The sequence below is a fragment of the Parambassis ranga genome, chromosome 7 (assembly GCF_900634625.1).
Source record: "Parambassis ranga chromosome 7, fParRan2.1, whole genome shotgun sequence".
NCBI classification, from domain to species: Eukaryota; Metazoa; Chordata; class Actinopteri; family Ambassidae; genus Parambassis; species Parambassis ranga.
The window spans coordinates 11,352,771-11,641,128 of record NC_041028.1 but is presented as its reverse complement, the minus strand read 5'-3'; the positions used below and the strand labels follow the sequence as shown (position 1 = coordinate 11,641,128).

The 288,358-nt window shown below is 41.2% G+C and overlaps 12 protein-coding genes and 1 long non-coding RNA gene across 23 annotated transcripts; 7 read left to right on the top strand and 6 right to left on the bottom strand.

The window, feature by feature from the left end:
- Positions 1 to 53,493: 53,493 nt before the first annotated feature.
- LOC114438047 (uncharacterized) lies at positions 53,494 to 56,433 on the bottom strand. Its single transcript, XR_003670959.1, has 2 exons — positions 55,306 to 56,433; positions 53,494 to 55,183 (listed from the first exon to the last, which is right to left on the bottom strand). It is a non-coding gene; the product is annotated as an uncharacterized LOC114438047 (long non-coding RNA).
- Positions 55,164 to 199,308, top strand: prdm16 (PR domain containing 16). 8 transcript variants are annotated; one of them, XM_028409076.1, is made up of 16 exons: positions 55,164 to 55,422; positions 103,613 to 104,082; positions 134,098 to 134,145; positions 177,751 to 177,891; positions 182,593 to 182,695; positions 186,277 to 186,478; positions 186,577 to 186,742; positions 186,868 to 187,021; positions 187,358 to 189,023; positions 189,166 to 189,250; positions 190,855 to 191,027; positions 191,113 to 191,190; positions 191,492 to 191,661; positions 192,314 to 192,485; positions 194,726 to 194,977; positions 196,005 to 199,308. In XM_028409076.1, the coding sequence occupies exons 1-16, from the start codon at positions 55,386 to 55,388 to the stop codon at positions 196,015 to 196,017; spliced, it is 3,930 nt and encodes a 1,309-aa protein (XP_028264877.1). In that variant the 5' UTR covers positions 55,164 to 55,385; the 3' UTR covers positions 196,018 to 199,308. The 8 variants fall into 8 exon arrangements, with proteins under 8 accessions (XP_028264877.1, XP_028264878.1, XP_028264882.1 ...); XM_028409077.1 differs by having other exon boundaries at positions 55,165 to 55,422; positions 186,577 to 186,724; positions 189,163 to 189,250; XM_028409081.1 differs by having other exon boundaries at positions 55,165 to 55,422; positions 186,868 to 186,949; positions 189,163 to 189,250.
- Positions 199,309 to 200,648: 1,340 nt separating this feature from the next.
- Positions 200,649 to 202,703, bottom strand: LOC114438897 (uncharacterized). Its single transcript, XM_028410547.1, has 5 exons — positions 202,416 to 202,703; positions 202,247 to 202,330; positions 202,023 to 202,106; positions 201,814 to 201,945; positions 200,649 to 201,126 (listed from the first exon to the last, which is right to left on the bottom strand). The coding sequence occupies exons 1-5, from the start codon at positions 202,666 to 202,668 to the stop codon at positions 200,843 to 200,845; spliced, it is 837 nt and encodes a 278-aa protein (XP_028266348.1). The 5' UTR covers positions 202,669 to 202,703; the 3' UTR covers positions 200,649 to 200,842.
- A 4,465-nt stretch (positions 202,704 to 207,168) lies between these two features.
- Positions 207,169 to 210,267, top strand: tprg1l (tumor protein p63 regulated 1-like). Its single transcript, XM_028410099.1, has 6 exons — positions 207,169 to 207,553; positions 207,730 to 207,821; positions 207,940 to 207,990; positions 208,069 to 208,194; positions 208,285 to 208,438; positions 208,904 to 210,267. The coding sequence occupies exons 1-6, from the start codon at positions 207,326 to 207,328 to the stop codon at positions 209,096 to 209,098; spliced, it is 846 nt and encodes a 281-aa protein (XP_028265900.1). The 5' UTR covers positions 207,169 to 207,325; the 3' UTR covers positions 209,099 to 210,267.
- Positions 210,268 to 210,767: 500 nt separating this feature from the next.
- wrap73 (WD repeat containing, antisense to TP73) lies at positions 210,768 to 221,617 on the bottom strand. The gene is made up of 13 exons (XM_028409263.1): positions 221,485 to 221,617; positions 220,848 to 220,935; positions 220,585 to 220,737; positions 219,808 to 219,924; positions 214,967 to 215,039; positions 214,301 to 214,404; positions 213,324 to 213,410; positions 212,840 to 212,974; positions 212,674 to 212,751; positions 212,387 to 212,489; positions 212,173 to 212,298; positions 211,902 to 212,093; positions 210,768 to 211,126 (listed from the first exon to the last, which is right to left on the bottom strand). The coding sequence occupies exons 2-13, from the start codon at positions 220,914 to 220,916 to the stop codon at positions 211,026 to 211,028; spliced, it is 1,338 nt and encodes a 445-aa protein (XP_028265064.1). The 5' UTR covers positions 220,917 to 220,935; positions 221,485 to 221,617; the 3' UTR covers positions 210,768 to 211,025.
- tp73 (tumor protein p73) lies at positions 219,920 to 240,271 on the top strand. 3 transcript variants are annotated; one of them, XM_028409260.1, is made up of 14 exons: positions 219,920 to 220,080; positions 224,929 to 225,024; positions 225,521 to 225,659; positions 229,734 to 229,982; positions 235,011 to 235,197; positions 235,315 to 235,430; positions 235,882 to 235,991; positions 236,255 to 236,397; positions 236,529 to 236,617; positions 236,780 to 236,907; positions 237,025 to 237,173; positions 237,293 to 237,416; positions 238,449 to 238,542; positions 238,668 to 240,271. In XM_028409260.1, the coding sequence occupies exons 1-14, from the start codon at positions 220,049 to 220,051 to the stop codon at positions 239,067 to 239,069; spliced, it is 2,058 nt and encodes a 685-aa protein (XP_028265061.1). In that variant the 5' UTR covers positions 219,920 to 220,048; the 3' UTR covers positions 239,070 to 240,271. The 3 variants fall into 3 exon arrangements, with proteins under 3 accessions (XP_028265061.1, XP_028265062.1, XP_028265063.1); XM_028409261.1 differs by lacking the exon at positions 219,920 to 220,080 and adding an exon at positions 224,215 to 224,265; XM_028409262.1 differs by lacking the exons at positions 219,920 to 220,080; positions 224,929 to 225,024; positions 225,521 to 225,659 and adding an exon at positions 228,673 to 228,908.
- Positions 240,272 to 240,752: 481 nt separating this feature from the next.
- Positions 240,753 to 246,842, top strand: rer1 (retention in endoplasmic reticulum sorting receptor 1). 2 transcript variants are annotated; one of them, XM_028410728.1, is made up of 8 exons: positions 240,753 to 240,857; positions 242,077 to 242,158; positions 242,456 to 242,560; positions 242,829 to 242,925; positions 244,190 to 244,268; positions 244,828 to 244,963; positions 245,111 to 245,165; positions 246,455 to 246,842. In XM_028410728.1, the coding sequence occupies exons 2-8, from the start codon at positions 242,078 to 242,080 to the stop codon at positions 246,463 to 246,465; spliced, it is 564 nt and encodes a 187-aa protein (XP_028266529.1). In that variant the 5' UTR covers positions 240,753 to 240,857; position 242,077; the 3' UTR covers positions 246,466 to 246,842. The 2 variants fall into 2 exon arrangements, with proteins under 2 accessions (XP_028266529.1, XP_028266526.1); XM_028410725.1 differs by having other exon boundaries at positions 245,111 to 246,842.
- Positions 246,843 to 247,330: 488 nt separating this feature from the next.
- On the top strand, positions 247,331 to 250,352 carry LOC114438758 (taste receptor type 1 member 2-like). The gene is made up of 6 exons (XM_028410290.1): positions 247,331 to 247,512; positions 247,684 to 247,981; positions 248,055 to 248,780; positions 248,851 to 249,057; positions 249,192 to 249,312; positions 249,424 to 250,352. The coding sequence occupies exons 1-6, from the start codon at positions 247,331 to 247,333 to the stop codon at positions 250,350 to 250,352; spliced, it is 2,463 nt and encodes an 820-aa protein (XP_028266091.1).
- Positions 250,353 to 253,214: 2,862 nt separating this feature from the next.
- Positions 253,215 to 272,576, top strand: LOC114439043 (piezo-type mechanosensitive ion channel component 2). Its single transcript, XM_028410761.1, has 56 exons — positions 253,215 to 253,343; positions 253,952 to 254,047; positions 255,050 to 255,151; positions 255,242 to 255,287; positions 255,409 to 255,568; positions 255,648 to 255,861; positions 255,963 to 256,176; positions 256,282 to 256,459; positions 256,714 to 256,812; positions 256,908 to 256,949; positions 257,084 to 257,204; positions 257,292 to 257,443; positions 257,668 to 257,934; positions 258,069 to 258,177; positions 258,391 to 258,512; positions 258,622 to 258,681; positions 259,520 to 259,668; positions 259,827 to 259,991; positions 260,066 to 260,107; positions 260,361 to 260,393; positions 260,468 to 260,589; positions 260,726 to 260,901; positions 261,053 to 261,229; positions 261,450 to 261,614; positions 261,734 to 261,934; positions 262,022 to 262,226; positions 262,338 to 262,439; positions 262,514 to 262,676; positions 263,146 to 263,389; positions 263,644 to 263,740; positions 263,884 to 264,043; positions 264,142 to 264,231; positions 264,342 to 264,418; positions 264,498 to 264,563; positions 264,700 to 264,815; positions 264,956 to 265,076; positions 265,246 to 265,320; positions 265,410 to 265,576; positions 265,669 to 265,865; positions 265,959 to 266,123; positions 266,237 to 266,548; positions 266,649 to 266,907; positions 267,050 to 267,238; positions 267,563 to 267,764; positions 267,864 to 267,996; positions 268,085 to 268,232; positions 268,321 to 268,535; positions 268,673 to 268,831; positions 268,986 to 269,133; positions 269,331 to 269,519; positions 269,756 to 269,848; positions 270,613 to 270,782; positions 270,938 to 271,054; positions 271,218 to 271,297; positions 271,419 to 271,638; positions 271,756 to 272,576. Exons 1-56 carry the CDS (start codon positions 253,280 to 253,282, stop codon positions 272,009 to 272,011), a joined length of 8,211 nt encoding a protein of 2,736 aa, XP_028266562.1. The 5' UTR covers positions 253,215 to 253,279; the 3' UTR covers positions 272,012 to 272,576.
- A 67-nt stretch (positions 272,577 to 272,643) lies between these two features.
- atp5f1e (ATP synthase F1 subunit epsilon) lies at positions 272,644 to 274,196 on the bottom strand. Its single transcript, XM_028410762.1, has 3 exons — positions 274,062 to 274,196; positions 273,634 to 273,755; positions 272,644 to 272,835 (listed from the first exon to the last, which is right to left on the bottom strand). Coding segments are annotated over exons 1-3 (156 nt in total). The 5' UTR covers positions 274,094 to 274,196; the 3' UTR covers positions 272,644 to 272,833.
- Positions 274,197 to 274,638: 442 nt separating this feature from the next.
- Positions 274,639 to 278,357, top strand: LOC114439130 (PRELI domain containing protein 3B-like). Its single transcript, XM_028410918.1, has 6 exons — positions 274,639 to 274,783; positions 275,982 to 276,150; positions 276,252 to 276,341; positions 276,741 to 276,811; positions 276,955 to 277,057; positions 277,141 to 278,357. The coding sequence occupies exons 1-6, from the start codon at positions 274,752 to 274,754 to the stop codon at positions 277,255 to 277,257; spliced, it is 582 nt and encodes a 193-aa protein (XP_028266719.1). The 5' UTR covers positions 274,639 to 274,751; the 3' UTR covers positions 277,258 to 278,357.
- A 702-nt stretch (positions 278,358 to 279,059) lies between these two features.
- Positions 279,060 to 282,909, bottom strand: bpifcl (BPI fold containing family C, like). The gene is made up of 16 exons (XM_028410164.1): positions 282,679 to 282,909; positions 282,468 to 282,580; positions 282,266 to 282,377; positions 282,030 to 282,161; positions 281,447 to 281,602; positions 281,294 to 281,357; positions 281,139 to 281,199; positions 280,957 to 281,048; positions 280,500 to 280,676; positions 280,327 to 280,386; positions 280,084 to 280,251; positions 279,937 to 280,004; positions 279,811 to 279,853; positions 279,677 to 279,740; positions 279,388 to 279,464; positions 279,060 to 279,310 (listed from the first exon to the last, which is right to left on the bottom strand). Exons 2-15 carry the CDS (start codon positions 282,565 to 282,567, stop codon positions 279,439 to 279,441), a joined length of 1,323 nt encoding a protein of 440 aa, XP_028265965.1. The 5' UTR covers positions 282,568 to 282,580; positions 282,679 to 282,909; the 3' UTR covers positions 279,060 to 279,310; positions 279,388 to 279,438.
- Positions 282,910 to 284,066: 1,157 nt separating this feature from the next.
- LOC114438913 (vesicular inhibitory amino acid transporter-like) lies at positions 284,067 to 286,252 on the bottom strand. Its single transcript, XM_028410561.1, has 2 exons — positions 285,872 to 286,252; positions 284,067 to 285,254 (listed from the first exon to the last, which is right to left on the bottom strand). The coding sequence occupies exons 1-2, from the start codon at positions 286,250 to 286,252 to the stop codon at positions 284,067 to 284,069; spliced, it is 1,569 nt and encodes a 522-aa protein (XP_028266362.1).
- Between the last annotated feature and the right edge of the window lie 2,106 nt (positions 286,253 to 288,358).

Here is a 288,358-nt window from a genome sequence, read left to right as displayed (position 1 = left end):
TACTTTATTAATTGATCCATTGTATGTTTATATTTACCTGCCTCTTACAGATAACTCATTAATTTATTATAATTACTATCACTATTATTACTTGATTGTTGTTTTAATTTCTTTACATGCTGATAATGTAATTGCTGATTCATTCGGTTTACCATCATTGCTTACACACTTCTCACACACACGGTCATTAATATTATTTATTAAACCACAGTATTTTTTTTCCTTCATAGGCAAATTAGTACATCACATTGAAATCACAAGAAAGTCTTAATAAAGAAGGGGAAGTGTTACTCAGTTAAGTTCTATATATACACTCAACAAAAATATAAACGCAACACTTTTGTTTTTGCTCCCATGTTTCATGAGATGGACTTGAAGATCTAAACTTCATTCCAGATACACAATATTACCATTCCTCTCAAACATTGTTCACAAATCTGTCTAAATGTGTGATAGTGAGCACTTCTGCTTTGCTGAGATAATCCATCCCACCTCACAGGTGTGCCACATCAAGATGCTGATCTGACATCATGATTAGTGCACAGGTGTACCTCAAACTGCCCACAATAAAAGGCCACCCTGAAATGTGCAGTTTGTTTCTGCTTTATTGGCGGTCTGGGGACTCAGAACCAGTCAGTATCTGGTGTGACCACCATTTGCCTCATGCAGTGCAACACATCTTCTTCGCATAGAGTTTATCAGATTGTCTATTGTGGCCTGTGGAATGTTGGTCCACTCCTCTTAGAAGAATACGATTTAGGTCCCTCTTCAGAACATCAGTACCACTAACAGTGTTTCACACCAGATTTGGCGGAATCTGGGAGACAGAGTCAAGTTTAATTGTCCAAGCTTGAAAGCAATTACTGGCAACAGTAAATAATAATATTCTATTATTATTACTATTCTGATATTATTGTGCCAAGATTCTCACAACTTTGTCCACAGACACAGGCTCAGCTTCTTGGACAAGTTGGGAGCAGTCAGGTGACAGGGTCTCCTGTGAGGTCTGAGATGTCCTGGAAGACACAGGCTAAAGCCACGGATATAAGACAGAAATTAGAATGATTCCTTCCTATTCAAAAGAAAAAAACACTTTGAGACCTTTTGCCACATGCAAGATGGCGGCGGCGGAGGTGTCGCGAGATTAATCGCACCGTGAGGCGTCTACGTATGTACGTCGATGCTCGTGCCGGGCAGCTTCTCCTAGCTAGCTAGTTTCGCCAGGTGTAACGCCGGTAGGTTTGTTTATTTTCCGTTCCCTCTCCTTAAATGTGTGCTTTACAAGACCCACGTTTGAGGCCCATGTAGCATTCGTTCATTTGATAATGATAGTATGAGTCCAAAATACAAAATACTGCAGCAGCAGGCCAGTTTATGTTGCTGCTATGTGTTTGCAGAGATGCAGATGAAAGAGACATGAGGTGTCTGCGGGGCCTGCAGGTGGTTCATTTACCTCAGGCCGTGCTTCAGGCCTGGAAATGAACAGTTGTAGCCTAATACGGTGAATCCGTAGCAGATGGGTAAAGTGGTAGGTTAAAATATTAGGTAACTTCGTAAACTGTAGTTTATAGTCTGTGAGAAAAGCGGCTCCTGACCAGGTTATGTTCACAGATTTACAGACCGAGTCAGTGCTTGAGTTACTCTGGTTTCTCAGGGTTGAGTTTTCTAACTTTCTAAAACAGAAATCCCAGAGTTCCCACTGAATTTGCTCTGTGAGTGAAATATTACATCTGCTGTGCCTGAGCACAGAATAAAAACACGGACTTTACGAAATTCGTTGCAGCTAATTAATTTGCAAAAGAAGTTTGGTATGATTTAGTTATTCAGCCTAGAGGGCGCTGTGCGCAGTTATGCACACGGAACGGGAGATCAGTGGGATCTAATAAAGGTGCGTCGTTTCTCCTCACACTCTGAAACTACACTTTGAAAATATTTTACTCCTTCATCTGGATAAAAGTGTCGGAAATGCGCTGTGGGTTCTGGCGCCACTTGGTGATTTAGTCCGATCCACCTGAACACAGCTGTTCATCTTTGAGACGTGAAGCACCGGGCGGGGTAAACGACCTGACCCACCTGCAGGTTCCGCAGACACCTTGGGCAACAGTCCAGTCGTCTGCATGTGCATGTCTGCAAATCCACGGCGTGTTTATCACACAGCGGTGCATTGATGGTGATGATCATTACCGGGTAAACAATGGCATGCGTTGTGCAGGTTAGGGGGCACAGTGACTGACTGGGTGCACATTTATTGATCACACCAGTTTTAAAGAACTCCTTAAATAACTTCTTGTTACATAAATTGAAAAAATCTAATTATTTACCATTGGGCCGTTTATAATTGTATTTTTATATTTTTGATTTGGTCATAAAATCATGTCTGAAAAACAACGTGTTTTTTAATCATGTCAACAAACGTAGTTTCTTCATTTTTTTTCTCTTATACTCACAATTGAATATCAAATGAACGAGTCATATGTGGACATACTGGACAAGGATGTGCAAAGCAACATTTTTAATTACAGTCATTTGCCATAGGCTACATATTTGGACTGTCATACCAATATTCTCTCTAATACTAATTTTCTGTGTTTCACATTCTTAACTCAAAACCCCAATTACTGTCTTGTCTTGTACAACAGGAGATTTCATTTATAACCAGATATCCCAGAGTTATTTTTAACAGAGGACCACTGGGGCCCGTTTTTTGCTCCATGGGCTCATTTGCATGTTAATTATCATTAGCAACTCAGGAAACCAATTCACCACAGTTAAATAAGCAGCCTTATCCGTCATACCGTGTACACCATCATTCCTCTGATGTTGTTTGATGACTTATATTATCACTTCTATTATAACCTCAGACCGCATGCTCTCACTTCTTTCAGTTGTGCCCATCTGGGGTTGCCACAGCGAAACATCGGTTTCGATCTGACTCTATCCTCTGCATTCTTCTCTTATGCTTTCACATTGGTTGTTCATTTTATGCATTTCCAGGGAAAAATGATGATAATGATTATGTTTTTTTAAAAAAAAGAACTGGTGTTCAAATGACTGAAGGGATTGTTGTGGTTGGAAGACAATTTTTCCCAAAAAGAAGCTCATTGTTTGTAACTAATCCCTAATAGATAGGCTGAGCTACAGATTAAAGATCTTTGTCTCTTTATTCCAGGTGGAGATGCATGAAGGAACAGATTCCGCTGAGCAGATGCCTGTGTGGCATTTCACACGACAGGTAAGACTGTGTTTCACTTGTTTTTCATAGAGACTAGAATATTCCTCCATCTTTCCTTTCACAATATGGGGAAATCAGTAAAAAGGTGCTTGAGCTCAGTGTGCTAAAACCTAGCAGAGCACTCTTTGGCCACAAGATGGCAACAGATTACTGTTTGAGATTTCTTTGACATGGAACAGCCTGCCTCGCAGCAGTGTCTCTGTAATCCTCACAGTGCGGCACGTGTGAGGTTTTCAGAACATGCACTGAACCCTGCCAACAGTAATGTTGAACAAATGTAACCTTTCAGCTTCTTTTGTGCTACAATGAGATGTTTTTGGCACTGATGGCTCTCTCAAACACTGCTTTGACCCTCGACCATCTGTTACCATCTCTGAGGTTAGAAGGCTACTGAATACTACACACGTTGTTGGCCTCAGGGTGTGGGCAAAATATTTTGTGTGTGAGATGGATGATGTGATGGACTTTGAGTTGCGACATTTGGCCTGTGCATTGACTTTTGAAGTTCAAGCATGGTTGAGCCAGTTGTATATGCAACGGATCTGGTAATTCACCTTGCATAATCTGCACAGATAATAATCATGTGTATATTTGAATTAATCTTTGTGTTCAGCAGTTTCTAAAAATGGTTCAGGCTGACATCTCAGCTCAACAGACACAGTAATGTAAAAAATAAATTAAAAATAAATTGTTTCACTTATTAAGTGTTACTCTATGCCACACTGGTATTAGTCAGGGTTTTCTGGCCCTGGCAGGTTTGCTGCTGGGAAATTTAAACATAGCTCAGAGTTGAAGCTGTTAAGTGGCCCCTCAGCACCAGCCCTGACAATGCACATGACCAGTGTTTAGCACCACTTTGGTTCTAAAGAACATGATTTTAGTGTGCCAAGTGAGAACCGCGGTGACTTCATGCCAGACATCCTCCAACTCGCCCGTAGCCTTACACTTTGCACTCCTGGGTGTGCTAATCACCTCCTTCAAATGGGGCCATGAGATCACAATCACATTTTCTTGTATAAGACCACTATGAATGAAAAGATGCAGGTGTGATGCTGCTTTAGTGATATTAAATGTGTTACATTTTTACCCATTTGAATTTCAACACTTTTTAAAATGGGATTATAAATTGATGAGGTCTCATTGTTACAATTCAGTAATTTATAGTTTGGTATCAAAGTTTTATTTACGCTCATACCCACATGTGTAGTTGCACTTGTTATGTCAGTTGTTTATTAAATGTCCAACTCAGAATGTCTGATCTTTATTGGTTTCAGCACTGCAGACATGACATGGTGGTGTGTCTGTTTTTACTTTTCACCAGCGATCCATCATAGGCCTGGGAGTTTGTAGTGGCATTTTAGCAAGAAATGGTGGTGCAGTGGGTAGTGGACATGTAAGCAGGCAGAAACTTGGTAAACATAATAGTGAACATGGACAGAGAGTGTTCGTTTTAACTTTTTGTTGTGTTGTTCGAGAATTAGTACACTGTGCAAGTGAACATCTCCTGTCCAAATGACTTGGGGCAAAATGGCACCTATATCAAAATTGGCTCTTGGTTTGCTGATGTCATCACCACCAGTCTGTGTGCACTGAAACAGACTCTGCCCGTGTGGGCATCAAGGGACAAAGTAGTCTTTATACAGTGTGCCGAGCTCCAAGGCAGAAACATTGTTGAGCAGTAAAACATTCTGTAACTAAAACCACATGTTCCAGAGTGTACGACAGACAAACACAGGCTGCCTCTGCAGCTCCACATCAGGAGTTGGTGCCCTATCATCAGGGGCTCAGGGGCTCCATTGTGACTCCAATGCAATGCTCTCATTCAACATTGTGCATTTTATATGTATCAGGAAACTAAAATCAAGAACAGACTCTCAGACAAAAACTGCTGAAACAGATGAGTGTGGGAGGAGAACAAAGGGACAAGCTTGGTTTGACACATTTAAAGTTCAACTGAACATGTCATTTGCTGCTGAATGTATGTAGAGATTTTAATTTAAAAAGTATTCTTTTATTCAGCAGCTGTTCAAGTAGGTATGCACCTTACACAGTTTGATTATCCAATAGTGTAGCATTGCATATGTAGATGGTAAAATAACAGCCCAGATAATAGCCTTGTGTGAACATTCTCACCTAAACTCTTATAGCATTGTTTCTTATTCTCACTATCTTATTTATAGGATTAAGTTTTTACTCAATCTATGGCTTAAAAAGGGTGACTAATATATTGGAATATTTGCTTATTGTAGTGTTTTCCTTCATAATGCATATGTGGAAGCTGGAGTGGCAGATTTTTTTTTGTTTTTCTATTTATTTACTACTTTACTTTGGTAAATAGTAAGTTCGTAGGAGTTTTTTCTCCAGCTATTCTTGGTCGATGGGGTGCTTTGTCTTAATACTTTCAAATACTTCTGCCTTTCAAGGAGGTCAGCCCTGGTTAAAGGGACAGTATATCCTATTAGCCATGCATAGAGCAAGTAGGTAACAGCGTTTAGATCAGTTTGCCCCCAAGGTTAAGATTGAACCCTTGACCTAGACCTATTGCCCTAATTTCCCTCTGTTTTTAATGCTTGCTTAAACATTGCGTAGCTTAGCTGAATGTCTGCCAGAGTTTACCTGAACACATTTTCTTTCTCTGTCTGTTTCTCTTGAGGTGTCTCACAAATCTATAATACTTGGTTTTGAGCCTGTGTGGTTGAAATCAAAAGAGCTTTTGTGATATTCCTCCGTGCAAGTTTGTAAAGACTAACTAAAAGACAAAGATAATTATCTAATTATCAATTGACTCTGTTAGACACTGTTCAATAGACTGCATCCAATTCTGTAAGTCCTCAAAATGGACATGAACTCTCAGTCAGAGGTCCATTGAAATTTGTGATTGTTAATGTGTGTTTTATCTGCTTTGGCTAAAAACTATAATTGTCTGTTGAAGTGCCGAAGCGATGTGTCAGAGGCCATGTTTGTGTTATTGTAGATCCTCTGAAAGCCCATTGTTTGAAGACCTCACAGGTTCCCCCTAATCTAATTGGCCACGGATGTCCTGGCTCAGGACCTTTCTTCATGCTCTGTGGATTGACAGGGCTGTTTTGGACTTGAAAAGTCACTTGTCCAAATACAGCCTTGTTTAATTACAGAAGGAGGATGCATGCATATCATCGCACACAATCCCTCAAGCCCAATAAATGCCTAGTCTAACTCTTTTCAGACTAGATATCCAACTCCACCTCTAAAAGAATCTCTATCCAAATAGGAACTGGATTTGTGTCTCCTCTCCTCCTTATCCCAAAGCCCTTAAGCACCCTCCACTTCTTCTCTATTCACCTTCACTTTGCCCAGTGACATACCTCCCAGTGGTTCTCCATCCAGTGTAAACACTTGGAGATTCTCCTGTGCTATTACTTACACTGTACTTTTATGACCTCCCCTGCGCCTCCACCCCCACACCCTCCCATCTCCAGCCAATCCCTGACCACCTCAACCTCCACCTCTATATTCCGAATTGCCAATCTCAATCTAATTTATGGAATATTTTGGAGGTAACTGTATATGGCGGCAGGGGAGATAACATCTCCAGGCCCCTGTGAAGGACAGGAACTCAGCAGTGTGTGCTTAATAACATAAACTGCTGAAAAAGGGCCCGGGCCGGTGCATTGGCAGACGAGCAGGCCAGTGAGACGGATAGAGAGAGAGCAGAGAGAGGGGACCCAGTGTTCTGGGGTGGGGTGGGGGTAATTGAGACCATGTGAGCCTCCCCCAGTAGAGGGATTAGAGAAGAAACGGAACTCTCTTAGCCCCAAGATCGCTTTCAATTAGATGCGCCCAGAGCAAGGGTACTAGGGGAGACAGGGAGGGTGAGAGACTAGCATGGCCCAATATGTCTGGGTAGAGGAGGGAGGAAAGGTGAAAGAAAAGTTAGGGTTGTGTTCTCACTTCCTCCTCTTTCTGCAAGTCAGTGCCAAAGTCTGGCCTGTCCAGGTCATGTCTGAACAGATGATCTATTTCATAAGGGATAGCATCTCTTCCAGCCTGCTTTGTCATTCATTTTCATCAAATGATGGTCAAGATTGCTTTCTTTTCCCTTTAAATGTACCTTCTGACTTCTAAGATTAACATGCCAACCATGGCTTTTCTCTGCTTTCACTACCAAGCACTGCCAAAATGCTTAAATGGCCACTTGAGGCTGATTCCAAAAGTGAGTGAATAGACCATAATAGCTCTGACACTGATTTGATTCAGAAACATTGATCAGCCTTCAGTCACTCACACCCCAACGATATTTGGATTAATTTGGCAAACACTTTCACTTTTCAAAATAATGATGTACTCTAATAATAATAATTAATAGCTTTATTGTTTTTTTCCACTAAATTAAGGTATTTAATTAAATGAGGCCTTTGTGAATCTCTACACATTGGCAATGCGACTTTTAGTGTTAGTTTTATATTCAGAGCATTAGTGTTTTGCTATACAGTGTAAAGACTATCGTCACGTTACATCAGCAATAATTAGAGATGACACTTTTATGTTGTGCTGGGGTTTCAATGCCATTTGTGTCACATCACTTTGAGTTTTAACACCTAGAGTGTAACAGATGTAACTCATACAGGGAACTAGAACTTTTCTGACATGACATTTTTGTATGTGACAACCACTGGGCATGCTGCCCACTGCAAGAAGAAAAAAAGCCATAATGTGTCTGCCTTATGACCTAAAGCTGGCCCTTTTGACATCATAGCTGTCATACATCAGTATTGATGGGTTGTGAATGTTACAAATGTACATGCCATGTCTGTCTTTGGTTTGCCCAGTTTTCCTACTGACAAAGAGAATATGCCATTTTTACATTTACATAGTTTCAAAATGTATTATCAAGTTGAGAGGGTCAAATTTGGAATGTCGCACATGAAAACTGTGTAAAAATGTGAAAGATCAGTTGGGTTAACTGTTGGGACAATCCAAGTAGAAGACAGCAACGAGAAAATTGTCCTTGTGCAGTGGTTTATAGTCACCTAAAAGAAGAAAAAAAGTCCCAGTACATATTAGGTAATGTCTTAGAGAAATTTATTATGGTATATAATGTGTTCAGACACAAAACTTAACAAGCCATGTAGTGTTATTTACAAGTTCAACAGCTACATTGAAACCTTTTTACTGTGTTTTATTGTCCAGTGACTAAAGGGCCAGACTTTCTCATGTGCAGCATCTTGCCACTTTCTTGAAATAGCTTATTTCCGTTCATTCTCTTATGCCCCTATGTGAATTTAGCATCTTTTTATTGCTAGCAGAAGACCATTTGTTGATCGTGTATGACTATACAGACGTTTTAAGTGGAAATAAAGTAGATGTTGTTTTCTGTATCACAAGGCCATGAACCTGATTTAATAAAATGTAGATTATTTTAAGGTAAACTAGTTATATTCTAATTCTGTATATGCATTTGCATGCATTATATGGGTAATATGTGTCTAAATGTCCTCAATATTTAATGGATGAGTCCCCTCATCCATGAAACCCCCACAGATCTTATACATGGATCATTTAATGGGTGGGGAGGGGGTGGGCAAAACCTTGCAAAAGCCCTGATTGTTTAGAATATGATGTTTGTTTTCACAGTGCCTAAATGTTTTAGAGAAAAGCTATCATGGAACAGACTGACAGAACAAAATCTTTATGTTATGCTTTCAGCATCATTTAACTCAGACTGAAGGGTTTATATGCATGCAGTTTAATTCCTGCAGTCTGCTCCTGTTGAATTTAAAAGCAGATCCCTTTGGGCATTTGTATATAATTTTCCAAAGGTCATAAACTTTCACTGCTTGAGTTGTGTTGCTGGCCTGAGAAGTTGAGATAGATAGCCTAAATGCCTTGAGTCACAGCTGCACTCTTTTGCTAGCGCTGGTAAAGATGAGCCTCTGTCGTACAGTACCATCACACATACAGTACTAATACTGTACATAACTTTGTTATGTTGCTTTTACAGTGAAAAAGACCTCGGCTATCACTTTTACCCAATGTTCATTTCACCCTCTGGGTTTGGCTGTTTTATCCCAATTTATTTTTTAAAATGTATCCCGTGCTCTTCTCTCATGTGTGGCCTGAAGCTTTGGTGTAATCTTGCAAATGATTGTGTAAGTTTATCCACAAAAATGGCCTAGTCCAGCCAAGTGACATCCCAAGCTGCAAGCTTGTATTTCTGCATCCCAGCTTTGCTATCCTTGCAGGCTGGCCAAGCTTGATGTTAGGCTGTAGGTCATCTTCATCCTTCATCACACTATGAAATATGCGCTCCATAGATGATGCATTTTAGATTTACTAATATTTGTTTTTTAAAGTAAAAACCCCGTCTCCTCTCGCCTTCTCTCCCCAGAAACACTGTGTGTTTTCCTCTGTAATATTAACCTTCAAATACCATAAATAGAAAAATACTGACTGCAACAAAGCAGATTCTCACACCATACAAATTATACATGGCCTGTTTGTTTGTATCGAGTATCATCACGTGTGCACCATAAATTACACCAGGTTTACATTTTACTTCCTGAGCTAAAAGGATAGACTGTGGAGCTCTAAATGTACTGGGTTAAAGGCCAGAGTCATTGCCAGCACCTATGAGGTAATTATGTGTTTATGTTTATAGCGTGTTGACTCCCCACTCTGTCTCTTCTGCACTCCATCTTTCTGCCTAACTCCCCCACCTCCTCCTCTCTCTTTCTTCCTCTCTGTTCTTTGCACAAGTCGTCTCCCTCTGGGAAGAGGTGCCTGAGATGTTGGTTCAGCCATACATCTCTGTCAAAATCTCTATGAATAAATTAACCTTTTAAAGATTAGTCCACCCTAATACCTCAGGGTTTTTTAAACAGAAGAGTGCAGCCCCTCCAGCCCCCACCCATTCTACACCCGCCTCCACAACTTGAGGGTTATAGTGGAACAAGAACTTTTAAAGACAAATATATCTTTTCACCTAGTCACAGAGATAGAGATGGGCTAGATATCCATCCATATTCTGAACCCCCTTTGTAGTTCAGGGTCATGGGGGTGTGCTACACATCATTCATTTTATATTGTTTATATTTTATTTGTTCCTGTATTTTTTTAACAATTTAGAGCCTATGGTTTTAGTCCAGTGGCCTAGGGAAATTTGCAGGTTTTAGGTGTAATCAAAGGTGGCAAATATCACCACACACCATTTTCAATTGCAGTTAGGTTTAGGCATTAAAACTAATTGTTAATTTTTCCATCAAGGCAATTTCACCTTCTTGCTTCTCTGTGATTTGCTTATATTTATTTGACCATAGGAGGGCACCAGATAAGGAAAAATACAACAGATTTGGTTTTCTCATGATGAAACAGGTATTTCAGTGACATGTTTATTGTGCTGGTCCAAACTATATTTAAAGTTTGCTTATCAAACACTGTAATAAACCTGAAAAAAATGTCTGCCAGGTTAGTGTCTGACAGTTAAGTTAAAAACACAGATGTCATCAAATGTTTTAAATCTATATCTCAATAATTACTTAGCTGAATTTTGAAATCAAACTGCAACCTTGATATCAAATGGCTATCCTTAAACATTCCATTCACATCCAATGTGAGCAATTTATCAGCAGCCTGTTGGTTGATTTTTCTCTCTGTTATTTTGAAAATGAAAAGAATCTGATTTTATAGACAATTTAAACCATTCACTTGCCCAAATTTAAATATGTTTCCTACAATCTTTTTCAACACAGCTCTGGGAGAGTGTCCAGTAATTCGTGTTGTTGCTTTACATAAAAATGTCTCCTCAAGAACTGGTGGGGGATTACGCCAAAAAAGCAGGGAGCAGTTGGATCAGACTCCCTGGCCCTTTTCATTGACTATTATTTAGATGGAGAACAGCACCTGGAGAAGTTCCAAGCACCCCTAGGCTCTCAGACTGAATGTATGTGATTTACTGCCTTTAAATATGCAGGTGATGTCCTAATATTCTGTCCTTTTAAACAAATTTGAATTTGTTGTGCCACAAAAGATCTTTACTTCTTCCACTGTAGGGACAGTACAGTACATTTCTTCATTGTTTTGGAAATGTGAAAAATGATGTCTTGCTGGAAAGCATTTTTTTAACAACCAAACATAACAGTGGTCTCTTGTTGGCATTTGAGCCAGAGCTATCCACCTTGGTTTTTCAAACAAATCAGGATAATTATAAAGAACAGGTTTTAGGATGAAATTCCTTGGAAAATAAACCATTTTTGACTGAGAGAATATGACATGTATTGGCTATGTCATTGGTTTTAGATTTCACTCTCAGGGCAAGCAGAGGCGTCTCTTGGATTTCCTGAGCTCTAACGTGTGCCAACTCATGTACTGGAGAACTGGAGGTCCCCTCCCTCTCTATTTTGGGCAGAGAGGTAGAGTGAGAGCGGGTCAACGAGAAAGGGGTGAGGGACAAGAGTTTCTCCATTCCACCAGTCCTCCTAGTTCTCAGTCTCCCCTGTTCGACCTCATCACTCAATCTTCGTTTAGCCCCTGACATGTTTTAGCCGAGTACTCCTGGGCTAATTTATGTCTGTAAAGACAAGCTTGGCAAAGGGGAGCTTCCAGTAAAAGGCCACTGCCTAAGCCATTGACCCACACTGCTGCAAAGTGGCTAATTTAATTTCTTTTAGATGGGAGGAGGAAGAAGTAACGTCTCTATTACCACAAGAGAAAAAAAGTCTGCCATCTTGGAAAATTTTGAGCTACACAGATGTTCTCCTGGATGTGTTTATTTTCCCTTAACCCATACAGACAACTTTTGATGAGAGTCAAAAAGGCCATGCTGACCTTTGCTGCAAATCTGCAACGGTTGACAACATGTAGCTCCCTAATACACAAAATACATCCTCTCATAGTAGAAAGGCCAGCACTACAGAATTCTGCCTAATTATCTGAGCTGGCCTCCAGACAAGTCTTTGCCCTTGAGATTTATGGCCTGAATTCCCACATGTAATGGTAAAGTAGAAGTTATTAACTTTTCAAAGTGTGTCTGTCTCCCATACCCATGCACCCATGTCCCCCTCTCTTTTTGTGTCTGCACAAGCTTAGTTTAACTGCCTGATTAACAATGGTTACAGCTGCTCTGCAGGACAGAAGTTGTGGGGGGGAAAGTAATTCTTAAATTAACATTTTTATGTAGTTGATGATGTGACATGTTACAGCAATGTTTTTAAATATTTGTCTATAATCTTGAGCATGTAGAATACAGGACCAGAGGTGGGCTATTGCCTTCTGTCTGACACTCACTGGTATTGGGAAAGCGTGTAAGATGAGAGAAGACAATTTCTATCTTTTCTCAGTAGGAGGCTCCAGAGATCACACAATGCTTCTGTCTGTAGCTAAGCTGAAAGAGCACGGCCCATCTTTTGGGCTGTGTTCTGCCCCTTATGCTGCCGGACCCATAACAGCAGCAGAAGTCCACATATGGAAATGCTTGATTTGATATAGTGTCATTTTACTTTGCAGAAATGAGAAAATGCATGTTCTCCCCCTTTCTGCAACCAGCCACCACCACTGCTATAACCCATTGAGGGTAATTGTGACCTATGGTTACTACCAGTACTGTTAAAAAAAGAACACACTTGTTATTAAATGGTTATATACTGACACAAATGCATTATCAATTGGAACTTGAAGATATTAGTTTACTCTGAGGATCAGTCTGAAATGTGTTGTGCAAATACTAGAAAAAAAACATCTTCATCAGTCAGAATAGAAGTGTTTAAGGATTAATGGCAAATTTGTATTTAATGGGTATGGATAGATAAACAATTTGTCTCACACGAAGCTGTAAGCACCCACCCTTATTTTTAACTCCAAACTACATTCACTATATTATGTTTTCTGATGTGCTGGTCTTTTACCCTGTAAGCAGAACACTGCATGTACAATGTGTATTTGGGAGGAATTCAAAATACATGCCATCTCCAGCTAAATTTTCTGAAGACCAAAGAGGAAAGCAAAGTGTACAATGTTATGATGTAAGCCATCAAACCTTCAAAATAACAGTGCCAATTAAGATTTCCTGAGATTTCCCAGATTTTTTTTTAACACCGGTAGTAGACGTCATTGCATCGTCAGGAGAACTTTGTTTTCCTCTTTTTGGGCTGCTAGCTGTTGTGGAAAAAAGGTTCTTGTTCCAAGTGGTCAAATAACTGCAGCGTTTTCAGCTTCTGTGTATAGCCCGCCTGCTGAGGTGTACGCAAGGAGCCTGACAAAACCAAACACAACAACTTTATTACCTATGCAGAAAACATGATGTCAAATTTGAACACTGGATTAGAAAGAAGTACAGATTATGGAGGTCAGTGTGTGGTAATATCTTAATATCATCTGCACTGTACTATAATCCACTTTTTGTTGATAAGTATTTCTCCTGAACAATGTGCCAGGATCAATCTTGTGTAACCACCAAAGAAAGGATTTTCACATGTGAGATGTCATGGGGAAAAAGGACAGAACACCTATCTGTTACCTTTTACAAAGAGAATCAGAGTTCCTCGTAACTGAACAAATGGATCTGTCTTGTGTGAGAGGGGGACAAAGGCATTCTCACTTTCAACACCCACGTCACTGCAGCAGCAGCCTGGACTGCTGGCTAAAGACCAGTAAAACTGTTCAAATGTTTCCTCCACCCCAGAGTCTGGGCTAGTTCCCCTTAATCTCACACTAGTTGAGACCTCAAGAGTCTGTCACCTTTCCTGTCACGCTCGGCTGCCTGCAGCCCATTGGCCGGCAGCAGATTTATTTCTCCCTGTCAGGGCCAATAGCGTGGCGATGTGGCTCAGCCCACTGTTTAGTTACAGTGACAAACATGCTGATTAGAGAGGCCCCGATGATGGATGGCTCCTTGCTGGAGAGCGGCCCAAGTTTTTAACGGGTCATAATGGGTGTGACACTGCACAGCCCCTCTCTCTCTTTTTCCCTTTCTTTCTCTTTATTCTGAGCGGATAGATCCCTCCCCCACAGGTCACACTCAAAAGGTCAGGAGTTAACGGGCCAGCCTTTGCGTATTGCCGCCATATCAAAATGACCCTGTTTGGAGTCATATTTGTAGACACTCCATCATCATCATGGCCACTGCGACACTTCTATTCCCTTCTTCCCTGTGGCCTTTTTCTCCTGTGACCACAAGCTCCCATACGGGTAAATAGGAGTGTAAGCAACCCTGTTGGCTTATTTAAACTGCTCAGCCCTCTTACTCACTTTTATATAGCAGAGACACTCATGTGCCCAATACACACAAGCACACACTCGTTTCTTTAATGCAGCTTTTCTTTGGGTTGTATTGAATTTATTTCTACCAATTGGATTGAGCATGTAGCTTACAGAGTGTGTCGGGGGCTGTTTGGTATTGAGTTATGCTTGAGCGACTGTTCTATCTGGAAATATAGGTCTACCACTTAATCCACTCTGAGGTCTGCAGCACTCAGACCTCTGCTGGAAGCCTGTACCACTAAAGCCTCTGGGATGATTTCACCAAAGAATATTTCAGCTGACCTTGACAGTGAGGCCAAGTTTGTTTCACTCTTTGCTACCTGGCTCACACTTGGAACATAAGGGTGAATAAAGTCCATGCCTGTATTTTAACAAATACTGTTAAACAGTCAATGCATCACAGATCTTTCATTCTTGAGCTGCAACTTAAGGAGGGGTACTGTGAGCCAGTATGTTGATTTGTTAGAGATTTGCTGCATAGCTTTGAATTTGAAAGGCCAGATGTTTAACTGGACTAGCTATTTTAAATATGCAGGCAGTCAAATCCAAAGCGATGGTTCTGGCTTAGCACTGTGGAGTCCACGTCCTAGGGGCCACTTTTTCCCTGAACATCAGGATGTTGTGCCCTGAGGCTCATTGCATTTGTGTGTGTGTGAGAGAGAAGCCGGGAAAGTGGAGAGTAAGACAGCACCTCATTTGTATTCTTTTTGAAACAGATGCTTCGCTGCATTAATGACTTCTAACTAAAACATTCATAAAGTGTTATTGGATTTTTAGCAGTGGGGTTAAAAAGTGTGACCTTGGAGGTCTAGGGGTTGCCAGCTTTTCTGTCTTGTTTCCTCCCTCTAAGCCTCCTCCTTTTTCCTCTTTCTCTGTTTGGGTGATCTGGTGACATCACAGCAGCTCCGCTTCAAATTGGATGCAGAGAGTGAGAAGTTCAGCAGTAGCCCAGGGCAGTGAATATTTTTCCATTTATTTATGGGGAGTGCAGGAGAAGAATGGGGAGGGGGCCAGGACATGCAGACAAAAAAAGGGACTGAATACATTAAAGGTTAAGTAATAAGTAATCAAAATAGTTCCTTGTGTGTGTATGCATACTCCACTCAATCTCATGGTTAAGTGAGCCATAACTGTGCTTGCGTAGAGTCCCCTTCAGACACCTGGCCATTTTGATGAATAAATAAACAACGAGATTGAGTGAACGCACAAGGGGCAGACAAAGTAAAGAGGTTCTCAGCAGTGTATTCTGTATCACTGAGACAAGAGTACAAAATTTACAAAACTAACAAACAAAATTCCTGCTTGAAACCTTGACACAATGTAGTCAACATATACCTACAACACAAGTTTTAAACAATTCTGAGTACTGTAGGTCAGCGGTCCCCAACCTTTTTTGCACCACGGACCGGTATCATGTAAAACAATACTTTCACGGACCGGCACAGAAAAAAAAAAAACAAAAAAAAAAAACAAAGTGCATAAACAGACTCTTACTCTTATGCTTAATTAGTGGGAGCCTTTGAGCTTTCCCAGCAATGAGGCGGTCCCATCTGGGGATAATGGGAGACATGACACCCGAAGTGTGTTTCCAGTCCACTCCGTAATTTTGTTTTGGCCGTCATTAATTGCTTCAGTCGTTCTTGTTCATGTTTTCTTCCATGGCTCGTCTTTTAATGCAGGGTGCTCGGTCTCGCAGTTTTGAAGGCTTCGTTGCCTCATTTGCGAGTCTGTTGCCACATATCACTCAGAGCGGACTTGGTGTGTGAGAATCACCTGTTGCAATAAATCCGTATTTTAAATAGGACTCCTGATATAGTCTTTTAAATGCGGGTTTCTTTTTCTTTGAAGGGGTAGGCTCCTCTTCTTCTGTCTCCTCGTTAGGCCTTTTCCCCTTTCCGAAGAAGCTCTCCAAAGACGTTTGTTTTTTATTTATTTTTGCTGCTTGTGGGCTTAATTTTGGGGTTCCGTATCCCGTGACCGAGACAAGCGTCTGGGCAGGTGCTTAAAGGCACAGGCGGATGAATCTGATCGATTTATAAATGAAACAGCTGTCAGACTCAGATAATGAATAATATATGTTTTGCTCAGTCTTTCTGTGCGGCCCGGTACCAAATGACCCACGGACCGGTACCGGTCCCCGGCCCGGTGGTTGGGGACCACTGCTGTAGGTGATGTACACTATGTGCTGGAAAATGTTTTACCAAGCTGAGTTAAAGGTCAGTGTGTTTTCAATACCAAAGAAAGCCATGATTTTTATTGTTTTGCATTATACTGTCCACATAAAGCAAAGATAAACAAACCTTCTGTGATGCCACTTATAAGATTTAAAGCTCAGTGTGGTGGCACTAGCTTTTGTTGCAGTTCATCTAATTCCTGGATAATGTAAATACAGGCTAAGTTGTGGAGCGTTTTTCATTTAAAAAAAATCAATGTAACCTTTTCACTGCACTTAAACAACATGGCCGAGAAGAGCTCGTCCCTAAAAAAGGCATGATGGAGGTGGTTAGTTTTTGCTGCATCAGAGACAGAAGCATGCATGCCATTCAAAAACGTTTCCAGTAGTAGCGTGAATAATCGAAGGAGTGACAGCTCTGTCCTTTAATTCAAGATCTTTAAACAACACGCAAGTTTTTGGTCCATGTCAACAAACCGGACAGACTACTGAATGATGCGGGCTGAGAGACAGAGCACTGTAGTGTAATGCCGGAGTGAGAGTTTAGACTGGGTGCTGTGTGTGTTTCTATAATGTCCTTCAATCATGATGCCGGTGCGCTGGCTCATTAGTTAGCTAACCTGTTAGGTAGTGTCTGCTAACATAAGTCCATCCATCAATGACGGAGTGATTAACATTAAACCAAAGTAGGAAAACGTTGCATACTGTCAGCTAGTATCAGTTAAAATACACAGTAGAAATAGGGATTTCCTATTTTGATTCCATTTTATTATCATCCATTTTGCAGCCTCAGACTTGATGTTGCCCATTACTGGTTATGCTGAAAATTCAACTACACATTGTCAATTTTAACTTTAAGATGTTTTCTTTGATTATTTCAGCACCTCAAACAGAGCCATGCAGCCGAGTGGGAGACGCCTACATTTAGAGAATCATTTTTAACATGATCATTTTAAGAAAGTGGAATTAAAATTGTAAATTGGGTTTTATGTGAAAAAATCTCACCCAGTCCTCCATTCAGCCACACTGTTAAAAATGATAGTGATGCTCATCAGTCTCACTTTTTTGAATCCTGTATGTTTGTGGTCATTATGATACTGGCTAAACTATCCACCATTATCCCACTACATAGGCCTGTATGAGTCACGTCATTCCTCAGCCTGTCCCAATGCTGTCTGAAAAGTGTGTGTGGTTTGTGTGTGCAGCCATGCAAGTGTATATCCAGAGAAATCCAGGAAATCCTAGGCTCTGGTCCCATTTCTTTAAATAATGTGTTTTTTTTCTGTGTGCTGTGGACTTGTGTTAGTGGCTTTCAGCCTGGGCCTGCAGGGAAGGCCACACGGAGACAAGATCATACACAAATAGTCACAAATTGTGTATCGCGTTTTGTAGCTGGTATAGAAGTTATGGTTGTAGTCAACAGATCACCCTTGATGCTATACATTTAAAAGGAATTACATAATACATTTTTTATCTTTTATCACCTTTCTAGAATATCTGGCAAAATGGATGGGTAAATAAGTTATGGGTTGGCCCCCATAACGCAGCAATTATAATCTAGTCGGAGAGAAACTGTTAGGCCACAATAGTGATTTGGGTTTGATGCCTGGCCCACTTTGTCTCGTCACCCTGCCAAACCATCTTTGCAGAACAAGGAAAGTCAGAACAGTATTTGCTCTAAAGCCATCCACCTTTAACTAAGCTGACCAACCAGAAGGAGAACAACCACTGAGATCCACATGCTGAAATGAATGTTGAAATCCTCAATAATAATAATAATAGTAATAATAAAAACCTTTCTATCAATACTCGCTGCATATAAGAATGGTGTGGGGTTTCCATGGAGACAAAATATTTTTGGCATTATGCAGTTGTTGTTGTGCTGTGATTTGCCTGGTGGATTCTTGCTGGAATGGTTCTCTATTATGTTCCTGAAGAGATGTAGCCCAGAGACTGCTCATTAAAACTGGCCACCCATGCAATAATCATATTAAATAAACCACAGATTAGAAAAGGCTGTTTTTGTTTTTTTGTTTTACCGGCCTCTCTGCAATGGAATTGTGCTGCCCAGTTTCGAGATGGATTTGATACCTCTTAATAGTGTCTGCCTCTCTTTCATAATGACCACTCTACAATGCTAGACCATGCTTTATTGGACTGTTTGAGTCCGAGCACAGAGCTATTATCTGGGGCCAAAATAGCCCATAAATGTTGGGCCAGCCTAATTATGTGCAAGTCTTATAATGTAGAGTATTTTGGAATGTGTCAACATCATTTTTTTGTTGATATCTAGACTACATTCTTCATGGTAATTAACATAAAACAGTCAGTAACTGGTCAGGCACTCTTGAATTTACTTCCTCAAAGACCTATACTGATGACTGGCGTAACCCTAATTTTTATTTTCTAATGGTCCAAATTTCAACATAGGGGGGGCATTATTCACAACGATTTCCTCCTAAAGGTGGTGAACTTTATTTCACTTGCATACTTGGATGTGGAATGATTAGCATAATTGTCCCATGTCCACATATGGCTCGTATCGACAGTGAAGCAGAACTGCATATCAAAGAGGACTCCATAATCACTATAATTACAATTGAGGATGCAATTACGGATATTATTGCCTTATTAGTGTTGATTTTGCTTTGCACACTGACCAAAACTGAACAAAGAAAAAAAATGACAGAGGTTGTGTTGTATGTGAACAATATTCTTTTTTAACTGCCTGCCCTGGTGGTGTTAATTCTTAACCTCTGCTGACACAGCTTTCTTGGCCTCTTCCTCAAGGTTAATATCTTTAATAAAAGTTAATATGTGGAAAAGCTAACACTCTCCTGGTCTGTCCCAACAGACACCATTAGACTTCTCACTGAATGACCTCTCTATATCTTTTTTTTGTTACATGTGTTTGCCAGTAAATTGCTTTCTTATGCTGAATGTTAGTGCTACAGACTGCAGGCTTCTCCCTGTTTGTCTGTTCTGCTTTGATATAAAATCTTAGAGATGTGACTTGCAGCTTAATAGAAACTGCAGTGAGATTCTTCTCCCTCTGATCACCTTACCTTGCATAATACCTCTCTTACCTTTTCCTCTAAGCCAGATTTTACTCTATTTGTTGAGACTGCTTTAAGGACAGTTTGCAAATGCATTTTCATTCACGCTGATTTCGAGGGATCTCAAGTCTGTGTGAGTGTTTCCTATTTTTTTTGCAATAACTGTAGTTATTCTCCTTTTTTCCAGTGAGATGGCACAGTGCCATTTTTTGCACCCAATTCGATTTAATTTAGTTAGATGCCCTTAGGAGGGTGGAGTGGAGATCATGCATGCCAACGTGCAAAATACGTACATAATATGTAACATGTACATTGTGAATAATATGATGACACATATTTGTATGCATGGCAATACTGAGATTATTAAATTTTCTGTGTATCCATGTGTGTGTGTGCAGACACATGTGCTTGGAAGCGTAAAGGCAGCATACCTTACACGCAGTCACAGTCAAGGCCTCGGGCCCTGTTTGCACTGGGTGACAATAACCCCTTTTATTCTGCTTCTGCCTTTACCAATGTTTTGATTTCTACTTAAAGTTTTATGTCAGTGCCCTCCCTCAAGGGTGCCATTACCTTGTATGCTAATAGAGCTATGCATATTCTATTACTGCTGTCAGGGCAAGATAAGGGACACATTCAGCAAAGGAGCACTTAGGGGCCAATGAACCCAGCGAGGGGTCCTGCTGCTCCTGCATTATCAGTCATCTTCACATCTGAATGGAGCTGGCTTATGGGCCTTCTCTTCTCTCTCCCACTCCCTCTCTCTTTCTGCAGTAATGACTAAGGACTCTCTTCCGTAATAATCAGTCACTGGGAAACTGCCCGATTCCTATCTTACACACACCCAGACACAGACGGCCACGTGCACGCACACATACACACATGCTGAAACCATGCACAGCTGCAGGCTCAATCTAAACCGACCACAAAGAATTCAAGAGCAGGGCAATAACACTAACACTGTCACACGGAGACAAACATGTCTCATTTGGGGTCAGTTTGGATGGGGCTAAGTAGGTCTTTATTTTCAGACTGACTGAAGTCTTCTCTCCCGCATAATGGTAATGAAGCCATATGGTATGTGGAATTGGATTACTAACAAATGTTCCATACCACCGTCTTTCCCCTGGCTTTTTTTTCTTCTCTTGAATGCCCCCCACCCCAATCTCCCACTCTCTCGCTTATGCTTTCTCCTTCTTTTTCCCCTGTGTCGCTGTCCCCCAATAAAGCAGCCATTTCAAATTGGAACAGCATGTTGTCCTGGAGTGCGCACCTCATTTATAAGATTAAATTAAAAGCCAGCCATGCTCGGATGGCATTTTGTGATGATGAGGAAAAGGAGGGAGGCTATATAAGGAGAGAACATTTTCAGCTGCACACAATCATCTTCCTGTCATGTGATTTGCTGGTTCCTGGTGCTGACGCCGTCTTCCTGTCACCTGTTATGATGTGTCAGATGCCACACCTAAGACCCTAAGATAATGTGTCTAGGGTTATGAGCTCTTGACTTTTTTTTAAAGTTTAACCATACTTTTGAAATGTTTTAGAAGCCTTTTTAACACTCGTTATAAAGTAGCTAAACATGGTTACAGGTTTGTGCCTTGTCGCAGACACAATGAGATGATATATCACACTATGAGCTAAAAGGCCCTTGCAAATTATGCTCTATAAATGGGAGAAAATCTCATTTTGTTCTCTACCTAAAAACAGATGAACTTTTATTGAAAACGTGGAAGCGATTAGTTTAAGGGGCGTCTTTTAGTGTAATTCCCAAATGAAACGAGCAGGGCTTGTATTTATGAAGCCCGTAGCACAAAGCAGGGAGCTCTTAATGAGGCAATTAAGCTGAGGGGTCGAGAGACTTTGATCTAGAGCGCAGTGATTTTTACAAAAACATCGCACAGTGATAGATACTCATAACTCAGGGCCCTTAATTGTGCTTAATTTGTTTGGAATAGGAATGTGCTTTCAATTAGAGTGTGGATTTGGGCCCGTGTGTTTAAAGGAGGCTGTCAGGGAAAATTAAGAAGCAGCTTGGTTCCCCTCCCATGTTACTGTTTTTTATCACGACCAGAGAGAGTGAGAGTCAGCAGATAGGCAGACGAGGAGACCAAACAGAAGGTAGAGAAAGGTAATTAGGCAACAAAAACAGATCCCTCAGACAAAGTCATGGATGATTGAACTTAGGCTGACGAGGAACTACTGCATTTCTGCAATTTATATCTGGGTGTCTGGTTCAGCAGTAAACATGTGGGCTTTACATTTTGGCCTGCCCCCAATATTTTATATTTACCAGTTTACAGCTTTATCAGCGCAAGTAATACAATGCCTAGTTTGACATGAGACAATGGGCCATTAGTTATGGGCCAACCTATACACGGGTTTGTATGTTTGTATGAGTTAACATCCACCTAAAGTCAGTTTGAACATTACAGAAAAGTATTAAGGAGCTTAAAGTTAGAATTTTGACAACATCCTTAGTTAAATGTCATTTAGCATATAATTTAAAAAGAACTACCCTCTGTTCATTTCCCTTTATACATCACATTTATTGTTACTTACATTTAAATCTATCTATGCTATCTGAAGTATTTTACACTAATACACGTTGAATCAAAAATAAAGAATCAAGGCCACAACCTGATTTTATAGCTCTTGTGACATGTGTTGCAGAGTTAAATAAAAACACCATTGTGTGATGGCTAGTTGTGTTGTTTATGTTTTAGATTTTTTTAGATTTGCTTGATTTGGTCCACGCTTCATTATTATTCAGTTGAATTGTTTCAGTCCTTGTTGTCTTGCATGGCAGCATTTACACTACAAAGCAACAGAGTAGCGAAAGTTTGTTCTAAATGAAGCGTAAGTTTAATGCCTTCTTACAGACGGTGAGCTTTTTTATAGTCTTTAATTTAAAGACAGATTCCAGACACCTCCAAACATTTGGCCGGTAGATGTAAAATTTGTGGCTGTGAAAGAAGAACCTATATGCTACATGGATGGTGCAATGCAGCAGTATGTTTTTTTCAGGGCAGTTATTAATCAATATAAAGTTGGTCATAGAAACTAAAAGTCTTATGCCATCAGCAAATGAAGCATGCCTGCTGAACAACTAATAACATAATGTAATGCTAGGGGCATTTACAGATATCCTGGGTATATTGATCATTTCATTTATAGAGACGGTGGGGTAACAATTTCTGAGTAAATACTCAGTTTCAAATGCCAGCACATTTTAATTTTATTCCTATCTCACTACTTAAAGCAGATAATTCATCATGCATGCAACGTTAACTACTGCTCAGGTGTTGCATCTAGTGACCTTCAGCCAATTTCCAGCAAGCGGCATGTAGTTTAAAAAAAATGTGTGTTTGTGTGTGTAAAAATGTCAGAGACAGAGAGAGAAAGACTGGCTGTTCTGTGCTGACAGGCAGATGGTCTCTCTCACTGTCTCCCGAGGTCTTCTACTTCACACCCCATTACACCCGCCTCTTCCTATCAGCCTGGTGTCTGTCACTCACTGCGCTCTAACATCTACTCTCTCTCTCTCTTCGCTTCTCTTCTTCTTTGGCTAGCACTCGAGCCCTCTCACTCTCATCTCTCCACGCTTGTCTGCTTTGTTGGCTGCATGTCAAGTGTCAGGTGCAATCCCAACTGACTGATCCGCTGTGGCATGTGCGTGGGTGTAAAACCAGTAAAGTGATGTCCCTCTCTCCCTCCCATTCTCCCACATCCCTCCCTCTGTCCCCCAGGCTGTCTGCATTGGTAAAGCCACTGCTTATTTGTTGAGAGGCCAGTAGGCCCTCAGCAGTCTCCAAGGAGCTGTTAGGGTGAAATCCCCCCAGCAAAGATACTTTGCAGCTATTTACAGCCACTAGGGATCGAACCTCCACTGATCCCACTGTTGTACTACCACTGCTGGCGAGTAGCAGGCCATCTCTGAGGCATTCTGGAGTTTGTCTCCTTTGACCAATTGACCAATCTGATTTTATACAAGTGTTTAAGTGAAGGACCCTTCAAATATTCTTCTCTTATGTCCTATAACTTCTTACTACTGGCTAGTACCTAAACTATTTGAAGCTTATACAAACAACTTGCACACAACAGAAGGTAGCAGGCTTTTAAATGTAAGTGGTGACGGGCTTCTCTTTGCTTGAGTTTCTTTGAACTCGGTGCCGACTGAACATTGTACCAGTACCACTTGAACAGGATGGATGGAATTGGTGGCTCTGACTAGAAAATGTCACAGATAGGAATAGATGAAAAAGTATGGTGTGTGCCTAGATGTTCAAAAAGATCTGTACTGCTTGCCATTTATTAGATTTCAGCCACTGTACGGACAAGGTCTCTCAAAATTGTCATTGTCCTATTCGGACCAACGCATGTTAAAGATTTGCCAGCTAAGCAAAATTGCCTGGGCCGTTTACAGCTTTTTTCTTTGCTTGCATTGTTGTGGAGGTAAACCTGGCCTCCCAGGAAAAAAGACCCTTTAATTAGCTTGAATAATAGCCATGCATGTGTGAACTTAATCCCTTTGGCTAGCGCTACTCCGTTAATGGTTTCCTTGTCACTCACAGGGCATTGCATGAAAGCACGATCTGCTTTTCACTCCCAACACCTTTCTTTCTTTCTCTGTGTCCCTCTTACCCTCACCCACCACGCCATACATAAGCATCCTTCCTCCTGCTGACCACAACAGGTTTTTGCTTTTATTCCTTTTCTCCAGCTCGTCATCTGCTTTAGGACTCTCTTTCCTCCTGAACGAGTGAATGCTGCTACTAAAAAGACTGTAGACTTGCCAAGGAACTGTTGTTTTTTCATAAAAGTGTTTTCACTACTGGCAATTTTTTGTCATTAACTGCAGTGTAAAAAGAAATTTTCTTCTGAATTTTTAGTGGGATGCATTGTGGGATGTATGAGTGGAGGCTTATGTTTTGAGATTAGGTATTTAGTGTAAACCACTGTATCCACCTGAAATCATCATACTTCTGTCCTTAACATTGGGTGAAATTTGTCAAATGTCATAAGAATGGTCAATGGCTATGCATTGTGCTCTGGGCCCACTGATGGCAGAGGAGAGCTGAAGCTGTTTCAAAAAAAGCTTCGCATCCAAAGACTCTTAGATGTAAATCAATAAGAGATTGAGCAAGGCAATACATTTTCATTGTCGAGGCTCTGTGTGAACTGCCAGTGCGTGACCTGCTCCAGAGGGAGACGGAGCATATAGCTCACCAATACCTTACCAGGAGCAATATTGAGCCAGATTGTCCTTCCTATTCATTTTCTCTGTTTCTGTCTTTCTCTGCGTGGGTCTTACATTTTGAGTGTTTTTTTTTCTTTTGTCTGAATGCCAAGAGGCAAACAGGCACAGGTTTAACATTAAAAGACAATAAATAGCCATGGTTGTCTATAGGTGAAAGTCATTCTCCCTTGCAGTTCTAGGGGCCTAGTATAAATCTCTTAAATTATAAATCAATAAATAGTTAATACAATAATAGGGATCTTTATAAATATTTAAGTATAGAGGATAGAGACAGGATGGAGGCTGGGATAGGAATTCAGAAAATCCTTTCACATACACACTTAGAACGCAGTGTGCGTTTTCACCTGTACAAGGGTTCTGTGTAAAACTCATCTATAACATGTTATTATTGTCATTTGCTTAGGCTGTGCATCTCCAATAACTTTCTAGGCAGGGAACTTTGTTGTTACTGTTTTTTTTGGGTACTGCTTTTTTTACTACCTCAGTCCTGTTTTTAGCTGCAGACAGGGCGCTAACACCAACTGCAGCATCCACTGAATTTATGTCTTCTAACAACATAACTAAGTAAAGGAAAACACAACAAATAATTTTCTAAACACACATGTACATTTTCTCTCCTACTGCCCGTTTATCCTCCCATCCTTCTATCTCTCTGACAGCTCTAACATTGTTCTCCCTCTCCATCAGGAGTTAATTTGCTGGAACATTCCCGCTGCACGCTGTGATCACCTAGTGAATACCCTCATAATTCTCTATGCCTCTGCCTTTGCCTCTCATCCAGCCATGGAAATGACACCGAGGGGTTGACAGTTCAATTTACCCATAACGGATGGTGGCTATCACGGCTGCACCCGTGCGCCAGCCCTTTCCTGTTGACTTTTATTTTTACCTACCGAGAGAGATGCTGCTTGAGCACGTCCTGCCATTCACCCTCCCAGACTCAAGCAGTGCCTCCTCTCCTCATCATCACTGCTGGTCCTCTGGGGAGAGATGCTGCCACTTGTTTATGTGACCCTGTCAGTACTCCCCCATTTCTCTCCCCTGTGTACTTATCAAGCAAATTATTCCTCCATTTCCACCCCTCCTCTTCTCATCTCCCTGTTCTTCATAACACATAATGGAGGAGTTATTGATCTATATCTTTGGTCATGATGCCTCTCAGCTTGTTGCTGTTACCCCCTCATCATGCCATTGATACACTCCCCCTCCTCTTCACTTCTGCCAAATGATTTTCTCCTTCCTCTCGCCTTTTTTCCATTATCCAGCTCCGCTTTACATAAATCCACCTGGTCATTAGATCCATCAAAACCTAATGAACATCATCCATTTCCTCCACTCCTGTCTCCTTATTCACACTGTCAGTCTGCAGATTTTGTTTTGCCTTAGCGCACACATTCTTATGCACATGTGTATCATGCACACATACAGCATAATCTGCATACTCTACATACAATGGCCAAGTAGCTGTTGTGCTGCAGGTGAACTTAGAGGTTTTGGTTTTTGATTTTATTTAATACATTTGAATAAGCCCTATTTTAAAATCAGTTATAAAATACAACATTTTATTATGGGCTGTGTGTAAAATGACAGCTTAAATGTCAGATTTATTCATTTAAAATTACATCTACAACACAATTATTTGGGGTCTGCCTTCGAGTCTATGTACTCGACACATGCAGCATATTCACACACGTTCATATGCACTCCTTTTCTCTGCTAGGTCTCAAGGAGACACTCTTCATCTTGACATAGCTGTCAGCTGTGGTTCAAATTTGTGTCATTCATTTCTTTCCTGTCTCTTTTGCTAATGAGCTGCACTTATTATAAAACAATTATAGATAGGGGGCAAATTCACTTAGACGTCTCTGGCCTTCCCCCCACTCATCTTTTCTTTTTTTCTTTAATAGACATTAGCATTTCTGGTCTATACAATTAGTTGGGTCTTCTTGAATTGTGTCAAAAGACATCCCAAGAGTGTGTCTGACAGATAAATGATGGGACAGAGATCCATGTCACTCATTTGTAATGTTAACCAGGCAGTCAGGTGGGCTGCCCATCCCCTCAGTGCCTTGAAAATGAGCTTGTCTGTCCCTTTGATGATGCATGTATGTCATAATGGAGGATATATGACCATTGCTTTGTCATTGAGCAAAGGTTGAGGCCTAGATAAAGACTAAAAAGTCATTTTGCAATGCTTAGACTTTATAAAACTTTGTTTTTTGATGCCAGTCTAGATTAAATTGGTGTTGAGTATGAAGTTTCAGGTCCCCTTAGAGACATACTAAAACCAATAGATTAAAAAGCACCCTAGTACCTGTCGATGTATAATCAAGGACAGGGCCTTCCCCCCCTCAAATGTCCAGTTTAAGTGCTGGCACTGAGGCGATATAAAGGTGGGCACACAGGGGTACACAGGTTTCTCTCTGCAATTTGATCTAATCAGGGTCTGATTCAGATTAGGACAGGACACCTTGTGAGAAAGCAGCTTTGAGCAGCTTGCCAATCAGCCGACTAGCAGCAAGAGGGGACATCCAGCGCTTCTGGTGGGGACCCATGGCTTTTATAATCACCGATACAGAATAGGAACTTTCGGGATAACAAGGCTCTTTTCATCCACCTGCAGGGTGGTCTTGACACTTTTAAGGCCTACCTCAGTCAGTGATTCAGGAAATAACATTGTTTTTGTAGTGCAGAGAATATTTTAGTAAATCATACTCTGACTTTAGTAATGCCTTAAAGTGCTTAAAGCTAAATATATCTTGAAACTACCTTGTCCATTCAGGATTAATACATTTTGTATACAATTCTAATGTTAACTTATGGGCATATTTTTGTAATTGCTACAGAGTCCTCACAGTATACTATGATTTCATATTGAAGGAAAATATTAAAACATAATGTTCCTTACAGATTCTATATGTGCAGTGAATAAATATAAACCTCAGTGAATAAATAAAAAACACATTTACATTAGCACATTACTATAACATTCTATATACATTATTTTATTAGCATTGGGGATGCTTATTTTAAAGACCAGAAAGAAAGACCAGTACAATATCAGTAAACATACAAAGCATACTGCATTTGTGTATGTAAGGTTATTATCAGCCTGAGTGGGGAAGAAGTCCCCACTCAGCACCTTGTGAGCCTTAAACTGCAGTCATAGCAGTGTAATGGGAGAGAGAGAGAGAGAGAGACCTGGGAAAAATGATTTTTCAGCAGATTTTAGGCAAAACATTCCTTCTGCTTCCTCTGTCAGCTCTGTTTAAACATCACAGCCTGCCTATCCTGAACAGGAGGCCATTTGAATCTTTAAATAGAAGAAGAAGATGAAATGCATCCCCAACAAAGCCATGGTTAATGTTTAAAGAGAAAATAATGGAAATACAATGTCAGGATCACACCAGAATCAAAATGTGTTTTAATACAGGCGAATATGACTAAATAATATATTAGATGTGCATGTTTTACATCATTGTGAATATTGAAACACCACTGGATGGGTGGGATGTATACTAGGTGGTGACAAGGTAAACAAACAAGCAAACAGTATTTTAATGGATGGTGCAGAATGTTTGATAATGGATGCAAGACTACATGGGCATGATTTTCTAGACAAAAGGACTGTGACAGTTTTGCTTGCTCGTACTTTTTGTGATGTTCTTCTAATCCTAATGTATTTGAGAGGGCCACTTTTCCGTGCTTACACAGGTAGGCTTGCATGAGCAATTCATGTGTATACATTTCAAGGCAGGTGTGCACACAAAACATGCTAAAATATATTTTTACTACACTTTTAATCAATTATTTACAATCATTTTATGCCAATTACTCATAGTGAGCTTAAGGCGTTTTTCCTCCTTTGTGTTCTTGGGTGTTCCTACACAAGAAAATCCAAACATTAACAAACATGCCCACAAAGTATCCAGCTGCACTGTCTGTGAAATGTGTTCAGGAAGGTCAGAAAACTGTGGCTGCCCTGAGGACAGCACTAAAGTCATTCAAGCCTGTTTTAGTGTGGACACTCTGGTACTCATACATATCTTAAGTATGACCTGTGGCAATGAAACTGAGTACAAGCCTGTGGTCTCTGATCATTTGCATGGTGTCCTTGGCTTTATGTTTGGCCACATTTTTTAAATACATTTGGAACTGGAAAGCTATAGTTAATTGTTTTAAAGTTCAAACAGGTGTATGGTGGCCAAGTGAAATGTCCAGTTTGAAATGTCAAAAATCTGTATATTAAAGACATTTTACAAATGCACACATTTTGAAATCTGGCAAAAATACAAGAAGTGTGACTACCAGCACCGGACATTTAGAACAGTTCTGCCTGAAGTTAGAGCCACTGACACTAGGGGGAGCAAGTCTATTAGAAGTACTCGCTAGCTGATTGAATTTGTGCTACTCACTTTTGTACATTAATAAATCTAAATAAGTCATTTATTTGCCAGAACTTACTAATAATTATTTTTTTCTCAAACGTAAGAGACACAAAAACACAGGCATTATTTTATTACAGATTCCCTCCATACAGGTTCCAGTCAGAACAGCTGCAGTTGCAGTGTCTTAAAACTCAAAAAACTGCAGGATGTTAAATGCTGACCGAGGGAGAATACAGACGTTAGCTTTGGCTGCGTTTAACTCTCACCACTCATGGCTAAAAATAATCTGCACTGTCCAAGAACATGGAAAGAAAGGGAGGTGCAAGAAAACCAAGGCAACTACAAAATGGTGTCATTAGTTTTTATAGTTTGCTAAGGAAACACTAATAAGCCGTAGCTGGTAAACCATACCTGTAATTACATGAGAGTTGAGGCAGGGCATGCTATTTATTTGTGAGCTATGTAATGCCAGGTTGTGGCTTAGGTTCCCACACCTTCACTGGGACAGTTATGGTTGCTTTTGGTGAGGCTAAAAGCCAGGAAGAGATACTTTCCTGCCTTAAAGTGGTTTAACCTGCCCAGGACACCACAAAGCCAATATAAAATACTTCCCATACAATCATTAGCAATACCGTTTTAACTTAACAATGTCAGTTATGGATTTTATGGCAATATCCAAGTGTTTACATGTATTGACAAGCCTGCATTGTGCCCTACTATTCTAAAAATGGAACAGTGGCTTGTATGCTCCTTCCTGCTAACAAACTAACAATGAAATTCAATACTATATATGTGATGTCACAGCTGCAGGAGATGGAAAAAATTTCAGATTTTTTTGTCTAATTGATAAGTATCCAAAACAGGAATGTGGTGCAGGGGCAATCATATTTGTATCAAATTCCCTGGCACCGGGTCTTTTTTCCTCTCTGTTTTTGTCGTCCTTCCGCTGTTCAAAAGATTAGCACCACAACCCAAACATGAACTGTGTAAACTTTGTAGAAACGTCAGAAGGTTATGACCTTATGTGACCTGTTTCACGGTATCTTATTATATTGCTTCCCTGTAGGTCTCTGTATCTGCTCCTCTTTGTCCCTCACCTTGGTTGAACATTTATTTGCTCAGTGACTGATCAAGTTCAATGGAGCGTCCAAAGGACGTCCTGGGTTTGAACTGGAGCCAGTATCAGCAGCACTCAAAAGCCACAAGCTACCACTACCCCCTGAGGTGACAGTAGCTTCAGGGTGTGTGTGTTATTGGCTCCAGTAGTTATACCATCATCCAGTCAGTGGTTTTTCACTTTAACTTCTGCCACTAATCAAGATAAGGCTGCAGCAAGATGTAGTTAAAAGCAAGTGTCTTGCATGCATGGTTGATTTCTCCTGTTTAAATGCTAAGTTATGGAAATTCTGTTGCACATCTTTGTCTTTGATCGTGTTCCAGATGACCAGATGAAGAGTCACAGTTCTGAAGAAATGTTTAAGGCCTGTATTACACAAAAACATTAGTCACTCATTTTTGTGATTAAAGATATGCAGCAGCTCATTTAGGGAGAAAAACAAAATCCCTTTTTCAGACCAAACTCTAGGCCCAAACGAACCCCGACAGATGACATATCTCCCTCCGAGTTAGGTTTATGTTAATGGCAGACCCTCGCAGGTGGAGGTCTCCTCTTACACAAACACCAGCCAGTGATTGCCTCCACTTAGGACCAGTAAAAGTAATAAATGATGACCGATCAGGTCACACTGTAAATTCTGTCCAGTCAGTCTGATGAATGGCCAGGTCTAGGTGTGGTCTAAGCCAGGTCTGGTAGGTTTAACAGTGCTTGGTTTCCTCCCATGAGCTTTTGTCTGTCTGAAAACCCTTCCAATGGGAAGTCACTGTGGAACATTTTTTTTCCTTACAGAAGAATCACATTTTTTATGATACATTGTACATTTTCCCTGACTCAATCTTTCTCATCCGGTGCTCCCTACTGTAATGTAAATACATTTTGCTGAGCTTCAGTCTATCTGATGTTTCCCAGATAGGACGGCTAAGCCAACAGGAGTATAAGTCAAGCTTCAGACTGTGCTTAGTTACATTGTAAAATTTAACACATCAACCTCTGTCAAATGTTTAATTTTGGTTTTAAAACAGGTTCAGCCAGCACAAACTTAAACTTATTAGATCACTTTAGTTTTTATTTACCCTGTCAGGTGATCATCCAAAACCCAAACCTTCAAATGCTATTCGGATTTAAAGGGTACAGTACAAGGAGAACAAGTGATGTTTACTTCCATGTCTGAAATATCATGAAACGTATAGCATCATGCCAGACATTTTTTAATTTATACATCACAGTATGCCCTAAATATTGTTGAATGTGTATTGCTCATTTTTTTATCCTGTATGGCTGTATAAAGGTTAAACAAAGAAGGAAGAAACTATATTATTCAACATCCATCTGCTATTTGTTGTGTGGATCTCTGTATCTGTGTGGTCACACTATCCAGAACATATTGGTAAATATCTGCAGTCTTGTTTGACTTGGCCCTTACACATCCTGTGGGGATTGTGCCGAATCCCTTTCCCTGTGGCTCTGTGGTAATCTTGGTTTTACATTTAAAATCTCTAACACATTGCAGAGTTCTCTGTGTTTTCATAGAAGTCCATACAGGATGGACTTAACACTTGCGAGAGCAAGAGCTTAGTTTAAAATGATACAGCTCAGGCGTGAATATTGCTTTGTGACGTGTGAAATGTGTCAGTGCCAAAAAATAGTCTTGTACAAGTGGGATGGCTTTAATTAATACAGTAAGATTAAATCATTTTTATATTTTTTTATTTTTATTTTTTTTTTAGCTCTGAAAGGAAGTATATTGTCTTACTTTCCACTACTTTTTATTCAAGAGTGGGAATTAAAATGGGCATTCAGGGCTGTTATTGAACTGTGGTTTTACTCAACACAAAATAAATCTTTTTTGTGGCCACAATTAAAAAAATCCCCCCTCTGCTATAAAACTTACAATATTATGTTCGGTTCTCCAGGGTTGTGATATAAATCCATGCTGTCTGCCACGATTCACTACGCCACATTAAATTCTTTTAGATCAATTAAACTTCCCATCTCACTTTACAAGCCACCAGTCTTAATGTTGGCTCCCCCTCACCCTTTGAGCTGGGGAATACTCTTACAGGGAATGTGACGCAGGGTGCTGTTCAGAATTTATTTTGCCATTACCAAAAGAATGGTAGGGGTTAAAAGAAAGCTTGAATTAGTTGAATTCAGCATTTTATGTGTAGGAAGTGAGAAAATTTCATTGGATTGACCCTCCAAGTTTTTTCTAGGTGCCTGTGCAGGGTCACACTTAAGGTAGTGGTCAGCATTTTGCTGACATTGTTTTGTTTGACCAAACAAATACAAGTTTCATTGTCTGATATTTCATACATAACCAAGGCATTATTCTGGCACTTGAACAGTCATGGCTGCTTAACAGCAATATGGATGCAGATTATGTATGGTTCTCACTTGGTTGCTGTTAACGACTGAGACTTGTATGGATTCCTCTCTTTGTATTTTTAGCAGAGGGATGATCTGATAGTGAACAGGTGGAGTCGGGCTCTGTCACCAGTAGGCAGACAGATTTGCAGTTCTGTTGTCTGTGAATGTTTAAAATGCTCACATCACCTCTGTAACGGAATGCTATATTTTTCCATGTGGTCTACATGTGGTGAATTGCATGTTTGTTTATAAGTGTACATGTTGCACTGTGCTATTTGTGTACACTGTAAAGGTCATTCTCACTCACTAAGTTTTCACCCATAGTTATTATTCACATTCACAGACCATTAAACCTTTAACAAGCTGTAAGCTAAGCCTGAATATCAATTATTCTATAATATGCAATACCAAAGAAAATAACAGACTGGCAGCCTATTGTTAATAAAGTGAATGGGACCAGGTGTGCACCCTGAACACATCAACATGTATATATTTTTGGAGCCGTTTAAAAAATTAATTGCTGTAATTTTGTCTACCTTTCCCGCCTCCTAGCCACCCCCTGCAGAGACTTAAAGAGTTAAGGTGCGTGCTGAAGTCAAGCTAAGTAAATTCACTTTATGACACTGCTGTGACATGTGCATCTGTGATTTCACACGCTTAATGTAAAATTTACAGTTGCTGTATTGAATGTCACATGGGTTGTAGGGAGAGCTGGGGGTAACCGGAGCCCCCAGAGAACAAAGCAGGCGTTTTGGCCCTGTCCCCCCTTGCGCATGCCTCCCCGGCTGCCACCCCTCCCTACTGCTCTTTACAGCTGTGGAGGTGTGATCTGAGCACGACGGTTGGCCTTATAGCCGTTAAGCAAGCGCCCTGGCGCTTCTAATGGCCAGAGGCCTTAATGACCAAAACACCTGGAAGTATGGGAGCTTAGGCAAATGTGCATTTCTCAGGGAGCTTGTAGATGTATTGCCGAATAGCTCGTCCAGTTGTCATCTCCCACATGGGCCCTTACATATGATCATCTGAGTTACCATGCTTTGAGACAGCTTTGGAGGGTTCGGTTAGAATGGAGTGGTCATGTTAAGAGCAGAGAGGCCCACACTCAGTTAAAGTTCAAACATGGATTAGGCACGCTCGTCCCATGGTGTCATGTTCAATGGCAGACCTCCCCCTCAGGGAAGTGATCCCCACAGTATTGATTTAGTCCTATATAGATTATCAACCTAAATCGTGCGATTAGGCTGCAAATCCTGCATTGTATAGATATAAAAAGGATTTTACCAGGTATTGTTTTCCAAGTTGCTCAGGTTATTTGAGATCTGCCGCCATGACCGTCCTAACATAAATGTGTTATGCCTTATGTTGTGCTTCTGCTGCCACTATATTATATGTGGATTTGTGGTTTTGGATGTGGAAGGTTCCAATATTTATTAAAGAAATAAATGAGATATAGCATATCTCATTTTGTGCCTTCCCTATTGAAGCTGAATCTGACTTTTAGTCTGTTATTAACTACCTGGTATTCTGTAAATTCTTCCTTGATGTGCTCCTAATAGGCATACAGATGCATCCTCTCCCTTTTCCCATCTTCCACCTATAAGGAAACAAGCTGCTGTTATTCCACCAGTAAGTTGTAAACCTGCAATAAAACTGGCATGGCCCCTATGTGCAGTATGGGTAATGCTCCATATATTTTAATGGTACACTGGACCAGGTCATATATTTCTCTTCTTATGTGAGATTCAAAAAGCAAGGGTAGGGATGTGGTTTGTGGCCCTGTGAGAGGGTTTGATGTACTGCGTGCATCTTAATGAGTACCATCAGTGGAAAGAAGACATCGTCTGTCTCTAATATTTATATAGATTTGCGAGTGAATAATGTTTGTTTAAAAAAATAAAAATAACCAATTTGGCTCAAAAAATGACATGAAAAACATACTTCTATTAAAGAAAAAAAAATATACGTTTACAATAAAATTGCGCTGTCACAGAACCTTTAAAAAATTCACTGTTTGGTATCTGCTGGTATGTTCTTGTCAGTTCAACTTATTCCCATTTATCTTTTAGAAAACACATGACTAATTCACTAACACTGCACTGCATGCATGCTCTGATCCTAACCATCTCTTACAAATTTCATAACAACAAGAGAGGATAGGTCTTTCACCACCGCAACCGCTAAACACTCCTCTGAATTAGATCCAAATGTGGTAATAGACAACATGTATTTGAGAGTGCAGATGTAACTCCGGGCTGCAGCTACATGATACTGACGATCAGCACTAAGTTGTGGTTGAAACAGATGTCTAAACACACAACAGCGCTGACAGACTGAGGCCCAGTGTTTACAGTTGCCTGAGGGACTGATGATGCTTTTTGGTTGTGAGGGAAAGATGATCAGATGCACAAATACAGCAACACCCACTACGGATTTACAGACATTCATAGGAAATCCATAATAGGCACTGAATGGGGTCTTGCTTTTTGTCAATTAGTAATTTATTTGAAGATCCACTGGTATCTGCAGACCATTTTAACCATATGTAAAGTCTGATCAGAGGAACCAGTTAAGGTGGTTTGGGCATTTGGTTTGGATACCCCCAGAACACCCCCCCTTCAAATGTGTAACAGACATGGCCATCACAAGACTGACTCAGGACCTGTTAGAGGGATGACTCTAAAGTACATGTGGTGTTACTATGGCCTTGATGGATTAAGCAGTTATGAACCGCTGGATGGATGGACAGTTTACCAGTTAAGGCTACCGCGTGGAAGAAGTTGCATGTGTAACACTGGTCTAATGGAATTCATCCTAGAAAACTCTGTAGTCTGTGCTAATGAATGCTGTGTTGTGTACAGTGAAGGCCATTTCCCCAATTCTGCTTTCTCCCTCCTGTCCTGATTTACAATTTAAGCCCTGTGTATCTGTTCCCATGGTTTGCACTGCTTTACATACACACCCAAGACACATGCAAACACAAATCCATATTCATGTGCAAATCCTTTATTCAGTCTGTGATGGAGTGGTGACTTTCAAGGTGTATACTATATTGCTTTTAAGTAAACATGGCTTGGATTTTTTTTATATGAAACAACAATTGTGTTTACTGAATTTACCATTGGTAATCTTGTGGAATATAGATTATGTTTGCACAAATTTTGTAGTCAACAGTGGAATACATATTAGAAAGTAACACAATCCAGGTTACCTCCAGCAAGGGGTTTCTCAAAACAGCAGTCATTCAGCCCCAAATCTGGTGTTGAGTCTGTGGCTAGACAGGAAATTGATGTGGAGGAAAATGGCTCAGTGGCAAAAAACTTCAACCATTAACTTTGCCACTTATGGTAGAGATAGGTGTAGTCAGCAAAAATTGGGCTCCACACAGGCAGTTGCAGGTTTTGCCAGACTGTGCTTCCCTCAGCTGCGGCCTGTTCACACCTCGTTGTCTCCATCCACCTCTACGCGCTGATAATCACAGAGCAGGTCTCTCCTTTTTTGCACTCCTTTCCTTTTCTCCTACTACAGCTTTGGCCAGGAAGGAGCTTTCACAACTCAACTTGTGTGGCCACCCAAACAGTGTGGCTGAGTCCAAAGTTTTGCAGGAACTCTGTAGAGTTAGTCCTTGGGTTTCCACAGGATTGAGGAAATGAGAAGGAAAAAGGAGGAAGAGAGAGTGTGTGTAATACATAGAGAAGCAAGAGTGCGAGCTGTGTGGAAGCACACCAGTGGAGAAAGAAACCTGATTTATTATCACCAAAAATCAACTACAGATGTCAGCTCACAGATTCTCCTCCTGCCGCCAATTATAGACACTCACGCAAAGATCTACTCAACCCCAGAGTCTGCCTCCTCACACACACACACACACACACACTTAGACAAAAGTGCATATTTACGCTAACCAAAACATCTTTGCATGCATTTACACATATAAGCCTGCACATATTCTTACATTTGATGAAATCATAACCCATTGTAATGGGAGGCCCTTTACCCACCTGGATTATTACATGCTGCTCTGTCTTAAGTGAATGCCAGTGATGGATAATGAAGATGTCCATAAAAAGCATTTAGTGGTGTGATGTCAGCAATAATACTCCTTGGAAAGATTTCTACCCTCAAGCCTTTTTCCCCCTGCATGTTGTTCCACTGTGTCTATCATTATGTGCCATTTCAGGTCGTTACTGTAATCACCAAACCATCCTCTGGATTTAGCATAATCTGGCTGCAGAATTTCAGATTTCATTGTTTAGAGAAAGAAAGATGTGAACTTGATAATGGCTCAAATCATGTACAGGAAACTTGATTGAGATGCCATTTTATCCACTGTTGCGCAGTATGTGCATATAATCATTGAGGCTGAGAAAACTGAATTTATTTTATTTTATTTATTTAGAACATGGAACCTCTTAACAGACATATCTGATGGAAGCCCTTGCGAACTTAGGTTAAAGATGGCATTGAGAATTGGTCTGCAGCAGGACACTCATGCTTTTTATTCAATTCATTAGGAGTGACATTGATGTATAAAACTGTTCTATATAGAGCTATATTTCTTTGTTGACAGGTAATGAGTCAGTTTGTGATAACTGAGTTGTAGATGAGCAGATAGGAATTTTTGTGGTTTATTCTGAATCTACTCGGGTGTGTTTAAAAGGCTGTCTTCAGTCTGCCCAAGTGACACTCTGAATAGCAAGGTTATTGATTTTAATTTAATTTAGCGGGTATGTGTCAGTTTCTAAAGTGAAATCCATTGTATGATAGATTTAAAATTATCTCTTGGGGCCAGTTCACTCAATCCTCTTTTTTTGGTGTTTTGTTATCAACAGTTTTTTTTTCTCTTTTTTTAGAAAACACAGAAGTTAGAGATGTTGTAGCCCTTGAAACTTATGCTTTCCTGATGAACCAAATGTAATCAAAAAGCTGTTTAGTCATTGTTTTTTCTAGAAAATAAGTAAGCATGATAAAGATATATAATATTAATCACACACAGGATGTCATTTACATTTTTTTAAGTAAAAAAACAACACACTCATCAAAATGATATTATGTATACCGGACATCGGTAGCAATTGCTAATTATTAATATTATGATTAATTTCTTTAAGTATTTCATTGCTTCCACAGGTAGATTGACCCTGTGATAAATGATGACACAGTATTAATATACCAAACTAATCAAAGGTTAATGTTCTGGATTACACTAACGATTAACTAATGATCTGTGGCCTAAATAACAATAAAGCACAGCCCAATTAGTATGTTTATGAGACTGCTTTCATTTGATAGATGACTGAGCTTTGTTCAGTGCCTCTAGCTAGCATGGCTAAGCTAATGTAAACACCTCAGTGGTCCAGCACTCTGAGTGACACACCAAGTTGTAAAAACATTTATTGGATTAAAAGGATGGTGAGGGGGGTCAACAATGAATGTGTGTAGGTGTGTGACTGTCAGCTGATATACTGTCCATGTAGTTTTTTTCTGCTGAGTAGAGTGTTTTATAAATTAAGTTGAACCCCCCCCCTCCGTGGAGGTAACGAGTCTATGAATAAATTCTAGCTCTGTCACTTCTCCAGAGTGCCAAGGCAGTTGTTGTACACACATTCCAGTGCATGCAATCACACTCACACACACAGTCACACTTAATTCCCAGTCAAATGTCCCTTGTAAAGTATTTATTTTACTTTAGGATGTGACTGCAGAGATCCCTGTGGCATGTTTGACTGGAGTGTTGTATGAAGTCAATTATGTTTGATTAATGCCACCGTTCTCCTAATATTTAATAGCACAGCTGATGCCCTGTTAACATTCATTTCTGTCATTCATGCTCAGCCTGAACAGCTTTTTAAGAGAACACGTATTCAAGCTGATATAGCAGCATTGTCTTTTTTTATAGAATCTTTCCATTATGTGAGAATGAGAGACCTAAGCAGAAGAGTTGTTGTTGTTTAATGTTAGAACGCTACATGTTTCATGACCAATATCATCAGTAAAAAAACTCATAAGCATATAAAGGGGCATGAGTATATCTGTGGTCTGTTAGCCACCCCTTTGCTGCATGTTTGTGTAGGATATTTTAGTTTGGTGTATTTATTTCGGTAAAAATGCAGTAAGCCCTGCAAAATCTGGAAATTAAAAAAAAAACTATTCTTAAAGAAACTTATGAAGGCTTTATGAATGTAACAACAGGTATAATTTGTTTCTGTAGGGAAATGACTGTCCTTTTGGATGTGTTTCTTTTGATAAGACCCTGTTTAATGATCTTTGGCAAACAAATTCTATACACAACAAACACAAAAAACACAAAAAAACTCTATTTTCTCTCTAATGGCTAATCAATTATGTTAAGCCAGTCGTGATAAATATACAATGTGGTAAGGCGTCTTTTGAGGCCATTATTAAGCATGGATGCTCCCACTTTGTTCAGTCAGCCCATGTTTAGTCTCAAATGAGTTAACACAAATGTTCTGCATAGTATTTCAGCTCAGACCTCCCTAATTGGTTTAACATTAGCAACCACAATCAAACATGTGCTTTTCTTGAGCAGGGGAAGTCGTAAACCTCAGTATTTACTTTGTGTGCCCCTGTTTGCACCATTAAAACAGCTAATAGGTAATAATGCCTTTACCCCAATTGATAACAAGTGCATTTAGGGCTTTGAGGCTGTGTGTGGGTTGTGATTTGTTTGACTGCAAACTTGGAGAGAGTGAACTAATGATACTGTTAGGGTCAATTTTAAGGCCAGCTATGTTCTTTTTGGACAGCCATTGCCAGCATATTTATGTTAAATGGGTTGTTCCACAAATATTGTGAATTAAAAGCTTACATTGGCATTATAATGATCGACTTAATAACTGCAATCCACCTTCTCATGATCTGACATTTTCGCCATGCTCAGCATATCTATCATTTCTGAGACACAAGCCTACCTCCTATCCTCGTCCAATCTTACACCCTGACACCTACTGAAATCTCATCCAGTATCACCAGCTAATAGCTCAAGAGTGACTTACCCCCTCAGCTGTTTTATGACTGGTATTTTTTATGAGACCACAGTGGGCCTTCCAGCCCTGAGAGGTCAGGCGACTCGACAGCAGCGGTCAGAATGAATGGCTCATTTCCTAGCCGTGGCGTGATGGAGAGGATACAGTTCCTCTAGCCTTTCCTCCAGGCTGTCAGTGACGAGACACACAGAGCAAATCTTAAAGTGTGCGTCAAACCACGGTCTGCAAGCCCTGCTTCGTGTACTGAACACCACATGGGTCATTATGAGCTGGTTCAGTGCGACAAATCTCCACAGAAGACACAGTCACAGATCACTCAAAAGGATCTGTTTCAGTACTGGAAAAAGGTAGCTTGTATTTAGCCACCCCCAGAAGATGTGGTTGATTTCATTTTATATGGAGTGAAACAATGAGTCAGGATGGGCTACTGCTGAGTTCTCATTGTAAAAGGCAGCTATCCCATCTGGAGATGACCAAATGGGATTTAATTCAGCCGGCACTGGATATCCTCGCTGTCGTCTTTTATATGTTCATGAGAGGAAAGCAGCAAAGGACTAGGAGTGCAGAGGGGGGGCTGTGTGGCTCTGAAAATGAAAAGGAATTTTGGCTTTTGCCTGGTGCATTTTATGAGAACTCAAAGTAAACGTCACTGGACAGCCCACTTGCAGCTCAGGCTCCTGTGACTATATGATATCTCTGGTTTCCATCATGACGAGAGGCGCGTGCATGAACACCAAAAATCATGTATAAAGGGACAATTATTCACACGTGCAAACACATCTTTACAAAAACGCACACATTTATTCACATGTATCATTGCCAAGCTCATGTCCCAGTGACTACTCTCAAACACATACATTGCTTGCACAATATGTGTATTAACCTCATGTCAAACACACAATTCGTTCTCTGTGTCTCTGTCCCTCTCACACACACACACACACACTGCAGTAAGAGTCTGGGAGCAATCAAATAGCTGCACTACACAGCCAGTCTGAATCCTGTTTTCCTGTGCGTCTGCACCCATGTACCAGTGGTTCCTCCCCAGTGCTCCAATAAAACCTCACTAATGATCCCCCTCAACCCCCTCGCCCACACCCTGGCTCTGGAACCCGGCCTGTAGATGCACATACCGAGGGGCACTTTACGAGTCAAGCGGCCGTCCTTACCCGTGATGTCATCCGCAGCTCTCACTTAATCCCGCCAATCCCCCCAAGAGCTGCCAGGCAGACACACTAGAATAATACAGCTTTCTTCCTCATTTTTCACCCCTCTTAATGTCTTCGTTTCTTGTTTGTTTGCTAGGTTGTTTAGAATGCTGCCTAAGCACCGAACACACACACACACAGACTTACTCTCTGACTCTGTGGGTGGATATTTTTATAAAGGGCTTTTCCCAAAATATACTGCTTGTCCAATTACTGACACATTAACTGCTTCTCATCTGACGTACCAAGCAGTGAGCGGACACTGACTCACTGTTTTCAGAATGACTCTATTGATGGAGCATAGAGGGATTATAGGTTTCTTTCTGCCCTCTACACAGCTACCACCATCCAAATAGGAAGTACTCTGACATGCACTCACACTTTGTAAATCTCCCACCTCACGCTTTTTCTTGGAAAAACAGACGTATGATCTGCTGTATCTGTTCTTTTTTTTCCTTTTAATTCAGCAACATTTGCATGTAAAGAAACACACATATATGTTAAAAACATTATTTAGAATGAGTAAAGTTAGCCACCTATTTTATAAACATAGACTGAAACTCTCTACTGCGCTCGCTCTTTCTCTCTCTTTGTCTCTCTCTCACACACACACACACACACATTGTGCAGAATCCAGCATTGGTTGCTAATTATGGAGGAAATGACCCCTTCACTCATTTGAAAAGTATCCAGGCAAGCTCTTACAACACCTACTCAATTAGCTGTCATTTGTCCCCATGAAATGAATGGCACTCTCTCTCTCCTCAGTCACCCCAAACACATGAACAATTTAGTCTTTGATCTGCTGTAGAGTTAGATCAAATCTTCCACCAGTGAAGTGAATAAACATTTAACACTCAGATGCTGGAGAAGTGGGAAAAGAGTGAATGACTAAAATCTACAAACCTCTTCAAAATTGGACTTGGAATTTGTTAAATGTAAATTTCAACGTTTTTCCTTGGATACATTGGTGAAGTATGTGTTCAATGTGCTAATTGTTGCTGCCATTTATTTGATTGGAAATATGCAACTTAGGATGTAAAAACAAGGTCCTCTTTAGGAACTTGTGATTCTTTTCTTTGTTAGTTCTGTTAACTTCTAGTCTGAAAGGATGTTCAGGCCAGAGAGGACAGGTGACCTGCCTTCATCCTCCTTTCTCCTATTTTTGAAAAGAAAACAAGTCATAAACCAAAAAAAAAATCTCAGCTGAAAACACTAGCTGAATGGAGAGAGGGAGGGGTAGATGGAGCAAGAGAGTCCATTAAAAAGAATGAAGGCCACAAAAAAAGAGGAAAAAATCCCCACGGCAGCACACAATGCTATAGCTGGGGTTAAGTGCTAGGATTTCAGTCGATGGGGGATTTGGGGGTCCCTGCGTTTTTAAGCCCCTGTCCCCAAACCTTGCCTTCATCCTACCTCCCTTCCCAATACTCTCTTTCTTTCTGTGTGTCTCACTCTCTCACTCACTCTCCCTCTCACACACACACGTACGATTCTCCTAGATCTACCATCTCCACCCCTTCCACCCCCAAGTCCCAGTCATCTGCCATAATCAGAACGATGATATACGGGCCCCATTAAAAGAGAGGGGCTGCTGACATGCAGGACAATAGCCCCTCACAGCGTGTCCAGGAAGCCTGCCCATCCAGGTGCACTCTCCCTTACAGCCAGAGGCCTGCCACTCTCCCTACTTCTCTTTCTCACTCACTCTCCTTCTACCTCTCTACCCCTGTTTTTCTCTCCTTTTCCCCCAGCTCTTCAAACGCAGTGTGAGCCTATTGAGAGGGGAAGGTAGAAACAGGAGAGGAGCAACTGGGGGGGAGGGGTTGTGGGGAGGTAAGAAGGGATTTACAGGGCTGAGATTCAAGAGAGAAAGAAGAAGGGGTGAGGAGAGTAGGGGGAGAGCTCAGGTGTGTTGAAAAGACAGGACATTTGAGCAGTCATCGATGGGGGGGAGTGGGGTTCAGTGAGCTTGAAACAATGGTGATAATAAAAGTCTCCCCTTTCACCCCATGTGCCTCACTGCTTCTCTTGCTTTCTCTCTTTTTTGCTCACCCTCTCTGCCTACCTGACCTACCGCAGCGCATCATGGGGCACAGAGGAAGGCTAAAGTGAGGGAGGTGGAGGAGGGACGACTGATGGGATGGGATTGGTGGCGAGGGGGTTGGAGTCCATCACCCATCAGCACATCCTCACTGACAGCCACCAGCCTGTCCATCACCAGGTAATTTAAACCTTAAGGGGGGCCTACACCCACACACGTCTGAGAGAGTGGACACACCCACTGTGTAGTTTGTTTTTATTTTTATCCATGGTCCACATTATAACACTGCAATTATTTTAATCTTTGCATCAGAAATAGTAAATGATGGGTTGGTTATGTGCAGGTTATAACATTATTTCAATTAGTTTCATTAGAGGTAGATGAATAAGATAAGATAATCCTTTATTGGTCCCCCACTGGGGAAATTCAGTGTTACAGCAGCAACAGCACATGTAAGAAGAAAAAATATAAAAAATAGATAAATAGAAATGAACACAAGGTGAATGAAAATGAAAATGAAAATGAAAACGAAATACTCAATACTCATCATAACCATAGGAAATACTTTGTTCTAGCCTGCAACTGTGCTAAGTAATAGTTATGTATGGCCATGTTTATAAGTTACATTTCAGTATGTACTGTAAGTCCTAGTCCTTTATTGAACCATGAAGGCATACAGTTGCTGCCTTTCTATTCAGCAACATTGAAGGCTACTAACAGACCCCCAAGTGCCTCCAAGGTCCACTGCACAAATCCCCCTTTGCGCCAACCAGTCCTTTTATACACGCCGACTATGTGCCCTCGGCACTCTGTGTGGTCCTCATCTATTCTTTAACAAAAAGAAAGAGGAAATGATAAAGACACTGGACATCTCCATCTCAGATGCTCCTTTTTTACCTTGTCAATGACCAAGACTCAGTTGCAATTTAGATAATAGACTCTATTATCTACTCCTTCTACTTGCAAAGGCACGGTCATCAGATTCTTCTGAGATTTCTTTTGTTTTGTAATTAACTATCAATGCACTGAGCCAGAGTTTATCCTGCATCTTTGGGCTTCTCCCTCCTCGTGGCTCCTGAACTCCCACAGATAGCATTGTCTGTCAGGTCAGCATTGTTCTACAATTAGATTCATCTCAGTATTTAGAGCTGTTTTACAGGCATCTCCTCCATGTTCAGTTTAAGGGGCATCTCTGTTTTTAGCCAAGCTCTCCTTCCTTACCATCTCTTGCCTTCAACTCTTAAGAGGGAAATGAAAGCTGGTTGGGGAGATGCAGACAACAAGGTGGTAGGAATTTTAATGACTGGCTTTCTGCTGCCTTTTCCTCTCCCACCGTTTTGGCACTCAAATAATGATCCAGCAAGCTTTGCCATTTGGCACCCACTGACTTTCCTCACAGAAAAAGGTGGTGGTGGACAGAATAAAGGGCAAGTCCACCACATCCCCCTTCCCACTCCCTTGATAAAAGAATAAGTACATTTTAATTAAAGCAAAGTCAAAACAGCATGATGGATCTTATTTTCTGAAAGCTTTTTTTGATTTCTTATACTTGCACCTGCATTGTTCATTTGTTCTCTTGTTTTTTGTTCAGACTAGATGCCCCAACATTATTTAGGGCATATATATATATATATATATATATATATATATATATGCTATATGCTATATGTACCTATATATATATAGGTACATTTTATATGCTCATACTCAGTCACACGCTTGCATAATGATGAAGGTGACAGGTTGTCAAATCTCTTGCAGCAGACATTACTTGAGACCAATGAGCAGAGAGCATTCGTCATGACCAATCAGAAGCACCAGTAAAGTTTGTTTTTCAAGCTCTGATTTTGGACTGGGCTGCTCAAACACTCAGCGGTAGGTAAGGCAGACAAACTCCTGGGTTGTGTATGTGTGTGTCATTGAAGTGTGTGGCACACTCTATTCCTATCAGGCCTAGCTCTCCTCCTGAAGCAGAACAGATCCTCTGGATAAGCTCAGCCAGTGGCAGAGAGCCCCCATATCCCCCCAGCCTTATATACACTCACTGCTATTCCTACATTGAACACCTTCCCTCCTTCCATCCCACCATCTTTGCTGTCTTGATCGAATGCTTAGTGCATAATGGAACAAAGCAAGTGTGATTTTTGTCTGTTTCTTTTATTACGCTCTTTTTATTTTGTATACTATAGATTCCTAACTATACCAGTGCAAGCAGGCAGCCTGCCAAACTCGAGCAGGACTGAGCCACTGGGTGCAGGCAGCTGCTGATTATGAATGTGAGGAAACAGAGCAGTCTGCCTGGCTGTAATCGTCGGAATGAATGATGACTGATGGTGCTGTATTGATACCCGTCTTACAGGATGTGTGTATGGACAAAATTATTTCCAAACAATATACCAAGACATGTACGTTTATATATCTTATAGCAAATCAAAAATTGCTTTTATTTCTCTGGATTGGATTCAGTATTTTTTTTAAGAGCCTCTAGATTTGAGGCAGTAATTAGTCATTCAATGAATGTAAACCAAGCTGAAAAATTGTTTTTAGAATCCCAAGACATCAGCAGATGTTAACTGTGGTTACATCAGACTTATGGCCAGTTAAATCAAAGTATAGTACGTCACTGAGGTCACAACACAGTGGTAATGCGAATGCAGTAGAGCACTTGATGGACTGAAAACACACCAACATTTACATTGCATTTTACGGCAACTTCGTTTTATGTTGCAATGGATGTCAACGTTTATCTACATGTGTTTACCTCTTTTGTGCTGAAATTCAATTCTGTGCATTAGGGGACGTGGTGGGAGGTGTGTTTCTGTCAACCTGGTGTTTTCATTATTATATGAACTCTTCAGCTCATGTTTTGGCTTTGTATAACATATGCTGATATAATTTCCATTTGAGTAGTCGTAGTCGTAGCTTTAGTATCTCAGAAACAACGCTTTCAACAGAATGGCACATATTTCTAACAGTGTGGTTTAAATGTGAGATGTGCTCACCCGCATGTAGATATTTCCCTGTAGTTTACTATAGTATAACAACATAATTGCACACATATACAGCAGGGCTGACCATCCCGCAGGACTTGGAAAGTTGAGAGGTGCCACCACGACCCCAGGCTTACAGGTGACTGTAAGCCCAGTCTTCGACCCACTGAATTCTTGACAGCCGACAGGCTATAAGTGTCCCACAGTAGCCTTTTTCCAACTGACAACTTCAAAAGGTTACTCTGCATGGGTCACAACAAAACATTATTTTCAGCATATGTGTGACATGACGGTGGGGGGAGGGGGAGAATCCCTAAAATAGAGTGGCATGTTGTCCAGTTTTACCACATGGCAAATGTCACCATGTGACATATATATAGGCTTATGAAAATGGCAAGTGAGGACAGGGTGGATCACAAATCCAATCGTTTGTCACACTTTATTAGCACAAGCAGAAAGACTGACTCTTTCCCATCTTACTGGTAGAATGTGACACATTTGGTCCACAGATGAGCTGCATTGTAAAACAAGCCCTTGGATGTTAATAGAAACCACACTGCCAAATAAAATCCTTTCAATGATGAGCAATCAACATTAGTGTGTGGGCTAACATTGGCACATCAGCGACCCACTGTGCAACTGTCACTCCTCAACCTCATCTGAATAAACATCACTTTGAAAATGTACCTCAGCTGTAGGATTTTTGTAGAATGAGAAGGTCCAAATGGTATCAATTTAGACTTAATAAACTCTTCTCTAAGATTCTCTGGCTTCAAAAGAGTAGTGTGGGTGTCCTGCACAGCGGTAATGGAATTGTTAAGCATGCTTTGGGATTTGGCAGCCAGTTCCCATTGGAAAAGAGCAGGAGCAGAGGATGACAACCTGTAAAAATCCAACTTTGTTTTTCTCCCCTCTAGTGATTAGGTACAACAAGGAACACACGCAAGCACTAGAAGATTCATACAATATAGGCTGACTTCTTTCATGGTATAAATACATATGGTGTTCACAATTGAAGACAGAATGCCATTTTATTTATATAATATGCAACTTGTGTACATTTATATCCATGTGTTCAGAGATGTTCTGAGATCTGTTCTGATGGGCCTTCTTCTTCCAGCACAGAAGCTACAGAATGTCAAAAAATAGAGAGTACATTGTGCAACATGTGTTTGTGTGTCTGACACAGGAGGGCAGTCTTTCAATGCTTCACCCCGTCTGTGGTATAGACCAGTTTACTGTGCGTGTGTGTTGTAGTACTCTCAGGTAATACTCTCTGCAAAATTAATTATATTCATCTTTGATGTGAAAAGGTTTAATTACTCTGTATTACTTGATAATGACACATTTGCTTAGCATGAGGTTTGGGTACTTTGGACTTTCCCTGTTTTTTTTTTTTTTTTTGCTTATTTCTGTCATGTTTTTATCTTCATCTGTTCCTATGTTGAACCTTTTGGGCCAAGAATGCCACAACACCTTCTTGAGTCGTCATAAGTAAAACATGTCCAGAGTCAATATTTATCCAGGTTGTGCATGAAGTTATTTGCCATTTCAGCACTTGCTGTGCCCCTTCAACAAACAACATGCAGCTCTGAAGAACACTGAAATTCCTCTGCATGTGGTTCTCTATGTCCCTACCTCTTCCCTCCTCCTCTGTTCTTGCAGTTAGCTTACTAATTATACAGTTCATCCACCCCCTTTCTCTGGGTGATTGTGTCTTAAAAACATTTTTCATTAACTTGTCCCTCGTCGTCTGTAAACCCCTGTTGAGACACCCCGGGATTATGAGGAGATTTTGGGAAGTGGGGTGGTCCTACAGAGGAAGTGGCGGCAAACCCCGGGAAGTGCTGTTGTTTTTGATGTGTTGCTCGAGTCCCACCCAGCCCCCACCTCCAGCCACCATCGCCACCCTTGACTGGAGCTCCTATTAATCATCCTGTCAGTCCAGCAAAACATGCATTTGCTTTCTTGCCGCAGACACACATACACACTTTGCAACAAAACAAACAAATAAATAATGTAGCTGGTCACTGCATGGCTAAAGGAATCTAAAGAGAGAATGGGGGGGGGGGGTTCTAGATCGAAACGGTGTAGGAGAGTGGCTACATTTATTTGCTACGTGCAGTGTTTGCGATTCGGCTGTTGAAACCTTTATTGGCCTTTGTTGGGTTGTAGAGTGTTTGTTGTTTTATGGTTTGTTTCCTATGTGATGTCAGGCTCATAGTGTAAGTGTGCAGCTTGGTCTGACTTTTTTTTTTCTCATGCTGGGAAACCACCCGCTCCTGTGGGGAAGAGAGGCTAACTTGAAAATGTTTTCCTCAGAGTACAATATAGAGTGCTTATAGCACAGCACCAGATCGTGTAAGCGTGTGCATACACATGAAGGAGTGTGTGTGTTCATTTGTATTTCTAACAGAGATGTTTGAGTCATCTTTGTGATTTGCTGAATTCCTATGGTGCTGACTAACTTGGACTGAGGGCCCTGGCAGTGGAAACATATAACTGACACACAGGTCCAGTGGTGGATGAGAGATGATACCTTTGCTACAGTGAGTAGCTTCTTTACAGGAGTATGATTGAGAGATGCATTCACTTATGTCCAAACTGAACAGGATTCAGCAGTGTTTTTGCTTTGAGTCTGGGTGGAGTAAACATTTCAATGTGCAGCTTTTGCCATCCCTCTTGTTAAGCATTTTCACCACTGTGCTGTGTTCTGGGGCCCTGCTAGAGCTGGTTGCCGTGACGTCACTCCCCACATACATTATAATACATCAGGGCTGTGTGGAAACTGTGGGATTTTAAGCTGTTTATAAATTGAACTAGGCATCCTCCATATTCCTGAAAAGGGATTTTCACTGACCAGAATTTTGCTTAGGGATCATAATCACTTTATATGCCAGATGTTCAATGTACACAGTGTGATTTGGTGATGCAGTGCACTGAGCCAGCAGGGCACACACTTGTGCTTGTTGAATTTTATTTCTCATGAGACTTATTTAAACAGTTGGTTATAGTTTGAAATTGACATTATTCTGTATTTGTGATTATCAGTATAAATACACATTGAAAGAAACTCCACGTGTCCATTACACTTTAAATACACATTTCCCTAAAGCTGACTGTGCTATCAAAGCTGCTATGATGAGAACAAAATCCCAAACCAGACCTTTACAGGAGGTGAGAACAAAAATATCAGGTTAGACCTTCAAGGAGGTGTGTTTCAAAGATGAGAACCAGAAATCCCAGAAGCTGGTGGCTTCAAAGGGCTGCTGCCGGGTGGTAGACAGCTCTCTGGAGTCCTAACCCACTGCCATGCCATGCTGGTGTGAAATGGACACTTGTGGGCTCGGCCTGTTCTGTCTGTCCACAGTTGTTAATGATAACATGCACTGGCCGCAGCACTTGATGCTGCTCACATGAGCCTCTTATAGCCTGCCAAGTTGTGTGTATGTTCTTAGCGCTAATACGTCCACACCCGTGTTTGGTACCTACTGGACTTATTCTGCATAACAGCTCTTGATGGTTTAGTGAGCCAGTTGCTGCCTTCAGCAGCTTTTAGGTCTGTGACAATCACAGTTATTCAATACTTACAATGCTTTTCCTTCATTTTTCAATCCACCTATTTCACCCTTAATTTAACACAAACATTCTTCTGGCCTGTTTTACATCGAATTAAACCAAATTTCCAAGTGACAAAAAATAAAATAAAAAGTACAGCTTTACTAATTCTTTCATTTTTCTTTAACACTTTTTTCCACTTGTTTTTTTTTATTATTCTTTTTCTTCTTTCATCAGTATATCATCAAATTTTGTGGTATTGCTTTAGCCACATGATCTAAATACACTGATCTATTTTTTTCATCAGTTACAAACACGTTTGAGAAGCCGATGTTATAGATAGATAAATAAATATTAAAAAAGGCTTTTTACAGGCCTAGAGGCCTTTTCGGCCTACCGAAAGTGTGAACGCAATAATGATTCCTCCAAATAATTACTGCAATAATGTGTTCGGTAGGCCTACTGTATAGCCCAGCGTTGTTGCAGCAGGCTTCCTTCGTGTCACTAAACTTGCATAAACTGTGCGCTCTTTGGCTGAGGTGTAAAATATGACAGGCTATTTCCCCCCACCGCTCCAAACGAAAAGATTAACACTGTGATTCCCAGTGTCCCCTCAGACACTTTGATTGATTACATCATATTAAGGTCATTTCTACATCGGGGTAATTTTCACTCAAGCCTCCCGGCGATATTTTAATGTGCAGTTGTTTGGCGGGGTGTCGGCTCCTCGCTCCTCTGATCTGCGGGGAAATGGATGGCGACATTAACGAGCGATTAATTAAAAACAACAACATTAATGATGATTGGACGGCAGGATCACCCTTTTTTTGAGGGGGCAGCCTTAGTTTACACATAATTCCCAAACAGGTGGAATCAGATTTAGTTTATTCTTTGTTTACATTTTGTTCATTTTTCTCGTCGGTCGTGGTTTCATTTTGCTTAAATAATTTTTGCTGAATACCAGCCTATTTTTTTCCAAGCTTAGATGATGTGATGTTAAATAGAGGCAACATTAAATCTTAGTTAGTTTTTATTTTCATAATAAAATCTCGTCTGTTGTCTTATATATAATAGATTATATAGTACGTTTTAAAGACATTTGTTATTTGTGATTTTTATCTTGTCGAAGCAGGCAATCATTCAGTAGTGTTTCTGTAGAAGTCAGCTTAAATTAGCCTGTTTTTTAAACGTCTGACCAACACACTGAGAGTTTAGTAGTGTTATTAACGGCATTAATGACACATATTCAGTTCAACAATAATTTCGTATATCCAATGTACACACACGTTTCACATTCCTTGTAGCGTATTTTATTTCTTCTTCTTATATGAACTGAAGCTTCCCTCTGGTGCGGGCCTCCAGCTGAGCGTCTGTATCTACAGCCGCTGCCCTCTAACCTCTTCATATTCCTGCTATCGGTAGCTGCGGCGCTGCGCCCGTCTGTCTCTGACAGCATGTTAACAACACTGCAAAAGGCCCCAAAGAAACGTCTTGGATTAGCGGTCAGATTTCCCATTTCCCATAGACGCACAAGGTCCTGAACCCAATTAATGACTAATAATTACCAAGGCACTTCACTATGACCGCTTCTGGGGACTTCATTAGAGGGAAGGTGGGAGCGGCCCGCTGTGGAGTGTCACTTCAAACCGAGAACTAACATGGCAAAAAATGGGATCTTGTAATTGATTACCTGCTGGAATCTTTGCGAATTTGTGCTTATCGATCTGTAAAAAACAGGCTGTATCAAATTTGTGGCTATCATTCCTCTTATCAGAGGTGACAGCGGTGTATGTGGGTTACCGTCCCCTTTTCATGCAGGGACATCTTGCCAAGTGTGCGCGCGTACGAGCGCAGGTCCCCATGCCCTGCCGCAGCTAGTTACCGTGTTTACTCTCCCATTACATCAACTGTGGCAGAATTACAGTTAGCAAATTTACAATGCTCGAGGCGCTCACAAAAGGGCCTGCTGCGGTTTTTTGATGTCCCCCGCCTCGCCTCATCCGCAGGCCGGACCGCGAGGTGCTCCATTTCACATATCTAATGTGCGCTGATGTTATCTGCGCGTAACGTCTAATCCAAAGACTCGGAGCCTTTTCCACCGCGGATAAAGCTTGGGTTTCAGCGGCCTGTGTGGGTGTATGCGGGGGTGGGAAGAGAGAAGGTGGGGGGTACAGTCACCGCAGTCTGACCACACAGTCCACAGTGTTATAAACTTTTGTACACCCCCCCCCCAACCACCCCACCACCAATCCTTGCACTCGCGCGCCTCCCCCAACACATCCACGCGCACACCCATCATCAGTGCGCGCGCCGAGAGATTAAAGATTGTGATAGTCTTATTGCCAGATTATGTTTATTTATGTAAGATTTCCAAATTAATCTTTTCGAACCACTATCACTGCTTACTGAATAACGCATGTAAACACGCCACCCTCATGGCTGTTGCGGCAACTTTAGCCTGCTCTATTACTTTTGGTTGTAAGTGTTAAGCCTGCTTGTATGGCAGAAAGCACAATGTCGATGTAACGCGCAACAGAGCGACCGACACATTACTATAGAGCTGTCAGTCCAGACTGTGTGAAGACGTCAGACTTCATCAAGATGAGATTAAGGAAAGTGACGCAAATGTGTCCTTAACAATGTATAGCCCCGCCAAACAATTAGCCTCTGCATAAAACAGAGGCCTCTGACATGCATAAAGGTTCTGTTATGTTGGGGCCACGATATGGACATGCAAACAATGTGCACAGCTGCTTCATATAGACAAATGTAATCGCTTAAGGATTAGACTAAATAATAAACATAACCAACAATAACAAACGTTTTTAACTGGATATTACCAAGGGTTTGTTTGTGTTTGTTTGTTGTCACATTCCGCTGATTACGAATATCATCCGCTTCTCTTCAGTCTAATTAGGGGGGATAATAAAACTGAGTGGGACCCTTTGCGGATGATTGAACAGGAGTGCAGCAGCGCACCTCTCTTCCGGGCTCTGAGGCAGCGGCGCTGCCTTCCTGCGCTCCTTCCAGATGCAAGACAAAAAGGGAAAAATGCAGCCACATTTCTGGAAAGCAAATCCTCCAAAAACGCAAGCCTTCCCATGCACTTCCACAAACCCCTTTAAAGGTCGGCGTTTAAATGGTGCAGAAAAGTATTCCCCAACGGGCCAGTGTCGGAGAGCAACACTTTTCTTTGCAGGCTTAATCACAGTTAATTGCTCTTTTAAAAAGGTGTGCAGCATGTGAAATCATTTTCCGAGCCGATGTGCAGAAAATATTGTGTGGCCTGAACAGTTTCAGGTGGTTGCTGGAAATAAATATCTTAAAATGGAAACAAAAGTTCTGCTCAGTTTCATTCCTCCTCTGACTAAAACTGAAGGACAAAATATTGATGAGTACAATCGATTTAGACAATCGATTATTGATGGCTTGTCGTCACGCTCCCACGGAGCCTTTAGACACTAAAAGGGGTAAACAAAACCTTTTGTCCACTATTGTTATTCACATAATTTATTTGTTTATCGATCTATTTCCTGTTTTTCCTCCACTGACTACAATGTATTGGGGCTTGTGCCTTTGAAAAGTGATGTTTAAGGCATAATGATATAATGACACAAGATTAAGAAAAAAAATATTTACAACAAGCTGACCACCAAAGTATGAAAACGTATTCATATACATTTGCATCCAAGGCAATAAAATAAACCTGCTGGCCTCGCGATGGAAGACAGACTCCCTAATATACAGCTAATGTATGCTAATTACTGCTGATTATTATTGATTAATGATCTCGTCATTTATGCCACTTCAACACATGGGAAAACATCCCACGGCAATTTCTCTCCAATATAGACTGAAGACGTATTTGATGAACTCAAAGCCTTTATTCAAATCAATTGTTTCATGTGCATTATAATGAGCAACAAGCTGCGGGTCAACCACAAAGAGAGCAAACCAAAGAAATGTCAGGAACACCGCGGAACTACTTGTAATAGATGTAGCCTATAATGTAAAACAAAGAGCGTTAATAATAATAATAATAATAATAATAATAATAGTCGATGTGCATGTGCTTCAACGTGTCCCATAAAAATGCAGTGTGATTAGCGTCCGTGGAATTGATCCCTGCTGCTCTCCCAGCAGACTGCAGTTGCTCCATCACCACCGATCTTTAATAGGCTCCAGCATAGAGCCGCCTTTATTCAGCTAAACTAGACGGAAACCATTCCCATATGACATGTAGGCTAAAGGCCCAGGCACCACATGAATATAACGACCAGTCTGGTGGAGGCAGGCTGGACATTTAAGAATTATTTAAGAGCAATTATACGAATAATAATAAAAAGGGCCGCTGCTATTATTTTAAACTTATTTTAAAAATGTTTTTTTCATCTTTAAAAAAGATTTTGAGTCTAAATAGAAATAATAATAATAATAATAATAATAATATAATAAACTGGAAATGTAAAATGTAAAATATAAAAGTAGCTGCACAGAACTTAACTATAATGAATTATGACGGTATCAACGTACAAAATTATGAGCGACTTCTTTGCGTTTGAATGAATGCATTATTCGTTGATAGAAATCTCAAAGTTACCTTGTAGTTCTTCAGGCTACATCGAACTGCTGGATGTACAGATTAACGTAAAGGCGATCTCCTGCCTGCAGCAAACAAACAAACAGGTGCAAAGCGCAAAAGTCACAGTGGCAGAGAGAAAGCCTGCAGCGTGTCCACCTTCCTCCAGGTGATGAGGGCAGGGTTGCTAACAGAGAGCACAAGCTCTTCCCGAGAAATAACTGTTCCTGTAAATATTACAAAATGAGAACATAGAATGAATGAAAGAAAAGAAAAGAAAAGCCTGGACGTCTCTCCGGTAGAGGACTGTGCTGGTGGAGGCTCCATGCATGCGTCAAACAGCTGCTGGCCGCTGCTTGTCCTGAGGGCAACAAGGTTTACACACTCACACACACTCACACACACACACACAGAAACACACACACAACCAAATCATGGCTTGTAAAGTTGCAAAAACAATCGAGCCTTGGACCTATTTACACCTGCATGTGAATTAATGAAGTTAAAAATAACCTCGCAGCGCTTTTGGCACAACACACGAGCATCAGCTGCATCACCAGGCTGCACACTAACTTTCTATAAATTCAGAAATGAAGTTAGCCTATTATTCATCTAAATTATGACTTATTATTATTAAAAGAAAAATATACAAATAATGTACGTTTGCGAATGTGTGTAATGATATTAATAAAATATTAATACTGTTATTAATAATAATTCCTTTTATAATACGACCTTGACCTTAGCGCCATACCTCACTGTGTCCACCGCTGTGCTGGAGAAAACCAAGTAGTCGCTGTTAAAGGGGTAAAAATCCAAGAGGGTTCTGGCAGGAGCTGAATGGGCGGGTGGGGGTGTAGGGGTGAGAAGGGGGGACGAGGGTAAGGGGGATGGCAAGGGGGGAGGGAGGGAAGGTGAGATGGTGAAGAGAGAGCAGGAGGAGGAGGAAGAGGAGGAGGGGAAGAGATAAGTGATCTAAAGGGGAGACGATAGGACAAAAAAAGTGATGATGATGAATACATTGGAAAGTTTTTTGGCCCCGGCGAGGGTGTCAGATTGAATGGCCTGTGCGCATGTGCGAAGGTGTCCAAACTGACAATGCTGGTGAGATGAAGATAGTGTTGTTGCTGCTTCTGGGCTCACGGAGGACGACGAGAGGAATCTACAAGCCGACAAGATGAGATCCAAGGCGAGGGCGAGAAAACTGGCCAAAAGTAGGTCTTTATTTTCCCCTTCTTATCGCTTTCTGCCGCCGGCTCCAAACTCCCGGCTCTGTTGATGTCCAGTGTGTCCTTGTCATTTACCATATCCTTAAGAGAAGATGGTGCGACTCTTTCGTCCAGAGAGAACTTTTCTGCTAGAATGATGTCCCGCTACGGCGGCTCCCCCTTGTTCCCCTGCACGCGGTGGTGTTGGCTTCGCTGGGTCCAGCGTCAGAAAGTTTCATGTGTGATGAGAAACGCCGCTGGTGCTTTAGTTGATAACAGTCCTTAAAGGCACAAGTAAACACTGGCGTCCTACTCTCAGCTCGATATTGTACTTTTACGCTTTTGTTTGGTTGTCGGTGGGGTGTTCAGTGAAGGCAGAGATTCCTATCCAGAGGGTACCGAGAAAGTTGTCGAAATGGACAGTAACTTTTTTTTATAGCGCCGTTCCAAGTCTTGTGAAATAATATTCCCGGCTTTTGAAATAGTGGGCGCTGTGGCACTGCTCTGCTGCGAGCTGCTGCGCAGCACACGCTGCACTCCGCTTCTCGCGCCTGCAACGCGGACACGTCGAGATTTGAATTTAGAACGAAAGAGCAATATTTTAATTCGAGCTGTTTTCAGTCGACCCTGCTCAAATCGCACAAGATATCGCTCTCTGGCAAAAAAAAAAAATACTTTTGTCCCATGGCCACCGGACTGCTGCAGCCTGGTTCCTCCTCGAGGGAATGCCAATCAATAATGTGCCTTGAAAGCGCCCATACTACTACTACTACTTACTGGACTGCTCGCGTCACCCGGAAAATTCATGTATTCAGTTTTGTGAACATGAGCCCTTTGGACAATGTTTATTGTTTGACATTTGTTTAGTGTTGGCTGGTTGATTTATGAATTTCGTTTATTTATACCGCAATTTTTTTTTTATTGAATGTGCTTTGTTTTCTCCGGCCTGTTGTGTGGGCCAGTCTGCTTATTTATCCACAATTCAGCTGGAAGACAGAAAGCTGTACAACATAAGAATCTCTGAAGGCCTGCTGCTGTGTTCTGTTGTTGTTCCAGAATGCTTGTTTTATTCCGTCCACCGCGACTGTCGGTGTAGTTTTGTAAAAATGCGCAGTAGTCAGGAATTTATATTATTATATTTTTAAGATGAAAGTAATTATTTGTAAATACAGTATACCTGCTGCTTACTTACTTATTTGCATGTTAACAGGCCTTAAAAAACTCTAACTTTGCCAGACACACACTTGAAGCTATTTAGAGAAAACTACATTACAGACATCAATAACAAGTGTGTGTGTGTGTGTGTGTGTGTTTGTGTGCACTCAGTTTTAAAGAAACCTGAAACGTGTTTAATTTAATAATAAGTCTTAACAAAAATCAATTACACATTATAGGGTTATTATTACATTTCCAATAAGAGCATCAACGCTGACACAATCAAATAAAAAATAAAAAAATAAAAAGGGAGGAAAAAGCAGCACTGTTGTTTTTGTTGTTACCTTATTACTCTTGCACGTTCTTCAGGACTGGACTGGCACAGGGATCAAGTTCCCGCACAAGTTTAAGACAAAGAAGGAAAAGAAAATGAACGAGAAGCAGGACGCTAATTGGGCTTCTTTGTGAAAATACTTAAACATGTCGAGGATCCTGCTTCTTGCCAGTAATTGCACTTGGTCCTGATCTCTAAACAGCCTTGATAGTCTGTTGATCCGGGTGCTAATGAACACAAATACCTGGCTTTGTAGCACTCAGATCGGAGCACTGGGAGCCATGCAAAGGCCTCTGATTTGTTGTGTTGCTGCAGCAGAGCAGACGGACAGACAGACAGCAGCCATGGAAAAAAAGTCTTGTTCTTAACATTCAAAACATGTAGACCCACAACTTTTGAATACAACGCGAGGGAGTGTTTCACTCTCTCTTTTTTTCCTGACACTTGGGTAAAACAGCTCCCCTCTCTCGTAGCTGCAGGCCCACAGCAATTTTGCACCAGCTGCTTTATCATTTTATTTTTAACCCTCGTGTGTAATTTCTTCTCTCGGCAGATTGCAGGCACAGACTGCACATGAAAGGCCACGACACGGGAAACCTTTGCCTCCTGCACTTATGCAGAATATGAATATGCGTGCTTTAATGAAGACGCACGTTGATCACCCATAGCTCGTTGAGTAAAATATTGTCATCACAGGTTTATTTATTATAGAAATAGTTTCCTAATTTATCCTAAGTTTTCCAAATTTACATATACATTTGTGATTAGTGTCATTAATATATTAAAATGGATTTAAAGGTCATTTTTCTTTTGTTTTTAATTTTAATAAACGCCACGTTTTATTTCATGGAAGATTGGATATAAGATTTGGCCTCTTGTTATCTTAAAAACAAAACAAAAAAAATCGATACAGGCAATCTAGCAGAGAATAGAGAACCAAACCGACAATATAATTGCTTTTGGCACCTGAACGTTCATTCAAGTTATGTTTGCCATAGTCCCTGTCTGTGTGTCTGCGCGCTGCACAGGGCTGATTGTGTTTGAAAAGTTTAACACCTCGCGGCTGTTTTGTTGTGGTATTCTTCTGGGTCTGTGTGTAGCTTTAAATTGGTTTTGGATTAATTAAGACTTCCGGATGAGTGAGTGGATATATTTTCTCCGTATTTTTTTCAGTGCTTAGGTGAGAGACACACACGCTGCTCTCCCGGTCTCCTGTACGCCTACACCTGCACAATAATAGATACCTAAAGAAATATAATTAGAATATAAGAAAAAAATGAACGTTTTTTCCCCTCATACACATGCTTTGAATCCGCGCCCAACCTGACCGCAGTCGTATGTATTGATTTCCTGCACCTATTTTAGTCTGCTGCATTATGAAGTCAGTACATAGAGAGGTAGCACAGCTTTTTTTACGATCTGATTTTATTAGTTGTTTTTTTTTCTGTTTTGCTGATTTTGCACAAAATGCTCCCACCCCTCCGCTACTCAAACGCACATAATTTCTGACAGCCCCCCATCTTGCCCTTTACATATATTTATATATAAGCTACTAATTGCAAGATATCCTATTGATCTTTGTGTTAAATGCTCTTATTAGATGGACTCCCAGTCATGAACTTGGCCTGGCTCAACAGCTTCTGATGTTTTGACAGAAGTAATAAAACCCAACCCATAACACTTTAAAACCAACAATGGTAGCTATGTTAAACTTCTGGCTAAACGTTCAGGGTCCCGTGCAGGCTCCAATATATTACTGCCATACAGCTGTAATGTGTGTCAGATAGCACTCCTTCATGTTCACAGATTAGAGCCTGCACATAAAAATGATAGGATCATCAAATGAAACAGAAATATTATGTGCAGTAATATAATGTTTTTTGAAACTTTATGGAACCGGACAGTTCTTGTTGCTTTTATTTTGAAGATAGAGCCTTGGTGAAGACAACATACATTTTACTTTTTTATATAATTAAATTTTAAATACTATTCCTTTGCTAGTTATTGATTACTCATTTATTCATTTTTATTAATGGGATGTCTGTAGTTCTGGGCCTGTTTGGAATGAACGTGCCCGAACTTCTTATTTTATTGCTGCAGTTTTCATTGATACAACAGGATGTGAAACCTGACACTGTAGTGGTTCCTTAGAGTCCATTTGGATTCATGTGCGATGATGTGAATTATCCTTTCAGAACTCTGGTGTAACACTCAGTTTTGCAGTTGCAGTTTCTGTGACCAAATACTCTCAGACTAAGACTGCTGTGTAGTCTTTTTTTTCAAGACAGAACCCATATGAAACCAAATTTTTTTAGTTAAATTCAAAAACAGTTCATTTTAATTTTTCATGCTGCTGTGAATTTGGGTCTGGGTATTTGGAGTCAATTTTTGAAGGATTGAAAAATTGTGTAGCCTAACTAATTGCATCAGTCCACTCTTGGTTTGGCCACATTTGCTACATAAGTGCCTCATTATGGAAGTTTCTTGGATGTCAGTTCGTCTCCACATGTAGGATGTAGTTCAGCGTGTGGTTCTTTTGAGCACTTGGGCTCACGTTCTCTTTTCCATACTTATTTCCTTATATTTTTTTTCAATGTATACATCTAAAAAGTGCTTATTTCACAGAAGCTAAAGGAATTGTTCTACATAACACATCTAGGATTTTGCCCAATTCTACCTTTTTTCTTTCTTTCTTTCTTTCTTTACAGGAGGCATGACTTTGGTTAAGGTTAAGGCAACAGTTTTAGTCATGGTTATGGTTAGCTCACCATCAAGCCCCTGTCTGTTGCAGTAACATATGGTTAACATTTGATTCACATAATATGATACAAATAAAGATGCATTGCTTTTAGGAACCACATCTTCCAATTTGCTGTGAGAGCAGATTCTTGAACGGTGTTCTTTCCAGTGAAGTATTCGTATTACCCTGAAATGTGGAAGGCAGTGTAGTCTGAAGTCTCAGTCCTTCTTGCTGCTCTTAAATCTTTGAAACAGTTAGCCCATAAAGAAAACTTGTGTGATCTCTTCCACCTGTGCAGGGAATTAAGGAACTGGTTAAGCTATGATTTACAGGAGTGTAAAGCTTTAAATAGGAAAGATTAATTTATTAAAGGACAGTTCAGTTGGAATATTACAGTTATTCGTCTAAATAGTTTGTTTTATGACAGCTCTGCTGACAACTTTTAAATGTTTTCTTTCACTATCTTTGACTCCTCCTCCTCCCTGCAGAACATTGGGTGAGACAGTCCTTTATCTCCAGGGAAATGCTTTTATTGTTAGTCAGTCAGTTACTGCGGTAATTGCGCTGCTGCTGCTGCTGGTGCTGCTGTTTTGGCCAAGTGTCCATTGGAAAAGCCACAGCTAAGATGCAATTCTGGTTACGTACAAGTGTTGTTAAATGTAAAAACAATCTAAAAGGTGAATGTTTGAATGAGTGAATCCAGGTGTGAGAGTTCTTTGTCTGGCTGATACTCTATGTTCAAGACAGTTACAGTATTATATTCTGCCTACAGGAGGGAGACATAAAGGCAAAGCTTTGGTTTTGAGAGTAAGCAGAAACAACTCTACTTCATGAAGTCACAATGACTCGTCAAGCTTGATTGAGTCTCGCTGAAGGCTTGAAAACATTTGACTGGGCTTTCATAGTTCTCCTCTTTGCGGTGACACATGCACACATCGAAACCGTACACACACAGTAATGCAGATGGATCCTGCTTGGACACACACACACACACACACACCTCAGTGGTGACAGATTTTTTGTGCATTGGTATGATTTAACCCCAATCAATCACAAACTAGAAAGGTTGAGTGTAAATGTCATCCAAACAGCAGGAGTTGGCACTGTTGGCTTGCTAAATGTGTTTGAGTGTGCGAGGATGTGTGTGTGCGCACACCATTTTGCGCAGTTGTTGGAGGTCCTGTCTGTGTTTGCAGCTTTGACCTTGGCCAAGTCTGGCACAGCAATGGGTGGGCACCTGGACACACGCAGGCACTCTCACACTGACACACACGTTTCAGCCCCATGCTCGTTGCTCAGTCTCATGCTGGCTAAGTCAAATTTTGAGTTGACATTCAAATGCCATTGCATTAAGCTCTTGCACATGGCTCTAAATCCCATTCATTCCATTGATACGTTGACCTCACATTATCCAGTTGGCAAAAATGCCTCTTTCCCGTCTTGCACCATGACCTCATCCGCCATGTTTGTAAAAACACAGCAGTCTCCCAATCGTTTGGAAGTGGAGACTTTGACATGCCTGAGAGAGTTGGAGATATATCGCTGATGTTTTCTTTTTTAGCTGCCTCCTGTTTTTCGTCTCTTCTCATGCCGTTTGATTCCAGCCTGCAGATGGGGGCAGGGTCTTGTTAAAAATAGAAAAATGTAGAAGTGTGTGTTAGTGGAAAGCCATTACACTAAAAAGGTTTTTCTCTTGTCCTGCCTCCGCTAATCAAATTATGTCTCTAACACTCCTGGGTCATGTTTGGAAGATTCCACCAAGCTTTTCAGGAACTAAGAATACAGCACAACTGCTGGAGTCCGATAGGAAATACCTCATCTTTACTTCAGAGTATGCTGATTAACACTAAATGATTATCTCTCTGTGTGTCTGGTGTGATTGTGCACCACCCGCTGTTTAACAGTGTGTGTTGTTTGCAAAACAAGGGGGCAAATGTGTCGAGTCCCTAATTAGCATGTTCCAGCAGCCCTCATGATTCCCCCTTGCATTGTAATATCCCTGGGATTGCTTAACATTGTGACTAGTCTTATCTGGGACTAATCCTGATTTGTTTGGTATTAACCCACACAGTTTCTCCCTCTTTCTCTCTCACCTCTTTTTTCCCTTTCTTCACTTGTACTAACACCTCTTTTCTTGTCCTTATGTTGCTCTCTGTTTCATTGATTCATTCTCTGGTAACTGTGCAGGTGTATTTTAGTGCATGAATATGTGAAGGGAAAGATATAAATGACTGATAGCATCTAAAATTTGTTTGTCCGGTTTCACATATTGTAGCAGCAGCAGCCCATCTCAACATACTCACACACACTGTCTATTCCCAGTCCGGCACTGCTGATTATGGCTCATCCTGTCCAGATATGATAAGCAGACAAACTGCTCTGTCCCCTGGGCTGTTTTTGCCTGTCTTCCAAAACAGACAGTGGTGTGTGTAGGGGCAGCGTCGCTCTAAACTCCCACTGCTGCTTCCCCTTTCATCAGACCGACAAGTTCAAAGCCTTGGCTCCATCTCCGCTTCTATCTCTCCCACTCCTCCCTCCCTCCCTCCTCATCACTGTCTTTCTCGCTGTGTTTCGTCATTACCACAAAGATGGGCAAGCAGTGTCTCATTAAAGCGGATTAGAGACATCTCCGCGTCTCACAGGGGCTGAGCGGGACATTTCTCTTCTTTGGTTGGCCCCCCACCCTTTTCTCTCAGAGATCAGGTTCTTTGATTTGGCCAGATAAAGACCTCTTTCATGTTGGTTTGGGACGGTTAGCGATTACACTGTCAGACCCATCGTTTTGGTGAGTTTGACAAATTTGCCGTGCTGGGTGGGGTGAGTGTGGGGATTGTACTGCAGAGGGTGGTGTACAAGGAGATTCACAGTAATTGAGCTGTCATTATCCAGTGACCCTGCCAGGCGCTAGTGCATAGTGCTCACCAGTTCTCTATTTGTTTAATACTTGGCTAACTTTCTTTGTGAGTATGATGGATAGAACAAGGAGAACCGGGTGGAAGGAGGGTAGCGGCCCCCAGATGAATGCCTCTGCTTATTTGACCACCTCTCTGGAGCGCTGCTGTCCATAAAAATTGGCTCCACTACATCACCGTTGCAAGTTTCTTTTCTCACCCAGCTCCTCCCTGGTGCAACACAATTAGGCCCATATCACCAGCTGCCATTTATTTTCATACAAAATGAAAACTGGTGGCATGTTGATTACAGAATTCCCCAGAGACAAAAGGCCACTATTGGTGTGGTTTAATTTCATTAAGTAGAGTGTTGTGCACAGGATAAATATACTAGGAATTCCCTCTTACCTCAGCCAGTTTGTATGCTAAACAACTCCTTTGGTGTTAGAGATGTGGAATTGGAACAAATCTCCTGGTTCCCTGTTTCCTCTTTGGCCCTCCCATCTGTGCCAAATGTAAAACAAAGCTTATTTTTAAAATATATATTTTAATGATGTATTTTATTTTATACAACTCCTCTGATTGCTGATGCTTAGTATGGGTAGTGTTTGAGATGTGAGCTAAACAGATGATGTCGGGTGTGAGTGAGGGGGAAAAAGTCTTTTCCTGGCAGTATAGTGTGACTGTATTAGCACAGAGATTTTGATGAATGAAATAAGAGCCCTCCTTGTTAACCTGGAGTCAGATTGGTTGTAAAGTGATGAGTAGAGTGGAATGTGTGTATAGCCATTCATGAGAGAGTGTGTACTTGTTTGTGTGTGTGTAGGTGTTGGAAGGGTCCTGGCTAAAACATTTCAAGATGGCCCATTAGCCGGCACAGGCCCGTCCCCTCCTGACACTAGGATTCCTCTGTGTTGACCCCCTCTCCTCCACCTCTCAGCTTTTCTGTCCCATAGGGCCCCAGCCTCATCCTGCCAAGTGTACGGTTCCAAAGTAACGATGAAGCTGCCTTCGTGTGAAAATATTGAATTGCAAAAACATCCCTGGGTGAGAGGGTGTGTGAATGGAGCTTTCAGCACCGAGCCCGACCCAGGCCCTGCGCTACTGACTGATGGACAACAAATGGCATTTTGTCCGTAGAGAGAGAGAGAGAGAGAGAGAGAGAGAGAGGGGACAGAGAGAGAGAGGAAAGGGAAAAGAAAGGAAGAGAGGAGACACGGAGAAAGGGGGTGGGGGGTGGGGGGTCTTGAGATTTTTCAGGCTTCTTCGTTTGGGGCCCTTCATGCAGGCTTGCAATGCCTTATCACATGACCTGTCTGACCTCTGGCCCCCACTCGGCTAAGGCTGTCAGCCAGCTTTCCAACAGTAAGCACAAAGCTTCATAGCCTCAAAGGCCACCATTCACCCCCCTGAGCAGCCATACTCCAGAGGTAATAGGTAAAAGTAATGTCAATGACCTTCACTTTCCATTGCTCTGCAGGAGGGCAAAACTCTTAAGATTCCCTGATAATGTTAAAGGTAGAGGGTGGCTGTTTTGGCTCCTGATCCACTGCTTCTGTTCAGCTCCCATGCGATGAAGAGAAGCAAGCTGAACTGCTTCTTTTGAACAAAAGTCTTGTTTTGCTTTAGGAGACAGGTTTTCATGTTTTATGTCCCAAACCTGACATGAAAAAGAACAGCAATTTTAAAAAACATTATCAGCTGCTATGTACAGAGAATATTGTTGTGTAACTCATCACTATGTCGTGTGTGTGTGTGTGTGTGTGTTGGACAAGAGTGAATTTCTGATGTCTCTGAGGACTGACTGGGTCATAGTATGACCGTAACCTCCTGTCTCGCTTTGCAACCCACACACTGCATCTCTCTCTGTCTCTCTCCTGACCAAGTCCTAAGATTCTTTCTTCTCTTCTCCTTTTCCCCTCCTTCTTTGGAACACTGGAGTTTCTCTCTCTCTCCGGTCTCCTTTGAAAAGATGCGGCGTCTTTGTCCAGCCTGATAAAGGATGCCATAGTTCCCCTTTTCCCCTTCTTTGTGGCCCGGGGCTGGCGGCTCCTGTAGAAGTGCAAATGGTATCCTCTCGGAGGGGCTATCCCCGTGGGCCTCGAGGTCCCTCTCTCTCCTCCAGGCTTGGCTAATTACCACCCTGGCCCCCCGCCCCCTCCTCAGCTCCCTGGTCCCTGGAACCATGGACGGCACATTCCCACAACCAGCACCTGGCCCTCTTTTCTCCTGGTCTGCTTTGATGGCTGACACCCCAGCCTACCCCTCCCTCCTTCCTCATCCTCTTCTTCTCTGCCCCACTACCTCATCTTTCTTTCTCTCCCTCCCTTTAACTTCTCCCTCTCTCACTGACTCTCATTAATAGAGGTTTTAAATTGCTTTCTGACCCTGACAAACTGCTCTTGTTGAAAACGGAGATGTCAAAGAGGAAGGGCAGCGGATGTGAACAAAAAAATTGGAGAGATGAGAAGCAGCAGTGGAAAGTTGTTGTTTTCAATCAGTCCATAACATGTTTTGTCAAACTGTGTTTTTGTTGCCTTAGGACACTTCAACACATCACACACCTAAGTTATATCGATAATAAATTCAGCTTTGCAGTATCAACATCATCAAAATCAAACATAACTTTGTGGTACTATGCTCAACAGAAGGGTTTAAAAGGATAATGCATTCAGAGGTCTATGGCAGCTGATTAAGTTTTCACTGCAACAGTAATGCACACACACACACACATTTGCTCTCTCACACACACAAACACCAATATCTAATTTAGTTGCATATTTGCGTTCCCCTAGCCGTAGGCCTAATCAATATCCTGCCCCAGTGGAGTTGACCAATTCATAGCTGGCCTTTGTGCAGTCTGGTGATCCCAGTGAGAGCATTTGGACAGCTTTCTGAGGAAAACAAATAGCTCTATTACAAGCTTGCGTCTCTGTGATGCCCAGTGTCCCAAAGGCAAAGTGCTCGGCCAGTATTAATTGTATGTTCCCCACACTGGAGAAGGCTGGGTTTTCAACACAGCCCAGGCTCACCTGGCTACACCCAGAAAGGGACGTTTTTTTTTTAAAGTAGTAAGTAGCTCACAAGCTGCTGTTGTGGTTTTTTTAATGAGAAAAAAAATGGGGCTGATTATTCATTTGGCTAATATCAGCAACTAAAAAAACTACCCATATTTTAAAAAATCTAAGATTAAATTTAAGTAGAACATGTAGATCTATAGAACTTCCTGTTGGTTTGGATATTTGTGCTGATGTGTCTTTGATTTGGCATTTGATATTTAATGTGTAGAATATTTAATCATTGTATAACAATGATTAGTTAGATGTTCATATTTTAAGAATTTTGTTGGACTGATATACTCGATATATCACATATTTGAGAGATGGAATCCTTTAAAAAATAGACTGTGCCAGAAGGACAGAAGAAGACATTTGTGGTCCTGTTTTTATTTTTACTCTTTCCAGTAAAAGAAAGTGCACACACTCACACACACACACACACACAAACCTCTGTTCACTAAACTAGTGGTTGCATGTTTTGTACCGGCTCACTCAACTCACAGGCAGAAGCAATGGGTGGCACTTGGACTTGCACACACCCAGACCAGTTACACTAGTGTGTTTGGCCACGGTTATTAATACAGGGTTTATCTTTATTCTAATAATAACAATAAACAATATTTATCCTCTTATGATTTTGTGTTAGATAGACAATACCCTGGTTTGAGCTTAAGAAATGTTTCAACTGACTTTTGATTTTTATAAACTGGGACTTTGTGTGAATGTTCGATTATCACGTACCAAACCAGCAAGTCTTTACATTTGTTACATCTCATTTCAAACACCACCCGCCTTCCTGTCTGATTGCCAAGTATCTCTGTGTCCCTACCATTTCCCAGACACAGCTGCCCTTCCCTTTACAAATCACACATCATCACCAATGGGACTTGGGTGATGTCATGAACTGGGCTGCTTCTTCTCTGCTGTGCTCATTTGGATGTTACATCAATGTTGGATCACACATGCACAAGAAGGAAGTTACACACTTGGATACATTTACACAGTCAGATATCAGTTTGTGCTCTTTGGTGCATTCCAGATTTTTTTCAAAGTGAATGTGCTTGAACATTAAACATGTCTCAAGTCAGTGCAGTAGCACTGTCATATGTTTATGGATATCTAGTTAAAGAAAATCTCTTTAAAGTCTGAGATGATACAAATAGAAATTCTACAGCTTTGTTTTAGGAGAAGCTTCTCATGTCTCATGTCTCCCTCACTCTCCACCTCTCTCCTCATCAAGTCTAGCCACATCCTCCTTCATGAGTACAGAAAAGGAAAGAGGAAGATCCGGTTTCTGAATTGTGTTTTATGAGTGGTTGAAATGGGCACTTCTGTGGTTTTTGTCTGTCCACGCTGACCATTCAATTCAAAGTTCCTAAAGTTCCAGACATTTCAGTTAAACTGTTTTAATTGGAAAGATGTTATTCCAAAGAAATGTTTGTACTCTAGGACCTGCACATTGGTTGTATTTGAGGGTGGAGGCAATGAGTTTGTTATATTTATCTGATTTAAGGACGGTATTGGCTTTGCAAATTTGTTTGTCTTCATTTTCCTGAATGCAGTAAATGCTCAGCTGCATCGCTGCAAGTACACACAAGCACTGACAGAGGCATATTGTTTTTCAACGGCGCTGAAGAGCAGTAAGTGTTTAAGAATGGTGAAGCAATGAAAAAGCAAACAAGAGGCAGGTGGGCGAGGCTGCTGCTGGTCTGTCACCGGCTTGGCGCTTTTTAAATCTCTTTTTATAAATGTAATATTTTCATGTTTAAAGGATAATATTTATTAAAAAAATCTAGATCATAATGATGAAATTTTATGAATATGTCAGCAAATCAACATCTGGAGAAACAAAAGTGTCTGGTCTGGGATGTGGCTCTTGTCTCTTTTAATTAGAACTAGATGTAAGGTTTACTGTCCGTTCTTTTGACACCTCCCAATTTATCTGCCGGACACGGGCTCAGGGCAGGACCTACAGAAAAGAAGGGCAGTTTTTTGTTTTTAGAGAACTGCAGGGAACTTTGATGCCAAGTTCCTCCGCGGCAAAAGGCAAGGCCCCGACCCAGCACATCTGAGAGTACTTTGGTGAAATAACAGCAAATGTTTGTCTTGTATTGTATGGCACGCTGCTGGAGGAGCACTAAAGCCCCTTCTTCCAGCGCCTAAAGCACCTCTTAATAAAATAGTCAAGAATAACTCCTCCACCTTAATCTTCCCCTCAGATTACTGCACTCAGGGCGGGAAATTAGCAGCAGGCCCAGGCGATTCCCTCTCTGTTTAACACTGTTACATCTTTATTTGCAAGTGCCTGCTCTCTCTTCTCTCCCCTCTCTCTGTCTGTCACCTTATACCTCCTTTAGCTGCCTAATGTTTTGTTTTCCTGTCTTAGTCTTTACATCCCTCCTCTCTGTGTGGTAAACTGAACTCTCTGTGGCAGGGAGAATGGCATTTTATTGGGTCAGCATTAGAAGCAACATTTGGCTAATGGGTAGTTGCATTTTCCATAGCCTGGTCTTCATCAGTGGAGAAAAGGAGCTTAAACAACTAAATATGGCTGCTGACAATTGATACGAGCCCTTTTAAGTAGACCTGGGGGGAGATACGTGTGACTGGATACATGCACACATATGTGTACATTTACTATTGCATGTTAATTAGTCTACTAACAGACACACACCAGCTCACGATCCTTTGGGGAGCATGTGTGTCTGTTCTTTGTGTCCAGGAGTGTAACCCACACCTTGAGTACAGTAGCGGCAGGAGCTTTGAGCGCAGTTCATCCTGCTGTCTGATCCCCGTAACCAGAACTCCCCTTTACTGCTTCCTGTCCACTTTGCCCACCTTTGCTCGCCTGCCATCTGCGTCTGCCAAGAGACACCCACACACACCCACACACACACACACACTGTTAGGACAGTGGTCGTCATGCTCTAACCTGTGTCTTTTACTTACAACTGCTGCTTTGAAACCAGTATCACAGGGAGGAAATGTGATAAATGGACTCCATCTATGTACTTGATATTTCTCTCTGTTCTTTTGTTTTGACATAAGGTAACAAATGTAGTTTTGATTTTATAGTATATACAGGCTGTATTTTATTGTGTGATATTCTTCATTCTTTTTGATTGGTGGTTTTCATATACCGGTACATGTGAGCGCAGATTTTCAAAAGCTTGCCAGTTTGGCAATATTAACCAAGACAAATGGACACATTTACTTTGTCATTTAGTGTATTTACAAAGAATACAACAACATTGAATTCCTGTATTTTGACCCAGTGTATAGGCCTATATATATTAATGATTTTACCCATTATTCTATGGCAATACTTTAAAGTCAAACATCTAATCATCCATTGTTGTGAAATATTTGGGTCATTTTCATTTTTTTTTATGGTAAAATGCATCAGAAGGTGCTGTTTGTGCAAATAGCAATAGTCAAAAGCCTGGGAAAGTCCCTTAGAGATATAAGATCACTGTGCAGAGAGTTCTAATCAAGACAGCAGTCAACATGTAACACAAAACAATTTCACACACTTTAAGTGAAGAACAGCAACATGTTTTCTAATAAAAGACCTTCTAATACTCTTTGAGTATTCAAAGAAGGGAGTGTTTCTTAGGGTAATTGTGTTTTGCATCAAAGCCTTGTAGTATTCCAGGTGGGTGTCTAAATTACGTGCCTGTGAAGATAGCATTTCCGAGCAGGGGGCAATGTGGTTTTCAGTATCAGCTCTGGTTGACACTTTGATCACTTCCTCTGCTCTTCATACCTTCAATGTGTTCAAGATCACATCACACACAGACACACACCATAGGTCTAAGTGTCAGGTATAGCGGGGAGACGGTTAAGAATGCGTTGCAGCAAGCCAGCATGGTGTCTGTGACAGTGGCTGTGCGTTTATCACATAGAGTCGCAGGGTGTTTGGGGAAAATTTAAAAAATGTTATTTCATACATTTCGAACATATTCAGTAAATTATCATCTCTTGATAAAATAACCATAAATAAAATTATTAATATTATATTGAGTGCTGCTCTGCAACTCTATTTTTTATCTATTTTTATCAAAATAAATTTTAGATGGTTTATTTCATCATTCAGAATTTGTCACATTGCTGCCACAAAATGCAGAAGCTTCATGGGAACACCTGATGGAGGTGGATAAATAGAATTGTTTTCACAGGTTGCTTACAAGGTGATGAGGGTGTAGGCAGGGTGGGAGCACAAAAAAAGGCAACTTATTTATTTTCAGTGCCGCAGGTGCCCACTCACAGCTTATTGGTTTTTTGGATGACTCTTTTACTTTAAAGAGGGCAATTTATGTCTCTCTCTCTCTCTCTCGTCTCTCTCCAGAGGCGAGGGGCTGAAGTGGCTCGCTTATTTTAGCAGGGTCTCGTGGTCATGACTTGTGGCGACATATTAATTGAGCAGTTCCTCTAAAGAAAAGAAAGGCCAGTGTCACGATTGGTCCAAGAGTGTTTGTAGAGCTTTGAAAATTGGTTTTGTTTGGCCAGAAAGCACTTTGGTGTTTATTTACACATCCAAATGTTTCAAATGGCAGCTGGCTCTGTCTTCTTTCTGTATGTGTGTCTGTGTGTACATGTCTGGTTGCACATAGACTGTTTGCTCCCTTATGTACGTGCCATCTGTATAGTGCTTGTTTGCAAGGCTGAGATAACGAATAAGAGATAGAGAGAGACAGCTTCCCTAGCCTATACAGGCCTCTTGAGTTTCCACATAGGTCGTCATCCTTGCTGTCCTCCTCATTCATTATTGAACACATTCATTCACACCAGCCACCAGAACTCATTACAACTCAAGAAGACAAAGTCTGATCATGGTCCTGTGCCACAGGCTACTAAAAACTTTATTTGTCAAAGAACTTTGGTGATTCATTGGGTGCGAGCTTCTCATTAAGACAAAGGTGAGCAGTGCAGAGTGATAAGCTACAGGTTTGTAAGATGTTGTGCTAGAACTGTTGTGAAATTGCTTTGTCCGTCGGATACAGCACAGACAGTAAATGTGTATAGCCTGCTTCCTGAAACTTAGAGAAAAGAGCTCAGCTGTTTAGCAAAGCCAGTGAATGACGGAAAGTAACCAAGACAACAACTGTTTTAGCCGTGAAGACAAATATTGGAACAACATCATGAGACCATAACAGATTATCCAGGTGGAAGTTTGTAAAAGTGACACATTTGGTCTGTGATTGTTCTAGATGACATACCTTGTTTAATAAAATACTACTTACTATGCCTCCACCTTTGTTTTCCATTAGCTACGTTTGTAGTTTTTAGTAGAATTTCAGGTGATGATAGGAATGATGGCAACACTAAACTAGAATTCAAGAATAATATACAGGGTTAAAAACTGAGAAACACACGCACACACACACACACACATTGCTTCATGTGCACACTTGCTAAATTTCAGTAGACAGCTAAATGATTCAGATGTATTAGCTGTCTTTTAATGAAGTGAGACTGATCTCTCTATCTCAGTCTTTCTGCTCAACTGAAGTATCAATAATAAGATTTATCTGTCTTCCCCTGCAGCCTTGATTCAATTATCTCCATCTCTCTCCCGCTTTCTCTTCCTCTGCACCCACCCCCTCCACCATTTGCCCCATTCGCCATGGATCCGTTTCCAATTGAAGGCAGGTCATGCTTTGTGTTTCTTTTTGTCATGACAGGGTTCCTTAACAAAGTGAAGGCTCCCTTCCACTGTGGCTTAATAAGATCTAGAAAGGAGAGAGGTAGGGAGGAAGGGATGAAGAGCGGAGAGGTGGGGGTAACCAGGTAAACGTGGGGTCACAAATAGTTTACCTCCAGATCCTCATTGTCTGCATTTCCCCTCTTTAGGAAAATTAGATTTGTGTGGTCCCCCCACCACCCCCCTCCTCCTGCATGTAATGTGTGTGTCGTGTCCAATCTGAAACCTTTGAAGTTTGAAGGCTCCATTGCCCCTCCACTGCCCACCTCTGCCAAAACCCCCCTGGTCCAATACCCCAACCTTATCTTGCCCCTCTCCTTGTACTTCCAGACATACCTCATTACCTGAGGCTGTATTGAGTGGCCGCTAATCAAATTGACTCTACTGGTTTTCTGCCATCAGAGGAAGTGCTGGCCATTGAGGGGTCATTGGTTCAATGCATAGCTTCAGAAAAAAAATGTCATGAAGTGGGGAAAAAACTCTGGTAGCCTTCAACATGTACCACTAGATATATATCCAGCTAACGGTTTTTGCATTGAAATTACAGAAAACTGCAGTCCCCTCCCCCTTAACTGTCTTTAAGCTGATAAAAATGCCACAGGGTATCACAAGACAAGTTAATTCCTACACAAACCAAACCAAAGTGTTATATCAGTTGAAAGCAACCATTAATGCTGTAAAGCTTAACTGTCACACAGTTCATTATGTAATTTGTCATGTTCTCTGAATAAATTGGCTTGGGCTAGGTTAAATAAAACAGCTCATGTGTCACTTTGCAGAAATAACAAAACTAGTAAACTTTCTGAAAAAATTTTCTTTTTTAGCCAATTCCAAGACCTCAAAATTTTAAAAAGAAGAAAAAACTACAAAGAAAACAAATGGAAAGTGAGTGAAGGCAAATTCAGAGAGACAGAGGTGAGTCTGTTTATAGTTGGCCAGTCTGGAGTGTGAACATCTTGAGCTGAGCCTCTGGCTAACTTCACAGAGGCTGTGAATGAAGTCTTTCTTATGGCCTGCGCTATGCAAATGGCTTCATGCATACACACGTACAGTAAGTGTGCACATGCACCATGTGCCTCCCCCTGCAGAAAACCACACACACACACACACAGGAGGCATGGGGCAGTGCAGCTGTTGAAGCAGCCAAAGGCACTAGTTGGTATAGTTTAGCAACTCTGCGTTAGCTAAGTGTGCAGGTTAGATGGGGTTGTATCCTTGTTTAAATTTGCTCTCAGCTTTCTACAGAAATATTCAACAGATAGTGAGCATCTGTCCTGCTTTTTGAGTTGGAGTAAGGCCTGAGCTTTTTATTAGACATTGATCTTATAGGACTCCACAGGTCCACTGTAATATCATGTGTTGCCACAGTGATGTCACTGCTTGATACTTCCATACCAACATAATCCTAACCATATCAGAGATGCATCATTGTACTAAAAGGAGTCTAAGTCTGTCAGCTGTCATCAGCCTGATCTACAGTGGTTGTGTTACATATGCAACTATTGGCATATTTACGATCTGTGTTGTGATGGTTGTGAATTCATGAATTGTTCTTTTCCACAGCTGAGTCATAAAAGCTGGCCAGTGGTGGAGAGTTAAAAACAGTGACATTCACAGGCCCGGCTGTAATAATTTTTACAGTTTATTGTAAAAATCACCAGCTTTGTCTGTTTTTATTCTTTCATTTTCAGAGACGAAAGAAAAAAATCATTTAAATAAGAATTTTGTCATGTTTTAATAAATGTATTGCTCACTGTGGTGGCATTAATGCTGGCCTGCAATCACAAAGGAGTAAGACACTAAATTGTGGTTAAAGTCCTCATGGGTGTGTGTGTGTGTGTGTTTGTTTATATAGGAGAGTGCAGTAAGAAGCATCAGCATATTTTTGTGTGCCTGCACTGGCAAAGGGCAGCAAAAAGATGAGCTATCTTTGGTACACGTCCTCTGGATTTGGCTTTGTGTTGACCTTTTACCCAAATTAAACTTCCACAGTTCTCTGCCTCTCTTCTCCTCCCTCCACCTCTCTCCATTGCCCACTGCCAGGCACTTTTGTTTTCACATGGCCAACTTCTCAGGGAACACGCTCATATTTGTGGCTTTTGGGGTTGGCAGCAGAGTGTGCTGCGCCTGTAAAGTTTTTTCACTCCAACTTAGCCCAGCACCCAAATTGAACTGTTTAGTCATTTCCTGTCATCCCCACTCAACCACCTCCCTGTCTCAGAGCTGCCAATAATGTCAAATTTCATTGTTGAGTCCACTCGGGCAAAACAATATGGCCTATGGTGCGTCTTTTATGTAAAAAACAGAATTACTGAAAACCTTCTGAATACAGATTAGAAATTAACAGACGGCTGATTAAACTTGCAGCAACTTTTGGCTATTGAGTGATACATTTGTTTCTACAAAGCAGAAACAAACATTTAGGTCTTATTGAGTACCTAAACCGTTAGCATGAGCACATGGTTAGAGGAATCCTCCAAGAATAGGCCACGCTCATCCAAAGTGTATCACTGAATGCATGAGAGAAAGAGAGAGAGAGAAATTGCAGAAAGAAAGGGAGAGAGCAAGATGGTTATCTGAAGTGAGGTCAGAAATGAAACATGTCATAGCAAATTAGAGCCATGTTGTTTGAATTACTCCGGCTTGCTTCTTAAAGAACAGACTGCACGTAGAAAAAAAAAAGTGGACACTGTGTATTAAGACAAGCAGGAGCAACAGGCAGAGGGAGAAATAGGAAAAAGAAAGACACGAGACAATTTACAGTGGGAGCAAAAGAGATAAAGACAGGATGATATGAAAAGAAAGAATAACAAGTTAGCTAGAGAGAAAGCTGGGGGAAGGGGGGGGAGCTTGACAGAAAAAAAATTATGTTTTCTCTGGAACAAATAATATGACTTGGGCTGAGTCATGGGCCTACCAAGGAATGATGATGGTGATGATGATGATGATGAGGAGAAGAAACCTTGGAATCATTCCTGCTACGAGCTAAGTTTGGGGCATCATTTACTAAACTACTGGAGAGGGGCCCCTGTGTATATGTGTGTGTATGTGCAATAATAACCACATTCTCTAAGCAACTTCGGCCACCAGGGCCTGTTTTTATAGCTGGGAATAGGGATGGGCCAAAGCTCGTTAGCAAGACTATTTCAGAAGATGGGAGGGGAAAAAAAACTTGAGGGCAGAAAGATGACCAGAAGGGGGTGTGCAGAGGGACAGAGAGCCCACAGGCTCAATGACGGGCCCATCCAATCACTGTGTGTTGTACCAGAGATGAGACTCCTGAGACTAAGACCTGAACAGGCTTCCCGGACGGGATTTCACAACTTACAAATGAGTGAAAAACACTGAGAAAGCACTTTGAGCACTGACTTGATGGATGAAATTTACTCATGCTCCTTTTCCTTATTCAGTGTCTGAGCATATTTAACGTCTCATCTTTTTCTGTTTTTAGTGTTGAAACTTGCGTGTCACAATTTTCAGCTTTCTGTTGTCTGACTTTCAAGTTCCTACTACTTTCCTGCCAAATATGAAGACATCACATAAGCGCAAATTATGTGTTTGTGTGCACGAGGGGGAGTTGGCGAGAGATATGTTGAATTCTGCAAATTGTGTAGCCACCAACATCAGGTACAGTGTTAACTGATGCAAAACACACACACAAACACACACAGGAAGGGAAAGAGTACAAAACAACCAGGGATAAGCTGAGCTGGTAATCTTCCCTTCAACAAAGGAATGCCTTTACAAGACACGTGTTTGTCTGTTTATGTGTGCCTGTATCTGTGTGTGTGTGTGTGTGTATTTGCACTCCCACAGTGTAAGTATCTCATTTTGCGTTTGTATTGTGTAGCAGGCTGCCACAGTGCAAGTCATGCCACCATAAACACGATGGAGGACGGGCGTCTTTGAATAGCAGCAGTGTATGTTGGAAGACATCGGGTAGTGAATCCATCATGTTACCACTGACAGGCCCAGCAAAGGGAAATAAATATTTATTCTAAGCTTCCCCAAATCACAACCAGAGATTTCTCTCAGTGCTTTCTGTCTCTTTTTCTCCTGTCCTTGCTTTGCGTTCCTTTGTGCTCTTTCTCCTCTTTCTCCTTGATTCCTTTCTCTTTACCTGTGCAGTGACTGTCTCATCCTTCTCCCACCCATGTGTCTTACTGACATACTAATATTACAGAGGGGCTCACATAGATGTGGAGCATATGTTATGTTTCCACTGAAACACTCAACAACAAAAAGAGGTCAAAATGTATACACAAACATGCCCATGACACACACACACACACACAAAATCAAACTGAGATATCCATCTGGGATTTGTCATGTCAGACATGGCCCATGTCTCTCCCTTCTGTAATTATGGCAGTATTTATTTTTTCAGATCATCCCGCTGGGTTAGGAGCATCCAATGCTGTGGTTTGGACATGGAAACACACTCTGCTCAAGACATGCAGCTTAGCAGAAAAATGAGCACACAGATCATTGACTAGAAATTGGTAACCTGTTATTCAGAGATTTAATGTAATGTGAGTCTGGGCTGTTTATTTATTTATTTATTTTAAGAGACGACTTCTTGTGTCTATTGTACTGCATTTCTGAACTGCTGTGCTTATCTGATTTTGAAAATTTTCACTATTTTGCACTTTTACTTGCACTTATAAACTAAATAAATACTCACATATTTCAAATGCAATTACACAACTTACATCTTTTTCAGACTCTACAGTATGATGCATTTATCCACAAATTATCACACAGATTTGAAACATGTTTTATAGTTAAAACAAAGTCCTGTTTTCAAACCATTGCAAATTGTTGGGTTGGAGTGAAATTGTAAACATTTATTTTTTTTTTATGCTGCAATTATGTCTTAAAGCTGTGTCTGCTCATAAGGGCCCTTTTGGTGTCCACATCCCACTCCACTGACAATCCTGGAAAGTCTATTCTGTCTCTTTTCTTACCCTTTTACTGCACGACCCATAGTAATGACTGTGCGTGTGTGTGTTTGTGTGAGTGTCTCCCCAGCTGAGAGGAATCACCCTCTGTCCTGGGCACATTCAGTGAACTTGGCACTCACGCCACCTCATTCACCACTCTGTGCCTCCTTTCACTTTCTCTTCCTTGTCTGTCTGTCTCTCTCTATTGCCTCACAAACCCTTTACCTTCTCACTGTCCTTTTTTATCTCTTTCCTTCAAGCTCCTTTTATTCCTTACTTGACAAAAACACAGATGAGTTGCCTTACAAAAAAAAAACTACAAGATAGAGATAATGGCTTGTTCAATCAGCCCGTGGTGTTAATCAGCAACCATCGTGGGAACAGCATAGAGGGACGGGGGTGTCGGTGGTGGAGGAGTTGGAAAACCAGGGCCATTGTCCCGGGGAGATTAAAGTCCCCGAAAAGGCGGCATTGTCCAATGACGGGGATAAATCTTCCTCCTCCCGTCACTCAGGGGCCGAATTCAATTCTCCTCAACCCTTCCTAAAAGAGAGGCTTATCTCCTGTTCAATAGCTTGTTGCGCTACAAGCCAGGCAGGAATGCACCGAGTTGTATCCCTGACACCCGCTCACTGAGTTAAAAAGGAATTAGGGGTGAAAAAGAGAGAGTGAGAGAAAGTGAGTGCCTGAATTGCGACCCCTATTTTGCCAGAGGATGTGCGCTGGGAGGCAGATTGTGGTGCAGATAGAAGGTGACAGAAGGAGAGGGGACGGGAGAGCAGAATTGATTGACTGCTGCCGGGGGATTGAGGCCAGTGGAGAAGAATAGAGGCCCACTCAGGCTGCTCTCTCTGGGGCCGCGAGCAGCATGGTAAACTACTGCTCCATTGGAGGACAGAAAGCGGAAGAAACCACTTGGGAGCAGTCATGGTGCCACCTATCAAACTTACTCCCTCTTTCCCTTCCTGTATCTCCTATTATTACAGAAGTATCCCTCTCACTCCAGTCCAGAGCGCATTACTAGTTGCTAAGACCCACTTCTTCACAACACTTGGATGCCCTGCAGTCCCTCCAGATTCAATTCAGACCCCCCTGGTCCCACAATAAGTGATAGACAGAGACAGAGAAAGGATGGTTGGCAAATAAAAAGAACTTGTGCGGACTCAGGCCCATAGTCCTGCTCTGTTTGGCCTGGAGAGAAAAACAAGCCCAGTGTCCCCATTTTTCACTTCCCTTTCTCCTTTTCTGTTTTACTCCACCTCCATTGGAGATATCTCTGGGAAGAGACACAAAAAGAAAGAGTAAGGAAAGCAAGAGGAATGGATGGTAAAAAAGGGTAAGATAAGATATCCCCTGAAAGCCCCTTCACTTCACAACTCGTCTTCTTGGAAAAAAGGAAAAACACAATTGTCTCTTCTTCTGTTCCTTAGCCGCTACATATCCAACTCCCTTGTTTTTCCATTTTTGCCACCTATTTCCACATTTCTTGTTTATGCTCATTCTGTCCTAGCTGTCACAATGCACCCCCTCCCCAATTCACCGTGACTTGGCTCCACTTAATGATGGGGCTTACACCTGCTTACAGGATTAAATTAATTAGCACGAAACGGGATCTATGGAGGGAGGGGTGAAGAAGAGGAAGAGGCGGGTGTGCAGTAGGAGGACAACAACAGGGGGTCAGGAGAAAAGTACAGCAGGAAGAGGGCACAAAGAACAGGCTGCTTGGTGGCTGGTGCTGCACGGGCCTCATGTTCTACCGGATGCTGGGGGTGGTGGTGAATGAAGGAGGGGGCGATGGCTTGTTTTCAGTAGAGGAAATGAAGTTGGCCAAAGAGATGGGGAGACATAAGTGATTGGTCAGCACATTACAGGGACAATGTCTGGATGCATATCGTCAGAGGTAACAGCAACCATTGTGAGGGAAAGTCGAGACTTTCCGCTTGGTTCATAGCCTCCATAACACAAAACAATAACCAATCTGGGTTGGACTGAAATAAAAAGAACTGAAAATATTTGAATCTTCAAGCATCAAATTGCCTTTAAAAATCATTATGGTTTATTTTGTAAACTTTCATTCAACTCACACTACATTGTGTCATGGTCCATTCTCTACATTCTGCCTGTTTGTGGTCGGTTACTGTATATATATCTATTTTCATCTGCAGGCCCAAGCTTTGCCCAGTGTCTCCTCCTTGGGCATGGCTATCTTCTGTCATCAGTCTTATTTCTCATGGCCTTTTGTCTTCTCTCCATGCTTCTATCTCTGTCCCTCTCTGGCTGTTAGATGTGCGGTTAAAAAGCTTGATCCATCATGATAAGCATTCACAGATGGGCCTTTGCTAGCCTTAGTCATGTCAGCACATTTGCTCAGTTTTATTGTTCTACACTATGGCAATTTTCATTGTACACAGACCAAATAAAGTATATAGTTTGCTTTCTGTTTACGCACCTATGTTTCTATATGACAGCACCACATTCATGTTTGGCATCAATGACATTACGATGTTAGATGGCCCCGAGACATTTGGCTACTCTGCACAAGCAATCAGGTTATAGCTTTGGTCACATCAGTTAGTGATTAGATACAGTACATTATTCTATGACTATCAGACTATCAGACTTCAGGAAGACACTCAACCTCAACATGTAATGCTTCATACACACCCGCACACACACTGGTTCACACACGGAGCCTAGTGACAGATGCAGTGTGGTCCAGGCCTTTGCGTGGCAGTGGTCATTTCAATCCCTTCCATATGATAGTGATTAGGCAGGACGCACATAATGCTCATAGATCTGTGCTCTGCCATCTAACACACACAAACACATGCAGGCGCACTCATACACACCCCACACTGACCCCCATTCTGCCTGGCTTAGCACATTCCATACCTGTATTAGCAAACAGCTAAGCTATTTGCTTTCCTTAATTAGTATGTAGTACAGTGCACTTTCCTTATGTTTTAATGGTGCACTAGCAGATTATGTGTATAGCAGCACAGTTGTACTGACTGTGGGGATTGTGAAGAATAGATGAAAGCACTACAACAACGATATGCACAATCCTTATTTATTGATTAAAAAGAAAACTTATGTTAAGACATTTCATAGTGAGAGTTGTACCTGTTGATCTGGGTGTTTTTGATTGTGATGTGTTGTGGTCAGAGGCACTGCTTGTGAGTCCGGTAGTTTGTGTGTGAGAGAGTTTACAGCTGTGACAGCGTGTGGCCTTGACAAATTGGGTTTCATACTGATAACACACTGACAAGATAGTGGGAGACGCTGTTGGTGGACTGTCTAAACAGCGACTTCCATCAACAGGCGAGGAGCAGTATACAGCTGCATGATGTATTGAGTGTTCTCTATCTGAACTAACCAAGTCAATAGATTTATTTAGGCATTTTTCAAGAATCAATGACCATTCAATAGTTATCAAAGATTTCATGGTAACTTTAGCTCTGTCGTATAGTTTTAAGTATTCATCAGTGAAATAATATATTTGCTTGGAATAGTTGCAGTTTGCTGAGAAAATTATATTTTTTGGTACTAAGCAATAGAAAGAAATTTGGGACTGACTGCCATTATCCTTGCCCCATGAACTTTCCTAAAAGCAGCTTCCCCCATGCATTCCCTCAATCCTCCTCTCTCCTGTAACAGTTTTTCTACCCTCTTGCATCAGAAGGATCTCTCTGCACAGAGTTTAGATAGTTCATTGGCTACCCATTCCCTATCCCCTGCTGAATGCAATCAGTAGACACTGTTGGTAATAACTTACACTCACACTTTTTCCTCCTCTATCTTCTCTACTTGCTTCTTTCCGTTTCACATCCCCTACCTCTCTTTCCTCTGATTATGTCCTTCCTTTCCTACCAGCTATGCTGTCAGAGAAAGGTGCCTGAATGAGTGCATGTTAACTAGCATGATGAATCACATCCTCAAAATTAACTTTCATTTAGCAAATGATGGTAAAAGAGAGAGAAAAAGAAAGTGTCTGGTGGAGAAACGTGGCATGGCATATGTACTGTATGTGTGTGTAGCATTTAATGAGGTATAAGTTCCCATGAGATCATTATTATTTTCACTTCCCTATATCCGTATATGTATTATATTTTTGGAACAAAGGAGACTGTATTTTCTATTATACGTAGGGCTGAAATGTTTCTCAGTTTTCATTTATATGGTGTCTCAACTGTTTCTTTGAGCCCAGGTGACTAGGCTAACCTGCCAGGTATCAGGAAATGACTTCTTTGAAAGCATTGTGCTGTGTTCAGGCTTCTTTCACCTGCATGATCTAAATGATATCATTAAAACAACAAAAGTAAAAGTGCTTTCCTCCCAACCTGCCATTTGCCCCAGCCACATGATAAATTGTGCACTTAAATTTAACGTCAACACAGGGGGCAAAAAAGACAAAAGTGACCAAGAGCCCAGTGGCATCAAAGCAATTAGTGGCTTCCCAGGTAACGCCCCCAATTCTGCCCCACCCTCCTCTTCTCTCCTCTTATGAAGCTAATTGAAGACAAGCTTTTTGAGACGGACACACAATAGAGCCAATGGTAGAGTGGTATTTGAGACTCAACGGGTGGACTGCAGAAAGAGAGATGCTGGGGTATTCTATGAACACCCCCCCACCCACCTCCACATCTAAATCCCTTTCTCTGTCCTCCTTTTTATCCCATGGAGTCTCATTCAGGGCCCTACTTGACATAGCTCGACCTTTGAACCCAGAGTTTATGAACTGAAGCAGCAGCTATTTATTTGGTGTGGAACTAATGTGTGCCCTTGCCATTGTGAAGAGATTTGAGGCAATGTTAGCATTGTGTTTGAGTTGCTGTGTGTGCTTGGATAAGCTCATGGTCAGCAGTGCTAATGCTATTTCAATAGCACTAACTGGGGTTGACTGAATTGTCATTTGTCAATGAGTCACTAAAGTTAGGAGAAATAGCTTTTTTATTTATTTTCAATATCAAGCCTTCTCTTCTATCAAAATTGCATGCCTGCAGAGGTATCTCTGTGTGGAGTTTTCATGCTCTCTCTGCAGCTTCCTTTTGTATAGGTGCTGCAGTTTCCTCTCATGCATGTCTGTTTCTTTTTTTCCCCATGTGATACCCTGGTTAACCTGTCTATGGTGCAGTCCACCTCTTGCTCTTGCGACTGCTGGATGCTGGATACTTCAGTTTTGAATTTTAATTCCAAAAAATTTTTTTAAATTAAAAACTGAAGTATCCAGCATCCAGCAGGCGTGATTATTATAATATAACTATATAATTGCAATTTTAATTGAAATGAATGGATCAAAGACAGTTGACAAACAAATTCCTGATACAGATTACTTATGTTGTACTGTAATGGCACTGTGAAGCCAGACCGCCTAGTGGTACAGGATCCATGTCCTACTTTTCTATTATGAGGTAGATGTAAGCACAGGTACAGCCATTTAAAAAAAAAAATAGGGTAATAATTACACCATTCAGTAATCCAAGCCTCCACCCACTGTGTAAACAGTGGTAATCTTTATAAAAAAAGATCAGTCTTCATCATTCATAGTTCAAAGGTCAGACTGTCATACTCATCTCTATGACTATTTATCAAATCTGCCTGTGTTTTGAGCCTACAACGTCAACTTTTTACTTGGTTGGTTGACTTACAGTCAGTCAGATATTGTATGCCTTTGGGATTCAAGTTTTATGTTTAGACACTAAGTCCTTCTGAAACTGTTTGCAAGTTGTTTACAATAGTGTAAGTTTATCAGAAACTGCTGCAAACATGCTGAAATCTTAAATTAGATCCAATTTGATCATATGCTCAGACCAAAAACACTAGGTGTTCATCAATAGTATGGGTTCCTTGAAAAGTCAGTCACAGATGAACAAGCCACGACCTGTCCATTTTGCTACCTGCTACCTTGTGCTTATGTGTAGGTGTGTAAGTGTGTGTTTAAATGAAACGGGTTACGTTTACTAAGCAGTTGTATTGTAGTAGACTCTTTGGAGGACATGCAGCTCCAAGCAAACAGAGAGCTGTGCTTAAACAAACAGAGGAGGACAGGAGAGCAAGACAAATGATGGGATCCACACAGCTTGCATACACATACGCAGATGCACGTATACACTCACAAAGTCACTAGAGCAAAGATGAGAGGAATTTGTCCCCGGAAGAGGAGTGGTGGAGATAGAGGTGATCTTAACAACAGGATGAAAAGAAGGAAAAGTCCCTGTCTCTATTTTTTTTGTCAGATTCCATCTTTCCTTATACACCACTAGATTCCAAACATGACAATTCTTCATCCAAACATTAGTATTATAATAAACAGCTATCATCACAGATGTAAAATCTTGTATTTTATTGATATGTGTTCGCTGTGTTCTACATGTGCATGTGTCCACACCAGCCCTAAAGCGCTGACGGCATTGTGCAGTCCTTGACAGAAGTGAATTAATCAGACCCCTCTGGCCCATTTGTCTCTATTTGGGGGGCTAATTGGAAAAGAAGCAGGTGTTAATAGAGAGAGGAGAGCGCCAGAGTCAGAGTGTGTGTATGAATCAGTGTGTCTTGTGTGTGTGTGTGCATGCACACATGCATGTAATGGAAGTCTCAGTGCTAAGTTAACCAGACTTAATTAGGCATGTTCAGGCTCCAGCCAACCTTACACATTTCTCTGCTTATCTGAGGTGAAGGCGATGCACGAGCTGGAGGGATCAGGGAAGAAAAAATGAGAATTGCCGTCTGACATTGTATGTGTTGGTCAAATGCATGCTTAAGAAGAAAAACAAACAAACATTCAAACTAAAACCTGTGAGTGTCTACATGGATGCAAGCAGTAAATCTACACCAAGCACACAAAGTTGAACATGTGTAGCCACATGCTGTTTAGAGTGGGTGCAGTGTAACAGACAGACTTGCATGTATAGAGGATAAGAAACGCCGCCCTCACCTCGCCTGCTGGTGTCTGGGATTGTTTGTATAAGATGCTCAATTGCGAGTGTGTGGCAGGCCTGTGTCCTGTCCTGTAGGTAGCTGGCGATAAAGTTTGAACCTGTTTGAAAGCTCAATCAAAGGCCCCACTGGCTCGTTAGCTCCCTGCATATTTAGCTGTCTAAGTGATGTCAGCAAGTTTTAATGGACGGCAGCTTTTCTCAATTACGCAGGAGGGAGGCAAGCAAACTGTACCCAGTGCTATATGTGTATGTGTGTGTGTGAGAGAGCGTGTGTGTGTTTGATGTGGTGTTTACTCAGTTGAAAGCTGTCTCCTGTGTGGTCTCTCCACAGAATTACCCCCCCCCCCCCCAAGATCACACACACACACTCACCTGAGGCAGTGTACGCATGTTTGTTGTGCACATGGAGACTAGTAGTTGTAGGTACAACAAGTGACGCATCTTTATAAATGTGTTTTGTGGGGTATCGATATCTGGTACACACATATACACAAAGACATATAGAGCCACTGACACACACACACACACACACACACACACAGAAACAAGACATAAACATACAACAAAATCTTCCATAATATTTAGATATTCCCCTACACACACAACTGCTGACATGTGCACACCCATATAATACACACAACGGCACATTATTCTGACTTCTTTCTGTCTGGCTTCATATCTGTTTTTGTTTCAGTCTGACACACACACTCAAGAGCGCAGCGGAACCAGTGCTTCAGCAGTCAGACAACACAACCTCTATTCATGTGTCCATACAGCTGAATGGATGGCTGAGATGTCTGTATGTTTTGGTATAAAAAAATGAACAAAGCTGACACAGAGTGTATCTTGGAAGTTCTCTGAAAAGTCTGTATAAAGAATCCAAAGGAATAAACCTTGTATTTATTGTTTATTCTCTCTCTTAAAAAAACATTCTAAATTAATTATTTACCCCTCTCTTAATCACTGCAGCCCTTTGGATTGTTTTTCTCCTTGCTTCTTCTTTGCTTTTCCATGTCCGTATCTTTATTCTTCCCTCCTCTGTCTGCCAAAGTTGCCTGCAGCCACTTTTCATCAACACAATTATTTAAACACGAAGACTGTTTCATTGACTTAAGTCTGAAGTGGAGAAAGCTGTGAAGGAGCCATGTGATGTTAATTTATGTTCAGTGTAACATGTTTATTTATTTGAGGAAAGTTTTGTCTAAAATGTTCAAAGCTAATGGCCGTGCGTGCGTGTGTGTGTGTTTGTGTGTATGCAAAGGGTGTGTTAATGTGGCAAAATATGCATCTATGTGAACATTCTGCCCTTCTGAACCTGGGATGCCCCCTGACACACACACACACACACACACACTAGTTAGAGGTGGGATGGCTGCAGGCGAGGAGGCAGGTCGGCAGCGATTAGAGGAGCTGTGTACATAATGGTTGCCATGTGCGGAGCCATCTCATCCACCATTACACACACATGCAGCGCCCACCTCCTGAATCCCTCCAAGATACCGTACACTTTTAAAAACATTAGCCACTAATGCTTTAATGCCCTCGTGTCGACGTGGGGTTTGACTGGAGCTAAAATGGCAGACACAGAAGAATGCTGGCTTGTGTTTGCTTAGTGTATGAGGACAGGATCTGGCTGATTCAAACATGATGGAGCTACAGACCAGCTGCAAGCTCGGCAGAACATTTCATGGATGCATTATACCCAACAATACAGTTGCTTTTTATAAGCACATGAGCATTTGTTGCGTCATATTTGACATAATACATTGCACATACTGACGCATTGTTTTCGTTAGCTTAGATCATTAATCACAGGCTTCCATGCAAAATGCCGACTGGTGTGGTTATTTACATGAGAATGGTGCGGCCATGCTGCCGAGCTACTAATGACTAACGAATGCTGGGCATGGCTAGTGGCCTTTCTCAGAAGTGTGCCAGGTGTGCGTTCCAGGCCAGGCTACATGAAAAACAGCGTCTGACCTTGAGACAGGCAGCTGAAACCTGAGTTGTCGCTACAACTTACAATGTCGGGCACCTGAAAAAGTCTGAAACTCCTCCCCTCTGCTTCTGTTTTTTTCTCTTCTTCTCTCTCCTTGTTCCACTCGTCATAATGTAAAAAAAGGTCCCCTCCTCCTCTATGTTCTCCTCCCACTTTCACCATATGCTCATACAGAACCTTTGGTCATTGGACACTGAACAGCTTCCTTGTGTGTGAGCTTGTGAATGTAAACATGACCAGAGAGGGTGCAAAAACAAAAGTGTTATTGCGAGGGATTCATTGTGTCAACATCTTAGTTGGTGAGCGCCATAAGGGAATAAAGGACACAGTCTAGACTATTTACTGACAAAGGCGAGGGTGCACAAGAGACTTATTTAATGTACAGTTCACCCTTACATGCACTTGGTTAACTAATCAGTAAAAGCAACATTTTTGTCACGAAAGGTATACTGAGATTCTCCTCTTGGTTTTCTTACAGTGATATTACTGTGCAGATTCATCACATTCATGGGTATCAAAAGACAAATTATTCCCTTAAGAGTTTAGGAGGGCAGGAAAAAAGAAGTTAAAAACAAGGTCTTAATGTTAGACCCAGTGAATATTGGCATTGAGAAGACCAAGCCTTCTAGGTCTTATAGCGAAAACATTATTGGTCTCTGTTTGGCAAAAAGAAGCATTACTTGATATATGAATGCTTTTTTTTTAGCTTGTTCCTAGAAGGCAGGCCAGTGAGAGACATATTTAGAGGGAGCGAGACCTCACCTGACCACACTGGAATAGTAAGGTGTGGTCAAGAACCGCATGGGAAAAAAAAAAAATCCATTATCACCAGCAGATTTCTCAGCACTGGAATTGTGAAAAGCAATTGTTTCTTGGGTCCTGGTTACTAATTTGGGTGAAAGAGTGATAATGAGACTGCTAGTGCTTGGCACTGCAGTGCAATTAACAAAATCAGATCGAGGTTAATATAGACACTACAAAGTGCTCTATCATTTTGTCAATAGAATAGACTGACTTCTCCCAGCACCTCCTGTAGCTGAATTCAGAGCTGTGATTACATTTGAAACCAATGGCAAGACCCTCAGATGTTTGTTAGTGTAATGGAGTGAATAACCACATCTTTATAAAAGTTCTGGTGGCTTCTCACTTCCAACCAGAGCTGTTATTTTTTAGTTATTTTAAAAGACTGAAAATTTACGCTTACATATTTTAGCATGGCTGACTGGCCGCTATTCTTTTCCGTTTATTGAATGAACTTCTTACTTTTCTGCAGTTTGCTCTAATCTATCTCACTTTGCCTTTAAAGATTGACCAAGTAGGGATCAACTTGGGATCAATATGGAAAGAGTGCTCTTGATTTCTCCTTCTTTGTTTGACTGTGTTTCTCTCCCAGTCACTCTCCTTCACAGCTGACTTGTCCCCCGGGTATAGCAGATTAATAATGCTAGTTCTTCACCATTCACTGAATTGTAGAAGGAGAATTGTATAGAGGTCCTTAATGAACTGGGTGGCCGTTGTTGGCCTCAACACCAATTAACACAGCTTTTAATTATGGCTTTAATCAGAGCAGCTGATGGCCAGACTCCCTGCATCTCCTGCAATACAGGCGCCCTACTGAGCCATGCAGATGCACACAAGCACTACTACACACACACACACACACACACAGAGGCACTGCTAGCTTTAGGGGAGGAGATATGTGCTCATTTCCAGAAACACACATTCCTTACTCTACTCATTTATCTCCAACTTTTCTTTTATTGTTGACCCTAGACCCGTCTGACCCAGCTAAGAGAGCTGGAAAAGGATCTGGCCTCAAAATAGCCAAAACACTTTTATTTAGAATCTCAAAGGCAGCGAGTCAAGGGTACATGTTGCCTCCTTCCAAAAACATGAAGCAACAGGAAGAGAATGTCTACTGGAGTTGTCTGCCAACTTCCCAAGCTGAGGGAAAAATTGGTATTTTTATTATGAGGAGAGGAGTCTAACTGTTTGACATAGAGCTCATAGAAAAGTTAAATTCTGTCACAGGGGAAAGACAGAGGAGTCACGCAACAGGCCAAAGTTATGAAAAGGTCAATTATCAGTGTGTTTCCCTGAACATAAAGCACTATTTTTGTCTTAGAGCCGAGTTTGCCTGATTTCAGTTTCAGTGTTTCAGCAGCTGTCTAAGAAATCGAATGGCTGCCAACCACAGTGCATGCTTCTAGTAATAGGGATGGAAGTTAAGCTCTTGAATGTGTAAGTGCTATTCTGGAATCACTTTGACTTCTTTTGGATTAGACCATCGACAGGGCCTGGAATAGGGCTCTAGCAACACTCTCACTTCTCAGGAATATTACAGGAGAATATGTAATTTTTGGCAACAAAAAAATAAGTAGTTAGCTGAGCCAGCTCCCATATGAATTTGATTTGTTACAATTATGCATGTATTGTAATACATGAGTACACTGCATGTGTAAGAGGTGAGGTATGAAATGTTCTAGTAGGACAACTCAGATCTTCCTTAAAAGACAATAGTCTGCTTACTAAGAACTAAGTAACATAGTGTGCTACTGAGTTTGCATGGAAAAACAACACAAGCTGCCATCTTTCAGCATCCTGTATGTCCTCAGTTGTGATTGGTGTGGATCAATAGCCAATATCAAGTGGCTCATTTATGTCATGACTCCTAAATGTCAAGACTAAAATATGGATAAGACGGTAGCAACCAGGTCATACAATGTACATGTGTTGCATGAGATCATCTGTGTCAGTCATATTGGTTATATTATCATATTTTATCGAGGAGGAAATGCAACAATCCACTGAGGATCTCTAAAGCTAGCCTGACACTGCTCGCCATCTTTTTGAGGAAAATATGCTCATGAAAAGCACTGACTGCAAATCCAGTGTGTTTACGAATGCAAAAAATGGTTGCCATCATACCTAAAAGGCACCATTAACTGCCAGTACTTCCTCACCAGAAGCTGATTGAACTGGGCCACCCCTGGTTTGACTACAAGCACCTAGCTTGAAACCTGACAGGATGGATTATTGTGAATTTCTGATCTCACAGCTACCTCTTTTCTCACTCTTCAAAAAACAAAATGTAATCCAAACTCTCTTAGAGCACTCTGGACTGACAGGTGTTGAGGTCCCTCTATTCCTCACAGTTTTTTCAGTGATTCCTTTTTAGTCTTTGTCCTCATTATTTCATCTCCATCTCTTTCTTTTGCTTGTCTCTTTTTTGCATATTCACTGGGAATTGTTAGCAAAGCTCACCTACTGTTTCTAATCAGCTGCCTTTGTAGTGCCTCCATACCAGAATATGGCTCACACAGGCAACACTCACATTCACACACACCGGGAAAAAAACACTGTTTGAACATTTGTAGAAATGTCTTTTCAGTATCCTTGCCTTTTCTATTTCACTTTGTCTCTGCACTGGCACAGATACACACAGATATACTCATTACAATCTAGTGTACATACAGACAGTGAGATAGTGGAGCAGACAGGCTTGACTGACACTAAGAATGTTAAATAGAAGAGGATAGTTCTGAAGGACAGAGAGAGAGAAGCAGAGCCCAGAAAATGACTCTCTGTATAACCTGTTTGAGACCACAGCCATCCACACTCTTGGAACTGGCAAAGTAAACTGTCGGGAAACTGCCCGTCCATCTCTTGGGTCTCAAAAGCGGCCCGTCTTTTCTGTCTCTTTCCTTTTTTTGCACTTTTTTTCTGTGTCTTTTTGTAACTCTCCAACTTGGTTGTACTTCCTGTAACCCTGGGAGCCTTTATTCCTTTCAGTGAGAGAATTGGTTTGTAGTTGCACTGCAGCTCCCAGTATATTGTCTTGCTTTAGTGTCTGGTGTCGATGTTCCTTTTCATCTTTAAGCAAGGAAAAGGACTGAACTGGGATCAAGGCAACTGTCCTCCGCCTCTGCTTTATTTGAATGTGTAATTAAAAAGTATGCTGTTTATGATTTTTGTGTATGCACAAAATTATAGTTTTATATATCTTGTTTTTGACAATTTTCTTTTTGACGATTGAATCAGATAAGAACACAATCACAACAGAGCTATTTCACAAAGATACATCATTATAGTATAGTATTATGTCAGTAATATTATCAGTTTTTGTCCAGTCTTTTGAGTATCTATAAACACTGAGGTTGATTTCAAGAGTCCTAATTTTTTCATCACCTGCTGTGTTTCATTAAATCAGCTTGTACATCTGGGCCCCAATGGTGAAACAATGCATGCACACACACACACACACCTAACCTAACCTAATTAAAATGGCCTGTTTAAGCACTGTGCGTCGGGGCATAGCAGGGGTAGGTGTTAGGGCATGTGGAAGAGGTTGGGTGTTTGTAGGGTGGTGGTGCGCAAATCTCAACTTAAATGCAAAGAGATTAGACAACTTTTGCAAGATATTAGCTGTTCAAAAATGAGAAAAATGTCCCTAAGCCTCTTGTACAAGCACAGGATGGGGACAAGGCTTGCTTTTGTTTCACAGGCAGAGAGATGGAGCACTGGTGGTGGTGGTGGTGGTGTGTGTGTGTGTGTGTGTGTGTGTGTGTGTGTTAGGGAGTCATCAGACCAGGTATTATCAGTTAGATTATGTTCTTTCACTTATCGGTGCCTCATACCTCTAGGTGACAGACAGAAATGAGAGACGGAAAACTAGTTTATGAAGAGGAAATTATACAATGTATTGGAGCAAGAGAGAAGGAGAAATAGAGGGATGCAAAAACTCTCAGGATGTATGAGTGCACAGAGAGGCTAAGTCACTGTAATGTTAATCTTAGTCGAATGCAAAATGTTTACAGATCACATGACACAACTTCAGAGAAAATGTATTTAGTTGTTAATGAATTAAAAGACATCTTTTACTTCAGTCAGTGCTATGTTATTGGTAGCTATGGTTAAGACTGACTTGATATACTTATGGAGGTGCCCAGCAAAAGGGGCCAAAATGATCTTGTGTTCCTTAATGTCATGTTTCTATTACCACTTGAGCAGATAAACACATGTTAATGGTTTATAATGACTAAAAGCCTTATTCTTATTTTTCTAAATACTTTGAAATCCATATCTAATAAAATTACAGCTGATTATTAGAGTAAAATAGACAAGGTGGCCACCCACACAGGCAAGTCTCACTATCTTCATTAGATGTGAAATGCATGTAGCCAAGGTTCAGCACAGAAACATAAAAATGTCGCCCCTTAAATCTGAATTACTGAACCTAAGTTTTCTGCATGTTATTTTTTTATTGTTTATCAGCTTCCTCTATTCATACATGTGCCTGTGCATGTTCATGTGTACTATATTTGTCCAGCAGCACTGTGTTGCTTTTTTCCAACATCAGAGAAAAAGAGATAGGGAGGGAAAGAAGAGGGGTATTTAATGAAGCACTCTCTGCATGATAAGAAGAGCCACCAGAGTCCCTGGTGTGTGACAAGGCCTGGCCCCTGTCATCACAGAGCTCCTGTTGTGGCTGAGAACTATCCACCTCCTGCTCCCCCACCCACTTTTCCTCATCATCAGTTTGGAGAGAGTACGAGAGGTGGGGAGACGGTCCAACAGACAGAGTCCAGACAGAGGCCATGTGAGTGTGTGTCATATGGAACAGATTTAGTGCTAATGACCCCCTCCACCTCTCATCCCCCTCACACTGTGCCCACCCTCTGCCACCCCTATGTCCAACCCCCACCCTACATCGCTTTGTCCTGGTCAGTATCATCCCTTCACAAGGAATGTTGGCCTGTTCCAGCTCCAGTGTCCCATGGCTGTACCCATCCAAGCACCTATTCACCCCCCTCACTCCCTCCCTCTGTCCCCTCTGATCATCTCCTTTCCAGATACTTGGACTCGAGTCAAAATTAGGTCATAAAACAAAGACCTTGGTATTGAACAACAAAGGACACAGTGCAGTTAATCATCTAGAGGGGAAGTAGTTATTTTTAAGACTTAAAATGACTAGTGATGTATTATTTAATACTCCAGTCTTGATTTAAACATCTTTCTAAAGTCATTGTGGGTGGGTGCTGAGATGGTGTTGTAGAAAGCAGACACATTGTCAGGATGAGTGAGTGGTGGATCAATGATAGAAAAGGAAAGGATTAGAGGAAAAGTAGGAATATTCACAGGAGGTAGTGTTGAAAAGGTTTCAAAAAATGTGAGAATGTGTTGAAAGAAAAGGTGGATTTGATGTGAAAGTGCTTCTCTCACTTTGTCTCACTGCAGTTGTCACACAGCCTGAGCAAACATTCAAACTCAAAAGACACATATTGGCCAATATAGCATTATGTAATACTAACACATATTTCCTAAAAAAAAATGTGAGAATGGGAAGACAGAGTGCTAGACTTCTAACCACTCTAGGACTTGACCTCGACATCGACCTTCACCCAGCCCATCGTCTCCCTGCACTTTCCGTATCTCTGTCTCGTTGACACTGGCATTCTTTCACGTTAGCGCATCGCAGCGCTGCAGATAGGCCTGCCAGACACCCCTTTTACTCTCCTAGTATCTCTGCGGCACACAGACACACACACACAGTTAATTGGTAACCAGAGTTTATTGGTAGCTGGGAACTCATAGTTCGACTACGTTGTTCGGAGACGCATGAGATAATATGTCAGCTTTTGGTGAGTTATGACTACACGTGTGGGTATTCAAGACGTATGTTTGGATTATAGACACTATGTGATATAATGGTCAGTGCATGCATGCTAAATTGTGAGGTTTTGTGATGGTCATTTCCGTGTCATGGCATTGTTTGTTGCGAGTGACGGCTATTTCGCATTTAAATGTGGACAACTTACGGCTTCGGTTTGCACACATAGGATTATTTATTTTTCGTTGCTGGCTGTAATTTATTCTTCACAATTTCTTTTTAAACAAACCCCCCGACTTACTCAATATCAATAAAGTGGTCTAGTTATCTATTTTCCCCTTCTTCAACAACTAGGGGATCAATACTCATCTGTCTTGGTTTCACCACTGAATGTTATCACTTGTGCCAGAGATTAACCTGCCACAGCATCTTATCCTGACATTATCCTGAGTTATGTAGGTTAAAAAGGGAGGTCTGTCGGAGGTTACACTTGTCAATTGGCTTCACATTGAAAAATATTTAGATATTTGCAGAAAGGGACTGTTGCAAAATGAACACATCTAAGATCTAAGCTTTTTCTGACATTTCACCACTCCGCATTCTTAATTAAAATAATAATAATGATAAAATTGTTATCATACAAATTTATTATTTATTAGTGACAACAACAAAAACTGTCCTATCAGCTGAGTTCTATCTAAAATGTAATTGCACATGTTTATATTCAGTAACCTGTATTTTAGCAGATTTGTCTGCTGTGTTCTTTACATTTTCTGTGCTGATAACTCCATTCTTCTTTCACTTACTGGCCAGTTAACCCTCCTTGTTAATGTGGGACCCTTTCTGCTGTCACACCGGTGCAGTAGGTGATCCATTTCCCAGACTGTCACAGCACCCAACCAGGTCCATCCTTCATTCCTTTCTCATCTTTCAAGTACTGACCACTCTCCTCCATCTGTCTGTCAGACCAGGACTTGACCTCTCACCTCTGGAGGCCCGCCTATCTTGTTACCCCTAACCTCTCAGTTGTTTGAGCCACTGGCCAGGAATGGTTAATGTGAATTCATTTTCACAATGCACATATGTGTCACACAGTTTATGGAAGCCTTTAAAATAACATTTAGAAAATTGCTCAGGCTCAGTAAATGTATGATTTAAGGCTCTAGCCTGAGTGGATGTTTGAAATAATCACACTTAGTAGGATATAGAAGAACAATGAGTTCAGATGACTTCAAAACAACAACACGGTATATACACACATCTTCCTTCCAGTTAGTTGACAAAATCTGTAGCAGGTGTTCTCTTTTAGTGGAATGGCACCATGATGAAGAAGTATTAAACAATGTAAATTCACTTATTATCCTTCTTTTTTACTTTCTCCCCAATGATTGTGCCTTGATTCCTGCTTAAAGCCCAGACTGATGAGCCCAATTTGGACTGGTGCTGCATCCAGCACAGCTTGATTAATGGCTCTAGGAAGGGTAGCATCCTTGTCCTTGTTTCATCACGCACACATAGCTGCTCATTGCCACCAGACCAGCCATGTAATTGATGACAGAGGCCTAACATTTGCAAACCAAATGTGAAAGAGGGAGATGGAGCTAACTTCTAACACCTCTCTGCCTCTGCTTTTTTTTCCCCCTCTCCCTTTTTATCTGTCCCTCCACCTCACTGTCTGCACACCCACTCTCTCATTAGGCATTTGTCACATTGATATGAAGGGCCAGGGCAGCATTGTGACATGCTCAGAAGGCAGTATAAATATTTGATTAGCCCTAATGGAAATCGTCACAGTGCGCTAATTGCACCACACATTATCTGAGGTGCAGTATCAGCGGCGGACATCCCCTTTGATCCTCCCTCCATTTGCCCCTCTCCTCTTCCTTTAACCCTCAGCCCCTCTCTCTCAGCCTCTCTTTCTTTTGTTTACACAGTTTATTTTGGGTCATATGTCATTATCTGACCCCACCACCCCACCCCTGCGCCTTCCTGTCTTTTCTTGTCACTAGACTCTCTCGTTGTTATCTTTCTCTCAATGCACATTGACGTCTCTGTCTGCCTCCCTCTCCTCCTCACTGACTGTATTTGTGTCTCTCCTATTGTATGGTGTCCTCTGTTGCCCTGTTTCCCTCTATGAAGTAGCTGTGGCTAAATAGCTGCAAGGGCCGCATATGCACAGAAATGGATGCACACACAGGGGACTAGAGGACAATACATCAGGAAAACCAGATGGACACTTCTTTTGCTCTCATTTCCTGATATAAAACTAATAATACACTATATGATACAAATATTACATGATACTATGGAGGGGGGCTATAACATATCTGTGCTCCTACATTCTGCCCACAAAACTTCTTTATGGGCTTACTTTTTCACTGTTGTTGTTTTACTTGTTCACTGTTTTCTTGCTGTACTTTATGATAAATATGTGTCCTCAAAGCAATTGTTTTCAATGTAGACACCGGATGATGTCCTTCCTCAACCTCCATCCTGTTTATATTTACTTGTTGTTATTTACGGTGCGTCTCCTGCAAAGATCAGTGACATTGTTTGGTGTCGCTCCCCTTTTTTCTTTCTCTCTTTCTCTCACCCTCCCTCAGACGTTTCCATTTAGCCAAAGACAAAACAAGTTAATTAGATCGGAAGTGCAGGCCTATCAATGGGGAATCAGTATTCAGATCAAGACCTTGTCTGGACACAAACAGCAGGAAGCCAAACAAGCACTACTGAATGGGAGGACAGCAAAGAGAGGGTGAGAGAGTGAGGGTGAAGCAGGGCAGTGTACACTCAAACTGTTTTGGTGCTAGATCAATTGTATATCTGGATTTGGGTGTTCCAGTGGATCTCTTGGTTTCTTTTCTTGTCTTTTGAGATTTGCATGTGTGCCTACACACGCTTAAATGCATTGCATTACTTCCCTGTGAAGTCTTGCTACCTTTATTTATTCTTTATTCACTGCTACAACAAAGGTCCATGGTGAAGAAGATGAGCTCTTCAACATATTGTCTAAGGGTCAGGTAAATCTCAGGGGTCCATTAAGTGGGCTATTTTCTTCTAACAGAAGTATAGTCCAACTCTGTGATGCTATGTTTTAGACAATCGAAACAGGCTCTTGTTACCTTCCCCACCACTAGATTACTGCATATATACAGTAGTACGGTTTATTCCTCAGGATGAGTTTCTTGTGGACAGCCTGATAATGAATAGAAAAGTTAGTCACAATATTACTTTTATGTATTCAGACACAGACACACATAAGTGGGGAGAAGCAGTGAGAGGAGGAGGAAAGGAAAGTGTGGGGGTAAAGCTCCCATTATCTCATGTGGAGGACCACCTGAGCTAAAGACAGCCATTTGTTCCCAAATCGACCTGTCGACCCCCTCCTAATTACCAGCCAATTATTTCCAAATGGACCACGTTCACCCCACACCCTGCACACTTCCAGAGGAAAGGGACAAAATTGCCTGTCTTTCTCACTCTTTCACTCTCTCTCTCTCTCTCTCTCTCTGTTTCTCTCATGTCTTATCTCTACTTTTTGATTTCCTTCTTTTATTTTTCTCTTCTTACAGCATTGTTATTATTTAAATCTGAAATACTTTTGCCAGTAATGTTGTGGGCTTTGCAGCAGTTCCCCACACACACAATGCACAGTGGTGCACACTCCTTATTTATTCCCAGTTCCCTCTGTGGTTCTTTAAGTGTTAATTAAGTGGTGTAATTATGAGAAGAATTGACACCTGCGTGTCAGTCACGTTATGTATGTATTTAAGCTAATGCATATAACTATATGTATAATTACACCTGTGCAATATTTTTGTGACTTTGAAGATGATGTTTTTTTTCACACGTGCATGATTATAGAGAAGGGTAGAATGTGGAGTTATGAAGCATCATATCTCCATATTCTCACTCTCTCTCTCTCTCTCGCTCCCTCCCCGTCTCTCTGGCACCGGTCAGTCTCAGCAGACCGATGTGTATCGATGGGTCCGGCATGCAGGAGCCACCCGGAGGAGAAGAAGGCTGTGCCCCTGTTCCCAGAATTCTTTGTGGTTAGCCTCCATTGTTCACAACCACTTGTATACAGTATTGTCAGATTGATTGTGAGCCTCCGCTCTCGCTCGCTCCGAGGACAGCGAGAGAACGACCAGAGCAGTGTAGGGAGACGGAGGTAGAGAGGATGAGGAGGAGGAGGAAGGGAGCAGTAAGCATTGTGTCCCTCGCTTGCCATTCTCCTGGCTTTCCATCTGTTTCCCTCTCTTCCTTCCTGTTTCTGTGGGATAGTGAACAGATTAGTAATAGCACCGCCGCAGCTCCTAATAGGGGAAGTCATGGTCGGGAAATACGATGGATCGGTTTGAGATATCATCTGACTGAGTGGCGCAATAGTTTTGAACTCTGACACCTAGCTGCTAGCTGGCTGACTTTGATCACTTTGGTGCAGAGTGATTTGAGTGGTGTATGTGAATGCACAAGTGAGAATACAGTGCATTGTTGTATTTCTGTAACACTTTAACCGTTTTGCTCATCAGTTTATTGTTTGCAGGATCTATCCCTCATTCAAAACTTATTTTTTTCATTGTTCTTTTTATTAAAACGTTATAAACATTTTTTTCAGATTTTTCAGAACATTTTGTCTATAGTATATTCAAAAAAAGATTCAAAAAGGCTGAAAAATGCTCTTAAATGCATGATTCTCATGTTTAAATTGCATGATAAATAAAATTGAACGAAACACACTGTTACTAGAGTGATTATCAAAATATGTCTGTCATTTTACTAATCATAACAGCATCATTTGATCATATTAAAATCAAACAGGATTATAATAAAACCTGAATTCTAAAAGCTCAAAGCACAAAGATGGTATTTTCTGAAGGGCTATTGAATTGATTTGCTTTATATTTGCAGGTCTTTGTGTTAACATGTTGCTCCTTTTTCATCTCCTATCTTATACATCCTATTGAGCACCAGCTTAATATCCCCACAGGGATCGTTTAGCTTCATCAGATCTAATCTAATATACATATTCTGGAAAGTTCAGAGTTACATGGCTTAATGTGTCTGTGTGTGTTCTGCTCGTTGCGGGCTGCATACCGGCCTTCTGACTGAGTTTGAAGCTAAGTGGATTAGCATATCTACCATGTCAGCTCCATTCAGTGTGACAGCCTGATGACATGGGACTGTGTGATGGCTGTGACCCACCTGACGTCCACAGCTCAGGCCTCCCAGCAGGTGGTCTTACTCTGGGAAGATGTGAGCGAGTAAGGGGAAGACTTTGAGGAGAGAGTTGAGGTAGTTGGCAAATATGGCTTTATGTGTCTCGTTTCTATGTGTAGGTCTAACTGTGGCCAATAAAAGCCCATGTTCCAGTAACAAAGCACACAGTGGGGTAACATTTCTGCATCATAGTTCTCATAAGTTTTGTTCTTTTTTCTGCATATTATTTAGCATGTTACACCTGTAAAATAACTTAATTCATCACATAGCGTGTGTTTAGAGACTCCTTTATACGTTTTACAGAAACTTCCCCTTATTCCTATCCTATTTTTGTTCTTGCTTGTGTCTCGTCTTGTCGAGTAATTTTCATTACATATGACTTTGTGTAAGTATCCTCATATATGTGGTTATTTTCTGACATATATTTCTTTGCTTCCTCACAGCAGCCCTCTTGCACTGCCTCCATCTCATGTCCTGCTTCTCTTTGCCCTCACTACCTTTCAATGCTCTCCCAGGCCCTTCTAGTCATCTCTTTCTTGCTCACCCTCTCCCCCTACAGACACCCCCATTCTCCTCCTCCTACACAGTCTTGTGCCAGCCTAGCCAGGCAATGCTAACACTTTTGTCAGGGTGATTAATAGCACGCTCGATTGTCGTTAATTCACTGGCTAATGACTGGAGGGAGCAAGCAAGAAGAAGAGAGGAGCAGGAGCAAGGCTGGAGAGTAATAGACTGATGCATGGGTATATGCTGTTTTCAGTCCACCTTCACTTCACACAAGTATAGCCTTAGATTACACAGTGAATATACATCCCAAACAATGTTAGTTATTTAGAAAGAATATTCAAAAGCACAGCTGCACATTTCAATCAGAGAAAAGTAATTACTAATAAAGTAATATGTAATAACCAATTTAAACTCATGAATCTGTTGGCTAATTATGTAATTATGTTGGTTTCGAAGATGACAGGGTGAGAATATTGATGCCAAAACAAATGGCTGAGATCTCACAAGATTCTGACTGAAAAAATTCTACACATTTAATATTAACCCTACAATAAAATTTCCTCTTTGCACACACGAGCATATGTATGCATACAAATGGACACACTGTTTGGACCTCGCTCCTCCCTGGTTAATAAGAATGGATGGGTTTGTTCTGCAAGCTGTCTGCCTTGGTGCTCCCTTAGCTGGCTGTCTAGCCTCCTGAATGGCCTGCTAAATGAAGCTGCACCAGAAGTGGGTGTGTCAGGACACACACGCACACACACACACACACACACACACACACACACACACACACACTCTCAGATGACGAGACAATGAAGAGTATTGCAATAGTAGAAGGTCTTTTTAAAGTTTAAAAGACTGCTCTTCTTAATATGTTATGCTCTGCCTGTGACCTTTAAAGCAGTCTTAAAAGTAAGTTATTGCCAATAGATTTTATTGATTTCCATCTTTTCTGTGGATATTGACAGTCTTCCTTCCACTGACTGTTTGGATGTCTTCATAAATCACATTTTGCTCTTTAAAGATCTAACCTATTGGAACTATAAAATTGATTCAAAAAGTGCTCTATATGAAAATTGTCCCTGTAGTCTTGCAGAATGTGAAATATACAAAACGTGTTGTTGCTTAAGGAACATTGTCAGCCGCTGCAGTGGGGATTTCTACATAGGAATACCATGGCCTGTATCACATACATTTTCCATGGCCGGATAAGTTTATTAAAACGAAGCTGACTCAGATCTTTACTTTAGTAACTGGTAAGATAAGACTGGGTATTTCACCTTCTTATCTCATTTTTCTTTGTTTTCTGCCTTCTCTCCTCTTTTCCCCACGTTCCTCTTCTTCCTGCTCCTCCACCCTCCCTCCTCTCTCCATCCCTCCCCCTTGGGTGATGTTTGCAACTCAATTTGGCAAATGTAACTCAATATTGATTATTATTAATATTTATCATGTTTGTGAACATGTTTTCTCCTAGTGCTATTAATCTGCCCTGTTAATAAATGTCTGCAGCAGCCTAGTCCCCAGAGCCTCTTGAGATCACAGGGCCACCACACGCACACACACACACACCTGCTCTCAGCTGCAGGATGGTGCCTGCTGTCCTATACTGCCAGCCTGCAGGCTTGATCTCAGTGTATACACAGACACACACACACACTTTATTGGAGGATGGAATTGCTTTAGGCTGGTCAGCACAAATGACACATCAATACATCAGCCGTGTTGTATTGGTGTTACTCACAAACACAAAAATGCACACTCACCCGTTTCTTACTGAGCTGCTGTGAACAAATTCAGTTCTTTTTAAAAAGAAAATACTCATCTATTTTTTTTCCTGCACACTACTAAATGAGAGAATGTCTCCCCTCCCATTCTACGGTCAATATGAAGACACCCATATAAGCACAGAGAATACATTAAAGGCAATACTCTGAGTGTTAGCAAACACTGCGTTAATGACAGCTTATGCAATACATATATTGAAACATAGCATAGCTATTGCTATACTGGGAGCACGCATTTCTTTCTTTCTTTCTTTCTTTCTTTCTTTCTTTCTTTCTTTCTATAGACTCTGCCTCCACTGTGTTGCAGTTTTAAGCGTTGCTTGGAAATGCTCCCTGGTGCGTTTACAAGGGGAAACAGTGTGGTGTTCTCTCAGAGAGGCCTGCTGGTATTGTAGCTGATCATGCCTCCATTGCCCACTCACTACACACAAATGCACACAGTCAACTCCTTTGACTGGCTCGTCTCATCCTTCCATTTATACAATATATATATATATATGCACATAAAATGGCACTATGGAAAAAAATGGTGTACAGTGTGTGGACAGAATCATCAAAGCCCTGCACACTACAGAGGAACAGGTACTAATTTCACGATGTGGCCCAATAGGCCAGCTAAGTGGGACCATATTGACACAATATAATGGCATAAACAGCAGATTTGGCCTGGCTTTCCATGCTGCCCCACACACATGTATGCACCAAGATACCACATCAAAATATTTGGTCATTTATTGCTCAACCAGCTACCCATTTTTCATATCTGTCAAGGTCCACACATTCTCCTTCTGCCTTCGATTTTTTTTTTCTTTCACCAGACGATCTTTTCTCACCATATTTGGAGTCTGTGCAGAATTTAGCATAGTTTTGCCTTTTCCCTGGATACTGTCTTTTCATGAGTGGCTGGCTTTCTTTTTGAATTGAACCAGATCAATTTACGGCCAGACAAAGATACAGTCTGTGTATGTGTGTTGGATAAAGCAGCGAGAGAAAATAGCGTGCGTATGCGTTTTATGATGGCAGTCACTGGGACACGCTCTCTTTTTTATGTAATCATAACTACATTACATTACATTACACTATGTATAAAGTAAAACATGCACCTGGGTCTGTATAAATTCTTTCCAAGGATCTGCAGTTTTTTAGGTTCAGTATCTGGATCCTTTTGCAGAAATAAAATTGTATCTTTGACTACAAATTTCATGACTTTTTCATTGAAGTCATGACTACTTATTCTGCAATTTTTTTAGCCTGCATGCAGTCAGTTTTGTTTCTTGTTACTCAGACCACATCGACAATGCTGCTCAGTCCATATGCCACAAAGCACATGTGTTTGTGTGCGTCCAGGCAGACGGCAGAAAATGACTCCAGATCTCTATCTTTCTGCATTTAAGTCGAGAGTGCTCTGATTAAAACACAACCACAGAACAATTTGCCTGTTGTAAAGCCCTCCGATTAAACTGCTGATTTTCAGCACCATGTCAAGTTATTTTGCCATGGCAACGCTGATTACAATGTTATCAGCATTTGATATCTTATTGTTTTTTTGGTCCTGACTCTTGAAAGGAAGCAATGATTGAAAGTTTTTTTTTTCTTTAATCGCTCCTGCTATTGTTATTTACCTGTCCTTTGAAATATTGGACATTATTAGAGGTGTATTTTAGATGTTGGTGTCTATAAATGTCATATCTGTGTCATATCTTGTAATTTGCCTGTGACATGTAGTAATTATGAGATATCATCTTTACCTACAACACCATCTGATCTCTTGCACATGTGTTTAGAGCATTGTAACAACTCCTTCAGTTGCAAACAGATGTGTGTTTGTGTGAGAGCCTGCATCTGTGCTCATACGTGCCCTAAAATCTTTGTTATTGCAAGCCGTGCTACAAAGCAAAGAGCTCCGTTTATGGCACGCATTTACAATTTATCAAATAAATGGGATGCCTTCATGTGGCCTAGGCCTGGCTTTCAGGCAGAGCAGAGTAGTTTTCCACTGAAATAACAGCCGCTGAACAAGCAGCCCATTGTAGCCATGGCCAGCAGTGGGACCCCCAAGGTGCGAATTAATGATTGACCCCTGATGTAATCAGGATAAATAGCTCACCGTAAAAGAGAAAGAGATGGCGAGAGGAACAGAGAGAGAAAGAACAACATAAGGAGCCAGGGAGAGGAAGGCACTATCTGGCCCGGGTGTTTTTAAGAAGCCCTGAGGGAGGCGAACCTAACATCTCTTTCTGGGTCTTTTGAGACCCAGAGTTAACACACAGCTGTTTAAAAGCAGCTCAGTCGTCAATTGTTAGACTCTTCACCTCCTCCTCCTCCCTTTTCTTGGCCCCCTATATTTTTCTGGTTACTTTTCTCATCAGTTGTTTTTTTTTTTGTCGTCGTCATTAGTTAAACATGGTCTACTACAGGGGAGGAGAAAGAGCTTCCCCATTTTTCTCTCACACATCTCCTTTTTTATGAATCAACTTAAAATTACTGAAAGCTGAACTTGTGCAATATCACACTGTTTGCCACTTCTGCTCTCTCTTTTTTACAGATTCATGTGTTTTACAAAAGATGTTTTGTTCATTAAAATTAAAAGGGATTTTTTTTCCTTCTTCTTGTTACTCAATTATTTGACGTAGTGATGTGTGCATTTTTCGTGCACAGAGGCTCTTAAAGCCAAATGGTATTTAATAGATTTTCCGAGGCTGTCTCTCTAGTTGTCAAAATTGCTCTCAATGGGTCAAGTGCCAGTGGGGGAGTGAAGAGGGAGAGTGGGTTAAAAAAATGTTTAACAGCCTGAAAACACTTTTGATTGTGTAGAGAGAGCAGCAGATAGGGCTAAGTTATAAAACTTTAATTGATCTGTGAAAAGTGGAAGCTACTGCTGGCTCGCATGTTCCAGTGCTTAATTGCACGCCTGGTCTGAACCCCTATGAAACAGTGATCATTAAAAAAAACGGTTTCTTTTCCAGTGGAAATCACTGGATGACGCAAAATCAGTTATAAAAGGCTGGCTTTTATGGCTTCAGCTTTTATATGATAAGTTTCCCGAATCTACATGAACAGGGTGCAGGTTTGCCAGAGGCTGAAAAGCCCTTGTCGCATGCTTTCATAGTTTCACATTACACATTTAAATCTTACATGTCAGTTAACTTAACAACTTTCACACTCCACATCTGGCCAGAAACCCAAATATTTATCAAAGAACAAAAAAGTGATTCACTACAAAATGAATGTGCTCGTACACATTTTCTGTGATGACTCTTTTTCAGCTGGGATTCTTGATTAGCTTATTCAGCCTTCCTGCAAGCAGATAGACATTTACAGTATAAATACACAGATGTGAACTTTATGTAACTTTATTTAACTTGTAACCTTTTTATCAAAATTCAACCAAAAACTTTCATTTTAAAATAATAAATGTCCCTGCAATAACAAGCAATTTTTAAAATTCCATGTTGCAGGTCCAGTTAAAACCTCGGGCAGCAGGTTGGCAGCAAGGAAAAATGCCCGCTGTAATTTTGGGTCTAGTTTGCCTGCTGTTGCAGTTGCCTGTGTTTAGATAGTGATAAGTGTGGTAGTGCTTTGACTAAAGACACCAAGACTACCCAGGAAATAAAGAAGATGCACAGAGATGTGCTCAACTTAGTGAGTAAAAATGCTAATGTATGCACTTGTTGGGACTGATTAAAATCTATGTAGAAAAAATGCACATTTTTACAAACACTCACTGTCCACAATAAATTCTTTAATAATACACTGAGATAAATTCGGTTATGCTCAAACCTTTTTTTTTTTTTAAATCTTTATTCTCAGTCCCATTGGTGGGAATCCTGGAGTGCTGGCACAATCATGCTGTCAATATCAAGTTGTGACAATAATAACAAGTGACAAGGCTAAGCAGGTCACTGATAAATCAGACTATTATTTGTAAGATGAATCTTGGCAGGACTGGGATGAACCTAAGAACTGCTCCCATCAAGGACTTTGCCAACCAACGGTTCCTTCTCTTCATGTGCATGACTGTTCTCAGATTCTTCTGGAAAATCACTGAACTAAGCATTTTGTAGCTGAAGCCCATCTGATGATTATTTTTTCATTGTATAGTGTGGTTTTCTAACAGTTTAGAGGTTTGGCGACTGAAGTGTATTTTTAATTTAGAGCCAAGAAATCTTTAAATATGTAGTGTCCTAGGTTGAGGTTGAAGATATGAATTGCTGTATCTCTGGCATGAATTAAGCCAGTATTAATTTTCCCTCCATGGTGGTTGTGCTTCCTATTAACAATCGTGTATGTGTTTCTGTTTGCCTTCAAGATGACAGTGAGCCGTTGGACAGCATGTACGACACAGAAGCTGATCTCCCGAGCTTAGCAGCTGGCAGCAGAGGTGGTGCTGACAGCCCAGAAGAAGACGCAGAAGACAGCGTCGTCAACATGTCCCCCTTACCTTCACCAGCTCCTTCCCATCCAAACAACAACCATCACCACCACCACCACCTACTACACCCCCATATCTATGCCTCACACCACCACCTCCACAACAATAGCAGCAGCAGCAATGACCAGGACTTCACTACACCTAAGGAGGGCTCGCCCTATGAGGCGCCTGTCTACATTCCTGATGACATTCCCATTCCCAGCGACCTGGAGCTGCGGGAATCCTCTGTGCCTGGTGCCGGCCTGGGTGTGTGGGCCAAGACCCATATTGGTGCTGGTGAGAGGTTTGGTCTGCACAGCACAAAGCATCACGGGGCCGCAGGCAAAGACAGCTCCTTTGGATGGGAGGTAGGAACTACTCTAGCTTTTTGTGCATTCTTTACACTTATTTAGTGTTTGTGTCTCACTTAATTTCACTACTACTATCACACACTTTGTACCACAAACATCGTGAGGCATGAAATGGAGCAGCACTGAGGAGGGTAACTAGATGAAAAAGCCCCTCTTTACTCACACATTCACATTTCGAGCAATCACTCTTGATGCCTGCAAGCATCCGTCTTATCATTGCCATAGAAGCTCCTTCCATTTGCACCTCTCATTCTTGAACACACAGACACATGCACACAATGCACTCATCCAGAATTCCAGCAGCACAGTAATGTCAGATGGAAAAATCTGGCTGATTAGTGGAGGTATCAGCTTTTCTGGGCGTCGGTCTGAAGCGAGCACACTCATTTGGTCACGCCATCCGATATGGAAATGGAAGAAGCATGGCCCAATGTGGTGGCGGCATATTGAACTATTAATTTTCATTTCAACATGACATTAGAGGATATTGAAGTTGCTTCAGTAAGCTCATTAGGAAAAAAAGGAACTCCTGGTCTCTGTCTCTCTCTATGTCTCTGTCTTTCTTTCTCATATGTCTAATCAGAGATGAAATATACTGGCTGACTTTTCATTTCACTCACTCCTAGATTGTACATTTTTAGGAGGCTGGTCATTCACATAGTCTTGTGTTACATTTGCATGTAATGGGGAATTGGGACAAGTTAATCACTGAAGCACTGTTCTGTACAGGGCATGATGTGCTTGAATCCGACAACACCCGCTCATGTACGCAAAAAACATTTGGACCAACAGGCCAGGAGACTGCACATTTAGCACCTATGTATTTTTAAACAAAATTTCTGTCTGAAATGACAATAAATGTAAGTAGTAATTCATTATAGTTGTCAATCTTGCAATTAGTTTAAATGGCTGGATTTATGTATTTTTTTTCTTGAGGAAAAATAGTAACTATAACCCAAAAAAACGTCTGAATCTTTCATTGACAAGGTTTTAAGGCATTCTCTAACATTCCCATCATAGTTTCAGTCTGTATTTCCACTCTGTTTTCTTCCCACTAGTTGCTGTAGAAGCATGCAGGCGATTAAAGCACACAAGCACACGCTTTGTGGCAGTGTGCCAGACTGAACATTTTCCTTTTTAAAGTTCGTATTATGGCTAGCCATTTGGGGTGCTGAGGGCTTCTCTCCAAAAGCTACACTCTCCCCATAGCTCTCATGTTTTCTCTCAGTTTTCCTCCTCCTTCCGTTCTTCTCCCCCGACACCAGACTAATGCATATTCATCAACTACGCTTTAGCTGTTTAGCTTGTAGGAAAAGGCCACCTTCAACTCCAAAGACATGCATTCACACCTTTCTCCTATAAAAGTGTTTTTACAGCATTTTTAAAAAAATATTTTTTGAAGTCTTTATCCTTTGTAGAAACAGAATGTGTTTTTAAATGTTGTGTCTTTTTATGGTAAAATCTTGTCATTGCCTCCCAAACTGTTAAAAGAGAAATTGATCCCTCCTCTGTCTCCTCCTGAATGACCATTGCAGGACTAACTATGGTATTTTTAAGATGTCTAGTTTGGGGCTGGAAACCTTCAGAGGCTCTCCTCTCCCAGACTCCTTATCACAGATAGTCATAACAGCCAGACGGTTGATAGTCATCAACAGACTCCCTTAGGAGTCCCCTGCACCCCATTTTACCCCACTTTCACTGTCTACCGATCTACTACCTCTGGTCTTAGACAAATAGACAAGAGAGGGAGTAAGAGAAGAAAAGTACAGCTAAATAAAAAAAAGATGTTCAAAGAAATAGGAGAGTAAAAAATATGAGTACAACTGGACAGAGGATGAGAAGATGATGCAAAAAACATATTTCTCACAGGTTTTGAAAGACAGGATGAGGAGGATAATACTGTTCACAAACATTTCCTGAAAATGTCTGTGTGTATTTCTGCAGTCCTTTGCCAAAACAGAGGGATCTGTTATGAGAGATAATAAGTGAAGTCATCCGAGATCTCTGTGGTGTAAATATGATCATATCTAACCAAGATCTCATACATTACAGCTTTGTCTTTATTGGTAGGAAGAGAAAAGTGAATAAAGTGCTAAAGTTAATAATCAGCACAACTGCACTTCAGTTTTATTGAAAAGTGAATATCACATTTTAAAGTGGGCTGGAAATGTTTATTCTCATGTCAAAAAATTATAGTTGCAGTTATATTCCATCTCCTGTAGTACAGCTTCCATCACAGTCAACACTTTTTGTGTATATAGACTGTAGTCTTAAGAATAAAGCGAAACCGCACTGCAATCACATGTGGAATCAGTGTGGAAGTGATGCTTGGTGGAGAGACCGAGAGAGTGAAAGTGTATGACTGAGAGGAAAGAAGAAAGGCAGAGAGGAAGCCTACTATTGTCTGTCCTGGGGCATTGGGATCTGGAAGAGGTGTTAACTCAGACTCATTTTAGCGAGACGGACAGCTCAATCTAAGAGCTGCTTCGCTGCAGGCCATGGCCATTCTCTTCTGTCTCATACGCCCTCTCTGGGCCAGCACTGAGTCATCCATTTAAAAACCATTATGCTCTCCCTTTAGCACAACATGATAGAACGCCAGGGCCCCAGGTCTGCCATATGTGTGTGTGTGTCTCCCTGGTTGCGCGTGTAGGACTGCAAAGCCCTCAGGATAGGAAGGTCTGAGCAAGCAGACTGAAGTAAGGCCCACAGAGAGTCCAGTGTGGGGATCTAACTGTCAGAGTGACTGCTACTATTATCTGGCAAGTAGATTGGCCTGACTTGTCTATTGATAGAGACATGCTGCCATACACTGGCTGGAGGTATTGTGCTCTTTACTGATTGGCACTGAGAGAACTCACTGATCTAATTCTCTTTATGTGGGGTTTTAGGGATGGTAGGAGGTGGTAGGCAAACACTAATGCTATGATTCCTCTATAATGGTGTGAATGCAGTCTTTAGAAGAACAAAAAGGAAAGTAAGATCTCTGTTTGTATTCTGAACATTACTTAAGGAAACAAACCACACTGCCAAGCCTTTTCACCAAGATATTAATGGTGTTTACACCTTCTCTCTCCTCTGTGACCGCTGGGCGTATCTTTAAATCTCTGAATCACATCATTTAAAACTCCTCCAGCACCTATTAACTTTGTCATTCCCCTCTATTGTTACTTTCTCCATTTTGAGTGCTTGCTATCTTGAAGGCCACACATCAGGTGTTGCCTTATGTTCTCACCAACTGTGAGAAGATGGAGCCACTTTCTTTTCAGCAGTATGTCTTCAACCTTTCAGTGACTGGTACAGTGGTACCTTGGTATTCTGTGTTTATGGATCTATGTGGTGGAGAGAAGGGAGTACTTTCAGGGTATATTCTATTGAAGAATAAAACGAGAATAGTTAATAGTAGATTAGATTAGATTAGATATAGATTAGATATTTGGACAAGTTTAAAACAAATACTTTTTACACACAGAAACAGAATACATTACAGAGTCGGCCGCACAGCCATGTCTGTCTTTCTTTTTGCACCTTGGGGAGACTTTGTTGCCAGGCAATCTTCTTCCTTGCTGTCCCTCATTCTTTTTCTGTTTACCTTTTGTGGGGTGATTTTCCATATCAGTATCATTCATCCAGCAATGTGTGGAAAGAGGCGAAAAGAATGCTAACTCTTCTGTTTAGCCAGTTATTGACTTAGCGATAGGCTAAGACGTCTGGCGAGCACTCTCATGTCGCCAAGGTCCTACGTGACGTGTACCCATCCAGCCATGGCAAGATGTATTTCCGTCACCTTCCGCCTGGCACTAAATCTCCCCCTTGACAGTTTGCTTTTCATGTTGTGCTCCTTTTGTTCACAGCCTAATCGCTGAGCTAAGCTGACGTGCTTGTTTTTTTCAAACGAATGGGAGAAGAAGTCCTGGCGCACCCTGACACTTATCTGTCCTGACCCACCTCTTGAGTCCTAAAGTGTTTGCTTGCCTTTTGTGTTTAGCCTTTGGAGGGCGGATGGCCAAGTTCTTATGCTGCAAGATATCCCTATAGGGTATTCAAGGTGCAGCTTGCAACTTGTCTGATCTGTTTGCCTTTCACAGAATGGTGTTCTTTATCTTTATGTTTGACCCTTAAGGTGCCTGGTACTGAACTGATAGGAAACAAAACTCCCTGGGATTGCCAGAAGACAGTAGTCACATCAAGTAAAGGAGTAAGACAGAGGGAGAAAGAGTGGAGTGAGATAACAAGAGTTCCTGCTTGATTTGACTAATGTGCTTTCCAGTGTTCTCACAGTGGCAGTCACATTCTGATGTTTCAATTATGGGTGTTGCTCAGACTGAACATTATACAGGAAACATTAATCCCATATGAATCCATGTCCTCATCAGTTCCAGGATTATTTTAGTTAACTTAAACCCCTACTGTGTGACTATTGTATAGCATGAAGCTCTTCATGTAAATGGGGTCATTATCATGTCTTTTAGTAATCAAATCAAGACCATGCTCTGATGAGCACGGCCTTGAGCTGAGAGTGCTTCTCCTTAAAGGCACTTAGCAAAAAAAGAAACAGCAGGCCTTGTTAGCTTAACCTCCTCAGATGCCAATTTATTGTCAAAGTAGAGAAGGTTAGTTCACCTAAACCTCCTTATAACCTTATCCACGACTGTGACTCCTGCTGTCTCTCTTATAAAAAAAATGACGAAATTGTTTTTTAATAGCATTGAGTAGTTTGGAAAGAAAAAAAGATATAACAGCACATATATTTGAAAGCATCTTCATGCCAACCACGTTTTGGTGTGCATGGGTCAATGTTTCCATTAAGACTGTAAACAAAATATCTAGTCCTTCTCTCATTCACAATATATGTAACGCTGCACAGATAATAATCACAACACAGAGCACACAGGCTCTTCTTAGTTTGCATTCATGTTGTGATCTTTTGAGAAGATATTTTAAAACTGAAAATTTCTGAAAATTTTTATTTTACACATTGTTGTGCTTACGCTTCTCAAGATGGCCATATGTAATCATTGGTTAACATAAGGAGTCATTTTGGCACATAAACCTACAGTCCCACATCGTAATGAAAGGGATATCAAACCTGTGGTTTCTAATAACAGTATTGACCAACAGTATGTGGTTTTCTGTCATCATTATTTGACTTTGACAGAAACCCCAAGTTTACACACGGAGCAAAAACACCAGAGAGAGAGCGTAACACCACAAGTCCCGGGCCTGGGTGCTGTAATATCTTCCATTCACGTTCATTTTATGTAGGTTTTAAACATGCCATTAGCCAATTTAATCCAATTTTCCCAGCTTTCGGAGCACTCCAGTGGAACAGATTCCATCTAATATTAAACATATGGTCGGCGTTGCCCCTAGAAACACCACAGCAGAGCTGGGCTTTTTTAGGAACCTGTTAAAGACAAGCCTCCCGTGTCCCTGTTCAAACCATTGTCAATTATCTCCAATGAACACTGTAATTGATAACGAGGAAGCAGGGCAGCAAATTAAATGTCAGGTTTGATTAGAAGCCTGATGCCTTATCATTTGTTCATAACTCGTTACCAACATCTGTTAATTAGTTAATAAATGAATCTGCAGGGTCCAGATGAAAGGTGCACAGGCTCCCAAGGAAGTACGTGGGGCAAAGTCATCTGTCTTTGAAGGGAGTAGAACTTGACAAATATTGTCCCTGGGATTTGGACTGTTATTACTTGGTCACTGGTTTCAGACCTCAGCCTCTCCAGCCAAGCATTCTCAATGGAACCTCTTGTTTGCCAGAACAACCCCCCACCCCACAATCTCCTCACGCATCTACACCACAATGCTATCCTTTATTGCATGAGGTTTCTCTTTGCAGACATGTTTTAAACATTAATTTAAAAACCCTCACATTGGCCCATCAGTCCTGTGTGGCGAAGCACAGGTAACTCCTGTCCTCTGCCCCACTCCTCCACTATGTACGTATCTAGTGAAACCCCATCATTTATCATTGCCCTAGTAAATAGTCCCATCAGTTAGGGCCTCAAGGCAGAAGTAGACAATGACACTGCTCTTTGCCACAGAGGAAGATGATGATTTATGATGGTTTATGGTAGTGCTGAGATTTACTTTCTAATTTGATTTGGAAATTATGAGGTGGATCCCTCCAGTGCAACATCATTGTCCATTACAGATCAGTTTCTTTCTTCCATTTATACTCACTTTCCCTCTGTTTCACTTTAAATCTCAATCCCTTGTGCTGCTTAACATTTCTGTGACTCAAGCAGGAGGTGGTGACCTATTAATCAGGTTCCCGTGGCTGTTGTGATTGCCATTTTCCATAATCAGATACACAACACGGCCCAAAAGCCTTGGCTGTAGAAAGACTTATTTTCATTAACTCCTTGCAGTTCCTGTGCTATACTGTAGATCTCAACTCATGAGCAGTAAGCCTAGGAGGAAAGTGAAGCACACGGCTTTTAATTACTTTTTATTAGGTGCAAAGACTAATATGTTTCAGCACAGTGTGTGTCTTTGTTAGAGTCAAATGGGAGAGAATATAAAGCGCCCTCATAAGCATATGATTGGTCTGACACGATAAGGGAGGACTCCCTGATGAGTCATTTTATAAGAACCTAAAAGGTTGTTTCATTTTTAAGCATTCCTGATGATGTCAGCATCAATGTACTGTATGCCAGGGTGAGTTCATATACTTTAAAATTACTGTACACTGAATGTGTAGAAGCATATGAAGCATGAGCATACATCCACACAAACATAGAGAGACACAGGCAGGCGGGAAAGACATTCTCCTATGTTTTTCTTTCCTCTACTCTGTCGTTTAGAAAAACAGGGCAGAGTGAGAAGCTAAGCACGATGACGACATCAGATCTAAAAACACTGTTGAACTGTTGAAGTGTCAAACATGCAGGGATGTCTTTACTTTGGAAAGTGTCCGGAATCGCTCGAGTGATTTTCACTCATTTTCTCCACGACTGTCATGAGGAGCAAAACCTGGCGTCTTGTCTGCATGAGACAGAACAAACGTTTTGATAGGTCAAGATTTGTAGAGGCGTGTTGATGTGTGTGCATATGCGCCGACTGTGCACATGTCCACATTTCCGTTAATCATATTGAGCAGAATCAGAATCAGACTCTCCCAGCAAAAACAAGATCACACTTGTAATAGCTTAATTTATTATGAGTGCTTGTGTCAGGGTTTAAACTGAGGTTTCCCAGTCACTTCATTCATGAGATATCATTGCCAAATTAGATTTATTTGTATTATTCTGCACACTAGTTACCATGGAAGTGTGTTTTCAGGCTTTTTAAAACACAAGTGCACTGGTTAATTAATTGTAATTGTGAATTGTAAACTCTTGTTTTTTTTTCAAAGAAGCTGTACCAGTGCGCACTTACAACAGCAAGAAGGGGAGCTTTATTGGGCTAGTTGTTGTATATTAGATAAATCATTTCTTAACATGCCCAACAAAGTCTTGGTTGTTCAGGCAGAACAGAAAGGTGAAAGAGGCTAACTTGATTTGTGCAAATCTTCTTAATGGTCAAAGCAGCACACTGCAAGCTTCTCAGTCAGTCTGTCCTTGATATATGTCATATGATTCTGCTCTGTGCCACTCTTTCTGGAGAGGAGGTGAGCTGATGTCACTGCAGCTGGTACACAGTGGTACCAAGCATGCCACCTCTCTGAGACTCTTAGCCCTGAGCCTTGTGATACAGAAGTGATGCCAAACTAATCTGAATGCAGAAAGAAACAATCCCAACTTTATCGGCAGACATAAAGTGGTGGTTATTTGGCTACAATGAATGTGTTTACTGTCTTGGCCTGTGGCCTATCCTGTGCTGTCCTTTCAGTTAATCATTAATTTAAGGATTATTGTTTATAGTATTTAAAAACTAGAAATCCTATGTCATAGTGACATTTTGTTTGCTGTTATTTGTTAGGCCTGAGTGTTTCTGGTGTCAAAGCCTGCTCCCCTCTGCTGGCCAAGAGCTCACAATGCCTCTCTCTGGTGCCAAGTGCTTTTTACCTTGTGTAACTGATGTTGTTTCCCTGAAGTGAAAGAGGCAGACATTCTGATTTCACAAAACATACGAGTGTACAGTGTAAGAACATACTGGCAAATACACAAAGCACTCACAAAGCACAAACAGTTTTAGAGGCATGCACTTAAAGTAAGGTACCTACAAATTACATCACATTAAGTACAAAAAGATCAGCACTCTCCATCCCTTATTCCCTCTTCCTCCTCAGTTCAGAGTGGTGACAGATCCCTCTCCACCACTGTTCCTTTTTCTCTTTTTATCTCTGTCACCTTTACCTTTTAGCAGACTGTAAGCTCTTGCCACATGCTCATTGAGCTTTTATGACGAGGTGCACAACATGTGCTCTGATTATACTAAGATCAGACACAAATCTTTGCTTTTGTGAGCCATTGATTTTTCAACCCGTCTCTCAACCTTATGCGGCCTCTCTATTTCTCCTCTCCTTCCTTTCTTTTTTGCTCCATCGTCCTCTTTTCCTGGCCTCCGGGGTCCTAGTGATTCTAATTCAGCCTTATCAGTGAAGTAATTTAGCTGCCACAGCTTGGGTTTCTGTCGCGCGGCGAGTGGCCCCATTGTCCGGCCCTGCTGTTGCTGAGATAAACCCTAAGATTGAACAAAGTCCGTGCTGACCTTTACAAACTCCCAAATCTCACTGTGTACACCCCTCCAGCAGAGATTCTCTCTGCCTCAAGCTCTTTTCATTGGATGGCGGGGCTGGGGGCACATCAAATGGGAGGAAGAAGGCGAAGGGAGAGTGTGTGCATGTGTATGTGTGTGAAAGAGTAGAGTGTGTGGGGTCAGGGTGGATTGAGTGAGCGTGAGATGGACAGGGGAGAAGGATTAAGATGGCTGACTGAGCTTGTCTATATTTCCAATGGCACTTTGCTCCAAGAGGGAGGCAGAGAAGGAAGAAGTGCACTGCAAACAAAGCATTCAAGTGTGCATTTTTCTGTCTCCTTCAGGCTACTAGAATAGGATTTGGTGAGCCACATTCTCTTGTCCTTCATTCTTCACAGAGTTCAATCAAAAATGTAATGTTTTTTGATGCAAAAGTCAGTTTTTCCCTCAGTTCCTTTAAATAGCTGTTGATGTACCTGAAACAGCTCATTGAGAGAGTCTGAACAATTGCAACACTGAATTGCACGTCTTACCTCCTTTGTTATTTATCATGTCCTTCTTTCCTTGGCAGAAGGCCCAAGAGGAGTCTGTTGGGATTTTTGCTTTGACCCACAGTAAAATGACTGGAGTAGAACAGTTGAAGCCAAGTGGCTTTGGGGGTTGGGGTTTGGGTCATTGCTCTGGCTGGGAGGTTTGCAACACAATGCAGCAGAAGTACCCTCTCCATTGTGAACCACTGTCATCCTTCAGAGGCCACTCGACTTGCTCTCCATACTGCAAATCCTCTCTGTTCTCTATCCCACCCGTCTGTCAGGCAGACAAGGAACCTCATCAAAAGGTCTCGAAGTTAAGGATTGAGAGAGAATGTAGAAGGGGGCACGGTGGTGTCGTTGGCTGAGTGCTGCCTCACACTTAGCACTGCAATGTTCAGGTGGGCAGGTTTAGTGTTATGGAGGATTGGAGACAATCTCTACCTCTCTGTAGGTCAGGGTGGCCCAGTGTGCATCCAACTTTCTATCCCTTCATCCATCCCTCTTCCTTTCCATCTCCCCCCCACCCAACGCCACCTGCCTGCAAGCCACCACCAGTGTTCCCAGGGAGATGAGCGCCACAGAGAAGAAGGCCCACAAGGGATTAACTTTTCACATGGCTGGGAGTCCTCGTCTCAAAAGACCTGACAACCCCAGACGGCTTGATTAAAAAAGAAAAGAAGAGGAAAGGGGGAGGGAGGGCACAGGAGGAGGAGAAGAGGGGGAATTCTTCACATGATGGCCCTGAGAGAGGGATTTTGGATATTGGGTGTCTTTTTTTCCTTCTCCCAAAGCCCCCATGTCTTGGTTGAGAATGAGCAAATTGTTCCTCCTGTTCTCTCGCAAGTCCCTGTGTTGCCCAGCCTAAAGATGTGGGTGGGCACAATTATTGACTCCTTGCAGGAAGCTCAGAGATGTCCTCCAGTTTAAAACCATGGTGGAAGTGGTGGCTTATTCTCCTTTCCATCCTTCATTTTTCTAATATTGTCAAATATATCATAGAACTAGGAAATTGAGTTACCCATTCCAGTTAGCTTCAATGATCATCATGATGTATTATTTATTAATGCACCATTAATGTATTATCAAAAGCCCTCTGTTATTCTGTGTATGTCAGCATTGCATTACAGTCAAGGAAGACATTGGCAGAGAGAGTCGGCGAACCGTTGCCGGCTTAAAGTTCTAGTGTTCAAGTGGCAAGGCGCCCTATTTCCCCTCACTCTATCCCAGATAAATTGGGCATCTCAGGTTTGTCTGTGAGAAAGAGAGGACAAAAATCAAAACAAATGCTCCCACTGAAGTGAAGATGGGAGTTGGGGTTGGCTTTCCTCTCTGGCTAACGGATCAGCAACTCAACCTAGCGGGACAGCGGGCCACTTAATACCTCCCATCTTGTCCAGGTAACAGAGTGGCCCGACAGGGAGGTCAGGGAAGGTAGCAGAGTATCATTTTACAGATCACCACTCACCCTCTGGCTTCCTCCACATGGCTCACTTACCCTCTTCTCATCTCCACTGCAGGGATACACTCACCTTCTCTTCCCACACCCCCTGGATCTAAACATTCACTGAAAGTGTACATGGATGTTCACACACAGTTAAAGTTTTGCTGAGATGAACCAATGACATCTTTTGGTTTGACAAAGACTTTATTAGCTAGTTATTTTAAGTTGGACTTTATTGAGAGGTTGACTTGCATGTAACAAAACATGTTTAGAGAGAATAATAGAGCTAAAATATATTGACACTGAAAGAAAAAAAAGTACTGATTGAGTTATGTCCGGTCGAGTCCAGACACTACAGATACAAGAAGTAACCAATTTGAAGGGTTGCTAAATACTGGACAAATAGAAAAAAAACATATGAAAGAAAAGAATCAGTCGATAATGTGAATTCTACTCTGCTCAGTAACTTCTGCTGTCAACACAAGCAGTGCAAAGTCAAGAAACCCCATATCCAAGGGGCAGCTAACACAGTCAATTAACCCTAATATCAGTCCAGATTTGTCATTAATCATGCTGCTTACTAGCCATATGGACCCAGACTCCAAGGAGGCTCTAACCCTATTTTGTGTGCACTTGACCTTGCTGATGCCCCCATGGGAATACAAGAGCCGAGTTCTGTCCTCCAGGATGTCATGGCCCTTCTTCCTACTTTGTTGGATAAATAGATGAACTCACTGATAGATTTACAGAGATCTATTAACACAACAAAACCCCACAGTGTTTGTGTTGTACCTGCAAGTCTAAATATAGGCTTGCAGGATAATAATAATAAGGGATAAGAAATCCTATTAGAAGACGATGCTTGCTTGTTAGCTATGCTTACAACACACAGATGAAATAAGTATCCAATTAATGAATTATTCATCAATCCTTTTGTTGATAAGTCATTTATCAAAATATCTTGTTATGGTGTATTTGCAGTAACCAAACACCTTACTTTTAATCTGTAAAGCAAAGGGTTGTGCAAGTTGTGGTGAAAATTTAAAAGCACTTTTAGTTTCACAGCATGGACAGTGGGCTGCAGAGTGTGTTAATGTGACAAAAAGTGACAGCAAGTATGTAAAGTATGTGATCTCTAATAATATCCCTTTTAGAGCTTGGACCCCTGCTATTTCTGAAGTGACAAAAAGTGACAGAGGAGATATGATACACTGACTCATATTTTTCTGACCCTTACACTAAATCAGTATCCAATCAGTATTTCTTTGTCTGAGCACTCCTTCCCTCCAGCACAGCTATCATTAAGTGACTCATTTAGTCCATCTCAGGTAGGCCCACATCATAGCCTGCTGGTGGCTTTTAATGGGAAATGGAGTTCTTTCTACTGTAATGCATGCTGAAGTAGCTGGGGCTAATGCGACCCCTATAGTTTGGCACTGCATTAGTGCCAGAAGACCCAGCAGTGTGCCTTTAACCTAGAGACGACAGGGCCATGATTATGTTCTCCACAGGGTAGGCTTGTCCAGGGGCTCAGCTATACACACAAAGGGACTTGCATACAATGACTCGCGTAGACATGAGGGCAATTATTGCCTTATATTTTCTACAAGTTAGTTATATTTTTAGTATTTTTTTTTACTGTAGAATGTCAAAATGTCAGTACAGATTGAGATCCAAAGACATCACACACAGTAAGCACCTAAAAACCAACAAAATGTTGTTTTTTTACATTTTTTGTGCACAAAGTGAATGTACATATGAATTTTCATATTTATTTATATACGTACAATAATAAGAATGCATACAGGCATAGGGGTACTCACACATCCGAAATGTGCGATTTAGATAAAACTGGCTCACTGCCCATCCCTTCTCCTCCCCACACTATATGAGCTCTAGAGTTACCATGTTTACTGCCTCTATTCACTTAGTTACTCTTTCCCTGACTGTCTCTTTTGCATGCACACACACACACAGACACAGGTTCCAGTTGTATTTCAAGATAATTCTCTCCTCTCACTTCCCTTGTCTCAGTGTCCAGAATCACTAGACACTAAATGGACCACAGGGAAAGCTGATCTCACAGACACATATACATGCACACACACACAATCACAAAACTGTGTGTGGTCCTGCTGTTTCAGTCCTCACCGTATTTTCTAATGCTTCATCAGGTCCCATGGTCAGGGTCTTGGACTTAAGACTAATCTTTTAAATTCCTGACTGTGTCAGTCCCTTTTGTCTCATCAGACGTTACTTGCCCACCTTTATGGCTTTCTCCTCTACTGTTTCCTTTGCAAGGTTTCACCTCGTCTAACTACAGAAGGTTTGGTTGTTTTCTTTCCCATCTTCCCCTACTCTTTCTATTTTCTTCCTTCTTCTCATATTCCCTCTTTGCATAATTCAAATCAGAATCCCCATGTGAGTATCTTGCTCTTGACCTAGCTTAGAAAGGTCCTGATTGCTTTAATAGCAGTCCTTGGACCTGGAAGGTGGGTGTCTTTAAGGAACTCTGGTAAAAATGGTGTGTGCTCAGTGTGTACTACTGAAGGGTGGTTGATTAGAACTGACCTCAAGAGTGTCAGGAGAAAAAGAAGTACAAATATGCAAAGTGGGCGTGTGTGCTTGCATAATTGGGGCAGAATGGAGTGCAGCAAGGTCAAGTAGAACAAATGGTCAGTGGAGTAGACTCTAAGTCTATAAAAAATATACAAAATGTCACTATATATGCATGCGTAAGTGGCTTTAAAGTAAGAGAAATGAATGTGTGTTAGAAAAGTTCTTCTGTGTCAGAGATGAGGTAGATGCTTGTTTTTTTTTCTTTGTTTTTTTTTTGGAAGCTCCCAGATGGAAATTAGCGTAAGTGTGTGAAGTGTAGCTTTACTGAGAAAAAAACCTTTTGTGTTTTGTCGGCTTACCCTGGGCAAGTAAGATTTACAATATCAGTTGGCATACACAAAAGTATAAAAGCAAGCCGACGTGTTTTGCAGAAGAGGCACAAATGTGCACAAGACTAAACCATTCAACAGTGGGATTGCCCCAGCATTAGCCAAAGTCAGGAGCCCCAAAGTAAGCCCAGCAAAGGTTGGGGTGAGACCTGTCAAACCCAAAGATTGAGTTTGAATTAGGCCCACCATTCAAACCTACTGAAAGGAGTTCCTGAGCCTCCTTTTCTCTACCAGCAAATTGGGAGGAAATCTGGCTATTGTGCAGAGTTTTGAAGAGGCTGGTGCTGGGGAGGGGGCTGCACACTGTGCTTACCTATAGATGAGAGTAGAGACAAAGGGTCCTGGGACATCCAGGAGAGGCTTTGAAATCCCTCTTGGCTAGAGACGGAGGCAGTCCAGAGTAGCTCCTGGTGTGGAAAAGGTCAACAGCACTTTGCCAATGCAGACACCAGGTTTAACCTGTGAGTTTACAAGAATGAAAAAGATATGAATAAAAAGAATTAGATCTCATAATTTCTAATAAAAGGGCCTTTAACATGAACTGAAGGTCTAGCAGCCAGTGATGCTGTATCAAGTATTCACTTTAGGCTCTGACAGTGGCCGATGTCTTTCCAGCTTGAATTAATTGCACTCAGAATTTGCACTTTTATTGTCATCATTATCATTGACTTTTTCTACGTTTTGCTTGCAAATCCTTAATCCTTGTTCCTTGTTTAGTTGATGTTGCTCTCAAATTATACACATTTTTCACAATCAAAACACAACAGCAACAAGGTTCATTCAGTGTTTTCCCTTACAACTAAAACAGCTTCATAAGTGTGTGAAAAAACTACCAACAAAGCAACATGTGATGATGGTGGTGGCTGCCTGTTAGGAGTTCTTTGATGGATGAGGATTGATGTGACCCATGTTGAATTGTATGTGTCTGTCTACATGAGTTTTGGTGTATGAGAGAAGACAGACAGTCCCTTAGGCTAAATAGTCAGGGTATGAGCAGAATCACACACACATAAACACACATGGCCAGTTTAACACTGCAGCTACCCTCTTCCTGATCAGCAGTGCAGCCCGGGGCTCTTCCGGAGTCTCTCACCCCAATGAGAGTCCAGCTCCCCCCTGTCTGGCCTGCTATACCAATGCCACCCCTCTCGTCTTATTTTCTCTCTTCTCCTCCCTGTCTCTCTCTCTCATTAATCAATGTCAAGCTGTCCAACAACAAGGCCAGCATTCTTCCCCTGCCTGCCTCCTCCGTTCCTTGTATATGTCATTGTGACCCTCCCCCTCCACCAACTCAGCGGCCACCATCATCCTTTCACATGGCCGCAGAGCCGAAAACCCAGGCCCACTCTGCCAACATGAAAGGTTGTTAAGCAAAAAGAAGAGAAAAAAGTGAAGGGGAGGCATTTCTCTCACTTCTTTCCATTCTTCCTCCCATTTCCTGCACTCATCAACCTGGGGACAGACAAAATTGTGTTGCAAAGAAGTCAAATAAATTTTAGATGAAGTAGTCGTGGGCTGTGAAGGGATACTTATTTTTCTTTGTGTTCTCTAGAACTATGTTGGTCCCTAACTTTTTTTTTGCTGACGTCAAAACTTGATGCAAAAATTATTATGCTAACATACTGTACCTAACATATGTATTGCTTACATAAAACTACATTAAAACTAAATTTGATTATGGTGAGCTATGCTGATGTCAGCCATAAGGACACACTCAAAGACATGTTTGCATAATATTCACTCATGTAGGACACTCACACACAAAGAAACTACTTAAAATCAGCACCTGCAGCATTTCTATACATCCCGTGGGCCATTGACATTTTCCCGTTACCAATGGGTGTCCATTTCGTTGTCATAGGCTGCATTTTTTCCATACTGTATTTTCCACTATTAACCCCGCAATAAGTAAAGCCAATCACAGACCATTCTATCTCTAATACCCTTTTTAAACACTTAACTGTCCACGTTTACATTGAATAATGAGACCACTTCTCGCTTGAGCTCCTCGGCATCCTGTTTGTTTACAAAAAGGCAGATTGCCTCCAAATCAGCAGTCGTTTGTTGAGAGGGGGGGCATGTGCTTAAAAATCCTTTCACTCTCTGCGCCTCCTTCCCACAGCATCTGTATGTATTTGTTGTACTAATGAACGGAACAAAAGTTTCCAGGGGGCCCTGTGGAAGGGGGAACAGTAAGAGGGTGAGCAGCCATAGCAAGACTGAAGTGGACTAGTCTGAGTGGTCAGTTGCCATGAGGTTGACAGTGAGAGAACAGAAGACAAGCCAGAGTGATAAAGACTTGACCCCTCCAACCTCTTAGGTCCTTTCACTTGCCTTTTGCTCCTTCTCACTAGATGATAGATGACCTTCTCTCGTATTCATGTCAAGCGCTCTGCCCCACAGACCTCCAAGGTCACAATTGTATTGTCTACAAATGTGCATGTACACATATGGATACAAACTCCACATACGCACACTACTGCAGTAGTCTAGCCAATCACCTCATCAACCCAAAGACAATGGAGGCTTCCTCATCTGTATATAGTAGTTACAGAGACTCAAACCTCTCGACCCCACCTACAGACCTTGTAATAAGCACATATATACAGGCGTCACTTCCACAGACCATTGCCTCCAAGCAGCAGGTATGAATTTGTTGAAAATAGAAAGATCAGGAGAAGCGCAAGGAAAGAGGCAGAGAACAAGGAGTGCAGAACAGACACTGTGCAGTAAATTACTTTGCCAATCAATCTTCCCCCTGGGTACCCTTGATGAAAGCTGTCCAAACTTTTCCCCAGCACTAAGTAACTCTCCTACAGTTTGTCAGTGGAGGACTGGGAAATAGGAAGACAAACAAGTGGCAACATTAAATGTAGCTGCGAGGAGAGAGGAAAGGAGAGGAAAAGACAGAGGCACTGTGCAGTCAAGCGATGATGTGTTGTATGTGTGTAGTGAGGGGGTTGAGAAAAGAGAGAGATCCCTAGTAGAGACGCTCATACAGTATATAATGTGGAAAGTTGTTAAGCATGGTTTGCATTGAGGAATGCATCCCATTTCATCTTGTGCAGACACACACACACGCACACCTAGGCATATGGGTCTTCATGGGTGGCACAACAGTGTGACACACTGAGACTCAAAACAACTGAAACCTCCCAATTACAAGCTAAGACTGCAGGGATCTGCAGATGTCCATAATATACAGAAATTCAACAGTTGCCACAAGTGGAGGCTCACCCACGCGCATGCAGAACATAATACACACAAACGCACACACCGCTACATGCACCCATAGAACTTTCTCTTTTCCTCTTTTACACTTGTTTCCTGGCAAGTTTGAGAGTGTCTTTGCCCAGAACTGTGAAGGGAGAGTAAGGGCTGTTGGGAATGTTAATTTGGTAATTTGTTGTTTTATATAAGCAGGGGAAGGATGGCGGTAATGGTGGTGGTGCAGTACACACAGTCTGTGTGTTTGTCTGTTGGGGGGAGGTTGTGGTGTATGGAGAGGGTAATTCTGGGTGACAAGGTTCAGCTCAGTGATGCAGATGACTCCCAACCAAGTTATTTTTCTTCAAGAGAATCAGGCAAAAATACCATGACGGTTGGAGAGCAAGAAGCGCCCCATGCCCATAGAAGGTATTAAGATGTCTCTGATACATAGCTGCCCTCCTCCTTCTCTTCCCCATGTCTCTTGGTCTAAGTCATTCTCGCACTCCTAAATCTGGGATGGTGGCCAAGTGCCACCAAAGACACTAAGGCTAATAAATCATCCTCGTTTCAACATCTGTCCCAAAGGGCTGCCCACTGCTGCCACCCCACCCCTTGTGAAGATGGGTCTTTGGCTTTATTCCTCTTTCAGCATCCTTCCATACTCCCCCACTGACACCCCCTCCCAGACTGACAAAACGTCTATTGTCCCATGCCCAAGTGAAGAAGAGACCCTCTTTTCCACACTTTGACAAAAGCCGTCTGAAGCCAAGATGGGGTCTGCCAGCAAAGATGCCTGGGACCCGGCAGGGGTGCCCCCTGTCCCTCTTCTATTTTTCTCCCGCCTTCTGGTTCATCCATCCCTTGCTCCAGCTTTCTTTTTTACTTTTAATTCTCCCCTCCTGTGGGGGTCACTCACTCAGCTCACCCCCCATCCCTTTCATACTGGTGAACTCCCAGCCTTGCATAAAGACATCAAGTGACAGCATTGAGAGAAAACAGCCAGATTTGGCAGAAAGAGATATTCGACATGGCTGTCAGTGGCCATTCTGCATGCCTTTTGTTCCCGTGGGTGTAGTTGAAATAGATAAATAAACAGTCATAGGCTGAAAAGCCGGGATCAGAAGCTTGTTGCATTTATTCATATTGAACAGAGAAGAAAGGGAGGCAAAAACCTGCTGCTGCCAATTAAGAAGAATAAGACAAAACTCAATTCAAAGTGTTTAGATTTGTTTTCATGAGGGAGGCTAAAACTCAAAGCTATTCAGTGAAGGATTTCAGGGGTGTGCTCCCAAGATGGCAGTGGATCTTTATCATTGTGGGTGTCTCCATGTTGCTGAAATGATCTCAGGAGTTGTCCATGGACTCATAAGTTAAAGAAGCACCCTCTCCACGGTTACTTACAAGGCTTCATTTACTGTGAATGCACAGCACTTTTTTCCCAGCACCTCCAACTCACCCCCAATGACAGGGAGTACCGCCCTTAACTGTGCACAGGCCAGGCTGCAGACTGTACTGTCTGCATGTAAAGAGCAAAGGCACACCACTTTGGAAATGAAAAACAGGCTCAATAAAATGATTTTTATCATATAACTATATGTTTACTCTTCAGGTGTGCAACTGCCAACGGTAGTACACCAAATGCTAACAATACATCACACTTTTCCAGAGTTTACTGGTGGGTCCCAAACCTTAACTTTATGCAAATGTTTTCATTTTGTTGAAACTGCTCAAGCAGGGAAGAACATTTACCAACAAGGTCCCGTGATGAATTAGTCAATTAGTGTTGCTGGCATTTTTGTTTCATATTTTATGCTGAATTATGTAGATGCAGGTACTGTAATTAATGTTATTTTTGTTCTTTCTTTGATGGAGTCATTATGCATGGAAATGTATTTGCCTCTAATTCTGTTTTTTGAGTGGTTGCTCATTATAAGTGGCAGTGGTTTCGGGATCGATGCATTTTTTAACCATTTTTTTGCCTATAGTTTTAATAGTAATGTATATATTTCATCTAAAGCTGATTTCCTCTCAATGTAGTGATCTCTGCCATCTAAATAATAATGTTAAATTATGCTTGTTAAAAAACATAAAAATAACATCTGTAATCTGATTTTCCGCTCCCATTTAAACCACATTTCTTCACAGCTCTTCTCTTGCCCTGCAAAACATTTAGATTTCCAATTAGCCACTGAGAAGAATGACTAATTTACCACAGCACGCAGGCGCCTGATGTCTCAATCTGCTGGATGTCAGCTCTGTGAAAAGGAGTACTCTATATCCATGCAGGCACACAAGCCCATCAAAGAAAGCCTGCTATAGACAGTAAGGGTTAAACAGATGAAATCCAGCATGAGGAGTACAAAAAAAATTAAGATGCATAAAAAATAAGGCACAACAAATAAGTTAAGCACACTTTAAAACACATGTGAAGAAGGCTCTTATTGAGGCACTAGAGCAGGACAGGCAACAGTTCAGTAGTGGCCCCAGATTGACTCGTCTCTGAGTGGACAGCCAGCCAGCTTCTCCACACAACACCCACATTGTCCGCTGTGCCAACGAGCCAAAGCAAGGCTCCGCGCCTCAGGGGGCTGCCTGAGACGAACACATTATAGATACATGTTAGCCTTGGCCCGACCTTCTGTATACTGTGTGAGGCATTCAGCGGAAGGGAGACAGAGGAAGGAGGGAGGAGATGAGAAATGAAACACATATGGAAGTTATTGGAAGCTACAGAACGGATAAGCCTATCCGACAGCTTAACAGCCTCAAAAAAGTCTTAAAAAGTCATATGAAGAGAGCAGTCATATCATTCTTACATCTACTAAATTTAAATACTGTGAAACTGAATATACTATTTCTTCACGGGGGGTAAGAAGGAAAGACATAAAGGGAGAGAAATGCTGTTTTGTGAGACAAGATGTTTGCAAGAATCCATTTGCTTCACATCTTTTTTGTGTGCCCTATGAGGCCCCCTGCATGGCCTGATGGGAAACCTCAAAGCAGCAGCACTATGATCCTGCAAATGGCAGCGCTTCCTTCCTTTGCCCTGATGGGGAGAGAGCGGGTGCCTTAAACACCATTAGTGCGTCTGCTAAACACACACAGTTCCCTCAACAAAATGTTGCCTTTTTAGCTTTTATCTCACCACTGTCATTAACCAGAGGCTGTCTGACTGACACTTTCCACTCTGTCTACAGATCGGCAGGCAGTGCATCATTCACTTAGAGCCCATCAGCCACCACAGTCTTTATCTAGCCCAGGGCAACCATGTGATAACACTGTTAACAACATGTGCGGCGTGAACGAGTAAATGAGCTGCCACTGTCAGGCTGTATAAGCAGGGTCAAGGGCTTTAATATCTAGTGACGGTGCACCAGATCCTCCCAGTGCAGGGTGTTTCTTCTTCCCATGTCCATCCTTTCAGTTTTCTTACCCCTTCCCTTGTTCGCTTGCTTTCCAATGTTAACAGTGTGGGGGGAAAAAAAGCCTTGACGGAACTGGGCAGGACTGTGCGGGGCCTTCTCTCCCCTCGTGCCTTAGGGAAAACACTGGTGTTATTTTAGAAATCACACTGTTAAAGATTAATGTGGGCCTGGAGGAGTGTGTCATCGTTCCTTAACGACAGTGCCGAGACGCCTGAATAAAGCCGGCACTGTGTTCTGTCCCTCAGCCCAAGGACAGATAAGTTTCCTCTCACCAAGCTCAGCACTGCTCTCCCTCCTCCTTTGTCCAATAACTCTCTCGCTAAGTCCTCTCTTTCAACCGCAAGGGCCAAAATGAGCCCAGATTTAATGACTGAATCACTTCAAAATCAGACTCTTACCTCCTCTTTTCTGTTTTGTTTTTGAAATACACCATGGTATGGGTGAAAAGCAGTGTACACTCAAACACAACACAAAAAATTAAATAAAAACAACAAAAGAAGGGTCAAAAGGGTATTTTCAAACTCTTTCCATGTTGATTACTGTAGTTAGATGACTAATGGAAAGTCCTAGCTTCATGTTATGAGTGTGCTACTCCCCCAATAAAGTCATTTGTCATCATCCAATGGACAGGCCAGACAGACAGCTATAAACCAGGGTTCAGAGACCAAAACAGCGCATCCTATCTGTAGACTACATATCATGCCTTTGTTAATCCAGAATGACGATGATAGCTCTATTTTAAAAAAACAAAACTGCTATCACAGACACCATTGTAGATAGTAATGATAAGAGTCTCTAACAGCTGATGATGGCAGTGATAAAGGCCTCTGAGGTTTGATGAGTGTCATGTCTGAAGTGTGCAAATGGGACTTAGTATCCTTTGCTGAAGGTTTTTGCTGATAACGGAAGCACTCGATAAGCTGGGGAACATCAATCTTAGTGGCAGAGATAGTCTCTGCTTCACACTAATAGGGTTGTAAAGGACCTTCACCTTATATGGCCCAGCTAATAAACTCATTCGTGATGAGCCCGAAGGTCAACCAAGAGAATATTCATATTCCCCTCTATATTAGAAGTGTCTTTGTCTTGTCTTTGGTCAAGAGTATTTGAATGTCCAACAAAGCTGATAAAATATGGTCATACGTGTGATGGTTGGTAATGTAACAGTTTTTAGTTCACATACCTAAAAGTGATTGAGCTTTGCAGTGACATGAAGTGTCTGCCAGATATTAAAAACCTACTTGGCAGTGCAGTGCACCACAAAGTCCACATATTTTCCATTCAGTGCCCTAGGATAAGCAGAAGCATCATATCATCGCTTTTGCAACATCATTACCGCACGGTCTTTTGAAGTCTGAGACATCCTAGAAATTATCAAAGTTGTTGACACTTCAACTTGGGTTTTGATGGCAAAAACTTCAGACAATGGCCTTTGTACAAAGGAGTGGGATTGCTACATTATCTCTACTCAATTATATCTTTTTTCGAAGAGTCCTCAAGGCCAATCCAGACAGTCTGGCGACAGAGACTCCAAAGATGTAACTGTATCAGTCTTACCTATGCCATTTGTCGATTTTGGCCTAGAATACACAAACTTCACGTTGGTTGTGGTAACAGGACAGTAGTGAATCATGCTATTACAATGTTCTGGGACATTGTAGCCATCTAATCAATTTCATTAGCTTTATAAATCACAACAGCTTGACATTTATAGTGGAGGTGATGGGTTGATCCTGTGGACTTGGAGACAGGTCTCATGGTGATAAATGTTGCTATCTCTTGAGAGCAAGGATAAACAGAGCAGAAAGACAGAAGGAAAAAAATGGGCTCAGAACGCAAAAGTCCCAAAGAGGTTGCTGTGCAGCAAACAGTTTTAATGGGTGAATCAATAGGTTTAGAATGCTAGAGGATCATTTGAATAATGGGTTTGATCTGCAGCCTTGGTTTTTCTTTTGTTTTTTTCCCCCCAAAAAAATTAGTGGCCTAATTTTTTAGCTTATTTTTTTTTTTTTTTTTTTTTTTTAAGTTTGGTCATTTACACAAACAGTCCAGCAGGGACAGTTGTGTTTTTCTTTATTCAGTTACAGTGTGAAAGGTTGTAGACGTTTTTATGGCTGTATTTGGAATATATTTAATTGTCCATGTTTAAATGGCTGGTGGAATAATACAATCTGAAAACAACAAGTCATCATCATTTAGAGGCCATTATATGCATTTGGCAATGAAGTTTGATGTCTTCATTTTTTTTCTTTATATAAGCTCCTTGCAGAATCTCAGGCCACCATAGTAAAAGAAAGCTTTTATAGCCAGTATCTCCAGACAGTATCTTTTGGCAGTAGTGGCCAGCTTAACTGCTCTGTTCTTTATACGTTTCCACCGTGTAAATAATCTGATTGGCCACCAAAAGAAATCACAAGGATAAACAGCACACTGGTTACAGTCCATTTATTATACACAAATGCTTTTTGTGTTTTATCACCACATCATCCTCAAAATAATACACATGCTAATAGCAGCCATTAGAACTATTAAGCTGCTGTTATTATTGTTGGTATTTATATCGTGTACGTGCTTTCCACGTGCGTCAGTGGAAATTACATTTTGATCATCTTTAAAAAAGTTTTTTGACTGAAATTTCTGGTGTCGTTTTAGACTCCAGCACTGATCCAACAAAACAAAAACTTGTTCTATTCCCAAAGTGAATGACTAATAATATTTAATGCAGTGTTCAACATGTCTTTATTGACAAAGTTTGTTTTATGATCATTAGGATCTGTTTTCCTCACACATACACACTTCACTGTTCACATCTGTCCTACTGATGATCTGTCATCTAAACTCCATGTAAGCGCAGAAGCCACACAAGCACAAAAAAAACATTCAGAATGAAGACAGACTGATGAACATGTATGCTGAAACTTGAGTGCCCAAGACAGAGAATCTGCTGTAGGTGTCTGATGATTGATCTGTATAATTGTTAGTCTTGTAATCATGTAATAGTTCCAGTATGTGTATGATTTGTTACTGTTTGGTGCATCAGATAAAGCTCATTTTTACCCTGCTGCACACAAACAAACTCATACCCTTGAGCAGGAAACCCACGGTCAGTCGCTGTTTGTTTATCTGCTGGAAAAATCTCATCAGCGAGTCACTTGGCGTGGCTTTGGCCTTCACAGGCATCATCATAATCATCGCGTGTAGGGCTTGACCTCGGTATAAACCCTGAAGTCCCGAAGAATGCCCCTGCTTGTCCTAGGAACCAACCCATATATACATGCACTTAGCCTCCAAGTCACTAGAGACTTTTCACTTCTATGTTTGGGCTTGTGTCCAAGCTCTTTCTATGTGTGTGTGTGTAAATGTGAACCAAAAAATGCAGAAAAGCCACGGCATGGATTTGCAGGGGGATGCCTGACCAACAAACACACACAACACATACTAAAGTAGTCTCTCAAGTTTCCTCGTATCCCTGCACAGAGCCTAACATCTGTCTACATATAGTCTTCTTTGAGCAAACCTATCCTTTCAGTCCATATATTGGATTTGAAGAGAGGGCAAAGAGAAAAAAAAACTACACAACCTCATCTGTTTATGTTGAAATATGCTAACAGTGTAAATGTTTAGTCAGACTCTGATAAACTATATGCAATTTACTCGCCAATTGTCAGTCGTCACATGACAATATCTCAGTGGTTGCTGTCCAGAAAAGCTCTGATGCGATGAGAGATCCCCTTCCCTGAGTTTTGCTGTGTCCTTTTCTACCTACTAAAAGGAATTCCTGGTTTGAATTAGAGATTCATATTGGCACTAGAGAGATGTACAGACAGTGTGGTCTGGTGTATATGTTTCTATATACACAAATTCAGTTTGCAAAGGGAAATGGAGATATGAAACATATGACATTACTGAGCTGAAAAGGCAATATCAGATTTATGTAGTGAATAAATGTAAACATTCATATATGCATTGGTTGCATAAGCATCTCGCTCAGCTGAGGTGCGTGAAATGAAAAGTATCTGTGGTATGACCTTTGATTGGATCTATATGCCCTCAAGTCAAGACCTTAAATCTCACTCCCATAACCTCCTGGTTGCTAAAAGGAAATATGTGTCACAGGAAGAATAGGAGATCATTAGAAATAAAGCAATATTATTTTTCTTCCTGCTGCCACATGTCAATAAACTGCAGCCTTTATTAAAATGAGGACGGAGGATGTGATATATCATTATCTGAAAGCCATGTTACTGCAGCTGCCGATGCTGCGTAGGCAATCCTCTTAGGCCAAAAGGTAGAGTTATTTATTAGGTCTCAACCCTGCAGCCGTCACAGCATCTGCTAGTGGAAGATCTATTGGCACACCCTTATTCACTTATGATTATTACTGATCATCTGCCCAAATGACTTATCAATAAAGCAGAGGCCAAGCAGATAATTTATTTGTATGGTTCTGTCGATATCAAGTTCAGAATCAACAGCCTTAAAAGGATAAAGGGCCCTTGGACGTCAGGTGATGAATGGTTGTACAAGGCTCCCATGAAAATATGACCCTTTTAATAAATTTGCAAAATCTGCCCCCCCCCCCCCCCCCCAGAACCTCCGTTTGCATTCCTCTTCCTCTCTTTTTCATGAAAGTGAGCTTCCTTCCTAAGAGTTGTTTGCTAAGTACCGACCATCGCTTTCCTGAAGAGGAGTAACTTCAAACTCTGCAATTGTCAGATGTATGAACACAAATATTTGAGTTGCGCATTTGCACCAAGTGTTTGCCATCCAGCCTGCATGTCTGTGCAAGATCTATGAATCATACAGGACACTGAAATGATGAGACAAGCCTGTCCAGGGTCAATGTAAACCCTGCCAGGATATTTCACTATGGCATTCTCTTCATAAATCACACAAAGACTCTCAGGACACACAGGGTCAAAGCTCATTCTGTAAATATAAGCCACTTTGTATTTGTCAAGTGGCCGTGACTTTCCAGAGTCGCACAATAGTTCGGAGTGTTTGCCTTCCAAATCTAACCTTTGTGCGCTAAGCTCTATCTCACCAACACTTCTTAGTTCCGTCACGAGCCGCACCCTGACCCATCTGGGTTAGGGTTGGGTAACAGTGAGTTAGCTTTAGCGCCTTCTGATAAGAGTTAAGCAAATTTGATCAAATCCAACAATATTTGGCATCTTTTGCCTTTAGCAATGAGCTACCTAATAGGCCTTAGGAGCAACTGTATTTAACAATAAATGATTAGTAATAATGTCCACATTTATCCTCTGCATCAACTAAGAGAAAGAACATTTTCAAGAGAGTGAAATATTTATATCAGCAGCACCTTTCTATTTTGTGAGGTCACCATATGAGTTTGTTCTTTCTGGTGGATGCCCAGCTTCCTGGTAAGTCAGTGATGGTTGTCTTCTGCCTGAGCCAGTTCCCCACTTAAGCTATGAACAACCTCATTGTTGTGGCATGTTTTAAGAAGTCATAGCCCTGGTCTTGTTTTGGGTATGCTGTCAAAGCCTGTATCTCTGGGAAGTCCGAAAATAGACACATCTTACACCCTTTTAAAAGCACCAGCCAGAGAAAAGACTTGGAACAACAAGCAGGCACTATCTGACGCGATGCTAAAAAGCAGACTCAATTAGACATGTATCCATAGTCAAGCAGTCTCTGGCAGGAAAGTGTAAAAGGTTTGTTATCAGGGATTTCAAATGATAGCGAGACCAAATGAATAACACTGAAGGCTTGTTAGCCCTGCTTCGTTTTCTTCCTTTTTGGGGCAGCTGTGTCATTTCATTGATTGCAAAGTGTTCCGATCAGATTTGCCAGTACCTAGGAGTCAGAGGAGTCAGATCCATTTGTTGAGATCATGTTTGACACGATGGTTAGCTCTTATTTTAAAGGCTCCAGCAATGAGAAACAGAACCCCCTCTTTCATTTTCTTTTTTCATCCTAAGTCTGACACAAATACACTTTCTCTGTAGTTTATTATTCAACACGACCCAGAGTGAAAGACCATTTCCTCTCCCATCTATATGTCAAAAAGATCAATAACCCTTCCAGGGCACGGCCACCACAATGAAGTTCTGTCAACATGCCAAGAAGCTGCAAAAGTTCCCAATAAATACATAGCAAAACTTTCAATTTGTGGCTTTCTTGGTGTGGCTCTTGAAGCCAATGGGTTGTCAGTCAGGGCCCTGGTTCAAAAAGCCCTGAGGTTTGTTTGCTGCTGGTTCTTTTTGGAAACTTGCGGCTTTGTGACATCCATGGCCATCCATTGGGCCATGTTGCTGTATTTCTCATATTATCCAGAGTTGAGGAGAATTGTTTTTGGCAACAGAATGCTAACATTTTCCTACGATGCAAACCTCCAAGTGGGGCCCTCTTGTTTTTCCTCACGCCTGCAAATGATGATGAGCAAGCTTTGTAAGATCCTCCTCTGGTGAAGTTGCTATAGCTACACACTCAGCCTTCTGAGTTCATTTTGTTACTACAAGTTTGCTGTGTGGGTTGACTTTAGCTGTACATGCAGAACCACCATGTGTGTTTTATGGGCTCTTTGCCTCTAGTGGTATTCCTGCAGTTCTTTTTCATATTAAATGAATTGTGAAAATAAACATAAGAGAGATTTCGCTCTGTCATGTGTTTTAGGCTGTGACGGATCTTGTAAAAATAATGAGGCTGTTCACTCACTGACTGTGTCTCCCCATGTCATGTTTTCTTTTGTCTACTTGGTCATCATGGCATGTCAATATGAATGGTGCTAAAGTGGTGTTGAAAAACTCCTGACTCTGTCCAATAACAAAAGCTGTGCTATGAAACACTAATAATGGTGGGGTTTTCCCATCCTTGGTGAAAAAACACACACCACAGGCACATACACACTGTCACTATACAAAAACACACACAGCTACGTATATTCCTAATGAGGGTCTGGACAGCTTGTGGTGGAAGGATTCTGCAGGTGGCTGCACTTTCATCAAGCCACGACTGGATTTGTTTATGTTTGAGGTCATATGGGCCAGAGAGAGAAGTTTGTGTGCCCAGACACACATTTTCACACTCTGTCTAATTACCCTCACTTCAGTGTTTTCGCTTTTCCATAAGACATATTGACATGTCAGCATTCAGCAGGCTAGATACAGAACAAATGGACAATTTTACCTCTCCTTGTGTAGTGGAAAATCTATCCCTCTCAACATAGACCAGTCTGTATTTGAACCTGTCTTACCAACACAGAGTAAAAGTCACTTTGAGATGACGATGACACGTGCAATAAATCATAGCTCCGCCAGTCAGTGGCCAATCACATTTTCCTTTCCTAATTAATAGCTTATTTATTTGTTTGGCTGGGTCCTGCTGCAAGGCTGGAATATTCAGTGTGTGTTTGTGTGGTGTGTATTGGTAATTAAATAGAGTCTGTGTGTGTGCACACAGTATGCCAGTGTTGAAAGAGAATATCCACCTGTTTTTGTGTTAAAGTTATTGTCTTCATTACACAATCCCATGGGTCAACATAGGACTTGAAAAAACAAAGAAAAAACATATTAACTAATGGTCATCGTCAAGAAGCGTAATAATTAGTATATTTCGGACAAAGAACTTATTGTTTCTGAATCTGAAACTGAGGTTTGGAAGATAGAGCGCCTACGCAATCCAGACCCCCCACCAAAAGCTGAAAGACATTAAGGCATCAGTAAAACCGCTCATGTCTGCTCGCATGTCTTCTAGAGTTTTAGGTTTCTCTTGCACAATTTGATACACACACATATTTACACTTGGCATGTAGCTGAACAGAGCAGGGGGAAAGTCCAGAAATTGTCCTATAGTTGTTGAACGCCTGGTAGCATTTTAGATGACCCAGCCAAGCTGCTGGTTTTGTAAACTGTTGCAGCTGGTTTGATGCATTACGAGAAACGGGAAGCCCCAACCCCCGCCAGCCCCAGCCTTTTCTGCACACTCTCCCTGTTGTACTGTCAATGTGCAAAGTTCACAAGCAGTTTATTTACTTATACATCAGACATTTTATAGTATTTTATTAACTTTACAGCAAATTATTTTAGTAACTACAACCTGATATATACTACAAATATTAAAACAATGAATACAGTTCTGTCAATTCCCCTCACAAGGTGATACAGGGCTTAGATGATCAAGTCATAACTATTGATAAAGGAAGTTGTATCCCACAATAAGCTGACAGAATATTAAGGTTATATAAACCTAAAATTTATATTACACATCTAAAGTTTCATTACCAAAAACCAACAAATCTGATGTTAATGTGTCCAGTATGAATGCACACATCGACATGGATACTGAAACTTTCATCAGATGTTGTACTTTACACAACAGTTACTTTACAGTTGTTTTGTTTGAAGCACATTTCTGATAGAGGATCCATCTATTAAGATTAAGATGATGTGTACAGTAAGTAGGTTAAATGCGCTGCTGTAAGTATCTGCAGTGTAATTACTACCATTTGGTGAGGCTTAGAAACACATCCCCTGACAGCTTAATGTAGGAAACCATGGAGTATGGTACATCCGTGTGCATGTGGCTCATCTGGTTCACTACACAGTGAGGGAAGAGAAAGAAGGATTCTGTAAACATCTGTATGTTTTCAGTTAATTGTTTTTCACTGAGAAATACATTTTAATCTAAAGACACATGTGAGTGTGCACAACATAAAGCTTAAATATGCAATTCATAATCGCTTCCTGTGAACTGCAACCTTGTGGAAACAGTTGCATAAAAGAAGTTGCTGTATGCCTCAAATAAGCCCCACAGTCTCCCAGGGAGATTCTACAGCAGATAAATGTCTCACTCCCAATCTTGGTGGGCCACACCAGTTAGAGAAACACAAACTTTTATACATCAGGTCTAATACAAAGGCAGCCAGTTTTGTCACATCGCCCACACAACACACCTACTGTTAAAGGGCAGATGGGGAGGATAGGGAGCAGGAAAAGGAAGGCTCAGATATGCTGTGTGTCTGTGCTCGAGGAAGTTTTATAGGCCTAATTTAGCCTAAACGCAGTAAAGTACTGCACTGATCGCTCACCCCGCCTAAAACTGCTCTGAAAACAGTCTGCATCTCTTCTTTGATCCTCATTTGCCATCAATGGGCTTCAGAAAGAGACAGACAGACGAAGAGAGACTGTAGGTTACCATTCTGTGAAATGCTCTCTCATTGCAGTGAAGCAGCCCCATCTCTTCATCATTCCCCCTACTTCCTTCATTTCCTCTGGCAGACACTGGGAGCATTCTACCACCCATCTGCCCCCAGTAAATATTGCTTGAAGGCTTAATTATACACACACTCACTGACACACACACAACCACACACACACACACATCCTCTGTGAAATTTCCTGCAAAGCTGCGGCAGAGAATTAACGTCAAATGTGGGGCGTTCATTCATCAGAATGTGTGTAGTGTTATGTTTGCTTCGGTGTGTTTTTGTGACCCCTCAGTCCAAAAGTTATTATTATTGGTCACATTTAAGCGTCTGTGTGATGAATTTCGATTTTAAAAACTTTTTATTTTATGTAAAAAAAAATATATAAAACAGTTTTTTTTGCCTTACATCTTCTTTTCTTATATTGTGGTAATTTGTATAATAATATAATATAGATCATCAGACAACATCTGACACAATAAACAGGTAGCTGATGACCAAATTTATATACAAATATAAACAATATTAATAAACAAATGCTTGACCTGAAGAGTCAAATTTGAGTTCTTCAAAGAATTGATTTATCAGGGTAAGGAAAATAAAATATTTGTTTTTATTTTTCTCACAGATGATGAATGACCATGAAGATGACTCCCCTGATAGCTGTATTAAAAAGGTAAGATAGTCACTTTTTATACTGCTTTCCCAATCCTGTCTCTGTACCTCCCATCCCACTGACTTCATCAAAAATAAGTAATATAAGTCCTTGCATGAAATAATATAGCTATCACAAAAAGAAATGCGTTTTCTAGCAAGTGTGACAAAAAGGGCTCGCAGCTGCAATCTATGAAACCCGCTCCTTTTTCAGAAATATACTGATGCTTATGTCCACACTGTGACCGATACATCTCATTGACCAGTCACTGACCACTTTATGAGGTGATAAATTTATTGAAGAGGCTGGGCAGTTTGTTTTTACGGCCAGTGTCAGCGGGTCAAGACAGAACCACAAGAGAGTTCATGTCCGTCTAATGGTCCATGAAAGAACAATGGCTCCTTGCTACAGGGGGGCACACTTTGTGAGAATTACAGAAGCTGTGCACCGCAAAGTCAAGGCTGTTACAGGGAGTAATCGGTGGCTGGAGTGGGTGCATTACAAAAGATGAGGTTATTGATGGTCCAGGCATAACTAGATTTGGTTGTGTGTGGACTTTTGTAGTCTTTTGTCTTGTTTCCTATGACAGGATGGTCTATGAGTAGTGAAACTAATGGGGGGAATACTTTTCAATACAAAATTCAGCTCCACTTAGGAAGCAGTGTATGAGCAAAACATATGTGTGAACTACAGGACGGTCTTATAAGCAACCTTTTATTTCTATTTCATTGAAAAGAATTTGACCAGTTTGGTTCTTGGAGACACAAAAATCCCTTAATTTGCATTACAGGTCAAGGGTTGGTGCTGCACCCTCTATAAACAGGCAGGCGGCATGTAAATCACTGACTGCTTGGTTGATTTGAAATCCTACATTAGTCAATGAGCTTATTTTAAGAGTTAACCGCAGGTGGTTAGGGCTGTTCAGTGTTTCCCACATGTTCATACAATGTGGAAAAACCTACATGGTTTTTATAAACTACCCAACCACCTCCCATGTGAGAGTGGCCCATGGACTGCACTCTGTTCCACGTGCTCTCATACGCACAAAAGTACACACAGATAGCAGCCTTAAGTTGTAATGCACACACTGACACAGGTGACACAACACAGACATACATAATATGTCTACCTACAGTTCATAAAATTCACACACACATACGCAAAAGCACACTGGCCACATCTCATTATGCAGAATGTGAGTTGCGGTGGGCCCTTGTCGGGCGGTGGCAGACCACATGCCTGTTATGAATATGAATGAAATTATGCATGAGCCATTCCTTATGACATGACTCATTCATCCACTTGCAGTCACACATGGACACAGGGCATAGGCACACACACATACACAGACACACACTGATTTCTTTTGCCTCCACCATGTCATTTCCATTGCTATGCTTCATTAAGGCAGAATGTTAATTGAGTTGTAACTTGTGAATAAACTAGTTCATTGCTGAACTGTGTATATGCCTAACCGAGTGTTATTAGATCATGTTTACTCAGTACAGTTCCAGATCAGAGTGTTTAAATATAATATCTACCTACAAAAAATTATTTTATCACTAACAGAATTCTTTATGTAGATGGATATGTTCTGATAATTGTTCTGATAATTCTCCATGTAAAATATGATAATCCTTGTATAAAACCATTTATATCATGAATATGACAACATAATTAAAATATAAGAAAAAAAATAGTGTCTCTATTAAAAATCCATTTCATATATTTCCTGATAGAAAACAGCTTCATCCTTCTCTGCTGGGTCAGACTGCAAGTCTAATGTGAGGCGTTGTAGAGTCAGGGATAAGGCAGCGGATATAATGGAAGCAAAGATAATATTGTAGCTTCTCCAGCTCACTTAGCAAAAGCTGCCAAGAGCAGCCCTTACAGCTGTATGTGTGTATACAGTATGTGTGTAAGGTCTTGGATCATAGCCCTGTTTGCTGAGCCGTTTTGGCTTACACACATGCAGTATAAAGTCACTTGCATCCTCACACCACACTCATAGACAGAAAATACAAAGATCTGTATCTGAATCCTTTCTCTGCTCACTTCCTCCATCATCATCCTCCCATTTCATCCCTCTCTCTTTCTCAGCAGACAGGAAGGTGTTGTTGTAGCTATAGATTGCTATCAGTGGCTATTGGTGATAGGATCAGGGATTGTTTGGTTTCATCTGGTCTGACCATATAGAACAGGACTATCTGTCTGTTTAGCTGTCTAGGCCGTGCTTATGTATATTCTCCTTCACACTCTATTCATACACAGGTCTGTGTGTGTGTGTGTGGGAGTTAATAGGGTATCAGAGGGCTTGTGTTTCTTTTTGGATTCCTTGGATTTAAAAGTGGTAGCTAGATATGGAGCTGGGAGAGGACAGTCTGCGCTCTGTGTATTTATTTGTGTGTGTGTGTCTGAGTGTGTGTGTTAATCCTCATCTTCAGAAGAGCGCTGCTGTCCATGCCGACGTGTGTAAACACTCCAGCAGATCAGATGGCAGATAATGACTTCCAGATAGACACCCTCCATTCAACCAGCAGAGAAAATCAATGAGCACTGATTGCTTTTTTCCCAAGACGATCATCTCCCCCTGAAGGCTACTATCTATCTCTCTCAATTTCTCTCTCTCTCTCTCTCTCTTCTAACCCCATTCATTCACCTCTCAATACCACTGAGATTGAATCAATTCATGCTGCTTGTCAGAGGGGATTCACTGTGAAAAGATACAGAGCAATATCTCTTTAGGTGACTGTTATTCCATCTGTTTTGCTCCATTATTTGTTGACATGCTTTACTAATTCATCTTATATAGCACTGATGCATTTTCATCTACTGATGCATGTCTGACTGATATGATATTCTGTGTTTTTACTCAACCTCAACCCCACAACTTAATTCTATTCTTTATATGTGCCATTAGTGGCAAATGGGAATATGATGGGGGTTGACATGAACTCTGACCTATAAGTAGGTTTTTCCCACTCCACGTTGAAAGACTAAAGAGCCAAATGGGGGTCAGCTGCAGTTGTGAGCCTCTTGGTGTGTATGTGCACATACTGAGTATCTTTTCTTCCCCTCCATATCAAGCTGAGAGAGGTGAGTCTCTAAATACACTGGCTAAATGGCCCTAAATGTATGAGGGCTATTATGTGGACAGAGGGAGGCTCATGGGTCACAGAAGTGATCCAGTGCTCCAGGCCATAGTTTACCCTCTGCCAACAGCACCACACTCCCCCATGCTTTCCCCCTGCTTAAATAGGCTCATGATTGATTGATAATTATGATAATTTGTTTGAAATGATTATCTGGATATTATAATCACTGCCACCCCTGGTGTGCCACAGGGGCAAGTCATTTTTCATAATGCCGAATGTCACAAATACCCCCCTGCTTCCAGGGGTGGCGCTGTGATGCGTGTCACATATAGTGCATAGTGCAGTTTTTCACTTATATATAAAATATGTTGTGTTTGAATTGTTTTTTGAATACAGTAGCATAATGCTCAAATGCATTAGTATCAATAAATCTCCAACTATTAATTTAGTAATCATTTATCAAGCAAAAATACAGAAAAAAAACTCCTCAGATGTTAGATTTTGATTAGCTGTCATTTGTATCCCAAAAGGCTGTGATTAATGATCATCACTAAAATCATTAAAGACAGATAGACAGACACACCATACCTGTGTGATAACCTTCACTGGGAAGTTTCCAAACATCTTCTTGTCAGGCAGTGAGCAAACACACCATCCAATCATCTTGTCTTCTCTTCTGTCATCCAGAGGAAATGGAGAGCAGTCTGTGAGTGTGTGTGTGTCGGACTGTGGGTGCAGGGGATGGAGGGGGCAGGAATAATATTTGCGGTTTTTGCTTCATCCAGAGATGACTTAATGATGATATGGGTCTCTTTCTTCTGCTGGGCTGGGTTACATTTTAATGGGCCCTGAGTGACATGTTTTCATTTGGCTCTGTGACCTAACCCCCCCCCCACACACACCACCAATACATCCACTATCCAGCACCACCACCACCATCGGCACCACCTTTGCCACCTTCATTCCCTTCCCCCATTCAAAATATACACTACGAAATGCTGCACTGTGTCAGGTCTGATCGGAGGCGGGGGTGGGCGTGATCTGAAACCAGAGGCAGGCCCTCTAAGTTTTTACACAGTGATTATGTAGAGGCTGTGGAAGGATGAGGTGTGGTCCCGTGCATACAGACAGACAAATATGCACACACTCAAGTCCAAATCATGTATTGTAGGGAATGTTTGGTTACTTCAGATAACCTTTCAATGTCATTTTCTTCCTGATACTGTATGCAGTAGGAGTAGTTTCTATTGAAGCTAACTTTTTTGTTTCTTTCACGTGGCTGAAGTCACTGGTGACATTAGAAGATTCATATGTCCAGGCCTTGTTGACCAATAGCGTCGATTTGTGGAAGATCACATGGTTCAGACAAAGTCAGGGTTGTTGGAGAGGAGGTGGAGAGTAGGAGGAGAGGTGAAGACAGAAAGAAATGGTCTTTCTCTTTCCCTGTCTGTCTTGTCTGTGGGAACTGTCCCAACTATGGTTACTGCAGAATGCTGTCATTATGTCTTGTGAGGAGCATTCACTCAAAGGCCACGGCTGTGTGTCACTGTGTTCATGTATGTGTGTGTCTGTGTGTGTGTGTGCCACTTTTAACTTGCATTTGCACTTTTAACTTGTGTGTGTATATCCAGTATGTTTGTGTGCACGTTTGTGTGTGTGTGGGCCTTGACTGACGCATCTCTGTTGTTATCGTCGATCAAAAACCAACGTCACATTGGAGTGAAGCGCTGGGAGAGGAATTCAAGTGGGAATGAGAGAGAGAAAGAAAGAGAGGAACAGATAGAGAGACAGAGCGAGGGGGCGGAGGAGAAGCACGAGGTGATCGGAGGCACTTTCACATCAGCTGGCTCGCTGACCTCTGTCTCTCTCTCTCTCTATCCATCTCTTTCTTTTCTTCTGCCTTTCACTCTTTCTATCCTTCCCTCATTCCCTCTCTTGAACTCTTTGTCTCTTCATAATCTCTGTCCCAGTGGCCATTCCCACCACATTCTCTGGGGTCACCCAACAAAAGAAGGAGGGCGATAGTCTGACAGTTGTGGGGGCTTGTCATATGAGTTTCCTCACACATATCCTCACACACTCTCCTTCATACATGTGCTTTAACTATCTGTCCTAATTAAAACTCTCTCAATAGTATGTATTGAATACAAATGTCCTCACACTGAAACTTTTTTGAGTACACCTTGCCCTTTTTTAATCATCAGTAAAATCATTACAATGACCTACAATAAATAAAAATGGCTCCTTTGCAAATCTACAGGCCAAACCAAAGGTAAATTTCTTCTTTGTATGTTTTATATGTGTGTTAATTGTAAAACACATCTATTTGAAAAGACATATAAAAGCTTTTGAAAACGTTGTCAAATTTGAAACAACACTGGTCACTGATCACTCATAGGGATACACACAAAAATACATGCACACACACAAAGACATACACACACACACACAGACATGCACACACACACACTGCCTTGTCTGTCAAGAAAGCCGTGAGTCCATTAAGGCGGATAGAGTGAATACAGAAGGCCGGCTGGTCAAGCATTGGCGATAATAACATGACAATCCACATGGTGTTGCCATGGAGATGTAGAAGTCAGGGGGTGAGTGAGAGTGAAGAGTTGTGTGGTCCTGCTCGTCAAAACTATTTTCATGTGTCAGGCGAGGGAGATAAAGGTTCATCTGCACATGAGAATGGCTGGGAGAATTTGATACTTCACATCAGAAGGGGGGAGCATTTCTTTGTGTGCGTGCTACATCCTCTCTCACATGATACTGCAGGACATACCTACTTTTTCATATGTCACTTTCAACTGTTTCAATGTGGAAAAGATCTTGGAAAAATCTTTCTGATTTTGCATAACATATCTCTTTGTTTTGTTTTTCTAACACTTAATTATTAAACCTAAAGGAAAAAATGAAGATAAATACATCTAAAGAAACAGTGATGGCGTGAGCGTTGGTGAGGTGTTGACACAGCGAGGTGTCTATAGATAGACAGGGGTAAAGCAAGAGACTTGAGCGTCAGTAAAGATGGAAACGCTCAGAGGGCAAGAGACAGCCGGAGGCAGGGGGATGGGGGGCATAACAGGGAGGAATGCCAGAATGCCCAAGAGAGGCAAGAACTGCCAACCCAGTCACAGACAGAGCCCGTCTGGGGAAGAGAGACAGAGAGTGGGGGTAAAGAGGCTGGCCCCGTCAACACAAGGTCATGTGAAAAAAGATCCCTCTTTCTTCACCCACCCACCCACCTACCCATCCATCTATCTATCCCTGTGTCCACAAATCACTTTGCTCTCTTGAATATTTTTGGTAGACAAAATATCAGAAGATTCATCAGAAAAAAGAAGAAACTAAAAAGTAGGGAGGCAAAAGAACATGAAGTGCGGGAGAGATGTAAGTGAAGGATGAGGAGATGGTGGGAGACAGTGGGAGTGTGTCTGGGCGTAACAGGTCTTAGGGGAGCTTTTAGCCACAGAGTGGTAAGTGAAGCGTGCCGTGTGTTGAGGCTGTTCTGGTTAACTGTCTTCATACTTAGACTAAGAGTCAGGCTTTTTTTGCTGAAAAGTTGCGAAATTGTCAAGCCCACAAGAGTTTGAAAAATCAGCCTTGAAATCATTTTACGACAAATACAGGAAATGATGTCTGTGAAATCCTGGGCTTGTTTTTCAAAACCCCAAATGCAACAGTAACCCAGAGAGGTAGTTGGCAATTAAATTACTACAACCAAACAGATAACGCGAAGAAGAAAAATGATCCTTTGCACACAAAAAATGAATGTTATATTGTATTTAAAGCTGCTTTGATATATATTTCTTCTTCATTTAATTTCATATATAATATCAGCTCCCCCAGTAAAACTCTGAAAGATAAAGGGACAGTTGGCCAATTACCTCAGTATTATATGAAGACCAAAACAGAGGTGGCAATTTCCCCTCTGTTTCCAAAATCCCTGTGTCCTCAATGCATCGACATCTACATTATTTTAGTTTTCTGGGAAAATGGGAAAATCTTGTGTAAAAGATTTTGATGTTTCTACTGATGTTGTACAACCTTTTTTTATTCATGCTATGTCAGGATAAGAACAAATTAATTGTAGCATTGTGTTCATTTTCTGATAGCATCAGTACCTGTTGCTGCAAATTAGGATAATCCACCCTCCAACACATTCTGAACATGAGGGTTTCTGTCCTCTCCATCCCTACTTTATTCTTTATCCTCACTTCCTTCCCTCTCCCCCTCCTTTCATCCCTCGATCCTTCCCTCCAATCTCGGCTGAACAGTATGGTCTTTGACTGAGTCTTAATCTTCATTACAGGGCATTAGTCCACTGGGGAGGCCCTGTCTCGTCTCCCCACAGCGCAGCCTGGCACTGTCCCACAAGGGACGTCCTGCCACGGCACAGCACAGACACCCTGCCAACCCCTCTTGCCTCCCACCGGCTTCACCTTGGTCGCCCCTTCGCTCAAATGAACTGTTAAATAAACGGCAGGCCTTAATCCACATGAAGGAGTGGGGGTGGAGGTTGTGGAGTAGATGGTGAAGCTGGTCAGGAGAAACAATAGAGTCAGCCCTGGACGCCTCCATTTAAAGCAACCATCAATCATACTCACCATGAGATTTCACTTTCTTTCTTTTTTTTAGTGCAGATTTTATCATTAATGTCTAAATCTTGGAGAATCAGAGCGACAGTAATCTGAGGCATGTGGCTCAGCACTCATATGCAGTCCACGAGCATGGCCTAGTGTCTGAGAAAGTGTGTGTGTTTGTAAGCATGTTTGTGCTGTCTTAAACGTGACATTGAGACTTTGAATTTTCTATCACATGGCTCAGAAACATACACACGTTTTTCTCACATGCAATGCTGCATTTTTAAGGTAGCATAAAAACCTGCACACATAGCAGAATCTCACACACACAGTGTATCGCTTCTTCGTCAAGCTTGCTAACAAGGACAGTTGACTCGCTGTGAATTAGATAATTAAAGAGGATGGCTAATTGAGTAAACAAGCATCGGGGCCGTCACCCCTAATTAAGTGATTACAAGGAAGAGCACACTCAGCCAGCACAGTGCTAATTAACACATACCCAAACACACACAGACACGTGTGAGGACATGGAGAATTATCTGTTAGAGAAACAGTGATTAGGCTGAGTGGGGGATCCCAGGAGAGGCGAGCAATGACACACACAAACAGCATCATCCCAAGAGAGGGGTTTCCTAAGTCTTAATTCAAAGTGGATAGTCCTTTTATTCAGCTACCAACAGTGATGGGAAAAGTTTACTGCACAGACACACAGCTGATATAAACCCTTACTGTGCCCATAGTCCCATAGACGGAAAGGCTGATCTACAACAACGTGAGGCAAAGGTTCAACGACACATCCTTTCCTTTCAGTGGGGATTATTATCTCAAGTAATAGAATTCCAGGGAAAAATTCAAATACCCAAATGTAATAATCCAATCAAAGGTCTGTATACATTTACATATTTTGTTGTGGTTCTTCAGTTTGCTGTGTTAACACTATTTTTTTACACACCATGGGGATACACTAGCTCCACTGTAATCTTAGTTGTGACATTTCAGATCAAGATGCTCATATGAGGATATTATCATAGAGAGCGTTTCCCAAGAGAGAATTATCCAGAACATTAACCAGGGAGTCCAAATGATTATTTTCACCCGTGTGTCCCTTGGGGAATATAAAAGCATGAATATGACATGATTTATTCAAATATAAATTATATCTAGTCAAATATTTATATGGATATTAATGGCTTTGTTCAGTGAAAAGGGATTCAATAGTGAAAATGCGAAAGGTCAGTCTGTAATTGAAACTATACCAAATTCAAAATCCTTTTTTGGATTCACACATTAGATTTAATTCCACTCGAAAAAAATGAAGAAGAAATTATTGCATATTTTCACAACTCATTTTCAATCAGCTGTTTTTCCTTAATGCACCAGGTCAGTTGTAATATTTTCCTGAGTGCAGGATTTTCACAGCAGAGCTCAAAAGCTGATCAGCTTGGCTTAAAATCCACTTACAAAGGGGAAAAAAAAACATGCATTAATTAAGAATCGCTCCAGGGATGAAGTCTAATTATTTTTGGAGGAAAAAAGAATTTCCATGTTGTTCAGGATAACTGTGGTGTGGTGTTATCTGCTAACAACAAGGCCAGCTTCTCTACTCCCCTACCAGCACCATTGTAAGGGCTGATTTAAGATCCCCAGCTAATGGGCATACCTGCCTGACAAACATGACTTCTTAGCAGGTGACTGCTGTCAAGTATGTCTGAAATAACAGGTAAATGAATTAGCAATAAAATGGACTTAGGGTTAACAGGCAGGGGTGCCCATTATTACAGCTCCTAATCACTAAAGAGATGCCATTCACTTGCCTTAAGAAGGCAGCATTTTTCACCGCTTGCTGGCCACCGGCCCCCTCAGAGCCACAACACATTTCTAATGGAAGGCTCTCTGCTTGAGCTCCAACCTCCCGAAAGCCCCCAACCATTTCTTTCTTTCACTCTCTTTTCTCTCCTCCACCCACACCCCACTCCCCCCTTTCTCTCCTGTAAGATTATCAGTTTTGATTACCGCCGGCAACAGGCTCTTACCAGCGGTCGGAAGCGGCGTCTCACAGACCTGAAAGGCCCTCAGCAGGTTGCAAGAAGCTTTTGAAATTATGGGGCTTGGCTCAGAGGGAAAGTGCTCTGCGCGCCGCTTCGTGGCCATTTAATCAACTCCTGACTTTTGATAGTCAAATAATGGCTAATTACAGTAGCACCTGCCCACAGGGTTAAAGGGTAGAACAGATTTAATGAGAGAAGGGGAAGAAAGAGACAAGAAAATAAAAGAAAGTGAAGAGTAAAGAAAAATGGAGAATATGTTCTATTATCTTCATGTCTTTCTGATTGGGTGCAATGAATCAGTAAACCCTGTGATGCTCTTATGTGCCACCACCTCTCCCTTACAATTAGAGTTGTTTTTCTCATACAGACCACATGATTGACGAGGGTGAAGTGGTACAAAGTGAGCAGAATGTGCGATTGAAAAAAAATATGATTGACTTTGATTAATTGTTTGTGTTTGTACAACTGAAAATGTTGAGGGATGCTTATCTGGGCTCCGGCCATTTTGTCTGCTGATGCACAATTTGTAGGTCAATGTTTCTTCAGAAACTAAAAAAAAACAAGTAATATTAACTACCCTGGTTGACCAAATAAAGTCTTTTCATGGTAATAGTTCTGTTTTGCTTACTAAATATTACCTCCATGACATTCTTTCTTCAAATAGGGTTTTTTCCACTTCTCAAAGGGGCCAATTGAGATAATGAGTGAAGAAGAATACTATTAAAGAGACATTTCACACCATATCCGGTATCCAAAAACAAGATGTGCTTGATAGGGCACACCCCTCCCCAAACACACACACACAGACCCAGCTGGGGCAACAGATCAAAGCGTATTAAAATGACCTATGTCTCAGTGCATTGATCTAAGACCAGGTGGCACCCATATATGCAGGCTGTGCTGCTTGTTTGCTTTCTCCCCCTCCTTCTCTCTTTCTTTCTCTCTCGCCCTCTCTCTCTCTCTCTTCCGCCTTTCTTGTGACCAGCAACAACTTAGTCCTGGCACTCTATTGTTCAAGCACAAAGGCTATGTAAAGACACGTCAGCGATTACAAAGCTGCAATGGCACAGCTCAATTACTCAAACGTTGCTGTGTACCGCGCTGGGATACATGTGTTTGTAGGTGTGTGTGTGTGTGCGAGAAAAAGTCTGTATGCTCACAGTGAGCGTGTAGCCCCTGTGAGATATTAACTGGGTTGTGGCTGTGTCAGCAGCGCTGCACTGTGTTTTTACTCTTTCATGTTCCATTTATTTGACCCCTGACCCTCAAACACACAGCAGCCTCACTTCAGCCCCCCTTTTACACACCTCTGCACCTTTCCACAAAAAACACACACACACACAAACATCATTGCACACAACACAGTAATCCATTTCTCTCTCTGACCCTCTCCCTTTTTGGGCTATTACAAACCATATTTGCCCCATCCAATCAGTTTGATTAATCATGCGCCAGACCACAGGCTTGCAATCAGATGACCAGAGCATTGTACCCCTCTCCACACATAAACACATCCGCACACAAACACACACTGGTGCTTGTGGGGAAGTATTTCCCCATAGACATCCTCGGTGTGACAACACCATAAACTGGCCATTTATCAAAGTGTCCCCCCAGCACACACACATACAAAGAAACTCTGACACACACACACACACACACAAAGCATATTGTTATTTGTTCATAAAACAGTGCATGCAACTTTCCAGATTTGTTCTAGTTGCTACTTATATATTCAGTGTAAATGTGCAAAGCAATCTGAACCTATTGTCTTAATCAACCAATAATAATAAAGCATATGCAATTTTAGTTTTTAATCTAAAAACTGACACTAAAACCAGCTGCAGTGTCATGGTGATAGGCACACAATGTAACTCACATTTTAATAAGTTAATTACTCAATTGTATTGTCTTAGTGCATATAAATTCACAATTAGCTGTGAGAGTAATGTGGCATCAAAGATGTGAAAGAGCTGAATTTGAGTATGTGAATGTGGCAGTGTTTGTTTGTGTCTCCATGAGCCTGTTGCCCTTTTAGTAATATCCACATAATTCTGAGGCTTGAGTAATGCAGAGCCCCTGCCATTCTTTATGGCACATGGGTCAATAGTAATAATAGAAGAGATAGTCATAGACATGTAGGGGGCTCTCACTCTGCTATATAAGATGAAGATTTAAAAGCCATGTTTTTGTTCCTTATTATTTGTATCTCTTTCACTCTTTTCAGCTAAGTGGAAGCAGTAAACCAAAAGGCATCCTATTAATTTCTACAGAGCCGTTTTTTTGTCGATGAGTGTGTACATTGTGCACATACTCTATATGCACAATGAGAAAATATATCACAGTAGAAATATACTGTAACATAGAAAAGTTGTAGCTTCTGTCTTAGACCACCATATAACCATGCAGGCAGGTTTGCAGCAGCTCACTGAAGCCTTTTTATTGCTGGCCTGTGTTCCAGAGGGCACTCTGTGTCAGTAATCAGGATATGGGGGTTATCCTGGCTGACCTATGTATTGAGCTTGCTAGTGCAGCCATTTGCAGTGCTAACACAAGGTAAAAGCACTGATTCTCTCTGAGAGGCAAGGAGAGCCCCTGGATTGCTGCCTTTAAACAACATGGTTGTCCAGGAATGAGCTGGCTGCATCACCTGGCTTCAAATGTTTGAGCAAATGTTGTTAGAACTTTTAAAGAGACAGTCTACAGACACAGTTTATATAACTTGCAAAGTCTTGTAGCACAGAAATGAGAGTGATTGTTAATAAGCATGTTTCTTTGAAGGTTCAATTCACTCACACAGTAAAATGTGAAACATACAGCCACATTACACATTAATTTATGTGTCATTTTCCAAAGTTGTGATTTAACTAAGTCAACCTTTTGACCTGTAATATATTATTTGTTTCAACTAGTAATGTAACCCTTGACCTTAGTGCCACTAAAGAAGAGTTTTCTAAAATGTCCATCATTGTCAAGAAAGTTAAGACAGCTGCTGAAGGAGAGAACAACATGGCAGCTGATTGTTTTCTAAAGGAATTAGCTTGCCCTGACCCTCTCAAGCCTAGCCATCTTTGAATGGCTAACACTTTATTTGTTTTGTCCCTGTAACAACAGAATCTCCCGAGCACTGCAGCACCCGTTCACCCTGGTATTGTCACAAACAACTAGACTCACTTTTCCTCTCCTTGTCTCTGTAGTGTGGAAAAAAAAGCCCCAGGCTTTTTACACAATCACAGGAGGCAATGTTGAGGTATGTGTGCGCTGTGATAAGACAGAGCGATGGGAGACAGATATGGGAAGGGCAACGGTGGTCACGCACTCATATACATAGAAACACTGGCTCAGCTAGTATGCTCAGAAAGCAGATTTAGGGAACATCATAACAAAACAAAGGAGTACTATTAATGTAAGTTTATATTTCACAAATGTGTGGCACAGCCTTCTCTTTTTTTCTCAGTTTGTGTGTGTCCTGTATGGATGCAGCAGCTTTACTTGAATGTCCAGCTGTGTGCAGGCGCCCCCTATTGCACTTACTTTCCTCTGCAGACAGTAAACAAGTAAAAAGTTACACATGTGAATAAAAAATCAGACACACATGTATTATCTAAATGGATGTAGCAACAATCATGTTATCAAACCCAGCTTGCACACTGTTTTAATCTTCCACAGTGGACCATTTGTCTCACAGCATTGTCAGACTTTATAGTGAAACAAAGGTGCTTAGCTTGCGTGATCTCATAATAGCCCACATCACTTCCCTTTTCTGCAGCACACACACATACACATAATTCTCACCCATCAATCCCGGCATGACCCCGTTTCAAATTCATTAACAAGGCTTCAAAACTTGCAGACACAGCAATCACCCCAAGCAAAATAAATTCCTGCGCCAGAGGATAGAGAAAGTCTGTGTATTTGTGTGTGTGTGCATGTGTGTGTCCCTCTGTGTGTGTGTGTAAATTATAGCAGTGTTGTGTCGTCCACTGCAGAGTGGAGTGAGGAATCTGTTTGGACAACTGCTGAATGTTTTGGTTCCCCCACGGTGCCTTGGAAGGCCATGCAGCCGCTGTATCTTTTACAAATTAGCCTGCGTTGTCTACCAAGCACTTTCTCTTATCCCCAGCCTAAGCTCTGTCTGCCCACTGTGGGACAACTTTGGGTGTGTTTAAGGCAGGTGGGGGCCATGAGAAGACTGTTGAGGAGAGAACAAGCAACATAATTATATCTGACACTACAAAAATCAGACACAAACACTTTAGTCATAATTAATGCTGGTGAATTGTAACCTTCAACAACTTGATTAAATTATGAATGAGTTGTGTTTTTTACTCTGACACTATCAGTGTCAATGTTTTTGACAATACATTTTTTTTAAATGGAGAGCATCATATGAGGCAGGACAAATAATTACAAAAAAGGACCACAAATAGACTACAGTGTTGGAGTTCAACTATGTGAAGTTCTTTCCATCTTCTGGCTGTTGTAAATGTCCATCTGAGTCTGGTTAGCAGTGCTCCTAAAGGCTACAGTAGGCTGAGGTGAGAGATATTTGATGGAGAAGGTCAAAGCTAGTCATGTGACAAGTGGAGCTGCTACACAGAGAGATGTTTTTACTACTGATTTATGATGTAAAAGCATTTGGGCTGGGGAACCGATGGAACAGAACCCATGTGTGAGTAAAACAGTGTATCAGATGGTGCTATGCAGTGAAGGTAAAGATGTGTGTGTAATGAAAGGAATAATTGTCTGTCTGCTTCTCCTTCAAAATCTCTTACACATACTTTCAACAGCTGCTGATTGCCAAGTTCAGTGTCTATTGAGGGGCATTAAAACAAGCAGGGATTTGGGTGTAACTGTCCATCTAATATAGGGCACTTCATTGCCTGTGTGGTGAAAAACAGAAAGTACTGATCCTACTAGACAAAGCAAGCATATGTGTCAATTTACCTCAGTTACTTTGTTCTCTCTTTTTAATGAGTGTCTTCTCTGGTCATCATGTAGCATGTCATATTGCATTAGGTGGTCCGTGCCTGAGGAGGAAATCCTCTGGGCTGAGTTGAGTCGCTGCTCAACAGTTTGACCATTGTTCACCGTCTCAGACACCCCCTTTAAAAAAACAGCGAGGAACCCGTCAGGCAGCCGTTCTTTAAACCTCACAGCATGCCACTTTAGGAGTGAGGAGACGAAAGGTGTGTGTGTGTTTGAGAGAGGGAATGGAAGACAGAAGTACTTCGATCCCTGAACAGATTTGAACCCAAGATGTTACACGCATGATAACAAGAAGCAGGGTTTCTGTGTTTACATTGTCCCACTCTAACATGATCTTAGAGTTGGAATTGATTCGAAATTGATTTTTATTGACTAAGTAGAAGTTTGTACATGTTGTTGAACACCTGATTTCTCTGCCATGTTTAAAAAGCATTTCTTCTTCTGCTTATAAATACATGAACACCATGCACATATACTATGGTTTGGAGAACAGACCTGAGGCATTATAAGAAGGGAGACACATGCACCCACATCATGTCTGTCATAATTTACACATATTTTTAAAGGCACCAGTGTAACAACCAGAACACCTCATCCCAGCCTATATATCACTTCTTCTCCTTGTCAGTGTGACATTTATGAAAATGTCACATAGTTTACAGATGAGGAGGGAACGTGATGAAAATCCACCTACTCTCCAAAACAGGCCGTCCCTTTTCAATAAATGATGGTGTCAGCAGCTGTCATGTAAAGTAAACTTAATATATGTTACAGAGCCAGAAACAGGATGAAAATAAGCACCTTTTTAAAGGATTTTTTGGTGATGGAGGACTAAACATTGTGGTCATATGTAATGTATACTGCTCTAGTTCTTTAGTGTTAATTGGAAGAACATAAATCATATACCCTTACTAAAGAATACACATAATAGACCAACAGTGAACATATTCAAAACCTGTAATTTAAACAGGTAACAAAGTCTGCGCAGGCTTCTGTTGCAATGTTTGTAGTCATAGAGCCTTCATAACTAACTCAAGCTTGTCTGTAATTGTAACCAGCACATACATGAATATAACATAAACCAGAAGGAGAATTCTGTCTGGTCTGTATTCATCCACTTTATTTTAAAGGGTCCTGATGAGTGGTTGTCAGCTGCCCTCTTTGCCAGCACATAGACCATGTGTTGCTGGCTGTTATCCTGGGCACAGAGTAAATATTTGTGGTAAATACTGGTGCCCTTAAAAACTTCCACCCATTTTTAAGTGTCATTAAATGCTAAGAAGTGGTATACATGCTGATTTATTCTTGTTCTTTCTAATTGAAATTAAAATAATGCTCCCATAAAGTCTTTTCTTAACTAATAACACTAAATCCAATAATTTTATCCAATCATTGAGCTTCCACTCATTGCGATTTGTCATGAAAGTCTGGTGCAACAACAATGCCACTGACACAACAAAAGGAAAACATGGCAAATATATAGCCAAACAAGAAATAATAGGATGACCAAAGACTGTTTCTGGGTCATTAATGCAACCTTTTCCACCAGATGCCGTGCAGAAGTTGTACTATGATAGTGGACATACATACATTCAGAATTTGCTAGAAAGAGCTTGGTTAATAAACAGCAAGTGGAGATATGCACAGATGTTAGATGTATTCAGTCATGTGTGACGTGGCTCTCTAGAACATGGAAAAGCAAACCTCTCCTTACAAGGTTTGCAAGTTGAACCAATAGAATGACCAGCTAACATGTCAGTGACCCTAGGTTGTCAACCACTGCACACACACACACACACACACCAAGACTGCTGCAGAATCTTCGTTTGCAGCACATGCATACACATGCACACATACTCAGAGCTAGACACCCGAGGGGGAATGTTCTCTCACGGCGGTGGTGCTAGTAATTGAATCAAGCCAAAACCGAACTCTGCTCACCCCCGCACCCCCTTGTTTCGTTTCCCTGCTTGCCCTCGCCTCTGCCTTAAAAAGGTAAGCCTTGTGGCTGATGGGAAGCAGATGTGGGCTGAGTCCTGCATGGTAAAGGTGCGGAGTCAGACCCCCACCCCACATCCACCTCTGGCCAGGAATATATCTTCATTGAGGAGAATAACGGTGTCCACTTACATCTGCTACAGCACATCAAATCACACTCATCTGTGTGCAAAGGAGAGCAAAGGGGTTAACGATAACGTTGTGTGTGTGTGTGGACCCCTGGGATATGACTGACACCCATCCCTATCACTAGACCCTGACAGCTCTGCACGTCTGGCTCCAATATCCCCCCACTGTTTCTGCGGAAACACCATCCCATACAACCATCCACAGCATAGTGATACTTGTTAGCACGTGCATGTGTGTATGGATGTCACTGTCTAGACTTTAGCAGTAAGACTTAGCTGCAAAATTTAAACCATAAGTATATTTTTATTAGCAAAATGCAAAACTCTACTACTTTTTAGCAAATTCTACAATGCAGAGCACACATAATACCTGAATAAACCATTTAAACTAATTATTTAATTATTTACATGACATTTATTTCAAAGAACTGAGTTTATAAATAACCTAATATCCAAACAAACAAAAAAATCTGCACAGTACTACTTTGGTCACCCACAGCACTTTGTCCTAATTTTGCTTTTTACCAGGCATTTTCTATTTTGGACCCTTATACTATACATATGTAATTATGGTCTATAACACTATATGTTGGGCCTCAATCTGGCTTGTCTCTTGAAACCCTCTGGTTTGCTACCCAAAACCTTATATAGCTGTAATTTTCTCCAGCTGCTGCTTAAACTACTACTGAAGTGATTTTTTTTCTTATGTTCTACTTTATCTAGCATTATTATTATTATCTTAAAAAATAAAAACAAGAATGTACATTTAAATCATTTAAATGTCCAAAGTAATGTGCATCATAATACTGTGAAATAATAATAGTTAACAAGTCATTGTTCTATATAGTAACATAAAAGCTTATTCATCATCTTAACAATTTCCTTTGTTTGAAAATGGCTTGATTTATTTGTCATGACATTTTACATACTTGTCTGCTCTCGATGCTGTTGGAGATAAGATCCAAAACACAAAGTCCTGGACTTTCCCATTCTCCCTCTCGATCATCCCCACCCTTCACTTCTACCTCAGAGGATTTGGCAGTTGCCGTAAGCAACAGGAGAAGAGGAGGGCAAAGCGAACCGCGACCTGTCAATCTCATCAGTTTTTAAAAAGGGAACGAGAAAAAAAAGAGATGATGAGGAGAGAGGAAGGAAACGAGGTATTTGCTTTCACTGTGTTGTAAAGCACAAAGGAATATTCACTCCTGTCACAGAAACGATTTTTAATATGTATTTTTACATGTTTTTATTTGAGATGACAGTTCACTTGTGTCATTGCTATGAATCTCATTCAAAACCACCTTCCTTTTTTAACTTTTACTTCTGGGAGGAGTGTTTTGCTGCTGTTGTCCTTCAGTGCCATGTTCAGGAGCTGCGAAAGTAGCTAATAATAAAGGCAGCTATTATAGAACTTAATGCAAATTCGCTTTGGGAAGAAAACATGCAGATGATCAGCTGATTAATAATTCCACTATGCATTTTTAATTACTTATGAAGAGCACAGATAGAAACAAAGGATAACATGCAAATTAAGCAACAGATGAAGAGTCACTCTATAAGACAAGTTAAAAACAGACAGGGAGGGAAACCACCGACTGAGTCAAAGCAGAGGAGAGAGGAGAGATTGAGAGCCAAGAACAAGGAAGGAAGGAAACGTGGAGATGCAGAGGCAGCGCAAGAAGAGCCGTCCCAAGAGAGGGATGGGTAGGGTGAGTTAGTGAGTGAGTAGCCCAATGACAGACAGACTGAACCGGAGATGAGTGGGGAAATTCCCTCTGTGCACACATTCAATAAAATCACCCAGCTGCAAAGTGTGTGTGTGATAGTGTGAGTTTGTCTATGTGTATGCACACTGTAATTGAGACAGTCAGAGGGGTGTATTCAGTTTATACAGTCTATTCTACCCAGAGGACTCCCTGTCTATATTATGTCATCCAAAAGCACTTATACAGACCTTTTGCTGGAACACACTCACACACATGTATAGCCCCTAATATATTCAGAGTCATAGGCCTCCCACTCTGTCAGATGGCCGGGAGCTCTTCTGTTAGTTTGGATATATTTTGGCTGGAGCTTCCTGCCTGATTTTGTCTTAATATTGTTCCACACTGTATCCGATGGCCTTAACACACATGTTTTTTTTTTCATGCCTTACACACATACAGACGATTGCATTTTAACACACACCTACTCTCCTAGGACTACAGATCACTGTATGCACATAGAATATACAATGGACATATTTTTTCTAGTTTCTCTCACTTAAAAAATATTGTTATCCAAGTGGTGTCATCTTTTCTAAGTTGTTTTCCAATGTCAAGTGATCTTTTATTGGAGGAGCAAATGGCTCATCTTACACAAAAATCACTTTTTTCTGTTCTACTCAAGTCTCATTGCATGCAGCTGCAAGAAACTCTTAATTGCACTCCTTAGGAACAGATAGTGGACCTTGAGAAAGAGAGAAGAGCAGAGACATAAGAGATCCATGCCTCATTGTGTCAGCCTCCCACAGTGTAGGACTAAATATGACACCTCTTCACCCCGACCCTGTCTTACAAGGAAAGAGTAAGGGAGACAGAGAAAAGGAGAAAGAGACAAAATGCTTGGTAGTGACCCACCTCGACCCTGCCAGCTCTTCCTGACCTCCCTTGTAGCCCCATGCCGCTTAATTCTCCCTAATTACATTCCTCACTGACAGAAAGTTGGCCCCTGACCGCCCCCGCAAAAAGCCCAGGTAGCAAAACTTGCTATAGCATGGCTGGAGGATTCTTCCACTGTAGAGGTGAAGGCAGGGGGGACAACCGGTGATGACAAATTAATTAATGCAAGTGGAGTAGAAAATGTGCACACATAAGTACACACACAGACACACACTGATGTTTAGGTGCGCTGCAGTTCATGTGCTCCAACTTCAATTGACTGGTATATCCAGTGAGCTCTGTAGCGTGTTGATATGACAGGCAGTGATGGATGGTGTTTAGTGGTGGACTCAGCAGTAAGTGGGGAAGTGGGGGCAAACCTGCTCCACACTCACTTTTTTTTTCAAACCAGCAGCATGTGTGAATCTCTGTGTGACAGTCTGATGAGAACGCAGTAACATATTGGCTTTTGGAAGCAATGACCAAAAAAAGTAAAAGTGTTTTCTTTAGCACTAATACCTATTTTTTAAAGAAAGAAGGACGTCTGCATATGAAAACATTGTACGCCGCACTGGCTCATTGTTTTTAGCAAGAGTCTGTGGCCAATGTTTGGTTCAGCTGCAAAGGATAGGGTTACAGGAGTTCGCCAGCATTTGTCTTTACAATGTAATTAAGGGATTTTTGGGCCCTATGGCCCCAGAATGACAAACTCTCCTCTTGCTTGGAGAGCGAGATGCTTGATAGGAAATCTATTGGCAAATAGAAAAGTAATACATCTTGTAGCCACCTAAAGGTTGTTGCTTTTGAAACGACTTTGATTCTCAGCTTGTTTTCTTTTTTTCTCCAAATGTGTTTATCAGGAGTGTGCTGGTGTTACCATCAAGTTGTATACCACCAGTCCATTTATCTGTAACATTAGTAAGCTATTTCACTTTCCACTCAGTGGGCCACACAAATTTATCTCAGACTATTAACCAAAGTTCAAATGTCACCTCTGAAAGAGTGGATTGTCACAGAAAACCTGTGCATCCCCCTGGCAATTACCAAGCCTCAACTCAATACAATGGTGCAGGTCTGCATTTGATATTCCATAAACATAATGGTCTCATGTGACTGTGTGTAGATAAATATCATGGACTTAGCCTGAGGGAGAGAAAAGGGGGGGACGTTACATTTTTTTTATATCACATAATACAGCTCTTGTGTTCCCACAGAATACAAGGGGGCCTTCTCTTGGCCCCCTTTGCTAAATCCCTCAGCTATCTTTCAAACAGTGATAGTTACGGAAATTAGCAGCGCAGAAATCCATAAGCGTCCATCATCGGGGGGCTTATTAGCGTCTTTGTGAGGTTATGAGGGGAGGACAGAAGGCCTGGAGCGCCGCAGGGGCTCGGCTGAGACGCTACCTTGACATAACACACATGCAAGGACATATTCAAACTGACACATTGTTATAGATAAACATAAGCAAAGACACGCCTGCATGCACTTGAGAGACGACAAACGTATGCAAGAATAAGACTTCTGTGTAAGACGTCTTTGTCTTCAAGACAATGCAGAGATTCTTACTTTTGCGCCACCATGAGGTTTAGAGATTTATCTGTCACTGTGACTGGAAGTAGTCGAACTTCACTTACTGCATTAGCACAGCTGTGAAGTACCATAGGATGCTGGTGTGGAAATAGTGTTTTCTCTTCTTAGTACAAAAGCGTTCATCAACAGACAGATTATCAACAAATTGCTGCTTAATGTCTTAAATATCCATACAGAAAAAAAATAGACATTAGCAGTGTTGACACAATTGTTATTGTTGTTGAATTGACAAAAAATATCTCCCACAAAACTACAGGTACCTGCTTGCCTAAGAAAACATTCTTGACAATACAATCGGTAACAACATCATTATCAGTGAAGATGTAATCAGATCTTTATCACATTGATGCACAGAAAACAGAGAATTTATTAAACAAGTTTTGTTTTCATTAGTTCTGCTCTCTATCCTGTTCTTTGGCCTTGTTATAATGCTCTCTTCATAAAATATGGGCTTCCCTGCAACAAGAGACAGTTGCCCTGAGTTTCAAAATTGTGCTTATCTTGAAACACAAGCGTACTGTAAAGCACACACACACACACACACACACACACTCAGAGATTCACAAGCCCAGCAGAATTTCCATGCTATAGAACTTCCTAATATCCCCCCTTCACCTCATTTCAGTTTATGTTGCGTGCATGTGTATTTGGATCCCTGTTTGTGTGTGTGTGTGGTTGTTTGTTAGGGTGGTGGTGGGGGATAATAAATGGTGGCAGACATGGACATCGATTTTGGTAATAACACGGAGAGCAGAGCAGAGGCAGTGGCAGACGTCAGCCTGAGGTCCATCCATCTATGAAACAGGACATGCCAGTAATAGGAAAACACCACACACCGTTATGGCCAGGGGCAAAGCACACAGGCAACTTATCACAGCACTGAACTTTGATGCTTCGCCGCGCGCAGGGGAGAAAATATATATAATTCCATTATTTCTTCACAGATGATGAGACACAGGCTGCGTGTGTGTGTTGATGGGTGTGTGTGTGTGTGTGTGTGTGTGTGGGGGGGGGGGGGGGGGGGGGGGGGGTTGTACCTTTGTGAACCAAAAGAGATTTTTGCACACATCCCACACACACACAAAGGAATACAGTGTTTCTGCTGAGTTGGGAAATACACTTGTTTATTTATTGAATTATTATAATACCTTTTTTCCCCAAGAAAGGTGTACTCTCCAGGGCCGTGGCCAATTGACTGCTTTGTGAGTGTTTGACCATCTGTGAGTCAAAGTATACCTTATATGTCTTTGTAATCGTACCTTAATGTACATGTCATGTGACTAGATTGTCCATTTATTTTCAGGCTTGTTTAATAAATCAGGAAAAAAAATGTTTTTAAAACATACAAACACAAAGCTCACCACTGGGTACCAAGCAAATCCTGTACAAATCTAAGCGTGTCTTACAGCTCCCTGATAGAGAACACAGTTTAACTTCAAACGTTGAAAAATGAATCCAGTGTTTACGTTGGCAACTGTGGGTCAAAAAAATCATATAATAATAAACATGTTCATTTCTCCAATAGAATTAGAAGCTGCTACTAGTCTCTTATAGGGGCAAGGCTGTGGCGAAGGAAATAGGATACAGGAAATGTCCATACAGCACACTGACTCATATATAAACCTAATATCTGATTATTGTTCTACAATCAAGATAATAGATCCCAAACAAACATGGAAGACAATTTTTCCTAAACAGAGGTTGGCTTACTTTTCATCAATGAATTGAAAAGAATCAATCATTGTGGTCTTTGGATGATATTGGCAGCAGCAGCATTTAGATGTTGACATGGAAATGTTCTCATCAGCTTAAAAATGCTTAATCACTTCCTCCTATGCCCCCTACTGCTATACCTTGCAACCGATAAAGCAATAAAAAGTGCTGATTCAGGCCAAAAACTTCAGCTGTGTGAGAGGGGAAAGATAGAGAGGAGCTGATGGGTGTTGGGGTAAAGGGAACTGTGAATGGTGTGAGAAGTATTAAGTGCCAGTAATAATTGGAAGCGGGCCTAGAGAATCCAAATATAATCTTACAGCGGGAACTCTTGTAATACATTGGTTCTGGAGATGGGCCCAGAACATATGCACACACACACTAGCACTCACAGTGGTTTCTCCTGGCCTCCTAAAACAAGGGAAGATGTAATGCCAGATGCTGACAGTGCTTGCAGATGCGCCGGCCGTTGCCCCCTGTTAAACCTGCAAATCCCCCTCCATTAGCATCCATTTGGCCAAAAGAAACATGGCTCGTGTTTTACCTGGCATGTTCCAGAAATCGTCCTTTGCTTTGTCTCTGCATATTACCATACACCGACTCTGTAACTCTATTAGGGAGAAGAAAACATGTTTAAAAAAATCACTCCATACGGTGTGGTCTGTGTATCAATCATCATTTTTAGTTTATATGATCATTAAATAAATGTATTTTTAAATTTTAAAATACAAGCTGTATTTTTGCTTGATAAACAATGTTTTGTATACAACATTTAAATAATAACCAACCCACTTCGTTGACTATTAAAATGTGAATGAGAGAGGGTCTTGGTGTCCTGCAGGCATCTGTAGCAGGTGCCAGCAGCAACTTGTCAATAACTGTTAGGAGGAAGCCTGGTGGTTGGTCCATGCATTCCAGTGGCTAGCCTGCCTCAGGTCCCTTGGCTCATGCTTCATGGCCTGCCACAGAAATGCCAGCCTCTCTCTCTCTAACTCTTTCTCTCTCTCTCTCCACACACACACACACACACACACACAGCTGCTGAACCTCACACTCCACCAGTATTGTATTTTTAGCTGTTGCTGTTTTGAAAACCCCATTTAGTTTTCAGCATTTGCCTGGTGGCAAGAGTTAAAGTTTTATTTTTGGAGTGCTTGTGTTTCCAGTCCTGGGAAGCAGGTACTGGGTATTGTGGCCCTTTGCTGCTATGAAAGTTAAACTTTAAGCAATGCAGCATTTTTATTTTGCACACTCTGTTTTTTGTTTTTTTCATCCTCTGGGAGGTTCTGGGAATTTCTTTCCAACAATCAAGTTTGTGGTGTGTGAGGTATTCCTATTTTAATCTGTGTCCCTGTTTGGAAATGATAATTTTATTGAAAGTTTTTTTTTATGTATTGCAAGCATCATTTTAAAAAGGGGATGTTCAGGATTTTGTTGTGTGTGTGTGTTTTCATGCTCACGTGCACATGTATGGCAGGATGCTGCTGCTCTTGCTAGGCCTGCTCTTTGTCACTATAATTCCCCCAAATGAGGAGGTGGAGTGAGCCTTCGTCCTTTACTGCTCACATTCACAGACCCCATATCAGATGCCATGCTCTGTGCACACCAGCCACAAGCACTTCATTTTTATACCGGCCCACAGAGTAAAAACCGGCCAGCCTCATTCCAGCTGCCATTCGGGTGCACTGTTCTCCCCAGCTCTGCAGACTGTGGTAGGAGTGAGCCCCCTCTTGTTCAAGCAGTAAATGTTTATTGAATTACCGCGTGTTTTTCCAAGCAAAAGGAGGAGTGTAGCATAACAATAGAGAAAGGTTTACGTTTAGTCTCCCTGCCTGCTTTGCTACTCCAAAGTACCCCTGACACTAGTCTTTTCCCAAGAATGTGGAATTCCTCCTCCTCCTCTACGTGAACCCATTTCCCGTTTTTGCAAGTGCTACACTAAATCTTCTCAAACACCTGCCGTTTATTTTTCTCTTATGTTGTTTTCTCTGCTCTTCTCTTCTCTGCACTTTTCTTCTTTGCACCTCTGAACTCTGATTATTTTCCCTGCATCTCCCATGACACCTTGTTCCTCTGTGGAGAATCTTGTCGGTGCTTGTATGTTTATCTGAGGGACGGCAGCTTTCAATAAACCTGGCCCCTGGACAGTGCACACACACACACACATTGACACTTATTTCTCCCCACAGACACACAGGCCTTAGTAATTAATCTAAGACAAACACATAGCCTCACACATACACATGTGTAAGGCAGAAGTACCCTGTAGGAAAATAATCACAGCGGAGAATGCGAGTCTTAAGCTACGTAAGATCCTGCCACCATGTACTTTGGATGGGAAAACATATCGAAGCGATCTGGAGGAGAAACACTAGTGTCTATTCAATAGACAGACATGGCTGTAAGCTGATAGGAGCCACAGCATATCCTGTTACCTCACATGTTCTGTGATTTCGTGAGGTGGCTTCTGAAAGTGGGAGGAAGAAAGGTTAATTGCAACTGGATAAAATAAATGCTGATGGATAGAGTAAGTATCAGATGTGAGATGTGGGATAAAATGCATGAAGCTTCTACTTAAAGGACAGGTCATACAGGTGACTTCAGGGATAGAGGAACATCTCGAGGGAGGAGATCAGACTTCACATGCTCTTGCACAATACTACCTAAACAGAGAACAAACCACATCTGTGAATTGTGAACAAGCCATAGCAGGAGGAAAAGAGGGGCAGAGACAGGCGGACAGAGAAAGAAAGCTGAGCTGCTGGACCACACAGATAAGAGCATGCTCTGTTCTTTTTCCTCTTCAAGGAACCTGGAGGAAGAAACTCCACCTTTGGGATTAGGGTCTGTGTCTCCCTGATTTATTGCCATAGCTCAGAGAATGTATTTTCTCTCCACTCCATTTTTTTAATTTCTAGTATTTTTTATGCTTTGTATTATATTAAGTAGGTTTTCTTCCTCATTGTTTAAGTATAGGAGATAAACTGCGTTGTGATGCTGAATGGCATTGCCATGACATTAGGGCATGCACTGTTCCATTTACTGGTGGAATTATCGAATTTGCTGTGCGCTGCCCCTGAACCACCCTACCTAACCACAAGAAAGACCTAGAGGAGGAGACGAGAGGTCCACACAAACACACACACACCCACACACACACGCATGCACAGAGTCTGTCCCACTACAAGGGGATGCTCTGCACATTCCTCTAATTGCTTGTTTCAAGCAGAGGCTGATTGTGGAAAATTATACCCTTTGCATTTTCTTCTCTGCCCCCCCCTTTTCCCTCTCTTTCTTTGTGTCTGCATATATGCATACATGTCAAGGCACAAAATCAATCAGTCAGAGCCTTGATGTGTACTTTGTATGTGTATCAGTGTGGCCTTTGTGTATGTTTGGAGTTCTTTGCATGTACTTTTGCACTTTAAAACAAGAGATCATTATATCCTGACAATCTGTATAGAGATTATGTAGAGTAGTATGAATTTTCTGTTCTCTGGAAAACAGTAAAAGCAGGAAGCAACACAAGCCATCATTGAAGGATCTCCTCCTCCTTTTCATTTTCTTCCTGGCCTTCTCTCTCTCCTTCCAAACATGTGGCTTCCTTATAGTGAAAGCTGCCAGCCTCACTCAGTATACAGTATATGTATTGGCCAAGAGCAACGCATAGGTTGGGAAACCCACTTAATCTGTGTGTGTTTGTGTTGTGTGTTTGTGTGAGGTTGTGAACTTGGTGCGTCTAGCCACAAGGTGGGCTTTGCAGGAGAGGCTGTGGTGGTCCCACTACTGTAACTACATAAGTGAGGAAATGAATTAAGTGGACTTCAGTGAAAAGGTGAGTGCAGATGAAGTGTGTGTGTAGGTGAAATTAGCAAGTAGGGAAAACACCTCAGTGCTACAGGTTTTTCATAAATAGCATCACATGCAGACTCAATATCTTTGTTAAAATCAACAAATGGAGCACCTAAACATGAACACACATACTCCTCTACATGAACACACACATGCACCCAGTCTGGTCTGAGGGGCCTCGTCTTTTTCTAACAAGGACCCTCTTACAGTATATTCTGCCTCGCCTGTCTGGTGTGTTTAAGGGGCCAAGTAAATCTGTCATTTTAGCCCCTGAACATTCAGTCATTCACACACACACACATACACACACATACAGGGAGAACCATGCAGCTGGAAGGAATTAGGCTGTCTCTCACTACAGCAAGGTTGATAACCTCCACTGCTCGCCATTCATGATTGGAGAATCATGATTTTAGCTATTAACAACTGACTTGTTGGACCAAACTTGAAAAGACAGACAACCTCTAGTGTTTAGGTGAAAGGAAAGACTTTTCTTTAGCTACTGTATCCTTTAACTGTATATAGAAGTGTGTATGCGCGTGTGTGTGTGTGTGTGCTCAGTAGATTTTTACTTCAGTGAAATTTATTTTCCGTGATCAGATCTATGCTTTTGTCTCATGATGTCCCTGTAGTGACCTACACAGACACTACCTTGCTGTGTATGTACTGCAGCAGAGCAGTGTCCAACAGGCACAGCCTGGCTGTGGAAGGAGGTGTTGGTTTAAAGAGCTCTGTGACAACTAAATTGTCACCACTTGTATAAGGCTTGAAGGAAATGATGTAAACAGCCAGCCTCTTGTTCACATTGAGCAGCAAAGCCAGCAAAGAAGAAGAGGAAAGCTAACATACATTTTGGAAGACAAGCCATTAAAGTGGATCCTTACCTCCTGACCCCTCAACACATGCACCACATTCTGGAAATCCACACCCAGTCTTTCACTGCATGTGTTCTTCAAATGAAAAGAAAGCCCACACTCACCCATCAAAATAAGTAAAACACCTGCATGTACCTGCTGGATTATTTGTCTTTAACAATGAGCTCATTACATTTTTTCCAAAATTCAGTTTTCAGAAAGGATCTGACATCAGTCCTGAAGTGAGGATGTTTTATTCCAAAAAGGGCAACAAGTTTTTTGAGTATGCGTAATGTCTTTATCGTCTGTCCTTCTCATCTGATGTGATGTCATTCTGCTGCTGTAACCTAATAGCATAACTTTCGTGTAGATCACTGGCATTACAGACTGGATGATAACACCTATAAATACATCCATCAGCAGCAGCAGCAGCAGCAGCCAGGCCCTGTCTGTCTATCTATACCCATCTCACCATTTTGGAATGTATGACCTTAAATAGTCATATAAGAAGACATTTGTGCACACACTGTTTTAGACAAAAATGACAGAGTTTCTATGGTTACATTTTTTGCATTTTGATGTCAAATGCAGTTATAACACTTATATATCAGTCATTTTCACAATGATTTGGGCTTCAAATCTTATTAAATGTTTTTTATTACTTTACAAATAATCTCTTCTTAATTTCTGTAAAGGTTTTAAACTAAGGTGTGTTTTCAGTACATATTCTAGATGCTGTATTCCCTGTGCTATCAGTTTCTTTCCTACTCTTCCAAGTATATTTAGTCTATTGTTCTCTCCCTTATTCAACATCTGCACAATATGTGTGTGTTTTTTTACAGTGAGGGTTGCTTTATATTTGTCAATTAAGCTACTACGGAGAGAAAATGAGAACAGGGAAACATGAGGAAATGGGCAAGAATGTGGCAGAAACATCCAGTGTGTGAGTGTGTGAGTGTGTGTGTGTGCTTTGCTTGTAGCAGGTGCTTTCCTTTGGGAGTTCTCTTGGCCAGAAAAGAAAAATTGAGGATGTGAATGTAGGATATGTGCAGCGTGGTGCACCTGCAGAGATCATGACAAAGACCACACAGAACATAAACAAATAGACACACACACACTCACACCAACAAAGGACATAGGAAGGAAATACAAGATTCCAGTGCCCATTATCACTGCAGTTATATGGCTCGTTTACAAACACTAAAATAAATGACTTGAGAAGAAAAGAATGTTAGTTAAGTTATTAAGGTGGTGATGTTTGCACGCTCTTCACATGAAAGAAAGATGACAACTGCAGTTTAATCAATTGGAAAAAAATCATTTTTATTATTTTTCACTCTATATGTTTTGTATTAGACTGCATTTTTTTGTCTCTGAGTTATTTTGAACCAGCTGAAAGAAAAAAAAATTGTTTGATCAGTAATGAAAATAATTATTAGTTGCAGCCAGGTTTTTATCTTCCTCCAAGTAAACCAGCATCAACTTCCATCCCTGGAGTACTATGGCCTTTTGCTGCACCACTGTATGTTATCACAAGTGTTTAGACAGTTGGACAGTAAATAGACTGCTCTAATGGCACTAAACACACACACACATGCGCACACACCTCAGTCCTGTTGTCCTCCTCCCAAGAGACCCAGGGTCTCCATTCTCTCCTGCTGGCTGCTGCAATGACTGCGAGGTCGCGGGGTCTCCTAGATAAGACCGCAGGGGTTTTGTAAAGGGAAGCTTGACTTTCAGAGCACAGGAAGGAGGGATGAATAACCCGGAAGAAAGGAGAAGAGTAGGGAGTGAGGTTGAATGAAACTCCATACCACCTGCGCATCTGATAAGGCAGCGCACATTAAGGTGAGCGTAAAAGAGAAGGTTAGCAGAGAAATGTCAATAAGCGCCCAGAGAGAGGAGAGTCCTGAGCTGGAAGGAGAGAGAGTGAGGGAGATATGTAGACAGGCAAAGGAAAGAAAAGCTGAATCTATCAAAGAAAGATCATGCACACAAAATATGAGAGGCTGAGAGGGACAAAGAAAACGGATGAATGAATTATCAATGAAAGAAAGACTACAGCTGCCGACCTGAAAAGGTGATCTTTGACACAACACAATGCTGCTTTGAAATAGAGAAGTTCACAATCATAGGAAAACATCAAAAATATTTACACCCACCATGCCCGCCAATAGCCTCCTGACTGGAATGCGTTGTAGTTTTGCACATTGACGTATTGAGCGTTTATGACAAATGAAGTGTGGGGGACCTCAGGTAGCTCTGCATGGAACCATTGATTTTTACTGTCTGCACAAGGCTGCTGATTGATACGGCAACACTGGAACCATTAGATACATTCTCAACCAGCATCTTAATACACACACTCAGAGGAGCATGCAGTGTTTAACAGATGGGTGGGGAGTGAGTAGCAGTGTAAGAGAGTATCTCTGTCAAATCCATATAATTATGACCATATAAGTCATGTTAGGGATAATTGTGTTGTTGAATATTGGAAAGTCAGTTGTAGAAGACTTAAATCTAACAAAACCATTTATATATTTTATTGTCTCAGATATTCTGTTGCTGCTCTCTGTTTGAAATCTGTCCTGACCCCTGTGGCCTTTTGTCATAAGCCCAGTATTTATGGGTGGTGTGAACCCAAGGCCAAGGTGGAGGGCTTACTTTACAGATCTTGCCATAAAACGTTCAGCTTGAAAATTTGAGAAACTTGGCAGGAGGACTTGGCTACCTTTAGGATCCTATTGCAAACTGGCCTTGTTTAAACTGGAGATGGACAACATGTGCTCTCAATAGAGATGTCCTTACATACCTGTCTCTTTCTAATATTCCTCTGCTGTCATGCCTTGCTCTACTTGCTCTACTAGGAGCTGACTGTCCTGATGTTAATGTTGACATTTGACATTTAAATAATGATTGAGCCAGAGGGCCATCCTGGCCACTGAGAAGGAAAATGTTACCTTTTAAAAGGGGATAAGGCCGGGTTTGAGATTTTCCCTGGGTTTACATGTGAAGACGATGCACGCTGGAAATGAGCAGAATTAGTGGAAAGTGTTGAAAGTCGGAATGTTTGCTTTGTGAATAAGATGAGATTTCTGACTCCATCATGAATCCCAGACTTCTCCTAAGCCATAGGGCCTGTGAATGTGTCTTTGTGAGTGGGTATACTACACACTCTCACTCTCACACAGCAGCTGTGCATTTGAATTTCACCTCTAATTTCATGCAGTTTCTAAACATTTCTCCTTTTTAGACTACAGTCATTCATCTGTTTATCTTTAGTTTTATCTTTACTGCAGCCACTCTATGTCATAAAGTTCAGGGGTATTTAAAACCAAGCTGCAAAGGCAAACCTAACTTGAAAATGAATATTATATAGCTCTCAGGTATCTTTATTTATTATCTGATGTATTCAGGCTATAGGCTATTATTTAACTTTTCCCTAATTAAACCTATACCTTTATGTATGTTTAGAGGCCTCAGTGAATTTCACGTGGAGGGTCCTTCAAAAACTTTGACCTAAGAGGTGAAAGATCAGTAGAACACACTAAAGAAAACATCAGAGCATATTACATCTGACAGACTGAGACTCTGATACCTGCTTTGGGGATTATGACATGCATGTCTGTATGTGCACAGGAACTACAGAGTTTAAAAGTTAACAACTCTTGAGGTTTAACAATCTCATTCTCTTACAGTATCACACACATGCACGCACCCCAGGTCACAATCTGAATTCTGTGACTTGTTGGCCTTTCTACCAAATGAAGCATTCCACGGATCAGCGAGCCCATCAGCCTACACTCTCCTCCTCTTTGCTCAAATCTCAGCAATTATATTTGACATGTAACATCAATAATCTCATTTATTTTCTTGCCCCCCTCTTTCTCTCAGCCAACCGCACACACTCGCTCACTGAAGGGTCTGCTCTCTGCCATTCTCTTATCTGTGTCTGCAGGAAATGTGAGCCACACAGCATTCAATAAAAACAATTTTTTGCACCATTGATCCCACAGCACTGGTTTCTCCTCGTGGTCCTCCTCTGTGAAAACCATACTTCTGGTGGTTTTGTTGTTAAACGATGAAGTAAATGTTAAGAGATGTCTGTGTTTATAAAGAGCAGCGGGAGAAAGACTGAAATGAAATGAATCACCAGAGGAGAAACGCACCACGCATGGAGACGGGTCGCTTACACAAGATGTGTTGCACACTGTTAAAATCACACACATATAACATGTGCATATATGTGTGTGTGTGCGTAGAGGTAAATCTGGGTATGCCTGTTATTTTATGTGGACATTGTCTCCACTGAGTAGAGAAGCTATGCAGACTCAGTGGGTGCCACTTTCAGCTCCCTCAGCCACAGTACCCCAGATCAATATAGCTAAAGTCACCCACCTCCACACGCTCAGCTTCTGTAATCATTCCCTACACTGTGTTCTGCTTCACTCCCTCCATCGGCCAGGTTGTTGTTTATCCTATTATAGCCCTAATTGCCATGCTTATGGTAACCTTTCTTCAGCTTGCAACCCCCTGCATTAAACTAATGGGCAATAGCAGAAAGGCTAATGCAACCAGGCTCATTTGGCTGGGCTTAGACTATATACCCTCATGGACACCTCAGCGGAGCACAATACCCACGTCCATCATTCTCTTACTGTTTTTTTTCCCTCTTACTTGATGTGGTTTTTCTTCCTTCACAGTTAGCTACATTAGTGCTCAGTTCAGTGTGTGGCACAGAAGCAGGTTGTAGCTAATGAGTTACCTTAGTGCTCTCAGTGCCATGGTTTTTTTAATTAGTGTCAGGGTACTAAGTGTCCTATACGGACCCTTCCCAAGCCCCTCTTGATTGTCATCCATCACACCATTCCTTTTGTTTGCCTCTCATTTGCATATAAGCACAAACCTCAAATTAGCTAGTGGCTCGTTAATTGCACGTGTGGGGATGTGAATGGATGGTGGTACGGTGGAGTAGAGGTGCAGTCAACATGTTTACCTCCTAAATACCCCCCAGGACCACTGAGCTGCAGCACATAGGGAGGTCATTGTGAATACGCCCCTCAGGCTAAAAAGATCCAGTGTGCTGTTTGGAGTAATTAGTACAACTAACAAGCTCAAGCCCACATTAGGAGAGACAAATGAATATCCGTTCTCTTCATTTTATGAAGTTACAGAATGCAGGGTGATGTTGGTTCATGAAGTACTGAAGTGCTACCAAAACAAGTGCAAAGAAAAGGGACAGTCATAGAGATTAAAGGAAATGCTTTTGCTCTATTCAGAGTTAAAGGAAGTCTTTTATGATGTCATAAAATTGACTACAAAGTCTATCAAATGAAGTTGGTTATGCTTGTATTGAGTTCTTCTGGCTGAACTGATCGATAGTCAGTCAATAATGGATAATGATGTCTAAGTGCTGAGAGATGACCTGCTGTACCTCAAGTGTCCTCAATGTTATTGATCATCCACCAACAGTCTCACAGACCAGTAGTTTTAGCAGTTTTATTAATTTCCAGGTCAGTGGATGATGGCCTTTCATCTGCATATTTCCAACATGAAAGAAAGACCTGCCATGGAGATTTTAGCTGATTTTATACAATATGTTCTAAAAACAGCTTTGTAACTGTAGATGACTTCAGTCAAAAATTAAAGGAGAGGAGTGCTCTATAACGTATCACGTATTTCCAGCAGTATGTAGGCTTCCTATTGGCTTTCTTTAAGCAATACAGCATATTGTCTTCTCAGGTGAAATAATAGTAAAACATTATTTTTGAGGTTGGCGTTTTGTCTACATGAATATATCCAATAGCCTCACTGTGTGAGGTATATCGTTGTGTTTGTTCCCTCTGCTGATTGGCCAATTATGCCTGATTGTGTTTCTTTAGGGAAACATTCTCCAAGAGTTGTTAGTGAATGGCCAAATTATGCCTTAGCTTTTAATATGACCATGGGGAGCCCAGGACCACTCCAAAAAGTTTTGGTCTTTGCAAAGCCACAAGTAACTTGTAATGACAGCCTTATTAGTCAAAGGATAGTTTGAAAGTCATTGTTATTTGCTGGTGTGATTTTAATGGCGGCTCAGACGCCGTGGGCCGGTTTAGCTTTAATGAGAAGTTTCCAGGTGGGAGTTAAAGTTGGGTCTCTGCCCTTTCTCTGTCCTTCATGACCTCTCTGTACAGAGCCAAACTCTACATACCTTAATCGAGTCTGCATTTTGTTGCTATTATTTGCCCTGCACTGAGATGAATAATATATAATGATGAATAACACAATATGTTCTACATATGCACAAAACCCTTGCTCATGCACACATCCTGAACTGTAGGTGTTAGGACCTTACATACTACCTGCATTAAGTCTCTAATGCTTCTCTAACATCATACAGTCCATGCCTGGATATGTGCATGTGTGTAAGTGTTGTTAGGAGCACTAAAGATAAGCATGTAGTGTGACATGTTTGAAGCAGTATGGAGCAATATATTGTGTCACCCACTAGTAATCCCACTCTATTTCCTGGTGGTGTGTGTGTGTGATTGATGACACTACTAATGGTGTGTCTAAACACTGGCTGCCCAGTTATCTCTTATCTGACAGAGAGGAGACGGCTTGTGTCAACAGCTGCTCCTCCTCCTCATTTATCTCTCGCTGTGTCATCGTCTCGTCCTCCTACGCTTTTTTTCTACCTCACACATCAAAGGGTTACTCATTATTTCCTTGTTGTCAGGTGTTACTGCTTAACTTCTTTTTGTTGTGGTATTAACAATTTATCTGTTGATTCATTAGTCAATTAGGACATTTCTTTACTAATAAAATGACTTATTATTATTAAACTAAATAAATAAAAATATCATTATTAATTCAGTTTTCCTGGATCCCTCCCTGCAGTGCTAACCTGCAGCTTCCAATTGCTTCAAGGTTGTAGTGAGGCCTTTAAGTCTCTTTATGCTGCTCCACTATGGGCCCCATCTCCTCCATGGGCCTCAATCACCCTAATGTGCCTGTTTAGCCATTAGCTTCACTAAGGGGGGGCCATATCCATCCATCCCTCCATATATCCCGTCATACATTAAAAGGCAGATTGATAGCCATCAGCCAGGCCTCAGCCACTGACACACTTTTAATATTGTGCCTAACACAAACCAGATGGCTGCAGGGCTCTTCTGCAACACACATGATACACATTCCTACCCCCAGCCATTCCTACCGTTTCCCCCTCTCTCAGGAGAAGGGATGAGCGTTCTTAATTAAAAGTTAGATATATGGGCCTCTGGGTGGAGGTGGCCAAGCAGGATCCATTACCTGCACCTTGGGGCCCTCCAGAGCCAAAGTTAGGGTGAAGGTTAAGATGATGGGATCGGGGGATGGGGCACAAGGGATATGGTGAGTTTGCCTGTGCCACATCCTGGTTGAAAAAAAACAGCATAGGAAAGAAAATAAAGAGGCATGTATTGGGTTTTTAACTTGGAGATGGTAGCTCTGGGCACTAAAGCTAAAGCCCAAAACACAGTGCAGGCCAGGAGGTGCGAACCATGATCTCAATAGCTGTATTGTGTTCACACTTGAACAGGAGCCAAAAATCCTGTGAAATATCAGAGCAGAAAGAGGGAGAGTGAAGTGTGGAAATGAAACAATGGTTTACACAACAGTGAAATAGGTCTTTTCCTCTTTTTCTTGCCAGCAGGCCCAACAGTCAGAGAGCTTTATTGGCCCTTCTGTTCTGGCTAGTCTCAGTCATTGGTGGAGGAAGAAGTGGCGTGCGTAGGGCTCAAGATGTGTGTATGTGAGTGACGAGAAGTAGAAGCTGAGGCATACACGGAGAGACATGCAGTGTGTTGAGCAGCCACCCAGGGTGCTCAGATCAGAATATACACACTTTAAACAGAAGGAGAACAGCCAGATACTTATCTTATCCTGAACGGGGAGAATAGTGTGTTTTAAAGCATAATTTATGTCTCTGTTACTCTGTAGCTAATCTTAGGACATTTTCGTCTCAATGCTGACAGTTGAGTATTCATTAGCTCATTATGCTGTTTTTCTCTTTAAGAAGAAGCTTTTTTCAGGAAAGGAAAAGCATAACTCATTTAACTCTTTACAAAATTACCCTTGCATTTAATTTTTAAATAACAAAATAACAAAAAACTCAGATGTTGATAATGTTTTGTGGATATCTGTCTAGTTCAAACAAAGATGACATTCCTGCCTCTGTATTTGGGTAAACGTATGTCCTGTGAAATGGTGTTGTTTGATGGTGAGGCATGAATATTCAAAGGCAGATTTTTTAATGTTGGATCATTGGACTCAGATGTAAATCTTTTCAAAGACCTACAGGTGAGAAGGGTGTTAAAAAAGTGGAGTCTGATTGTTGTAGTAAACAAAACTTTCTGCTCAGATGGTTACAATGAGTCCAGGCCTGCAGCCACACAGGGTTTCCTCCTCATGCTGTCCTGCAGCTGCTCATTTCTGCAATATCCTGCACAATGCAGTTTTCTGCAATTGGGCTTACAAGTTCAAGCCTCCAGCAAACCCAGGTGATCTACAGGTGATGATGGTAGCATGAGGAGGACTTTCTGGCTCTGTATTTTGAGTGTCATGTTGTGCACCTCACACGGGAGGGACGGGAGTTCACTTTTTGTCTCAGATCTCTTGTCACGCCAACTCATTGATCTCAGTGCACACAAGGACAATGCAACTTACTAAAATGCAGGGACAAAATGGCATTCCACCAAAAGACAAATTTGAAGGAGATGGTTGGAGACAGATTTGACATTTTCTGTTTTGCGTCAGTGTGTTTCTCAGAGATTCAGTGAATAGGGTAGTATATGGGACAAATGTTCATTTGATATTGAGCAGCAGCTGACATGCAGAAGGAAAATTTCTCTGGAATTGTCTGGTTTGGATCAGTAAAAATATGATTATAAATGAGTGGCTTTATCAGTGCTGTGCTTTCATTTCCCTCCATCATTCTCTTACTATTGCCATGTGTTCCACTTCTCATCTTTCCAGAGAATTCCACGGAAGTATTCCTTTATTTGGGTGTTAATAAATAATTGATAGTGTTATGTGCTCTATAAATTTGCCCCAAGCACCGCTTCCCTATTTGTGTTGCACATTTCCTGGAATTGTACCATTCTGTGTTTCACTTCCGATGTCAGTCGATAGAGTGGAGGTCAAGTTGTGTCAGTGTTGAATGCAGACTTCCTTTCCTCATTATTATTTGTCATTATTCTTGGCATGGAAGCCTAAGATTTGACTGATTTAGTTGCTTTGCTTGAGCACAGGAAATTTAGTTCTATGTCCCCACTATGTAAGACCTTTTTTTATTTATTTAATTATTTTTTGTGGTCCTTGATCTCATCGTTGTTGAACTGTAGAGGTCTATGATTAGGAGCCAAACCCTAAAATGCAGACAGTGCGTAATATGCTAGGACGTGTTTCTGTGTATGTAGATTCCTCCTGAGACGAGCCCAATATTAATCCCTGCAGCCAATAAACAACCACTTTACTCAATGTGTGATCCTTCCAACCAATAAACACATATGTTGCTTCCCTCTCAGTTAATATTCAACCCCCCGGTTTGTGCTCCTCTTGAGTCTGGACTGTGATACATTTCTTGTATTCTTTGCTTTGAGTTTGTAGTAATGTGTCCTCCTGTTTGTCACAGACATACGTCTGGGTCTTATCCTTCAAATACCACAGACAGAGTGTGTGACCATCATGTAGTGTTCATATATTTCCCCATTTATACTGCACCTGCTTCACTATAATGAGCCAATATATCTGCTCACTAATTGCCCTAAATACATATCATAAAGGCCAGCTTGTAAAAGCAGTGCAACAGTAAAACAGACATAGCATGATGGCAACCACTGCACACACACTGAACATACCCCACATAAAAGACACATGTAGACAGGCAAATAGTCACATACACCTGCACATACACACGAGATACACAAGCATGTGCATCTACACACACACACTCATCCAGCCTTTTAACAAGGGGCTGTAAATAACACAAAGCCATTTCATTAACGAGGTCCAGCCTGAAAACTCGCTGCCTGTCTTCTTTTAAAGCGTGCACACTTCCTGTTTTAAGTTACCCTTACCTGCCAACCCTACACATGGCAACCTGCTCATTCAGATGAGCTGCAGGGGTGCGGAGGTGGACACAGTGGTGTGATGCTAAAAATAACACTGAGTGGCTGCAGATATGCAATCACTGGCTTCACAAAGGAGAAGCTTCTCTCATGTTCCATTGATATTATTGACACTCCAAAAAATAAAACTAATGTAAACACTTATAGCCAACAAATGTACCATGAAACAATTCAAAAATGTACAAAGACACATTATGTTTTAAGACAAATTATCAGCATTATTTACAATATGTGGTACATAACTTAAGGTTATTTAGTAATGCAAAAGCTAATGCCATTAAATTATCCTTTACATTTTTTTTTATTTTTTTTTAAATTCATGTCATGGTTGCCTATAGTGTCAAACAAATTCAGCAGTTCTGAGATTAAATCAGCCACGTTGCCTCACATGCATGGAAACTGTTATTCTTGTCTTATTTACGACAAAGGGAAATGTTAGATGGGTCAGACTCAAACAAGATGAGATCTGACTCCTCTATGATTTGTTGAGTGCTGAAGAAAAGCAGCCACACTTTTGACATGCATGTTTTCAGTGTGGCACATGCACACTGACTATAAATGATAGCTGTGTGTGAATGTAGCAATGTTGATTTAATAGAAGCAAGTTGGGTCATTAGTGAGCAGGGCCACATTCTGACACTCACACTGCATGTAGACACATGCACACACACACACACACACACACACTACAACCCAGATGGCTTTTACAAGGCCCCAGGCCCTCCCTGGCCTGCCTGCCTGGTTTTTAATTATGTCGATGGCTGCCCTGGCCAGATAAAATGGGTCACATTTAACACGCCTTCACTCACCTTCACACACAGACACACACAGACCCACACACTCCAACACCTCGTATACATATATATCTTACTTCTGATACAACCCAAGCTCTTACAGGCACCTTATAGTGCCATTCACCTGGGCCAGACAGAGACAACAGGCAAAAAGTAAACAGTACAATGCTGTATGTGATATTCAACACAAGGGCTCTGGCCACAATATAATACATGTGTGTGTTGTGTGTGCTGCGTGTGTGTGTGTAGATTTACAGCCTGTTTCCTTTTTAGCTGTCATTAGGCTGCCAGACATGGCTACACAGGTGTACTATTACCAGCATCAGTAATAGGCTTTACACACACACACACACACACACATACTCACTCTCTCTCCCCCTCCCTCTCTCTTTCTCTGTTTTTAAAGGCCATTCTACTGAATCAAAATTTTGTTGGACAGTATTGAGTACATATGTAGCTGAAATGCTAATTCTCACATTTATGATCTTAATTGTAGATGAGAATTGATACCTATTTTTTAGCTGCATGAATGGGTGGAGAAGAAACGAGATAAGGCAGATCGAAATAAAAAAAAAACTGAATTAGATAAAAAGTGGGGGGGGGGTGTCTGACAAAAAGGAAAATTATTTTTTTTTCTCTACCCTTATTGTAGTGCTAAAGAATGAATTGATAAATGTCAAGCTGATGCAAAAAATTGGTGTGTGATGTGTGTCATAACAATTATAGCTTTTTATTATTATGTGGTTCAGTATTGTTTCTACTGCATATATGTATAAATAATGGTATTAATAAAAAATACCTTGTAACAGTGTAAAAAAGGGAAAAATATATGATTCATTCATATACATACCTGAATAAAAATCCCTGCCTAATCTAAATATTTTGGGTATTTTCATCTTCATTATCATAAAATCATCTAATTTTAACACATTTTATTTATTACTACAGCATTTTATTTGTTTTATACAGGATAAGAGGATAAGATAATATGAGATGCAACCAAACTTACGAAATCTGTTAGTAAAATTTTACAAGCCAGGCAATGTAATCAAATGTAGTATTTATATATTTTTTTTATTATTCTGTTTTTCTTCTTTTTATTGGCAGAGCTCCTGTGTGCCTGTCCAGCTCTCACCTCCACACACACAAATATAGACAGACATGCACGCTCATTTAGACTGTTGACAGATGTGGTGGGGTAGGGTCTTCTCTGCAGGTCTCCATCCATCACACATGCACACACACATGTGAATGAGTATAAACACATAGGATTGGAGGCTGTCGTGATCTGTACTCTGTCAGCTGCTTTATTAGTCTGTGTGTGCGTGTGTGTGTGCATGTTAAGGGGCCTCCCAACTGGAAACAGAGTCATTTCCAGAAAGGATACACACTCTAACACACACTTCTTTATTTCTTGTTAGTCGTCCTGCACGTTAATTTGTAACACCTCTAACAACCAGCTCTGCAGCCCACTTCACAGCCACTCAATCTGTCACTGCCACTGCTGCATTTCCATGACTGTCCCTCTCAACAGTGTACGTGTTCCTTCAGTAATTCCTTCTCTCTTTGCCATTTGTTATATTGTCTACAACCACCTTGTGTTTCTGCATGTACAGCTGCCGAGGAAGGGAAGTTTCATTTCCACTTCTTGCTTTCCTACCTGAAGAGCTTTCATGCCAGACTGCCCCCTAGCTCCTTCTGGAAGAAGTGCACACAATCCTGCATCCCTACCTTTTTATTTTTTTAATCTCTCTTTGTTTCTCTTTTTCTACAGTTTCCACATATGCTAGAACTAGAAAGATTAAAAGCAAGATTAAATTTCAAAGCTAATCTGCTTTTTCTTTACTTCTCCCTTTTAAAATAACCATGTTTGTCTGTAGGTACACCAGAGAAGATGTAGCCTTCTACATGGCTTCGTGTGTTTTTTACAGGCAGAAAAACTTTGAAAAAAAAGGAACCTGCTCATTCATTTCTCCATATCAGAATATTGTACTCTCACAGAGACAGATGTTGCATGGTAAACTTGCAAAGCAAATCCGTTCTTAAGGCACACATCTCAAAAACACACATCGTTTGAACAAGTTCCTGCAGTTTTACAGTTTTGAAACAACACCTGCTTAGTCCTCTTCTACACATACACGTATACAAATGCATGCAAACTAGGGTGTGTTCACACATTGACATGTTGGGCAGTGTAACAAAGGACTATGATCACACTTCATAAAAATATTCCTTCTGAGACACACAATAGCTTAGCAGTTATGTCTCACATGCTGTAAGCCTGCTTCTATCTCCATCTCACATCAAAATCACAATCACCACTGTGCTCCGAGCTGCCATTTCCATTTTCTGCCCTCCGTCAAACAGAAAATAATATGTACCTTGTCACCAACGTCTACCCTTACAAGCAACTTTCCTCTACTAATTCAGCCCAGTGCACCACACACATCCGTCAGATCTAACTGGTGGAGGAGAGGGCATGCCGAGACAGCCATTAAAGGTTCCTAGCTGTCAAAGGTTCCCCTTTGTGTTGTGAGGAGCGATATAAGTGTCGTGCTCTTATCAGAGCTTCCTGTGGAGTATGCTCTGCATCCTGTCCACTTAGAGCTGCTTCTCTTTCAGTCAAGTCTTATTGTGTCTGTGTGCCTGTGCGTGTGTTGTGCATGTTTGCTGTCAAGTGAATCGTTTTTGATACTGTTTAATCGAGTCATACTATACATCAAGTTCTAAAGGGAAGTGTTTTTTTATTTAGAAACAAATGAAGGTTTTCTTTGTCAAACTTTATGAAAGGATCATCTGAATGAGTTTTACTATAATCCTCACATAGATCAGCAGCCCTTATATCTTACAGTATTAAGCCTGTGAACTGAAGGAGCAGAGATAACTTTCAGTAGTTGAGTAGCCAAGTTTGCTTTTGGTTGCTTTGTTTTGTTGAAACTTTACACGTGGAGCTGATGATTTCCAGCCGGGTCCTCCTCCTTCTCCTCCATGTGACATGCGGATGGAGAGGGTGGATGGGGATGAAAAAGAAAGGTAAAGGTAAATAAACAAACAATCAGCCGCAAGCTTGTTCTGGCTCTCCTTCTCTGTTGCCCCTCATTTGAAGCCTTATAAATCAGACTTCCACCCTGAGACAGGGTGTTAGCAGGCCTCCCGGACAACACTCACTTACACACACATACACACACATGCACACATACAAAACGGACAAAAGGCACAGGGTCTGCTGCTCATTAAGTTCATGATCAGACCCTCGGGTGTGTGTATAAGAGAAGGGGTAGGGGGGCAAAATCAGAGTGTATGAATACTGCCATGCCTGATATGGCAGAATTCATACTGTGTATGTGTGATTGTGTCCTAAATAAAGGAATAACCTCACCTTGGCTCCACCTGGATCTCAGCGTTTCTCCATGTGTTCATAAAACATGTAGGATACCTGTTGCAGCTCCCCAATAACCCCCTGACAAGTGCACTCTGACTCCACTGGCTGCAGAAAAGATTATGAGTGGAGGTGTGTGTGTGTGTGTGTTGAGGGCATGCCTGGTTAGCATTCAGTGACTGTTTTCACACATAAAATAACAGCCTGGACTTTATCAAGCTGACTTTAAGTTGTAAACTTGGAGCAGACGAGACAGTACTTTACATGTAAGAGACATATAAGAATCAATTTTAGTTACAGGCTCTTCTAGTGGACACTGAATATCTGTGTAAAGAAAAAAAAACATAATGGAAACTAATTTGCATAAACAGCCTGTTTTCCCACCCTCTCAATCAGCAGCTTCATTTCCATAAGCAGCAGCCACAGTTTCTATTTATGGCTCGTGAACCTGGGCTTTTAAATGCAGGTTAAGGTTTTGATATTTGTTATTTTTAGCTGAGGCACTAACATATGTTGCTAGTGAAGAGAATAAACTCACACTTCAGGTGAAAAGTAGCACAACATTGCCGTTACCTCAGCTACGTGTAAGTGCATTGGCCTAAAACAGTCGCCACATTTCGTACAAGGACCCGGCAGTTCTACCACACCTCTGTCCAGGCCCTCTACATATTTACTCACCAAACTTGGCACCTGCACCCCCACCCACAAAAATACACCTTCTGCACGCGCACATGAAGACAACAAGAACATGGCCATTCACACTTTACGAGCTGGGGAAAAACTAACACATGGACATGACTTTGAAAAGCAGCCAGTTAGAGAAGTTCACGAACTTTGCACATCTAAAAATGTCAGATGGCTTGTTGGTTCTTCTCCATCACACCTCGATTTCCTTCAGCAGACATTTGACTGTGATTAGGAGTGCAGAGAGTCAAGCTAGAGGTCAGTGCCGAACTCAGGCCAGGCTGATTGGTAGTTGTAATTAGAGGAGTTACTCTGTCTCGGGCCACTTCTCCCCGGAGAATTCACACAGGCTCAGTATCAAACGGAGCACAGGGCGAAATCGGAGCTTCAGCCTCTGCGTGGTGGAAAGAGGGTGAGCTTTGGGGTTTCAGCCGCCCCCAGGTTCCTCAGCACCACCAAACTTTCCCCCTGCACACACACACAGAGACACACAACAGACATAAATACACAAAGGGGCCAAAAGTAGAAGGCAATACTGCCTTTCATTTCATTAATACACCAACAGGTATTTTTTCTGTCATCTAAAATGTTAAGATTTGAGTTTTCAAGGATCCATTGATCCGTTCAGATTCAGCATTGTTACTACGTCCTGGTTTCCCCCTCGCTCACTTCACAATAAGCACCCTCTTCTGTTCTTCTGCTCCCCCTCTTCCTTCTTTACCAGTACCTCCATCCTCCTTCTTCCTCTGTGAAAGCGGGTAACATTAAACCCTCTCTTTGTGTCTCAGGGGGCTGTAGGGGTTACAAAAGGTGATCAATATGTGCCAGAGAAAGTCTTTAGACAAGTCAAAGAAGCCACAGTTTGTCTACTCCCTCCTCCTTTCCCTCTTTCCTCTTCTTGTTGTCAGGATTGACAAGGTTAGGTGGCCCTAACACCCACTGACATGTTGCTTCTGTGTCTCTTACAGTTAACATCAAAGTTGACATCAAATTCCCTATTCAGCATTTTTAACTTCCTTATGTATTTCAAATGATGGTGTGCAAAAGCCTGATGTTTGTTTTTAGAAATACCCCTTTTGTCTCTTTTAATAATATCTAACCTGTTGCTCTTCAACAGGTGGTGGACGACATGGGCAACATCAAGTTTGCACTGGACACAGGCCCGGATGCTGCCAGCAACAGCTGGCTCAAATATGTTCGTTCTGCCCCTTCATTTGAAGAGCAGAACCTCGCTGCCTGTCATCTCACAGGAGACCAGGTGAGTTATGTTGTCCTGGTTGAATCTGGGGTCCACATGAAACAAATAGCAACGTGGTATAAGCAACAGGAAGAGATGTGGAGGAGGGGCAGTTGTTGTGTCCCATTGTGTTGATGTGTGTGAGTGGGTATGTTCACTCTTGTGTGTGTGTGTGTGTTTACCATTGTGCTAGAGAATGTGTGCGTTGGTAATGACCAGGGAATGACTCTGTTGTGTGTCTGTGGCCGGGCCAGTTGCCAGTGCTGTTAAGAATTGACCTATGTAAAGAGGCTGAAGAATAGTCTGACACTTCTGAGTCCCATAATAGCCATTATCCAAGGCACGGTCTTCTTCTGTGGGGGCAGCCGTTTCCCTTTTTGTTTTTTATTCCCCGTCCTCTCTCTCTGCAGAGAAACCTGGGTAAAGCATTGCATACTTTTGGAAAGATGCCCAGCCATTGCCCATAAAAACCCCAACTGCTTAACTAGACCCTAACCCCATGCAATATGTGTACCACAACTCACTGCTGCAATATATTAGCACATTTCTCTGTTTCTGTTTATCAGGCTCTTTTTGTTCGGCTTTACTGGCTCTTGTTGTAGTGTCTGTGAAGGAAATACAGTTGTCACACACTTTTCATTCAACTTGGACTACTATGACAACTCACAATCATGTATGGGGTAGCTTTGAATTATTGTGTCTTAAACAGAACCGGTGATTAAAAACTTCAAATAAGATTTAGATGGCACCAGAATTAAGCACAAGACGTGACAACAGTGTGACAGTAGCCAAATGCATCCATATGACTTAGCTGTGTGTTTCCACATTCCTGTCACTCCACTCTTATTTGTTTCCTAATCCTTGCCTACATGGCCCTTTCCCCTTCCTGTCTCAGTCTCAAGCCGCCTGTTCCATGCTGACTTTGTCTCCTTTCTCTGTCCTCGTGTCTTGATCGCCCACCTGTCACTCTGTCACACCAAGGGGACAGGCTAGTGTGTCCATTTAAGCGTCAGACATTAAGTCTGAACGATAGAGAGAAAAGGAGCTTGTGGACCAAGTAAGAGTGGGAATGCACAGGGGCCTCCAAGATTGACAAGCACCAATTGGCTGGCAACACCAACCCGCCTAATCCTTTTAAGATTTTCACATCAGTGCCCCCTGCCACTGCCACACAATGTCAAAGAAAGAATCAGGGCACCAGAGAAAATTGTGGAGAATTATCGGACCAAGAAAAGGCCACGTGCACGATTGCTTTTTGATGTGTTTTGCAGTTGTTTGTACTTAGCAAACAGCTTGGCTTTTGTTTGGCTGGCCAGTTGCTTGGGGTAGTGGCTCACAGGTATGAACCTATCATTTATTTACAAACAACACGGCACAAACACACACGCGTACACACGTACATATACACAGCCACTCAGTTTTAAAATGTATAATTTAGCAGACCATTCAGTGATTTTTCTTTTCTTTCTTTCTTTTTGTTTCATCATGCACAATGTATGAGTTTATGGAAATATTTGCACACTAGGCAAATTCAAATGCAGGTAAATGCAAGTGGTGAATGTATTTGTTTGTCATTAATGATGTAAGATGAACAAATGTGTGCAAGATCATGCATAATTTAGATATTTATGGTCATGCAATAATATAGCAGAATATTATACATCTTCTATTCACATGTTCTGGATACAGTTTCTGTAGGTGTTTTTCTAATGTGTGTGTGTGTGTGTGTGCTTTATGTGGGCATCTCCACACTCTCCACTCTTTTGTTAGTCAATACTCACACAGTCACACATATTCCCAGCAGCTGTCCCAGCAACAAAGCTCACTTAATGCAGCTACAGTTTAATACAAATGCAGTATTTAGGACACCTTAAATGATGTCTGAACAAAACAAGACAAAGCCACATTTTCCCATGTGTATGAGTGACAACGTGTGTGTGTGTGTGTCTACTCAAATTAAATAGTTCATATTCATTTGGAATGCCAAACAGAGCTTCTAAGGCCAAGTTGCATCTTGTGATTGAAATGGCTGTGAGTGCAATGAATGGTGTGTGTGTGTGTGTGTGTGTGTGTGTGTGTGTGTGTGTAGTTGATGGGGCTTTAAAGAGAAGATGAACCTTGTCCACCTTCTTGTCAACCCTTCATCTTTTGTATTTTGGAGTGGAGCCCTTTCCGACGCTGCTTGATCTGCCCTTCTACCCCCAGATGGATCCATCAAATCATGGGGACTGTTGTGTGTGGGTGTATGAGTGTGTGTATGAGAGAGAGTGTGTGTGTGTGTGAGACCACAGTAGGGGATTATTGCAGGCCCTACGGCTGGCATTGATCGATGAGGCATCTGTCTCCTGAGCACTGGACGGAGATGTGAAGAGGTCAGGACAGGTCTGAGTGTGCAGGCCTTACTGTAGAACACAAACACACAGATTTTAAAAAATTCAAACGCTGCAGATATACAAATATTAATTAGAAATGTAATTAAAAATTAATTATTAAATGGCTTTATTTATCAATAAGAAAAAGGAAGTACATATTTTCTGTTAATAGGTTGATGTATAATCTTGTCAAGAAGCGAAGGTGTGCCATTAATATCACAAATTAAACTATTTTATAGATTGATTTTTATAGATGGAGGATGAATAAAGAAAGCCTTTTGTTACACACAAAAATGTGAAGCATTTACACTGCAGAGCCCTTCATCATGTTTCCCTTCAATACCCATATCATTTTTTTTGTTTAATACAATTAAAATGATGGAATAATATTAAACAATAATAGTAATAATTTATATCTTTTTAAAATGACAGTTTGATTATTTAAATGTAAAATAATATATACATTTTTATTTTGTCAATTCTTTCATTTTTGACGTTTTCGTACAAACTACTTTCTGTTAATATATATTCTAAATAATGCCTTTATTACACCACAAAAATAATAATAATAATTCGTAACAAAGGTAGGCCCTAACCATGTTTTCTCGCTGTATCGATGTGAGTGTGTGTCCGTGCTGTGGTTGTGAGTGTGTGATAGAGTGACTGATAGAGTGAGTGCAAGTCTGTCAGGCTGCTTTATCCATTATTTACATCAATAATAGATTTATCAAGCGACCAAAGCGGCTGCTGGGTTTGGAGATGCGGGGAGGGGTCTGCGCCGCAGATCCCTCAATCCTTTTGGCTAGAGATAAGACGAGGAGGAGTGGCCGACGGGTAACCGAGAGAGCACCAAGGGGCAATAGGGAATCACTAATGAGAGAGAGAGAGTCAGAAAGAGAGACAGAGAGGGAGAGAGAGAGGGAGAGAGAGACTCATCATCATCATCATCAAAGACGCGCTCACTGACTAGATTAGAGAGTAGCCCAGCAGCGCGTCGGGCTTCATCCAGCCGGAGGGAACGAGCGTCAGCGATCCTCCGCAGCGCTCCTGGCCGTCCCGCGATCGCCTCTCCACGTCCGTCCCTGTCCGCCTCAGCGCCCGGCTCCCTCCCTGGTCGAAAGTACTATGGGTTGTGTCGCCAATTCCACCGGGACTGAAGTACTACTGCAGCTGGAGGCTCTCCGCAGCGCCGCGCAACTTTCTCAACTCCTCCGTCTCACCGAGAAAAGAAAGGTCAGGTCCAAAAATATAGAGAGGCTGCGCAGCGGCCAATTGTTGTAAATACGACGCAATAATAATAATAATAATAATAATAATAATAATAATAATAATGATAATGATAGCCGGATTATGCGGTGTTTTCTTTGATTTTCGACCTTTGTCCCTTCTCCCTGCTCTAAACTGCTCTCAGTCTTAGAAGTTACTTTCACCAGCCTGTGTGTGTGTCTGTGTGTGTGTGTGTGTGTGTGTGAAAGAGTGCAGCCTCCTCCACCAGTCTTGTTGTTGTGACAATTTTCACTTGGTGCAGAGCGCCCCCACGTGTCCATAGATCGCGTCTCATTCAGCACTCAGCGGGCGAAGACGTGGTGGTTGTTCGCGTTTTGTTTATCGGAATGCACAAAGCTGTGATATTTTATAGAGAAAATATAATCATGATGTTGTTGAATGGGTTTGATTTAAATGCGCTTTATGAACGCAGTATCACGGATTCTGCGGAGACTCTTAATTAGGAGGCCTCGGCTCTGTCTCTGTATGGCCTCGAATTTTGCCTCTGTCTTTATTGTGGCAACAAAACAAAAGTGAAATTTATGTCCGATTGCGCACATTAACTTCAATTAAATGATAATTTTGTGCGCGGATAAAGACCTGCCTTTTCCAGGCTTGCTGCAGCTGTTGACTAGATTATTAAACACACACACACACACAGCAGCTCAGCTCACTGAGCACTTTTCCTTTTTTTGGCATTTGCATTGTCTGGATTTCCTATGCATATTTTTATCAATGTTTTGAGGCAAATGTATTTTTGATGCATTTAACTTATTTGTAAGGAAAATAGGTGTGTGTATTCTACATACTTATTGTTTGTTTATTTCACACAGTAAATGTTTTATTGTTCAGATTTTCGATAGGAATTTATTTTTGATTATTTATTATTAAAAAATAAAGTGTGTTTCCATAATATTCTACAATCTTGTCGGGCCTCTTTTAGAAACTCATCGTGTGTCTTTATAACTAATTATCAGAGGTGGGCATTAAGATATTTACCATCGGCCTGTGGGGATCCAGACTTATTCATTCCATCATGAGCAGAAGTTAAAGTCTCCCTCTTTCTGTCACTCTCTCTTCTCAGATTTATTATAAAGCTGTCCGGGACATTGAAGCAGGGGAGGAGCTTTTAGTGTATATGAAGGACGGTATTTTCCCTGAGGGATCCATGGCACCCAACCTACAAGGTAAGATTAATGCGCGTCATTAGCGCACATTTTAAACAAACTCCAACCTGCATCCTGGGCTGCTTCGCGGCCAACACACTCCATTACTGGGGGGAAAGAAACCATCTCTCCCTCCAAGATTTTTTTTCCTCCTCCTCAAGAAATGTCAATTATTCGAACCATAAATTTCCAGGATGGAATTAAACCCCGCATTAAAGCGCATGTTTGAAGGCCGTTTTGGACTTGTCATTTAAAATAGGCTCGCCAGTAACGAAGGATACATTTGATATGAATTGTATGCTTCACAATGCTGCAGTGTAATAGGCCTGTGTGCCTGAAATACTGCATTAGTGCGTCAATTGGCACTTGTCATATTCCATCCAATGTGAGCAGAAATTTTCTGTTAACGGAAAGCTGAGATCAAACAGAAATTACTCGCTAGCCATGCATATTATTAAGAACACATTATAAAGAAAAGAAAGCGGTCTTAAAACAGAGCATGGAGAGGACATGGCTTTTATTTAAGTCGGATGGAACGAGGCCATCAGGACGAGCCGACACTTTACACCCAGCAGGAGACGTCACTCCGACATAATCAATGAGATAGCAAAATTAATATATATTTTTTTAAAACCTTGAGTAAATTAGGAACTCACATTTAATATTTGAACAGGTTTCCTGTATAATCAACGAATTGTACATTTTTTATTGTTTATCCAGATACTTGAAGAAATAACAGCGAAACAAAAACAGAAAACAAACTAACAAAATAATAAAAAGATATAGAAAATTACTGAATTTGACCCCAACGATTGTTCTATCTATCTATCTATCTATCTATCTATCTATCTATCTATCTATCTATCTATCTATCTATCTATCTATCTATCTATCTGTTTTAGTCTTTGCCTTGTTGAGACGCCTGTAAACTGGCTCAAAGAGCTCATGTGTGTTTTTTTAGCGCTCTCATTCTCCCCTCTCCTCTCTGACTGAGTAACCTGACTCACTGTGCCCGCTACACTTCAACCGTGCCTGTTTACGTCAGTGTGAATATGTCCAATATGTTATCTCACAATCTAACTTGGACAGCTGTTCGCTGTGGATTCAGGTTTTTCTTTCAAACTTCACTAAAGCGGAAAAGGGTCCGTAGTTCCGCTGCATTTCTCAAAACATCTTGGACTTATTGTGGTAAAGTGTCGTTGTCAGGTAACATTGTTTTGTTGTGTTTCCAGTCTTTCTGGAACCAAGGATGAAAAAAAGGTTACTGTTACCTGTCAGTGGTGATAAAATGGTGGAGGGTGAACAAGATGTTCGTGAGATGTGCTGCAGTCCCCCCCCTCCATGATGCACAGGTTACGCACAGATCTCCATGCCAAAAGAGCAGGAGGAAACAGGAGCCCAGCGCAAGCTTGATTATTGAAAAGAAGCAGATTGGCACATTGTAGGAGTGTGTCAAAGATGGAGCAGACTCACAAATGATTTGCTCAGTTCACATGCGTGTGTGTGCACAGTTGTAGGGAGGCAGACAGAGAAAATTCCACCTGCCAAAGTGTGTGTGTCAGAGCCAAAGTATTTGGCTTTGTGTGTTGGTGTGAGGAGAGAAAGGCAGACAGAAAAATAACATTACATCTGGTCTGCTGTTTGAAGATGCTTATTTGTGATAGAGAGAGAAACGGAAATAAAGAGTGGACGAAGAGAGACAACATCCACCTGTGGGGATGATGGTGTCTGTTTTGTGTTCTTGTCTCCATGCGTGTGTGAGAGAGAGAGAGAGAGAGAAAGGTAGTTGGGCTGAGCAGGAGCTTGGCAGTGCAGCCTGGCTTTCTGTGCCTGGCTTATCGGAGAAGGAATTTGAAGTAGAGGACTTGAGGAGTCCCCTGAGACCTCACCCATGCTCCCAGATTAGCTGCTAAACTGCACATAATTGTGCCTCCCTTCGTCTCCCAGAGAGCTATTAGTCTCCACTTTATAACCCCCCCAACCCACCCTACCCCATCCGCCCAGGCCAGACTAACTCAGGCACACTGATACACACATGTAAGCACCTTTGTTTGTATGCATCAGAACATTTAGTCACACCTGAGCATTCATTTTACCTTGTATTCCTCAACACGCTTTTTAAATGTATTTTTCACAAAGGTTTTCCACTCTTATAATTGGCAGACAGAATTATCTGAGTGTTCGAATGTTTGACAGTTACTCTCACTGTAAAATGTATGAAAAATGAAATCTGATGAAATACATGCACACATTGTTGTCAAAGTGAGCTAGTTAGTTTAGTATTTGAGCTCAGTGTAATGGTCCATTGACCAGAAGGTCATTTATCCTTCTCCCCAAGGTTAGACACATTGATGTTGCCACACTAATGCCCTTTTAATGTGTCCAAGAAGTTCCAGCTGGATAAACGGTCGCATGCAGTAGAAAACAGGTGAGCCATGCACTGTAAGTCATTTTGGATAAACGCATTTAGTGCAACTTGATGTGATGGATGGGCGTGCATGGCGTGCTTGGACACCTGGGTGGGGGGGGGTGGCCGACTCAAGTGCTGGCTACGTGGGTCATAGCATAGAGGGTATGGCAGGCTGGTGTTGAAATCACCATGGGGTTGGCGCCACTGTGGCCCTGCTTTACCTCTGTTCCTCATGGCTCGTTTTCGAAAATGTTCACAGAAACACAGGCACACTCACACATACTCACTGCACACAGTTTATGCACAAAAACACTCTACTGGGCTTTCCCCTGATCTGTTGAACTTGGCATCTGACTCAGGAACTTGCTATTGAAAAAGCTAGGCCGAGTTTTATGCATTTGACCTTGGTGGTGAGAAGTATTGTAAAGGTTATCAACATGGAAGGGGAAGACCAACCCCTATTGTTTCCCCTGTGTGCTATTACACCTACAGTCTAGAGCGAACACTTGCTTTTAACATGTAATTAACTGCGTTAATGAAGGCTACATTTCACTGCTAATTGATTTCCATTTTATGTGAATGTCAATTGTAGGATTGTTGCTTTTTCTACCATTTGTAATGGTCTATTTATCTGTAATTAAAAGTAGGAATATATTTTCCTACATGCAGCCAAAATCAACAGTTTTAATAGTTTTTTACAGAATTGGTTTTACAAACAGCTAAGAGGAATTAGTAAAAACTAGCAGAATGCAAAATATGAGTGTGTATATTTACTTTGTGCGCAGCCAAGTCAGTATTGTCTTGACTCTGATAAAATGTTATTTTTGTTGGCACACATTAAAAGCCAGTGCACAATTAAATGTCAGCCACAGTGGGAGGTCTGTTGTTCTGCGTAAAAAAAATATTTTTGTCCCTCTTCAAAAATCTGTAATGGGTTTATGCAAAACAAAATTAGATCATGTTTGACATTTGCACTTCACTGTATTTCTGTGCAGAGACACAGACACGTGCAGTAAGATATTCTTGTGTCCTGTTTTATGCATATTTTGTAAAATAATAAAAAATTCTACTTTACTGTTGAAAAGATTATTCAAAATTGTGCAATACAGCCTTTTTATGTGCCAGATATCAACCTATCACACGTAAATATTTGATTAATATTGAACATCAGAATCTGTGTGTGTTTGTACAGACGAGCACATGTACCGCTGTGAAGACTGTGATGAGCTCTTCTCCTCAACAATTGAGCTGCGGCGGCATCAGAAGTATTCTTGCTCCAGTGCTGGTTCTATCTTTGACACGCTGAGAGATGACTTCAAACAAGAACGTGAGGACAGTGACGAGCCCGTCCACGAGTGTAAAGACTGTGAGAAGAGCTTCCCAAATGAGTACAGGTACACAGACTCATTATTTTCCACAGGACAACATGCAGCCCACCTCTTCAGTGTGCGTGTTTTGAGTTCACTGATGAACTTGTGTTTTCTTTATCAAGTTTGGGTCAACACATGATCGTCCATACAGAGGAGAGGGAGTACAAATGTGACCAGTGTCCAAAAGCCTTCAACTGGAAGTCCAACCTCATCCGTCACCAGATGTCACACGACAGTGGCAAGCGCTTTGAGTGTGAAAACTGTGATAAGGTACAGCATACCCGGCACGTAAGTTGTGCACAGGACACACCAGTTTTGTTATGTAGGATTCATATGGTTACTGGACACGTAGTGATTCTGAAAGTATTGATTCTGAAAGTTAAATATGGCATATTTTGTTATTTACATTTCAGGTGTTCACAGATCCCAGCAATCTGCAGCGCCACATCCGCTCACAGCACGTGGGGGCACGAGCTCACACATGTCCTGAGTGTGGTAAGACCTTTGCCACCTCGTCAGGCCTCAAACAGCATAAGCACATCCACAGCAGTGTCAAACCTTTTAGCTGTAAGTAAGATCTTTGGAAGTTAATGGTCAACATGTTCATAACACTTCATTTGATTACTATTTGTAGCTTCCTTTATTCCTCCCCTACACCGCAGTCACTTTTTGTTACCATGTACCAAATACACAGGTCCAGGGGTTATATTTGTATTACTATTATTATACTTTGTCAAACTTAGAACAGCACATCACATAGTTTAAATGTGTTTGCTAATGTAGCACTAGTGATCAAACATGCTACGATTTTTAGTACTGTTTCAACATTTTCTGTTTGGATGTCAGTGTTGCTGTGGATTTGGTATACAGAGTTAGAGACAGTGTTAAATCTGGTTTAACCAGGCCCTGATGGGCTGCATCTTTCTGCTCCCCTAGGTGAGGTATGCCACAAATCCTACACCCAGTTCTCAAACCTCTGCCGCCACAAGCGTATGCATGCTGACTGCCGCACTCAGATCAAATGTAAGGACTGTGGACAGTTGTTCAGCACTACCTCCTCCCTCAACAAGCACCGTCGCTTCTGTGAGGGAAAAAACCATTACGGCTCTCCTGCAGGGATGTTCAACCCCGGCATCCCCATGAGCTCCAGCCCCATCATGGCTAAGGCCAAGTCCCACCATGGACACCTTCCAGGTCTGAACCAGTCAGGTTTAGGCTTTACTGACTACTTTCCTTCTCGACCTCATCCTGGCTTGCCCTTCTCCCCGGGACCCCATGGCTTCCCGTCTCTCCCTCCTGGTTTCCCAGGCATCTTCCCACCATCACTGTATCCACGACCACCTTTATTACCAGCCAGTCCGTTATTAAAGAACCCACTGGGTGGCAGCAGTCAGGAGGTCAAGTTGCCTCGGAGTCCTCTAGATGTCCCTCCACTGTCTCTGGTCAGTTCCACAAACAGCAATGGGGTTAACAGTTTGAGTCAGGCAGAAGACAAAGAGAAAGAGAACAAACTGGATTTGTCCTCTAGCGGTGAAGCAAAGCCAAAATCTAAGATGGCAGAAATGTCAGATGGTAGTGACCTTGAAGACGTGAATACCACAAGTGGGACGGATTTGGACACCACCACTGGTACTGCTTCAGGTGATGGCTCTGACTTGGAGAGTGAAGGCGAGAGTGAACGGGAGCGCAGTGGTAAACGAAGGAAGCCATCTAGCACTGTATCAGGTCCAGAAGCTAACCAGTTAGAAGACACAAACAGTGCACTGACATCAGCCATGTCTAGTTCAGGGAACCTCTGTATTGACCGTCCATTTCTTGCTTCTGCATCATCTCAGCACTCCTTTTTCCCTCCACCTGATGAACAAGCCCTCCCAGCGACCACCACAAATGCCAACGCAGCTACCACTGATTCCATCAAAGCCATCGCTTCAATTGCTGAGAAATATTTTGGGCCAGGTTTGATTGGACTTCATCCGGAGAAGAAGATGGGCCCGTTGCCCTACCATTCCATGTTTCCCTTCCAGTTCCTGCCTAACTTTCCCAACTCACTCTATCCCTTCAGTCCTGATCGAGTCAATCCTGGCATGTTCTATAAGGCAGAGCCTAAGTCACCCCGTGAACAACTGCACAAGATGGTTTCTAGTTCTCCAGGAGTTCCTGCTCCTACAGCAGAGTCACCGTTTGATCTCACAACAAAACCCAAGGAGGCCAAGTTAGCTCCTTCAACCCCAACAAATCCTTCAAACCCCAACAGTACTGGGAGCAGTAGTGGACCTCTAGCAATATCTAGCAGTGAAGAACAGCCACTGGACCTCAGCATTGGCAGTCGGAGCCGAGGCGGTCATAATGGAGTTCCAGCTGAGCCACAAAACCGCAAGAACCACATGTATGGAGTTGGAAAGGGGGTCTCCATCAAGGATGAAATCGCATCTGCTTTTCCACACCCCCATTCCCAGTCGTTGCACCAATCCTCCATCACCCAGCACCAGCAGCCGCAGGCACAGCCACACCAGCCACCACCCCTGCACTATGCCAAGCCTTCGGCATTCTTCATGGACCCCATATACAGGTATTTCAGCCACGATTAGACCAGGATCTACCATGTAAATACATCTAGATTTGTGTGTACTTACTGAAGAAGGTAAAGATCGATATTAAGTGTGATCTCTGACCTTGGTATGTAACCCTCTGCCTTGTTGTCGGTCCAGCAGGGTGGAGAAGAGGAAGCTACTTGACCCTGTTGGAGCTCTGAAGGAGAAATTCCTCAGGCCCTCGGCACCACTCTTCCATCCGCAGGTAAAATTACAGTGCATATACTTTTAAAATCAAGAAAGGCACGTGGTGTAACCTAAGATAGAAACTGTAAATACGCTTTAAACAAAAAGTACAGCAAGGGAATACCAAACAGGGAATTGACCTCCAGGTATTGCACACCATCTGATTATTCCCAGATTGTATTGACTATTATTTTCAAACTCTGTATTATGTGAAAATACCTCATTCCTGCCTCCCACGCTGCTGCAACCTGAATTGATAGGGCCCTGTGCGCCATCATTCCACAGTGTTGATGTTATTTTCTCAAGGGTTCTGTATGATTTCTTCCTTTGTTTATTGAATGGCGCCTGTGTACCTCGTCAGTTCTACCTTTTTTCAGAAGACACAGTCTGTTATCGCAGCCCCTTTGATAATCAGTTACATTGTTTGACTGTCCCCAGACCTTCCCCACCTTTACAAATCTTGATTACATGCAATGATAGTATTAATGAAAGAGAGAATAATAACCTTTTGAATTGTAACAAGCTGCCTCTCTTGGCCATGCTAATCTCTGTTGTGGCATTGTTTTATGTACTAGGAGCCCACAGGCCAGCTAATAACTCAGTCCCCTCCAAGTTTTTTTTCTTCTCCGAGGCTGGCTGGCTGGTTAGATAATAGCACCGTGTCCATCAAGGACATCCTGTGTTTGTGTCCAGGAGAATAGGGGGCTCTCGTTGGGGAAACGGTTTAATCTGACCTGAAAATCTGCGTCCTCTATCAACCATGACTTTGCAATACACACATCTGGTGCACATGCAGACAGATAAATGTACCACTCGTACTTGCATACATTATGTGTAGTTATGGCTGTAACATTTGCGAGCACCCCTTCTCATTATGTCCTCTTTATGGTTTCATCAATCAATGAAAAAAACATTGTATTAATTATATTTAAATTCCCTTAGCATCATCTCATAATCAATCAGTATTCCTGGTGATTAAAAAAAAGTTTTCCCATGTAAAAACGTCTCATATCAGAGGATCTCAGCTGTGATCCTCCCAATCATCCAAACACAATGCCACCTAATTCAGTCTCATGACGGAATTACCCCTCTCCCCCCGCACCGGTTCTCAGACTGCGAATAAACACATCGAGACGTAGTGTCTGTCCCTGTGTCTCTCCCATCCCGTATTCACTAAAAAAGGAAGGATGTAAGCTGTTTTTGGCAAATAAACTCCTACATAACTACCCCCCTTTGTTCACGAGCTTCAGGGGGAAAGGAAGCAGCTATCAGTTGGGGGTATCACAAACTATATTGTACTGCTCCAATTGAGGATCTTGAATGCCTCATTTAGCCGTTTCGCCTGCCTGAAACAGCAGCTCTGGCAGAAGCAGGTAAGAGATAGAAAACAAAGCATAAGAGGGGGGCATTGGTGAATGTGTTATAGGTCAAGGAGGTGACTTGCCTTTAACACAAACAACAAGGCTAGCTTCTGATATACTGTTTCCTCAAAGCTTCCGCTCTCTGTCTCATTCTCTCACTACCTATTTCGTGACATTGTGTCTTTGTTCACACACATACACTATAGTACAAATACAAACAGTAATTAAAAAAAAAAAAAAAACATTTTCTGTCTCCTTCTAGATGTCAGCCATGGAGAATATGACAGAAAAACTGGAGAGCTTTGGCGCTCTAAAACTTGATGCGCCGCCCAATTCGCTGCAACACTCAGCCCATCCACTGTTCAACTTCCGCTCACCTCCACCCTCCCTCTCAGACGCCATCCTTCGCAAAGGCAAGGAACGCTATGCTTGCAGGTGAGTGCAGTGTGTTGATTTCAGTATTCATCAGATGCTTGCTTTGACAATACTCAACCAGTCTAACTGGCCACTCTTTTTCTAGGTACTGTGGGAAAATCTTCCCTCGTTCAGCAAACCTCACCAGACATTTGCGGACACACACAGGGGAACAACCCTACAGGTATGTTATTCTAATTCAGTTTAATCTGTAAACAGCCTGTTCATGTTTTAGATGTATTTCCTTTTAGTCAGCTGGTCTTACCCTCTTATGTGAAACTGTTCTGTTTTAATTTTGTAACATTAAGTAAGTTATCCGTTTTATTTTAAACAATGGCAAATATGAGAAAATCTGTTGAATATTAAGTGGTTCTTGGCCACCTCAGCAGGAAGACAATCAGTCTTTATTCACAGGACAGCCCCTGCTCCCGCTCCTGCTCTTTCAGCACTCAGTAACTGTGAATTCTTCTGTTCTCCATTGGTAGGTGTAAATACTGTGACCGCTCCTTCAGCATCTCATCCAATCTTCAACGCCATGTCCGCAATATCCATAACAAGGAGAAACCCTTCAAGTGTCACCTGTGCAACCGCTGCTTTGGTCAGCAAACCAACCTCGACCGCCATCTCAAGAAGCATGAGCATGAAAACATTCCTGGTCAGTTTGAAACATCTATGGCTGCTTTCTCTGAGAAAAGTGAAGTTGTGTGAACTGAACTATGCTTATTAAACAGGGAGTGTTTCGTTAATGGGCTGCATAATGAATGGCTAAACGTTTATCCGCTTGGAAAATTTTAAATCACCACCTCAATAAATGTTACGTTTAAAGTGGGAAAATCATTTGATTAAAGGATTCACACCTGCTTTTCCTCCTGCATTTCCAATTTCCATTGTGATGTGAGTAACTTAACAAGAGGCCATTCATGAATAAGATGCCTGTGGCAGATGTTTTGTTTTATGCTGTAGCCTTGAACCTCATTCCCAAGTCAATGAAAGTATACAAAACATTTTCAATAAAAACAACAGATACAGACAAAATGCCAACATGTGCCACACTGACTCTTTCAGGCAGTATATTAAGAATATATTGTGTTTCATCAAAATGTTAATACACCCCAACACTATTAAGAAGCACAAACAATCAATTTTGTGTAATAAACCATGGCTTTCCCTAAAACACCCATACAAAGCAATAATTGTTTGAAAAATACCTATAATGACTAACATTCTGCCTCGTGTATGTATGTCTGATGGTCATCAAACTTATCATGCCTGTCTGTGTGTGCACATCTGCACGCTTTCCCCAACAGTGAGCCAACAGTCCGGGATGCTTTCCAACTTAGGAACCACCATCGCCTCGCCAAACTCCGAGCCAGACAATCATGCACTTTTAGATGAGAAGGAGGATTCATACTTCTCAGAAATACGCAACTTCATTTCCAACAGTGAGATGAACCAGGCCTCCAGCTCCACGGATAAGAGGTAGGACAAAGCCACACTCGCACAGATCACATTCACATTATGATTTCTGCATTCAGTGAGTTGTGCATTGGGTTAAGTATTAAGTTAAGCTAAAAAATGTGTACTGAACATGTAAAAATACAGAAAGACGCATAAAAACAACTAAATTAAAATAAACAGCTGCATATGTAGGTCTCTTACCCCTTTCCCTCTAATCAACAGCATGCAATCACTTGGTGCACAGTGCTCTCTAGTGGCTTGAACATGCTTGACAGTCACCATCAAACCTACTGTTGATGTGTATACTACACACAAGAGGGACTTACAAGAAGCAACTATCAGTTCAATCAAAATCTTTTTCTTTTCATATATTATATTTTTTATATATATTATTTTTTACCACCATGCAGGACTGCAGTTGTTGATGGGCACAGTTTGAAACTCTAATTACTCTGCTTATAAGTAATAGTAGCAGGAGTATTCATTCACCAGCCTGGCCAGTCGATGAAAGGGTCAGCTTCCTGCTTTAAGTCCTGAAATCCTTTCAGTGTGAAGCTTCAGAGGTTTCAGGCAAGAAGAGAGCATTGGAAAATAAAAAAAGAGGATGAAATGTTTTTTTTCTCTTTCAATCAGTGGTTTACCCTCCTTCCTCCACTCCATACACTCTTCATCTCTCCCTCTCATTCGTGATGTGAATTCCTTTCTGGTAGTCTCACTTTCTGTCTGCCTCTTCCTCCATCATCCCCCCTTCCTCTTGTCAACACACATTATGGCCAGCAGACCCAGTGGCAATTTAGCCCCTCTGCCATCTGGGATCAATACTGAGCCTCATCCACAACAAGCTGGCCTGACATTTTAATATCTGTAATTCAGACTAAGTGTTATGCTTTCTGTCCTCCCACCAGACAGCCCGCTGTTTATTCTCCCTCAGAGTGACTGAAGTCAAACAGTGAACACAAACACACATTCATGGATGACTATCTGTAATCACTCCTAACCGCCCTCGCAACATAGTTTCTCCCCCTTCAGAACTCCTTTTTCAGCAACATAGCCAGTCAAAATAAAAGTCTCTGGTAACTTGTGTTTTCACATGAAGATTTGACCTATCTCCAAGCCTGGGATGCTGAGACAGCACTGCGGGTCTGAGAGGGGAAGTTTCAGACAACAAAAGTTAGGGGAGATAGATGTACACAGATATTATCTGCACTGCAGTGTTAGCGGTGTCTGTCTCCTCTGGACCATAATCTCAGGCCATGCTTTCATGGCTTTATGGTTTGGATAAAACTACAGTTGGAGCTGGTTCCTCATCTGGGACTGGGTTACAATGGCTGGCAGTTTGGACCCTGAAGGGGGGGGGGGACTCAGGTTGAGGAATTTATCTAGGAGATCCACTGATGATTGAGCTCTTCCCCCATCCACCCCGTACCCATACCCCCCGCCTGCTAACACAAACACTCAACTGACGTGTTTAGACTAAATGACAAAACCCAGGGCCCCCTATGTCAGAGCTTCACTTCTTCCTCTGTTTGCAGGCATGGACTTTTTCCCCGCCAACCAGCACTGCAATTTGATTATGGTGATATTTAATCTAGATTGAAAGAGAAGAACTTTTTCCCCCCGTAAAGTCCCTCTACCCACATTCACCCACCCACTCTGTGTGACCCAATCCTGTCCCTGTGCACCCCTTCCCAGAGGTAATCCTGTCTGATTTGATAAATGTCCACTGTGTGGCAAAAAAATGGAAGGGGTAAATTTGCCATCCCAAAGGAAATGATATCATGAGCCATGACATCGTGGTCTGGGAGTGATGGAGGGAAGCGGGGGGTTGTTGGGGTGCAGGCTGGAAAATGTACAGATGGCAGGTCATAATGGTAGTGTGCTGATAGCCTGTTTGCAGCCGAGCCATCGTCTTCCTTCAGTCGCACAAACTATGTTCAGAGTCTAAAGGGGTGGAGAGGACCCAGTCTGAGGCAGAAACATCTCCTGCTCTGTTTGTAAGGAGCCGGCAAATTAATCATCTGCAGACCATTTGAAAAGTGCTGCAGGCAGACTGTCAACACCCATGTTGTTTGTGTGGACAGTGGAGTCAGACTGTGCGTGCTGTCATCAGATTATTTATGTTTCTCTCTCTGCTCGTGATGAGTCATGCTTTTAGATGATTAGGAAATGTAACAGACATCCAGCTTTAGACTGGACATTAAGCTACACTACCCGTGTTTTAGATGATTTTCTTCCTGCTTTGACCTTTGATCCCTTTGCAGGTCGGACCAGCCTGAAGAGGACCGCCCACCAAGCCACAGTTTGTCCAACTCCAAGCTAGGGCTCCAGGGGCTGGAGGAGGAGGAGGAGGAAGTGGAGGGAGATGACGAGGAGGAAGAGGAAGGCAGCTTGACTGAAAAGTCCCATGATGAGGCTCCAGAGTCCCCGTCTCCTGTTACAACAGGGGTATATGAGGAGGATGAGGAAGAGGAAGAGACGGCTCCATTAGCTATGAGCTACGAACACACTCGCAGGTATTCATTAAGTTAGCTTGAGTTAAACAGGGCTCATGAATGCTGGAATCTACCCTAAACAAACACTGTAAATATTGCCCATTACTTTTTACTTTGATTAATTCAACTACTGCAAATACTAACCAACAATAAACAAATAGAGAGGAAGCATTCAGGTGCTCATGAAAGTCAGACATTTAGCTTTTTTACAGCTTTTCTCCTGCTCTCCCTCTGCTCTGTTGTCTTTATTAATCAAAGCTCTGCTCTTCTCTTCCCCTCACATTCTTTTTCTTGACTTCTTCCATTACTCTTTCTCTCCTTAATGACATTAACTCTCCGTCTGTCTGATTTCTGTTTATTTCGATTTATTTACCTGCCATCTTCCATCCTTAACCTTTCCTCTGGCCCTGTTTCTGCCTTCCATCCATGCCTTGGTGTGCAGGTGTATAGAGGAGGAAGGCTCTCTTTTGGACCTAGAGGGTCTGCCCAGCTTTCCCAAGAGCCTGGATGGTTTACGTAAAGCAGCCAGTGACGAGCAACCCTTTGATGTTAAAGACATATTTAACACCTCGCTAGAGTCTGAGGCATTGAAAGAGACATTGTACAGGCAGGCTAAAACCCAGGTATGTGGCTGGATTGCAGAAGACCATTAAAAGAGGGAAGAAAGACCTGTTATTCTAATTCTGAGGAAGACAAGAGACAGGAGGAAGGGCAAAATACATCCAGAGATAACGAATCTATTTTCAGGAGCTCAAACTGTAATGAAACATTCCCTGACCTTTCCTGTCCTTTCCTCTTCTTACTTAATATACTAACATACTGCACACAAACTGCTGTTACGTTGTGTCTTCTCTAGTTAGTCTCATCATCTCATTCATATATATTGTAGATGTAATTACATCTCTAGAAATATAGCAACAATGTTATGTCTAAAAAAAAACTGAAGTGGTCGGACAGCTTTATTGCCTAAGATCTACATACTGTACAAACATTGATCTTTGAGTATTTCCTTTTCGTGTAATTAAAATTCACCTCTCTTTTTCTGCAGGCTTATGCAATGATGCTGTCTCTCTCAGAGAACAACCCTTTGCACGCTCCTTCCCAGAACTCTCTGGACGCTTGGCTGAGCATGGGAGGTGGACCGTCTGAGACGAGCAGCTTTCACCCACTCAACCATATCTAGGCGAGAGAGAGAGAGAGAGAGAGAGAGAGAAGGTGGGAGGAAGAGTTGGAGAAACATTAGTTTCACACATGGATAGAAACAAGACACTGAGTGGACATGAGCAATGGGAAGACATGAAGACTGGGGAGGAATTCATTGTCACATACATTCAAGATATGAGATATTCAAGAATGAGTTTGTATGGATGTGTGTGTGTCTGTGTGTATCTCTGTGTGTGTGTGTGTGTGAGAGAGAAGAGGGGAAGATTGTCCCTATAGGTGAGGTTGCAAGACTCTGTCAAAGAGAAAGCACTGCTAAGCTCCTGTTGATGTGAAGGACATGATGAATGCTTCTCAAAAGCATTGAAACTCTGCATTACTCTGCTCCTCCCCCAAGTGCACACGGCTCATGGCAGCATCACAGGGACCCTGTGTAAGGCTCTCCTAAAGACAACTAATGACTGACACGTCTCTAAAGTCTGTGTACACCTCTTACTGCAAACATTGCAGCACTGCGTTGGCACTGCATGTCCACCAGGTGGCACTGTTTCACCAGGAACACAGTGGGCGTGTGCACGTTTTTAACTCCAGGTTTTTTCTGCCAATCATGGGTGACTCATTCACTGATCTTGTTTCAGTTTTAACAGCAGAATCAAAAATAGCACCACAATAAATGTTACTTAAGGAATTGACAGATCCAGTAGACTGTTGATTTTATGATTGATTACACAGAGAATGATGTTCAAATGTATTTTTAATGAGTTATCTGGGCCACTAGCCATTTTAATTGGTCACTCAATTTGATCTTGTTGAAATCATGTTTAAAAAAAAAAGAAGAAAAAAATGAGGAAAGTCTTTCTCTGCTTGTTTATTTCATCATCATTTGTTAATTTTATTTACTTTCTTTCCTCTTAGATACCACAGTATTGTTTCTTTGTAGGCACCACCGTGCTGAAATGTTAATATCATTATTTTAGAGAAGGACCAAAATTGTATGATATTCTCATATGATGTACAAAATAACCTAGTTGTTCATAACAAGAGTGGTATGTGCCAAATAACCCATAGAAAATGTTTTGTTCTCTGACAATCATTTCATTTCCAAGGGGCTTGCATTTTTTTTTCTGTCTTACTACGCGCTTATATATTTGATTTCAGAAGTGTGTGTATGTATTTATTTTTTGGTTGTTTTGTCATGACTGGAGGAGTGAAAATGAAGAAGTCATTTTATCCCTCTCTCTCTCTTTTTTTTGCTGAAGGAATGATCGCCTATCGGAACTATCGCAGGAGATTCAGAATCTCTGGTTTTGGTGGGTTTGTGTGCCAAAATGGAAAGAACTCATGAAATTAATTGTTTTTATTTATAGTGAAGTATAGCTGTAGTTAGGTTTAGATTCTATTTGGCATTGAAATGTCCTGCAGTGTTTAGTCTTATTTTGTTTCCTTGTTTCAATTCAAACCATTTTTACCCAGTATGGTGAATGTGTCTTGTTCAAATTGGTTCAACTATTATTTGGTGGGGAGGAGGGGGAGGGAGAGGGGTAGGGGGTAGGGGAGTGGACAGATTTCACTATGAATGTCATAAAAGGGCATTACATAGTCACACTATTGATTCAAATTCTGCAACATCAAGCTCCCTTTAACCTCTGTTTGGCACTCAGTACATGTAGTATAACGTCACATTTACATGAACATGATATAATCACAGATTATGCACGAAGAAAAGGCCAGGACTCATGAACCTAAAAGAGAATAGTGGGCTGTGCCACAGATAGTGTTAAAACATTTTAATTGGACATCATAATTCTGCTGGTTGGCCCATCTAAACATGTCACATGGGTGGGGAAAAGAGAAAAGCTTGATCATTTCTTAACTTTATATTCCCTCTTCTTCTTCTGAGAACAGACTCATTCCATGTGGTCTACAAGGTGTGCCGTGGAGGGCATGGGTATTTTACTGTAGATGGCTGCAGGATGGGGACAGAACATTGTTGATCACTGTTCGTCCTGCCGTTCTGAGGCTTTATAGAACCAGGCCTGATGCTGTATATTCAAACTAGCACTTAAACCATATGGGTCCAAGCCATAAATTGATCAGGCTTAGGTCTATTAGATACACTTTCAGACTTTCAGTAGCTGGGCAGGTTCTGTTCAACAATAGAGAGATAAGGATAACAGAAGCACTGTAATTTTTTCTTCACGACAGCAGGTGGTAGTGTGATGCTGGGACTGCTGCATCATCTCATTTTTCTAAAGACAGAAGTCTTTTTATGATTCTACTGAATGAGATTCCATTCATGGTAAACACATTGTTTTCCAGCTTGTGGTTACAAAATGTAAAGACTTGGGGCACTACGTTTTTAGGCTGACTGTATGTAGTAATTCATGTCATGGACTACTGTAATAAGTACGCGCTGTGTAAAGCAAAGGAATTGATGGCATTGAAGAATTCCATTTTGCCACCTTCAGAAAGTATTCTGGCAGATGGTCACTGAAATATGTTTCAACATTATAGAACATGGTTGCTGTTTGCCCCCATTACAGGAGAAAGTAAAAAATATACATTGTTTCTTTTTAACTGTATAGTATTTTAAAGAATGAAAAACAAATGGTGCATTTTGTCTGAAGAAAAAAAAATCATTGAAAATATGGGTTTAAATGGATGGTGCTTGTTTTGTTTAAATCTGAGTTGTATATCACCTCTGTTATGTTTATTGAAAACAAACAAAAAAAAAGGTTATTGTGCATGACGTGTTTAGCAGTCATAATGATGTCCATTTGTGAAATGTGTATCAAATCAAAAAAAAGAGGAAAAAAAAGACAAGAAAAAAAAATAATGAATCCGTAGATGCACTTATTGTACATGTGGTTAGGTTAGTAGGTTTGACTTCAAGTTCTGACTGCCTCACAGATGTTTGGGCAGGTGGTTCTGAAAGACATAGAAAAGACATGTGGGAGAAGACATAATGAAAAACAATAAAGGATTGTAGAATAATATTGAACAATTCTGAAATTGCAGTTCTTTTGATGCTTGTGATTATTGCAGATGTACTTTAGAGAAATTTCATTGAGAAGATATGACTCTGATGTTAATTCTGTAGAATAGCAATGTATACCAAATGTAATCTTTCCAATGCTATGAAGAATTTATACATGAAATTGATATGCAATAAAACCTGTGTGCTTTTTAAATGTGACGTCCCCACGTATTTGTCAAGTCAAATGATCAGATAAACAAAGTTTAATATTTTTTATTAGGAACCAGAAGGCGTCTTATCATGCAAAATATGTGAGTGTCAACTTTTTAAATCTGAAGTGTTGCTGCTTTTAATTGTCATTTCAGGAAATTTGGGTCTTTCTACTAAAGTTTTTAAAGAGATGATATATAGATATAGATATAGAGCAAATATGTGAAATCTTATTGCAACAATCCTCATAGAATAGAATAGAATAGAATAGAATAGAATAGAAATCCTTTATTTATCCTAAGCTGGGAAACTTTGCAAAATTTCATGTTAGTGTTTAGAGAAAGGCTATAAAAATGATGGTATTATATAATTGAGGTATGTATGAAGTGGTATTATTAATGATTTATGAACACATTTATATTATTTTAGATTTGAATTTGCAAATCTGATGAATATATCCCCACACAGAAGGTTTCTTAGTTCATGTTTCATTACACAACTCTTCCAGAGCCAAGGTGATTACTTGAAATGTCTGTTTTTCTTGTATGTAGGCACCAGTCTCTGTCAACGTTTGTGAGAGGAGCAGACACAGGTGCAGGACGCAGAGCGGTTCAAAGTTAAAGAGTCTTTTATTTACAGGCCAGGAGGGCAAAACAATACAAAACTAAAAATCACACTTGCGTGGCAAAACTAAGAAAACCCGGCACATGGCGAAAAAAGGCGAGAACAAAAACAAAGCATCAACAAGGCTTCTATCTGGAGCACGGTGAGGTCAGGCAGAAGTACATGGCATGGAAGGCGAGGATCTAGGCGTGGCATGGCATGGCATGGCATGGATGAGACATGGAACGAAACAAACCCTACAACAGACGGGACGAACTAGCAAAGACAGAGGGGAAGACACAGACTATATACAAAGGGACCAGGGACGACAACGAGGCACAGGTGACACACAGGGGGGCAGGGCAGGTAATCAACAAGGAGGGAAAACACAGGAAGTAAAACACAAGACAATACAGAGGGAGGACAGGACTACCAAAGTAAAACAGGAAACACAAGACAAGGCTAGACAACTAAACACAAACCCAGGGAAACAAAACACCAGGACTACAGGAAAAATAACAATAACCAAACACAGATTAAACTAAAAACCCAAAACAAGGAAAACTAAACCATAAATAAACACCAGGTTGTGACAGTCTCGAGTCTTTTCTGTTGACAAGAAGACATTTTATTTTCAATCAGAATGTGTCCTGTTCACAAGGTACATAAAAAAGTTCACAGAATCCAAGAGAACATGACAATAATATAATACATCTATATCATGATTGTAACTGAGGTCCCCCTATATGTCAACATGTTAGCCTAGATACTTACAACAACAACAAAAGAAATGGTTTAACAGGTAAATACATCTGGCATTTAATGGGGAATCTCCATCTCATAATGTGATGATAACATTTCTAAGGAAGATTAAACAAATCTAAACATGTAAAGAAACAGACTGTGAGGGTGACAGATGAAGCACTCTTCAGCGTCTACATGGTGAAAAGGAGGTGACCGCTGAAGGTGGTATGGCGGTTTCCATTATCAAACATTCTGGTGTTAATCCATTGACGCAAAAACACAGTGTCGCCCACCTCTAGCAGCAGTGTGATACCATTAGCAGCACTCACAAAGGAGTTTTGCTGGTGTTCATACGCAATAAAGAAATGCTGTCCATTCTTGACCAAGACAGCCCCTGTAGCATGATTGGGATGTCCATGTGCAGCTATGTAGAACTCAAAGTGGTACGCTCCTCTCACTGGTGCTATGAACAAACCTGTGGGACATTTGTTGTTTGTTAGAAAAGGAGATTTGACAGATTGTGTCACCACAGACATTACATGTCCACATACTGTACAAATTCACTGTTATGTTGATAATAATCAGCACATGTTGGATGAGGTTGACTAGAATGCAGGACAACAATAAATACTGACATTAAAGGTAGGGTAGGAGATTTTGAATACTCAGTGAGAGTCAGCCAGATTTCAAAAGTAAACACACGCCCCTTTCTCTCGGAGCTCACCCCGAAGCCACGCCTCCCAATCACATGGACGCGCATTACCTGAAGACGAGCTGCGGTCTGTGACTTCGGCCATCATGCACGTACCTCTCTGGTGCGCGCAGAGCAGGAAGAGAGTGACAACCAGCCAATACTCCGCACAGGGTCCACCCAGAGGATTGGCTGATGTTTTTTAGCGTTTTATAGCTTCCATAGATGATTAATATTCTACGTTTTAATGTGAAACTGCCGAACTAATTGGTTGCTATCGGATTGTAAAGAGAAGTTACACTAATTTAACAAAATGTGCATCAGTATGAAATCTCCTACTCTACCTTTAACAAACAGCAGGAGAGTGCCAGCTGTCTCTGTTGCCTTAAAATACAAACCTCACTGTCATTTCCCCATGAGGACGTGCTGCAAATTAACACACTGGTTATCTTAAATTGTGAATTTGAGTACCTGTATCTGGCTTGTAGGCATTTCCGATATTTGTAAGTACATTTCTGAAGATCAGTTGGGTGTGTGTGTTATATGGTCCAAGGGTTGCTGAACCAGAAGCTAAGAGGGACGCTGAGAAGGCCACTTGTTTGGCTGAGAGAGACAGAAACATAAACATGATTCATGTGACAGTGATGTGAGCGTGGCAACAATGAGCCTTTTTCTCAAACCTCTTCCTTCTCGCTTCAGATCCTCCACCTGGCTTTCTGTGCTGTTTGTCTGGGCTTTAATGATGACGAGCTCTCCTGCATGCGCTGAAATGAATGTGAAATAATCCAGTTTGAAATATTATTGATGATCACTTATTTTCTGTGGATTGGTTGTAATAAATACAAAGAATGAATTGTCTCTAATATTTGATTTGAATATATATATCTGTCAATGTTTCACTCACTCTGAGCCTGTTTGGTGAGTTTGTCCAAATCAGCCTTTTGTGCCTCCAAAGTGCTGCTTTGTTCTCTTAACTTTACTGCTTGTGCTGAAGAAAACAAACAACACAACAGTCAGACATTTTCTTTGTGAACATCCCAATGCTTCAGAGCTTTACAAATGTGTTACTGTACCTTGATTCTCTTCCTTCAAGTACCTCATCTCCACCTTCAGTACAGCCAGGGAAGCGCTCATCTCTCTCAGCACAGCCTGGATGTCTTCAGGATGTGTTTGCAGCTGGCACGAGGCATTAGGTTGTTTCCTCTGCTGGGATGCAGCTTGACTCAAAGTTTGAATAACCTCATTATCAGACTCTGGTTGAAGCTGGCCAGTAGAGAAACAGCAGGTTAGCAACAACAATGACAAACACTTCATTGTCATCTCCATTATCAAAGGCTGTGCGGCTGATTATTGTGGTCTGTGTGCCCGTGTCCTGGCTATAACTGCCAGACTCCTTTAAGCCAAGGAGTGTCAGATTAATCATTAATCAACCAAACTGTTCTATCAGTTCTATCAATCACAGAAAGGAGATAATATCTGAGACTTTGACTTGTGTTAAAAAAAACAAAACACAGAAAACATGTCTACTACAACAACAACGACTTTTTCACAAAAGGTTAGATTTACTTGAAGTTTAATATATGTAACGTTGTGATGGACATCCAAATTATTTTGAGCAGCAAGGGCAAACAGTCAGAATAAAAGTCTCAATAACCAAACCTAGGCTTTGAGTTAGGAAAGCAAGTCAGTGTCTCTCCACATAAAAAAACCGCTGTCAACATATGACCTTCTAGTAGCACTGAACATTTATGGGGGCACCATGATAATAAAAAAGCAAACTGTCAGATTGTGGTGAGATAAATGAATAATGACTCTGTTTTGGAGTCCATGGGAGTTAACGTGCACACCATCAAGGACCGGGGCAATAACAGGTGACTAACAAAGGGCATGTTCTCCTCTCCTGTAAAATGATCAATGACAACCTATGAATATCAAAATCATATAAAATAAAGTTCTCCACTGACTAATCAGTAAGTGCAGCAACAGAACATTTAATAAAGAGTCTAAGTGTTTAAATGTGTACCTGACCTGTCACTAATAATTCTTTAGTGTGTGAACTCAACTACATTTTCCTAATCTTCAAAGGTGTGTTAACAGGTAGATGACAATGTGTTAAATATCACAAACATGACTTCAACTAATTTTGAGACAGTAATAAACACTCAGGCACTCTGTAGAGGCCTTAATCACTTTTGCCAGGTAAATGTAGTTTCTGAGGTGAATTGACAATTTAAAGGTGTGTTGACAGATGTAAATGGGCAGGTTGGATTATAATCTGTTACATATCATAAATAAGAATTAATTCAATTAATGTTGAGGCAGAAGTAACAACTCAGACACTGTAGAGGCCTTAATCACTTGATGCAGATAGAGAATGTAGTTTATGAGATGTATTTACCCTTTAAATGTCAAAGAGGAAAGAAACACTTTGTGAAACCTGAGTTTCAACCTGATAAATTAAGTAGTAAGTACAAAAAACAGGCAGAATAAAATTCTCAAGATCAAAACCTTAAGCTTTGAGTTAGGAAAGCAATTCACTCAAAAACTCAACATATGACCTTCTAGTAGTGACCTCAACTGCACTGAACATTTATGGGGGCACTATGAGAATAAACCCAAACTGTCAGCTTGTGGTGAGATAAATGAATAATTCACTCTGTTTTGGAGTCCATGGGAGTTCACGTGCACACCATCATAAAGACAAGGACCGGGACAATAACAGGTGACTAACAAAGGGCATGTTCTCCTTTTCCCTCCTCAATAAATATTGAGTAAAATTGATCAATGACAATCTATGAAGAAACATCAAAATCATTTAAAGTAAAGTTCTCCACTGACTAATCAGTAAGTGCAGTAACAGAACATTCAATGAAGAGTCTAAGTTTTTAAATGTTTTGCCTCAGACCTGACCTGTCACTAGTAATGTGTTAGTGTGTGAACTCGTCTGTGACCATCTGAGTGTCATCATAAAGACAATGCACATAACTTACAGAATATAACGGTTGGATATTGGTGTATTGATTTATGTGTGAACTGATCCACTGTGAACAAAAACTGGTTAATGGAGGGATGATCTGAGGAACCCTGTCCCCGCCCAGCCTGAGGCGTCAGATGGTTGCAGGAAGTGGAAGGAGGGAGGAGGACGGTGACAGGAAAAGCTTTGAATGTGGCGGCGCCAGCGGAGAGCCGCAGCTGAGAGCCGGTGAAAAATGCTTTGATTGGATGTATTTAATCAGAAAATAGTGGTAAAAATATACGGATTGAAACGTTACGTTTGTTAAAGTGAAAGAGGTCGGGCTGGACGTGCCGTCTGGAGAGGAGCGTTTCACTGAAGACGCACTGGATCACAGCGTCTCAGCTCCACGGATCATCTGGACCCGGTGAGATGGTTTTTCTTTATATTTTCCTAAATATGTGTCTTAATTCGTCTTCGTTTGTTTCTCGGAGGATAAATTGTCAATACAGCAGAAAGACTGGTCGTGGACTCATGACACTCAGGGTGTTTGCATAATGAATTAGTCTTGTTTAATGTTGGTTTATGGGGAGAAGAGAAGTGTAAATATGCAATGTGGTGTTTATTTCTGGGACTCATCCTAAAATATGTTTGCAAGGTTGGTGTGTGTTTTTATTCAGAAAAATATGAAATAGTAATAGAAAGAACACATCTGATAGCCCCAGCTGATTGTTACACATTGCTGCTTGAAGTTTTGTGAACCCCTTAGAATTTTCTATATTTCCGCATATGATCCAAAACTTCAGCCAGTTTTCACACAAGTCCTGAAGGTAGAAAAAGAGAGCCAACAGAAATATTTCACCAATATATATGTGGGAACAGGATGCACTTCAATGATTAGCAGTTTATTTGAAGGCCAAATTAGAATCCATCTGTTCAGAGGTGTTTTTCATCAATGGAAGGGGGCAGTGAGTGATGTATTAACATCATACATGTGTTTGTGGAAGTCTGTAATAGCATAATCAAAGGATTTGCAAGGACATTAGTTGTTGCTGCTCATTAGGATGAAAAAAGGTTACACAATCATCTCTAAAGAGTTTGGACTCCATAAATCCACAGACTGTGTACAAGTGGAGGAAATTCATGTCCATTGAAGATCACTCGAAAGCGAAAGGTGTCTCTCACACTGGCTACTGTTAAAGTCGATGGATCCACTCTCAGGAGAACACTGAACATCTATGGTGTGCATGACAGAGCTTCAAGAAGAAAGACAGTTCTTTGTGGACGGATGAGATCTGAAATAACAATGAGAAAGAAAGACCACCACCATCTGTTAAACATGGTGATGGTAGAATCATGGTTTGGGTGTTTTGCTGCATCTGAACCAGGACGACTTGTCAGCATTTTTAGAACAGTGAATTCTGAATTTACCTGTGAATTTTACACAAGGACATCTGTGTCTGAACTTAATCTCACAACATGAAATGCTTTAAAAACACAGGCTAAAGAAGAATGAAGTTAATGTTCTTATCTTGTCAACTAAAAAGGTGTGAAGCACCTGACAGAAATAGCTCATGTGAGGAAACTTCCCACTCAGATTGTAGCTGCTCTATGTTAAAAAAGTGATACTGAAGGTAAAGGCAATATTAGATCATTTTAGATCTTTAAATATTTGCTGTGGGGGCTGGTTGGATGATAATCTGTCAAATAATAGACAAGAATGCATTCAAGCCATTTTAAGGCAGAAATAACCGCTCAGGCACTTTTTGGCAGGTGGAAAATGTTGTTTCTGAGGTGTATTGACCCTTTAAAAGTGTGATCATAAGTGGGCTGTTTGGATTATAATTTGTTAAATATCACAGACAAGAATGAAATTAAGGCAGAGATAACAACTCGGGCACTTGGAGAAAGACAGACAGCTGCTGTAAACATGATCTATATGTTGCAACGAAGACAATGATTTTTATGTGACTTGTTTTATCTGGCAGAGTGAATAAATATGTGAAACTACTGTCATGTAATCCACTGATCTCAACAATGTAGCTGTATTCTAACTATGTAACGTCGGTACATGTAATCCGTTATGTCCCAACACTGGTTATTAAATAAGATCAATTCACAGTCCTGCAGCACAACCTCCTAAACAGTGGTGTAGGTTGCCTTAAACTCCAACTAGAGGGTGCTGTTATGTTATATTATATTACAGTAGAGTTGAGTTGAAGTGCTATGATGATGTAGGGTAGCCTCATTAAAACATTTCTGTAGGTTTCACTCATCCACCCATTTCCCTAACCTTTGTCCTGTATTGAGTCGGGGGGGGGGGGGGGGGGGGGGGGGGTGGAGCCAGTCTCAGCTGTCAATGGACTGGACGAGAGGTGAGGTACATACTGGACAGGTCGCCAGCCCATCGCAATCCTGGAGATTAAGTTTTATGGTTTGTCATGCCCTCTGCCCAGGACCACAGACACAAACTATTTGGCTTTAAGATGTAATGCGTGTAGTGAATTGCCTGTTAATATCAGCGGGCTCCATGTTGTCCCTGACTTATGAATCAAATATTCTAAGACCGTTTTAATATTTGGTCTCACCAAATGACAATAGTCTATTTACTTTATGGTCTTCCTTTAATATTCGGTAACTTAACCCGATAATTAGTTTGAATAATAATAATAATACTAATAATTTGTTATAGTTTGTAATAGTTTGTTTTCATTATTATTATTATTATTATTATTATTATCAACAGGTTAACACGATGCGCATGCACAGGTTAACACTGAGATTGTAAATGTAAGTGCGCGCATCCTCTCCAAACACCTGTTTGTGGTGTTGGCGAAGTTAAAGACACAGTGTCCCTTTAAGAGGAAGGAAATCTGAAGGGGGAAGTGGAGCAAGAAGGACCCACTTCCTCGTTGCCTTCCCAATCAAAACATTCGTGCGCAATGGGTGAGTGTGCATCCACGGGTGAGCAGGTTTTAATCTAACAGCTAGCTCACATCGGAAAGCTCGTCGAACTGCTTTTGTTCAGTGATGCTTCAGCTCAACGACACGATGGATCCGGAGAGTCCGGGTGCTGCGGTCCTCCACCCTGCAGAAACCGAGGAGGGGGTCGAGGTTGCCTTTACGCCCCCGGAGGCCGGACGAAGCCTCGGACACGGTGCCGCCGTGGCCTGCTGCCCCCCGTTACAAACCCTGAAGCCTTTTCATGTCCACAACCCCACGATGCAGGCGAAAGTAAAGGACTTCTTCGTGTTCAGGGTAAGATGTTTCATCAACAGCGCACAGGCCTGTGTGTTTTAGTTAGTACACATGTGCATCTCCTGCTCTCATGCTCTTAAATGTACTTGTGAGTAAGCGCGACCATGGTCCACAATGAACAGCTGTCCTCTCTGACATGGTGCTGATGACTGACAGATGTGTGATGCTGATCTCAGCCAGGTACCATTGAGCAGGCTGTGAGCGACATCAGGACTGTGGCACTTCCATCTGAGGATGGAGAGGTGCTCAGCGTCTGGCTGTTAGCAGAGTAAGTATCCCACCAACATGTGACTGTTTATCATCAGCCAGAAACAAGAAGAGCTGCTAATGTGTGCACTGCAGGGTTCATTTCTAAAGCACCTGTTGTGTGTGTGTGTCTTCTACAGAGTTGACCACTGGAACAATGAGAAGGAGAGGCTTGTGCTTATAACTGATAGGTGAGTCAGTGTTATAGGTAATACACTGTGAGCACTGTGTGTTGATTTGGTGTGACCGTTTTCTGTTTTTGTGTGCAGGTCCCTGCTGGTGTGCAAGTACGATTTCATTAATCTGCTGTGTCAGCAAGTCATCAGGATCTCTCTCAATGCTGTAGACACCATCTCAGTGGGCGAGTTTGAGTTCCCACCCAAGTCTCTCAACAAGTATGTCAGTGATTAAATATAAAAATGTAGTTCTTCTTGGTGGTAGTAGTGGCTGATCCTCAGATGTTACACTGTTGTGTTGTCTTACAGGAGAGAGGGCTACGGGATTCGGGTGCAGTGGGACAAACGTCCCCGGGCTTCCTTCCTAAACCGCTGGAACCCCTGGTCCACAGACATGCCCTACGCCACCTTCACGGAGCACACCATGGCCCATGCTGATGAGAAAGTGGCCTCTCTCTGCCAGGTATAATCCCTTTAACTAAATAAGCCTAAAATGCATTTTGACTTATTCCTCCAAATGAATTATTTTAGGTTTTAAAGTCATCAACAGAATCATGCAATGCACAGATATGTGTTCTGTAATAGTTCCAGAAATCACAAGGTGTCTCAAGACTTGAGAAATAGACTGTTACAGTCATGACTTTGTGTATGAATGGTTATTTTCAAAGCTTTGTGTTTATTTCTTATTGGCAAGGCAGGAGCAGGGGCAGTTTTTCTGAGGATATTTTCTCATTCAGAGCTGCTAGCATTGCTGCATGCAATAATTTTGTCTGTCAGGTCTCAATTGTATCCATTATTCTATCTATTACTCATTTGAGAGCCTCCTCCAGGCATCCTCAGTCTAGAATTCTAATTGAACGCACAGTCAAATTATATACTATGTCGGCACATGTTCTGGTTTCATATTGTTTTTCCTGTGTTTCCCAAGTTGGATAACTTCAGAACCCAGCTGGTGCAGGCAGTTAAGAAAGCCCATAAGGAGAATCCCATCCCTGGGCGGGCTAACGGTGTCCTGATCCTGGAAAGACCCCTGCTCATTGAGACCTACCTGGGCATCATGTCCTTCATCAACAATGAAGCCAAGTTGGGCTATTCCATTACACGTGGCAAGATCGGCTTCTAAACAGTTCCCTCAAACCCATGTGTCTGTGTTACACTCCACTGTCTGAAGGAAGCTACAGTGTAATGTGCAACCTGTCTGTGTGTGTTGAGCTCAAGAGATTTCTACACCTCCTTTAATTGACATCACAGACAAGTGGTCAGGTAAATGATGTGCAGTACTGCATGGACTGTCTGCTCATTTCTTTTATTTTTGTGCCACCAGTCGCTGCACAGATCTTCCATCCACAAAGGCCTTTGGGAGCGTGTGCCCATGTGACAAAGCTAGGAGATAAAGGACCCGACAGTTGCTTTAGACTGAGCTTCTTGTAGTCTTACGCTTCTTGCTTAACAACAGAATGACAAATGACCGTGTCATTAGCCAGGAATATGGTGCATATTTGCTACATGATATGGTTTGAAATGATTGCATTATTTAGATCAGAGACACAGATATTTAGAACTGAGCAACTGAGGATGGATTCAGTTTTAAAGTTATGTCACATGATTATTGTAATAAATGCTACAATATGGAATTTGGGGTAAGAGGATAGCACTGCTGTGCTTAACAGCTGAGCTTTGTTACTTTGTGGAAAATCAAATATTTCAGCATAATGACACAACAACTGGGCTTTAAGATTTATTTAATGACATGTGTCTTTGTCTAGAGAAGGGAGCTGCTGAGCCACTTTCAGAGCTTAATGTGTGTTTGTATAATGCCTTAAATGTTCTGCAACGTGTAGGGATGACAGTACATTTACACTTCACTGTGTTAAATGCTACAGTGGGGACAGCAGATGGATTACAAACTGAAATACACTAAGATAAAGCTTAAATGTATGTACATTATATTGTCAATACGATTCCTTTCCTAAACAGCATCTGTCATTGTCAAACCAAAACATTGGAGACCATACTTCCATGCTCAATAATGCCAACAAACTGTATCCCTCTGTTCTACTTGTGCATGGTCCCTGCACGTTGAGTTTGCATGACAGATTGTTTTTTTTAATATCCTAAGTGATTTTGTAAATAACGATTGCTTAATTTAACTTTAGTTCTGATGTTAGAAAGTTAATATTTCATTGCCAGTTCTGGAGCATTTTATTTAGGGAGATTAACTTACTACAGATATGTTTGGATCTAGCACTCTATCTACAATGGATAATAAATGCCTACATGTTTTTGTCATGATTGCAGCCCTGGTTGTTGAATATGTAAATTTCATTCACACGGTCAAGGAATACATTTGAGTGACTTGAAGTTAACTTCAAGTCAGCTACCATACAGACAGAGGGGGTCCTGATATGGTCCTAATTCATCAGGTAAGCACTGCCTCTCAATTTATTGTCTTTTGGTCAGAGCAGGTAACAACTAGTAATGATGCACTATTTGCAGGTTAAAGATAATGAAATGTATGTCATGAAGAACTACTTTACAATTACATTATCTAACAACCTGCCTGTGTTTGTTCATCTATCAAATACAAACACTCCGAATACTTGCACATGTATTTTTTTTTTAAGTGTTTTCTGTAACAGCTGTATGAAACACAGGGTGTAGAAAAATTAAAGGTGGCTCCACAGATTTAATACATCACCTTAAGAAGTAATATTTAAACAAAATTTATTAATATATTATACAATTTCATTGCAACACACATATAAAAAGTAATACTAAGTCTACAGTAAAAATCTAAAACTTTGTAAAGTTGTACATTCTTTGCTAGTGCTTCACATCAAAAGGAGTCTTTCAAGTGGAATGTCACGTCAGGGTTTCCACATCCCAGTAAACCTGAACGATGCTTTAAACCCTTGGTGAAGAGCTACAGTCTAATATATAGGGGCTGGCATTTACAGGAGTGTTCCCATTGGCCCTGACATTAGCACAAGTACTTATGGCTAAATAAGGCAGAACTATAACTGTGTTATTCTTGAGACGTTTTACTTGTCTTAGTCAGAGTCCATGTAGCACAAACACAGCTGCTCTTTTCCAAGCAGGACCAGAGAGTCTCCACTGCAGTGCCAGTTAAGGGACTGGACTTGAAACCCACCTGGGAGGACAGAAAGAGGAGATGACAGTCTACACACAGAGACATTTAAGGTGAGCAAAAAAAGGTTGAATTCCATCTTAAAGTGACCCCAAAAACAAAAGTACAGTAACGTAAGAGTTGTTTCTCTGAAACTAGACAATAAGCAACAATCATAGAAAATATTTAAAACAACTGTAAGGAGCAACAAAGTGTATAACTGGACAGATTGGTTCAATTTACAAATGGATTCTTCTTTATGACATTGACTTAAAATGTTGAGCCAGAGTCAGTGCACAGAAGAAAAGAGAGACCTGCAACAGATGGTTGGCCCCACAGAGCCTTAAATCTCTGATTAAATCAGATTACACAATGAGACAAACCCCTAAGTGTTAAGACATATTCTACAGTCTACGGTGACTTGCCCTGAGAAGTGTAGGCTCATTCAATTAAGTTCCATTTTGTGTATTGCTGATTTGATGCAATGGTTTTGGAAGATTTACTCTTGCATAAATGTTTGATTATTTAGTAGCCACATAAAAATTAAGCTTGAATAAACGGGCCAGTCTTTGCCTTGCACAAGAAGGATCACTTTAGAATGAAGGGAATAAGAAAGAAAAAAGCACTTAATTACCAATGAAGTGTCTAACTTAGTGTCTAATGAGTCTTTAAGGGGCTGCCATCCTGCAGATAATGCCATGAGCAGCCTAAATAAACAATGATGGGAACGTCTGTGCAAAATGAGCTGCATATTGTAGCTATTTGACGGTTACAATTCTTAGTGCCCAAGCAGTGTTACCTTCAGTGGGGACTTGAACAGAGACACAGCCCCCTGGAGACCAGAGATAGAGTTTGCTGTTGCCTGTACACAGTGCCAGCCGGGGGCGTCGGGGGTCCCACTGAAAGCAGCGTACCCCTGAAGTCTGCTCTAGCACAGCCTCCAGGCTCATCTTCTGCATGTCCCACACCCAGACAGCACTGGCCATGTTGTCTTAAGTGAGAGAAAGAAAGATTCAGACTGTAGCTAAAATAATGTTGATAAATATAATTACATAAAATAACTGTCTTACCATTTTTGGTGGCTAGATAGCGACTGTCTGAGCTAAATGCCAAAACAGAGATACCAATCTTGGGATTCGCTCGGTCTGGGTCTGGTTTGACCACAGGAATTTGGACTGGCAGAGGGTAGATCTCATCTGTGTGAGGAAACAACAATTTGTGATTAGAAATGTTGGTTACTTAGCACTTTCAGATACTACTTTCAAATGTGTACTGCAGGCTTACATTTGCTTTGAGTGTTGAAGAGGGTGGTGCCAACTGAGATATTGAGTAGAGACATTTCATCACTGCCAACAGCTGGTCTTTTCTCCACTTCCTTAAACATTGTCTAAAAACACACCCAACAGTAAACAGACTGTGAAATGTGGTAGAGTGGCTGAGGGCTGTAAAATTCTGGATTAATACTCCAATCTCATCAGAGATGTGGGTTTGAATCTCACCACAGCCAAGGAAAGCTTTCAATAATTGCCCTTAGGGATCAGTACAAAGTTTCATCATGAAGTAATACTTACTGCTTTTGTGTTGTCAATAGTTGCAGGGTGCTCAAACTGTGCAATTTTCTTCCATGTGATGTGATTGAGAATGCGAACCTGGTAAAGTGTGAAAGTGTATTAACATTATCCTTGCTGATATATACACATATATGCATACACACACACACACACACACAGTGCATACTTTTTCATCATAGCTGCCAATAGCCAGGAACTGGCTGCTGGGGCTCCAGGTCACAGACTTGATACCCAACGACCACTCATAGGCACTGTAGGTTGATAATAACCGGCCGTCCAAAGAATACAGCAACACCTTGTACTGAGGAGAGAATACGGACACACACAAAAGTACAATATTGGCCTTTTGCTGTTTCTTATAGTAGCAGCTTTCATTGTGGAACATAGTAGCTTTTTAACTGTAAATTTAATCTATTACGACCTGCAGTATGTAATGCACTACATATCAGTTTCATATCACATCATAATCATGTACTTTTTTAAATTCAGCCTTTACTCAGGAAATCTAAATCTTATCTTATATGGTATGCATGTTTATAAATGTTTTAAAACTCTCACCAGACCGTTCTAAACTAGATGCCCCTTACATGGTGACAGTTCTTATTATACTCAGTAGTTGAATACTGACTATGTAACATAACTAAACTAACCTCCAGACAACTGTCCCACACTGCCAGAACACAGCCATTGGGTGACCACTCCAATCCTGCCAGGTCCTGTGTCTCAGTCTCAAAATGCTGTGAAAGAATTAAGAGTAGAATTAATTTAGTAACTATTAACTCATTTCACATAATTTGCTTTACAACATTGTTGTGCCAGAGAATCAAAGTGTACACTAATGGACCAAAACATTATGACCACTTACAGACAAAAAGACAATGTGGGCTATAATTTAGGCTGCAGGTAAACATTTGGTTCTGAATGGGAGCTTGTTATTTACAGCTCCTGTTTTAACACAGTAGTTGATTCATTGTAAGAATTGTCTGAGCTGGTGTTGGCCTCCTAACACAACAGCTGACTCAAATTCTGGTGAGCAAAAAGGAAAATATTGTTTCTGTTCATATCATGGACAGTTGTGTACTAAGTGTACTCATCTTAGTATGTGATAGCTGAGAATATCTGCTGGGAAAACCCATATATGTATTCACATAGATGTGCCACCAACTCAAATCATTGTTAGACCATAAGTGGTTAAATTAAACTAGGTAAACCCTTCATGAAATTGGCAGGGATCTCTTTCAGCAGAACATTGCCACACTCCACTCATTGTTAAGGAATGGCTTGAAGAATACGAAGAGCTTAAGGTCTACCCGTGACCTCTAAATTCCTCAGATCTCAAAGCGATCAAGCATCTATGGGATGTGCTGCAACAATGAATCTGACCTGAGGTGGCTCCACTTTACAAGAACTTACAGGAACACTCTTGATGCCAGATAACCTAAGACAGGCTATGCTTTTTAGCCTAAAATTGCATGCAACTGCATATTAGGAAGGTGTGGTCATCAAGTTTTGGTCAATAAGTGTATTTGCAACTGATTTATCTAGCCTAGTAGTTTTATTTATTACTGCTTACAATGAATTTATATGGTTATGAAAATACAGCAAAATGTAATAATATCCAACTTACCCTTAGTAAATGCCAGTCATCACACACAAATATACTAACATAGTCTTTACAGTCACGCCGTTCAGCCAGGGCCATGTAACACCCATCCCTGCTGAAATCTAGACCTGCGAGTGAAAAATGATGGCAGAGAGATCTTTAAATTGGGCATCACACTGTTTTCCTTGTACATAGTTTTCTTATGATTATTGCTTTATTTAATTTCACAATGTCACAACTTTTGTTATGACTGAATATCCGGTTCTAAATGCATGTTAAGAGGCCATTCATATATTCAAGTTATTCACCCCACATCGCTGAGCCCTATTTTTTGGCACCATCAAGTCTGCGGTATGCAGCTATCATGGCCATATTATTTATATGACAGCTCTGAAGCTACACGGGTCACAGAGGGGCATAGTATTGCATGTGGAAAATGGGAAGAGTCATAGACAATCATTTTTCCACAAGTTGTTGACAGGCCTGTTATGAAGAGCATGCCCCATTTACTGAAGAGGCACACAGCTGTCAGCAGACAGGGACCATAGTTTGGACACATACCCTGGGTTGTGCCACAAGGTAAAGAACGGCATGTGATTCATGGGGCACGCCAAGCCACTCAAACGGACGGCTGTGTCCTCAGGTACTCCAGCGGTACAAATACACTCATCATATTATTCTTATACTCACCCTTCTGACATGCTTTAGGGTACTTGATGTAAGACACAGCTTTGGTGCAAAGGGACCAGACCGTAATTCTCAGCTGTCCAGGCAACAGGGAAAAGAAGGAAAAGAAACGGTGAATTTAAAAGTAAAAAAATAAGGGGAGGGTGTGCCTCAAAACAAGATTAGTGGGCTAGCAAGGTCTGTTAAGCCTAAAGTCAGAGTTAGCAGGATCATAAAAGTGGCTCACTTGTAACCTGGCTATGTTGCAAACCAACATACTTTACTTCAAAACATTTTCCCTATGTGGTACATAAAAACATTTATTTTTTTAACAATATAGGCTAATTTTCAACTTGATACCAGAAAATAGGGGTTAAGTTACAAAGGGTTTCTCTGTGCTGATTGTACTGATTTACTTCATTACTCTAATGTAAGCACATAAAAAATAACCTGCACAAAACAACTTCTCAACACACTCAAAAACAGGATCAGTTTATTTAGAAGCCAAGATGAAATGTTAGACATGTTAGATACAAGTGTGACAAATTAACAGCACGTTGTGTAGCCAGCAAGTCGTGTGCATTCACACAAATGAGATGCAGAGCCAAAGAATAGCTATCTGACCACAAGTCGGCATAACAGAGACCACATGTGTTAATACTCAGTTTTGACAGCAGTCACTCAAATACTTACAAGTTGCACTTAAGCAACCAAGATTCATGTCAACAAACGCAGGTGGCACTCGGCCAAGAGTGAAGCATATTTTGATCCAACCTACAGCATAATATTTAGCCCTTCAAGGAACACCAGATGGACATTAGAACACAAACTCTTTGGTTTGTTCTCCTGCTGCCTGTCTAGGTTAATCCTTTATGGCCTTACTAGTAGTACTCTGTTTTGTTGCACATGTAGCCCTAATTACTTGTCTTAAAAGACTTTTTTAGTGAATTATCACCCAGCTTTACCCAGTATCACACAGCTCCAGCTTGCAGTTGCAGTTTAACACCAACAAAGCTGGGTATTCTGTAGAGACTAACAAAAATAGATATCTCTGACAGAAAAAAAAATATTAGCTTACTCTTCGTGCTGTATTTGAGAATGTGCAGAGCTATACTACTGGAGGGACAAGCTTTCATCAAAGTGTCCAGACAGACATTTGAACTAGGCAAAGTCTGTCACCTAACTGGGCTGAAGTGTCGGTCCTCCTGTTTGGTTAAGATATCCAGCTGTGTGGGTCCTGTAATAACCCTTCCTTAAACACTTCCTGGACATCCCCTCAGAAATGGTGCCATGGCAACCAATATCCACACTGCTCAAACACAAACAAACTTACACTTCTTAGATGCCTTGAACCCAACACATAGGGGATGCAGGGAGATCAAGACCCCTGAAGGCAGTGTAACTTTAAACTGGGTAGAGGAAGGGTAACATGAGGAAAATAGGTGGGAAATGCTTCTCTATGTGGGGTGCTACGCAACCAGATCCTAAGCTGGTAAGCTACCCTTTAGATGAAGTATCTCCACCAAAGGTGAGCAGCAGCTTGGAGATGGGGCCTTGAGGTTTGAGGGTGGTGTGAAATGGCAAAACTCTACTACTACTGCAGCTGCTGTTGATCCATCAGAGCTGGATGTCACAGTGCTTTGGTTAGCCTAACTATAATGATAACTACCAGTAGTATTAATATTAAAGACAAGTAGAGCCATTTTGTTTTTGTTTTGTTGTGATAACACCATGCAGGAAAATTACTACTAGTAATAAGTGGCACACAATATTTCATACATAGAGTGGTACTGTGCAAATGAAAATACTGTTTCACAAAATGTTATGGCAGCTGAGAAGTCATTTGTGAGTGTAATTAAGATAATAACATGTTATGACAGGACTTTCTGAATGTGCTGCCAAATATGGCTAATTTGTCATCCTATACCCGGTTAGTATGTATCCCCAAGTATTCAAAATGAGAAAAAACCCCCACAGAATTAGGGAATTTCCCCAACAGGACAGCCTCTGGGCAATATGTATAATATGTAACACCAATCTGTTGTAAGCAACAGTTACTGACAGAAACTTGGAATCCTAACCTATCCATCAACCACTCTCATTGCACGCCTAGGAGAGTGCAAGAGAATGGGCAAGTGCATTTGATGGTATATAGGCCTATCTGTCAGCAGAGGATTAGACTGTAAGCATTCCTCATAGGCAGCTATCTCAAACCAATATAGCCTATTTCTCCTGTTACAGCCTCATGATTCTACCAAGGAACTGGAGCCCCTTGCAGCCTGCATTGTCCCATACTGTGGTGCATCAGCTGCCTGCATTTACAGTTGAGTCCAGTAGCATTGTTGCCAACAATTCTACACGTTAGCAAGGCTTCAGCTGTACCAGCCAAGAACGCTACTGCTAATCTGATCCCAACAATGTAAAAACCATTAGAGAAGTCAAGCTCAGCATTGTCCTTGGCTGGAGTTTTTCCACCCCCAGTTCATCACCCCTCAGCTGGTAAAGATGGAATAATGTGGATGTGTGAGTGGCATTTTGTGAGGTCCTGAGATAAATGATTGGAATTCAAATACGACTTGCATGGAGTCTCACGATACACTATACTATTAAACCTATGACAGCTGTTAAACTTCTGCGAAAACAGACATACCTTGATGCCCTGAACTGCAATCACAGTATTGTGTCTGGAATAGTGGTGCTCTCTGCTGTCACTGAAACCTGCTAGCATGTTTCTTTCTGTCACAATGTCATTTTTGAGCTAATGATTTATTGTGTACCTGGTTTTGGCTAAAAATATTTTAAAAACAAAGACAGTCAGACACACTGCCAACTAAGCAGATTTACTAACACATAGGCAGACAAACACACACACAGATGCATGATCCACACCACAGGCAGCTGTCCCTAAACAAGTTAATATAGCTGGCTGTTTATGAGAAGGGCTGAAATTTAAGCCTGACACGAACTCCCGCCTGGCACAGCCTTAATGAAATCTTAGGCTGGGGTGAAGGTAAGTTCAATGGGCTCCTTGGCAATGCCATAACAAATTTTTGTCTGTTAAATTACTTTTGCAACAAACTGTGAGAGATGTTGTGGAATAGGCAACAATGAAAAGCTCCCCATCACTGACAAACTATAAAAAAATACACAAATAAATCGCTTTAAAATTCTGGCTATGACAATCATAAAAGAATCATGCCATCTCTGTTTTCGTAGCATCTGCAGGGTTTGTACTTAAACTGAGTATAATATAACCTCACAGCCATCACAATATATATGGATCAGAAGGAAGACAGCAGTTATTCTGAGGAAAACGTATTGAAAGTTAATTTGCCGATTATTTTATGTATCGGCAAACAATTAATCATTAGTATTTTTTTCCAAGCCCAAAATGAGTAAGAAACTTACTTTTTCTGGGTAAGCTCTCAAAAAAGGCCCGAGCACCACTTTGCTATAAAAACACATTGTAGTGATACTGATCAGTTAAAATTGTTCATACATGTGCTCAAACACATGACTGTTAATCGATGTGCATGTCCTAAGACATAAGCAGTACTGCTACATACAGATCCCGTACCTCATTAGGGAAGGAAACTGCATTCTTTTCTATCCTCTTACTTTTTTTTAGAAGATGCAGACAGACACAAAGCGGTCATACCACAGACACTTGCACTCCCTGCACCCTTCCCCAGACCAGACACAGTTGTGCACTGGACCACAACACCTGTCAAATGATTCCTGGAGTCAGGTTCAGCATGACGGACCACGATGCCTCCGTCATATCCCACATGGTCTGAGGATAGCTGGCTGCTATATCTTCTCACCCATTAAAACACATTCTTACTGTGGAGTGAATATAAAACAGGAACTGGGAGGCACACAACTAAAGACATCTTTATTAGTCTGGGTATAGTTTTGCAGACTTACATTAACTTCCCTCAGCATCTTCTGACTGTCCTGAGCTGATTTTAGCAATCAGATAAACTACAAACAATTGATTTTGATTACTACTGAATTCTTTAAGTTCAGGTCATTAACAAAATACTATCCATAAATATGGATGATATGATCATTGCTGCCGGGCAGTGTGCTGCTTGTCATTAATATCATATTTTAAAAATCTTTACATTACATGTTTACACAGTACTGCTTATGTCTTAGGACATGCACATGCCTATTAATTTAAATTAATTTATGAAATTCATAATTTATGAAATGTTGATTTTTTTTTTCCCCAGTCTCGTTTGATTTAGGAGTTCAGCTGCTGAAAATATGGTTCTGAAATTGTTAAACTAGTTACCCGCTCACAGAATGATCTTCTTTATCTTGACTTTTTAAAAACACATTTTGTTCTTAGTTATGTTGCTGATTGCTTCCAATTAACCTATTTAGTTGTAAGATGTTTTTTAGCCCTGCAAAACTTAACCAAACATTTTTCCTTGGCAAAACTTTTTTCAAAAGGCATTGCTGTCATCAAATTCAAAATGAGCTGATATTATTCACTGTTATTAAGTTTATTACCACTATTTTTTTATGAGCCATAGAACATCATTAAAAAGACTTGCTGCCAAAGAAAATACCAGACCTACATCAGAAGGGCACATACACATTCCCCCCATGCTCCAGAGGTACTTGAGACCCATGTATGACAGGATGCTAACAGGAGGAGAGCTATGAAATCACGCTGAATACATGCAGCAGGTGGGGGGGTTGCAGGGGTAGTCAAGAAAGGCTCTGGTGTCTGGCTATTTTCAGGACCCCCTTACTTGCCAGCCAGCAACAGTTGAAACCAGACAAGCATATGTATAAACACACTCCATGTGCATGAATGCACGCACACATGCACAAACCAACTTCACACTTACATGGAACTCAGTGGTGTTGAGAATGTGACGTCCGTCTGGACTCCAGCGTGAGGAGACTAGTCCGATTGAGCCCTCATCTATCTTACAGTGCCAGTCTGGCTGTTCAAGAGACCACACCTGAAGAAAAAGACAGAGAGGAAAGACAGAGACAGGACAACAGCAATCCTGATGACATCGTTCACACCCGGTACCTTCATCAACTTCATTTCAGATAGTAAGAAACACTTCAACACCAGAAACCATGAAAGACTGGCGCTGGATACCTCTTCAAAGGTAAGCTGCTTTCTTTACAGTAAACTCCCAACTTAAAAGATATTAAATGTATTTATAAAGCAGGACATTTTCATGTATAACATGGTTCTTAAGTCATTACATGACAAGGAATTTACCAGAATTTTAACTGTAACTCTTTAAACAATTACTATATACTTGTGAATTTCATTTGAAAAAGCCGCCTCCGGGTCTCAGATTTCTAGTGTGCATCATTGTATAACATGCTTGATCTGATCTGATCGCAATATTGTGAACTGTGTATAGTATAGACACAATTTTATTAATAATATAGAACAGACATATTTGAGGTGTACTCAAACTAAAAACAAATCACTCCAGTGAAGTGAAATACGTTAGCGTATGATTACAAAATCTGGGAGTATGGCAGATTATCATTATTAGTAACTGGCAAATAAAATCATTTATCATCAATTTATCATTCAAGGCAAAATTCCAAAATACAATAACATTTAACCACATTGCTGACCCCTTGCCATAACCTACCTGAACCAGTCCTCTCTTGTACATAGCACAGAGAATAAAGAGAGAGTCAGAGGACCAGTCCATGTGGGATATTTGGTCCAAGCAGGTGTAGAGCTGCAAGATCTGCAAGGTGCTTACATCTCGTACAACCAGCCTGTACTGCACACAGGTAGCCTGCAAAGTACAGTCCGACAGAAAAGCAGAAAGGACTTTTTAGCTGGAAACTTAACAATAAGGAATTACTTATCGTTCCTGCAGTATATCACTAAAAAAATACAACTCACCAAATACTTTCCATCCGGGGAAAGTTTACAAAGTTGGTTCGATTGTTTGAAGACCTCCGAAAAATTCATCTTACGCTTTTAGCGGTTCCTACACGTGGGGAATATTTAGCTATCATTAATATATCAATATCAATCAATTCATTTAAATAATCAGACGCATGAGATTAGCTAGTTTTCTAAACAGATGTAGTTTCCAAATTTGAACACGTGATGGCGACAGAAGTTCACAAATCCTACGCTTTACATTGAAGTTCTTCTTAATACATGGATCATCAAAACATTTCTACCGTTACATCAGGACGTATTGCGACAGGAGGAAGATACGTAACTGCACAAAAGCTGATTTAGTGAGTTTCAGAATAAAACGTCGCTGTAAGGAGCTACGTGTAGCTAACATTAGTTAGCCTGACTGACCGACTCTCCAAGAAGCAAGTAGAAAAATAAAGCGACAAAACAACAAGTCAAAACATTCATCCTTTGCGCATTCTTTGTATCAATACATATGACCCACAATAAAAAAGAATCCAACAGTACGTACAAAGTAAACTGCTACCTCTCATTGGACTAGCTAAACGCTAGCATATCACGCTAGCAGCTGATAACCATCAGAATATGCACAATAAACGCCAACACTTACTTCTACAGACCACTGTGCTGGTTTATCGATTCAGTGAGGGACACAAAGTGTGGGATAGCCCATTCAAAAAAGTTTCTTTCTCCACATGACTGCCTGCGGGCTACACTGTTGATCTAACAGGTTTGTTAGTAAGAAAGGATGACAACACGCGCTTCCTATCCAATCAGCATCCAGCTGCAGAGCTTAGCCGTCTGGGAAATGTAGTAGATTTTTGTTTTTTGTTTTTTCCCTGCTTGTTTATCAAAATGTAGTTGTGTATCAAATGTACGTAAACCTATATTCCCTAGCATCAATATGTTTATCAGTTATGCAGCTTGGATTGTTTTTTTTTATTTGTTTTAGCATATATTAGCAATACATGATTTTGACATTCCACCAACTAAAACCACTTTTAATTTTTTTTATGTAACCTATTATATGTAGCCTATTCACATACAAACAAGTCTAATAGTCTAAAACAGATTCATTAGTTTTTAAATCCCCCACATTTTTGCTTTGGTGAGCTGAAAAAAAGGTTTCCCGCTTGTGTGCGGCCAAACCGCGCTACCGCCTCCCTGCTTCTCCCAGCGCAAAAAAACGCTTCACCTCCTCCTCGGTCTCTGTCAGCAAGTCTCACACTTCTCTGAAGAGCATGCAAATCAGTTTCCCCTGTTTCCTCGCGATTAATTTTGATTCTCCGAAAAGTCAATAATCTTCAGCCACTGTTATCTGGTCGTTTTTTTCCAGTTTCTCTTTTCTCTTGTTGCTATTTTTATGGAGGGTCAGTCTCTTGGCATGTTCGATAATAAAAAGACAGGTGCTCTGCGCAACATAGTTCCTGGGTGTGTGGATTGGAATAAGAAAAATCTTCAGGTAGGCGATGTCTATGTATGTTTAATAATGTATTTGGAGATAAAATTGCCTAATATAATGTATTTTTCAGGAATTTAGAGGCCCATCAGTCTTATCAGCAATTTCTTTTACATAATGTGATAAGTTACGTTTTAAATGAACTTATTGTCCAGGCAAGGAAGCCCAAACCACTGTTTTGATTGTCAAATGGTTGAAATTTATACTGAAAATGTCCTAATGCTGGGAAATTCATTTTGTCCACAGGACATTGTAGTCCACAGATTTTAGACGTGATGTTCTATTAGAATTAATTTTTATATAGAAAAATGGCCTTTCAAACAATCCCTGTTGATACAAATGCAAAGTATAATGTCGACATGTAGCCTTCATTGATATTTTTTATCAAATCGTCTAGGCCCCGGCCTTTAGTCGATTGAATATCGAAAAGCTGTTATAAAAATAGTTTCGTTCTTTTATTTATGAAATAATAAAACGCCGAATAATGTACAAAACAAAAAATACGTTGATTTATCTGTATTTATTTAAACACTTCAATAACCAGTAACACGCATATATTCCTTCCACAACGACACCAGCGTGAATGTTTTATATTATAATTGCGCCTGATGAATGTAACATATGTTGTAAAATGAATTTCTTCTCACTTTAAGTCAGCTTATGTTCTCGCCTATAAGCTAAAATGGCCCTGAGGAAAACATTGTGTGTTGTCATGGGTGCTGTAACCCAGGAGTGGAGACACAAAATAAAGGACAGGTGAACATCACAGAAGCAAAATGTCACATTTAAAGGTAAAGCATTAAAGCAAAGAACCAGCAGAGGCCGTGCTTGTTAACACAGGTTTCTATCTCTGCAGCCCGATACATTGATAAACAGGCCAGTGCCATTGCGCAGGGTTTATTCCGGTGTAATCAGTTCTAACGCTCAGCTCTCCGACTGATCTTTAAATGATCAATTAACTGATACATCTGTCTTATATCTTTACCTATGTATCTACAGTAGGTCTATTTTTAACGTGTTGCTGCAGTGCTGGGTTTTTGAGGGCCAAAAACAAATGTGGGTTTTTTACGCTGTGTCTAATTATATTATTAATATATTCCTCATTGAGGAAAAAACGTATTGTTCGGATAGCCTAACCAGCAGGCTTGTGTTTGCTGTGGATATAGCCCGTATAAGTTAAATAATAAGTGCAGGTTTCTTCCCAGTGGCACGGGTTAAGTGAAAAGGTGACAGTGTCCAGGTGGAATCCCAATTAAGCTGCTCTAAAAGCACAGAGGCCGAGTCTTTTCTGGTGCGCGTCCTACAGCGACACGTCGTCAGATCCCCTGAGCAAACATACGAGCTGGTCTGGGGTCTGATGGGACGGCTCCAGGGGAAGAGAATGGTACCTGGTTTCTGCGGCGGCAGACGCCACAGGAACAGCGGGAACCTGCAGCCACACAGCTGCAGAGCTACGAAGTCTGAAATCATATGCTCATGCTGTGCGTAAAAGTCTTATCATATCTTAAATCCGCGGAAGCCTGATAATCAATCAGTGGAAAGAAAAGAAAAAACAGCAGCCGTGACATCACTTGATGTTTACTGTGCTGCGTATCTTTAATCAATTCAGACCAAAGTAAAAAGACCATGAGGGAGATAAGGTTACAATGATAGGGACACACACGGAGCTCCACTATCACTCTGCACAAATGTGCAGTTTAAAACCCTAAAGTGACATTAAGCTTTGGGATTATGTGTGTTTGTTGCACCTTTGTCACAGTTTTCTTGCGCAGAGGGGTTACTAAGGCGATGGGACGCCGCTGCGAGGTGCGCAGCTGTGAGCAGGCCCTTAATAAATGTCTTAACGATATGATTTAGTGTTGAACGCAATCGGCAGCATAACAAACCGGAAAATCAATGGAAGCTCAAGACATCCCCTCATCAGCCAGCGCGGTAGGTCTGCAGTCCCTCTGGGTTCAGATTAAAGTTGTTTTAACGAGGAAAAAAACAAACACGGATTTTTTTTCGACATATTTTAACTCGACTCAGAGAAATACCCGGATGTAGGCTACTCTTGGAAAGTATGTGTTTTCCATTTCAGACGTTCATGTTAACACACACAGATTTTTCTGGCAGTCGATGGAGTTGCAGTCAGTTGCTTAAATAAGAAGCAGAAGTTAAATAACGCGCTTATAAGAAAGTGCTGCCAGCGGTGTACACTCGCTGTTTGCTGCTGGTGACTCCATGTCATCTGCTCGGATATTGGACTTGTAGTGCAGGCGTTATTATTTACAGAGGCGGAAGATGAGATGTTCAGACTTTGAGGAGAAGCTTCCCCGGTGATGAGCCTGGCAGGTCTGGGCACGCTCAGGCCCCCTGACACGCTGCCACCTCACTGGGACTACATTAGTGTGATCACACCTGGATGAATGTGTGTGTCTTCCTCTTCTTTTCCAACATTGCTAAAATGATCATGTATGAACTGTGGATTCTAGGTTTGTAATATTTTAACTTGTTTAACGGTCTGTTGTGGTTCATTTAAAATGTTTACATGAAAAAATAATACAAGGTGTTTTGTTCATAAAGTGTGTGCATGTGTATGTCTGTGCACTGCAGAGTGATCTGCCCGTCACCAGACTACCTATCCTCTAAGATGTCCCAGTCCACTGTCACTGAAGAAGGAGGCACCTTTGAGCACCTGTGGAGCTCCCTGTGAGTGTCAACAACACCTGCTGATGACTGATACTTTCCATCATATCTTCCACATTACATAAAGGTTTCATTAGAAAAGTGAAACACATCAGATATTAATCTGTTATCATCTAAGAAATCATTTAAAAATAAAAAGCAGGACACTTGTTTCAAAATACATTTGGGGTTTTAATATTATTTTAATAACGTTTTAAAAGCAGTATAGTCTGGTTTTGCTGAATAACTTTAAATCCAATTTGTGCAGACATAATCAAATAACAAAAATGGACACATTTCTGCCTTTAATCTGCATGCATGTGATGCTTATCAGCTTAGAAATATTAAATACAGATTATATTTTTTGTTTGTGGAAATGATTAAGGTTTCGTTTTGCTTTTTACAGTGGACAAAACTCATTGTTCTATAAAACAGACATTTAAAACGAAAAAACATCTTCTGTGTAGAAAACTCCATCCATCTTGGATTAACTTGTGCCCGTGGTAATGTGTGTCCTCAGGGAGCCAGACAGCACTTATTTTGAGCTCCCGCCAAGCAGCCAGCCAGGTGAACACCCAGTGCCTTCTACCAGCACCCCAGGGAACCACCGGGTCTCCATGGACATCTACAACATGAGAGACATGAACGACAATGTAATGGTAGGAACGCCAGCCCATTTTGTGCATTATTTTTTATTTTCAGTATACCTTCTTTATCTGGAGGGTTATCGGCTATCAGTCACCAGGTCAGTGTATTTATGAACGTGCACACACACACTCATATTCAGGGTTTTTTCTTTCCACATTGTTTTTTTTTACATTTTCCCTCCAGTGCTGAGGAGATTCCCTCCTAGTTTCCCTCTCCTTTGCAGTTCTTTCCCTCTCTCCAGCTCCCTGCTGAGCAGCCCACAGGGACTGTGTGTGGGGTAGTCTGTGTGTATGAGAGGGTTGGGAGAGGGCTCATTAGATACCAAGGCAGGACCCCATGCTGCACCACTGTAGAGCCATCTGTAGGTTGGGGTGTGTCTGTGTGTGCATTAACAAGCTGGAACATATGTTTGTTGGTGTGTGCACACACCGCAGAAATAATGTTGTTTTATAATTATAGAAATATAGGGTTAATTGCATCTTTTCTTACTTAATAATTGACAGCGTGTGCATGACCACAGACACACCTTTCACACTTGTTCACCTGCATCCGTGTCTTTCAAATATGAAATGAGACGTCAGTTCCAACCACACCTATGATTTCTTCCCCTTCTGATCTGGAATATTGGTCTAATGTAATCTTTAAGTGGGCAAGCCTGGGCCTGCCTTTGTGGTTAATGAATAGTCATGACAGAAAAAAAGGAGGCGGAGCGAGGGTTTGTTGTTAGATGCAAGAAAGTAGAGAAGGCCCAGTTAGCAAGGGAAACAGGTGAAGGAGAACAGAAGCTGCATCCTCCATCATGCCCTGGTCACCTGGCAGTGGAGGCCTTTACTATTATGGTCACACTTGACCACAGCAGAGCCCTAAAGACATCATAGGAACACTTTTTAACATTATTTCAAGGAAAACTAAGATGCTGTGTGATGTGGTAAGTGAACAAGAGTTTTGTTTATGTTCTGTACTTTTCTTTATTTGAAATGTGTGTCACAGGAGAAAATGCTGTATTATTTCGTTGCACTGTGAATTCTGAGTTCAGTGTTTCCAATTTGGTGATAATTAAGCAGATAAATGAGAAAATCTGTATAAAATGATGGCACTGGTTGAGAGCTCTGTTTTACTTATTCATATGTGGCTGAATGAATTCAATACAGACTCTATAGGTAAATGAATGGTACTCTATACCTGCACTTTCCCAACAGGGGGCATCCTTCTTACACATCACAGCACATTTTACCTCCCCTCATCTTCACCTCTATTTAACATAGCTGGCGTTGTTTAGACATGCTCTACTTTTCACATAATGCCATTCATTTATACACACCAACTTTGATCTTGGTCATGCTCTTTCCATGCTATTCCAGCAGCAGCAGTAGCCTTGCTGTTTAATATTACACACCTTGTTGTAATACGTGGCTGTAAAAACAGGTCATTAGAAGAGTGATGCTCTCTTTATCGGCAGCCTATTATGTTTCACTTATCTTGACAAGTAAAGGTTGCTGTGGCTGGCTTATCTGCATTTCTAAATGTTTTGAGTCTTTAAAGCTTGGCTTTGAGTGGCAGCAACTAGGATGGCTGGCCGTAGGGGACATCAGATGCTGCTGGGAGAGGAAGTGTAAACAATTACACACACACACACACACACACACACACACACACACACACACACACACACACACACACACACACACCATTACTCACACAGTGGCAGTGGAGATTTTAGTTCTGTTTCAACTTGTTACGGACTGAGTTTAGGTATTAAGACCAGGCACACCTGTGAATGCGTGTGTGTGTGTGTCAGTGTTTTTTAACTGTTAACACATACACCTGGGCTCCTCTTATACCCGTAAAGTACTGTTGAATAACTCTTAAAGGGGAGGATTTAATGTCATATATATATATATATATATATATATATATATATATATATATATATATATATATATATATATATATATATAAGGGAGGTCAGAATGAAGAGGGTGAACATATTGTTATCTCATCACATACTATAGCCACATAATAACATGTAGAAAGTAATCAAATGTTGTGATATATTTTCGGACCTGAGCTGTATTCCATATAATGTGCCATGCTGTTTAAACCTTAGTTTATGTATGTATGGATCCCAACACCCACACGTGTGCATCCTCATTTGAGCTACACACAGTGCTTTACTGTCCAGGGACATCGACCTTTGCTTTCAACTGCTGAACCATGTCATAGAAACACATGAGGTTTACATATTGCTTGTGTAACTTTCTTCATCTCTGTGTCTGTTTCTTGTCTGCATCTGAGGTTATGAACTCAAAGCAGTGTCAGAGGAAAGGCTGTGTATTGTTTCAGGTTGAAAATAATGAACATCACCTTCTGAAGCGTGGTCAGGTGAAGAATCACCTAAGTCCTGCTGCTTTTAGCGCAGGACCTTATTTCAGAAAGAAATATGAACTGTTGACAATAGCAATTGACAAGTTGTGTGTGACCACCTAAAATGCAACTTGATATTATTTTTTAACATTATATGTGTAAATCAAGGCACATTTCTGATGGGATCAAAAAACTATTTTATCTTGCTGTTGACCCCTGTACATATACTTTTTGAAATAAGAACCAAGACTGGATGGTGGTGGGATGTGGCTTTCCATCCCGTGATAATTATTTATTTAAAGGTTTTCAAAGTGAAGTCAATTGTATTTATATAGCGATTTTTTACAAGTATTGAAGAGTCTCTGTTTTTAAGAAGTTCAGTCTCAACTGTATTTTTATGTTGTATTGATATACAATACTCAGAGACAGGGGGATGCGACCCTTGAACTCTTGTTCTTCCTCTCTCTCTCTCTCTCTCTCTCTCTCTCTCTCTCAGACCAGACAGTGTTTACTTAGTGTAGGCCTTCACAAGGTGTTTTGGAGCATGTGTGTACATGCACCCCGGGATTGCCGTCTATGTCCGGGCATGCCATAATTAGAATGTCGTACCATTTTTTGGGTTCCCATCCCTCTTTCCCTCTCTGCTTCTCTTCCCTCGTCTCAGTCTATCGTTTCTCTCTCTCCACACCAGTCCGTCCTCACCTTTTTTTCCCGGTCCTGGCAGTACATGTGTCTGTGTGTGAGCTTGTTTGTGTGTCCACTGATGCACACCTTGCCTGAACCCTGTGTGTAGGATATGGTCCTTCACTCTCTTTGCTTTACTCTGTTTGGACTTTTGACTGAAGATTTCACAAATGAGATCCATGCAGTAGAGGATGTACTACGTAAAAAAGAAGGTAAAGACTTTGTTTTTGTCTGCTCGTTGGGATTATTTTACCTGTGTGTGTGATGCAGTGGCTAATCTGGGAATATATATTTTATATGAATAATCAAGATACGTTCTGTTGTCTGTTTGGGTAATTATTCATATTTATCACTTTGTCTTGTTCAGTATGAATCAACTGGTGTCACTAGTTGGATGTTGGACTCACTGATATTGAAAAAAGTTAACTGTTTGAGGTTAAATTGCAGAAGGCGGACTTTAGTTATTAGCTGCTTGTGATTTCTGTCATTTCTTTTAAAATAGTTTAAGCAGTGCTGCCATAAACATTCTTTCTGCTGTTGTTTTGAGTTTATGTGCAACTATATATGGGGCCAAAAGAAAATATTTGACTGTCACCAAGCAGACCTCAGTGCATCAAATCTTCACTCTTCAAAGGGAACGTCAGGCAATTAGGCAGAGCAGAGATTATGCTTGTGTTTTACAACTTGTCTCACATAGCCCCAAGGAAGCTGCTGTGGGGACCTTAGTGCAACTGCCATTCATGGTGTACTCATTCACTCACACAGACACTTTGTGTCCGAGCACTTTTGATGGTAGTTTGTTTCTATGTGTAAGTCACACAAATCATGTCCATGATCACAGAAGAGACAGTTACACGTGCACCCACACACTTACCACACTTAAACAGGCATGATAGCCACAGCTCTGCCTTCCAAGTGTAATCCGACCTCTGTTAAAACCTCCAAGCTCCTGTCTCTCAGGCACCGCTACCTGTGTCCTCCCTCTGCGTCTCTCCTCCCACCCTGTTTGACTCCTCATTCTCTTCATTTCTCCCCAGTCCCAGTACAACTTGCTGAGCAGCAGCATGGAGAGTTTGGGGAGCCGTGCGACGTCCGCCAGCCCCTACAGTTCCGAGAACGCCTCTTCATCAGCCGTGCCCACCCCCTCGCCCTACTCACAGCCCAACTCCACCTTTGAGGGCCTGTCGCCGGCCCCGGCCATTCCTTCAAACACCGACTACCCTGGGCCACACGCCTTCCAGGTGTCCTTCCAGCAGTCCAGCACTGCCAAGTCTGCAACATGGACCGTGAGTACACATACTTTTGTCACTTCACCGTGCGCTGTGTGTTTGTGCATGGGAGTGTATTTCTATTTCATCCTCTCTTTCTTGCTGACTGGTCTTTCGAGGTAACCTTGAACAGACATAAACATGCACACAAAGACTTACACAGTCATTCAAGCCCACACATGTGCAGGCATGCCATGTGCAAGTGAAAGTAGTGCGATTCACCTTGTCTTCTACTGATCTTGTTCAGTTAAATCTGTGTGATGTGTGTGTGTTGAATGCAACAAAGTCTGACAACTCTTTTGGAACATTTTGTGCTGTGAGCCTTTGTATTCAGTATTTAGTCTTTTAGAATTGATGTTATAGTTACAGGGTATTCAAAGTTTAGAGGCTATTAATTATTACAATTTACGTAGTGTAGTGAAAATGTAGAAACTGTTCCATCAAATGATCATATAGACATTTTAGTAAGTCTTAATGTGTAGCTTTATGATACCGCAATGGTTGGCTTTTGGAACTCTTGGTGTCCATATGTTGAGAAGAAGTTTGCAACAGGACAATGTAGCTGATGTCCTGTTTCTATATTGTAACTAAAATACACACAATTAAAAAACAAAAAACAAATGACATGGGTTAGCTGAAAAATGGGTTTTTACAGAAGAAGAATACAACACACTGTGTTTTGATGGTGATGGTGGTGAGAGACAGGTGAAATGGGAGCTGCAATTTGTCACGACCTGTTGAGAAGTCTCCCGCTAGAAAGGTGTCACCTCTGACTGTCAAACAGTTGACCTCCCAGAAACAAGAGAGGCAGGAGATAAACTGCACTTCCTTCACTTTGTGTGTGTGTGTGCATTCACCCCTGTTAGTGTCTCTGTGTGATAGACTGAGATCCTCAGCGGCTGTGTTTGCCCTGAAGTAACAATGCGTGGTGAGCTCCTTTACTCAGCCCTCAGTGATGTAAGAAGATCCCCCTCTGGACATTAGAGTGGTGTTTTCTTTGACCGGCTGCTTTTCTTTTCTGTCTCTTTCTTCCTCTGGTCTTAGCACACTCATGACTGTCACCTCTGGCGCCTAAAGTTTCCCCCTTGTCCACTCCTAAAATATATCTATCATCTCCTCTGTCTCACTTCCATTCACTTTGCACAGCAAAACTACATTCATAAGAAAACTAAAGAAAACATGGACAAAAATGAAGATTAAATGAAATTACAGAAACCTGCTTGGCTTAATATAACATTACTAAGCCATTCATACATCCATTGTTCTCCCTGATGTCCTTGCAACTTCAAATTAATCCAGCCTGATACTACCTAAATACAGTTTGCCAACAGATTATTTCACTTTATATCAAAATAAACACTTTTAGTTGGCTTTTTTGTATCCCTGTTTTATGAACTGAAAACATGTACTTGAACAATTCAAGTCATAGCAATGAAAAAAGAAACAAAGGAGTGTTTGACTGGCACACGACTTAAGATGCAGATGATGAGACAGCAGTGAAAGGAGTATGATGAACCCTGTGATTATTCAGATGCCTCTGTTGCCATTAAACAGAAGGGATTAGGATGAGAGAGAGGCGGTGATTGCTGGTGGCTTTTATGGAGTTTACTGTAATGCTTTGTTTTATCTTGCATACCTGATTATAAGATTGGCAAAGAAGAACATGTATTTAAGTGTTATTAGACTGTATAGTATCTATAGAAATGTTTCATCTATAAAATATCACAGTATGACAATGCATGATCTGGAACATTTTACTGGACTTCTCTGTACAGAAGTTCTTCTGCAAACCATTTTTCTTTTTGCTCAGATGAATTGATTTTGAGAAGAAAAGAGAGTAAGGTCAATGAGAAATAGGAAATATGTCTCTGCTAATGGAAACAGGTTTTTGCGTGAGACTAATGTGCATGAATATATAGGTCTGTGTTTTTGCCAGATTCAGTAAAAGTCCCAGGTTTGAACTTGCTTGGAAAAAAGGGTTGACTATGTGGACCAGACTGAGTCACTTTGTCTGAGTGCAGTAAACTGTCTCTATGTTTCTTACTGATTCTTTGTGGCCTCAGGCAGTGGGGAATGCCAAATGCCATAGGGGCATATCGACTATAATTAGTTACCTAGCTGTCCACTTCCCCACCCTCTTGCCTCCCACTTAGAGTGGATGGCATGTATCGCTGTGGGAGATTTCCAGAAAGGTATTGCTGCTGATTGCGTCAAGCATTTACCATAAAGTCCCACCTTTTCAAGTGGTCATCTGCATGATTGGCAGAAGAGAAGAGAAGAGAAGAGAAGAGAAGAGAAGAGAAGAGAAGAGAAGAGAAGAGAAGAGAAGAGAAGAGAAGAGAAGAGAAGAGAAGAGAAGAGAAGAGAAGAGAAGAGAAGAGAAGAGAAGAGAAGAGAAGAGAAGAGAACCTTATTCTCATCATAATGTTTCCACATCAAGTTAAATCCATCCCAACCCACGTTAAGCTAGTCTGGTAATCCCCTCTTGTCTAGTCAAGACATTATGTATTAGTGATAATAGCTCTGAAACCCTGCCGCTCTCTTGCCCCTTGAAAATGATTCCTTGGCTTGGATGAAGAAAGCGTCACCATGGCTGGAAGTGAGATCTAACACCTCAGCATTGTCAAATAATAAGACCTCTTTCCATACACTTAGACTTTAGTCTGTGTGTGTGTGCGTATACAGTATGATTCAGGAGTGGGAGGGGGTGTGATGCGCTGGGGATGCAGGCTTGAGCATGCACTGCACAGCAGCTTGTCAGAAGCTGCTCTTCCCAGCTATTAGCCCCTCTCCGTTAGGACACAGGTTCCAACATGTCCCCCACAATGCATCCTTCCCTTTCTTTCACCATGCATCATCACAGCCATCACATTGGTCTTCCTTCAATTCTGAAGAAAAATAACATGAAGAAATACTTTTCCACACAAATCTGGGTCCTGATATGTCTAATTAAATTATTATATTACTTTCATTCAGATCAGTGTGCTCTGAAAGTCTAAGGGGTCATTGTCACTCAGTATGAAGCCCTCAAAGAAAACAGCCTTCAGAACTGATACCTGATTGATCTCATGCCTGTACAGTGTACAGTGCACATTATCCAGTGTCAACGCTTGTCAGTAAAATGTTCTAGACTGGGATGCTATCAATCCAGGTGTGTCTGAACATTTAATCTTCATGGAGTGTGCTGGTGCTATTCGATCAACTGGTAAAGAATAATAAAAACAGAATGTGAGTCCTGTAGGTCAATAGTGTTTAACTAAAATGTTTAAATTTTATAAGCTCATTTCATCTTTTTTCATGTTCTCAAAGTCGTTTAGAGACCAACAGCACCGACCAAAGAATAAGAGACATTCTGTAATTATTATTATTTATCGATTGGATTGGAATTCCTGCATAATTATAGACTCTACAGAAGCCAGGTTAGACTGTGTGAACATGTACGGCATGCATACTGTTTGTCTGCTATGTGTGCCTGTGTGAATGTGCATAAACGTATTTGATATTTGGTAAGCAAATTTGCTGTGGGCAAGCTGCTGCTTGTGTGTATGGATGATGGTCTGGCAATTATCACCTTGTCTCCAGGAACCTGTTAGGACCTGCCTCCACTGGTCCACCATGTGGAAGCATGGATGGACGGATGGATGGATGGATGAAAGGATGGATGGATGGATGGATGGATGGATGGATGGATGAGCTTTTAAGCAGCCATATATTTCATTTGGCATTTTTTGCACTTTTTTTCCAAAGACATCTAAGATTTAAAGAGGTTTATTGTCATATGCACAGTATAAGACAAGAGGTCATCTGAGCAATTAAATGCTTTTAACATGGCAGGTAAAATTAATAAAGAAATATAGATCATTTTTTGTGACTATTATTACTTTAAATGCTGTGTCGACATACTTCAGAAAAAAACATTTTCAACATGTGAAATTGCAACAGAAGTTTGTCTGTTGGTTGTATCTCAAAAAATTATTTATTCATGATGATTCATGAATGGGCTGTTGGGACTCGTTGGGAAAGGTTAGGTGGGACAAGGTAATAGTCTGCACAGGTATTGCCCCAAAGGGTGTGCTCGTGGCAAAGGACGTGTGTATGAGAGTTTTCTGTGTGTGTGTGTGTGTTGTGAATGGGTTAGTAACAGTGTCAAAACACATGTTGTTTTTTTCCTGCTGTCACTGCGCAATATCCTATACTGAAGAACTCAACTGATTTGTACAGAAAAAATTATTATTATTATTCTTATCACTCCTCTAATTGTTGTTGCAAGTAGAGGATTTGTCTTATAATGGTCTGTGTGAGAGTGTTGAGATGTAAATTGTCCATTAGTTTGCTTATGAGTGAAAGAGTTGCAGTCAGTTTATATTTGAATACATTATTGTGGAGTAAATTGGATGCCTACAGTTGTCTTGTTATGGACTGCGGGCAGCTTAACATTAAGAAAGTGCAACAGGAAGCAGCTTTTAGCAGCACATGACTGAGCGATGCCAAGTGTAAAGCAGATCAGTTGAATAACAAAGAAAGATCAATGCCATTGCACATACGTGTAACCTGGGGAATCATTGCAGACTCGGTCAGCTGGTATGCTCACATAGATCATTTTTTTCACTCTGTCCTTTTGAACTTCCACTTTTCCTCTCTCATCTGCAGCCTCTTATATTACTACCCACAAATCTAGTCTGTTGGATAATAATCACTTATTCGTTCTAATAACACAGTAATTACCTTTTACAACACAAGACTACAATTTACTGCTGACTATTTTACAGTTCTTGTGTATTTTCCCTGCTGTTATTCAAACACTGTTCTTCATTATAACACTTTCTTCTTCAGTCATAGTTTAATGTGATAATTGTAGTATTCTGTGCATGGTCACACCCCACTCTTATATCATCCCACTGTCACCCAGTCTGCTGTGTGGAGATGACTTAAAGGCTCAAAGCATGTTGTTTTTCATTTTTGTCCACTATTCTTTGACTTTTTCACTGAAAAACTTTATGAGTCCAGACCACTGACTTGAAACGTGTGTGTTCTTTTACTACACAGTACTCACCTTTGCTGAAGAAGCTCTACTGTCAGATTGCCAAAACATGTCCAATCCAGATCAAGCTGTCATCCTCGCCTCCACATGGCAGCATTATCAGGGCCATGCCTGTCTACAAGAAGGCAGAACACGTCACAGAAGTGGTCAAACGATGCCCCAACCACGAACTAGGACGCGAGTTCAACGATGGTACAATCAAACAATTGAACAATTAATAAATATAACTGTCTGGAGGTCTTTTAAAAAATGGTTTTCTACATCCTCATCATCATCCCTACATCCTTTCTATTTTCATTTTCCCCTCAGGTCAAGTAGCCCCAGCCAGTCACTTGATCCGAGTGGAGGGAAACAACCTCTGCCAGTATGTGGATGATCCTGTTACTGGCCGGCAGAGTGTTTTTACACCCTATGAGTCTCCACAGGTTGGTACATCAGTCATCTCCTATCAGGAGGGATAGGCTCATTTTAAATAAATGTAAACACAAAAGTTTAAGGAGAAAACAAAACTGTAGGCATCACATTAAATGAACAGTTACTCCAATATTTTCTACATTAAGCCAAAGACAAGAGATGCAATTGAAGTTAACTTCATTCCAAAGAAACACTCAATTTCAGTGAAATAGAGGGGGCATCTATAAATAAAGATGCCAGGCATGTCCAAACAAGCACAGGAATCATCCTGTCTGTGATTCCACCTGAGGAGGGTAACAAAAGGCACAGCGGTCTTTACACTAAGGTACACCGCAACACTTCCCTCTGCTGGTGAATTGGTGTTTTGATTGAAATTGCTTGAACAAGAATGATCCTGAAATTCTTTGACAGACAAAACTTAATTCCTTCATCAGTTTTCTTTTTTGTTTGTTTTGTTTTCAGGTGGGCACAGAGTTTACCACAATACTGTATAACTTCATGTGCAACAGCAGCTGTGTGGGTGGTATGAACAGGAGACCCATCCTCATCATCATCACTTTGGAAACCAGGGAGTGAGTCAACAATTCATTATTATTGTATATTCTCATTAAGACACTTTGAATGACCGGCTTATCTAGCTGATGCTTCGGCTGCTTTTTTTCTGTGGACCAGATAGAACTAGATCAAGGCCAAGGTTTCTCCTGGTGGTTGGTTATGTTGTGTTTGACACAACCCCTTTCTCCTTTCTTGTTTAAGTTGCTCACTGCCTAAACAACATTACTACATTTCATCTGTCATCATAAAGTCTTCATAAATACACTTTCTGTCTCTGCAGTGGTCAAGTCTTGGGAAGAAGGTCGTTTGAAGGTCGGATATGTGCATGTCCTGGCCGAGACCGTAAAGCTGATGAGGACCACTTTAGGGAACAGCAGGCCCTGAATGAGAGTGTGGCCAAAAATGGCGGCGCCGCCAAGCGCAGTGAGTTAAAATAAACTGATACACATCTGTAACATGTTTAAAGCTGTTAGGTATCATGACATTTTCACTGTTTGGTTGTTAGTTGTCCAGATGAATGCCATTGATTGAGTATGTGTTTTTCTAATTTGCAGACTTTAAACAGAGTCCACCAAATATTCCAAGTCCAAATATTAACATGAGGAAGAGGCGGCATGGAGAAGAAGAGATTTACTATATTCCTGTAAGTGCCCCTAACGCCCTTACATAAGCTAGTGAAAGAATAATGGTGGGTTAATGAGCATTATGTGAAAATATTAAGTATATCAGCATAACAGAAGTACCTTTTTATTGAAAGAATTGACCAGACGTTACTCCCTGACTTGGTGTCTGTGTTTATGTAAAGGTTCGTGGGCGGGACAACTTTGAGCTGCTGATGAAAATTAAAGACAGCCTGGAGCTGGTGGAGTTGGTGCCTCAGCCGCTGGTGGACTCCTACAGACAACAAACACAGCAGCAGCTGCTGCAGAGACCGTGAGTCACTCCAATACACACACACACATACAGAAAATGTGACAGCAAACTTATCTGAGTCCTGTGCACCTTTAAACTCCGCTTTCTAATCCATCCCAATTCTTCTCCTTGCATCAGGAGCCACATCGCATCCCCCTCCTCCCCACTGTCCAACATGAACAAACTGCATCCTCACGGAGGCCTAGGCAAACCAGCCTCAGTCAACCAGCTGGTGGGCCAGCAGCCCCAGCAACACCACACTGCCTCCTCCTCCATAGCTCATATGGGTGAGTATTACATATATCTGTGATTCAAATCAAAATGATATTCACTTGTCTGTGCTTTACAATAAATGTACAATTATCCTACATATTATTTCATTGATGACCTTTCCATTTCCCTTTAGGTTCCATGCTTAACAGCCACCACATGCAGGCCAATGGTGATATGAACGGTGGCCACAGCAGTCAGAATATTGCTTCTCACTGCAGCCCACCCCCTCCATATAACCCTGACCCCAGCCTTGTCAGGTACCTCACCCTCCAATAACACTCCCTCTTATTTGCCATGCATAAAACCAGCAGACAATATAATGCACTTGTTGGGGTAACTGTAAATTAGTCGCATATTGATACCAGCTACCTTTTGTGGCCATGTTAGCATAAGTTGTTTTTGTTTTATCACAGTTAGTTTGTGAAGTACAGTGATGGTTAGTTGGTTAATGAACAATTACAATATAATCTTCCCTTTTCAACATAACTATAACATAATTTTCTCTGCGACAGCCATATGTTTTCTGATATCTAATAAGGGTCTGGTTTTATACACAGTACAAAAAATGGAACATAGGGAGGAAAGCAGTGTTTGACTTTAAGCTAAATGACTCTGCAAGAGTTGTAGACCTCCACTATGGCTTCAAGAGGGTTCGTTAACCACCTACAAATTCTAAACTGTGTGTCATATACTTAGGTCTAAAATCACTATGTCACATAAGTCACTATGTATAAAGCCATCTTTTCCAGTACTCCACAGAAAACCTTCTTCAAAATAAGTGTTTACGTTAATTTAAGACTGTTTTTTTATTTTTTTTTTTAATCTTTTTTTCTAAGATAATGTGTCAATACAGTCAGCAGAGTTGCTAACATAATTTTTTTTACATTTTTGATACATTGTCCATCTTTTTGTTTTCTAAACTGTTGTGTTGACAATTAAATTGTACAGTTAGCTTCTTTTACCAGTTACATTGTATGTTGCCAAAACTTTAACATTTCATGTATTTATAATAAAGGTTCTTCACCAAAGCAAGAATTGCCTAATGAATCATTAATATAAATGCATGTTTTTATGTATATTTTCTGCATATAGTACATATAACTTGAATACAAAGTGAGGTCATGGCATGCAACATGGCAGAATGATGTGCTTTAGTTCTGTCTAAAGTTAAACATGACAGTTACATTTATTCGAGCACTGTCGCCATTTTTTCAGTGTTAATTAAATTTTAGTGCAACTTTTAGCTTCGTAGTTGTGATCTAAGCAGCCCTGCCTTTCTCCCCATACAGTTTTCTCACCAGTCTGGGCTGTCAGAACTTCATTGAGTACTTCACCTCCCAAGGCCTGCAGTCCATGTATCATCTCCAAACTCTGTCCATGGAGGTAATTCTGTTCCTGCACATAAACACAGAAAAAAAGAGATTAAAAATAATAAATAGCAAGCAATAATACATACAGAATGTAACATTAACACATATCTACAATGTTCAACTGTGTGCCTTTACCAGGATTTAGGGGCACTGAAGATACCGGAGCACTCCCGTCTTGCCATCTGGCGAGGTCTGCAGGACATGAAGCAAGGCGCCCCACAGCTACAGCTGCCCACCTCAACTCATCACCATGACTACCATGGCCAGCAGCTGCTCCGTTCCAGCAGCAACATGGCTGCCTCTGCGATGGCAGCCATTGGGGCTGGAGGGGAACTACAACGCCAGCGTGTCATGGAGGCTGTGCACTTTCATGTCCGCCACACCATCACTATCCCCAACAGGCCTGGTGTCATTGGGACATCGGGGATGGGATCAGCAGCAGATGAATGGGCTGACTTTGGTTTCGACATGCCTGACTGCAAGGTGTCGCGTAACAAGCATGCCATCAAGGAGGAATTCATGGAAAGTGATGTTCACTAAGACTGAAAAGAAACTTGGGACTGCTTTCCCAATATTATCACTAGCATCAGCCTGTGTATAGGGTCTTTAATCATGCTCTTAGGGATTGCCATTGTATTTTAGTCAGTGCTTTTGCAGAGAATCAAGTTTCATTCTGAGTGTTGGACATTGTCAGTGTGTTAATGCACTTTCCTGTGCAGTTTGTATTTGAGCTTTAACAGTTTTTCCACTAAAAACATTGATCACAAGTTGGCACAAATGTTGTCTAAAGTCTATAAATACCACTCTGGTTTGGACTTTTAGAGACAAGTGCAGAAACATTGTGTTTGGGTGAACTGTGCAATACATGGCATTTTTATTTCCAGAATTCACCACATGTTAGCCAAAATAGACATATCACCGCCAGATTTCTAGTTACAGTTGTATGTTTAGATACAAACGATTTCCTGTCAGCTGATGTATTTATTTTTCTTTCAGTTTTCCTTCACTTGTACAAATGTATATATTGAATGTTGTAAATGTTTTGAACTAGGTGTGGTTGAAAATAAGTATTTAGATTAAGAATATATCACCTGTTCAAACAGAACGTTTAGAACCGACCCACAGCTACAGAACAACACTCATGTGCATTTTCGATGGATATTATCATGTAATGACCTCTAGCTCCGCATGCCTTTTACATCATTGTTAAAAAATTGTTTAATTAGCCTTTGGCATAGTAGTGTGTACATCAACAGGTATTATCAAGGCATTCTACTTTTTTGTTGTAGGAAATATGGTGTTATTTGTTGTTAGGTGACACACTACAAAACTGTTACGACACAAAATATAAGAAACAGTATTATTTCTTAAAAGCAGAGAATTAATTAGTTTTGTAAATAATAAATTAGGAAGTGCATCCCTGTTTATCAAGATAATAGACGAGACAGTAGCGTTTGTGTCCTTGTTTGTGGGTTTTGAAAAACCTTGCAGGGCAAGGTCCTCATATATTGATTCAAACCGAGTGTGTAAGGCATCTTTAAGGCACTTGTTTGTAGATATTAGCAACAATAGCAACATTCCAGTTTTACTTCAAGATTGTCATTTGGCATGCTCATTATGCAACAATTCAAGTGGTTTAAAATGTGTTTGCAGTAAGCAGCCTGCTTGACACTGTACTTTGATCAAAATTTTACCCTACTAGCCATTTCTGAAGTTCCTCTCACAATTACATACGTACATTCAGCCACGAATCACCAACTGGTCAGAGAAAGAGCACTTTAATGCTTTAAAGGTGAAATAGTTTCGGATTATCAGTATTAAGCATTACTAATGTAAATAGAAATTGTACTTTGTTTTAATAATCTGGTCAGTTTTTGTTGTCACTTTTTGTAAAACTGATTTAAGATGTAACTATGTATTGCTGTTCATCAATGTTAATTAGTTTCTGAGGTTGTTCCGTGTTTTTTCTTAACATAATAGATTAAATGGAATCAAATATATGTTTCCCTTAATGTCTCTTTTTGTCAGTGAATGTTTTCTGAGTTGTTTTTGAACTTTCATTTAAGTTGATTGCTAAAGGCATAAAGCAGGTTTTAATTAAGCTATGCATTGTGTTATTCCAGTGCTACGTATTCCCTTAGGCCCTTACGTGCATTCGAACTGGCTGCAGTCTGCTCTCACTGCGGCGTGCTCGGGGCTCTACTATCTTGCCTGTAGTGTGTTCGAATCGTCGCGGAACGGTCGCGGAAGTACTGACGTGTTCACACCAGTTTGCACGAGAAGTTGCTAGCTAGGTAGAGCCGGGTAGTGACACAGCTGCCGTATCAGGTAAGAAAGGATTGTCTGTTATTATTTGTGTCCTAAGTGCTACCATAACCGAGGGAGGAGGCCAGGTTTTGAATCCTAGGAACAGCAACTGAAAGCGATTGATTGTTTTCTGTAAACCACAACGTTTATGGGCCAGTGTTTCATTTTCTGATTGTGCTAGCTAGCTAGCTAGCTAGCTGTAGACTGTTTGCAACGTAGTACCGCATCTCCGGAAGTGAGTTGTCAGCTCCACAAATGTAATGCTGGTATTTGTAGTTTAAACGTCCTATGATAACCAGCATTTTGAATGGAAAGGGAACGAGCAGAGGACTACAGTTTGTGTTGTTGGGCTACAATACTTGGTGCAATGGATCTGTGGGAAATGTAGTTAGGTAAATTAATGTAAGGCTCCAGAGGGGTTAATGAAAGGTTTGCAAAAAACTACATATCCCATACAAGGGGAAATATGGGCCAAAGGGTACTACAACATTTAGATTGCTAGTTAGCTATTTCAAGGCTAATTTATAAGCTAACGCGAAGAATTTTTAAATAACAACTGCTACGAAACGTTAGTAGAGGTTATTGTTTGGCCGTGCTTTAGTTACAGTTCCTCAGTAGATGTTTTTAACTGAAAATGACGCGAAACATTCGTTCATGTCTAAGCCTGTTAGTTAAACAGCTAATGTTAGCAAGGCTGTAACCACAAACCGTTGTATTCGGTCTCTTGTCTATTTGGCTTGTTTTAGCTAAGATTACATGCCAAAATGAATAATGTACTATGATCCAAAATAACAACGGGAAGCACTATTAGATTCGGTGGACAACCGGCTAATGATTCCATTCATTACAGTCTGTGGAATTCTGATTTCTAAATAAAATATAGTAATGTGTGGGATTCATAGTGATATTCAACTAACAAAACAGTTCACAAAACCTCTGCTAGATTTCGTTCTCTGTGCGATTTCCTTTAATTATATGGTTATTATGCAGATTTCGTCCATACACTGGTCATGTGTTGGATACCTAACAGTCATGTGTAGGATACAGACCAGTATTTCCAGACATTGATCAGCACAGCTGTTAGAATATGCATCATCACATTTGGAAAAATATATACATTGCTGCTTTAATTGATATCATACCTATTGTAGTAGTGTAAGAGTGTGTGTTTCAATCAATCTAGCTATGTGGCTTATATTTATGTGCTGTTAATCGTTTTTTTTTCTTCCCCCACTGGCAGAATGTCAGAAGGGGACAGTGTTGGAGAGTCAATCCATGGGAAACCGTCTGTAATCTCTGCCTTTTTCACAGGGATTGGACAGGTAATCACTGAAATCTCAAAATTGCCATTAAAGAAATGTGTGCCTAAAACATTTTTTATAACAAATGTAAGCTTTCATGTTTGCAACATTTTTCAGAAATATCTGCAATGTTTTTTCCAAGGTCATATCTTGGATATAACCTTGATACAACCTTTTAATATCATGTGTAAGCTTTCATATTAGTGGCATTTTCCAGAAATATCTGCAATGTTTTATCCAAGGTTATGTCTTAGTTGTTCCTCAGTGATGTGCCATTCTTCTGATAGCTTTGTTTTTATTTCTGTATGTTTGGAACAGATCTATCAGTCATGGTTAGACAAGTCAACACCATTCTATGCAGTAAGATGGGCTGTCACTCTACTACTTACTGCTGTCTACATGATCAGAGTATACATACTACAGGTAATTGTTTATTTTTTCAGGTGTACAGTTTTTGTAAATGTAATACAAGCAATGTTGTTGCAAAATGATTCACTTTATTAAATGTATGAGTCATGCGTTTTGTTTATTGCTGATGTTTCTATCCATTGCTAAAGATATTTGACTATTGTCATCACATGCAATGTTTTTACTTTGTGAATGTAGTTTTCCTTAACAGAGGTTGCCTTAGATGATTACTGGATGTCAAGAGAGCCCTTTAATGTGTTGATTTTCTTGTCTTGCTTTGCAGGGTTGGTATATAGTAACATATGCTTTGGGAATCTACCATCTCAACCTGTTCATTGCTTTTCTATCGCCAAAGGTGGATCCCTCACTGCTTGACGAAGGCAAGTTGATGCAGTTACATTAACCATTTTCCCCAGTGTGTCTATGTTGTGTACTTGGCAGTAGGTTAGCCTTTGGATTAGGGCTGCAACTAATGACTATTTCAATAGTCGGCTAGCCATCGACCACCTTCATAACTAGTTGACTACTTTGGACCGCTCCAATGTATAAAGCTGAAGATCTTGGGCCAAAGCCCAATGTTCGTGCTTTTAAAAAAAAAAGTGTGTCTGTGTCTATGTGTCCGCCCACTTATTCCCACAGCTTCCAGAAGCAGATTACCACCAAATCCACAGAAGGCTCTTCCTGGTTTCAAACCCAGAACCTCTTGCACCCAAAGCGCCAATCATCCCACTATACCACGAGCCAGCGAATCATTCCATCTAACGACCTGAATTTTGCCGTCGACTATTAGTCGACTAGTCGTTGCAGCCCTACTTTGGAATATAATTCATGTTCAGTTTTTATTCCACCAATGACAAAAGTACAAATATATGTTATTACGAGTGTTTGAATGTGTATAACTTAATATCAAGATAGATACAAACAAGAAAGAAAGAAAAAAGCACTACATTTTATATATGCCCTTCCTAAGCGGTTTCTGCCTGGATCTACAGTGGGAAGCTATAACAAGAAAGATGCATTGGCAGCAAGTTCTCATATTCTCTATGTAGGACATTGTACAGTTATAATATAAGAACTTTGATGACTGGGATGAAATTGAAGTGGAACAGACAGCAAATAGATAATATTTGTGGTTTATCATATAGAACATTACAACAATTAATAAAAATCTATATACACCTTTCATTAAAAAAAACCCATATTTAAAGGCTACTCTGCAGAGTTTCTAAATGAGAACCCTCTGTTGAGTCATTCTACCCTCAAAACTGTCCTGTTGAAATGTAACCAGTATACAGCCTCCACCTGATGGAGACTGTAACCAACAAGCAGCAAGAAGTGACCTTTCTGAACATGCATATTGCCAGATTGTATGTAGTACACTTCGCTTTACTCAATGTCATTGATTTAGAAGCTAGTAGTGTATTAGCTTTCTGGCGTATAGCTAAGCCAAAGGGTTGTATGAGCTGAGTAGACGTACTCATGTCAGGTCTGTCATATTTACCTTAGTCCTGAACAACATTCTGCTTTTATTATCTTCACCTCTAAAATATGGAAAATAATTAGGATAGTGCCAATGGAACCTTGTTTAATAAATGATGTTTTTAACCCACTTCCTTCCACTTGACTAACCTGTATCTCCCGCAGATGAGGGCCCCTCCCTTCCCACCAAGCAGAACGAGGAGTTCCGCCCATTCATCAGGAGGTTGCCTGAATTCAAATTCTGGTAAGAGTCCACCTCAGGTCATCTTTCATTGTGTCATCCACGGAGTGATTTTGAATGATTTATGTGGTTAAAGATCAGGTCATGCAGAGCTTATTTGGAAAAGGATGTAGCATTTTAGCATAAACCAGAAATACAGGGTTGAATAAATTGTGTGGTATTTGCTTGCTTGCCCAATGCAATCTTATAACATCATCATAACTTTGTTTATTTTTCATCCCTGTCATCCATGTGGAGGTTTCTAAAACACACTAAATGTAGTGGCTAGACTTTTAACTTGAATTTACTTAATAACATTATGGATATCTTTTTGAAGATCTTTATCTATGCAAATGTTATGTTTCTGATAGTTTTACTGCAATTTTCAAAGTTATTAGACCCCATTATTCTTCCTCTCTGGAGCCATACCATAAACTCCATGTCTGGGATTGTTGAATTCAAAATAATTCAACAGCATGTTTCACACAGATTCATTAAATCGTCCAATTTGAGAATGCTGATGAATTCTTCTTCCTGAAATTCACCAGTGCTCTAATCAAAGTTCTGTTTCTCTTCTATCCAGGCACTCGGCAACAAAAGGCATCGTTATCGCCATGATTTGCACATTCTTTGAAGCCTTCAATGTGCCAGTGTTCTGGCCCATACTTGTAATGTACTTCATCATGCTCTTTTGCATCACCATGAAGAGGCAGATTAAGGTAACAGAAAATACTTGTTAACAGACATATGCATGTACTGTATACATAGCATGTAATGTATACTTAGTTGGTAATGAAGACATTGGAGTTTATTCAAAAGGTGTTATTCTCTTGCTTATTTCTAATTTGGTTCTTCTTCATCTCCAGCATATGATCAAGTACAGATACCTGCCCTTCACACACGGGAAGAGGACATACAAAGGCAAGGACGACACAGGGAAACCTTTTGCTAGTTAAAAACTCCTATTTACCCTTCCTCTCTGTTTCATTTAAAATTTATTGGTCACAGCTAGTGAGGAATGGGGATTTGTTTTCCTTTTTTGTAAGCTGGACAGTAACATGAAAACATAACATCCAAAATAAAAGTGTCCATCCATGCTTCCCAGTGAGGATGAGAGCAGCACAGATCAGATTAGCCTGGGTATATTGCCTTTTTTAAAAAAACAAATTGGTCATATTTGTTTAGTAGTAGTCAAGACTCAGTGCTGCCTTTTGCCTTTCAAACCCAACCGGGTAAGTATAAAATCATCAGGATGGAATCACACTGACAGGAATTTGCAGTAATGTTTGTGATTATTTTTTTCTTTTCAATGATGGTGATCCCAGTAGATCTCCCTCTGCCAACCTTTGATTAATATATTGTTCTTACATATTTGAAACAACTTGTATATTGAAAGCCGTTAAAATTAGTAGCAATCGACTATGATTAAATGTCAAAATGAAATTGAAGTGAAATTTGATAAAAATTCAACATGCCTCCATTTGATTTATTTCATTTTTTGTTGTAAAATGTGCTGTTGAGTGTCTCGGGCAGGTGTCTCCTTTGTACTCTATAAGGACATTCTGAACAAATTGGTCACTGGAATTTCCATTTGTGACCCACATTTAATCATTTTTAAATTTTAGATTGGCTATGATTATAATTCTGTGTATTATCATTTGCATAATATACTTAAATATTGATAATTATTTTTCACTTTGGATTATTTAGCCACCCACAACATCATTGAATGCATAATTCAAGGAGGGTGTCGCTAATCCCATTTAACATAGTCACCTGTAGCATGTAGTTTCCCTTAAATCAGTTCTTTCTACTTTGTAGAGTTTAACCAATGGAATGTTCTGTTGCTGAGCACGTCTAAAAATACACATTTTAAAATAATTTCTGGGGCAGTTTTGGCTTGAAATTGAGTCACTGAATTTGCTTTACCTCAGATTATTAGACCATTCAAAACATACTGTGTCTTTTAAACCAGTATTTAAGTCCAGTTCGTAAATGGCCAATCTGCAGTAGCCTAACCTGACTGAAGCAAGCAAGTTTACCCCACAACCTTATCTCTTTGAAACATTCATCCAACAGTGTTTCAAAGACTGAGGTTCAGTTGGATTGTGTAGATTAGTTGTAGTCTTTTATAATCTGTGTTTTACTTTGAAGAAAGTTCTGGCAAATATAGTCATTCCAAGCAAACTGTTGTTCTCTTTCTTTTGCAGAGGAAACATAAGAAAACAGAGATTGAGAGCTTTTATTATAACAAATGGATGAAGTGGGTGGTGATCACACTTTCTTTTCTATGAACCTGTTGATTTTTTTTTTCCTGTCATAATTCTGGGAATCTGTCATCACTAAACTTTTGATCAGCACTGTAGTAAGGGATCAAAACATTTTCCTGTAAAAAGTTTGTGTTTTGAAGGGTTGTCTGGATTTGTGTATATATATATATATATATTTTAAAATATACATTTTTGAGATTTTTTTTTTTTAGTCATCCAACCACCATACTGTTTCCAAGTGTTTGAATCCATTTCTGTTGTAATTGATGAAAGCAAAACTGGTTAATTGGGTTTTCAGTTTAATTAATTAAATATGTTTTTCATGGAATGCATGTCGTTATTTTATTGTGCTGCAACAAAAACTTGATTTTAAAAACTTAAGTGTAATTTTTTTCACTCCAGATGCTATTAAAGAGGCTGTGTCCCTTCAAACTCTACATAGGTGTGTCTTGACTTGGAATTTTGTTGGTTGTCAGAACAACTTGAAATGATTAAAAAAACTTTCAAAGTCAGAAGTACACAAAGCATAGGAACCATTTTCTACTTCACTACACCCAGCAAAAGTGGAAGTCTGCAGTGTGTAATTGTGTTTGATGTGAAAGTAGTTTGTACAGACTGTGTAAACGTCATAGTGACTCAACAGTATCACTTAAGGCAATCTTTGCATACTGATTTGTTAATTCTCCTTCAACCATTAGTTGTATGTATTTATCACACATCATGCCTTGTCGTGTGCATGGAAATGACTTCTGAGGTTTAACCATCAGTCATATATTCCATTAGAGTTCACATCAGATCAGCACAGTAGCCACGACAATGAAACAAGTTGTTGCTTTTCTGTGTCTGCTGGGATCCTTCCAACATGCAGTGGCTCGATGCACAGTTCCAGCCTCAGAGTTTCAGCTGGAAGGAGATTATTTCATAGGTGGCCTTTTTGACATTCATCAGGTCGGTGGGCCCAAGCGTCATGACAGGCCAGAGGCCATTGACTGCTCCAGGTATGTTTATACCTAAAATAATCCAATTAAGCTGCTGTAGTTTCAAAATTGTTCGTCTTAATTACTGGCTTTATTTATTGTATGTCCCAACATTGATGTTGTTTCTGAGTGTGTGTAGAGACTAATGACACTATTTCTCACACTGCCCTGCTGCCCTTCCTCTGCTCACAGGCAGCCTTTAATTCTGTCAAGTTATCGGAGGTTTCAGCTGATGAGGTTCTCTGTAGAGGAAATCAATAACTCTACTGATCTACTCCCGGATGTGTCACTTGGCTATGAAATGATTGACCACTGCTCAGATATAGAGAATATACCAGGTGCTTTGAACCTCATCTCTGTTAATAACTCAATCCAGCCTTGGGTTAAACCACACAAGAATGTATCCAAAGTGATAGCAGTGGTTGGCACCTATACAAGCACCGAGACGCTGACTGTAGCCCCACTATTCATGACGGACCTCATTCCCATGGTAAACCTGCTACTGTTTAATATTAGTTTTTAATTCAAATTCAAAATACTGATCATTTCTTTTTTTTTAACAGGTCACTTATGGAGCCGCTAGTTCTGTCTTTTCAGAAAAACAGAATTTCCCATCTCTGCTGCGTACAGTGCTTTCCAGTAGAGATGTTGTAGAAGTGATTATTGCCATTTTGCAGCAGTTCAGCTGGCACTGGGTTGGTTTCCTTTACAGTGATAATGATTATGGTAAAGATGGCCTGCAGCTGTTCACAGATAAGATTAAAAACACTGAGATATGCCTAGCATATACCATTGGCCTTAGTCATGACACAAATTACTCCTCAGTATTCAAACAGTTAATGGCACAGAAGGTAGGCGTCATCGCTGTTTTTGCTCCTGAATGGCATGCTGAAGATCTCATTAGGTCAGCAATACAGCTGAATGTCACTAAGAAGGTGTGGATAGCTGGGGATGCATGGTCCTTAAACAAAAGGCTTCCTAAGGAAAAGGGAATCCAAAATATTGGAACAGTGCTTGGAGTATCTGAGCCAAAAATGGAAATACCTGGTTTCAACGATTTCCTCTTTTCTGTCAAACATCTGGCTCATTGTGAAAATGCAGAACTGCAGATGTTTTGTAATCAGATTTGTAACTGCAGTGGCTTGAGTGCTGAAGATGCCATTGCTGCAGACCCGTCTTTCTCTTTTCCTGTGTATTCTGCTGTGTACTCCATCGCCCATGCCTTACACAGTGCCATGCAGTGTAAAGCTGGTGGGTGTAATGGCAACATTACAGTGTATCCTCACATGGTAAGTGTTGTGCATCATTTATTCAGCTCAAGTAAATAAATGAATAATGTGAACTTTATCTTCCTACCAGGTTCTATCAGAGCTGAAGAAGTTAGATTTTACCCTTTTGAACCAAAACATTCAGTTTGATAAGAATGGAGATTGCATGTTCGGCTCGTATTCAATAGTTTTTTGGAACCACCGTGGTGCTGCGCAAGAGGTCGGCTTTTACCGTTTTCATCCATCACTCGAATTCTTTATCAACGTCACAGACATTCAGTGGTACACAAAGGGAGAAGTAAGTCCTAATCAAAGAATTAAGGCTTTATTTTGCATTGACCTGAAAACAGGGAGAGACGTGAAGGAGGAGGGAATTCACCCTGCTCCTTTGCAGTACTCTCTGTTATGTATAAATATGTTTTATTTGTGTAGGTGCCTACATCACTGTGTTCCCCTGAATGTCCTGTTGGATACAAGAAAAAACAAGATGGACTCCATAAGTGCTGTTTTATTTGTGAAATCTGTCCACATGGAGCCTACATCAACAGCACAAGTAAATTATTACACATGAAGAAGAAAATTGATCAAATGGAGAACATTATACATATACTAAGTGTCATTTTATTCCTTTGTTGACTGTCTGTCTTTCTGTTGTTTAAAACAGAGGACCCCTACAGTTGCATCTACTGCAAGGACACCGAATGGTCTGAAGAAGGAAGCACTTCCTGCAGTGTGAGGACAGTGGAGTATCTGTCCTTCACAGATGTTGAGGCTGTAGCGATCATGTTTGGAAATGGGGCCTTTGTATGCCTCACAACAGTTGTGTGTGTCCTCTTTGCCATCAACTACAACACACCTGTGGTCAGATCGGCTGGAGGACCAATGTGCTTCCTCATTCTAGGCTGCCTCAGCCTCTGTAGTGTTAGTGTCTTCTTTTATTTTGGTACACCAACAGTTACATCTTGTATCTTACGGTCCTTACCATTTCTTCTGTTCTACACTGTTTGTCTGGCATGCTTTGTTGTGCGCGCTTTTCAGATCGTGTGCATTTTCAAAATGGCTGCCAAGTTCCCAAAGTTCCACAGCTGGTGGATGAAATATCAAGGACAATGGCTGATCATATCAGCAGCATTTTTCACACAGGTGTTCTTAATTTTTTTTGGTTTTTATTTTGCCCCACCTGTACCGTACAATGAAACGGTTTGGTATCCTGACAAAATCATACTCAGCTGTGACATCAACCTCCACACATTCTGGGGATGTATGATTTTTCCCTTAATTCTGTGCAGCCTTTGCTTTATTTTCTCCTATATGGGGAAAGATCTCCCAAAAAATTACAATGAGGCCAAAGCAATAACTTACTGCCTCTTTCTGCTGATCTGCACTTGGATCGTCTTTGCAACCGTGCGCATCCTCTATCGTGGCAAGTACATCCAAGTTCTCAGTGCTCTGGCAGTACTCTCCAGTCTCTACTCATTTCTGTTGTGGTATTTCTTTCCAAAATGTTCCATCATCATTTTTCAACCTCACAAAAATACACAGCAGCACTTCCAGGGTCTTATACAGAGTTATACTAAAACAATTAGCCAGTAGCTACCTGCACTATATACATGTACAAAAACTGATGTGATTGAGGCCTCTGAATGGGAGTACACAGAGAATACAGATATAGATACATATAGGCTATTGTTAATATTAATCTTTAGAGTATAACTGAAACTTCTATGATGCTGAACCCCTTGGTTTATAGGTCACAAATGGACACATATGAAGTTGTGATGCATGCTGGCTTTTCTTTAACAGCAAAGGATTTCTGTCCTCTAATAACTGCAGTACATCAGTTCTTAAAGTTCATAATGTTAATTATTTAATAAAAGCAGAATAGAGAGTGTGTGTGTTTTACTTTTTTATCCAGCTGTTACAGCTTTTGTAGTCTACAGTAACACTTAAATCAAATATAAACCTGTTAATCCACTAAACTGGGTAACAAAAGCTTCTCTTCAGGAAATACTGAGTGCTGGTTAGGTGCTGACCTAAACTGCCTATCATACAAAAAATGGGCTACAAGGAACTAATCTGCCACTAACATGAGAGGTCCTAATAACCTGGACACAACACAATGCCTTTGCTCTGCCTGCTTTATCCTGAAGAGGGCGCTAGAATCCATTAGCATAAACCACCAGACACCTGGTTGAATTCAGTTGAACCCACACAATCCACTGCTGCCATTTACAGTTCAACAAGGTAAACTAGACTTTCATTTTGGTTATTTGAATTAATAACTATTTTTGTTATGTTCTGTTGTTGTTGTTTTTTTGTATCATCTGGGTCAGTACAAAACTTGAAGTTGGTTGTTATTCTTTAATGTAAATTCTCTGTAGAGAGATGAAGACTTACAGTATAATAAAACCATCCTGCTGTCCTTCCTTTGTTCTCAGCCAACCATCAGTCTGTTCTCTAAGGACGCAGCTGATAAGAGTGAAGAAATTAAGAACTGTCACACAGGAACTACTTGTTATGTGCTCCACTTGCTCTGAGGGCTCCGAGAAGAAAAGCACGGCACTTTGTTTTCGAGACGTGGTCTGGGCAGAACTTTTTTCTTGGTCGGGTCCGAGAACCATTGTGTGATTGGTCGGGATTTCAGAGTGGGCGTGGTCAATGTGGAGAAGCGGAAAAGCTTCTCTACAGAATCCACACAGGTCAAACAACACGGTCAGCCAGGCCTGTTGTTCAATCTGTTGTCATGCTACGAGCGCGTACTTGCCCACCTCCATTACCGGCTCGCTATCATCCCTCATTCAGGTAAACAGATAACGTTCACCTACACGGCTGTTTCTCTGTTTTATCTTTGTTTCCCAAAATAATTACACTGAGGCTTCTGCCTCCTTCTGCTGATCTTCGCCCGGATCCTCTTAGTACCTGCTTTCCAATGGAAAGGACATCACAGTGTTTAATGCCATTGCAGTACTCTCTAGTCTCATTCCTGTTATAGTATTTCCTCCTAACATGCTAAATAATAGTTCTTCAACCCCACAAACATACACAGCAGTACTTCCAGGGTCTCATTCAGAATTATACCAAGACCATTAGCTATTGTTTAAGTTTAAGTTCCTTACCCAATGTTTGGGATAGAGGATTGTATTCTGTTGTTGTTTGTTTGTTTTTGTTTTTAAATCCAGGTTACTGTGAAGCATCCCTTAAAGCTTAGATTCTTATTTTTAAGTTGAGACCAGTGAAGGAGGCAGCCTGTCCTGTCTGTGAAAAAAAGACAGAGCGGTAACTTTGAAGGAGGCTGTGTGTTTGGCTGCAGTTTTAGGTTTTTAGGTTAAATATGTAAAGTGAAAGTCTTCAAGCATTTCACTGGTAACCCGACAGTGGATGAATAAAAGAAATGGCTTATTCAAGAAATCAATCCTTCGTTCTCACTTTTGGTAAACCATGTCTGGAAACCTAATATTCTGAACACACACATGACATGTGGTCAATCTTCTGAGCTTCGTCACACAGCCTGAACAGACAGAGAGAGAGAGAGAGAGAACAGTAAAAAGGGAAAGAAAGAAAGCCGGATGAAGTGAACGTTGTTTTAACTAACTCACTTGGCCTCAGAATAATGGATGATCTCTCAGAACTGCGCCATAATATATAGGGTATACGACTGTGCATTAAAGTAATTATAGTCTCAGTCCTTTCATTGATCATTCCTCTGTAGTCACACCAGCTCTTTAATGGCCTCATAGCCATGAATATTAGATACACTTCCCTCCACCACACAGCGCAAATATGATGAGCCAGCCCAACGCGGCAGTAAGGAAACAAACACAGCACTGTGTGAGTACCTGTCTGGATTTCATATAGAAAGAAACAGAAAGTAACTGCAGTAGTTGTAGTTTCAGGGAGACAATCATGTTATGCTTGCCTACAGATAAAGAAAGTTTCCGGGATAATCCTACAGATAACGTTATTTATGATCATTGTCCCTCTTTGCTGTTACTGTTTACTATTTGTTTGTGTGCTCTCTGCTTTTATGTAATGGGTGCATGGATTTCAGTCAAATAATAGTGTATTCTCCTGAGATTATTTTCAATGTGAGCATAGTAACAGAGATTCTGGGTTACAACCCATTATGTCTGGGAGAGTGAGAGAGAGAGAGAGGTGAGGGAGGAAGAGGAGGGTGTGACAGAGACACAAGCAAAGAGCAGAGAGAGTTACTCTGCACACAGTTTAGAATCAAGCTCTTCGAATGTAATTTTCCTCACATCGCTGCTTGTAATTTCACTGACACCTCTGTCTGTCTGCAGTCTGTGAGTGTTGGACTCCCAAACAACATTCCGCCTGTTTTCACTGGTATATTGGACGATGCTTTGACCGAGGGTGCTGCATACAGCTTTTTTCTTAGAAATGTGTGAGCAGGTTGGACTTTTCCTCCACATTTCTAAGAATTGTACATATTTGTGTAGAGAGCTAACGGGTGGTAGTGTTGGAAGAAGCTGTGCGGGTGTCTTTAACGCACAGAAAGGGACATGGCGGGGGACCTTGTGGTTGGTGTGCTCTATAATGTATTACTACCTCTGCTCCTGCTGGTTGGTGAGTTGGTCTTCGTTTTCATTCATGTATACTACTGTTGCCAGAAATTACATTTCTGTCTCTATCCAGAAATTATAATCTAGTTCTATTATACTAGAGAGAACGCAGAAATCTCTACATCCAATATTTTTCAAAACTCATTGACTCATGTGCAGCTGCTGGCTGAAGCAGAGAAACTTGGTTATTTTTTAACATATCTTTTAACATAACACACAACTATGCTTTTACATAGATCCATAGAGAGCGAACTACGTACAATCAAATAAACTACTAAGCTGATTATGTTGATAAATTATGCAACCATATATCCAGAACTCTGCCTATTGTTATGCAAAAAAGTGAAAATAACTACAAGCGCGCTTTTTTGAGCTTCTCTAACTTCTTAGTGTGAAAAGTAACATAAGAAGAATAATGTTTTTCTGATTTTTATTTGTGTCTATTAGACACATCAGTTTTAGATTAAGAAGTATGAATCATAGTAATGAGTTTCCCTGTTTATTAAGTAATGGAAAAATGATACAATTATTCATTTGATGAATTCTACATGGACAAATTTTAACTTTGACCATGTCCATCGAACTCATTGGCTTTTTTCCTCTTTATTTCAGCTTCTTCTTTCCGCTACAATGGCCTATCAGTGGTATATTTCCTGTTTTTGCTCACCGTGCCTCTGTTACCAAACCCCAGCCTGGTTACCATGAAAGGTGAGAGACATGACCATATGTAAGATTTTACATGTCTTGAGTCAAATGCTGTACTTAGTGTAGTTTAAAGAATTTAAAAAAATAGTATAATGTTTCTCACCGTGGATGAGCGGAGTGGATTCTGTTACTTCTCTGTCTTACTGGAATTATTTGTTCTGATTAAACAGTCATAGTATCATCAGGCCTGGGTGTGTCAAGCTACAACCAGTCAGTCTGATGCAGTTCATGTTAAGAAGAAAGAAATCAAAATGTGGATAAATACTTTTTCACAGAACAAAACACCCAGTGTGCATTGAATAAAAGGCAGAAATTAAGTTTTTCTAGATGCAGGTTAAGCAGAATGTGTGTGTACCATCTTAGTATTGATCACTCTGATGGATTAAAGCATCTTTACCCCTCCCTCAAAGTACTTTGTAAAGGGGAAGCGGTCAGAATGGTCAAATCAATTATACATAGCCTGGTAATTACAGCAAGGAATTAAAAGACGAGATGTCAGCATTTTGACAGCATTGTCTGTTCCCCTCTCACCCCTCCTCCCATCTAAAAACTGTTTGTTTCAGCTTCATGGATCCCAGCTGTCTTCCCCTCTCTAATATAATCTCTCCTCAGACTAAGTGCTGAAGGCTGTGTGCATCTGGCGTGTGTGGATCATGCGTATTTGTGCATCCACCTATGCTTGGGAGAGTGTGTATGTGTGTGTGTGTGATTACGAACAGTACCTTCCTCATCAGGAAGCAGAGAGGTTTAAGTGAGATGATGCTTTTAGTAAAAAAACCTGGACATCAACAACACATTTGCTGATTCAGCTAATGTTAAGCTACATCAGCTATTATTGCACACTGTCTTCAATCTTTTGATTGTACACGTTTTTAAAAGGTTTTATTTATTTCCATTTACAAAGTTTGTTGCAGCATTTATTTAAAAACCATAACTGAATGTGATGAGTTTACAAAAGTAAGGATATGTATCAGTCTTTCACTGTTGTGTGCTCTTTCTCTGTAGGTAAAACGGGTCAGTTCCTGCGGCTCATCATCTACACCAGTATGACTTTTCTGACCCTGCAGTGCTTCATGCAGATTCCCTTTGCCTACATTCCTCCACAAGGTGAAGGCACTTCTCTCTGTAGGAATAGAGCTATAAATATCCAGAAATGCACAGTTACTGTGTTTGACCTTTTATATATTTCTTTAACAGTAAGCGGCATCTGGGATAATGTTCTCTACCATTTGGGTATTACAAGGTATACACACACATCTTTCAGGATTTTGTTAACCTTAGTGGTTAAGTTATTGTCACCTGTCTTAGCAAATGCAGTGTTTCTGGCAAGAATGAAGAAATCAAACTTGTCATAATGCTTCCAGATTCAGCCTGGTTGACCCTGGAAATGTAGTGCGTCTCCTGGTGCCAGACATCGGCCTCCTCTTCTCTTCTCTGTTCATACTGAGGCTGTGCAAAACACTGCTGCGCCCAGTGCCCCAAGTCAGCCTCCATGAAAATGGAATCCCGCCCTCTGACCCTGAGGTAACCACGCACTCTTCAATTCCATGAATCAAATAATGCACGCAGTGGTACCAGGCCACTTAGTTCATTGTTCTTGCAGGACGTGGAAACCTCTGACACAGAGACAGACGGAGAAAGTGCCACAGAGGGGTCGTCTTTTGACAGCTCAGATCAAACTACAGTGCCAGTGCAGTCGGGTCCGCCACAATTTGTCCAGAAGCTGATAGTGTTTGCAGCTGGACTGAGGCTGTTGCTGTCAGCAATCATGAACACAGCAGGAAAGGTGGTGGTGACTCTACTGCTTGGGCTGGCAGGTAAGATACACAAAGTGTTGTGTACATACACGGGCAGTGGACCTTTAAAGTAACCGACTCTTGTCCTCTTGGCTTTTCATCTTCCATGTCTGTGTGCTCAGGTATCACGCTGCCCTCCCTCACCTCAGCAGTGTATTTTGGGGTGTTTCTGGCCCTGGTGTGGTGGTGGATATTCAGCCGTTCCATCAGCAGTCTACTCTTCAGCTCTCTCTGTGTGATGATGGCCATCTTCAGCGGTGGACATCTGTTGGCTCTGTACCTCTATCAGCTACCCCTGTCCCAACAGCTTGTGCCACCAAATGATATCTATGCCAGGTACAGGAGTGTTCAGAAACTCGGATTCACCTTTAGTCTTGTTCTTGTCACTACACTTTCTCCTCTCATTCTTCCTGTGTATTTTCATTATGCATGCATTCCCAGGTTGTTTGGAATGACAGGAGTGATCAGAACCACCACTTCAGACCCACACTCTCTTGGTCTGCACCCACACGTCAGCTGGCCTGATTTCATCAACCCTTTGGTGCTTCTGCTCCTCTACTACACACTGGTGGCCCTGCTGCACAGATGGGTTCACATCACAGAGGAGGTTTGGAATAATGCTTAGAGGCAGAACATGGTTCAGCTGTTGCTTTGCAAATGTATTATCATTCCCTGGTGGGTTTTTGTTCCTGTTGTCATACTATTCAATCACTCACTCACTCATCACAATACATGAAAACATATCTTCGGCAGCACCCTAGCCCATGTGTAAGGGAACACTTTGTATATTGAATAGTATGACAAAAAAACTGGTTGCTATTCAGACAGTATTACATTTCCTGCCAGGCTTTTAATAGCTGTTGTGCTTCTCAGGATATTGCTGATGGTGAAGAACCTGAGAGCCCAGTAGAAAGTCCAGAGGCTCCTCCAAGCTTCTCCAGGGTCATGTACATCTCAGGAGATAGGCATGAGGTAATAGGAATATTTCTATTGCCACTGGGCATCAATCAAAGTTTTACTGCTGCCTCACTTGTTCATTATAAACTCTGGATTTTCTCCCTTTTCAGCTTTTAAGCAGTACTGATGATGAAACATATCTACCTGATGAGGTAAGTTGTTTTCAGTCAGAAAATAAGGAAGGTCTGTTGTTATTCACTGTGAATTATGGGACTGGTGTGCACTCCTTTGGTTTACCACCTACGTGTTGCCTTAACTTGAAGTATGATGTGTTCTCTTCCTTCAGCCAATGATTTTAATGACCGAAGATTCTTGGCAAAATGTCCACAGCAACAATCTTCTGTTAGAAGGCACAGACTACACAAACTGCTACCCTCCATCAAATCACCAAGGCTCATCACCACATGGTAATCAATTCTTTAAATACTAATTAACTAGAACACACCAAAGCATTTTCAGCATTATAGATGTATACTTTGTCACTTTCATGCCAGAGACAGAAGGCAAGGGAGAAATAGAGGAGAGGATTGACGACCCAGAGGATCAGACAGAAACTTCACCCGCCCCCTTAGGCCCAAGTGGTCTGGTCATCTTTGGACAGCTGGTGCAGAAACACAGCTACGTCAGCGCTCTCATCATCATGATGGTAAAGTACAAATACTAATACAGATTAATGAGGGCTTTGACTTGGCACTGTGCAAGTAATAACATTGGTTATTATAATTAAAAGGGAAAAAACATTTGTGGTGACGGAACCAGAAAAGTTTTTGTTGTGTTTGGAGCTGGACATGATCTTCTTCTGCATAATTCCATTGCTGACAAATTTGGCATAGTAATTATTATGTTTTGACATCATATTGGTTCTATTAGATTTGGAGTATTACGTACAACAACTGGCTGACATTTGCCATGCTTGTGTGGTCCTGCATAATTTGGATGATGCGAGACCGCCGGCGGTATGCCATGATGTCGGCCCCTTTCCTCGCCATCTATGGCACCGTCCTGGTGGTGCTGGGCTTCTTGAGTGGGTGGCGTCTGAGCCGGGCTGAGCTATATCCCGGTCTGCCTCCCACTGTTATAATGGATTTTGACCTGAACAGCTATCACCCTGCACCATGCGTCCACCTCGGAGCAAAGGTGAGGCAGGGTACGGGGTTAACAAACAGGGACTGACACTTCTTCAACTTGTGAGAAAAAGACAGAAAACAGATAAACAAATATCGCAACATGTTAGAGGTATTAATGTATACCGGTTACTGTGTGTTTTGCAGGTCTTCTACAGCTTCAGCTTCTGGTTGATGTTTCGTCAGCAGCTGAAGGAGAGACAGGAGGAGCAGAGCACGAAGGAAGAATCTCTTGATGAAGTCAAAGTTGTGCCACGTAATTTATGTTTAGATTGCTTTTCCAATGACCATGACATCTGTGAGAAGATAACATTTAGTTTGTAGTCATGTATATAATATAAAGCACATCCCAGTTCTTCATCCTATTAATGTTTCAAAGAATGAAAGTCTCTTTTCTTCTGTGTCTCTGTTCCTTACTTTTTCGTCCTTTCTCCATTTTCCTGAACCTTTGACTCCATGAATCCTTCAGCAGAGGAAAATCAGCCTTCGCCTCTCGTAGCGATGCTGATCTCAGGAGTGAAAGGGCTGCTAGTGAAATACTGGATCCTCTTCTGCTGCTCCATGTTCTTTGTGGTCAGCTTCTCTGGAAAGGTAAAGACATGAAGTGGGACATGTCAGATGCAAATAAGACACTTTACAAAAACATTACTCAACATAATAATGGACTTTATCTAAATTCACCACAATGTCTCTCACTCAGGTGGTTGTCTACAAAATCCTCTACATTGTTCTCTTTCTCTTCTGTGTTGTTCTCTACCAGGTTAGTATCAGTTTATATCTAAAAACAGTCTGTAATACAGTCAGTGCAGGTTACACACCAATTTAAAATAGGTTAGTTGAATATTTGCTTGTCAGGTTGCTACCTAGCTGATTTGGTAGCTGGCTGTTAGCATTATTAGCTGAGTAGTTAATTGACAATTATCGATGTGAAAATTGACTATTATACATATGTGTAGTGTTTGGCTACTGCACAGATAGAACTAGTATTAGAGCAGATAGAAATGTGAGATTGTCTGAATGATGGAATTGCGTGGGCCAAAAAGGAAAATCCACTTCTATAGTGGTTTTGTGACGCATGAAGCTGCTATAATTTCAGGTTCATCTTACACACTAATGCGTTGACCCCTAAATTATTGTTGGTGAATCGTTCAGCTGTTTGTGCATGTAAGATTCAGAATAAAAGCGGCTCTACAAATGCACACACAAACAGACTATCATCAACATTGTTTTCCAGTTAAAAGTATTGATTATGACTATAAGCACATACAAAGCCATTTTTTTGTAGCCGTTTCCCTAGTTTTTCTTCCCCATATTATGTTTCTGCTGACCTTTTAGAAAGACGGTAGGCACTTACAGGAAGGCCTAATGGCTGTGGAGATGACATAAGACAACATTATTTGTCTATTTGGACAAAATCACCAACACCGCAGTGCTTTACATGCAATGTGGGTGGAGGCAGGAAAGCACCACTGTCATTCACAGTGTTTGAAATGCAGTGTTGCTGCTGTATTTTACAATGTATGTTCAGGCTTCCTTTCTTTCTTGAGGCCAACATCTGTAGAGAAAAGGTGGTTTACACTCATGTTCTCTTCCCTCAGGTCCGCTATGATGTGTGGCGTCGGCTCCTGAAGACATTCTGGGGCGTGGTGGTTGGTTACTCCATGGTGGTGTTGATAGCCATCTACATGTACCAGTTCAGAAGTGTTTCTGGGCTGTTCAGGCAGATTATGGGCATGTCAGAGGAAGGGTGAGTTTCACATTAACCACATCGATTAATATTTTTATTTTATTTCTGCAAGTCTTTTCGTCCCTCAAGCCAGAAACTTCTTTGAATCTGGTGAATTCTGTTAGACCTCATGTCAGCATACATGGGGTCATTGTATGGTTTCCTTCTCTGTTGCCTAGTCTTCGTGACCTGGGTTTGGAGCGATACGACACAGTGGAGCTGTTTGCACGCATTCTGCTTCCTGCTGCATTCCTATTGGCTTGTATCCTCCAACTGCATTACTTCAACTCAGACTTCCTGACTCTCACTGATCTGGATAATGTACCTGTCAGAGAGTCTTCCAGGTGAGGCATCAGAATGTGTAAAATATTCCACACATCTCTGTATGTTTGACTCATTAAATCGTCTCCGCCTCCAGAGAGGAAGAGCTCAGAGGTTCAGTCAGTGTGATATCTGACATGTAAGTACTCCTTCATAAATGTCTTGTTAAACTCACATTGCAGGTTCTGCTGCAAAGACAATTGCATCTGACTGCATCTCACCCAGTTCTTTTTAACGACAGTAGATACTTAGGGTTTATTTCATGTGGTGAGAATAATTGGTCCTATTTGGGTTATTTTAGAATAGCTTACCACTTATTAATTATTTAGGAAAAAATTGCTTTGCTTTGCTTTATTTGTAAGACTCACTGCAATATTCACATTTAATTTCAGCATTAAGGAAAACATTGAACAGTTACAGAAAAGGTAAGAGCCCTGATCTCTCTTTTTTCTTAGCTTAATGGCTCAGCATTAATCTCTCTCTCTGTGGTGGGTGGCAGACTTGTAAAGGAGCAGATCGGGAGTATGAAAAGTCAGGAGACTCTGAACAGCATCGGACTGCAGACCTCCTCAGAGAAAGTAGCTGACGAACAGGAGGGCACAACAGAAAGTACAGCCAAGGGTGCAGGTTGTTAAGTCGATTCTTTCTGGATTTTCCTTTGTGTGTTGCGCTCTCCGTCTGTCAAGTCTTCTTTGCTATCTGAGGTGAACATATGCTAATATATTATGATGTCTGATGTTGTTTCTTTTCCTCTCAGAAACTGTGGAAAGCAGTAGTGAGAACAAGTGGATTGTGATTGTGGACCGAGCGAGCCTGCTGTTCATTCAGGCTCTGTTGTGGCTTCAGAGACTCCAGGACCTGAGCTGGAGACTGCTGGAGCTCCACAGCCTCAAAATTGTGTCCTCTGGCATCATCTGGGTGTCACTGCAAGAGGTTGGATCTGCAAGTGCATGTCAGATGTGCATGTGTGTACAAGTTTGCATGGAAATGTGTAGAAATTCCTATTTCCACTGATGTATTTAAGTCTGAATTCCACAGATTTTAATTTATTTGGCATGAACAAATGTTATTTCCATTTCCACAGGTTTCATTGATGAACTCACTTTTCCTGGTTCTATGGGTGTTGGCCCTACCAGTTCCACAGTATCGACCATTAGCATCCAGCATCTCTGCTGTGTGGGCCTGTGTCATGGTAGTATGCAAGATGTTTTACCAGCTCAAAGTCATCAAACCTCCTGATTACTCCTCAAATTGCACTGCTGTGAGTTCATTTGGGGTAAATGTTTTGCATGTGTGTATTTACAGCCTGTACCTTTTTTGCGTTTTTGGTATTTTATATTATATAAAATATAACAAGTATGTAAGGATGGATAACAAACTGTATAACACAGGCTGTGCGTTGTCAGGTTTTGGCATTGTGTCATAATTAAGCACTTTGATTACACGTTTCTACTCACAGTTGCTTTTATTGTGTCTCTCAGGGCTTGTTACCCTCCAACAGCTCAGGCCTAGATGATGACGCAGAGCTGAGGGGAAACATGGCAGAGCTGCTCAGCAGGTCTATCCTCTATCTCGAGCCTGTTGACCCTGTGTACTGGTGTGGAGCACTGTCCAAGTGTGAGGGCAGGATCCTCCCTTGTCTGAGGGTACAATACAACTTCTGGTGTCTTTGCGTCACTATTTTATATCATCAATATTCACATAATGCTAACTGAGCCTGTCAGTGCCGGGTTGATTTTGGTGTCGGTTTGGTGTTGTGTTGTAGAACCACCTGATGGTGCTCGGGCTGCTTGTGTTTGAAGCGACTGTCCATCGGCACCAGCTTTATTACCGTCTCCATAACAGCCTGAAGCCTCCTCCCTTCAGCATCATCTTCCAGGGCATTACGAGGCAGCACCTGGATCATGGTGTCTTGCCCTGCATCAAGTACTTCATCAACTTTTGTTTCTACAAATTTGGACTTGAGGTACCTTTTGTGCAGTGTTTGGGATGGTCTGTGTGTATGTGCATGTTCTTCCTGCCACTCACTTTTGAATATGCCCACACTTTCCAGATAAGTTTAATAGTAGCTGTAAACGTGATTGGTCAGAGGATGGATTTCTACGCCCTGCTCCATTCCTGCACCTTACTTGCTGTACTGTCACGGCGACGCAGGAAGGCTATTGGAGAAGTGTGGCCCAAATACTGCTACTTTACAGCAGGGCTCATGGTCCTCCAGTACCTGTTGTGCATTGGCATCCCTCCTGCTCTATGTGTTGGTATGGGATTTTTTGGGTTTTTGTATTAATAACTGTAAGAGAATGTGATATTATAAAGTAAACACATGTATTTTAAAACCTTTGCTGTTCTTTTTATTCTGTTTTTGGCAGACTACCCCTGGAGAACAGCATTTCAACCTTTGACCTCAAACGTTATTAAGTGGTTTTATCTACCTGACTTTGCAATGAGACCCAATCCTTCCTTCATATTCTGTGAGTTCTGTTCTTTTCTCTTCTCTCTCTGTGTCCACCTCTGTTGACACCCGTCTATGTTCTCCTCTCTGCAGATGACCACCTCCTGCTGCTCTGCTCATCTCTGCAGTGGCAGGTGTTTGAGGAAGAGAACCGAGCAGCAGTACGTCTTCTGGCTGGAGACAATGTTGAGATTAGCCGCAGCTTAGATCCTTGCTCCTTCAACCACATACCTGTTGACAACTTCCTCCACTGCAGGTCCGTAGCCCTAATTGCATGCAAAGTCAGAGATTGTATCCTTTTTGAATTGAGATAGCTATCCTGGGCTTTTGTAGGTAAATGTTAAAAATGTATAATTTTACTAATCAAAACATTCCTAGGTTCCTAGGTGGTGCTCTATGTTGTACTAGTCCAAATCTGAAGTGTGGTATTTGTAATAGTTGTAATAGCAGTCATCTTCGTCTGTTGAGCCTGTAGGTTAACGCACAGAACTGGGACTCCATTTCTGTGGTTTGTGGTTATTTTAGGAGCATTAAGGGTTTCAGTTAGTTCATTCATTTATGTCCTGAAAGCTGCTCTGGTAAATTGAAAGTGCTGGATAAGCACTCATGAATATTTTTGATTTTCCTGAGCCTTTGTTTCATTTCCCAGTCTTACTGTAAGTCTCTAGTAAATGTGTCATACTGAAAACAATGAGAAGATTTTAAATAATCTGTTTTGTCTCCAGGTGCTACCTCGACATGGTGAAAGTGTTTGTTTTCAGTTATTTCTTCTGGCTGGTGCTCTGTCTCATTTTCATCACTGGCACCACACGGATCAATATTTTCTGTCTGGGCTACCTGGTGGCCTGTTTCTACTTCATGTTGTTCGGAGGCAGCGTGTTGATGCAGCCAGTCAGATACATCCTGCGCCTGTGGGACTGGCTCATTGGGTACACCTGCTTTGTGATAGCCATGAAGAACCTTCTCTCTGTAAGTTACCATAAAGAAGGGAAGCTTCTGTCTTCAAACGTAGAGAAGATTGAAGCAAGGCGTCTCTTGAAGACTTTTCGCTGCTCATCCAAGCAGCTTGGTTGAGCAGCAAAACATCTTCAAGAAAACTCTACAAGTCCTACTTGCTTCAATCTTCTCTACGTATTATGACCTGGATGACTGAGAATCTTCATCAACTTCTGTTTTCAAACCATATCAAATTGTTGTTCTTATCCATACGTATCTGTCCTCAGCTTGGTTCTTGTGCCTACCTGGACAGCCTGCTGAAGAACAGCTGCTGGTTAATTCAGGCCTTCAGCATGGTCTGTACCATCAAAGGCTATGATGTCCGTAAGTGTAACTGTCTGGTATGACCGTTGAAGAATATGAAACAGAGCTGGAAGAGAAACTCGTTGAGCATCTGTTCATATTAACTGTTTAATAAGAAAAAATATGTAAACTTATTACCTCTGACCTGTGTGTGTCTCGCTCAGCTGATCCTGATGATGAGTGTGAGCTACCAGAGGGTGAGGCCGGCATCGTCTGGGATGCGATCTGTTTCACGGTTCTCCTGGCACAGAGGAGGGTCTTCCTCAGCTACTACTTCCTCTATGTGGTGTCTGAACTCAAGTCCTCTAAAATACTAGCCTCCAGGTGTGTACTCCTGCAAAAACTCCTATTTATGTTCATCTGAAGTGAACTATTCTAACAACAGTTGCTGTAAATTAACATTAATGTCTATGTTTTTTTAGGGGTGCCGAGCTGTTCGAAGCCAAAGTGAAGAAGCTGGTAGCAGCCAGACTGGAGATGGAGAAGAAATCTGTGCAGACGCTAAAGAAACAGTAAAACATAATATTTCTATCCTTACAGATGGTCACAGCCCACTGCGATTTCTCATATCCCATTTAGTTTTTCTTGAAAAGAGTAAGACTATTCCTCCCTCTCCTTCAAGGATGGAGAAAATCAAATCAAAACAGAAGGGTCAACCAGCAAACAAAGCTGGAGCTACTGCTGATCAGGTGACACAAGGTAACATAAACGCATCTATCTCATTATGTTATGATTTGAGATACTGTAAAATAACAAATCTGGCAAACTGTATTATTAGACGATGATGAGAAGGCAAAGGCAGATGCAGGAAAATGGTGGAAACCTTGGGTCTCTCAGCCAGGAGGTGAGCCACAGTATCACACAATGTTAAAAGAGAGTGACAGTCAAAGGGCTACAGCTGTTGTACTGGAGCAGAGGCTCAGCAGTACACATGCTGTTTTAATAAGTTCTATATGTCTTATAAGTTCTGCTTCTTTCAGTGGAAAACAATTGTGGCTACCACCTGTTTGAGAGTGACAGTGAGGAGGAGGAGGAGGACGAAGTTGTAGAGAACAAAGAGGAGGAAAAGCCACCAAAGAAGAAATCAGCTTTCCAGGTGAGAGCCAGAACACCTGAGACCAAAATGGAAAAAACTATTAGAGGTTTTAGATATGTTTAAGGATATGAGTATATCTATGAAAAGTAAACACTGAGAGTTTTGTGGTATGATGTGTATCTGTTTGTTTGATATTCCAGCTGGCCTATGAAGCCTGGGTCACCAGCTCTAAGAAGGCTCTGAAGGACCTGAAGAAGGAGAAGAAAAAAATAAAAAAAGAGGAGAAGAAGATGGCAAAGAGAGAGCTACAGAGACAGCAAGGTGGCAACACACCATGTGGAACCTAGCACGCAATCCATTAATCGCACCATTGTCGCTAGTCATAAAACTTTTTTAGAGGCATTTCATCAGTGCCTGGGCACCATGAACATTGCTTGAAACAAGCTGGTTATTGGTATGAAATGATTTCATAATGAAATCTTTATTTCAGGCATTGAGAGAGCAGACTCAAGTGAGGATGAACTGGAGGAAAGCACTGCGGAGGAGGAGGGAGAGGAGGAAAAAGGTACGACACAAGTACACTGCCAAATATTTCAGGTGTAGCCTAATAAAAATGACTAAAAGTTTTTGCTCTAACTTTTCGTCACCTTTCAGAAAACATCCTCCTCCGTGTCATTAACACGTTAAAGTTCAGCTGGGTGTTTATTCAGTCTCTTGCTGATGACGTGATAGAAGGTCTGAACTCCTTCTGTAAAGACAGCCTGGACATTTCCAGAGTGCTGCGCTTTGAGCGAGCACTACTCAACCAACAGCAAAAGAAGGTGGGAAGAAACAATCTAAACAAAACATCAGAAATGCATGGTTTGAATAAAATGTTGTGCAAATGGCTTTGGTGTGTTTACTGGTTCTGCAGGGCAAAGAGGTGAGTCAGGAGAGTGTGAAGAAGTTTTATGAAAACTGGATGTCCCGTCAGAACACACTGTCCTCTCAAGACAATCTTGATGAGTCCCTACCTACTCCCACCACGCCCCCCATCCCCTCCTCACACCACACTTACACTAAGCTGAAGAATCAACCATCCAAACTGTCCTGGGCCAGCAGTGTTTCCAGGTAGCTTGCAGTGTGAGGTCTGACAAATTCAGACACTGGTTTAATTTTTGCATCTAGGTTGTGTTCAACTGACCTGTCCTCTTTCACCTTTAGCTGTATGACTGATGAAACAATGCTGGGATCCCGGCAGCCAACGCAGGAGGAGCTGGATGAGCCGGATGAGCCTCCTGCTGTGCCGCCTGCTGCTGACCAGCTGAGACGGAGACTCCTGAAAGAGGCCAACATTGACCTGACGTCCTTTGATACTGATGAACCAAGGTGAAGGAATGAGAGATCATCACAATAAAAACTTCTAAACAAAGATTTATTAAAACGTCTATTAAACATGAAGCTTAAGTATTTAATATAAAAATCATGTTTGTTTTAAATAGTCTTGAAGGTGGCACCTCTCCAAAGGAACACCATGAACAGACAGAGGTGTATGATGATACAGAGGGTGAAAGGAAATGTGAGCAAGAACAAGAGGACCAAGAGAAGAAAGAACCACAGGGGGATCCTGAGGAGAAGATAGACCACATGGACGAGGAAACACAGCACAGTGAAGAGGGTGACTGTGCTCATTACCCAGAATGCACCTCACTAGATCTCAGAGAGACTGATGATGAGAATAGTCCCCCAGAGTCCCCCAGACCTCTGAGTGAAGAAACGAGGAACCTCACTGCCAGCGAGCTGCTGCTCAATAAGTAAGTAGACACAAACATCATAGTATCTAAAAAGCTGCTAGATTTCCTTATAACTCCTTAATTTCTTTTGTTCTTCTGTTTCCCCTCATGCTTCTTAAAGTATGTTTGAAAATGACGAGATCTCAGAGTCGGATAAGTTTTTTGTGACGTTGCCGAGACCATTGAAGCTGTCGTTTGCCCTTTACAACACCATGGTGTCCAAGTCAGAGATGCTGTGCTACTTTGTCATCATCCTCAACCACATCGTGTCGGCCTCCTTCCTCTCCCTCATCCTGCCCATTCTCATATTCCTCTGGGCCATGCTATCTGTGCCTCGGCCAACCAAACGCTTCTGGATGACAGCTATAATATACACTGAAGTAGGTTGTTCTGGCATGATTATTGCAATAAATCCAAGTGGCCAAGAAAGAACCTAAGCTTAATCTCCTTGTGACAGTTACTCATTATTTTAGCTGTTAGTATGGTGTATCTCTTCTAACTGTCGTCCTCTGTTCGTTTCAGCTGACTGTTGTGGTAAAGTACTTCTTCCAGTTCGGTTTCTTCCCCTGGACCACCTCTGCCTACCGCGGCATCAATGCTGAGCGACCCTTTGCCCTGCCCAACATCATCGGAGTGGAGAAGAAAGACGGCTATGTCCTCTTTGACCTTATTCAGCTGCTTGCTCTGTTTTTTCACCGATCTATTCTCAAGGTAACCTAAAATGTATCATTAAAATATACGTTACCATTCTTTCCCTTACATCCAATAAAAAATAAATAATCTTATAGATTTGTCAACAGGCACAGATATACAAGGCTGCTAGGCTATTTTAAAAGACTTGGTCATCCAGACTAGATGATTGATTTGTTATAACAGATAAATAAATAAGACTCAGTGTAAAGCAAAAACAGAGCATCAGGAAAACATACCTGAAGTTAAGGAAGAGAGGAGAGACTGGATTACAGTGAATCCTACCACAGCACTGTAAAAGACTAAATGCATTTTAAAAAATTAACATCCTGTATGAACATCCAGTGCCACGGCCTGTGGGACAACAAGGAGGTTGAGATGCCTGATTTCTTCAAGAAGCTAAAGAAGAAGGTGGACAAGAAAAAGATGACAGGAGATAAGACGGTCAACAAGGACCAACCTCCACGCCGCCTGAGGTTCCTCCCCCTCCAGGCCTCCACCACCTCACTGTTCTGCAGAAAAAGAGGCGACTCTGCAGAATCTAATGGTGAATATCTGTTGTCTTTTCTGTATTCTATTATTTGTTCTTATTTTTGATGATTGCCACATTGCTGATTGTTTTTTTTCATTTCTTTGTTTACTGGAGAGGTGAAGCCCAAGAAGCAGAACAGCAGGAGAAAGAAACGGCAACGGCACGAGACGCCACTAACCAGGAAGCAGAGGATCAGACAACAGATCAGAGAGAGGATGCTGCAAATCAAAGCTGCCACCATAGAAGTGTGCGCAGATTTGTTTGTTTGTGATGCCTGCGTGTGTGCTTTTTGAAATTTTTGTGGTTTGAGTATTCTCTCTCTTTTTTGTCTGCAGAGCTCTTCACATCTACTTACCTATTAGGCAGTTTTTCTATGACATCATCCATCCAGACTACAGTCCTGTGTGCGATGTTTACGCACTCATGTTTCTCATTGATGTAGTCAACTTCATTGTTACCATATATGGATACTGGGCTTTTGGGGTAAAGACTACACATACATATACATATTACAACTGTAGATCAGATTATAAAGGGTCTTATATTAAATGTGGTTATTGTCTCTTTGTAGAAATACTCAGCAGTTGCTGACATCACAGAGTCTCTGTCAGAGGACCAGGTTCCAGAGGCCTTTCTGGTCATGCTGCTCATCCAGTTTGGCACCATGATAGTGGACCGGGCCCTGTATCTGAAAAAATCACTGCTAGGAAAATGTGTTTTCCAGGTGGTCCTGGTGTTTGGGATACACTTCTGGATGTTCTTCATCCTCCCTGGGGTCACAGAAAGGTCAGAGTTTAGGACACAACACAGTTTAAAGCTTCTGTGTAATTAGACTTCTTATCAAGATCACACAAACCAGAAGAAAGCATTCAGATATGACCTGGGGCAGTAAAATCAGCTACATTTATCCGTCTTTGTTGCAGGAGGTTCAACAGGAACCCAATTGCTCAGCTGTGGTACTTTGTAAAGTGCATCTACTTCGGTCTGTCTGCCTACCAGATCAAATGTGGCTACCCAAACCGCATTCTGGGCAACTTCCTGACTAAGAACTACAACTATCTGAACCTCTTCCTCTTCCAAGGGTATTAAAACAGTTGTGGTACTTCAAACAATACATTTTATTACAACCTGCAACACTTGCAATATCAATACAGAATGTTGTTATATAATAGGTGGATTTTGGAAAAAGATACTTCAGAGTTTCTTCATCATCATTGTTGTTCTCTTCTCTTTTAGTTTCCGGATGGTTCCCTTTCTGACGGAGCTGAGGGCTGTGATGGATTGGGTTTGGACTGACACAACTCTGTCTCTCTCCAGTTGGATTTGTGTTGAAGACATCTATGCAAACATATTTGTACTCAAGTGCTGGAGGGAGTCTGAGAAAGTAAGTGCTGCTCTTATACTTGTCTCTGCATTTATAATGGTGATTAATGAGTCACTGGTCTGTGACAGCAGAGCAGATCAATTATACATCTTTACATTTTTGTTCACATGCATGAATGATTTAGCTGGTGCAGTAGTTTTATTTTCAGTCTAGTGAATCATTTTAGGTAAGAGCTAATTTATTGGTAATGTTTCCAGAAATACCCCCACCCTCCTGGGCAGAAGAAGAAGAAGGTGGTGAAATATGGGATGGGTGGATTCATCATCTTTGCTCTCATCAGCATCATATGGTTCCCACTCCTCTTCATGTCACTGGTCCAGTCAGCAGCTGGTGTTACCAATCAGCCCGTGGATGTCTCCATCCAGCTCAGCATTGCAGGATACGAGGTCGGGACTGCTATAAATACATCTTCTTTTTATTATTTTATTAAAAAAACATTCATACTTGGCTTAGCTGTTTGCCTTTATTATCATCATGTTTTCCCTTTGCCAGCAACAGCTCACTTTGATAGCATTATTATTTATAGATTTCTTTATAGAATTATGGAGCAGAAATTAGTTCTATTTTGGATGTTTTTATGTGATTAGCTACATGTATTTATTTTCTGTGTGTTTTTTTACAGCCTCTGTTCACTATGAGTGCCCAGGAGCAGAACTTGGTTCCATACACAGAAGCAGGATTCAACAAAATCACCAACGTGTTTGCTACTCATCCAGTGAGACACATTTTATTTTACTGTAAAACACAGCAATGTGCAGGGACAACAGTCAGTGTAACTGTACAACCATCATTAGAAATGTCCACAGCTGTTTGGGATGCATGTGAACTAGTTGTTTTTTTCAGTTGACACTCTCACTCTAGCATCACAACATCTGCTGGCCACACTGATAGCAAATGTACTACAGACACAATCAGACTTTTCAATCCAAGTTGAATCAGGAGGCAGAGGCGCTGTTCTTATTTTAGTCAGAGACTCATCAATAATGAAAACCTCAACAGTCACCTGGAATTTCACAATAAGTCCTTGGACTCAAAGTGTGGCAGGGAGGAAGTGACTGATGTCGGTTTTTCAATATAAAAGCCCTAAATTACTTACAGGACATTTCTGAGGGGCTTCATAAAAACATTATTTTTGTTTAAATGATCAACCTTTTCATCTTTTAAGCTTCAGATACAATTTCATCCTTAAACACTTCACAAGGCATTGCTCTATTCCATTTACATCAATTCAGCTCAGATGTCAGCATTTCCAGCAATGCAGAGCAGATCATTGTGCATGCAGCAAATGCATTTTCTACTAAGTTTATTAGAAGGTTTTCCTGTGCCCCTGTTATCATTAGTCATGTTAATGACCTGCTGAATGACACAGTGACTGTTTTAATTATGTTATAGACATGTCTGATATTACACCATTACATTGCAACAACATTTACTGAAATAACGGTGGAAACCTAATCCCACTCTCTCTCTCTCTGCCAGTCTGCTATGCAGTTCATAATGAACTATGAAGCAGAGGACATTGTTGTTGCTAAGATCAAGAGTGATGCCAGTCTGCTGTGGAGCATCAGCCCAGCAAGTCGAGCTGCCATGATACAGGAACTCAGCAACTCCTCTCACATATACATAACCTTACGCTGGACGCTGCTCAGGTTTGTTTGGGTCCTGTTGTTATCAAGTTGGTTCGCTGGGACCAGTCCAGGATACATCTTACACTACGCTTCTTTTCTTTCTGTTTCATGTCCACTTCCACATATTTATATCCTGAAAAGTGCATCATGACATCATGCCATTTTTCCTTCTTCAGAAATGCGTCAATATCAATGAATGTAGAGTCAGTGGGAGAACACACTGTGAAGTATGATGACGAAGCCCTGAGGGAAGGGATAGTCCACATGCTCAAAGGCAACAGCAGCAAACCTGTGTAAGTTTCAGTCATCTGACCACCATCTGGATTTCTGCTTTCAGCTGTAGAATAATTAAAGAGAACAGCTTCATTCAAAAACATATATACATACATATATCCAAAACATGCTATTCTTCTAAAACAAGTGTTAAATTGTGTTTGATTTTTTTTTGTCATGTAGGATCATAAATTCTCTGCTGCCAAAGTTCATCAGGGGTCCCAAAGGACCAGAGTCCAAAATGGCAACAAGGATGAAAGTGGGTTAGTTACTTTTTATTATACCTTGATCTAATATAATAATAATACCCAGAAGAATCCATATTGTCTGTCCTTATGGTTTCATTTTGAGTTTATATCTGCTCTTTTTTAACTTTCCCTTCAGAGCTGTCGGACCGGGACCAGACACTTGCTTTCTTCAGGCCCATGTCAGTCAAACTTCAACAAGTCAATGGGACGTCTGAGAAAGAGGCAGACCAGTGGTGGGTGGTGGAGGAGTGCTCCCCTGTTCTCACACCCGCTGAGCTCAAGTGTCACAGCATAGAGATAGTTGTGATAAGTGACAAAGTCAGCCCCTCCAGTCTGGGCTTTCTCGCAGGACATGGGTGGGTAGTAGGACACCTTTCCTGCATTCTGTTAGGAAATCTTAAGATTTTCCTGGCTTGTAAAAAGAAGTATTATCAAGACTAAATTGTACCCTGTTCACTTTTTGTTCTCCACAGCATCGTGGGCCTGTATATGTCAGTGGTGCTTGTTATAGGAAAATTTGTCAGAGAATTCTTCAACGGGATTTCCAGATCCATCATGTTTGAAGAGCTGCCGTGCGTGGACAGAGTCCTGAAGCTCTGCACAGACATTTTTGTGGTCAGGGAGACAGGAGAGATGGAGCTGGAGGAGACACTGTTTGAGAAACTCATCTTCCTCTACCGATCACCAGAGACTATGATCAAGATGACCAGAGAGAAGAAAGACAGCTAAGGCTTAGTGGCATACAAGTGGGGTCCTGTCAATACAGGGAGTCTGGGTGTCCGCATTAAGCCTGTCACTCAAAATTAATGTATTTAAGCAAATAAAACAGCAAAAATGCAACCTCAAGATTATTAGATGAACCAGGGCTCTCACATGGATTACTAATCTCTGCTGCTAACTTTGCCAGTTTAATGGACAAGGCAGAGAATTTCTTAGTGAACAAAAATACACATATGAATATTGAATAATTATTTTATTCATGAGAGATTTGCCATTTGAATTCCTTGAAAAAAGGAATACATTTTAAGCAATTTCCCCCTGGGATTAATAAGTATTTCTGATTCTGAAATCATACCAAATAATGTTAAAAATAACTTGGAAGGCACACACAGGCCAGTTATTTATTCAATTTCAATCCTTCTGGGTAATGCATGCATTTGTTTTGGATTCAGATGTAAACATGACATCCTATTGTTAAAGCTGCTACAGTTCTGTAAATTCTGTTTCTGTCCATGGCTATTTAGACTATGGCATAAGTTATTGTAAAATTAAAAAATTGTTAGACAAATGTTTTGTCCTATGGTGCTGTTAGTGCTAAAATCATCAACAAGGAACAAAATCAATAAAACACAACACAGATATCCATTATCAACGAAACTTTAATAACAAAGGAAAAGGAAAATTGCAGTTTCATTCAGGTCCCCAGTCTCTACAATCATTCTCAGTGTTATCCATCTTTTTCTATCTTTTTTTGTCTTCTGTGTTGTGCAGGACAGGACAGTGGCAGGACCTCAAAACCACACCAAAATACATCTACGTTACGGTCTCACATTCTGAAGGAAAAAAAGAGCAGATGGGAAAAAAAACAGTGATGAGAAAACACCAACACTGCAAAGAATGTAATAGCAGATCACTTTAGAGACTAAGTGAAGGGTGTATGTACTGTATCCAAAGCCCTTCCAAATATAAGTAATAGGACACAAAGTAATATCACCTCCCAGGTGTTAGAAGATAATGACTGCATTTGATAAATTCCTTAATGCACATAGGCAGGTTATACCGTCTTGTATTAATCAGGGACTGGAAACTGTATACCAGAGCCACAACAATGAATTCTCTCTTTCCTCCAGGTCATTTTTCATTCAAAAGCTTGGAGCAGGCCAACTGGACTTTTTGGAGTTCCTTGAAGATGTTTCAGTGCTCCTCCAAGCAATTCCAGAGCCATATATAAGCATGGTGTACATCCATTTTTGACTAAAACTTAAACACTGAATTGAGATGTAAATTAAAGATTTATTTAATTGCGAGCAATATTACTTGCCTAACATTTATAGTATGTTCTTACATGTCATTGTATTTTTTCACTGTATTTATCTGACAGCTGGTTCTAATAGTTCGATTTTTTACAGAGAACTGAAGAATAACTTTAGGAATGTGTATATGTAATTCCTCCACCTTGACCAGGCATAGACTTCACTCAGTATAAAGATTAAGACGCTGTGATGAGGCTGAAATGACCTTCCTTAGTCATTGTTCGGTGTCACTGCTGCCACTTCTTGATATACACAAAGTCTCAGGTCATAATTATTGATTAAATTAGTATTGATAATTAAAGCAAATGTTGAACTTACATGCTACTTTAGGTTTAGAGACTTTGACGCTGGCTTCTGCGGCCTTCAGTGCCTCGGTTTTGAGCTGTGGCTTCAGTGCAGCCCGCACCGCGCTAGCGCAGATAGCGGAGAAGCGGATGTAGCTGCAGAGAGAGCAAGTGTTAAAAGTGCATGCAAGCAATACTGACAATGGCTAGTCTGGAAAAGACAAATACCACCGCTACTATAACCGAACGATACATTTAAAAAAGAAAGACAAAATACCAATAACATTTATAATGTCAAATGCATGTGGTGGAAAGCTATGCTAGTAATGCCGCGATGCTAGCTACGTGAATCTAGCAATTACGTAATAACAAAACCTAGAAGGGCTTGGTAATACAAATTATACACTCTACATTTACCACAGTAAGTTCAATATGAATCCACTTGTATGGATATTTTAATACCTTAAGCCTGCCTGTCTCCAGTACGCGACCATCTTGCCTGTGTTGTGGCTTCAAGGACAGGTCGGATGCCTTCTTCTTCTTCTTCAAATACATTTCCGGTGGGCTGCAGGCTGTAAGGCGTAATGCTGCCCTCTATAGGACATTAAAACGGGCAGGGGCACCCATGTACTTTCCGATGAAGGTCAAACATGAATCTGAAAAGTGAAAATAATGTATTTCATAGCAAAGACAGAAAATATACTCTTCAAAACAGGCACTGTCTAGCTCTTTCATAATTTTAACTAATAAAATAAAAAAAATAACAAATGTTAATTTTTGTTATTCAACGTTAACAAAATAAAACACATAAAATGTGTAAAAAAATAAAGCAATTACTTTATTGACAAACTGTTGATTCTACATACTCGTATATTAGAAAAAAGGATACATTCAACGAGTTATCCAGGCTGACCTGGACAAATGTAAAACATTGTCAGGAGATGGCAGTATAACGCAACATAGAGGGTGTTGAGGAATAAGAAGAAGATTGTTCTGGAAGTCAGACTGCAGCAGTTGTTTCTGCCACCACCAGGGGGCGAGTCGCCTCTCACGCTCCATAAAGGGTTCTTCTTCAGCTCCTCCCTCCTTCCTCACTTCGGTCACGCTGTCGTCAGTCGCCGGCTCCGAGCTCTGACAGAAAAGCCTGTAAAAATGAAGATCTGGGCGTCAGAGCATATTTTCAAGTGAGTAGTTGTCTTTTCACTACGTTGCCTGTGTAAGAATGGTTGTTAAATAACCGACGTCTTGATGTGGGATCACTTTTGATGGCCCCTGTACTCCCCGGGGCACAGCTGCTAGCCTCTTAGCTGCTCTTAGCTGCTTAGTTGCTGATAAGTTAGGTAACTAAGAGCCTTCGTTAAAGTTGACCTAACTCTAACCATATCCTTTGTTTTTAAAGGCCATTCTGCATAAACGTATGCCATAATTGCTAAACTATCTTTGATGTGCCAGTTTTTTGTTTTGTATTTTTTTCTTAAGTATTAACATTTTCCGGCTTTATGTAGCAGAGGTGTTATGACGCTAGTTAGCTTAGCTTAGTTAACTTTTGAACCACTAGAGGTTTAGTTTTGAAGCTAACTTCGTCTATTGGTGGTGTTTAAGTATTCGTTTTTAAGGGTTATCGCAACATTTATGTTACGATAAGGAGTGAATACTTTATTAGTGTGTGTGTGTGTGTGTGTGTGTGTGTGTGTGTGTGTTGTCTTAATCACGGGAACAGTCTATCCGCCACCATGACAGCATGTACCGTGATCATGGGTGTTACATAACGGTCTGTCTGCACCAGTGGAGGGACTCTGCGATGAAATTACGATCCGTCTTTATCCTTACCGCTTTTCGTTTCAATGGAAAACAGAGTGGTCTGTGTGTTTATCAGTTTCCAGAAGGTTCTGGATAATCCCGTGGCGTTGAGGAGAGTCCGCGCTGTGCGGAGGGGGGCGTTCCTCCTCCGGCCTGCTGCTGGCCGGTCTCTTGTTATTGTTGTTTAGTGAATCGGTGCCATTATCAGATGTGTGAAGCTGGAAATGTATAAAAGGGGGCTTTGTTAAATCACAGTTTTCTGAGAGGTCGCTCTTTTTCGTTGACAATTCTGGTATCACGCTGTGGTCTTCACTTTTCTCTGAGTGTTTAGCTCTACACTTTAATATACACATTCAGACAGAAAATGCCTTCAAACATGTTTTACTAAAACATCAACTGTGCCTTCCCTGGAAAAAGATGTTTTTGTCATAGCTGTTCAATTGTCTCTGTTTTATGCTATAATTAGTGGAACGTGTGTGATGTTTGCATGAAAAGTATAATATATTACTAATGTATTGTGTGTGTGTATTAGCAAGGGAGAATCTCAGAATCTGTTTCTAATGTTGCCATTGGTTATTATAGCCATCCATGGGAGACGGTGACCAAGGCAGCTATGCAGAAGTACCCCAACCCCATGAACCCAAGTGTTTTTGGTGTGGATGTCCTAGACAGAAGTGTGGACACGGAGGGAAGGTTACACAGCACCAGACTCCTCAGCACAGAGTGGGGGCTCCCTGCCATGGCCAAGTCGGTATGTTGGAAAGAGAAAGGAAAACTCGAGCTGCTCTTATTCTAAATTTTGATTAATAGTGTGAAGTTTTTTTAAGGCTAAGTTGTGTCTTTTTCTTGCAGATCATAGGGGTAACAAGAACATGTACGTATGTACAGGAACATTCGGTAGTGGACCCCAAAGAGAAGACCTTTGAGCTGAAATCTACAAATGTAAGTAACACTGACAGTTACTACATTTATGGCATGATGGTGGTGACACTGAAATATTTATTAGGATATAAAACTAGGAAAGTTTTTTTCTGATGTGCTGGAGTACATGCCTTAGGTTTGAGCATGTCCCACTAATATCTACTCCCTTGCACACTTGATCATTTCCACAGTCAGCTGTGGCTCCTGATTTTCATTAAGTCACCACAGGGAATCAATTACCAGTTTTCTGGGAGCTTTCACAATGTGAAATCAAGACCTAACAGAAAAATGAAGGAGGAAAGGCAGGCAGTGTCACTGAAATGGCTTTGAAAGTTCTAACCTTTTCTGATTTAGGGGGAAAATGACTGACAATGTGAATACTGTGTGATGTTATATTATAACTATATTACCTCTGTGCAGATCTCCTTCACTAATCTGGTGTCGGTGGACGAGAAGTTGACCTACAAACCACACCCACAGGATCCAGAAAAGTAAGTGGCCTGTGTACAAGCTAGGTTATGATGAAATGCCAGCGTCCCACAAAGAACACAGCTGCCCGAATTATAGGATTATTATAGGTGATTGTTTCAGCACTGTTTTGTGAGCTAATACACGGATGGTTGTATGGTTTCAGGACTGTGCTGACACAGGAGGCCCTGATCAGTGTGAAGGGTGTCAGTCTGAGCAGTTACCTTGAAGGTCTCATGGCCAAGACCATATCTGTCAATGCTGGCAAGGTGAGGGTTTCTCTAAAACTCACTCTGGCTGTAAGGCAAAGAAACACACTCACTTTATAACAGAATACGTGTTATCCTCACAGGGTCGGGAGGCTATGGAGTGGGTCATTAGACGGTTAAACACAGAGATTGAGGAGCTGGCAGCCACAGCTCGTGGTTCCATGCGTGTTCCCATGGCAGCAGCTGTTGCAGACAAATGACCCAGCCTTTCACCCCTGCTAGCTCCACCATCATGAACCTATGGACTGCTCAGACATTTTCCCCTCAAAGGGGCTCCTATTACATCTGCCAACACAGCCTAACAATGCACAGCCTCCTTCTTTGTGTCCGTCTGTCATCAGAACACAGTCTGTCTCTCAGCCTTCTGTGCCGTCACCTTCCTACTCATTGCTGTGGGCTGTGACATGAAGTGTTCTATTGACAGTGTAAACTAACTACCAGGGTTCAATTAGACTGCACTTGAAGCTCCTAGGACTTTGTCTTGTGATATGAAAGCTCTTTTTTAACATTCACACTGTGCCTCCACATCATTGTATGCTCTTCCCTTCCTCCCTTTGTCTTTACCATTTCATTAGTGTTTATAAATCTTTGTAAACAGGTTGAATGCAGCTCAAATGAAGTTAGGATGAACAGTATCTGACATGGCATTGTGTAGCTGACCAAAAAAATCTCAGAACCAAAAGCCACCAGTGCAGATGGACTGTAAGAACATGTGAAGTGAAGCTGCATCAGGCTTTTTACACTCCACTGTCTTGTGAGGTCCATCCTGGGTAACCTGTATCCTGGACCTGTTGAGCCCCAACTACACTTGGGTGTATTTGTGTGGTGCCTAAGCACAACTGGACCAGAATACTTGTAGGTACAGTTGTCCTAAACATTTCAGTTTAGGCTTGTGGTTCAACAGACCTTACAAAGTAAGTGTCCGATGGTGTAGTTTCTTAACTAATTTGTCTCTTACACTGATGTGTTCTATAGTTACAGTAGACAAACGTGTATACTTGAACAATGTTTAATAACTTATTTTCAGTGTGTGTTCAAGTAAGTATACCAACCGTTGCAGGAGGGACCCTGCAGGGTTGTGTTCAAGGTCACTAACTGTGCCTACATGAGCTGTAAAGATGGAAATAACTTAAACCCCCAAGCACTTATGTGTAACTTTGTGACCATGAACACCCCCGCTCTGTCAGCCACCCTGACCACTTCAGTCATGTCTGTTATTTATGTTTTGTTTTGTATTGGTGAACATTGACAATTGGTGTTAAGGTGGTGTTTTTATAAAGAAAAATGATTGTGCAAGCAGCATTGTAGTTTGCATACGTTTGCATTGTTTTCAATAGAAGACTGAGGTGCTGCAAAGTCAACCTTTAGTCCGTTTAGATCCTCAATACCTGAGAGTCAGTGGTTCATCTCTTCAGCATATTCACAGCACTCTAATGGACCACAGACCTTTGTGTATGTACTTATTTAATGCAGTCAGAGTCACTTTACAGTATTAATGTCTCCTTTAATGGAGCTCAGCAGTACGTCGGTCCTCTGGTTACGTGAATCTTTTTAAAAACCTTTGTCTCCTGTCCCGCCTCATGTGCCGTCTGAACTCTGGATTGTCCAGTCTGGAGTCTGGTGAGCCAGCCAGTCAGTATCTACAATGTCTTGTTCAGCAAATGATGTTTTTCTATGGACGGAAACCTTTTAGAAACAGTGGCTGTAAATAGGCTAATATTTATATATTTTGGTTGTTACATTCCAAGAATGTGAACATGTAACAGAATTTAAGGAGTACGCACAAATGTTTCAAAATAAAGAGATGTCATTGTTTCATGAATGTGGCATTATGGAGTGTTTTTGTCTGAAGGACCTGAAGTTGTCGGTAAAATTTCTCCATCTTTCATTTTGCATAATGGACATTGTGTGGTCTTTGAAATTGGACAGTAAATGAAACGGTGTGTCCACAACAAACCAGAATTAAAAATGTTCTTGCAGATGACCCAAAGAATGTATTTTTAAAAAGCTGAGGACGCAGTTTAATTCATCATTGGGACTCCCACTTTACAATCATTAATGTTGCAGGCTTAAGCACTTAATTGATGTAGCAATTAATTGTAGCAAGTCTTATGGATCATACATAATGCAGCTTTTTATATATTGACTGACAAGTTTGAGAGGATCTGATGTGAGACAGGGAGCATGGTGCAGGTCACATGGGCCTCAGTCTGTCAGCAACACTTCAGCATCTGAAGAGAAGGCTAGAAATCCCTGTGAAACAAAGACGACAGTCAGCACAAAGAAATGTCTTCAAGTGATTTTTGTGTTCTAATCCTACCAGAACTGACCTCCTGCATAGTCAGAACAGAGTTGACCAGCTGGGCGTGCTTCATCTTGGGTTAAATAATCCCTTTTCCCAGTTTGTCTGAAACGGAACACTTCACTGTGTCAGATTGCTTAGAGTTAAAACACACTTTAAGTCCTGTGTTGTTTTAGTTCATTGTGATGAAGATAAAGAGCACGTTTATGCTCAATATTTGATATTATTTCCAGAGATAGGAGAGTTCAACTCATTAATACAGCGCTGGATGGTGACTGAACTGAGAACAGAAAACAAAATATGTGGCAGCGACTCACCGTTCAGTTTTGTCAGGACTACAAACTTCATCCCTGTCCGTGCCATATTTTGCAATGCATCTGTCTGCAGGTAACACACTGTTTAATTTGGCATACATACTACATGATGTTTTTTATGTTATGTGCCATTTTACCTCAAACATTCCCACTTCACTTGATGCCAGGGTCAGTGTAAGACTGAAACAAGTAGTAGTTTTATTATTACATTAAACTGGAGTTTGAGAACTCAGCTGTGTGTTTAAAAACATTTTGATGCTCACTTATCCATTGTCATGGAGCCTTTCAGTCTTCCACTAGCGATCCACATTTTACCACTGAATTTTGAGTCCTGGAAGAAAAAGAGGTTTGAATTAGAGCCCCAAATGTGGTGAAAAAGAAGCTGTAGTGACCCAAACAGAGATACTCACAACACTGAGTTTGAACAGCGGGGTCTGGGTACCATTTGGCTGGATGGCGAAAGCCTTCACAGCAACCTGACTACAGAGTTTAACGGCATCTGGGTGTAAGGAGAACATTGGGGCCTCCGTGGCATAAACCTGTAGAGTCATCAGCAGACCAGGAAACATCTTGGGAAGCTTCAGGGGACAAAAAATGCTTGATGAAACATTACAACGCTTAACTGAACACACTGTTGCCAAATGCAGACTCACCTGTGGAATGAACTGTCCCATGTAGCTGGTGTTTAGGCGTACAGGTGAAATGTGAGGTATCTAAGATAATGGTACAAGTTGTTTAGAGAATAAAATAATTAATTCTTAACTTAGAATAATGATTCAACTTGCTTTCTCTTAATTCTTCTATGAGTCTTCTCATGGCCCCTTACCATGCTGTCATTGATGAGGACCTGAAGGAAACCAGCTGAGTAGTATCCATAAGAGGCAGTGTTCAGAGAGTATTCAGACAGGCCCACTGACAGCATGTAGGCTGACTGCTCAGTCATTGTGAAGCGCTGAGCCTCAAAGGGAGGCTCCACAGGATTGTTGATGCTGTAGAACTCTCCCTAGTGTTGCAAAGGTTAAATTGACAGTGAGCGTCTTCTTCCTCTGCTGCTACTGCTGACACAAGACACAGCCTCTAACATTACTTAACCCTGTAGTGACATGTATTGCTCAGGATCACAGCAGTGTCGGGAGTGAAGTTTGTTAGATGAGTAGTTATTGAGAAAGCTTTGAGACTTTGCCATTTTAATTCTGAGCAGACACTATAGAGTATAAAAGTTGAAGAGATTCCATGGTATGACAATAGATTCCATAAAGCTGTCTGTCCTTGTCTGTTCTTACCTTAAGGCAAAGCTTCAGACTGGATGCATCCATGAGAGGTGAGTCAGTGAGAGGAAGGGCAAGAGTGAGAACTTGATTGATGTCAAAGGAAACTGAAAAGGATAAACATAATCAGTATCCATTCTAGAACTATTATTTATGGGGACTAAAGAAAAGTAACTTGTCCCACTCTGCTGCAATACCGTTCATGGCCTGCAGATGGTACTCCAGGTTTAGGATAGATTCTTTCACTGCAGGGCAGATCTGAGGAGGAAACAAGCTGCTGTTTACCACTGAAAATCTGCAGTGTCTTTCAGCTGAGAGTTACCATGTGACAAATATCCAATGAAACACTCACTTTCATCTCTATTTCTGCTCTGATACGCCCTCTGAAATGGTCCACAAATGGCTGAAATATAAAGCTGTTGACAAATAAAAACACAGGGCTCACATCTTGATGCCAGTATCCCTTCCCCTAAATTACTATTTTTGTTTTGTTTTGTGCTGTTACCTGGCTCCACCATAGAATTCTACATCCACATTTCCAACATGTGCATCACAGCTGGCGCTGTCAACAGACAGGTGCCCATCAGGATCTCTGCCCAGCTCCAACACTGAGGTCACATCCACACTAATTATGGCCGCCTGAAATGATCCGCTATCATGTCTGGATGCACACAATGCATGCAAATGAACATTTATTTATACAACAGATATGCTTCCTCTCTTAGTCCACTTCCCTCTTCTTTCTCTATTCAATGGATATTTTTTGCATGTATCTTGCTAATGATTAGTCATCTTATTAAACCACTGATATTTGTCTCTTCTGCTGTAGCTGTCATCGCCAGTTTAAAGATAATACCACTTGTTCTACAATCCAATCAGCATGAAAACCTAAAGAGTCACGACTTTGCTGACCTCAGATGAACTACTGTTGAACTTGAACCCTTCACTTCCTCCTGGCGTACATGTGTTTATAGCAACATTTTTACATGAAGATAATGGTCAGATTTGTGTTTTGTCTAAACTAAAAAAACAGCTATGGTTCATCAGAATGTTTTTAAATATAGTCCGAGGTTATAGAAGAAGCTCACATTATGCCAAATTGGTTAAACCACTGGCCAGTCAGTGCAAGGTTGATGCCTGAGATGGACGTCCTAAATCCTGTGACTTCAGGAGCAAACTCAACCGATGGTTCTGGAAAGTCACACTTTGTGACAGTGATGCTAGAACACACAGAAAGAGCAGAGATCCATCCTTAAGCTGCTCAGTCATTTGACATTTAAAGTATGACAGAATAATAACAGCAATAAGAGGGCTTTAAACGTACCCTGTTAGTGTGTAGTACACAGTGCCAATTCCAATGTCAACTCCACCATGGATGTCAGGAACAGTGAGGCTTCCCAGCTTTCCCTGAATCCATCCTACACTTGTTTGCTTCCCTGTAAAGAAAAAAACATTTTACAGACTGAACAGGACTTTATGAAAAGAATTTGTAGCTTGAAATTATTAAAATTTCACTGTAGCCTTACCGTACTGAAGCCCTTTGTTAGTCAGGATCATTTGTATTGCAGGATTGTCTCCACAAGTGTAAGAGAGGAGTGTGAGCACTATTATCACAGATAAAAGCATTTTGGCAGGTCCCCTGTGGAGCAAACAACAATATGTCTACTGAAATAAACTCAACATTTAACTATGCAATAAAACAACCATACTGTCACAACACACAGGTTCAGAGCATACCTGAAATGGAAGGATGAATTCGTCAATGTTTGAAGTCCACTTAGTCCTGCAGACTCGCGTCTTATTTATGCTGCAGCATTTACTTCCTTTATCAGTGAAAAGTGAAACTCCCTAGTTTGCCTTGTGTGTGTCGGTATAGGAAGAGATGTTAACCTGGCTAGTAGGGTGTGTTAAATAGAAAACCCAGATCAAATGAAGGAAATATACATGCGCAAACCAGTTTTTGAATGTGCATAAAAGCCTAAAAGTAACATCCTCATTCTCAGAATAACAACATGGCTGACCACCATGCAGAGGAACTGAAAGCTGACATTCACATGTTGTATCATTTTAGATAGGCTGAAGTGTGAAATCTGTACTAGCTCAGAGACAGCTGTTAATGTGTTCACACAGTCTGTGACAAGCTCTCTTAAAGGCCTGTGCAACTGAATATTTGAATTGTGAAAAATAAATGGCTGCAGGTGAAGATCTTCTCCTATCTCTAAATGTTCTAAGTGCAGAAACAGAAACCTTTATCAGACCCCAGAGCTGTAAACAAAATAAAAGAGAAGGGGTTTCCTGGAACGTCAACAAGCAATAAGTCATTAGAATCACCAGCCATAAAATATTTGATTTATTTATCTCTTCAACAAATACTCTTTGTCTCACTCACCACAATTAGTTCCATTAAATCACTACAAGTTCAATAGGAACAGAATATTATCTGACAGACATTGTTTTTTTTCATACAACACTATAAGGACCCACTTGCTTGCACTTGAATTCACTTCATCCAAAATGACACGTGAAACACCAAGAAAAACGAACGAACCAACTAGGACTACTATATAATAATCAAAGAAAAACACACGCACGCACGCGCACGCACACACGGAAAACCAATAGAAAAAATGATTTCTGTTCAAACCACTACACATATGGTTTATAGGGCACCATCTAGTCTGATGGGCGCCGTAGTCTTATATTTTTCTCTGATTAATAATATCTAGCAGCTCAAAAAACAATAATAACATATTCACGCGATTTCACATATTTCATTCCCCAGATATGAACACGTACACACCGACAGACCCAGGGCGGATATTTTCACTGGATCTTTGCATGAAGACCTGGACAGGTGTCAGATCAGACCTCCATCCATGCGGAGGTTCCTCAGTGCAGTTAGTAAAACACGTTTTCTGGAATGACTACTTTTACACGATGACTGTAGAGTTTATTATTGCACATTATCACGAAGGCAAAAATAAAAAGATGATGTACATTTCACACAATTATCCCGGTCCTCCCCGTGAGTCTTCATGTCACGTGTAAGGTCTGGGGATTTTTTTTTTTATTATTATTATTTTATTTTTAGGACGAGGCCATTCAGAAAGTCACCTCCGCAGCTCTCAGTCGTGGATATTGTACCTGTATGCCTCTATGAGCCCTTCAATGGAATGAATGAAGCCAGATATGGCGCATATGCCCCCTATAACAAAAATGGCAACATCGAAGAAGACGTGGTGCCACAGGAGGTTTCTCCACTGGAGCTTTAGGTGGAAGAGGCTTGGTAGGAGGAAGCACAGGCCAGCCCCAGTCAGGCTCCCAGTTAGACCCATGAGAAGGGCGAAATGAGGGACAAAGACGGCCATGAGCATGGTAAAGACAACCAATCCCACACGAAGGCCCAGACCCCATGATTTCAGCTGTCCATTTGGGCCGTAGCAGTCAGGAAAGAGGGCTCTCCCGCCATCCTGGAACAGTGATTTCTCCAGAACTTCTACTGCAGCGAAGAACGGAAGCGGATAAGACAGGAGCGCCTTGGAGACAAGGAACAGGTTCACCACAGCCCGGATGGTTGAAGGCAGGTTGTCCGTGATGACCTCTTTAGTGGCGTCCGCCCACGTCAAGTAGGCCACCAGTGCGAAGAGGCCCTTGAGGACACAAGCCGAGATGTGAGTCCAGTCCATCATGCAGTGGAACTCACTGGGCTTCTGCATGTTTCCCTCCAGGGAGGGAAGGAAGATCTGGGAGGTGTAGCTGAACACGATGATGCCGATTGAAATGGGGAATTTCTTCACATCGATATAAAACTTAACCTTCTCCCAGGCCCAGTCGCGCGCCCTGGAGAGGCAGTAGGCAATCACGAGGACGTTGATAACGAAGTGTGCCAGCGTGCAGAGGAAGCTGAACTTGGACACGGCCTTCAGGTTCTTCAGGAACGCGCACGGCAGGAGCGCGGCCGTGGCCACCACAGACCAGGCCTTCTGGGAGACGGGAAACCCCGGGAAGCTGTTGTACATCAAGTTGCCACTGACGACGACATACAGAATGCAGGTCATGACCAGCTCGATAATCTGAGCCACGTTCACGACGTGGCCGCCCAGCGTTGGGAAGCGGGGCGCGCAGCAGGCGTTGGCGATGTCCACGTAGGAGTCCCTGACGCGCTCTTTGATGCCATCCTCGTTCTCCTCGTACAGACACGCGATGAGGATTTTACCGGTGTAGCAGCACACTACAGCCGCGAAGATGATGAGGAAGAGGCCGAGGTAGCCGCCGTGGAGGATGGCGTACGGCAGGCCGAGGACGAACATGCCCTGCGGACAGAGAAGCGCAGTTGAGTGATAATGGACGAGGCCCACATCGCAGTGACAGGCCGCGCTAAACCAGGCATGCAGGGACTGAGCTCACACAGCGCCCAGCTTACATAATAACAAATTATATTTTCACTACAACCAAAGAAAATTATGGAGCACAGAAACGTGTGCATTATACAGCTGATCATTTGCATTACATTTCTCTATTTTAATCTGTCTGGCCTTTAAGAATCGGCCGCTCGTTTACAGGAGATGATCAAATTAAAGGATTAAAAAACAATTTAAAATCGAATTTTTAATTCATTTGATCACACCTTGAATTTGATGGAGGCGCAGATAAGCGCAGCCTGTGGGCTATCAGTGTCAAACAGGCCCTGTCTGCAGCTCCACTGATAAAAAGATTAGAATAAATATATTCAACGCGCTGCCTTCAACGGATTCACGCACAAAACACGAATTAGACTCTAAATTGAAGCCTGCATTTGCATAAATAGGCCTAATTTGTTTGCTAACGTGAAACATGCTGAACAGAAATGAGGAAAATGTGAAAATCTTCAGGGTGACTGTGTGGGTGCGTGCCTGCTGCACATGTCATTTGATTAAAAAAAAATATCTACCTGAATGGCATTAGTGACATTCCAGCCAGCTTCCCAGGACGTGATTTTTGGTTTGTTCTCATCCAGCGAGCCCCCTGTCTTCAAGGATGAGGGCCTCGGGCCTGTTCCGTCTCGCTGGTAGTGGCTGTCTCCATCCAGCTCCCCCTCTCCCTCCATTTGTCCCCCTTCCTCGTCTCCCTGAAGGACATCCATTTGCATCCCTTGTCTGTAGTCATAATCCAAGTCATCGCACTCGGCGAAACCCAAGCCCTCCTCGTCGGTCGCCGCCTGGAAGCCCATCCTGGCGAACAGCCCGCTGACCTTGGCCTGGGATTTGTTGGACACCGTGTTGGCAGCATTGGTCAGTTTGTTGGAGAGCTTGTGTCGGATTAGGTGAGCCATCTTTTTCCGAAAGAGATGTGATCTTCAGTTAAAAAAAGGATATTACCAAGAAAAAGAGCAGAGCGGGTGCATGCAAGGCGGTGTCCTAGCTACAGTAAAATCATGCCTGTTGCCTCTTTTTTTTTGACGTCGTCGTAAAGGAGCCGGAGCTCACCAGCCTTCTAAAGGCTGCAGAACAATTTCACCCAAAAGTCCTCAGCCGCTTTTCTTCACTTGCTCATCCATTCCTGAAAAAAACCCTTTGTCATCATGCCTCAATGAAAAACAGCCTCAAAACAGCGACAAAGACGAACGTATGTCCTGTTATGTCGTTAAAAAATACATTTAGATTTTTTCACCATGCAATCCTCTCAGTTTGGAGTCTAGGTGGTAACAGCGCGAGCCCTGGAATCTCTGCATCACTCAGAGAGGGGGGGGGCGTGCACGTGTCCGCATAGAGTGCCAGTGTGTAACGGCTCGCGCGCAGCAGCTCTATCACGGGTGGCAGAGAGAGAGAGAGAGAGAGATGATGGTCTCAGCGGGATCACCGGCGGTGATCACGATAAAACGGTCTGACTGTTTAAAGGAAACTGTATCACAGAACTGACATCATGCATGAAGAGAGGAGACCAAACATTCACCTGCTTCCATTATGTCAACAGGTCCACACACACACACACACACGTCAGTAAAACAGCTGGCGCCATGCCCGTGAGTGTATACAAAGCAAAACCGTCTGTATTCATTTATTTTTATTTTTTTTCTAAAATTAAAACTTTTTAAATTATTACCGTTGATGGATATACGATGTATGCGATCTGTTTTAAATGGGCTGCTATTAACACACTTACAAATAGTCACAAACACCTGTTCTGCTCGACCGTATTTTAATGTGTGAAATCAATCTTACATTTGTTAAATGAAGCACGCGACTGCAGCAGACACACACACACACACACAGAGAGACACACACACACACACAGAGAGAGGGAGATAGACACATGCTACAATTTTGCGGATAAAAGGTGTTATATCCCAACTGTATTTATAAATATTTATGTATTTCTTCATGTATTTATTGTTACCAGAAAATGAATGTTTTCCATCTGTTTTTTTTACATATAAAAAAATAACGAATGTTAAAATGATGGCACTGTGTGCTGGAATTTCACATGTATAGTTTTCCCCGTTGTGAACACGTGCAGCAGACTGTGGAGCAGCGTGCTGCAGCTGGCCTGCTGCAGAGCAGCGGCAGCACCGCGGACAGCTCCCTGACAAACTGACCCTCCCTCACTATTTGGTTTTTCTTTCATGCGGTTAAAAAACAAACGGGACAATAATACAACACGCGCCCTGCATTTTATTACCCGTCGTTTTGTGTGCTGCACTCACTAAATATTTCTTCTCCTCCTCGGCTCTAATCCTTGGGAATACGAAGCACCTCATTTTTTTGCCTCCATAATCTGCTGTGACACGGCTGAGCAAAACTGTCATCGAGTTTTTGCAGCCGGCTTGCAGAAATGTAGCCCACTGTGGCAGGACGACTGAGAAATCAAGGTTTTTTTTTCCTTTAGCCGCCATTGGTGCGCATAAAAAAACAATCATCTGTGTAAATTAGAGAGATTTTTCCATTATATAACCTATACACAAATTACAATTTTATTGGGGTAATAAAGGACCACCAAACTGAATAACAAAAGATTAATAAAAATGCAGTCCAATTTTTTACAAGCAACATTTGAAGACAAAAAAATAGAGGTCTAAATTTAGTAACTAGCCAGAGGACAGAGAAAGTTCCGCATATTTTCATGCCTGGCTGGGGCTGATTTGCCAGCTGCTATTTGCGTTCAGGCTGACACAATGTTTGTTAGTGAGTGTGTCATCCTTGTCTGAGGATATGTGCGTGTGTGTGTGCGTGTATGTGGAGAACTAGGGAGAGTCCTTGAGGCATCTCTCCCCACTACCCCCCCCCCCCACCCACCGTCACACTCACAGTCCCTGAAGCTTGGGCAGAGGATCGGCTGCAAATGTCACACGCACGCGCACCAAACGGAAGCACGCAGGATACACAGAAGAAAAAATGCTTACCCATCAAAGGGGAAATGTGAGAGAAGTGCACGCAATACA

Coding starts and splice junctions, on each gene's coding strand:
- prdm16 (XM_028409075.1), top strand. CDS start 55,386: ATGAGATCCAAGGCGAGGGCGAGAAAACTGGCCAAAA. Junction 186,479..186,576: donor AGCTTCCCAAATGAGTACAG/GTACACAGACTC, acceptor TTCTTTATCAAG/TTTGGGTCAACACATGATCG. Junction 187,022..187,357: donor CAGTGTCAAACCTTTTAGCT/GTAAGTAAGATC, acceptor TGGTTTAACCAG/GCCCTGATGGGCTGCATCTT.
- LOC114438897 (XM_028410547.1), bottom strand. CDS start 202,668: ATGGAGATGACAATGAAGTGTTTGTCATTGTTGTTGCTAACCTGCTGT. Junction 202,107..202,246: donor ACTCACCAAACAGGCTCAGA/GTGAGTGAAACA, acceptor CATTCATTTCAG/CGCATGCAGGAGAGCTCGTC. Junction 201,127..201,813: donor TGCCTACAAGCCAGATACAG/GTACTCAAATTC, acceptor AATGTCCCACAG/GTTTGTTCATAGCACCAGTG.
- tprg1l (XM_028410099.1), top strand. CDS start 207,326: ATGCTTCAGCTCAACGACACGATGGATCCGGAGAGTCCGGGTGCTGCG. Junction 207,991..208,068: donor CTTGTGCTTATAACTGATAG/GTGAGTCAGTGT, acceptor TTTTGTGTGCAG/GTCCCTGCTGGTGTGCAAGT. Junction 208,195..208,284: donor CCACCCAAGTCTCTCAACAA/GTATGTCAGTGA, acceptor GTTGTCTTACAG/GAGAGAGGGCTACGGGATTC.
- tp73 (XM_028409260.1), top strand. CDS start 220,049: ATGAAAGACTGGCGCTGGATACCTCTTCAAAG. Junction 220,081..224,928: donor CGCTGGATACCTCTTCAAAG/GTAAGCTGCTTT, acceptor TGTGCACTGCAG/AGTGATCTGCCCGTCACCAG. Junction 235,992..236,254: donor ATCACTTTGGAAACCAGGGA/GTGAGTCAACAA, acceptor CTGTCTCTGCAG/TGGTCAAGTCTTGGGAAGAA.
- wrap73 (XM_028409263.1), bottom strand. CDS start 220,916: ATGAATTTTTCGGAGGTCTTCAAACAATCGAACCAACTTTGTAAACTT. Junction 214,405..214,966: donor CCCTAAAGCATGTCAGAAGG/GTGAGTATAAGA, acceptor TTTCACTCGCAG/GTCTAGATTTCAGCAGGGAT. Junction 212,299..212,386: donor CTTCAACACTCAAAGCAAAT/GTAAGCCTGCAG, acceptor TTCCTCACACAG/ATGAGATCTACCCTCTGCCA.
- rer1 (XM_028410725.1), top strand. CDS start 242,078: ATGTCAGAAGGGGACAGTGTTGGAGAGTCAATCCATGGGAAACCGTCT. Junction 242,159..242,455: donor TTTTCACAGGGATTGGACAG/GTAATCACTGAA, acceptor TGTTTGGAACAG/ATCTATCAGTCATGGTTAGA. Junction 242,561..242,828: donor TCAGAGTATACATACTACAG/GTAATTGTTTAT, acceptor CTTGCTTTGCAG/GGTTGGTATATAGTAACATA.
- LOC114438758 (XM_028410290.1), top strand. CDS start 247,331: ATGAAACAAGTTGTTGCTTTTCTGTGTCTGCTGGGATCCTTCCAACAT. Junction 247,982..248,054: donor TGACGGACCTCATTCCCATG/GTAAACCTGCTA, acceptor TTTTTTTAACAG/GTCACTTATGGAGCCGCTAG. Junction 248,781..248,850: donor TTACAGTGTATCCTCACATG/GTAAGTGTTGTG, acceptor TCTTCCTACCAG/GTTCTATCAGAGCTGAAGAA.
- LOC114439043 (XM_028410761.1), top strand. CDS start 253,280: ATGGCGGGGGACCTTGTGGTTGGTGTGCTCTATAATGTATTACTACCT. Junction 264,044..264,141: donor TCTAAAATACTAGCCTCCAG/GTGTGTACTCCT, acceptor ATGTTTTTTTAG/GGGTGCCGAGCTGTTCGAAG. Junction 265,321..265,409: donor GGAGGGAGAGGAGGAAAAAG/GTACGACACAAG, acceptor GTCACCTTTCAG/AAAACATCCTCCTCCGTGTC.
- atp5f1e (XM_028410762.1), bottom strand. CDS start 274,093: ATGGTCGCGTACTGGAGACAGGCAGGCTTAAG. Junction 273,756..274,061: donor TGGAGACAGGCAGGCTTAAG/GTATTAAAATAT, acceptor CTCTCTCTGCAG/CTACATCCGCTTCTCCGCTA.
- LOC114439130 (XM_028410918.1), top strand. CDS start 274,752: ATGAAGATCTGGGCGTCAGAGCATATTTTCAA. Junction 276,151..276,251: donor TCCCTGCCATGGCCAAGTCG/GTATGTTGGAAA, acceptor TTTTTCTTGCAG/ATCATAGGGGTAACAAGAAC. Junction 277,058..277,140: donor TATCTGTCAATGCTGGCAAG/GTGAGGGTTTCT, acceptor TTATCCTCACAG/GGTCGGGAGGCTATGGAGTG.
- bpifcl (XM_028410164.1), bottom strand. CDS start 282,567: ATGCTTTTATCTGTGATAATAGTGCTCACACTCCTCTCTTACACTTGT. Junction 281,603..282,029: donor TTTAACCAATTTGGCATAAT/GTGAGCTTCTTC, acceptor GTGTGCATCCAG/ACATGATAGCGGATCATTTC. Junction 279,741..279,810: donor GTGAAGTGGGAATGTTTGAG/GTAAAATGGCAC, acceptor TGTTACCTGCAG/ACAGATGCATTGCAAAATAT.
- LOC114438913 (XM_028410561.1), bottom strand. CDS start 286,252: ATGGCTCACCTAATCCGACACAAGCTCTCCAACAAACTGACCAATGCT. Junction 285,255..285,871: donor ATGTCACTAATGCCATTCAG/GTAGATATTTTT, acceptor CTCTGTCCGCAG/GGCATGTTCGTCCTCGGCCT.